The sequence below is a fragment of the Leopardus geoffroyi genome, chromosome C3 (genome assembly GCF_018350155.1).
Source record: "Leopardus geoffroyi isolate Oge1 chromosome C3, O.geoffroyi_Oge1_pat1.0, whole genome shotgun sequence".
NCBI classification, from domain to species: Eukaryota; Metazoa; Chordata; class Mammalia; order Carnivora; family Felidae; genus Leopardus; species Leopardus geoffroyi.
Genome location: NC_059338.1, coordinates 113269888 through 113558245, shown reverse-complemented (window position 1 = coordinate 113558245; position 288358 = coordinate 113269888). Strand labels below are relative to the sequence as shown.

General features: G+C 38.9%; 3 protein-coding genes across 20 annotated transcripts; 2 read left to right on the top strand and 1 right to left on the bottom strand.

The window, feature by feature from the left end:
* The first annotated feature begins 141901 nt into the window (after positions 1-141901).
* Positions 141902-169671, top strand: CIBAR1 (CBY1 interacting BAR domain containing 1). Of its 2 annotated transcripts, XM_045454238.1 has the most exons (10): positions 141902-142176; positions 142727-142961; positions 144083-144106; positions 146066-146134; positions 147088-147189; positions 150492-150497; positions 151704-151808; positions 160933-161046; positions 166606-166725; positions 168583-169671. In XM_045454238.1, exons 1-10 carry the CDS (start codon positions 142151-142153, stop codon positions 168667-168669), a joined length of 888 nt encoding a protein of 295 aa, XP_045310194.1. In that variant the 5' UTR covers positions 141902-142150; the 3' UTR covers positions 168670-169671. The 2 variants fall into 2 exon arrangements, with proteins under 2 accessions (XP_045310194.1, XP_045310195.1); XM_045454239.1 differs by lacking the exon at positions 144083-144106.
* RBM12B (RNA binding motif protein 12B) lies at positions 151507-180810 on the bottom strand. Of its 14 annotated transcripts, XR_006706414.1 has the most exons (6): positions 180223-180441; positions 177285-177405; positions 177149-177196; positions 164136-164244; positions 155611-161764; positions 154778-154888 (listed from the first exon to the last, which is right to left on the bottom strand). XR_006706414.1 is itself a non-coding variant. In XM_045454235.1 (4 exons), exon 4 carries the CDS (start codon positions 176533-176535, stop codon positions 173554-173556), a length of 2982 nt encoding a protein of 993 aa, XP_045310191.1. In that variant the 5' UTR covers positions 176536-176563; positions 177149-177196; positions 180223-180290; positions 180467-180676; the 3' UTR covers positions 172949-173553. The 14 variants fall into 14 exon arrangements, 7 of the variants coding, with proteins under 7 accessions (XP_045310191.1, XP_045310188.1, XP_045310190.1 ...); XR_006706412.1 differs by lacking the exons at positions 177285-177405; positions 180223-180441 and adding an exon at positions 180467-180773; XR_006706410.1 differs by lacking the exon at positions 177285-177405 and having other exon boundaries at positions 179401-180441.
* TMEM67 (transmembrane protein 67) lies at positions 180792-250872 on the top strand. 4 transcript variants are annotated; one of them, XM_045454229.1, is made up of 29 exons: positions 180792-180882; positions 194099-194186; positions 195556-195644; positions 198015-198108; positions 204852-204951; positions 206644-206713; positions 206810-206884; positions 212260-212322; positions 213732-213883; positions 214004-214112; positions 214849-214935; positions 215196-215261; positions 217395-217551; positions 218130-218253; positions 219775-219880; positions 222765-222821; positions 224378-224476; positions 226247-226345; positions 226599-226685; positions 228641-228740; positions 228831-228970; positions 231497-231637; positions 234886-234966; positions 235460-235576; positions 239066-239182; positions 239287-239391; positions 239935-240037; positions 245493-245635; positions 246890-248143. In XM_045454229.1, exons 3-29 carry the CDS (start codon positions 195588-195590, stop codon positions 246968-246970), a joined length of 2730 nt encoding a protein of 909 aa, XP_045310185.1. In that variant the 5' UTR covers positions 180792-180882; positions 194099-194186; positions 195556-195587; the 3' UTR covers positions 246971-248143. The 4 variants fall into 4 exon arrangements, 3 of the variants coding, with proteins under 3 accessions (XP_045310185.1, XP_045310183.1, XP_045310184.1); XR_006706408.1 differs by lacking the exon at positions 180792-180882 and adding an exon at positions 250540-250872 and having other exon boundaries at positions 193905-194186; positions 246890-247027; XM_045454227.1 differs by lacking the exon at positions 180792-180882 and having other exon boundaries at positions 193902-194186.
* The last annotated feature ends 37486 nt before the right edge of the window (positions 250873-288358 follow it).

Below are 288358 nucleotides of genomic sequence, written 5' to 3'. Positions count from 1 at the left end.
TTGCTTTGAAAGCTGCCACTGCCTGAAGGGAGTTAGCAATTAGGAAACGAGAAAATATTAGAACTTCTTTAGAAAACATTAGAACATCTTTTTCTATTCAGTTCCGATCAAAAAATAAGAAATTATTATGCCAATATTTAGCATACAGGTTGAGCCTGGTGCATAAATCAGTCTGTTTGCCTGCGCTCACATACAGCCTGTGAGCATCCGGGGGGTGGGGGGGTGGGGTGGGGAAGAGGCTCTCACACTTCAGCACTTCACGTGGAACCTTGCCTTGTTCTTTTACTTCGGTGTATCGCAGCACGTTGCGGTTTACCTGGTAGGCAGTTTACCTAGGTAGATACAGGTGCTGTTTCAACAAAAATTAAAAGTAAGTGCTTTAGGAAAAAAAAAAAAAAAAAGAATGCTTAAGGGAGCATTTCGAAACTGGTTATTTGAAAATGTTTGCATAGTTATATGGTTTCTATTGCCAAAGACATAATTTAAGTGTATCCACAAATCACCTTTCTGGTGCCCCTTCACCTCGCCCTGCCTGGCCTCTCTCCTGTCCAGCCCCTCTTGGAGCACGGGCTCTGACCTCCTTCAAGCAGACACAAGCTGACAGTGCCCAGCCTCATATCTGCTTGGGATGCTGCTTTCTTGCCTCCCGCCCCAGGTTTTCCTGTTGACTTGGAAGAGTAGAAAGGCTACAGGACCCTGCTGAGTACCCAACACAAGTGCAATCCCAGAGTGAACTTCTGAACTCTGGACGATAGGAACTACAGAATACATTTTCTTATTCCTTTCCCCAGAGGGACTGTCCTGGGAAGCAGTCATTTGCACAGCTTTTAGGAAGACCATATCTTAGTATTGAGCATCAGTCATGCTCCATACAAGACAGTGGCCAACTCAATAATAAATCCTTGACAGGATTTCCCTCCCCTTGTCCCTCCTTCTTGCTCTCTGGGATTGTACACTTCTAAATAAAGCCCAGGTTCTGCTTTCTAGGAAAACCAGACGACGGCAGGATGGGCCCTCTAAAATCTCCCTTATCTATATCAAGATAAAAAAGTAGAAACAATATTTTAACCAGTTTCAACATCCTCAAAATAATATAGTAGTTTGTCTTTATCTCATTTGTCAAAATGTAAAAAGGCACCCTCTTCCAAGGAATTTGCAAGAGCAGCTAATCAAATCAGAAATGATAAGAGTTTTTCTGTACAATCTAAACAATCACAATTTTAAAAGCCTTTGTATAAAGGATGGATGATTGACAAACATATCATAATTAAGGGCAGCTAATGATGTACACCTTCCGTAAGGACCCAAGAATTATCTGTGAGGCATCTTTTTCAGCTAAAAATTCGGAAACAAATCTTTGAATAGTATTATCATGAAGTGTAGTCCATAATTTGAAACAAAAAATAACAAAGCGTAGTGAATCACATTTATGAAAGCAAAAAAGTTTTGAACTGTTAATAAAACCTTAAAAAGGCATATTTAAATACTTCATCTTTAGCTTTTCACTTTTACTTTCTATTTTATGGATGTTTTATAATTTATATACCCTATTATTATATTAATTTGTACATATAATTTTATTTTTTTTATTTTTTTTTCAACGTTTATTTATTTTTGGGACAGAGAGAGACAGAGCATGAACGGGGGAGGGGCAGAGAGAGAGAGGGAGACACAGAATCGGAAACAGGCTCCAGGCTCTGAGCCATCAGCCCAGAGCCTGACGCGGGGCTCGAACTCACGGACGGCGAGATCGTGACCTGGCTGAAGTCGGACGCTTAACCGACTGCGCCACCCAGGCGCCCCAGTAAGTATAATTTTAAATCAATAAACATACATACCTTGAGATTAATGCTCCAAATTATTTTATTAATGGGATGTGTGTTCAAAAAATGTTTGGCAACCACGGCATAGTCTGCCTGTTCTTGATTCCTAATTCTGCTATGTACTACATGTGTGACCTTGGGCAAGTTCATCTTTCTGAATTTGCCATTTGCAAAATGGGAATGACAATAATATTCACCTTGTAAAACTGCCAAGAGGACTATAGGTAAGAGGTTGAGAAATGCACCTGGCACCTAGCTAGTAACACACAAATGTTTGTTATTATTACCAAAACGATGCCAATGCAAGTATAACATGTTCTTTACCTGCCTGACAGAAAGACCATTCACCAACACAGGCAAAGTATCGCATACAAGGTGCTTTCGAAAGCTCAGACAAATGTCCCAAGAGATAAAACTCCCCTTAGGAAAGGTAAAGAGCCTTCTAGAGAAGAAAGTCTTCAGGTTTAAGAGTTTTAGGGATCTGGTCCAAGCCATTAATTTTACAAATAAGAAAAGCGAAGATTGAGGAGTGGATTAATTTTTCAGGATCATGTGGCATATGGGCAGCAGAGCCGTATCCACCATGGTTCTGCAGACACACAGAGGCAGAACTGATAGATGAGGCTCTCACTTCGCTGCAGTCAAGGTTTCTCCACCAGCACCTTTCCCAATTGCAAAGTCGTGAGGAAAATGACATTAGTGCCCCCTCACAACAGTTTAGGGACAACAGCTCTGAAGAATTCCAGTGAATATTCAAATATGGTACCAACTCCAGCCAACTGCAACCCTAGTAGCCCATCTGTGAGTAGAATCAGAACAGATTTTCTTCCAAAAGCATTATGGAAAGTAGGCTATGGTAAATTTGCAACCTCAACACTCCCTAACCCCCTTTCTGCCTTATTTTTCTTCCATAGCCATTATCAATAACTAATATGTTCTGTAAGTACTCATTTATCTTTACTGACTGTCTAGTCTATTATAGCGCAAGCTCCGTGAGGGCAGGGATTTTTGTCTGTTTTGTTCACTGCTATATCCCCAGCACGAATACTTTTTGAGTGAATGGATATGATCTTTTGAGTCACTAATGACACTTTGTTAACCTCTGACTTCTATGAATATACAGAGATATTGATTTTCTAAATTAAATTTTATGTAAGCCCACTAGACACCCAATCACACTGAATCAGTTCTTCTACAAATAAATATCTGATTTCAATGACTCAATTAAAATGTACTTTCACAGAACAACATGTGAGCGAACACCTACTAATCCCACCAACGCCAGCTAATACATCATTTCCTAAAGAAAACCATCTCTAACCACCAAGATGAGGCACTTTCCATATTAATGACTTCCACTGCACACTGTAATTTTTCTCTTGTTCCACTTATCACAACTGTAATTAAATCACTATCCATGTCATTTATTTGTTCAATGACTGTCTTCCTTACTAAACTGTAAGTTGCTTGAGGATAGGGACCATATTGTTCATCCTTGTATTTCCAGAACCTAGCAGTACCTGACTAAAGTAGGTGCTCAAGAAGCACATGACAAATGAATAAATAAGCAGAAACCTAATAAGTATTCTGGCTTGCACAGACTCTGCAAAAAAGGATTTAACAGCACATGATATAAGCTGTAAAGCTGGTCCTTGAAGTCATTTAAGCAAACTCTAGAGAGCTGAGTAATTATTCCTTCAAATGAAGCCAGTTCCCAGCTTTTTCATCTAAAGCTGATGATATACAGTTACTTCTAGGAAGATATTTTAAGTTATTTCTTTTATATTCCTCAAATCTTAACATTGCAGCCTTAAAAAAAAAAAAAAAAAAAAAAAAAAAAGATCTCCCAGTAATTGTGCCTTTGACCCCAAGTGAATTGTACTGTCCAGGCTCCTGGTTTCCTTCCAAAATCTATATCTGGTTTTAAGATAAATTTTCCCAAATAAGCTATAAACATGATTTTGATGGCTGGAGAATATTTTCATTTTAGATGAATAAACCAGAGGTAATTCAGACATTTAAAATTCATGACTTATGTACCTATGCATACTTGCTTTCATTTCCAAGTTTCCATCACTGTTAGCTCTCAGAGTGAAAATAATACCCTTTTTCCTCTTGAGTATTTTTCCTGGATCCTGGGAGAATAAAATAGGAGCAAACTAAACCTAGCTTCTTTTATGTTAAGGAGATATATAGGAGCAACTATCACCCCCTACCCACATCCATACACACGATTCTCTGCCAAGATAATATTGTGTTCATCTTGCAAATATCCTTAGAGTTTAAGAATTCACAGAAGATTTAACATCATGGCAGTGAGTACCTGCAGCTAGACAGTCTGGAAAGAAAGAATGATCTGTTTAGTCCAGGCAATTCACAAACTTACCTGAGAGTTTCAGACATATAGAGACACTGTAGAATAATGTACTTGCTATGAGTGAATTTAAAAAATTCATGTTTCAATTCAATTTAACAACTATGTATTTACCTCATACCATATGCTAGGTTCGAAAGACCTAAGAATTTCATGCCAGACCAGAAAGGACTTTCCGCTGGGGTAGCAGTGGTTTGAACATGAGCCACATACTTTACATTTTAAGCGCAACTACTTTATTTTTTGACTGACAGCCATGTTGGGGGAGAAATGAGAAACGGAAAAAGTAGAAAAGAAAAAGAAGATCTGGAGAGGACAGTCTTCTTATTGGCACTATGTGTCTAATCTAGTCCTTTCAATCTCAAAATCAGAGAGGCATGAAAGCTCAGTACTTCCCAACTTTCTGAAAGTAGAGAGCTTGGAAGGTGACTTAAGAAATTGACTAGAGCGATGGCTTTCCACTTTGCTACACAATGAAACTAGTCCAAAAGTGCAGATGCTTGAGACCCATCCCCAGAGATTCTGATGTCATTAATCTGGGTGCAGCCCCAGGGCATCTGGGTTTTTCAGAGCTCCTGAAGTACAACTAAGATCAAAAACCTCTGTGCTAGGGGAGCCTGAATGACTCAGTTAAGCATCCTACTTCAGCTCAGGTCATGATCTCACAGTTCGTGAATTCGAACCCCGCGACGGGCTCTGTGCTGACAGCTGGGAACCTGGAGCCTGCTTCGGATTCTGTACCTCCCTCTCTCCCTGTTCCTCCCCCGCTCGCAATCTGCCTCTCTCTCTTTCAAAAATTAACAAAGATTAAAAAAAATTAAAAAAAAAAACCTCTGTGCTAAAGGATGATGGGGATACAAGAATTCAGAAAGTCCAAAGGACTCATTAACACCCAAGTCAGAGAAAACAAGGAAGATACGAAAGATCAAAGTAAGTCTGTTTCCGTCATTGGAACCTGACTGGTAAAGAGAGCTATGCTTGGTGCACCTGAAAGATGGAATGACCAGGAATTTCTGTTAAGGTGCTAGGACCCCTCCCTCTAAGAAGCCTGACCTCTTCGTGGGTCCCTGGCTAACCTACAAAAGACAAGGCTCAAGCTTATTGGTAGGAAGTAAAGTAACTATGTCAAGCCTTCTATGTCAAGGCAATGAGGCCTCTCCAGCTTGTTTTAATGGAGTATCCCCTGGCCCAGACTTAGAGATCTCTCTGATATCAGAGGGAGAAGTAGAAGTTACTGGTTTTTTAATAACCACCTTTTTGGCAGTTATGCTTTCTCAGTGATATAATCCAGATCTTTCCACCTATTTCAGATTTTCCAGAGCAGTGAGTAATATCTTTCTTTTGAAGATCCCAAGTTGTCTAACTCCTACACAGAAGGAACACCTTTTTGGGGAGAAGGGTACCTATCTGGGGAGTAAGAAAATGCTAAAGGAAATAAGACAAGGGCAATTAGCAGAGAAGTCCTAAAACAAAAAGCTGGAAACCTAGAAAGAACAGGAAGAAAGGGTAGACTGACATGCTTTAAAATAACTTTCAGATTCCTAACAGTGGGATGCTAAAGTATTTCTGTGCACCTATATAGTGTAGTGCATTCCAGTGTAACATCATACCTTTATCGTCTTCTTAAATGTTAACAATTTCAATGGTCCTACATCCGAATGTCAAAATGTGGTCTCTGAGAGGTTGAGAACCTCCTGAGGAAATCAGACGTACTGAGGACTATCCCTATGCTCAGGTGATCAAAGAGATAGTAGTAAATTTTCAGGGTGCCCCCAAATTTGTCCAACACCAAGAAACCAAGCCCAGCACAGGTCAACAAAGTTTGACAAGAAAAGACAAAAATGAAAAACAGAGATAACAACAGCAATGGTAGAATGTTTTACACATTAGAAATTGAATTTTGTTTAAAACAAAAACAAAAACAGAAGAGTCTTAAGTAACTTTGTAACCAACACAGTTCTAAGGACCTGACAACCACTCAAAGATATCCTGGCAGCCACAAGGGGCAGCACCTTTGGAGAGACAATACCCCAAAAAAATAGTACCAGAACTGAGGCTTAACTTTTAGTTTCCTGATGTGCAAAGACTAAACAGTTAAGCAAGGAAGATGTGGGTTATATACGTTGTCATTTGTTGTATATAGGATAACTATACTTAAATAAATTGCATGAGCAAACCATTGGATTTTACCCAGTAGTCTTTAGCAATTAATCCCCTTGTTTCCAAATTCAAAAAAAAATAGATTCACCAAGTCAGCAGTTTTCAGACTTTAGCAAGCATTAGGTTCTAATTCAGCAGATCAGCTGATCTGATGGACACTAACATTTGGGAACAGTTGGAGGTTTTTTTTCTTCAACTGGAAATACCTGTAACTAGGTGACCCCAATCAACAAGCTGGATAAATTTTGACACGTCAGTGGAAGTGAGGCAGAATGGTGAAGTTTTTGATTCTGCTAGGCTTCAAGTTACATAGATATACTTCACGTTATTCAAACACGAACAGTACAGGATTGGGCAGGTGCAGCCAGGTGCATATTATCTATCACCACAGTAATAATGTGTAACAAACCAAAAAACCTCAGTGGCATTTAACAATAAATGTTTATTGCTCACATGTCTGGAGTGGTTGGCTAGATGGCTAGATGCCTCTGCTTATCTTGGCTGGGCTCACTCATGTGTCAGTGTTGGCTGGCTGTGAGCTGATCTAGGATTGCCTCAGCTGGTACACCCGGAGCAATTCAGCTGTGATCATATTCTGATCCCATCCCTGTGTCTCAAGCAGCTGGTCGAGCATGTTCTCATAACCAAGACATGGGGGCAAGAGCAAACAAACCCAACCACGATAAAATGCACTTTTCAAGCTTTTGATCGTGCCATGTTTACTAACTTCCCCATTGCCCAAAACAAATCACATAGCCCAGGCCAGCATCAAAATAGGCATACACTCTAAAGTTACATGGCAAAAAAATGTAGACATGGAAAGGAGGGTGAAGATTTGGAGCAAATTGGTAATCTAACACACCAGATTACCTGTTATATTTTAGCACCGTGCTAGGCACTGTAGGAGGTTCAAATTTCATTTAGTGCCCTGTGTTTGAAATGTCTTAAAAAGAAATCTTTTTTTTCAAAATGTGGACCATGACCCATTAGTGGGCTATTAAATCAGTTTAGTGGTCTGTGATTAGGATTTTTTTTAATGGGATGGAATGGAATGGAATAGCAGAAAAGCATGGCGGAGAATGGAATAGAATGGAATGGAATCTAATTAAATGGAATCGAATAGAAAGTATCAGAGTCTATCGTCCATAAGGTAAGTATTGTTTCATAAAACCTTTGGCTGGAGTGTGTGCATCTATACACAAAAGCTAGGTCTGATGAAAAATATATCTCTCGCTGGAGATTTCAGACAAACATCTGAAGCCACTGTTTTAAAGCATACTGATACAAAATAAAATTCTGATCTTGCATGTCATTCATTCTTTTTTTAAACTTTTTTAAATGGTTTTATTTATTTTTGAGAGTGAGAGAGACAGAGCATGAGCAGGGGAGGGGCAGAGAGAGAGGGAGACCCAGAATCTGAAGCAGGCTCCAGGCTCTGAGCTGTCAGCACAGAGCCCGACGTGGGGCTCAAACTCACGGACCACAAGATCATGACCAGAGCCGAAGTCAGACGCTTAACCGACTGAGCCACCCAGGCACCCCTCGTTCATTCTTTACCCTTACAGTGATCAGGAGGAACCAACGAATGATGAACACTTCAGCAAAAGAGTGAAACCTTGATCTTCACTAAGCAGTGTCCAAAGAGCAAGGGGGCAACATGGGGTGTGGTGAAAGTGTGACTTGCCCGTATAACACACAGTCTCAGAAGCTCACAGATTGCCATAATAGCATAAACTAATACATAAGAAAGAATTCTAGAACATTACTAAGTTGAACATGTTATAATTAGGTGATAATTGAATGATAGAGTTTGCAAACAGCTTTAAGATAAAATAACTCCCAAATACATACTTATAATCTGCCCCAGAACTAACTTTTTTTGAGCTTGTACTTCACACCAAGGACCTAGCCACAATTCTGCAAAGGGGATATTATGGTTATCACTTGCTAGCTTTGTGATTTGCAGCATATTATTTAATCTCCAAATCCCCACTTTCCTGTATGTAAAAATAGTAACCATAACACCCATTTCACAGAAGTCCTGTCAAGTGTTTGGCAAAAGTAGGAGCTCTAAGATAAAGCCAGTTTCCTCCTTATTTATCTTTGTAACCCCCACAACACTGGGAAGGGTACCTAGCACATGGTAGGTATTCAGCTAGTCAGCTTATAAAAAATGGATTGTACTCTCCAGATCCAGGCATACTTCCTTTGGTCTACCTGGCCCTCTCTGTCAAGAAATTCTCCTGTAAAGGCAGCAATTCTCAAGGAGAGTTTATCTCCCCAACTTAAGATAGAGAGCAGTTGACTATTCAGTCATCTTGGAACATTTTGTGTCTCCTTTACCACCAATATTACCTGAGATGATCTCCTTCATTCTTCCTGCCTCCTCAAAAAACGATGCTTTATGACTTTTCTTAAGCTAGGGCTCTGTGGTTCTATGTTAGCATCAGACACTAAATCTTAATCATTTTCTATATTCCGTAGGTGATTCTGAAGCAGTACTTAATGAATAAAAGTCTCACACCATGAACCCAATACTGTGTTCCCCAAGACAAATTCTGACTCTTCTTGTACATGTTTTCTGTCTTTGTGTGGAAATATGTTTATAGTTATTTGGTTCACTGACTTCTTTTGCAAAATAATAGCATAATTTGGAAATGTTATGTTTCTTTACAAACTCACATGAAAATACTTAACACTGAAAAATAAAATACACCATAGTTGTTCAATAGAATCTACAGAGAAATAAACATATTTTTAACTATCCTTATTTATTTATTTTGACAGAGAGAGAGGGAGAGAGAATCCCAAGGAGGGATCAGCACAGAGCCTCGACGTGGGGCTCAAACTCGCCAACTGTGATATCATGACCTGAGCTGAAATCAAGAGTCAGACTCTTAACCAACTGAGCCACCCAGGTGCCCCAAACATATTTTGTTTAAGGTAAGAGGTAAAGTAGGCCTCTTTGCCTTTTTTAAGTACTAATTTAACCAGTTAATATATCATTTTCCTTATATAGTTTTTATATCTCTTTGTAGTATCACAGTCTTCCAGCTTCCTTTAAGAATATAGCCATTCTCTTTAAAAACTGATACTGATTCTATCTATTTCAAATAAATAACCACATGCATAGAGAGAAGTGTTTGGAGGGGAGCGGTGTGATTAATAATAACTCACATGCAGCTGGGTTCAAAATAAGGCAATCATTTTGCAAGTAAGAATGTATTTCTAAGATTTTTAGAATCTAAACAAATACTGGAAATGGGACTTTTTATCACACAATGGTTCTGCTCCCTAATAAGACAGACCACGCATGCCTTAGATACATATATTACACCACCAAATTACATTTATATGTATGAAATCTACCTTGTCCCTCTTCCTATTATTTGCATTGCACATATTTGTTTTACCCTTTAAAGGAAATAATATTCAAGAGACCTGAATACTAGAATTGAAATGATTCTTCCAAATGGAATTCATGGAAGACCTGAACTAAAAGATCACTATAACTGTAGGGAAAGCTGTGCACTTGAAAAGGCCAGCATTTAGTCAAATTAATTTGCAATCACACTCATTTCAGTAGAGCCTTAATTGTGGCAAACAAAACATTTATGGTTTTGAGCACTTCTGAGTGGCCCTAAAATTTCAAAATATGTCATCATTTGTAACGTTGTGCATATGTTAATTTGAACTGCATGTACTGTAACACGGTCTTACCTAGAGCAATAACAACAGAGAAGGATGAGCAAGCAGGTGGAACGAGAAGAGCTCTGATAGGGCATGAGGGCCCTGAGCTTGGCTTTGCTGCTCTCTTATCATTGAATGTGAACAGATCATTTCATTTCGAGTTATACAGTATTACATTTTATAAGAGAAATCATATTCCATAGGAGTAGTAATAAGGTTATATCTTTGAGAATGTCAATAATCTAGTCTACTGTTAAATGGCAACCTGAGAATCCTCCTTATATTTCTAATTAAGAGGCCCTATACTTGCAGAGTATTGCCCCCAACATGGCACTTTAGCTTCACCTTCAACAGGCCAGTCCAATAGTCCATTAGATTGACAGATTCTGGATGGTACAGCATGTGACCCTGCCAGTGAATTTTATAATAATGAGCCCATTCCAGCGTTTCCTTCACTCTATGAATGCTATGGATCGGGTAAGACTCCAGACAGCAGTGCTGGCTGAACTTTTGTGACCAACAAAGGCAAACTCATTTGGAACAGATATTTGTTCTTATTAGAGCAAATCACCAGCACTTCCAGAATGACAAGGGTCCAAAGTAGTCAACTTGTCACCAACTAGCTACTTGTGAGGAATAGTCCCATGTTAGGAGCTCAGCCTTGAGATCTGTGGCGGCCAGGTTGAACACTCAGAGCTGGCTTAGCAATATTTGCCTTCATATGTGGGAATCCATGTTGTTAGGTCCATGTGTGGCTTTCACCTCTGCCTCTGTGGCCTCTTCATTCATGTGCCCAGAGTGCAGTCCTGAAGTAACTGATGACCAATCCCAGCTAATGTTACCCATCTGAGTTGTATTGTCTACTTGATTGTTTTAGTGCTACTTCAATGATATGTGCTTTCCGGTAAGCATTAATTAATACATGATACAAAAATCTCACTTCATGCCAACCTCCATATGTTCATTCACATTACCTCTATCCCAGACTTATTCTCTGATCTTCTAGTTTTGTTTTTTGTTTTTGTTTTCCGTCCAGGTCATTAACCAAACTGGCCAGGCTATGCATCAAGGGCCAGATGAATGGACCATTTCTTCATGCTCATAAAGAGGATGACCAGATATACTGTTCAGAGCTCTACTATGGAAAGATTTTTCTCAACATTATCTTTCAAAGCTGCCCTACTTATGGTTGCATTGCTTCTGCCTGGACCCACATACCAAGCCAAGCCATCCATAAACCAACCTTAGGTTTATCCTCCTCCTTCAACTGATTGTGTGCACCTCCTTCCCATCTCAACCTCGTGCTAGCTTTGGGCTGAAAGATAGGTGCTGGTGCAGACATTGTGGGTGATACGGGGGTCTAGGCTACTCATGCCCTCTGCTCTTCAGTCTTAAACATACCATTTCCACCTTATGATGAACTGCTGCTGGGTCCACTCAGCTTTGTAACTTAATGCTTCCAACAGAACCCCGCTCATAAGTTCTTGATGAATAGCCACTTAGGTTTGTGGAATTTTATAGCCTACATGACAGAGCTGCTTATATCACAACTTGAACCTCTTCAGAGCCCTTTCCTATTCCAGGCCCTTCTCAAAACTGACAGCCTTTGGGTCACATGATATATGGCTGGAATAGTATTCTTGGATGTAGAATGTGTTCCTCCAGTACCTGAACAGGTCTAGCAGGCATTGTGCTGCCTTCTTGGTGATAGTGGATGAAGGTTGAAGCATGTTCTCCTATATCCTGGAGAGATGTCCCAGTATGCCTCTGGAACCACTGGACCCCTGAAAACATTACCAAAGTGGCAGGTCCTAAAGCCTTTGGAGAATTTATCTCCCACCCTTTGGCCCAAGCACCAATGTCTCCAGCATGCTAATTTCTTTTGCACATCCTGCCTGATCAGCATGATGCCAACAATGTAATCAATCAATTGATATTCTACAGAGTACACACCAACAGTCTAGATATGTTCAGACCATATTATGGCAGAGGGCAGGAGACTTAACACAGTCCTGGGCAAAACCGCAAATATATATGGTTTTCCCTCCTTGTGAAGGCAAGCTGTTTCCAACTTCTTACCTACAGAGAAAGAAAAGAACTCCATTATCAAATTAATGGCTGCATATTGTGTAACAAAGGTATTTTAACCTGTGCTAGCAAACTAGATCCACTCTGCCAGTCTCCTGTTGATCAAGGCTACTATTTGAGCTTCTTTCTGATAGCCTACAGTCATTCTCCAGGATCTATCCAGTTTCTGCCGGGGCCAGATTGGTAAATGAAATAGAGATATATTGGGGGCCACCCCTTCCTCCCCCACATCCTTGAGATCCTTAGAAGTGGTACTAATCATCACCATCTCTCCCACAATGTCACATTGTTTTTTGTTTACTATATTGGTTAGGGATGTGGGTAGGCAGTTTCAAAGACTTCTTTTTTTAAAACTCTTACATTCACCTCACAGTTTAAGAACCGTAAAACTTTCTCTAGCTCAAATCCAGTCTCCCTAACTCATTAAACTTCACTCAAAATTCGTCACCAGCTAGACCCCAAGACCTGACCTTTATTGCCCACCTGATTATACTCACCAACCCTTGATCCCCACATTTTTCAGTAAGTTCTTCTTTCCAGTTTAGCTCTCAATTCAGGTAAATGGAAATTGAAACCACCCCTCAAGCAATAGCGACTGCCCTGACAAGACCTCCCACCAGCCCAGACCACCCAGACCAGTTTGAGTGTAAACCCTGAATTGCACCTGGGCAGAAGGACCTTGGAGTGACCTCTAGAATGACTGAAAACTACCTTTAGCCCATTTTAATACTAAAATCTGCCCGCAAACAAAAGCACAAGCTTCATTTACATAACATACAATGTCTGTACCAGAGTGTTTCCTGAAGGCAGCTTGAGCGATTCACGCCTCCCTCTACATACAATGACAAGGCTTCCCTATCTAAATATCCATTCTAACCCTAAATAAAAGGAACCCACTCACCCTAGTTCAGAGAGTCACAGCTTTGGAAGTTATTTCCTGGGATATCCTTATTTGCTGCAGATAAGGTTTCCTTTGTACAACAACTCCACCTGGTGTATCTGTGATTCACCAAGGAGCAAGCTCACATTGGTTGGACGGTGAAAGGACTGTTTTGAACTGTGTAGCAGGGACAGTTCTGCCACCCCAAATCCTATTCTACATTGCAGGTGTTAATCCATGCAACGTTATTGACATAATCACCAACAGTATAATTCTATAAAATAGACCAAGAGAATAATCTGCTATTAGTAAAATAAATGTGTGCGGGGGGCGGGGGGGGGGGGGTGAAGTAGTCTTCTTCTGTCATTGCTTACCACCCAGCAATCTTCAGAATATCCTTTTAAAAAATCTTTGCTCTCCCACACTGCCTATCTGGGTGTCTCAATATAATATCCTACAGGAAGAGCACAAATGCTTTAGAAATAGTTTTTCTATTATGGACTATTCCTACTATACTCTATTTCTTCTATTAAGGAAAATGGTTAAAAACGATTTGAGGCTTGTGGTGTTTATTACTCTATTGTCAGCCTTTGATTTTATAGACAGAAACAATTTAGGGGCCAAGTTGCATAATCTCGAGATCGATCCCTGGCTTTTAATAGTCCTTCAGAGCCTTAACTGTAATATCAAAAAGGGATCAAAATGGACAGGAAATGGGCTCTTCACAGAGCAGACTACAGCCTCAAATGGTACAAATGTCCTAGCCCACCTACTCTTTAATTTTCACCCAAACCATTTGATACATCTTTTGATAACCTGGATACATGACCTCCTGTCACAGCATCCTCCTTTATGCTGATGACATAGTCCTATTATCATTCTCAGAGTGGCCTCAAGGAGCCACTAAGCTTAGTGGGCAATTACAACTATGAGGAATAGCTCAATATCAATTAGACCAATACTAGGCTTGCTGCTTTTGGCAAACACTTTTTGCATTTTGATAGCAAATATAGAGGAACTCCATAAAAAGATTAACTCATTTCATTATTTAATGGAGCATTTTGCAACTAACTCATCCAAACAGGCTCATTGGAATGCGGTCCAACACAAAATTAGATATTCTGTAAGTTCTACTAGGCTAGAGACAGACTATTTATAAGGCCAAGTTTCAAAATTCTCCTGTCAGGACCCACTATCAAAATTAGAGCCTGGCACCAAAGCCAGACTGATGAGGATGCTGGTGATAGAACCATGCAACAGATGATGTTGTTGTTCCACCAAGATCCCCTCTGTCCCTTCTGGGTGCCCCTTCATTAGCTTCTGTGTGCTTTGGCTCCCAATATCCAGCACTCATATGTGACCTTGAGGGACCCTCATGGTACAGGAGTGGCTTTGCTCTGCATGGGCAGAGCCAGAAGTGCCTGGGAGTTTTCATCCCATCTCCTGGCCCCACCACAGGGAGTCACTGTCAATCAATCTGAATATTGGGTGCAAGAGTATAAAAACCCCACTCTTCTGCCTCAGGAAGAAAAACTTCTGAGGTATAAATTACATCCCAGAGTTCTTCTGAGGATCAAACAACATGATCTATATTAATCAGGGTTCTCCAAAGAATCAGAGTCAATAGGATGGATGGAGAGATAGATGGGTGGATGGATGGATGGATGGATGGATAGATGTAGATAGATAGATAGATTGATAGATAGATAGATAGATAGATAGATAGATAGACAGTCAGGAATTTATTTTGAGGAATTGGGTCACAGAATTATTGAAGCTGAGAAGTCCCACAGTCTGCTGTCTGCAAGCTGAAGACCCAGGAACTGGAGGAGCTGGTGGTATAAATCCCAGTCTCAGGGCAGAGAGAATGAGATGTGTTCAAGCTCAGCAGTGAGACAGGAAAAGAAAGACAAGTTCCTCTCCTCCCGCACTTTGTTTCATTCAGGCTCCTAGTGGAATCAGTATGCCCAAGTTCCATGACCTTGGGGAAGGCAACCTACTTTACCAAGTCCACTGATTCAGATGCTAGTCTCATCTGGAAATACCCTTCCAGACACACCCAGAAATAATATTTACACTGCACATGCCCCATCCCGCCCTGCGGCTAGTCACATTGCCATACAAAATTAACCATCACATTATCGCCAAAGAACTCTCCCTGAGATCTTAGCCTAGCTTGGCTTCCTCTCCCTTTCTTCCAGGGATACCTCCTTAATAAAGTACTTACACACAAACCTTTATCTTAAGATCTACTTGAGGAAAGACTGACTTAAGACAAACTGCTAAGATTTTTCCACACAGGGTTAGTTTAGCCCTAAGAAGTGGGAGGCTGAGCTCACAAGTAAGGGTCACATAGTACCAGCTGTGGGGAGAAGGAGGGAAGGAGAAGCTGGGAACCGAACTGAGCCTGATGTCTCTATCCAAAACCAAAAGGAGTGAGTTGGTATTGGAGAGGGAAATTAATATCACCTTCCAGATAGAAAGAATTCACACACTTCAATCTTATTTTAAAAGGCCCTGATCTCAAAATAAGTCCTGTAAAAAGCATGTAAAAAGCATTCCAAATGGCTGAGTGGACAGATGTATTCACAGCTCTTCTGTCACATCTCTTCTCTCTAGGAAGCAGACTCTGAGACGGAGATTAGCATGAATAACGTTTATTAGAGGGTATTCTTGGGGTCAACTCAGATGGAAAGGAAGGGAAGAAAATAGAAATAGAGAAGCTGGGATGGACGGATTCTTAATAAAAGCTTCTGCCAACTTCAGGAAGTTCTGAACCTGGGTGGTCCTTCAGAGTTCTACCAAGTTGAGTGAGAAGGTTGAGCCTTGAGTAGATGAGTCACTGAATGAAGGCTCCCCTAGAAAGGAGACCAATCTTGGGCAGCTGGACAAATAAGCTCTTCAGTCCTAATTGTGATCTCAATAGCACACAGAGCATCTTCTATGTCCCCTCTCACAAAATCTTATTGCAACCATGAGCAAAATATAAAAACAAAAATGAATTTGTAATGAATTCAGAAGATCAGGAGAGGGATCTCTAGCAAAGGTGAATAAGGAAGACCTTCTAGAATAAATTGATGGGAAAAGATTGACAAAATTGCCCTTAGAGCTAAGGAACCTGAAGTGATATTGAGGTGTCAGAAAAAATATCTCAAAAAAGTCCCAAAATATCCCAGGCAGAACCCAGAATAATCCCAACATCAGAAGTAGCAGAGGCTGATTCAGGATGCATATCCCAGGCATTGAGCTGGATAATTAATTGCAGACTGAAACAATTAAACCAGTCCCCACACTGTCAGAGAACCCAATGCCAGCTTTTGTTGTAAGAAAAGAAAATCAGGAGGGTTCAGTATCTGAGAAATCAAATCAAGAAAGTATCTCAGAAAGTGAGTGGGGGCCAGCAGCAGGGGAGCAGTGAATGATAACCTGAGCCAAATGCTGCCAGAGATGAAATAAGAACCAAAAATTCACCACCCATTGTGAAGATAAGGACAGTGAAACAAAAAGGGATTCAAGAACTTGGCCAAGGTCACCCAGCTTCTTTTATTTTTTTTAACAACTTCATTGAAGTATATTTTACATATCATAAAATGCAACCATTTCATGAATTAAATGATTTTTACTAACTTTACCAAACGGTTGCAATCATTACCATAATTAGTTTAAGAACATTTTTATACCGATAAAATTCCTCATACATACAATGGAATCCATCTCACCTCCAGACTCAAGCAACCACTAATCTACTTTCTTTCTCTAGAAACTGACCTTTTCTGGACATTTCATGTAAATGGAATCACAGAATATGTAGTCTTCTGTGCTTGGCTTCTTTCCCATAGCATAAAGTTTTTGAGGCTCGTCCATACTAAGGTTGCATAAATAAGGTTTCTTTTTATTGCTGAATAGTATTCAGTGGAATTTCTATCAGTTTTGTCTGTCCATTCACCAGTGGATGGAGAGTTAGGTTGTTTCCAGTTTCATCTATTATGAATAATGCTGCTATGAACACCCCCAAGTCATACAGCTTCTAACTGGCATTACCAGAATACAAACTTGGTCTGAAGAAAGTACACATTCCATCTTCATACAACTTGTAGTGAAACAGCTTTCTCTGATTTATTTCCACAAAGCTGTCCTCCTGGGTCTCAGTCACCAGCAATGGGGATCATGCCATGCTCAAACTCACCCATGACAGAGCCATACCATTAGGCTTCCAACCATGACAGGATATGAATGAACTTCAGCGGGGTACAACTTGGATTTTCTGGCTAGAATCACTGAAGGCAAGATGAATAGAATTGATGTAGCTAAAGCCCATAGAATGATACCTGGACATGTGTCATGCTCAGTAAGTGGTTGTTGTTATGGTTAGTATCCATTTAACAATGGCTGACCTAATTCTGTTTTATTTTTTGAGATTGTAACAAACGTATTTAATTTCCCCCAGGCAAGAAAAATAGTTCTTATTTATGAAATTATAAAACTGAATAATTAACTATAAATTATAGTAAGTTTGAAATCTATGTATTACCATTTTAACCTAATATAGAAAAACTTAATGTGTTGGAACTAGAGACTGGTAAGAAATAAAGCGGCTCAGTGCCCTTCTTCAGAACCTTTTCCTCCTCCTGGGTCCTCTGGAGTTTCCATCCATCCAACCACCAACCCAGTCTGAGAGGCATCCTACCCTCCTGCATCTCTCATTCCCTCTGTCCACCCAGCAGGCCATCAAGTCTTCCCTACCTTCTCTCCTTCCATCATGCCATGGCCCCTGCCATGACCAGCCCCCATCACATTTCTCCCAGACCACTGCACAGGTTCCAAGCTCATTTGACATCAGCTACACTGTAGATTCTAAATAATCCACCATGAGCTGACCCCACCCACCTCTCCAGGCTCATATCCCACAAGTCCTTGCCCTACACTTGATCTTTCAGAAACACCAAAGCACTTGCAATTCCTCACACAGTCCTTTTCACAAGTGATTCTTCTGTCTAGAATCACTAATATACCTCAATCTGCCTTCAGGTCCATAGTTTAACATTACATTCAAGAACAACCATCTCCAACCCTACGACCCAGCAATTGCACTTCTAGGCATTTATCCAAGGGATACAGGTGTGCTGTTTCAAAGGGACACATGCACCCCCATGTTTATAGCAGCACTATCAACAATAGCCAAAGTATGGAAAGAGCCCAAATGTCCACCGATGGATGAATGGACAAAGAAGATGTGGTACATACATGCAATGGAGTATTATTTGGCAATCAAAAAGAATGAAATCTTGCCATTTGCAACTACGCGGATGGAACTGGAGGGTATTATGCTAAGCGAAATTAGTCAGAGAAAGACAAATATCGTATGACTTTACTCATATGAGGACTTTAAGACACAGAACAGATGAACATAAGGGAAGGGAAACAAAAATAATATAAAAACAGGGAGGGGGACAAAACATAAGAGACTCTTAAATATGGAGAACAAACAGAGGGTTACTGGAGGGGTTGTGAGAGGAGGGATGACCTAAATGGGCAGGGAGCAATAGGGAATCTACTCTTGAAATCATTGTTGTACTATATGCTAACTAATTTAGATGTAAATTAAAAAAATAAAATTTAAAAAAAGGAAAAACTATCTCCAAAGTGCTTTAACTGAACCCACAAAGGTGGATTGAATTCCTCTGTCCTGTTTCCTCATCCCCAGGCATGCCTCCCTTATTGCATTTATCACTTTCTAGTGCAATGACCTCTTCGTGGGAAGTTTCCAAGTAAAACAGTCCGAACTTCAAACCTGGCTCTGTCACTTACTAGCTATGTGGTCTTGAACAAGCCACTTAGAGTCTCAGAGTCTCAGTTTCTAGTCTGAAAATTGGGGTCATACATAAGAAGATTAGATGAACTGATGCATATAAAGTACTTAACACAATGCCTGACACATTGTAAACCTCAAAATCAAAGTTCATATTATTTTAAATGTCTTCCCTTGGTAGACTTACTCCAGTTTACACACAGGCATCTGCGTCTGACACAAAGAAGTTCCCCAAGTGCTTATTGACTCAATGGATCCATGAAGAGATGGATGAGGAGACAGATAAATGAGAGCACCAGCCACCCATTCCTGATTACAATGGAGATCCTGGGTGGTGCCCACAGGGTTTCAGGATTATTTGTTTCTTGGGTACATCACACTCATCTTTCTGTATCTACCTGAGCCATCTTCCTACCTCCCCAGTGGCCAGGTGGCAGGCACCCTCAGCAGCCTTTCTAGATGCTGGGCAGGACTGGGGTAGACTGAACTGCTTCACACAGCAGTCAGCTACATCTGTGCAGTCTTCTGAATGTAAGAAACTTCTTGGGGCAATAAACTTAGAGTTTTGTTTTTCTTTTCTTTTTGGAACAGAATAAGAGATATAGATACCAAGGTGAGAGGGAGAAACTATTCTAAGAGTTGAAAGGGACAGGTGCCTATAAATGAGAACACTGGACCCCCAGCTGAGAAATAAAAATAGAGAGCCATAGGCCCAAAGTTGTCACTTGTGTCCCTCTCCTCTCTACCTCTGCAAGGGAGGGAGCTCAGAGGGAGCTGAATGGCTCTCCTGTCTTCGAGGAAGGGCCCTTCTGCTGCCATCCTGGCCCATTTGTCCTTAGTTACCATCGTCTTCTCCTGACACGGCTCTGCAATGGTGCCCAAGCTGCATTAACTTCACATATTTATTCACTCTTTCCAATTGTAAAACAAAGAGTACAATTCCAAGATTTTTCCTTCCGATCTACTTTCTTAGCAAACATGTTCTTATGAGATAAAGGAAATGCTGCTAGGTAACGAACTTGTGTTTTCCTTTACCAGTCAGCCACCTGGCCCATTTCACACAAGCCATCAGACTTCCTCTCCTCACGGCTCCTCGGCTTTCATGGTGAGGCTTAAGTGTAATATAAAAAATTGTCACTAAAAATTATATATATACCGTACTACACAAATGGACAGATGTTTCTTAAGTGAGTAAGAAGTTCTATTTTTCCCCAGTTTTCCTACATCTGCACATATACTAGACCCTTTTCAATAAAAGAATGTAACTGGCAGTCAAAAAGTTTTAGAAGTCAAAAAACAGACTTTTTCCCTCTTTTCATTGTCTATTTACACAACATCAAAATTTTGCCTCCAAGTCACTTAATACCAAAGTAAAATTTCAAACTACTGTAGAATACATATCTACACATGTATATACATATACATCTGTGTATATATATATACGTATATGTGTATGCATGCATAGACACACACGTAATTTTCCAGCAAAAATCAGTTCAGTTCAGTTCATCTTTGTACAAGAGAGGTAAATTGAAGGAAAAGGGGAAAGCTGGGGCATTTTGATCCTGTTTACATTCTTACTCCATGCTTGAAATGGGGCTTCAGAGAACCATAGAATATTGGAGCCAGAGGTACCTTCAGAATCAAAGGGCAAACCCCTTTCACCACTGGGGAAACCAGGGCCTAGAAAGCTAAAGTGACTTCCAAAAACCACATAGCCAGATGGCAGAAGAGCTGTCAAATACATTCACAACTCCAGGGAGCTAAGGGCTTATGAACTATCAGGTAATAGTTAGGAGAGATACCAGTTAAACTCTCACCTGGAGGAAATTTCCTTAAAACCATCAAGACAGAAAGTTCCAAACTCAATAATCTTTGGACCTGACCATGACATTGTAAATAATACCAGCTGGCAGTGGACAATAAGCAGGGAAGGTGGGGGGGAGACCGCTGTGCAAATGTAGGAATGGATATTCTGCCTCGTGAATGTGGTCATGAAGGGCACGCATTGCCACAGCTTTCTCCTATTCTCTTCTAACACTCTTCCTCTTGCTTCCATTTTTCTTCTTTCTTTTCCTATTATCCCACCATGTACCCATACCACTTCTCTACATTGCCTGTCTGCACATGGTCAGTCACAGTCTAGTGACTTCTGTGACTCCAACCCCTAAGTCATATCAACGGTTCAGGGATATAATTCATGACACAGTGCCCTAATGTTTAAAGACAGCCTCTCCAGTCTCAAAAGAGGTGGGGAGGGCAGAATAATTACATCATACAATATGATATCGTTCAGTTGGTCAGCAATAATTTTTGAGAATCCACTGTAATTGGGCATCCTCATCGATTGTAGGAAACGGCAAGTGGCAAGAGGCCACAGCAGACACTTGGCTCACGTTTGCTCCTAGGGCCTCACTCTGGAGCTCACTGAGAGCTCTGATGGGAGTAAAGAGGAAGAAGAGAGGGAGAAGAGAGGGGAAGAGAGTATTCACTGCAGAGCTACCTCACACAGGTGACAGAATGGGTGCTTTATATGTGCAATCCCAATGTCAATCTAAAGAAAGACCAGGAGTAAAACAGCACAAGAAACCCCCTCCATCTTATAAAAGCATTGCTTATTATACACATGCAATTAACAAAATCATTTAAATGTATTTAATGTTTGAAGAATTCCAGGCACCTCTGGGTGGCTCGGTCGGTTGAGCATCAGAATTCAGTTCAGGCCATGATCTCGTGGCTCGTGAGTTCTAGCCCCACGTCGGGCTCTGTGCTGATAGCTTGGAGCCTGGAGCCTGCTTCAGATTCTCTGTCTCCCTCTCTCTCTCTCTCTCTCTCTCTCTGCCCCTCCCCTGCTCACTCTCTCAAAAATAAATAAACATTAAAAAAATTTTGTTAAAGAATTCCAGTGGCAAAATTTCAATTCTTTCTATTCTATCACAGGAACTCTAAAAGTGGATTAAGCAGGTTGCAATTAAAAGAAAGGCTGGATTCTATTGCTAGCCTACAAAAGTTTTCAGATGCCTCTCAAAGATGCCTCTCAAAGCCAATCACATCCATGAGTATGTATTTGTCAAATCTGTACGTTGTGAATTAGACTCCTACATCAACATTCTGCATGGAATACGTGTTTCATTTTGGTCCAGAAATTGTCATGAGATCATTAAATCTTACTCATGTCTTCTAAAACTGATAGATGATAGATAGATGGACAGACAGACAGATACAGATCAATTGATCTTTGGTGTGAAGGGGAAGGAAAAGAGCAGATTTTTATTAAAAGAAAAGTGAACTAAATTTTTTATTTGAAAAAAAAAATAGATGTTAGCCATAAAGTAAAACCCTTACACTCCTGATCTAAATTACACTTAAATTCAGTATCTTTGTTATAGGAATTTGATAAGCAAAGATACTGAAGTCATCGCTCTCTTAAAGTTCTATAATCCTAAGAAATAATTCCAAACAACTAGACTTTAAATCATGAGTATTTCATTTTTCTACTTTAGAATGTTAATGTGGAATGGAAAGAAGGCTAACATTCTTGAAAGCTACCTGGTACCTGCGGATAGAGGTTTTACAACCATTACTTATTTTCTTTTAAAGACATTCCTATTGGAACCAAAATCATGATCATTTTGCAACATCTGCAAATCACTGTTCCAATTCTTGCAAATATTGTAATTAGAAACCAATTTTAGTGACAGTAAAGATTTTGAAAAACAAAAGTATATTTTGTTCACCAGTCTAGTACCCCTGATGTTGTTTTTATCTCTGGAAAACACTGGAATGTTTGAAGCATTGGATCCTCATTATATCAAATTACAGGCAATACACTGCAAAATTAATTAACTACACTAAAAACAAGGACTGAATTCTCTTGCTGGTGAGGAGGAAGAAACTGACTTCTTTTTTTTTCTCTTTTCATTAAATAAAAAAAAGTAATAAAAGCCTATTAATATAAAGTGACACATTTCAATGCAAAAAAAAATGCAGGCTGTGCAAAGCTTGAGGTTCTCACTGTACTAACAACAGACCCACATTTCACAGATGGAGTTCTCTTCCTTATTCGCCTCATAAATGTTAAGAGTAGCACACACAGCTTTTTCACTGTAGATGAACACTTGGTAAACACTATAATTGAGACCTTTAACTTGTGTGTTTCCCTAGGCTTGGTGTGACTGTTTGTAGCCTCGATGTGACAAGAGTAAAGCTTCTTCATTGAATACATATATCCCCATAATTGTGGCACATTCTCAGTGGTTGTTCTCAGCACATGGTTAGTTGTTAGTTTTTGTTTCTTCTTTTTTTTTTTCTTTTTTGTTTTAATTTCAAGAAAAACTAATGAGTTTCCAGAAGCAGTGTGAGTGCTTTGGGGCTGAATGTGATTTAAAACCAGCAGTAAAAGAAAAAGAAGACAGGGAAGGTAGCTGGTTAATTGACCTTTATTGTGCCTTCTGGTTCATTTAGAAATGGAAATTAAATTAACATGATAATTCAGTCCTACTGTGTTAAGGCTGCTATAAACCCATTAAATTTTATGGCCATTGATTTAGCATTTTTTTCTATTAACTGGGTTTAATTTTCAAAATTGTCATGCAGGTTCTGAAAAGTGGTTCATCCACTCTGATTCTTCTAAGTTACTAATGTGTAGCCTTTTCTTTAATAGTATGCACTTAATTATTCAAGCGCGGAGGGCACAACTGCCCTCCAATGCCGGGATTCATTTTGAAACTAACCCTACTGAAAGTCTTTATAAGAAGCAAGGAGAGTTCAGGGATGGGGAAAGTCAGCGAAACTGCCCGGTGCCTATATCAAATTTCCTAAAGATTGCACCCTAAAAGTAAACCTGACAAAAGGAAATATTTGGGGTTTCTTTTTGTGAGATCAAGGGAGCTATAAAAAGGTTTCGTGCACTTGTTTCTCTTCTGACAGCTTCTCGGTAAGGTGAAACCTTCGAAAATGCAACCGTTACTTGCATGTCAGATTCCCAAACACCTCTTCAGCTGCTGATTTGGAATCATGACCACTCAAAATTTCTATTTTTGAACTTTGAAAAGGTATCAATTGTTATTTGAAGCGAAACTATTTTCTTGACTCTGGCTTTAGCAGATGTAGGTCTAAGTGTAAAGTTTTCAGGGTACTGTGAGCACAGTTTTAGTTACTAACTCAAATATTAAAGTTTTATTTCGTAGCTTATTGACATTTGCGGTCTCCGAGTTTCAAAAAGATTCTCTAACTTAACCTCATAATATTCCTAAACAGGAGAAACGTGATGATTTTACCTTTTTGATTGTTTACTACTAAAGAAATATTAGGTAATTGATGGGCTCACAAACCCAGACCCAGAATTACTAGGCTTGTCAACAGTCCTGGACTTTCAACTCCAGTTTATAAATTCAAAGAAGTGATGAGTGACCACTCTTTTCTGACTAAATTGCCAACATTTTTTCATTATTTTTTAATGGTATGTTCGATTAAAGTAGCTCAATTTTTTTTTAATGTTACATCATGGCTGCTCTGTTCATATTAGAGTCTAAATAGCTGTTTTTATGTATGCTATATGCTTTCAATAGTTTTAGCAATTGGCAATCATAATTAAAGACCCTCAGAGAGGGGTGCCCGGGTAGGTCACTCAGTTAAGCAGCCGACTTTGGCTCAGGTCATGATCTCCCACTTGGTGGGTTCCAGCCCTGTGTCAGGCTCTGTGCTGACAGCTGCTTTGGGATTCTGTGTTTCCCTCTCCCTCCACTCCTCTGCTCTCTCTCTCTCTCTCTCTCTCTCTCTCAAAAAATAAACACTTAAAAAAAATAATAATAATAAAACACAGAGCATCTAAAGATATTGCTGTTGGAAAATCGCATAGAAATAATTCACTCCCTTCTCAGCAAAGTAAACCAAGTTCTTCATTATCCAGACACTGTTGCCTTAGATGATGTTTCCACTCCAAGCGGAATAGAAAATGCTAATAGAATATGCTGGTCTACTTATGAGGAGGTAAATGGAAAAAGGATGGATTATTTCCTTAAAGATATAGTACAAAATGGAATTACAAAAAAAAATATTCAGTTGAAGAGGAGTTAGAAGTACTTGCTGATAAAGATTGTGGAAGGGACCCTACCTGGAAGATCTTTTATACTTCCTAGTATTTAGCACAGAATCTTGCACATACAAGATGTTCAGTATATAAATCTGACAATTGCCAACACTTAACTATATAGCACTGATAGTGTGCCCAGCACTGTTCTAAAGATCTTATACGTATTAACTCATATAATCCTCATATAACGTGAGTACAACAATCACCCTCCCCACCTTCAGGTAAGGAAATGGAAGTATGAAGGGAAGTTAAGTAAGTCATGCAGGATTTGAACCCACACCATCGGCTATTGACACCCGTGTTGAATGACTGCTATACTCTTGTGTCTGTCGATTTCATGAATTCCCACGCACCAGGCCTGGAAATAGGGTCCATTTTGCACTTATCTGTCATCAATGCGGTCTGTCTTGCACACATCCTCCCTACCTCATCCCTCAATCCCCCGACCATCTTAAATCCAAGAATCTTGATCACTTTTCCTTCTCTGATCATGGAATCTAAAGACACTTCCTTGAGAGGAGATCCCATTAGAAGGATTTCTAAATTGCTTAATTGTGTTAGTACTTCAAAACTTGAAGTCCCTGATCTCTCCTGTAAGAGACAGAATGAGAGGGGAAGAGAGAGAAGGCAAGAACAGGCAGGAAGGGGAGAGAGCACTTCAGCATCACTTCCTCATGTTTGTACGGGTTTGGGTTTATAGGATCTTTTAGAGTAGCATTTGGTTTCCTTCTCAAGCACTGTGCCTGCAAGGTGGGGAGCCGCCAAGATAGAACAGATTCATCTTTCCCCTTTTCTTCTACTGTACCCCCCCCCCCAGTCACCTCTAACATGATACCTAAACACTGTATTCTTCACACAATGGTCTTTTTTAGATTCCCAAACTCTGGAGTCGAAGGGTGGTGATAAAGACTGTAACTGACTCAAAACTCTATCCTCAAAGCCTCCAATAATGTCTGATTCATTAGTGTTCAATAAATGATTGATGACTGAGTGAGTTAATGAATGCCTGAAATAAACCAGTCTTCCCCCCAGAAGCATAAATGAGAATAGAGATTATGTACTAGTTGTATTTTTCTCTGGAAAAAAATGTTTGAGGTAAATGTAACATCAATTTAAAAATATTGTTTACTCATTTTGCACTTGTTTTAAGACATAATACAAGGTAAATATGTAATAAAATTTAAGAGAATAATTTGCTTGCTAAAATTCACATTATTCAGAAATGACTAGATGATCTAATTTGGTTTTATCTTCCAGACCTATGTAGCAAATATAACCTGACTTTTTTCTTCAAGCCAGAGTCCTATTGTGACAGGTGTTCTGCTGATGTCTATCCCTGGGGACCTAAGGCTGTATCCAGTCTTAAGATATCTGCTTGCATTTTGTAAGAGTGGCATTCATTTCTCTCCTTCATTCTTCAGGGGCTCACCTTCTATGCAGTTTCTCTGGGAACGAACCTCACTTTCTTCCTCACACATTGTTTGCCATGGTTTGGTGCTTTAAATTCCCCTGAAGACTTTCATAAGTCCTTTTCCTTACTCATAACAGAAGAAGAAGAAAAAGAAGAAGAAGAAGAAGAAGAAGAAGAAGAAGAAGAAGAAGAAGAAGAAAGAACGAACAAAAGAAAGAAAGAGGAAGAAAAGACAAAGATATGTCTTAAATTTACACAATGTTATATGTCAAATATATTCAATTTTTAAAAGGAAATAAAAAGTACTATCAGAAATTTTCTTTTAGCTACTTCTAACTCTGAGGTGGTTTTCTTCATATGTCTCTTCGAATAACTCATCTTTTTTTCCCAATAACACCATAATTTCCAAATAATGTTCTATCTTTGCAGAAGCAAAATTGTAGAAATTTTTACAGCCTGACCCAGATTTCTGGAACAAAATATTTACTTGGAAATATCACTTGCTGCATATTGAAAATGGATATTGAGGCAGAATATATATATTTTTCAAACTGAGTGATATAATCCTATTATGAGCATCTCAAACCAGAGGCCAAAAATAAAAGCTCATTTATATGTCTTACAGCATCTGGGTGTCACCAATAAGTCCTGGACAGAACATGTGGCCTGCAAGGACACAGCAGAGAAGCTGCTATTTCAAGTGCTGGATCAAGCTGAACACATTACTTCCTACATCATGATCACTGAATCAAGGAGAAAATGCAATAAAAGCATAGCCAAGAAATAGAGCAAAATTTGGAAGCCAGGAGAAAATTATACATCAAACTGAAAGGCAAGGTGAAGACATGCATAGATTGGGGGCGGAGGGCGGGGGGTGGGGGGGAGGGGGAAGGTCAGTAACAAAGAAAACTAAAAGCAAGTGTGAAATAAGTTAGTATAGATACATATATTGATTAGCTCTGTCCACCCAGAGGATTGAGGAGTAATGAAACTCGAGAATCCACCAGCACCAGCTCCCAGACCTTGGTTTCTAACACCATTCTCCAATAAAAGGAACCAGGGCCCCTCGGAGACATGGCTGATTCTAGGACTGGAACAGAATATACAAAATGAGAATGAGGTATCTTGTAAAGCCAGAGCATAAAGAAGTGCTCAAAAGACAAAAGGATAGGAGTATGGCAAAGGGACAGAGGAGCCAACTGAAAGAACTCTCAATTGCTAAAGCTGGAACAGTTTGAGGAACAAAAGAAATAACGTAGTGCTCGCTTATAACCCAAAGTAAAAAATGAATATTCATGGGTCCACAATGACGTTAAAAAATAACTGAGTAGGGGCTCCTGGGGGGCTCAGTAGGTTAAGCATCCGACTTCAGCTCAGGTCGTGATCTCATGGCTCAGGAGTCTGAGCTCCGCCTCCGCTGTCTGCTATCAGCACAGACCCCACTTTGGATCCTCTGTCCCATCTCTTTCTGCCCTTCCCCCACTCATTCTGTCTCTCTCTCTCTCTCTCTCTCTCTCTCTCCTCTCTCTCTCTCTCAAAATAAATAAGTAAACTTTAAAAAATAAAATAATTGGGTAAATAAATAGAGAAGAAGAGACAAAACTCCCACACAGGAGAATTCCAAATAATTCATTTAGGTACTCCTCCCCTCAAGGAGGTGAAGCTCAACCCCCACCTCTTGTGTAAGTGGTGCTTAGTGACCTGCTTCAAAAGAGTAGAGTATGAGAAGAGGGAGGAAAAAATAACTGTACGGTGGAGAAACCCGGCAAACACTACTTCAGGCTGGTGATCAAAGTTAATGTCAACAGTGGTAAGTCATGTGGATAGTATGCCCCCTTGACATTATGTGATGAGAATGACACTCTACCTCTGAGGTCTTCCTCCCCAAATCCCATCACTCCAGTCTAACCAGGAGAAAATATCAGACAAACCCAAGTTGAGGGAGAGTTTACAAAATACCCTACCAGCACTCCTCAAAACTGTCAAGGTCATCAGAAACAAGGAAAAGCCCAAGAAACTATCAAACAGGAGGAGGCCAAGAAGGCGGTGACTAAATATAATGGGGTACCTTGAATGGGATCCTAGCAAGAAAAAGTAAAAAAGTTTTTCAGGAAAAAACTCATGAAATCCAAATACACTGTGGTGATCAGTTAATGGTAATGCACAGATGTTGTTTCCTTAGTTGTGACAAATGTACCATAGTAATGTAAGATGTTAACAACAGGGAAAACTGGGTGATGGGGTATATGAGAACCCTCTATACTGTGTGCCTTGTCTATAAAAAATATTCTAAAATTTTCAAAAGTTTATTTATTTGTTAAGTTTATTTATTTTTTTTGACAGAGACAGAGGATGTGCAAGTGGGAGAGGGGCAGAGAAACGGGAGAATCTCAAGCAGGCTCTGTGCTCTCAGCTCTGAGCCTGACTCAGGGTTCAAACCCACAAAATTCTGAGATCATGACCTGAGCCAAAATCAAGAACCAGGCGTTCAACTGACTGAGCCACACAGATGCCCCTTAAAAAAAGGGTTTTTTTTTTTTTAGCCAATAAACAAAAATCTCCTTAATGAAAGGAGCAAGATACAGGCATAGAATTACACACCTAGGCTCAGCGTCTAGGTACCTGAAAATTGAGTATCCTCCAGAGATTTCTTTTACACCAGTCTTGGTGCATCTCAGTGGACGCAGAAAAGATGTATAGAGTTAAATTGCCTGGACGCCTGGTAGACTTTTTAAAATGCATATGTGTTAATCATATTGCAAAATCAATGACAGCATATAGATATATATACCTATTTTAATTATCACTTCCTGTTGCAAACTGCCCCCAGAAACCACTTCCCAAGAAGTATTCAATTAAGGAAACCTGCCATCCACAGGTGCTTGCATGTGATCTAAAGTGAAAAATCAGAATGCTTAACTGCCCTGGGCACAGTGATTGGTCCAAGGGTGAATGTGGAACCCAACCAGAGCCAAGCATAGGCATCTTGGGTGTATTGATGGAGACATTCAGTATCATTCTGAAATTGTGATCTATATTGGATCATGTAAGCCTAGAGCTACAAGGACCATCTTTTCCAATCACATGGAGAGAACCTAATGAGAAAACACCCCAGAGGAGAAAAGAGACATGGAGAGAAAGAGATTTCTAATGGCATCATCAGAGACCTGGATCCAATAAGCCCATAGTTAATGCCACTCTTTAGACTCACAGTTATTTGAACTGGTAAATTCCTGTTTTTCTTTAAGTTGTGTTTCTTCTACAACAAAAATTCCTGCTGGGGACACCTGGGTGGCTCGGTGGGTTAAGTGTCCCACTTTGTCTCAGGTCACGATCTCATGGTTCATGGGTTTGAGCCCCACGTCTGGCACTGTGCTACAGCTCAGAGCCTGGAGCCTGTTTTGGATTCTGTGTCTCCCTCTCTCTATGCGCGCTCTCTCTCTCTCTCTCTCTCTCTCTCTTTCTCTCTCTCTTAAAAATAAATAATAAAAACATTTTTAAAAAAGGAAAAATCTTGATGAATAAAGGCAATTCAAGATTGAATAGATGAATACTCAACTGGTAAATCACATATTTATTCATTTTAGCTATTTATATATTGAAATACTCAACATTTATGGAATACCTACTATTTGCCAAATGCTGTGCTGGGTCCTGGGAATACAAAGAGATAGTAATCAATCTCTTTCTCAAGACCATACAGTCTGCAGGGGAACCTGCAGACCAACAACTACAATACAATGTGATAGACAATAAATGTATTAGTACACGCAATGGGCCTCCCAAGATAGGCACTCAGTGCAGACGAGGGTGACATTCTAAGAGACATCTGAACTGGGTCGAGAAGAATGATTTAGAGGAGTAAACCAAGCTGAATAAGGGGTGGGAGGAGTGTCAGATGGGAAGAAGCATGTAGCAAGCAGGAAGAGCAGTCCTGTGGCACAGGGGTATCAGGAATCCTAACTGCTTGGGGGGCTGCTAACAGCTCAACATGACTAATCTGTGGGTACAAGGAAGGAAGTGGCAAGAGGTGAGGCCAGAGAGATCCACAAGGGCAGCTCATGACTTAGAACTGTAGCCTAAAGACAATCAAGGACTACAGATAATGGCTATGTTCTGACTATTATCTCTATCAGTATGGATGAATGATACACACTTTGCAATGTTCACACACACACACACACACACACACACACACACACACCACATCTACCTGCAGCTTGCTCAGTATCTACCTGCATATTCTTCCAAGTCCTGTCCCACCTGGCTCTCAGCTCAAAATTCAAGCTCATTGCCCAGGGTGCAGCGAATTATCAAGGCAAACACGATTCCAGTTTTAGCAGATAAACTATTAGTGGATAACTTAGAACTCAAGTAGTAGCTCCTTCTTACACATTTGATCAGCACAGATCAATTCTTGGATCTGCACACAACTTCAAATTCTCAGTGACTATTTTTATAAAAGTTTTCCTTGGATTGAATAAGATAGGTATTCATCATTGTCTTTCCTCCCTTAAAAAATGTTCACTAGCCTGGCAAGGCTCACTTACTACTTGAGGGTACAGAGGACGTGTTACCACTGGCTCATGAAACTCAGTGGTATTTTCTAACAAGAATTGTGGTGTCTGAGGACCAATTTTTTTTAATGTAGATCTGGTTCAATCCAACAAATACCCATTAAGTTCCTACCCTGCAAAAGCCACTATTCTGGAGGCTCTGGGGTACATGCTGAATTCCCCATACAAAAACAAAATTTTCTCCATCATGCAATGAAGGGTTCTTTATATATCAAAGTTGGCAAGAGACAGAGGACTAAAATTGTTTCAAACTGTTGTTGGCAGTAAGCTTCTGTCTGTGTTAATTACACTCTATGTTTGATGCTCATCATTCAGTCAACAGTCAACGCATTGTAGCCTTTCTGCGATTGACTAAATACCAAATTACTATGTGCAGCTCTCTGGATTTCTGAGTATATCAAATTTATATCAGTCTCTGACTTGATTCTAATAGTTTGGGGATTTTTCCAGCGCTAACTCTTTGATAAACAACTAATCAATGAAAATCTTGGGTACAAACACAGACACACTCATGAGGAAAGGCTTAGAGGTTTAGAACCCTTGAGGCACCTGGGAAGCTCAGTGGGTTAAGTGTCCAACTTCAGCTCAGGTCACGATCTCATGGTTCCTGAGTTTGAGCCCCCCACCCCCTACTGGGCTCTGTGCCGACAGCGCAGAGCCTGGAACCTGCTTCTGATTCTGTGTCTCCCTCTTCTCTCTCTCTCTCTCTCTCTCTCTCAAAAATAAATAAACATTTTTTAAAAAGGTTTAGAACTCTTTAGAAATACAGATTTTTAAGGAAGCTCTCCTAACTTCAAATTTGAAAGGATAGACGATTTGTGAAGAAGAAAATTGGCATAGTATTTTAATATTGTCTACTTACACACAATTACATAAGGCATAGACATCATCAACAAAATTCAACCAAATTGAGGTGTGTGCATATACGTGCTTGTGTATGCATGCATTTGGTATGAGGGTGACAGAGGGCTATTAAAAAGAATTCCAAGATCCTAATGAACAGAAATTAACTAGAAAACACAAGCTTTGTATTCCCTACTTTTAGGTTCAGTATTCAGTTCCCAAAATATATGTTAAAATAGGTATTTTAGCATGAAAGAGAGCAGTTTGTGCCCCACAAGCTGCTTACACTCGAAGGTATGCGGGAACTAGCTTGTATCGCTTGCAAGGGCCAATTTTGTGCATCTTTTCTCAGCTCTACATTCGGCAATTTACCATGGGTAGCTTGAAATTGCCATGGTGGGAGCTGTTAGACCACAGAAACTGGCAAATGCTATAAATCAAAATGTTTCTTTTTATTCCAAGAGAATTGATTGGTAAACAATTACCAAAAGACAACTGTGTAGAGACATAGCTACATTAATATTAATATATGTATATAAATATATAATGTTTACACCTATGTGTGTTAATGCATATATATACGTGCACACGCACACACACATATACGTAAAACATGTGTTAGGGAATAGAAGGCTAGACAGAGGTACATAATGTAGGGATTGTTTTATTTTTGTACCTACACATTGGACACTGGGCAGATTTTCTCCTTAGTAGTTATAGATACATAGCCAGATGGTAAGCAAATGATAGATAATCAGAGAGAGGGAGAGAGAGGATGACTAACTAAATAATAAAATTATTGCTATAAAGGAAAATAGGAATAAAATTGGAATTAAAGGCATAGTGGCTGATACATGTAGAAAAATTGCATCGGTTTCACTAAAAAGAAAGAAAAACTCATAAGGGTTTCATACGCTTTCAGAGCGAGGAAGACAGTTTAGGCCACGTCTAATCTCACTGCCCACTGCACCTATAAGAAGACTGAGGCGCACACATTCAGGTGGCTCAGCTGTAATGATAAAACGAGGCGAGTATCAAAGCTGGTAGGAGACCCAAGTTTTCTCACTCAGGCTCCTGAGAGGTCTGCTAGACCTATTGTGTTCCCTTTCATGTCATCGTAACAGAATGACATTGCCAAAACAAGATCGATTTTTCCAGCAAATGTTTTTCATTATTAAAACAAAACACTAAGCCCTTTCAAGAGAGCGGAAATACATGACAGATGTTTCTCCAAAGCAGACTTCCCACAGATCCCTCCAGGTCTGGACTAGGATCACTAGTACATTCTAGATGAAAAGACTGGAGCACAAAATCTGAGATGTGAGGATGATCCAAGTACTTTCTCTTATGAAATTTCTCTTGAATTGATCACGCTTGCAGTTTCTGCCATCATTTAATGCAACTATACAGGCATGGTTTTCCTCATCTTGGAGTATTAGGCTAATGTTAAACCCTAAAGAGATTAGAAGCTGCCCGGTACTATTGTAAGATATGAATTTGTTAAGCTACTAATAAAAATACCTGCCAGATTTATGACTAATCTATGATTTCCTGATGTTACTTAAAACACCCTGTTCAATGGAAATGCTTATACATTACCAGTCTACATTTCATAAGCTACTAGATTGCTAGAAAGTTCACTCCTAGGAACAGAAGGAAGCCAATTGCCATCTTCCTTCCACCCGGAGATCCCTCTCATCAGGCATCTCTGATGGCACTCAGTCTATCTTCTCTGTTAGCTAAAACTTCCATTCATGTACTAAAAATGAATTGAGACAACGGAGCAAAAAGAATATTTTAGAGCCAGACACTCAGGTTCAAATCCTAACTCAGCTACTTCTTAACTGTAACCATGGAAAAGTTATTTAACACTCTGAGCCTCAGTTTCCTTATCTGTCAATGCCTATAATGCTAGTGCCTAGACTTGATTTGATTTGTTAAAATTAAAGACAGAACAGTTCTGACGTATCTGACAATATGTGGTGCATAGTAGATACTGGATAAGAATTAGATCCTTCTTTCCCATCTCACCCCTCCACTGACTAGATGTTGGAGATACAAAAATTAATAAATCATAATCCCTGCACTCTAAGTATTTGTAATATAGCAGGAGAAAAGCTTTTTAAATGACCAATTTCTACCTAATATTACTTGGTGAATTAATTAGGATCTCATCAGGAAACAGATGGCACCTCAAATTGTATAATCTGAGGAGAGGCTAATAGAAGGACTATTTTCAAAGTTATGGGTATTGTGAAGAAAGCCACAGAAGATAGCGCAGTTTCCCAGGACTAAAAACTATGGCACAGCCCTCCTCACAGACCCAAAGGGCTAAAGGAAGAACAGATACAATTATTTACAAGGGAAAATGGAACCATGAGGGGCTAGAGCTGACTTGTGCCACTTTGAGAAAACAGAGAGTGTACATCCCTTCCCAACTCCACATTTAGTGACATCACATTGGTTTCTCGAAACTGGTCATGGTAGGAGGATTTACACTACAGAAATGGACAAAAACTACACATCAGGGATTCTCCAACCCTCAAGCTGCTTGTTAACCATTTACCAGCACATCACTAGGTAGAATCTTTGTTGTGGGAGGCAACTAGCTCAGAGTAGTCACACAGAAAGGATGCCAGGGGAATAAATAAGCCAAATTTATTCTCCTTATTCCCTCTCTTCTCCTGAAAATAGCCAACCCGGGGCGCCTGGGTGGCGCAGTTGGTTAAGCGTCCGACTTCAGCCAGGTCACCGTCTCGCGGTCCGTGGGTTCGAGCCCCGCGTCGGGCTCTGGGCTGATGGCTCAGAGCCTGGAGCCTGTTTCAGATTCTGTGTCTCCCTCTCTCTCTGCCCCTCCCCCGTTCATGCTCTGTCTCTCTCTGTCCCAAAAATAAATAAACGTTGAAAAAAAAAAAAAAAGAAAATAGCCAACCCAATGCCAAGCCAATGGATGGAGACTGACCCATCCATTCAGTCTCAGAGAAGAGAGTCCATTGGTATCCATTCAGACTGACTTTCCAGGCAACCAGCAGTGTGGACAGGATGAAAGAAAGAGTAGATCTGAAGGGGAAAACAGGAGCGTACAATACATATAACAGAAGAGAGGAAAGCAACCTATTGAAGCATCAAGGAGAAAATAATGGTATTTCCCGAGCAAGTCAGGGAAAATAGGGAGGAGATGGGTCTGAAGGATGAGTAACAGTTTGCCAAATGTGAAAGACAAGGGACATTACAGACTGGAAAAACTGTGGAAGGGGGATTTAAAAAGACTTTGATGCCTGACACGGCTGAAGAGTTGATATATTTAAAGACTAGCAGGATGGAACATAGTGTTTGGAGGTGGGGAACTGGGAATTAAGGAGGATGAGGGTAAAAAAATACTCTGAGGTCACATCGAAAAGCATCTTAAAACATGTCCACTTTTTCCCAATTCGAGGCCACCAGCATCTCACTTAGATGACCACCATGGCCCCTTCCAATGCTTTACACTACAGACAAAGCCATATTCCCAAAAGGCAAATCTCATCTTGTACCTCTCCTGCCTAAGAACAATGAGCAGCTCCTTACTGCCCTCAAAATAGAGTCCAACTCCCCTGCATGATTTGATTGTACCCTCCACCTTCTCCTCCCTCATTCTGATGCTCCCCTCCCCACTTTTCCATCTCCCCAGTCTCCCAAAGCAGAGTGGTGTTCCAATCCCTGAAACGGGGCAGGCTTTCTCTCTCCTTTCCTTCCCTTCCCTTGGCCACCTCTATCTTTTTGTTTTTTTTTTTTTATTCTTTTTGAGAGAGAGAGAGCATGAGCAGGTGACGGGTAAAAGGAAAGAGAGAATCTCAAGCAGGCCCCATGCCCAGCACAGAGCCCGACATGGGGCTGGATCTCATGACCATGAGATCATGACCTGAGCCAAAATAAGAGTTGGATGCCCAACTGACTGAGCCACACAAGCGCCCCTGGCCAACTCCATCTTAATCTTCAGATCTCAGTCCTCACATTACTGCTTCCTCAGACATCCCTGACTTCCCCTGCCTCCCCTGAGATCTATTTCCTCCCAAGACGCCCTCGGCATAGTCTTCCTGCGGCGCTGCTCATCCTGAGTTGCAGTTGCCAGCTCCTTTGTCTGCCTCCCCCTTTAAACTCTGGAATCCTTGAAAACATCGTCTTTCTTGATTACATAAGTCTCTAACGGTAAAATATCAGGCACAGAGAGAGGCATCCTGATATTTGGTGAGATATTTTTGCTGAAGCATTCTCACCACTAACTATGCAGGGGATGCCCCCCATTCTGTCACTATTAATCCAACTTGGACTGACTAAATCCATAGACTGTGTTGGCCACTGACCCTACTTCTTATTGTAAGGAGCACAAAGAGTGTAAGACACCACACGCGACACAGTGTAAGTCTAAAGTGGGATTTATTGAAGAAGTAGAGTGGCAAAGGAGTGCCCATAATTCCTCGAGCTCATGCAGAGAACGTGGCTGGCCAGCGTAAGGAAGGCACCATGGAAAGTGCTCCAGAAGAGGTATCTGCTCCTCAATGCTGCTGGAAATTTTTATCAAGAAGTTGGGAGGGGAGCAGAGAGCACCCATGAGCTACTTGACAGGGAGCTTTTAGGATGAGGGTCAGGGTGAGGGCATCCTTCTGTTGAGCTAGCTCCCTGCCAAGCCACCTAACGAAGGCATGCCTCAATGATGATGCATGATGGACCTCGGTGATGGATGATGATGATGATGGATAAGGAACCCGGAGGGAGACAGCTCTCCTAGCCTCAGATGCAAGGCTAAACATTCCCCATGGCTTGCTTTCAAAACTTTCTCCTTGGCTGTTAAAGCTCTGAGAAGCTGACAAATGTCTCAACTGCTCTAAGCTTTATTTCTTCATCTGTGAGGAGGAGATAACAATAAAGTATAAATGTGCACTTAATTAATGTGAATTTAACTCTATGATCTCAGCAAAGGAGGGAGAATAAGAGTAAGTATGACCATGGAAAAAAAGATGATGTACATTATGCAACCATAATTTAAACTATTCCACTCAATGAGCATAGCTCTGAAATGAATTTGATAAGGATGAGAAGAATCTGCTATTGCCTCAGTTGACTGTGTTCCCACACTTCTACATTAAGTTTGACTATAAAGGTTAAATAAACATCATGTTTCAGATGATATGGCCCTAAATGAAATCCAGTACAACTTAGTTAGTTGATCAAAACATCATTAAAGCAAGTAATTATAAAAATATATATGTATATATACTTAAATCATTTGTTTTACCTTAAAGTACACAATTACAAATTTAATAATCATATATTTTGCTATAGACCCAAGATTTCAAACACTTTTTTAAATTAAATTGTTTTTTCTTAATATGGGTCCACTGATTGGAGTTCCACATTACATTCCCAGAGTAAAATTTAGTACTTTCCAGTTTCGGGCTGCTTGGGTGGTTCAGTGAGTTACACGTCCAACTCTCGGTTTCAGCTCAGGTCATGAGCTCGTGCTTTGTGAGTTCAAGCCTCATGTCAGGCTCTGCGCTGACAGCACAGAGCCTGCTTGGGATTCTCTCTCCCTCTCTGTCCTTGCCCTCCCCTCTCCCCGACCCCATCAAAAATAAATAAACATTAAAAAAAACTATTCTTAAACAAAATACCTTCCAGTTTCCAGTAACAGTACAACTTTGAGAGTCAACACTATCAAGGTTGTGAGCAAAGAAAGGAATAAGGTGGCATCATAGCTCAGATCTGTGTGAGTTTAAAGCCATTGCCTTTATTCAGTTACAGCCTATGACCCGTGTCTTTGGGATGATATCGCGCACTTCTGACAGTGTGTCTTGTGCCTGTACACCCTTCACGTGAGTCCCAGTCCTGGCTGGCAGATCCTTGCCCTCAGTTCAAACACCCTAGATGACATGAGCTGCTGGATAGATAACATGTTACCATATATCCCTCCCTCTACTCTATCCCTCTTGGATTTTAATAACTTGACATCCAAGTGGGCAGGTAAACCTCCTCACGTGCCTCCCAAAGAAAGTACAAGATTAACATGACCTCGTTTCAAATTATCAAACTAAACAAATACTACATGGTTAAGCCATGTACAATAAAGATGAAATCTTCCTTGCTCATCACCTGGTCCTGCCCACCAGACCTCCACCCCAGCATCCCCACACATGCTCATCCCAGCTCCAGCACCATTCAGCCCAGTACGAGAAAAAGATTGCTGTCTTGCTTCCAGATTCCCGAAAACAGCAAAATATAATAAAATATTTATATACAATTAATCATTATATTTCTGCTTTGATAGAACCATGCATATTTTCTCCTAGGAACAAAAATGCTATGTTGATCCTTCCTGACACGTGATTCTTGAGATGACATCACAGTTATTATTCCTAAATAGTCATCTGTATGGCATCATTAATATTACAGAAAATTTTTTTTTTACTTAAGAAATTTGTTCTTTATGGGACTACTTTGGTTATGATAGTTACCAAAGTACACACACAAGCATACACACACACACACACATTCACACACATCTATAGGAGGAAAAAATATAAAGTATTCATGTCACACCAAAAATGTGAGACACCAAGCAGCAGGTGGTATTCATAACCCCTGCCATCTCTGCATCCGGACCTGGAGACACTGACTTGCCATTTGCCATGGGGAAGTAGTTGCTCCCATCATCAGCTCAACATCAACCCAAGGGAGGAAATGAAAAGTTGCTTTTTTATTCTAAATCTTAAAGATAAACATAGAGGACATATTACACATGTAGGAAGCAGTGAAACGATATGCCCAAGCCTTGACTTTGAGATAAATGACCTCAGGGGCAAGGAAGAAGATGCCGATACGTATATCCAAAGCCAGGGAGCTACCCCTCACCCTATCTCCCCAGGGCCAACACCACTATGAGAAGAGGAGAGATGAAAAAGTCTAACAAAGATTAAAAGATGGAAAAAATGAACAGTGGGAAATTTTTTTAATCTTTTCCACCTCTGGCCAAACTAGAGGCTTGAAGGGTACCAGGGCATTCTCCTGTGATGTTTAGAATATCTGGGGGTGGGGGGAAGCCTGCTAATACATTTGCCAGGTACAGTTGGAGAGTGGCAGTCTTTGCAAGTCTATCCAGCCCCGTGAAACTTGCAGGAAACAAGAGTGTGGTGGCACCTAGACTTGAGTGGTGGTCAAATGCCATCATCAACCACAAACCAAACCTGAGGAACGACAAGGATCTCATGGTCCTGGAGTGAAGATCGGCCAATGAGTGGCTCTAAGAGCCTGTCTGGGAAGGGACCCCCAATGGGAGGAGGAAGGGGAGGAGAATGCAGCCACCAGCAGGGTGAAAAGAGGGACAGTTGCTCCTCTGTGTGATTTCTCCAGGTGTTAGCCACAGCAAGATAACAGACTCCAGGAACTTCAGCAGAACAGAAAATGGATGTGACTTCTCTCAGCCTTCAACATCATGAGAGCAACCTCTGCTCCCCTCAGTGTAACTTAGAAGTTGGATCAGGAGAAAAAGAGAGGCAGAAACTTTGGATGGGGGGGAAACAGTCTTGATACAATGGGACGTTGAACTAGACAATGTCCATTTTACAGATCCTGACCAATCACTGAGTGCACCAGACAGCTTTACTTTGAAAAAAGTCTGAAGACTCAGAGGCAGAAATTAAAGATGTTAACTTTGAGTTCCCAGAGTTTCAGTTGTAAACAAAAATGATTAAGACATTTGCAGTATAAATAAATAAATAAATAAATAAATAAATAAATAAATATTTAAAAATAAAGAGGGTCAAGAAATAAAGCTACTCTTTGGAAGAAAAATGTGGATTGAGCATCCGACGCTGGCTCAAGTCCTGATCTCATGGTTGGTGAGGTTGAGCCCCGCATCAGGCAGGCTTCCTGCTGTCAGCACAGAGCTCGCTTCAGATCCTCTGCACCCCTCTCTCTCTCTGCCCTTCCCTGCTTACTCTCTCTCTCAAAAATAAATAAACATTTTTTAAAAATAAAATTAAATAAATAAATGAATAAAATGTATGACATTATAGTTAGTATCAATTACACATATCACACGCTACAGGATAACAGTAATTGCCTAGACAAAGAAGTTTTGACCTCACTATTTTGGAGGTGAATGAATGAGACGTTAGCATGATAAAAGGAATGTTCAAAAGGCCCATTTGATAGAGAATATAAACCCTATCTAATGATGAAGTTTGGTTCGCCAAGAAGAGCCCGGAGGCATGAGACAGAGCCAGGTAATTCAAGATTTGAAGTCGGCCACCCAAAAGTGGAGGGGACTAAAAGTTTATTTTTTTTATTCTCAATCTGAGAACAAATGGTTGATTCGCTGCTGTAAGACATCTTCCTCTCAACTGAATCCTGGTCCCTCCAAAGATCCATTTTAATTGTTAGCAAAAGTGCCACTTGAGAGAATTACAGTAATCTAATCTGGCTGCAGCCAAAGCAGGCAACTTTGCTTCCAAATCCATTGGAGCCAACCAGGATTTCTTTCGTTCTATATTTTGAAAATGATAATAGGTACATTAACTGTATTTAAACTATTCTCATCAAAGCAAACAAAAGAAAGCTGTAATCCTCCCCCACCCCACCCCACCCCCCAGCCCCCAGCCATTCGAGCTCTTCACGAGAAAGAGAGGGAAAGAAATGAAAAGCAAAAGACTATTTTGCTAAAATCTGTGAAACCCAGGCTTCGGCTAGTTGTTTTTACTGCCAGAAATCAAATAACTGTCCCCTCCCACCTCTTTACCTCCTCCTGCTCTGGCTCCTGTCCACTGGAAACCATCCGGGATTCACACTTCAGCACTAACAGGGTGGGGAGGGCAAGGGGGAAGAATGCTGCCTGGTTGGCGTCAGAACCAGAACATTCATAAAGGCGCGCATCATCTGCAAGCCAAAGTGCTACTTCTCAGGAATGGCTCCTAAGGGCAGTGCAGAAACAGCAAACAATAAAGAAGCAGCTACCAGCCAGGCAGCAGGTGGAACAGGTGCAGAGAGATGGGCACCCAATGTCAAGGTAAAATCGGTCACTCGGATATTCTTTAAAGAAAGCTAACACACTGTCTGAAAAGGCCCGTGCAGCTCTCCAAGTGAGAAATAGTCCGGGATTGTTATTATTTATCTGGAGCCCCAGGTGCACACTGAGCTCTGTAATAGGTAGCATGTGCCAAAACAAAGAGCAGAGCCCTTGCCCTGAAGAGTTTGCCGTCTAAAGGCACATTTGGGTACAGTTATCCTCCACGAATCGGCAAGGCAGAAAATAAACATAGCACAGACAGACACCGAGGAATAGATCTCTGCTGAATGTGTCAAAGCTTTCCGAAACAGGAGGGCTTTTAAGAGAGTTGTGGTTTTCATTTCATGTTGTATTGGACTTTAAAAAAGAAGGAACAAAAAAGAAGAATCTGCTGTTAGTAAGGATTTAAAAAGATCTTGACAGGCTGGAGCAATCGGCTAAACATAAAAAGATGACTTTAAATAAGATCTACAATGTAATGATCTACATCGGGGCACAAAATAAAAGGACCTTTAAGGAGCGGACTGCTAGTTCATACCACGCACACCGTGTTTGCTGAACTCCCCAAACAGTAAGTTGATCTCAGGGTGAATCGATAAAAAGACTCTCTCGCTCTAGAATGAGAAAGGTGATGCTTTGGCTCAGGGCAGCCTCTGAGCGGGACTGACTCAGACTTCACATCCCAGAGCAGACGCCTGAGAGCTGTGTGGCAGGGTGCATGAGAGACCAGGCTCTGGACTCACGTTAATAGATTAGAGATCAGCTCTCTACCTGCCTCGAACTTGAGCGAGTTAATTTGCTTCTCCCTGTTACAGTTTCCTCATTTGTTAAGAAAAGGGAAGGGGTGCGGGGCGCCTGGGTGGCTCAGTCTGACCTTGGCTTAGGTCATGATCTCATGGTTCGTGGGTTCCGGCCCTGAGCCCTGAGCCCCGCATCAGGCTCTGTGCTGAGAGCTCAGAGCCTGGCGCATGCTTCGGATTCTGCGTCTCCCTCTCTCTCTCTCTCTGCCCCTCTCCTGCTCGTGCTCTAAAAATTGTTTGAAAAAAAGAAAAGGGAGGGGAGAGAGGGAGGGAAAAGCCAACAGAAAAGAAAAAATGCTAAGAACACTTCATTTTATGGGAAAATCATCAGAGTCTCAGCACAGTGTCTGGCAGAGTGAGCTTACTTCAGCGGACCCTCCAACACCCTCCCAGCCTCTCCTTTCCCTCCACAGAAAGCCTGCATGTTTAACTCAGTCTCCCAGCCCTGTCCCTGAGCTGTGGTTCTAACCCATCTCCCTGCTTCAGAGTGGGAAGCAAGCCTGATGGAGGAGAGGCGTGACACTCCATGAAATGCCCCTGCCCAAGTCTTCCTGGTTCTTACATTCTAGCTTGGTAAAAATTCTCCCGTATTTACATTTCTGCAGGAAAAAAAAAAAAAAAAAAACAGAAGCAGGACTTAGTGTTTCGCAATTTACATCACTGATTTTCCACGTGCTATTGTGGTTCATGGTTAATTAGTTTCCAACAGTTTCAACATTTCTTTCTCTGTGACTTTGAGACACTAGGGGTGGGAAGTTTATGATGTGGAAGCCTCGTGGCCCACCATTCTGGCCTTTGCCTGGGATGGGTGTCCTGCCTTATTCTCACCAGAGCCTCTTCTCTTCCTTCTGGGACCCGAGCCACTGCCATTGATTGGCAGGATCTCCTTGAAAGTTGCCCTCTTCCTCTGCCCCATCCACCTAGTGACACATTTTCCTCCTTTGTTAGGATCCCTCTTGCCCTACCCCCTGCCGGGTCAGGGGTCTGAGATCTCTCCTCTCCCTCAGGCATCGTGCTTCCCAGCAAACAATCTCCAGGCGGGCCAATCCTGCCAAGACTCCAGGCCAGCCCTGATCTGCCATTAGTAGTCTGCTCCACCAAATCCCAAACTGCCCAACCTCAGCCAGTCAGTGTCCCAAAGCCCCTGCCTCCCACAGTTGACACTTGTCTGATTGAAGGAGGGTCTTGCTCCAGCAAGACATCCCACTGTCCTCTCAGATCTTCAGTCCTGCCACTACCTCCAACATTCTATTGGCTACCACAGCGAGGGGAACACTGGATCAACAGAAAGGTCTCAACCCCAGGTGCTCGTGGGGCCACACGTGGATTCCAATGTTATGAGAGGTCACTCGTGTTGGCTGAGGACCGCTTGTAATAACATTTTCTGATTGGTATTTGTTATTCTGCCCGATGACTGTGCCATTCCAGCCCGCTCAGAGTCCTAGCATCACTGCCTAGTCATGCATTTCGCACACCATCTTCCTCCTATCTCATTATTGGGTGACTTTTCACTTGGCCTTTCCTACAGATCAGCCCCTCGGAATATGCCATCTGGAAAAATGAAGAGTGAAAACACTGCTTTAAATTAAAAAGAAAAAAAAAAGTAAAGGGAGAGAAAGAGACTCCTCATCACCCTGAATTAGACCCAAGTTTCCCACTCCATCAGCACCCTCACAGGAGTCGGCAGTCTTCGGAAGCTGTCCCCATTTCTTCTCACTATGGGGGGGGGGGGCAGAGAATGAGAGAGAGAGAGACATCCAATGCATTAGATAGATTTGGCTAGATTGATGTCATTGCTCATTAAGAAAACAGGCAATCTGCTTCTCGTTCTCATTGGAGAAAATAAATCTGCACAGAGCCCAGCCAAATAATGTGTAGCAAATGATCAATGTTATCTGAGGGAGAAGATGATTGATCCTTTATTTCTTACACCCTCTCATGCATAATGCATAAAATCCAGGATGTCCTCAGCTTGCCTCAGGACCTAGCAGTGATGTGCCGCATTACCATGCAGAACACTCATTCTGAATTTCTAGTGACAGTCTCCGTATCCCTGAGCAAGTGGGAGCCAGGAATGCTTCAGAATTCAAGAGTCCCTGATAGTGTCATGATGGATTTTTGAATCCCTTCCAGGCCTTTTCACAAACACATGCATGACTCAGGGAAAGGCTCAAAGAATCTCAGGACTCAATACCCCCTAAGGCAAAACAGAACTGGTAATATTGGGTTCTTTCAGAATAATCGGATCAAAGATTAGAAAAATAGAAATTTTTTGAAGAACCAAAAATGAGGTACGTGGCTAACAAGGAAAACAAACTGTGTTTCATTTTCATTAGAATGATTAGGTTTCAGAGATAAAGGGAATCACTGGTGATTTTGGAGAAAGATGGCTTCTCAGACGTTGTATCTCAAGTTGAGGCTATTTTGTTGCTTTCTCCACACACATTAAATACTGATAGTGGCGACGATGAGCATAACAATAATGGCAGCTAACATGTTTAAACACTTATTTTCCAGGCTTTGAATCAAGCACTGTCCATGTGTTATTTCATGTAATGTAAATTTAGGCTTGGAGAACTTCATTAACTTGTCCAAAGTTTGCAACTAATAACAAATGAATTCCAGAGGCAACACTACTAATCCACACACAAAATACTACTATGGTGGTTTGGGATCAAAATAGAGGAATCGGGGGTGCCCGAGTGGCTCATTTGGTTAAGCGTCCGACCCTTGCTTTCGGCTCAGGTCACAAACTCATGCTTCATGAGATCGTGCCCCACGGGCTCTGTGCTGAAAACACAAAGCCTGCTTGGGATTCTCTCTCACTCCCTCTCTCTCTCTCAAAATAAATAAATAAACTTTAAAAAAATAGAGGAATCAGAGTGCCAACGTGTCACTGGCCATCTTTAAGAACTAAGCTGAAAGAAGACTTTGTAAACCCGTAAAAAATTGAAAAGAACTGATGAGTTTTAGCCCTTACTATGAGCCAGCCATTGCACTAGATTCTTTACATAGATTTCAGTGATAATAATAATGATTAAAATGATAACCAACTGGGGTAGGCAACATCATCCCCGCGCTGGTTATTAAAGGATTGTTTCTCAGTTTCAAATCGGCCTTCCCTGCTCTGCGGCAATGGGGCTGGTGCTCTGCAGCCCACGGTCAGAGCCTGCTGTTCCCCCGCTAGGCTCTGTCACCAGGGGTCATCCGAGACAGACCACAAGACTGGAGGAGGAAGAAGGATTTGTTCCTTCCCGGCTTATTCCCTGTTGTCTGCATGGCTCAGCAACACTTCTCAGCTCTGGAGGCCACAGCTCACTCCAGCTCACAGAAGTTCTTTCCAAGCCAGCAGCAAGGGTGAGTCAGCATGCAGCTTTTCTTACGCTCCTACAACCAGCCTCGTGGATGCTGCCCTCGGGTGACACCAGCCCCGCCAGTGCACCCTCCTCGGAGATCTGCATCCAAGCCCTGCAAGGCCCCTCCTCCAATCTTCTAAGTATTAATATTCCATCTTCTTCCTCCTGTTTCGCAGCTGAGGGTGGTAGCTTCTTCCCTCATCATCACCTCCATGGCACCTAGGCGTTCGTTTTTAACCTTTTCATTTCTCCAACACCCAGTTAGTAATTCTTAATATTAAAAGCTCTCTGTTAATATAACTCATATGGTTGCAGCCTCTTGACTGGAATCCAAGTGATAAATCCCTAAACCAGAGATGAGAGTAAGTTGCTTGCATTCACTACTGACTGATTAGAGTATTTGGGGTGGAATCCAATCTCAGGTCTGTCTGTTTCTCCAATACTCCATGATGACTTCCCACAAGGCAATGGTATCTACTTTGCCTACATCAAATAGAAGGACACACATAGTAGGGCACCTAGGTGGCTCAGTCAGTTAAGAGTCCGACTTTGGCTCAGGTCATGATCTTGTGGTTCATGAGTTCAAACCCCACATCGGGCTCTGTGCTGACAGCTCAGAGCCTAGAGCCTGCTTTGGATTCTGTGTCTCCCTCTCTCTCTGCCCCTCCTCTCCTCACACTCTGTATTTCTTTCTCTTTCTCTCTCTCTCTCAAAACTAAATTAACATTAAAAAAATTTTTCTAAAGGGGGTGCCTGGACAGCTCAGTCAGTTAAGCTTCCAACTTTGGCTCAGGTCATGATCTCATGGTTCATGAGTTAGAACCCGGCATCGGGCTCTGTGCTTACGGCTCAGAGCCTGGAGCCTGCTTCGGATTCTGTGTCTCCCTCTCTCTCCACCCCTCCCTCATTCGCACTCTGTCTCTCTCTCAAAATTAAGTAAACATTTAAAAAAATCTCTTTAATAAAAAAATGTTAAAAGGACACACGTGGAAACCATATATCATGCAAATTAAAGTCTAATAAATATCTGGATATGGTGTAAAGTGATGAGATTGCATGCATTAAAATTATCATCAATATTTTTATTGCTAATAATGACTATCATGTATACAAAGTGAGTTCTATTGCACTGAAATGCCTTATTTAATGAGTTAGCCTGCTTCTGTGTTCAAAACAATATGAATCCCTCTTGGTGTCCAAAAAAATGTCATGCAACCCTCTACCTGGTATGACCAGGGATCACACCAGAATTGATTCTAGCTCTGCTAAGAAACTTTGGGCAGAGAACAAGAAATGAGTTATAACTCAATCCATCATCATTCTCATAATAAAAGAAGCACCAAAAACTTCAAAAGATCATGGTAGATTTACACTTGTCAGTATCTAGCAGGACTCTATGATGTAATGGCAGATACCCAGAGACCAAGAGACAGAAGGTTCAAAGGGCATACTGTGTGTGCCAAAATGAACAGATATACCTCAGACCCACTAGACTAACAGGGTAATTATTATAACAATATCTACACTGTGAGACTTAAGAAGGTTGATGAATCCAAAGACTAAGAAAATTGGAAGCTCAGACTCTATCTTGATCAGATGCCAAGAAGTCAGAAACCACTCTCGGAAGGGTACATTAAGTCCTCACCTGAAATTCCAGGACATGATGTGTCATAAGGTAAATTAAGTTTATTTGGGTAAATGGGTCTAGAAATATTTACAAGTCTTAAATTAACCCAGCTCCACAGCATGCATACTGAAATGAAAGTAGAAGTCCTTATGCCACTTGAGTTACAAATACACACACACACACACACACACACACACACACACACACACACAATTTCTTTCTCTTTTCTCAGAAAACCTTGCTTTCTTGTTTGCTCTTTTCTCAGAAAAGACTGTCTTTTCTTACTATATTTGCAAATTCACCCAAAGGCCATGTTGCAACGAGCCCATCTAAAACACATGACAAACACTGTCACCTTTCTAGGGAATCCTAACGGAGTCCAAGGGACCAAATGGGTCATTTGACCAACCTGGTGACCAACATTATGGTGTAAGGTGGTGTGGTGCGCCATAAAGAAAAACTGTCGTCCTCCTCTCTTGTAATGCTTCATTCTACACAAGTGCCCTTGGCAGCACATACCACAATGTCACACAGCCAGTGGATGCCTAATAAATACTGGTTGCTTCTGATAACGCTGACAGAACACAAAGGCATTATAATGAATAGTGGGTGATAAAAAAATATATAGGTAATGGCTCAGTAGTGGTTGTGTCTTTCAACAGCATTTTGGAACAATGAAGCCTGCTATTATAGTATAGATAGATAACACTAGATGTGAAAACTATAACTCCTTCGTCTGGTGTCACCCAAGGAAAATGGAACTGGATGAGAGCACAAGCTTCCTGTTAGTAGCGTGAAAGAAGGCACTGCTCATTTGGGGGCGGTAATCAAGAACTCGCACTCTGAATTTGGAGACAAGGTCAGGAAACAACCGCCCATTGAAACAGAAGGTGGTAAAGGTCAGCATACAAGGGATTAGCATATTTAGCGGTCCTGAGAGTTGGTGTGTAAACGTGTTGCTGCATGGACTTAGTAGAGATCTACCAAGCCCAACAGCTAAAGGCTAGCATGTAGGGAACGAAGGTTATAACCTAATCAACTGTACATGATAACAAGTATAAAGAGATGTATCAACAGAAGAGAGGTATGTGTGTAAGCAAGGAAAAGAAGGCCAAAGAATGTGAATTTGTCAGGGTTTATCTAACGGTGAATAGGAGACAGACGTTGTACTGAGAAATAACCATTCCTGTTATTTGAAGACGTACTCAGTTTGGGGGCGCAAGAATAATTTATCCAGTGTTGAGAGGCTGGCATAAGCAACAGCTACTGGGTTAAGGAATAGAAAAGGAGTAGAAGAAGTTAACATAAGTCACATTAAGTCATTTTAGTGTCATACAGGGTATTAAAGGCAGGCCTTGTAATCAATGGGAAATTCACCTTCGTAAACAATTTATGTGACTCAGACTCCATGAGGGAGAAGGCACCAGGTAAGTTGCAACTGCACCTGGGCATTTTCAGTGGCACCACCCATCTGATTTAGGAACCCTTGGACATCACAAGGATCAGTAGACAAAATATGAGAAGAGGGATGTGCCATGTTTATAAAAACGGTCGGAAGCATGCAGATCTCCGTGCTTTCTGGACAGGGCACATGATCTGAATCAGCCCTGTTTCATCAGACTTGTGCAGCTTCTCAGATCAGATAACCTGAGACCATATATTTCCTGCTTGTGACTCCAGATCTGAACTGACTCTAGATCAACTGGACCACCAAGCTGAGAACCAATCCCTTGACACTGATGACCAAATCAAGCCATTGCCCCCGCCCCGCGAAATATGTCTTAAGCAGTCAGCTGCCCTACTCACACCTCTGTACCTGCCATAGCAGCCCTGGGTCTGCCTCCTAACAGACGGGAGGGTTGGAATGTGCCTGTTCACCTTATGGCGTGTCATCAAATCATCTGCCTTTTCATGTTTATCCTTAATCTCTGCAATCAAGGCATGCGCAAAACCATGAGAAGGACCGCATCCTAAATGTCTTTCTATTATGAACAAAGAGTTATTGTTTATATTCCAAACTGCACAAAGAGCTTTACACAGATTATTTCACTTGTCACAACAACTCTGTGAGGTATTATTTTCTTCATTTTACACAGGAAGAAATCAAAATCTGAGAGAGGTGGCTAATTTACCTGTGATTATGTATGTAGTAAGCGACAGGGTTGGACTCAAGTCCAGGCATGCATTCACAAATGCTATGGAAAGATGGTGATGTGCAGTGTCTAAGTAGACAAAAGGATATGCCCTTCGGTTGCTCACTATATTATGTGAAAGTTTTTGGAAAGGTATGGTGCTAGTATAAGGGTAGATGGATTAATAGAAGAGTGAATTCAGAAATAGACCCAGTATGTATCAGAATTATAATCTCATAAAGAAAGCTACTCAAAACAATAATGAAATTATGGAAAATTCAATACGTGATGATGGAGAAGGTGGTTAACCATTTAAGGAGAAAAGGTTAAGTTCCTAACCAGCGCTGTATACTGGAATGTATGCAGCATTTCATATAGATTAAAGATTCAAATAAGAACAAATAAATCATAAAAGCACTAGAAGAAAATATCAATGAGATTGATATAATCTTGGGCTGGAAGTTATACCAAAGATAGAGATCATAATGGGAAGAGATGAATAGATTTTATTACATATAGTTTTTTAAGCTTATTTATTTATTTATTTTGAGAGAGAGAGAGAGAGAGAGAGAGGGAGAACACAAGTGGGGAAGGGGCAGAGAGAGAGAGACAGAGAGAGAGAGAGAATCTCAAGCAAGCTCTGCACTGTAAGCATGGAACCGGATGTGGGGCTTGAACCCATGAACTGTGAGATCATGACCTGAGCTGAAACCAAGAGATGGACACTTAACCGACTGAGCCACCCAGGTGCTTCTATTACATATCGATTTTAAAGTTTCTATTTGACCCAAAACGACATTAACAAGGTTTTTAAAAAGTTGACACTTGGGGGCCTATGGCAAAGAATTCATAACAAGATAATTAATGTGCTTAATATATAATGAACTCAGGGGGGACTGGGTGGCTCAGTAGGTTAAGCACCCAACTTTCGCTCAGGTCATGATCTCACGGTTTGTGAGTTCGAGCCTTGCATTGGGCTCTGTGCTCACAGCTCAGAGCCTGGAACCTGTTTCAGATTCTGTATCTCCCTCTCTCTCTCTCTCTCTCTCTCTGCCCCTCCCTGGCTCGCACTGTCTCTCTCTCAAAAAAAGATAAGTAAACATTAAAAAAATACATAGTGAACTTAAAAATCAATAAGGAAAATATAAACAGCCTAAAAGGGAAAAAAATGAGCAAAAGTCATGAAAAGGCAAATGGTAAAAGAATTTAAATGTTTACCAGCATATAAAAAATGCTCTATCTTATTAGTAATAAAATAAATGCCAATCAGGACAACAAACTGATAACATTTTTAATTTAGCAGATTAATATAGATTTAAAAAAACACACAAAACCTAATGTTGGCAAGTGTTTGAGAAAACACAGGGATTCTCATATGCTACTGGCAGGAACATAAATTATTTTAACATCTTTAGGTGACAGTTTGGCTGTAGCTATCATTTTTTTCCCAGAAATTCCATTTTCTAACATAATTTGTTAAATGTGTACCAAAAAAAAAGATTGTAAAGGTATTCATCATAGTTTGTTATAATCGCAGAATAGTGGAAACAAACTAAATGTCTATCTATAAGGAATCAGCTTAATAACTAATGATAAATCCATACAATTGATTACTATGCTTAAGCTTAATGTGTTGACATGAAACAAGACTGTGATATTATCAGGTGAAAGCAGCAGATTATTAACAACATGAATGTGGTGATGCATATGGTTATTAATTTAAAAAGTTACAGTGTATGTGGAGGGGTAGTTTACACACGCATACGAAACAGTACGGAAAAACATACAACTAAGATGTTAACAATCATTACTATTGGATCATGGGATTACAACTCAAAGATATTTTATTTCTCTTTTATTTTTTTCAATTTTTTTTTGGTAAAAATATTTTATTTTATTTTTTTCAATTTTTTTGGTAAAAATATTTTATATTATTTTTAAAAGACAAAAAGTGACAGTACTTGAAAAAAATGAAACTTAACTTCTACAATTCTTTTTGTTAGAGCTCTTCTTATGCTAATACGTGATTTGCTTGCCCACCAAAGTGCAACAAGTGTCTAATCATTGGAAAGGATCAAGCCCTGCACTTGGACAACTGGGGAACCTATGTCACCTGCTAGACCAAGAGTAGAATCAGGCTTCTGTGGATCAGTTTATTGTTAGCAGGAGTTTTGAGATGCTGTCCTGAGAGATCAAGTGAACTCCCTCTTGTTCTCTGCTCATGAAAACTCTATAATGGGCAAAGTATTTGATTTATCTTCTCACATTTTCCATTTGTTTCCAAATTGCTGATTGGCAGGTGGATTAGCACTGAGTATTGAATTGCTCAAGAAAAGTCAAAGACTGAACTCTTAGGACGATTCTTATGCCATAAGTGTCTTAAATTTGGAAGACAAAGGAAAAATTAAAACATTTTGTGACCCTCTAATCTGACACCTTCCACCCTCCCTGTTTATCCTTACACATATCAATATATATCCACAGATATATATCATTCTCACCTCTCAGAGGGCTCAGCCAGAAAAGCTGGAGCTGTCAAAGAGAATCCTCTTTGGGGTGTACCACGTGTCCCCACTTGAGCAATTACAGCCTTGTGTTCATCCAGGCTGGACAGGCTGACCTGTCTCTTTAGTTCTTTATTAAACAACATCTGTACTTCACCTCCTATTGTGGCGAGGTAAGAGATAGATTCTCATGCAGCCTGATAACATCTGTTTTATCATTCCTTGTACAATCTACAAGAACACCAAGGAAAAACTCCCAACTGTGAAGTAAGGATGATTGCAAACACCCTGAACACCAGATTGAAAGCAAGAAAATTGCACCAGACCTCAGAGAGATTTTTTTTTCTATGCTTCACACAGAGGCCCCCCACCATCACTGACTTCTGGATTAAATTGTTAAAGTTTAATGAATTATTACCATGTTTCTGTGGAAAACTATAACCTAGGACTTTTTTTTTAACTAAAACCTCCATGCACTGGCTGGCAATTTCCCACCAATGCTGAGTTTTAAAAAAGAGTACATCTTTCACATAGAAACACACCCCCCAACCCTAATCATTACATTCCTCAGGCATATTTCACTCAGATTCCAGACAAGTAACATTACAATTCATCCTCATATCAGCAATTGTTACATCAGAAAGAAAAGACAGAGATATAGCTAAATGAATTGCACGGAGAAAGCCAGATAGTAATAAGAGACAGCTTTCATTTGCACATTTATATTGCTCAGGAATCTACTACAGGGTAAAGAAATAAAATCTGAAAAATTATTTACCCATATTTTTTCATTTGTTAGAAAACTTCCGTTTTAAAACAGGTAAGGCATAAATAGGGTGACTGGAGAAGACTAGATGGTGAATTATTCATTCTAGTGGGGCATTCCAGGTCACAAGACAGGAGACTTCTTATAATCTTAGACGTAATAGAGATCGAGGATGACAGAGCTCTGTTAAATCAACTCATACTGCATTCAATTCTTCAGAACGCAGCACTGATAAGACACTGGTAGACCCAGGAGAGAAACATCTGAGATGAATTGTCAGGTATCAGAGAAAAGCAGGTCAGAATGCAAGCCTGTTTTTTAAAGCGATTTGTCCAGAAGACCAGACAAAGGGAAAATATTGTGGAATAGTCCTTCACTTCCCCTGATTCCATGCCACCATTATTAAAATGACTGTAATAATAGACCAATCAGCATATTTTTAAGGTGGGGGGAGAATGAAAAAAAATCAAGCCTGTGACCAGTTTTTTTTTTTAACATTTTAAATGATCATAAAAATATTATGTATTCCCAGAGGCAATTTTTTAAAATATGGAAAAACAAAATAAAGAAATGATCTCTTCTCTTACTACTCAGAAATAGAAAAAATCATTAAGACTTCGTAAAAATATCTTTGGTCTATTTCATGTGAAGATGTGTGTATTTGATAGTAATGATAATCTAAAGCATATATATTTTCCCCAAAACTGGATCTGTATCTATGTCTATCTATCTCTATCTATCTATATATAGAGATAGATAGACATAGATATATAGATATATAGATATATAGATATTTCTCCTCAAAACTGGATCTATATTATAAACAGGCTTTATAACCTGCACTTTTTTTCACTGAACATTCTTAAGTATTTTAATTACAATGTCATAATGTGCTAATTTATCATCACTATTAAAAATGACGTAAGGCACTGATGTGCATATTACATAAAGGCTTAAAAAAAACCTTGATATAGGATCAAGCAATTTCCCAACATATGAACATGTATACCAAATCCTAGTTTTGCAATATCCACTGCGGTATCATTAATTATCTAGAAAAAGAAGACAAGTTACATAATCTCCATAAATTTCAGTTTCCTTACCTATAAAATGCCATCATATAGTTGCAGATTCCTATTCTTCATAACTCAGTCCTGGAATTAGTTATATAAGCAAAAATATCAGTTTAAAGGGGGAGTCCTAAAATGATACAAACAAACCTTAAACATTTTACGGTAACTTAACATATATAAATGAACACTCATCAAGCCTATGAAATAGTGTAAAAGCCTTTTATTTCCTTTCTTGCACAAACCACACCCATAATGTATCTATAATTTCCAGTTTTACTTTCTTTAACAAGAAACAGAACATGCAGACACTTGTAAAGTAGTCTAAGTGCAAAATCTTTCCAGATTTTCTCCTCATACTAAATTAAACAGTAATTTGTTTACTGAATTCCTTTATTAAGACTTTTTTTATATGAAATTTATTGTCAGATTGGTTTCCATACAACATCCAGTGCTCATCCCAACAGGTGCACTCCTCAATGACCATCACCCATTTTCCCCTCCCTCCTACCCCCCATCAACCTTCAGTTTATTCTCAGTTTTTAAAAGCCTCTTATAGTTTGGCTCCCTCCCTCTCTAACTTTTTTTTCCTTCCCTTCCCCTCCCCCATGGTCTTCTGTTAAGTTTCTCAGGATCCACATAAGAGTGAAAACATATGGTATCTGTCTTTCTCTGTATGGCTTATTTCACTTAGCATCACACTCTCCAGCTCCATCCACGTTGCTACAAAAGGCCATATTTCATTCTTTCTCATTGCCACGTAGTATTCCATTGTGTATATAAACCACAATTTCTTTATCCATTCATCAGTTGATGGACATTTAGGCTCTTTCCATAATTTGGCTATTGTTGAAATAAACAATAGGGATACAATAAATAAAACTTGGGGTACAAATGCCCCTACGCATCAGCACTCCTGTATCCCTTGGGGAAATTCCGAGCACTTTCTAAACATTCAAGTTCGTTTTCTTAAAAACAGTATCTTTCTTTCCCACCTATATATTATCACTTTACATGACATTTAATCAATTTATATTAATTTCAACCACAAAAGGTTTGAGAACAAAGCTCAAGTGGTCCTTCTGAGTACATTCCTCCACCAAAAGTGCACTATAGTGTTCAGCGCACTAAAGAATAACCTACTGGCCTTGAGCAGCCACTATGTCAGGAAGACCAGTCAACACGTGGTAGAGGGAGGGAAAGCCTCCAATAAGACAGACATGGAGAAAGTGCATAGGGGTTGCTATAAACATCAAAAGAGGCAATGTACACAAAATATTTAGCAGGGTGTGTGGCACTTAATTAGCTTTTGATATGCATTTGCTTAAAAGAAAAGAAAGAGAGGGAATAAGAAAATAACAGCATCCCCTTCTGCCCTTCACTCGTCATCACTGAAATGTAGTCAACGCTCAACTAAGAGCAAGCAAAGAGAACCTCAGTGTTAAGGATTTGTCAGGCTAGTCCTAACAGGACTCGAAGATGAGGATCTGGCATACATCAGATGCAGCAAACCAAAAGTACTTTCCAGAACACAAGTTGTCTGCCTCCGATGGTAAGTTATCATTGGATACGCTAGATCCCAGAGTCACATGAAGCCATATGAACTCCCAGAACAGAAATATGTTAGATCAAACAAGCTGATTATCAGGAAACAAAGACACTGACTGGGAGCATTAACTATTAGACTACCCTTTTCAGCCCAAACTATCTACTTCATCATCTCTGGGATTTTTCATGTTTACATCTGTAAATGGCTGCTTAGTGTCTTTATTTCTCATGTCAGCCACTACCAGGAAAAGAAGCACCTGTGAAAATTTAACTTAAAAGAAATTAAAAAACTGCATTATCCTGATTTTAATCAATTTTTATCATCATCCTTCTCTATCTCAAGAAATTCCTTTCTTGCCACCAGCCTAAGCAGAGCTGTTTTCTATTCAGTTTTCCCTAAAGCAAAGAGGAGGATAGCTAACAAAGGGTTTCAACGAGCTGCATTTTGAGAACATAGGAAAACACAGTGCAAGAGTAAGTGAAAACTTAATTGTCTGTAAGACATAGGATTAACAGAGCTGACACTAACAATCAGTAGATGAAGTGTCAACAATGTAAATAAATAAGAACAGAATGATAAATGCAGTCAAAATCTTTGAGAGCTAGAGAGGTTGTGAATTTCTCCTGTGGACAATGGATGTTGAATAGACTGCAAATGAATAGAAGTTAGAGGAGTCCTAGGACCAGAGTTGTAGATGATAAGTAAGGAATGTCCTCAAAGAACTGTTGCTGAAGTTTTCATGTGAAATGCCTATGAGGCAGCAGAAAAAAGAATGAGAAAAGAGAAGTTTCCTTACATGACAATTTGGAGCAAAAACTGGGTTCCAGGCCATATTTGGGTCATGTCAAGTTAGTTCAGCCTTCTTATGATCACAGTTCCCTTTAATAATCTGTGACAAAGCTACAGACCTCAAAATAGTTTTGCAATGTCTAATACAACTATATGTGCTTACCATGTGACCCAGCAATTGCACTGTTGGGCACTTATCCCAAAGACATGAAGACCTGTTCACGCAAAAACCTGTACACTAATGTTCATAGCAGTTTCACTCACAATAGCCAAGCACTGTGAACAACTAAAATGTTTTCAGTGGGCACATGTATAAACAAGCTGTGGTACAATCCTACTGTACCACATATTGCTTAACAATAAAAAGAAGTGAATTGCAGATACACTCAACAACTTGGATAAATCTCCAGGGACTTAGGCTGAGTGGAAAAAAAAATAATAAAGCAAACCTCAAAAGACTACAAATTTGATGGCTCCCTTTATGTAACATTCTTGAAATAACAAAATGGTAGAGCCAAGGAACAGGTAAGTGGTTGACAGGGATTAGGGATAGTAGGGACAGAGGTGGATGTGGTTATAAAGGGAATAGTAGGAGGGACATGATTATGGACAGTTCTGTACCTTCATTGTGGCAGTGGTTACATGAGTAGTACATAACACAACTGCATAGAACCCCACCACACACACACACACACACACACACACACACACACAGGTATATGTAAAACTGGAGAAATGTCAATAAGCCCTGTAGACCTCAGGTCCTGGTTTTGATACTGTGATATAATCAGGCATTATATTACCATTGGTCCCAAAACACAGGACCTCTCTATACATGTTCTGCACCCTCCTGTGAATCTATAATTATATCAAAATGAAGGTTTTTCAAAAAAGGTTGGTCTATATGTACTGATATGGAAATATAACTTTGTATTATTAGAATCAGCTGTCAAATAGAATTGTGGTGTGATCCTCTTATCAGGAAAGAGACTGAAGATATAAAGAGTGAAAAGTGGAAAAAAACAAATTCTAGGTTTTTGCTTGATCTGCTTCTGTGCTGGTTGAATTTTTTTACTTGATATTTTGTACAGTTTGAATTTTCTCACAGTGTGAACATATTACTTTTATTATTTAAAAGGAAAATAAGAATAATATAAATTATTTTTTTAATCTATGGACCTTCTCCCCCCCAAAATTCATGTACAATTATGTACACAATTTTAGCAATCCCAAAGACCCTGAAGCCCATCCATGGATCTTCTAAAGGGTATGTGTGCCCCTGACTAGGCACCCCCACTTTAAAAAAATTGATGCCTGCAGACTTGGAGAGAAGTAGGATCAGGGGACCTATTAAATATATTCTGTAATCACCCTGGGCTCCATTTGCTATGATGCCCAGCCACCCTCAAGTGGGAAATAAAGATTCATTTCTTTGTTTCTTTGGAAGTGACTACATGTGGAACTCTGAATTGCAACTTCAGGAACCACACCAAGGGTGATCATAACAAACATGAAGGAATAAATTAACATATAAATAACTTATTACTAAGAGTACTTAGAACAACATGAGGAAATAGAATGGTTCTTTGAGCATTTGTTTACTAGCCATATTCCAGGCAATATGCTAGGCACTGGAAATAAGGCAGTGAGAAAAACAGGCTTGTTTTCCACCTAGAAACTACTGGGTGCCTAGAGGCATGGGAATGTTCTTGGCCTGCTTAATGCAAGACATCCCATCTTGTTGAAAATCTTTGGTATATAAAAGGCAGAGGGGAGAATAGGTGAATTAGAAGATAAAATTATGGAAAAAGAGGAAGCTGAAAAAGAGATAAAAAATCCAGGAGTTACGAGGGGAGAATTAGAGAACTAAGTGATGCAGTCAAACGGAACAATATCCATATCATAGGAATGTCAGAAGAAGAGAGAGAGAAAGGGGCTGAAGGTGTACTTGAACAAACCATAGCTGAGAACTTACGCGATCTGGGCAAGGAAACAGGCACTGTAATCGAAGAGGCACAGAGAACTCCCTTCAGACATAACTTGAATCAATCTTCTGCATGACATATCATAGTGAAACTGGAAAAATACAAGGATAGAGAATTCTGAAAGCAGCTAGGGATAAACGGGCCTTAACATACAAACGTAGACACATAAGGGTAGTAGCAGACCTATCTACTGAAACTCGGCAGGCCAGAATGGAATGGCAGGAAATCTTCAATGTGGCGAACAGAAAAAATATGCAGCCGAGAATCCTTTATCCAGCAAGTCTGTCATTCAGAATAGAAGGAGAGATAAAGCTTTTCCCAAACAAACAAAAACTGAAGGAATTCATCTCCACTAAACCAGCCCTACAAGAGATTCTAAGGGGAACTCTGAGTGAAATGTTGCAAGGACCACAAAGCACCAGAGACACCACTATAAGCATTAAACCTACAGATAACATAATGACTCTAAATCCATATCTTTCAATAATAGCACTGAATGTAAGTGGACTAAATGCTCCAACCAAAAGACATAGGGTATCAGAATAGATAAAAAACAAAACAAAACAAGACCCATCTATTTGCTGTCTACAAGAGACTCATTTTAGACCTGAGGACACCTTCAGATTGAAAGTGAGGGGATGGAGAACTATCTATCATGCTACTGGAAGTCAAAAGAAAGCTGGAGTAGCCATACTGATATCAGACAAACTAGACTTTAAATTAAAGGCTGTAACATGAGATGAAGAAGGGCATTATATAATAATTACAGGGTCTATCCATCAGGAAGAGCTAACAATTATAAATGTCTATGCACCGAATTCGAAAGCACGCAAATATGTAAAACAATTAATCACAAACATAAGCAACCTTATTGATAAGAATGTGGTAATTGCAGGGAAAATCTTCAGTATATAAACAATGTGTATAATTGATATATAAGGATTATGGAACCAGAGTGGAAATGTTTTATAACCATCCTAAAAGAAATATAATACATAAATATATAAAGAAACATCAGATAGATAGAAATAGAGATATAGAGAGATAATGATAGATAGATAGATAGATAGATAGATAGATAATCAAATACCTATGTTCATCCAGAACCCTTTCAGACAACCACTAGTTTCAATCTTTCACTCAAACATGGTAAAAAAAAAAAAAAAAAGCTAAATGATTCCATAATCCAAACAAATAATCTTATGTTTAAAAAAAATTAAAAAGAAAGCTCAGTGGAGAATTGTAATAGTACCTTAACAAGAATAGGACTGATAGAAAGACACATGATATATTAAAAAATTTGAAGTTGAAAAGTAGTATAGAATACATGTGGCTAATAACCTAATAACACATTCTGTAGCCAGACCACCTGGGTTGGAATCCCAAATCTGCCACCTAACAGCTCTGTGTCCAAGGGAATTACACACTCTCTGTGCCTCAGCTTCTTCATCTATAGAATGGACACATGACATAGTTGAATGAATTAGAGTTCTATAAATGCATTTGTCAAATAAACTTTATAGCAAACATTTATTGGAGTGAAACCAAATGTTATAGGTATTCACAGAAAAATATTCATAGGAAAAGAGTTATTCAATGAGTAGGAGTTCACCAGGTGGTATTAGGGAGACATGCTCCTCCAGACAGAATCCAGGCAAGGCCAAGGCAGGAAAGTGAGAGAAGGTTTGGAAAAAGCAGCCCTGTAGAAGTGTGACAAGAATACAGAGGTTGAGGGCTGGGGGTGCCTGGCTGACTCAGTCGGCGTAGCATGCGACTCTTGATCTCGGGGTTATGAGTTCAAGCCACATTGATCTCTACACCACATTGGGTGTAGAGATTACTTAAAAATAAAATCCTAAAAAAAAGAAGAAGAAGACAGAGACTGGCCTGAAGGGGCAGATTAGAAGCTCAGCAAAAAGAGACCTGGCCTGCCAACTAAGGATTTGGGTTTTCCTTGATAAGTAATGCTAAACCCTTGAAGGATTTTGAAAAAAAAAAAGAAACCTGATGGGTACTATGCTTTAGGAAAATCAACTTGTCCCATGGTTTAGATGAGTAGATGGGAAAACCAGTTACAAAACCATTATACAATAAATGGTTATACACCAGGAGAAGTATAAGCAAGGCCAAAGCAGAACGATGACAGTGAAGAGGAATAAGAAACAGAATGAAAAATAACTAAGCAGAGAGACAGAGAGATTGGAAAAATGGCTAGGCTAGCAAAAGAAATAGAAAACTATGAAAATAGCCCTGAGAAATTACTATGTGCCAGACATGCTAGGCAATTTCCCATAAGTTTTCACAAGTAATATGCCAAACAATCAAATGAAAATAACCAAGGAAACTGGTAAAACTATCCCTTTGTTTACCCATAAGAAACTGATGCTCGGAAACGTTCGACTTTTTTTGCCTAGGTCATGAGGCCCATGAGTAGCAGAATCAAGATTTGAATCCAAAGCTTCCTGACCCCAGGTCAGATTTCATGCTGTCTCCATTAATCCATGATAGTGCTGGGGGGAAGTGGGGGGAGGGACTTCAACTCCATTTTGGCTACATTGCTGAGCCTCTGGATGAATTTTTTCAGCAAGCAACTAAAAAGACATGGGCAAGTCTCGAGGTGGGAGGGGGCGGACATCAGGGTTGGAGAATGGAATTCAGAAGCCTCACAGAGGTTTTGTAAGGATTAGTGAAGTCACTGAAGTGAATAATCAATAACAGATCATTTATAATTATTAGCTTGCATGTTCATGTGCTGGGATGTAATCATGTTTGTCTGAAGAGCCAACACAGCAGTTTTAAAGGGATTCACAAACAGAAGAAAGCTGCTGTTCTCTCCAGTAAGCAATATTTTAGTGGCAAAACACCCTGTGAATGGTTTGTGAGTACAAAGCAGCAAGCATGTGAATAGCTTTTTACAATGTCACGTTCTCTCCTTCCACTTGGGAAGGAAGCACAATGCTACCATAAGCAGATACTAACAGCACAGATGCTGGCGCTGATGTGAGCATAAATGCTGTCCCGCACCAAAAAAAAAAAAAAAAGAAAGAAAAAAATTCCCCAAGTACCATCCCTGCATAAATCTTATATTTTTATGAATCACTGCCATTACGGCAAACGCACACTGCAAATTTGTGTCTTAGGATGTGAATGGATCTTTCTTGATACTTTAGCTTATCTCAGACTCCTCATAATTTATACTTGTCCGTGTATCATATCCAAACAGGGCTTTGCTTCCTAGGTTGCTTGAGTCGCAGCCTGTACCCTGTACGACTGAAGTGCAAAAATAGAGTTTAATTGTAATCCAGAGGAGCGAAATCTTTCTGATGCCTCTGTTGCCATGTTGTAAACATCCGACTACGGATTCAACGTTAATTTTTCCATTTCTTATCAACAGCAGTTTTCCAGAGCCAACAAATATATTCTACCATTCAATTTTATGCTTTGTAAAAGGTGACCTATACTTTCTTTTCAAATGCAGTTCCTTTAATGAAAATATTGTAATGTCAGTCCATGCAAAGCAAATGCATATTAATATGCGTTTACATCTGTCTCATATTAATATTCATGCCTGAATCCACATCCCTACACAAAGCCAATTTTCTGACCATCTGTGTGATGGCTGGTGGATGCAATGAATAAATTTTATTTGTGAGGGGAGTGATAAATCATGTATCTTCAGTTTTTCACCCACAATCTTTCCTCTTAGGTGCAAAAATGTTTTCATCGTGGTTTGGAATATTTAAGTAAACGAAACAGATTAACCCTTTAATATTCCTACAGTTACTGACAATTTTATAAAGGCCATGAAAATGCAATCTCAACACCTCCCACCAAAAATCAGGAGAAGGGACTATGGATTTACGTGGTTGGATTTGACATCTCTGGCTCTGATGTGAGTTCAGGATCTTATAATAATTTTCTGTGGTGTTTAAAATGCACTGTAGCTGTTTTTGAAAAGCTTCACAGATGAAGATAAGGCCTTTGCAAAAGGGTATATTCCTGAAGAAAGTCCTTACAACCATCATGTATCTTAAAAGTCATATGAAGTGTAACCATACACAATGGACAGGTTTCGAACAAGGCAAGTTTATCAGTATTTAGATAATGATCTCAGTACTTTACATTTTACCCAAGTGAAATATCAAGATTTCAGCAGTAACAACTTGTTTGTAAATTCAGTGATCTTTGGGGGAAATACTGCATCCAGATCTTAGAAACAATCAGGATCTGAGACAAATGCAGTTAATTAACCTGGCAAACAGAGCCCAAAAGGAAGGATTCAATTGAAAAACAATCATATCATGGTAGAGAGAGCCTGAAAAATATTGCACACGGAAAAAAGAAGTATGATCTGGTGGCCTGGATAATGAAAACTGTGTCGAGTGGTCTAAGATGGTTTCCTTGCCTCTTCCTGGAACGCTTTCTATGAATTCTAGATGATTGGGCTACTAGATTGAATCCAAACCCAAAGTTTCCATCCAATTTAGTTTACCTCCTCTGAGTTAGAGAGGGCTTTCCTAAGGTCCCTGAGAATGTCACAAACGGCACAAACCATAACTTCCAGGTCAAAGCAGAAATAAATTGGAACTCAGTGTTCTCACTTACAAGCTGCCAAAAGTTTCTACATCAGCTGTAGCAATGCTGAACAGAGTGACAAGGTCAAACAAGAACCCTCAAAGCTATCAGTCTACTGTACATACAGCTCCCGTTAGCACATAGATATTCAAACCACAAATGGAGCCAGTTCAGAGAAATTTTGTCCCAAAGAAGCATCAGTTACTGATCTAGCACCTGTGCCCTGCAAGGCACCATTCTAAGAAGGAGCCTAAGATGCTATGCTGCCTCTGAAAGCTGACCACCTCGCTGGTATGAAGACAGATGCTCTCACAAGAAGATTCTCAGCCACTAAGTGGGTGTGTGATAAACATGAACTGAGCATGACAAAAGAAATTTTTAGAACAGTGAGATTTCCACAAGCCCAGGAAATCAAGGAAGCTCACCAAAAAGAATTTGAAATCAGTCTTGAAGGCTGAAAAGATTCAGATGGTCACAGAAAAGGAGAAGTCATAGCAGATGGGAGAAGCTTTACAGAGCCCAGAGCAGGAAGTATTTCATTGGGAGGAAGCAGGAGTAACGGGTGAAATTGTGGGGAGCCCGCTCTGGTTACATCTTGAGAATTAATGTCCAGCCCTGTAGACGAGAAGAGAAATGATTTTGAGTAGTACACATGTAGGCATTAAATAACATTGAATTATAAAGTCAGAAAAATAATCTCCTACTAACTCTGTTAATTCTCCTAATTGCCTTAAGAAGACAGTCTCAGTTTGGTGCCAACATATCTTCCACACCACTCGAGTACTTGCTAAATCTCTCTTTTTTCACAAAGAGAGCCAGCCTCGGGCCCAAAGTCTACAGGCTTTGGAATTTGATAATATCGTTTGCTTTCATAATGTTGGTTATCAATGTTACTTTATTCTATACCAAGAAGCACTTACTGGTTTTCCATTTGTGGTGGTAATATAACATTTCCTTTTAAGGAAAATTTATTTAATATTTTTTAAATTTATTGTTTTTTATTTTTTTATGCTTATTTTTATTTTAGGGAGAGAGAGAGCATGCACGAGCTGGGGAGAGGGGCTGAGGGAGAGAGAGAATCTTAAGCAGGCTCCACTCTCGGTGTGGAGCCCAACACAGGGATCAATCCCACAATCCTGGGATCTTGACCTGGGCTGAAATCAAGAGGCAGATGCTCAGCCAACTAAGCCACCCAAGCACCCAAAATTAGTTGTTTTTTAAAGATAAATAGTAGAATCAGTGAGGGTGACCAAGAAATGATGAAGGTGTGGAGAGGACCAATGTGGCATAGTAACTGGCAAGACGGAAAGATGGCTTGGACTCAGGCTGGAAATGCCTCAATGCAGAAGCTGACTGGATTAAATTACAGTCTTTGATTTCAATTCCATTGGTAATTCTAAGTATCTCTGTTTCCCTCTTACAGGGGCATTACTGAGGTCATGTTTGTAAAATCCCTCTCAGGCCTGGAATTTTTCAAAAATATATCTAAACGTTTTCATATAAATGTGAAAGGAACATTATCTAAATGAGTGATGGAGGAAAACATAATAGGTCACCAAGCCCTATCCCTCACTGATGTACCCCAAGAGATAAAAACATAAAATACTTCACCAGCAGCAAAAGGATATTGCTTTCATTATATCGCCCAGGATTTCACACCATATACTTAAGTATGATTTAGCATAATATTGATACTTGTTTATATTTGCCACCTACCTATTTCACAGTGATGTTGTAAGGATTAGTGATATAATATTTCTTAAGCCTTTTCAGCTCTTAAAAGAAAATATGCACTATAAAATCAAGGTAATAGTAATAATAGTCATCATCATAATAGCAATAACTGCTCATGCATTTTCAAACATGGGCTCTGTGTTGATGGAAAGGGAAATTAGGCTGTAAGCTAAAAATGCGTGCCTATCAGCTGGTTAGAACGCAAAGACTTTGGATGGGATAATAGTGATACTATCTACAGTTACCAAGGTCTAGAGTGAGGTCTGAGATTCTGCATTTTAGCTACTTCTGGGTTGCTGATGCTGCTAGTCTGAGGCCACACTGTGAGTGGTAAGGCCTTAAATGACACCACTCTCCCAGCGTCAGATCTAAAATATATGCCATTGACCATCAGCAGATTTAAGGAAGCATGTGTAAACTCATCTTGGCAAATGTGTCACCGCTGCTGAGGCCGCCCCCATTTTTGCCCCTTTTGTGACTGGTAGTCTATCTCTATTGTCCAATTCACCACCTCCATGAAAACTCTCTCTCTCTCATTGTCTTCCTCTCACTCCCAGGCCAGTGAACTCTTTAAGAGCAGACACTCCATCATTTATCCTAAAAACTGATCACAAAGTTTCAACAAAGATCTATGTTCAAAAATGTTGACTTCAGGGATGCCTGGGTGGCTCAGTCAGTTAGGCATCCGACTTTGGCTCAGGTCATGATTTCAGGTTTGTGAGTTCAAGCCCCGAATCGGGCTCGGTGCTATCAGTGCAGAGCCCGCTTCTAATCCTCTGTCTCCCTCTCTCTCTGCCCCTCCCCACTTGTGTGCACTCACTCTCTCTCTCTCCCTCCCTCCTCTCTCTCAAAAATAAATAAACATTAAAAAATAAATAAAAAGTAAAAGTAAAAAAAAGACTGGGATTGGAGGAGTCAAACCCTGGGCTTCTGCTCCCTGGCTCTCTTCGGTGTGCCCCACAGGGGGAAATGGCTCTTGGATATCTGGGGTCTGAACAGTCCCTTGTGAGCCCTGACATCAGGGAGCCTCCACCACTGAATGGTCTATGAGGGCTGGGACACAAGGGGCAGAAGACCAGAAGCCCTACCAATTTTTCCAGACTGCACAAGCCCTCGGGGTCTTTTACAAACTCAACAGAGTCATTGACCGACCCAAGACCAGGGGCTAAGTCTTTTTTAAGGGGATGAGGAAAAAGTTTTTTAATATGATTTTTTCTTACATTAAAATATTATAGGAAAGTACATATACATGTACAAATGTATATGTCTATAAGTGAAACTCTGGAAGAAAATACTCCAAAATATTAATGGTAATTAACATTTGGAAGATTTTTTTTTCTTCTTTACACATTTCCATATTTTTCAAAAATTCTGAAAAACACCTAAGTTGCTTTTAGAATTAGGAAAAGAAAGTACCAAAAAAAAAATGTCATTTTTTAAAATCGAAGCACATACTTTATTCACCTTTTTTATATGCAGCACCTAGCACAGTTCTGGTTCACACAGCAGGCACTCAAATAAATGATAACGAAATTAAATACAATAAACTATTAGAAGGCCATGCCATAATGGTAAGTTAATACAATCACCCTGCTATACAAGAAATGGTCCGTGTACATATGAAAGACAGCAAGTTATTCTGAGAGAGCTATTCTGAGAATATCATTTTATATAATACTATTAAAAATTATCATGAGAGAAGTATCAAGTAAGCATTAAACAAAGGCAATCTGGGCTCAGGGACAGTGTCCTTGATCTAGAGACAGGTTTTGCTTAGGTCCCCATGTTAACCACTAAGTACATCCCTTTGGTAAGTCACTGCCCTTTGCAAACGTCCAACACCTCATCTGTAAATATAACTTCCATCAACTTAAACATGGTATTGTTAAAATCAAACGAAGGGTAGAATGTGAGAGCAATTTTGAAACTATGATGTACTACCCCAGACTATTTTTATCACTAGAACATGTTTTGGCAGTATGAGAAAGGACTAAGAATATAGCTAATTCTTTTCAATCATTTATCAAGTAAAAAAAGAAAAAAAAATCAAACTAGACATCTGTATCATGCTCCTGCCTCTTTGTCCAGCCAGTGATCTAAGTCATTCTTAACACGATCACAAACTAATATGAGAAACACAAATGTAGACAGAGGAAATGAAGGTTAGTTAGTGACCTTCTACACGTTACCATGTGGTTCATTCACATATTCATTCTTTCAACAATATTTATCGCATCATTATTCATTATTCATTATCCATTCAAATAATATTCATTATTTCAACAATATTTATACACTCTTCCAGGAGCTGGAAAGTCAGAAGCGAGCCAGGTAAGTGTTTCTGCTTTAGTACAACTTTCATTCTAGTGGGGAAAAGATCACCAATTAACAAGTAAACAAATAAGAGAATCCAAGATTGGGATAAGTGCTATGAAGAAAGTAAGCAGGAGTGTGGTCACCAGCTTCTAAGATCGCCCCCAGTGATTCCTCCTCTTGACATCCACACCTTTGTGTAGTCCTTTCTCACATTTTACAGAGTTGGTCTGACTGACCAATAGAATACAAAAGAAGTAGTGAATGGCATGTCACTTTCAAAATTGGGTTATAAAAGACAGGGTGGCTTGTTTGGTCACCTTCTCATTATCTCACTCTGGCAGAAAAACCAATTGCCATATGTTGGGGACCCTCAGAAAGCCTATGGCAAGTCCCATGTGGCAAACAGCCAGCAAGGAACTGAGGCCTGCCAACAACAGTGTGAATAGTCTTAGAGGTGGGTCCTCCAGCCCTTCAGATGACTGCAGCCCCAGTCCATGCCTTGACTGAACTTCATGAAAGTTCCTGAGCCAGACCACTAGCTCCCAGATTCTTGACACACACAAAGCATTAGACAGTAAGTCTTATTGTTTTAAGCTGTTGAATTGTGGGAGAATTTGTTACACAGCAATAGGTAACGATACAAGGATGTGAAATAAACTGGCAGTGGTTTGAAAAGACCTACGTGATGAGATTATATTTGCTCTGAGACCTAAAGAACAAGAATGAGCTCTGCAAACAAACAAACAAACAAACAAACAAAACCCAGCTAAATTAAAGGACCAGCCAGCAGAAATGGAAAAGGACTTGGAACATTTGGGAAGCAAACAAACTTTTCTCCCCAGTCTGTTCATTGATTAGACAAGTCTCCATTCAGCCCATGTCCCCTACTGCTGGCAATTCTTATTTCCCATTGCCTTATCTACTGCATTTATGCTTTTTCCTTCTAGTGTTTCTTCATAGAATTATCATCATTTGGGGTAATTCTCCATAGCATAGGATTACCCACATATCACAGAATATCTTGCAACACAGGCCTTTCCACTAAATTCTCAATCTCCAGTGACATCTCCAGTGACAATCTCACGTAAGTACCCAAACCTCCCTCCTCCCTCACTTTTCAAAATAGCCTCCAATAAGGCAGTATTGTCCCCACTTTGAAACGACACAGTTTAACCTACAGAAACACAGAGTAGTAGTGACTAAAAATATTCTTGGGCACCAAAGTTTCTTAAATATGAAACTTAGCTCCATCACTTATCAGAAAACAAACTTCATCTTTCTCAACCTCATTTGTTCATCTGTTAAATAAGCCTTCCAAAGATTAAATGAAGTATCATATGTACAAAAGCACAGGCCTGGCACATGGGAGCTTGTATTAAATTATTTCTCTTGGCCAAGCCAAATCCCTCTCATTCTTTAAAATCAAACTGAAGTCAGATCTCTTCCCAAAAGCTCTGGTGGCTCTACTTACCCTCTTCTTTGAGTTTATAATGGATGTGCCTGCCACCAATGGACACCTTCCTTGTGGGTAGATGGCACACGATGGCTATTGTTCTCATGGAAACTACAAGGGTATCCGGGACAGTTTTTAAGTTATATGGCAGTCTTCCTTTTCTTCTCCACTGCAGACCACAGTGATGGAAGGTGTGCTTACCTTTCTGCTCTTCTGTACCATCCTTTTGAGGTTTTTCCCCATCGATGTTGGTTGTAGAGGTGTAGTCTCTACAGTACGCACCCCTTCCTTGTTGCCACAAAATAAAACACAGGGGCCTTATAACCCACATGTCAGCTGCCTAGATGTACCCCTACAACCTTCTGGCACTGAGGAGGCAAAGGTGGTGGAATAGTCTTAGCATCAATTTTCAAAATGTTCAAGCATTAATTAACATCATCCCAGGATCTCAGGACTCTCAAAAGAACTCTATTTCCCCAGTCTCCCTTCGCTTGGATTGCCTGCTTTCAGTAACCTCTCTTGACCCCTGTCGTGTCTTGCCTCTTTCAGTCACTCTCTCTTCTCCAGCCCATATCCATACTAATGTGAAATGTGGCTCCCTTGTCCTTTTCCCTCTCCTACAAATGAGGTAGAAGGCAGAGCTTCGGGAGTGACAGGGGAACGTCTGCACAACCAGCACAGCAAACAGCTGAATGCTTACTATTTCGATTCCTGTTACTAACAGTCCACCAGCTCCAATCTCCTGAAATTTGTTTTCCTCACTTGAACACAGTGACAGCCACCATGGAGGGGGAAGAAGAAGCTTAAAAAAAACCCAGAAAGTTTATGGGGTAAGAGATGTCCTAAATTTCTTAGTATGGATCCTAGACCTATCATTCAGACTCTCTTTCTCAAAGAGCATCAAAGCTGTGAATCAGACTTGCCTCCTTTTTCTTGTTGCTGCTGCTGTTTCTCTAAAGGATTGCCTTTTTCCATGGCCATCTATCCTACACTGGGTTGAACCTTAATTTTTTTTAAAGAACCCTGCCCACTGTAACATGAAGATGTAAATCAGAGATGTGAACTATCGCCTTTGTGTGAGACTACCTTCCTCCAGTGTGTGGTTGATACGCAGCACCTCCACACTGGAAAGTCCCCCCTCCAAGGGTTTCCAGGTTCTCACCCACCCTGACTGACCCCTACAGCATAGCCTTACTTCCCTGGCTAGATTAGCAATCTCTTACCAATCCCCTGCTAGATTACCAACCCTTTGGGCCATGTGCTCAGAGTTGTTACATTTTTGTCCCTGTGCCCCCAGATACCTAGTCCCAGTCATAAAAGAAGGCCTAATGTCTTTATTGACTGATTGATTCTTGAAACCACACCCACTTATCAATCAGTTTTTGCTTTCTTTATAATTGACCTCATCCACATGTACTCATGGCAGAGGCACCATATGTTAGTGCTTATGTTGGACTAAATAAAGGAAAGAAATTTGGAAAGAACTTCACACATCATCTGGGTAATTATCCTGTATTTATAATAGAGCAGCTTAATGTCCCTGCATTAATAAATGACTCAAATGCTGCTACAAGGGCTAAGCATGATTATCAGAGCTTATTACTTAACCCACACAATATAAAAAAAAAAAAAAAAAGCCTGTGATCTGATATGGCAGAATAGAACTTAAATGTTCTTTAGCTTCCACAAGGAACAAAGCTATTTATTTACTGATATGGGGGTGAGGAGTGGTCAGCTGGTGGATTCTAGACCTGGCAGTCACAAGAGCCCTACAGAGAGGGTGGTTTTGGGGTCTGCTTGGTTCCCTGCCTGGCTTCCTTCCTAACAGTCAAACCTAAATCCATTTAAGCCTTTACTTTAAAACCTGGCCCTGCTCCAGTCTTAGGCACCAAACTTGTGCACTTGCCCTAAATTGAGGAAGGACAAGGAGCCTTACGCTACTAGCTTGGTCAATTGATAGGACTTTATTCTGGTTTCCAGGTTCACTCTGGCATTGGCACCCCAGTTCCCAGATAAATAGGTTTCTAAGTGGCAGTATCTCGCACTACCAATAAGTCCCAGCCCCCAAACCCACTGGCAGACGTAGAATTTCCACCTCCAAAGTCCAGGATTCTTGGGACCTGACAGCTGAATCATCCTATAGGATCTCCTGCATTGCACAACTCTGCGTTGGCAACTCCCCATGTCAACTCCATGGCAAATAATTTGCCTTCCTGGAATCTGAGAATTTACTTATACTGTCCCTGCTTGGGTTTGAAAAATCTTGAATTCAGTTTGAGCTTTTTAAGGATACTTTCCTCCTCACTCCCTAGTTCCGCAATCCTCCCCGGTGTGGACCTGAAGCTCTCAATCCTTAAATCAGTGCTTCCCAAACTTTTACACATCATGGCACACATAGAACATAAAATGTGTTCCTTTTTTTGAGATATAATTGACATATAACATTAAATTAGTTTCAGGTGTACAACATAATGATTCAATATTTATATATATTGTGAAATGATCACCACAATAAGTCTCATTACCATCCATTGCTACACATAGTTACAATTTTTTTCTTGTGAGAAATCTTAAGATCTACTCTTTTAGCAACATTCAAATATACAATACAGTATTATTTTTTTAAATGTTTATTTATTTTTGAGACAGAGAGAGACAGAGCATGAGTGGGGGAGGGTCAGAGAGAGAGGGAGACACAGAATCTGAAGCAGGCTCCAGGCTCTGAGCTGTCGGCACAGAGCCCGATGCGGGGCTCGAACTCACAGACCATGAGATCATGACCTGAGCCGAAGTAGGAAGCTCAACCGACTTAGCCACCCAGGCACCCCCAATACAGTATTATTAACTATAGTCGCTATGCTGTACATACAATATTTGTTCTTATATTGTACAGATGTTCTCAGCCAAAGGCTACTGGACCAGGGAGGGGCCTCCAACCACCTCAGACCTTTTTTAGCTACATTCCAGCTGAGGGTACCACTATCGAGGCATGCTGGTGACCCATTCATGACCTGCTTGCCTGCCATTTCTATGGACAGTGTGGCCTTAAGGGGCTAGCTGGCCTCTAGCCTGGGTCTACCCTTTTAATAGTTTATTTTTGGGTCAGCCTGGATTTTTCAGGCTTTCCTATCTTTAAGCCCTGATTTTCTCTGCAAAGCAATAATATTTCCACGTTTTATACCAACTCAAACAAAGATGTGAGGGATGCACATAGAGAAAACTTGAGACTTCTTCAAAACCAAGTTGCCCAGTCAAAAAGCCTTCCAATTCAAAAGAATGAGAACCTCAGGGCCTAGACAGAAGACTGGAAAAACACACCTTCTCTCTTTTCCTACCTTTGATCACCCCATTTGCCACCTACATTTAGTGCTATACATATGTGCCTTTACATAATAGCTCCCAAATATTTGGCATTTGCTTTATGCCAGGCAATGTGCTAAGCTCTTTCCAGGCATCATCTCACTGATTCTTCACATCATCTTCAAGGCAGTAATAAGTTAGACAGTGCGATTTGCTCTCAGACCTTTCATAGTTCTTGACATCCTCCCCTCTCTAGAATCTCACAGAAACCTGAGAGGCTCCCACAAACCCAGAACAAAGTCACATCTCCAATCTCCCATTCATAGGGTCACAGCTGTTGCTTTATGGCCCAGGCTCACTTTGTCCAGATAGGAACATCGACCCCAAGGGTCCTGGGTGGAAACAGACATGGAATCTTCGACTTAACTAGCAAACCCTGTGCCTAGGGTCCAGCCTTCCGTAGTGCTATTCCCTCCAAGGTCCACCGTGAGAGGACAGAATACAAGTATCCACTACACCAAGATCCTGCCAGTTACAAAGCGTCTCTTCTCTCTCCTGTTCTTCCTTCTCTTACCTCTCTAACTCTACTGATTCCCAGGGCATTTTAGTATAATCAGCTTAACAAGTTTAGGCTTTCACCAAAGACAGGAAGTGAAATTCCCTTCTGACCCAAACTCACCCTAAGGTAAGTGAACCCAAGGAATGGCCAGCTCCTTTTCATGCACAGGAAAGACAAAACACAGGTCATATCTCAGTGAATGATCTTGCCACAACAGCAACCACCCAATATGGGTAAATTTGGCTCTATTATCTTTTTCTACCAGTGGCACCTCTTTACCCCTTTTTTGTATCTTTGACTTTAGGCTTAGGTAGGAAATATTTCTCTTGGTAGCAATGACATCAAACTAGTACAAAAATGAAACTATCTTAGTTTTCTTTCTTCTGGTCCATCAAATTAAGAACATTATCTGACGTACCACCACAAAAACAAACAAAATAATAGCAATGATGACAAAATAATAGCTTCTTTCCATCCTATGTATATTTCTTCTTCCTGCTTGGCTCGTCCCAACAAAGAGGTCTGGGAAAATGAGCTAAAACAAAGTGCAACCCATTCTGCTTTAAAAGGATTCTTGGCAATCTCTGGGTTTTACTTTATTTGCAACCAATTAGGTCAACGTTGATATCCTTTTAACCACTGATTTTTCTGAAATATTTACGACATTAACCTAACTGCACTGGCAAGATTTCCTACAGGTGCCAACTCTTCTGTTCTTCCAATTTTAAATAAATCCTCAATTCTCTTAGTCCCCGAACAGCCCCGGATATGTGGTAGCAATTGGCTTTAATGACACAGTCTATATCTACCTCTCTAGCAAGGCACGGACAGTGCATACACCCTTGGGGTTATAAGCTTGTCTAGTTATGAAGAAATGTGGCCCTAGTTATATTTTCAGAGATCCCACATAAATAATTCGTGGCTGCAAAAAAGCAATTGAATCCTCCCTCTCATGTTCTATCCCCCCTTGCAATTTTAGGGTTATAAACTCCCTCTTGCATGAGGACAGGGTTTTTGCTTGTCATGTTCATGCTGTATCTCCTAAGCCTAGAAGAGTGATTTGCCTCTAAAAAGTGTTTAATAAATATCTGTTGACTAAATGAATGTTCATGTGAGCAAATGAATAGACTTTATTAAAAGCTAGAAGATTAAAATATCCTTTGATTCATATCCAAAAATAAAAATGTTGCTGTTTTTAGGTTTCTATGAAATCAGCTCTTAAATAAAATTGTTCCCTGTAAGTTTGACACTTCAAGAGGGTCAAGAGAAAATATTTCTTCTCTTTCCCAATAAATAAAATTATTCACCACCTGACACCTGTAATACGGGGTTGGGGGGTAGGTTTCTTTCAAGCTTTTAGTGAGTGTTATTATGCACTGTTTCCTAACTGGGCTGTTACTGGCATTCTGTATAGGATTGTTCCACGTGCTGTAGGAAACTTAGCATCATTTCTGTCTCCCACTAAGCATCAAGGGAAAGGATAGTGCAGGATGAGTAGGTACTAGCAGGGCAAGGAAAGATGAGAAGAGTGCCCCCAGGTAAAGGCAGTATGTGGAGGGGTCAAGAGTGATAGACTCTATTCATTCTCTAGGACAGCTTTCTTAATGCATTCAGAGTCATGTTCAAAGTCCAACTGCCTAGGTCGGAATGCAGGGGCCACCACTTACAATCTACACAACTTTGGGCAAGGATCCTATTCTGTGATAGATTTGTTATGAGGACGAAATAGGGTAATCTATTCAAGGTGTCTCGCACAAAGTCTGGCCCCATAAACATTATCTCTTATCATTTTTTATTATCATTATTATTATTATTCCACAACCATCTGTAGGTCTGCCCACCATGTGCTAGGCGGGCCCCACACCAATCACAGGATACAAAGAGGAGCAAGATGCAGTGCAGGTGCCAGGAAGGCAGGAGACAGATGTGAGCAAATGAGAGCAACACACACAAAGGAAACACTCAGTAAAAGATGGTTCGGGTTGCTGCCGGTGTTAGAAGTAATGACAGTAATAAACAAGTGCAATAGAGTATTCCCAGTACTATGATGGAATCTGAAAACTCTTTCGCTGTTGGCCTCCCCTCCTGCTTCCATCCTCCATGCGTGACACCTTCCTTCTCCTCTAAGCCGCTTCCAGTGCCGTCAGCATCAAAGGCCTCATTGCAGCCTCACTTCCTCCCTAAACTCCCTCCTATGCCAACCCTCATCGTCCTCTCTCTCGCTGCTCTGATTTAGTGCCTAATGAGAGTGTCTTGTCTCATTGGCTGCTTTTTCACAATTGGGACTGGCATAATAGATAGGCATATAAGTGGTGTGTTTTACAACCTTAAAATAAGGAAAATAATGGGCCCGTGAGCCCATTCCAAGTAATCAAAGAAATATGTTTGTCATGAAAAATTCATATATCAAAACTGACCAACAAATCATGCGGTATCTTGGAGTCATTTTATCGTCGTTAACTTTCCGTGCTACTTGTTAAAAACCGATTTCTCCAGCCCTACTCCCAGCCAATCCTGTTAAGTCAGAATGCCCAGGAGTGAAACATGGGAATCTTTAACTTGCTCCCCAAGTGGCCATTGTGGAAGGTAAGTTCGGGAAATACTGGCTTGCCCCAGTTAACTGCTGCTGTGAACTACACATCCCCAAACTAAGTAGTGTACGATAACTTTATCATTCCCATGGATTCCCTGTGTCAGAGACTGGGAGAAGGAAAAGGAAGCATGGTTTGTCTCTGCTCCTCAGCGCTTTCAAAAGTCTCAAGGGGCAGCCAGCTGTTGCCCTGGGGACCTATAAGTGGCCTCTCCAGTACGGAAGACTCAGGGTGGTGGGATTTCTTTACGGCGCGTGGCTGGCTTCTCCCAGAGTGAGCATCCCCGGAGAACTGGGTGGACACTGCATGGCCTCTCCTGACCAAGCTTCAGAATCACGTGGCAACGCCTTTTGCCGCATTCTGGGGGTCAAAGCAGTCACAGACCTACCTAAATTCAAAGGAAACAGACAAGACCCTGCCTCTCAATGGGAGGACAGCAAAGAATTCAGGGCCATATTTTTAAACTGCCACATGTCTTGTTTCAGTCCTTAATGTGCACCCACAAACTTTCTTTTTCTGTAGACATTCTTCACATTTGTAAGGTCTTGACAAATACCAGAGCAAGGCTATGGGTTACTGGTTCCTTGGAACTCATCAATAGTCCCAGATGATGCCTAAATCTCCTTATGAGAATATTCTGCTTTGTAAAGTTGGTTCTTAATACCTTCAATTCGGAAGCAACCCTTGTTAATCCTGTCTTTAAATTCATTGCCACTAATCCATACTCTCTTTGGACCTCTTCAGAGAGGTTTAGAAACATTAACAATGTTTTACACATCTTTTTGGTTCATATAAAACTAAGGATTAAAATCCTTATAGGACACAGGTTATAAATTATGCCCTCCCCCCTCCCAGATATTTCCTATAAAGTATTCAGTCTTACATAAAATATTGTGATCCAAAGTCTAGAGAGATTAAAGGATGAATTTTCATCCTGATTCATCATGCACACATACAATTCTTTTGGCTGGTGTCTGTTTTGTTTATACATTTGACCATGTTTTATTCATGTTCCTGTACATAATTGTCCACGCTTATGTCACACAATCCATTCAAATGCCTAAACATTATAAATACACATATAATTTTATACTACTTGGGATTACATAGAAATTAGATGTGTCAGGTTTTTGTGTATTTTAATATGACACTAAAATAGTTGAGTCCATAAGTTCAAAATTTAAAGCATATTAATCACTTTGTTACAGGAAAATGCACAGATGCAATAGAATAATAGCAGTCTGTGTGATTGCTCTAGCAAGTTCTATTAGAAATGTGTGTATTTTTCCCCCAAAGCCATCTTCATTTTTTTCCTTCCATGTAAAATTGGTTTTGGGGGGAAAAAACATACTGAAATCCACATTGGCATTTTTTAAGGAATCGCGCTATCTAATGTGAGATATTTTATCACGTAAGTAATCATATTCCAAGACAAAGATTTTTTTGGACATGTGAGATTTTCAACTCATCTCAATGGCTGTAGAACTAAATCAGTTCACTGTTGCTAATATAACCACATAGGCCCAATCACACAGTAATAAGCCTTTCATACAACTCCTGTAATTTGATATTGCTGCCTGTTCTAAATGCCATGGAGTTTTAAAGAATACTATTTGTTTTTGAATACGCAGTGTATTTTCTTCTAATTACATTCTGATCACATTTCACAGAGAAAAATACATCTGGCCTATCCATGGCATAAAATGGGTATTTCCTCAGGGGTGTGTAAAGTGTATATAAATCTCAGCTCCTGCCTGAGATTTGCAGAGATGCTAATACACAGGTCACTTGTGTGCTGATTTTTCTTTGTGATTGGGGAGCAATGCTTGCAAGCTCTCTGCGGTGTAATGAGATCATGGGCAGTTTGGCTTACATGCATAAAGATTTAACTCTTTTGCAAGTAGTCCCTCCGTCCCAGTACATTAGGTTCCTACATTGCCTTAATGTACCAGCCTCCCATCTACATTTATTTGGGGGAAAAATGAAAGCAGCATTTCCTTTAGTTTACTCAAACTAAAAAGAAAAAAAAAATCATATAGATGTATACATCGTCTATGTGGTACCTAGACGGTATTAAATAAATACAGTATAGTGGCTTTCATTTTTAATGGCTCGGGTTTTTTTTTTCCTTTGATTGCCTTCGCCAATAAAAGTGTAGTCTGTAGAAAAGCACCCTTCTGGATAATCCATTGTCTCATTTTAACTCATTTTTATCAAGGAATTCCCCCTGCAGCAATCTCCACTGCCAGCCATTAGCTGTGCACATCTGCCCACAGTAATGACCGCTCCTGTGTACATACATACCTGACTGCCATCTAATTTAGACCTCACCCATAGGACACTAATGCAATGTCTCCAGGGCCAGCTAAAGTCTAGACTGTTGATGCGTTACAGTTATCACTTCATTTGGTCTTTGGTAGTGAATTAAGAGTGCCTGGAGTTGAAAATAGGGCAAGTGTTTATGCTAGGGGCCCTCATCTTACCTGTATCCAGTCTCATGTATGCCCTGACAGAATGTGTGTCACATCACAACCCTTGGGACTTTATTGGACTTGCGGCCAAAATAAAAGATGTTTCAATCCAGTCCCTTCCTCTGTACAAGTACAAAATATGGGTATGTTTGTGTGATCACAAAGAAACATATATTTTATAGCAATAAGTAGACCATATATTAACATTTGTTCTACCTGAATTTTATTTCTCTTTGATCCGTTTTCTTCTGTGAACATGTCCCAGTTTAAAGGGATCATTTAATTAAAGCAACAGAAATTAAAGAAATAATTTTTAAGGTTCTTATAAAATGTATCCACATCCGTGTCCCCAAACCCTGAATGTTTGATCTTTTGTACCGCATTGTAAGGGACCAGAAGGCAGTGGATGTAGGAGGACACTGTATTCTATACTAAGGTGGTTGGGCCATTAGAAGACGTTAGTAAGGACAGTCCTAAGATGAGACTTCATCTTAGGACAATTTATGCATTACTGGTGATAAGGAGAATGGTCAGGTGACTGCTGCAATGATCCAGACAAGAAATCATGATGCCCTGACTGAAGCTGGGAATGTTTCAAAAGATACTTTGGAAATAGAAGTAATAGGACTTGGATAGAAACAATGAAGGACTAGGAGTGAGGCAGACTTTGATCTCAGCTCTGACATGTAAAGATCTTGGAAATCATCGTCCCCTTTCTTATAAGGAGAAAAAAATGGACAAACTGAAAATCAATTAATTTGCTTGGACCTATCATAAAATTGAAGTAGCAGGGCAAATTACCTCCCTGAAATCTGGAGAGGTAGGTACATCTCAAGAAAGAAATACAGTGACTGAGATCTGTTTACCTCAGGCAGAAGTTACAGGAGCCATAAACTGGTAGAAACACTTTCCTGGTAATTTTGACAAATTGCTGGAGGTTCAGTGTAGACTGGGGTAAGAGTGAGAAATTCCTGGGGTCCATAGTCTTGAGGCAAGGAAGCTTTCCTGATCTTTCCCTCCGGGAACACCACCAGATTCACAGCGAGAATCTGAGAAAGATCCCCTCCCAGCTGAACGATCCTTGTGACACCCATCCAGAGCCATCACCATTAAAAAAGGCCTGTTCTCCAGAGAAAATGACTTCACCTGTGCACAATTTTGAACCCTTATCTTGCCTGGGGGGAAGGGAATTCCTCCCCACTGCAGTACCCTACAGTCTTCCTATAGAGAAGTAGGGGCAGAAGGGGGAAGGAGAATCCCATAGTCACCAAGGAGCTGGGCTTCAAGGAAATAAATTGAGGAAACTGTAGCCCTGGTATGGAGTAAAGGGCAAAGGAGAAAGGGGCTATACCCCTGGAAGAGAGGTAGAAACTCTTGTGAAGACTACAGTCCAAAACACAGTCTCCCTATGAGCCTAGGACTGAGACTTCATCAGAAGATCATGGATCACTTACACACACACACACACCCTACAACTTCACCAACAGACTCCAGTGTCATAACAGTGAATTACAGGTAAAGGAAGTGTACAATGCAGACTCTCTCCAAGAAGTAGGACACAGGGAAGCTTCAAAGCCAAGAGAGAGAACAAAAATAAAGATGAGAAAAAAACTGAAGCCTCTGGAACCTACGGCTAAAATAAACATTAAATATAGTCCAGCTCCTAGCCAGATTAACATAAATCCTCCCACTAAAGACCTATTTCCCTCAGTTCTTATTATGCAATACAACATGCCCAGCTGTCAACAAAAAATTACAAGGTATGACAAAAGGCAAGAAGAAACACTGTATGAAGAGAAAAAAAATATCATCAGAATTAGACTCAGATATGACACAGAAATTAGAATTAGCATACAGGGAGTTGAAAATAACTATCATTAATATATAAAGGACTCTAATGGGAAAAGTAGGCAGACAGGCAAGGTAAGGTCAACACAAGGACAATGAGTAATATAAGAAGGGAGATGGAAACTTTAAGAAATAATCAGAAAGAAATGCTAGAAATCATAAATGCAATAATAAAAATGAAGAGTGCCTTTGACTGGCTCATCATTAGAGGGAGCTGAGGCTAATGCAAATGATAGAGCAGATGGTGCTGACATTCATCAAGATAGGGAAATACAGGTGGAGGAACTAGTTTAATTTTTTTTTTCAACGTTTATTTATTTTTGGGACAGAGAGAGACAGAGCACGAACGGGGGAGGGGCAGAGAGAGAGGGAGACACAGAACCGGAAACAGGCTCCAGGCTCTGAGCCATCAGCCCAGAGCCTGACGCGGGGCTCGAACTCACGGACCGCGAGATCGTGACCTGGCTGAAGTCGGACGCTTAACCGACTGCGCCACCCAGGCGCCCCTGGAGGAACTAGTTTAAAGCAAAGATGATGACCTGAGAGAAGTGATTTCTAAGGTGGGTGTTCTTAGGCATTAACAAATAGAGGTGGACAGAAAGAAGACATTCAAAACAGAAGAAATGGTTAAAATGCCAAAGAAAGGTGAACTAAAGTGAGCAGTAATAGTGCTCATTGGATGTGGCATTAGGTGATTACAGGTGCTCAGGGCCAGAGCATGAAAGCCAAGGCAGCTCCCATGGAATGCTGAGGCAGAACCCAGACTGCAGAAGGAGAAAAGTCAAAGGGACATACAGAGAGCATAGACAAAAACTTGGCAGGAATGAGGTGTGGTGGGGAGAAAGGACAACTGATTTGGGATGGAAAGTTGCAGGGTTTTTATTCAGATGAAAGGGCTGTAAAACTATTCACAAGTTGGGCAGAAAAAAAGTTACATGTGTGAGTAAGGGAGTGAACAGATTTATTGAGTAAAGAGTCAAACTTAACCGATTGGACTGAGACTCTGAATGCAGGAGGAGAAACCACACAGGTGAAAAGAAGAAAAGCCCATCTTTTCCACTGAAAGATATCTTTTCCATGGCAAAAGGAGTAAACAGGGGGAAACAAGGCTATGGATACAGATAAGTGTGCAGATAAATTAGGGGCAGGAAATCAAAAGAATTCATACAGACTGTTTGATCGAGCTATATTATTCTATAGACTGGTCATTTCCAAACACTGTTTATGTTGTACTTGATTTGAGCACACTCCCAAATTTATACATATAATATATACAAGTATATATTATATGTCTTTTGATGATACATATATACAGCACAAATGCTAATGTCAATCTTTACCTAAAAATTGATTTCTGTCTTTTGATAAGAAAGCATAATATGCTTTGCATATCACATACCCTGAGATCATCATGCCTCCTTCCTAGAGTGTACATTCTCCATTCTGAAGGTACCAGTCTATGGCATAATTTTCATGTAGCGATATAAAAGTAACTTAGCCATCACAAACTTAAATCTTCTCATTTAGTTTCAGAATCAACCTAACCACCCACGTGGACCTCAGTGCACTTCCATTTGTTAACACTCTTGCCGACCTACCTTGGAAACCATCTCTTGGTCTTTCAGCATCTGGCTTGAGCCACACATCCTTTGCCCAGTTTCCTATCCCAGCTTCCTCGCCAAGCAAAGCTCTTTGACTTGGCAAACTCATGAACAACTTTGAGAGATTCACATCCTCCTGGTTGGATCATTTCCATCCACTGACTCCTTCCTGTGTGTCATGCCTGAAGGCAATCCCCACTGTGTCTATCTTGGACTTACAGACAAAACCAACAATTCTGAGCTAGTCTACAGCAGTCCTGCATTGCTGGTTAAGTTTTGCCGTCACCTCCCTTTGCTGTCAGGTGTCATTGCTCTCTCCCATTAGTATGACTTTGACTTGAAACCTCCTCTGCCCTCGTCCAGTTTACTGCTTCTTCACTGCTCTGGGGTGGGGAGAAAGACAACTGAAAATGTTAGATGAGAATGCTAAATAGATATCAAGAATAGGAAGCACTCAGGGGCCTGGCTCTCATGCCGGGACATGAGTCTCCTGCTTCATATCTTCATAGTCCTTTTCCACTTACTTTTTTCAGATCAAAGCTGTATTTCAGACTGACCTCTATATACAGGTGATACGCCACCATATATATCTTTAGTTTTCTCGAAGCAAAATAAATACCAGCCTTCCTTAAGGTACTAACATCACAATCAATCTACAGAAAACTAAAGATTCCATTGTCCCCCGAGAAGAGCATACAGGGAAATTGATCAAATGTAATGTATTTTTCATCCTGTTTAAACAACATGTATTCCTAAAATTAGTATAAGTTGTCACAATTTATATACTTATGTCCTCCTTTAAGCTTTTATGTTGGGAGCTGGTCCTAATTCTTTCATGTTTTCACATTGTACAATATGAACCATCTACAGAATTGATGACCACCTTCCAGGCAACCCTGACTTGGTGAAACCCAGAGAAGAGTTAAGAAAGCAAATGCCCATTCAGCTACTCCCCAGGAGTGTCCCAGCTACAAGACAGAGAGAAGCATCTAGTAACTGCTCCACCCATACCAGCTATCCTCATTTCCATTATAAGCTGCAAATGACAAAATCAATGTGTAGAGACGAAACTGGAATATAAAGAGGCCTAATACCGCTACAGATCACGTCTCTACCTGGGAGGCCCGTGCAGAAACTCCTCAGAGAGTTTCCCTGAGAAAGGCTCTGCTGTGTTCAGCCAAAGTACTGAACTTCTCCTTAAGGACCATTACTCCCAAGTGGACATTAGGCTCTTGGTACCTCCCAAACCATCCGGGGAGGGAATAGTGTTCTCCAAGCTTCTGTAGGCCTGTTCCCAGAGAGATCCCAAGCACAGAAGACAAGAGAAAAGCACAGCTGCTCTGCTGGGTAATGGCAAATTAGGTGCTCTTCCCTAAGCCTCCAAACAGCAGGATGGAGGGCAGGGGGGGCAGGAGGGGGGGCCCACAGGCAGGCAACAGGTGTATAAAACAGAGTGGTGGGGAGGACTACCTCAACTCAGGCTCACTTTATTCCCTAAGTAGGTAAATTCTCTTTTGCTGTCAAGGGGAAGGAATCACCCCTAGATAGATTGCCTTCTACCTCCCTTGCTGCTCTCAGAAGAAATACTTTTTTGAAATATCCAACTTCTTCCACTATATTCCTTTTAAATTCTTCAATAATTCACTCATCCATTTATTCCAAATATTTTTAAACTCATAATATGTGCCAATTATTTTTCCAGGTGTTGAATCCCCGTACATCCTAGACAGAGAACAGAAAAGCAAATAATATGGAGTTTGTTTTTTTTTAAGTCAGATGTTATGAAGGAAGATAAACAGGGTTAGGGTCTGAGAAAGCGCGATGAACACCGAAAGGGCCTCTCTGAGGACATCAAGTTTGAGCAGAGCCATGAAGAATAAGAAGAAACAGCCAAGGGCAGTTCTGGGGAAAGAGTGTTCCGGAAGAGAGGAGCAAGTGAACATGGAGTGTCCAAAGTGGGAGGCCACTTGGAGTGCTCCTAGAGCAAAAAGGAGGCAAGCAGACTGAGAGCAGCAAGCAGGGGAAAGAGATGGAAACGAAGATGCACAGACAGTTATGGGTAGGGTCTTAAGGAACATCACAGGCCATGGTGAGACACTGGATTGTGTTCTGAATGTGACATGTCATTGGGGGTGGACACAGAGGAGTGACACGATCACTCTGGCTGCCTATGGAGAGTAAACTAGAAGGGCAAGAGAGGAAGCAAGACCAAAGGAGGTCCTTACAGTCATCCAGGCAAGAGGTGATCATGGCTAGGATTAACCTGGTAGTGGTAGAAGAGAAGAGAATTGGTTCGATTCAGAACAGGTTATTAAGGGAGAACTGACAGGATCCACTGAGGGATGGGATGTGAGGTATGGAAAGAAGGGAGAAGTCAAGGAAAATCCCAGGTGGCAAGCCTGAACACATGGATATATAGAGGTCCTCCCACCAGAAATGGGGGAGACAGGATGCATGGATCAACAGTGAACCTCCCAAAATAAGTGAGGAAAAGAGAATGCAAAGATGAACAGTGATCCTCCTAACAGAGATGGGGAAGGCTCAGGGAAGCACGGTTGTGATGGAAGTGAATAAAAATCATGTAGGACTTTTGATGAAGCTTTGTCAATCTCCAAGAGAATTGTGGCTATTAGAAATCTACATTCAAGTACATTCATAATATAATGTGTTTGTAATAAAATATTACTACCACAGGGAACTGAGAGAAGAACAGAGAAGCGTGTACTCCAGCCTCAATATACCTGTGCAAAGACACAAAGATGACCACAGAGATGCTATGTAGGCAAAGCTGTGTTGCAGATCCTCTCTCCTGTGTGTTAACATCTACTGGGTTCCAAAGCCACCCAGTACCCAGGGCATGGGTGCAGTACAGTTCAACAAAGAGTTATTAAGTACCTGCTATATTCTATGCCTGAAACAATATGCTCTATACCCATTATTTCACTTAACCCTCATAATAGCCCTATCTAGTAGGTACTGTCAGCTCCATATTGATAATACGAGAAAACTCTGGCTCAGAAAGTTCCATTTTTCCAAGGCCAGAAAGCTCTTTGTGCCAAGATCTACCCTCTACTCCTCTTCATGACGATACCGAATACCCTACTGTGGGCTTTCCTATTCTGGTCCCATACCTGAGTCCATGGGGAACAAAGGTGGTCCTGATTATTCCTGGTAAGTTAGAAATTAAAGAAATACTTATGCTCAGAGGACTCAGGAAAAGAGTCCTCCAGAGCCTGCCTAGCCACCTCTTATCACGGACAAGCAACAGAGCACACAAGTGAGGGGCAAAGACTCTGAAGCCAGCCCGTTGGGTTTGGATCCCTGCCCCACCAATTATTAACTATGTGACCTGGAGCAGGTTATTTAAGTTCTCTGTGCTTTGCATTACCTACTTTTAATAAGGGGAGTCATACCAGTTCCAAACCAATATGGTTATTGTGAGCATTAAGTAAGTTAATATACAAAAAAACCCCAGAATGACATCTGAAGCAGAATAGGTACCATTTACAAGTAGCTAGATTGTTCTAACGGTTCTGTTGAATACCCCTAGAAACAATCAATTGTACTGCCAGTCCCCTTGAGGTCCTGTGGTCTAATGAAAGCAGTCACTTATCTGGAAGTGTTATTTATCTCTTAATAAATAACAGATTGATCACTGTAATTTATGTTGGAATGCTTCTTTAACCTTAACACTTCTTTTTAACCTTGATACTTTTATTTTACCATTTTAAGTCTACCCACTCATTCCGCAAGATCTTATTATGAATCTGGTGCAAAGTACCAGAATAGAGGTTTGGAAAACTTTAGCAAATGAATCAGAAAAATACCTGCCCAGGAGTAGCTCACTACATGAAGTCGATTCAGTCAAACATAATGATCAGTTAATCCAAACAACCAGCCAACTCTGCGAAACATGTTTTGTTGTTTGTGTTGACATTGTTGTTGTTGTTTGTCTAAGTTTTTCTCTTGTCTCAGTCAGAACAAAGACGTGTTTCAGAGATGATAGTTGCTGATTTATGTGTCAATGCGTCATCTCCATATTCTCAAAGAAAGCTCAGGGAGCATCCAGGATGCCGAACTCCCATTCCATGAGGAAATGTAAGCCAGAGTTAAGTGGCTTAGCCAAAGTCACTGGACTAATTACCATCATAGGTGAAAATAAAATTGATGGCTCCAACTCCAAATACTTTCCACTAGAGCATGCAGACTCTGTGTCCTGCTGTCCACTAACTAGGTCAGTGTTCAACATGACAGTCAATTTATTATGCAATCTTTATGATCATGCAACCCTGTCAGTAAAAAACAATTGAGGAGACAACATACCATACATGAATTATAACCATTCTGTTATGCTAATACATTAATTATAGTGCAAAACCTAGGCAAAACTATACATTGAAAAGTTGAGTTTTCTTTCTTTACTTAAAAGGATCCTTCTGTGCACACCTGGGGCTGATGGACCTCTCACCCTTAGAGACCACAGTGCTGGGTGCTGTCCTGGGCAACCAGTGGAAACAGTATGGAACTGGGAATCACCTGAATCACCACCAAACAACTTTTGCAACTGTATGTGTATTCTATTGCCACTGTCACAGATTACCCCAAATTTAGCAGCTTAAAATAACAAATTTATTCTCTCATGATTTCCATGAGCCAGGGATCCAGGCATAGCATGGCTCAGCAGGTGCTTTGCTAAGTGTTGCACGTGGCAGGATGAAGGTGTTGGCGGGGTTGCGTTCTTTTCTGGGGGTGCTAGGGGAGAACACACACCTCCAGGCTCATTCAGCTTGTTGGCAGAATTCAGATCCGTGAGGTTGTAAGACTAAGGACCCCACTTCCTTGCCAGCTGTTTGCCAGAGTTGTTCTCAGCTTCTTGAGGCTGCCCATATTCCCTGGCTGTGGCCTCCTTCATCTTCAAAGCCAACAAAGGTGGGTTGAGTCTTTCCCACGCTTCGAATCTCTCTGACTTCCCTTCTGCCTCATCTCTCCAGTCAAATCACTTCTCTCAGGCTCAACTTCTTCAACAGCAAAATGGGAATAACAACATCTACCTCACATGACTGGTTTGAAGATTAAATGGAATAATAGATACAAAATTATTTGGAATATTGTAAAGCAATAGATGTGAGGAGTGGTGGGAGATGGGGGAAATTAAAAAGAAAAGGAAGTACAGGGAAGCTTTTCTTCACATTTAAAATGATCAGCATGACTTTGATACTAGGAAAATAGGGTGAGTGCCCACAGAACATTAAAATTAAAGGAGAGATTATTTGTAAAAAGCATTTTATAAATGCTACAGTGGTGTATACGTGTTGGGAATTTTCATAAAATACCATATACCAAATGAAACACAAATTAACCTTAAAGCTTATTGAGATATAGTGTAAACTCCCCAAATGATCATAATTTAAAATCTATATAAGGAAAAACTGAACATAAGCTAGCACAATACCACAGAGCCTCTAGATACACAAATACCTTTGGGATAACAGGTGTGTCCCTAGCTCTACAGATATTGTCATGGGGCCAGCTACTTAACTTCATTCCTCATCTGTAAAATGGGAGTAATAATAATAGCAGCTACCTCAGCATTGCTGGAAGAATTAAAGAACTCGTGTAGAATATTCAACACAACGCCAGACTATAAATATTGTCTACCATTTCATCATTGAACTCAAAAGAATGAGACTATAATCAATGGGTCATAAAACCAAAAATATGACAACCAATAATCTATTGCTTGTTCACAGCTCTTATTGAGACAATAAAAAGACTCACATATCCCACCAAAAAATATGCAAAAAAAATTAAAATATCTTTCAGGTTCCAGTATTTAATAGATATTTTACCCGTTATATACACTAACCTGATTTTTTTCTTTTTTCTTTTTTCTTTTTTTTTTTTTTTTTTGCATCTGGTAGGACTTGGAGCAGTAATTTAGGTAAAAGCAAAGGGTTATGTGAATTTGCAGTTTCAGCAACTAGCAGTTCTAGAAGATGCTTCCAGCAGATGCACCCTCATCCTGAGCAGATTTAGTCAAGGCATGGTTGCCTACATTGCTGACACCTGTTGGTTTTTATAGCACATAGTCAACTAAGAGTAATGGCAAAAGAAAGGACCGAGCATAGTTAGGCAAATGCATTCTACTCTGGGCATGGGTAAACTGTACATAACCCAGCTGCACTTCACACGTTCGAGAATTATACACACTGAGGCAACTGTGCCACATTGCTGGCAGAATTTCAAGACGCTCTGAACTTGTATGCCCCCCGAGAGACCTGTTGAGGAACCAAAGAAAGTAAGAAGAGAGATTGAAAATACCAAATGCCTTACTACCTGATGTGTTACTATTTAACAGATGTAATTTAAAATGAAAATCAAAGGACTTCTCCCTTCAATGTGACAGGCTCTAGGGAAACTCTTAAAATAGAAAACATAAAGCAAATCCAAACGGAGATTCTGTAAGGAAAAAGAAAGAAAACACTGAGGGAAAGTCAATGAAAGAAGAAAAACTATAAAAGAACAAGATTTTACAATGGCTGTAAGTTAGGAGAAAACCATTTGAAAAAACTTTACATAGTCACATAACATTAACAAAGCACAATAAAGTACCTATTGTGTGTGAAACACTATGCTAGGAGCCCCCGAAGAGCCAAGTGGAGACGGAGACAGTAAGCAGGCAATTACAAAACAGAGAGGAAAATCTCATCATGGGGTAGGTAAAAGCAGGATACATCAGAAATAGTAAAGGAACACCCAGCTCTACAGAGAAGTACAAAGAAGATTAACCCAACAAGATAAAAGATGGAGAATAGAAAAGAGAGAGGGGCTCGTGGGTGGCTCAGTTGGCTGAGCATCCAACTTCAGCTCAGGTCATAATCTCACCAGTCATGAGTTCAAGCCCTACATCGAGCTCACTGCTGTCAGGGCAGAGCCTGCTTAGGATCCTCTGTTCCCTTCTCTCTCTCTCTCTCTCTCTCTCTCTCTCTCTCTTTCTCAAAAAAAATAACCATTTAAAAGAGAGAGAGAGATAGAGCTGTGCCCCTCCAGATGGAGAGCAACCACTTGCTTGCTGCTGGGGCCTGGACAAGCCATTCCTCTCTGTACCTCAGTTCTCCCACCTGTGAAAGAAAGTTCTTGAGCTGTATGATAAGGCCAGGAATCCTATGAATACTGTAAGTACAGGGTCATCCTTACCTCTTCTCATTCTTCATATGCCACTTTCAGTATATTGCAATGTCTATTGATGCTACCTTCAAAATATGTATTCAGGATCTGACCTCCTCTCACTTCCTCAGTCTGTCACTATTATTGTGGCCTGAGTCAACGTCACCGCTCATCTGGATCAACACAATGGCCTCTGTTTCTGTCTCCCGTTCTCAAGGGCAGGTAAGAGTGAGTCTATTCTTTAGGAGCAATGCATGACTCTGCTCAGAATACTACAATGGCTCCCCATTGTGTACTACACAAGTACCCCCAACCACCCCCACCTTGTCTTCTATCACACACCCACCATACACTTCTCTCCAGCCACAGTGGCCTACTTGCCATTCTTCCAACACTCTTGACATGCTCCAGCAGAGCTCTCTGCCAGAAGGGCTTTTGCTCTGGTTTTACTCTGCTGATGTTCTTGTCTCCTTTAAGTCTTTGCTCAAATTTCCTCTTTGCGGTGAAGCCTGCTCTGACCACCCTAGAGAACCCCACAAACTACTCGTATGCCCTCGATCTTCCTGATCATCTGATAATTTATTTCGTCTATTGTTTGCTATCTCTCCCCGCCCCTCTAAAATGTAAGTTCCAAGAGGGCAGGGACCTTTGTCTGCTTTGTTAACCAGTAGCCACTTGGTCTCAGAACAGTGCCTAGTACATGGTAGGCACCTGATAAATATCTGTTGAATGAGCAAATATGCCATTCTAAAGACAGATACAAAAGCAAGCAAATCACAGGATCTTCTGGTGAGACTCTTAATCATCCCACTTTTACCCAACTCGTTGTGCAGCTTGATAAAAAACAGGAAGGGCACTCCAAAGTCAATGTGCCAGGGAGAACAGTAAAAAGGAAAAAGTATTGCATGGTAGGATGTCTGAAACAATATTCTGGTTTTGATTTTGCCGCTATTATGTGACCTGGGCCTCATTTGTCTAGTTTATAAAAGGAGAGGTTAAGTTTGAACAGGAAAAAAGCAAACCTCTGCCCTCGGGCCAAATTCAGCCCACTTCTTGCTTCTGTAAATAAAGTTTTATTAGAACACAACCATGCCCATTCATTTACATATTATCTATAACTGCTTCAGTGCTATAATGGCAGGGGTAAGCAATGGTGACAGAGACAGTATGGGCTGCAGAGCCTAAAACATTTACCGTCTGGCCCTTTACAGAAAAAGTTAGCCAACCCCTGGGCTAGGCCTGTTGAATATAAGAGACAGAAAAGTTGACTTTGTTTTGTTCGCCACCATCTCCCCAGCCCTTAGACCTTCCTGGCACAGAGTAGGTACACGATAAATATTTGAACAACTCAGAGGTTTTCAAGCTGCATCACCGACCTGTTGGGTAGATTAAATAATACTAGCAGCAGCTGATAGGCAGTATCGCATGCAAGTACTGATCTTAGCGCTTAACTCATAATCAACTCCTGTCTTTAATCCTTACAAAAACCCCATGAGACTGCTTTTATTCTTATCATCCCCATTTTATAGTTGGAGAAACTGAGGTACCAGGAGGGTAAGTAACTTGCCCATCTAAGTAAGTAGGAAAACTTGAGACCTGAGCCCAAGCAGTCTACCACTCTAGGTCATACTTGAACCACTGTACCACACTGTCTCTCAACTAACCAGAGGGACTGGGGACACCCCTGTACCTGTTTTATCTGTGAGCTCCTTTAAAAAAGAGAACTATGAGTTTTTAAGTTTGAAAACCACTGATCTCAACTAATTAAGTTGCTTTAACACTCTAAAATCTGGTTTAGCAAGAGCTACTCTAAAGAAAAAAGTTAATAAAATTGAAACCTACATTCTTGACTTTCTCCCTGCTCTTCACATGTGGAACCCTAAAAGACATCCCTGCCTGGGTCCCTCCCAACTCCAGGAAATGGAGAAGACTCACTGCTTCTCAAAGGAAGAATAACCCCCCAAAATCAATTGTAACTTTCATGTCCATTGCATTCTCAAAAAAAAAATATAGGAAGGGAATTGATTCAGAGGGACTCAGAATCTAATTTAACTTTTAATTGCTTCACTTACTGCAAAAGCTTAGAAGATGAGCTGGAAAGGTGCACAATACATGCAGAATTCCGAAGACTGAATCTGCAAGTAGCATGAAATTTCACTCCAAACTCCAAGGCTACCGCTCTTGGCCCCGAACCACTCTTATTTTTCAGCATGGAAGCACATGTTTTCCAACACACAGACATCAATAAGTCAGGCCAAGGATAATCTCTAGGTCATTAATTAAACCCTGTGTACAGGCATGCACACGATATCATCATACATAGCATACGGAGCCATAAACACTACGTGGAACCAGCAACTATAAATTACGAGCATATAATTCCCTTGAGCTTCATAAACCATAAAAATGAAGCTCAAGTGGTTTGTGTAGTCATTTGAATCCCAGAAGGAAATACAGCATCGCGATTCAAAAGTTGCTTATTGTTTATTTTTATATAATGGATGGATCCTACTTCTCAATTCACGCGTGCCCTCCTCCCACTGGGGCCATCCATCCTCACACTGACTCTCCCTGTCAGCCATCCCCTCCCAGTCTGACTCCCCCCAAGCTCTCCTCTCTTCACAGAAAAGGCCCCTCCATGGCAGGAGCAGAAAGAGCAGCCTGATGGGAGTTTGGGCCTGCTTCTCATCTCATTAGCAAATTTTAATAATTCACGAGAGTAGTGTAACTCTTGTGAATAATCAATGGGGTTTTTTCCCATGGGGTGCAGCATATGTAACACTGCGTTCCATGTATTATGACATACTTATAGATTGCAGAAACACAAAAGAAAAACAATGGTTATTGAACACTAATTTCTTGGTGAAAGTAGTGTTTTAAATGATTCCTTCCCATTCCCTTGTCCTCAAATTGCTGAAGCCTCAATTCAAAACTATTGTGTCCTTTCCTTGAATCCTTTAGTCCTTCCTATATTCATCTGCTTATTGACCTAACAATGAGAAATCAGATATGTAGTGATCACTGACTATGTACTTGGAAAAGAATCAGAAAGATGTTTTTGTCTCCCAAGAATGTGCAATCTGGTTAAAAATAAAGCAAAATGATTAGAATAGAATAGAATAGAATAGAATAGAATAGAATAGAATAGAAAAATACACTGCAGTGGAAAGAGCATGGGAATCGGAGTCAAGTAAACAAGGTACTTGAACTCTGCTTCTGCGTAACTGTATGCTATTAGGAATGCCACTTAATTGCTCAGAACAATAATCTTCTCATCTGAATTAATGAAGACGATAAAATCTGTTCTGAGTTGCTGTGAGAGTTAATAATATTACCTCTTATTTGTTATATGCCCTTATATACACATAACGGCTCAGTGCCTCCATTTCCTCATCTGCAAAATAGGGATAGTAAGTGTTCTTCTCATGAGGTTATTCTGAGGATTAAATGTGTTACTGCATGTAAAGCATGCAGAGGACTGCTTAATACAAAGTAGGCCCTCAATAAATGTTAGTGGCTATGGTTGTGGGTTTAAACGAAGCACCTATTTCATACCATTTAGTAGGTATTCAAAGTTTTATAAAATAATATCGCCGATAAAGGAGACATTAAATGATTTCATTCTAAATCGTGTAACATAGACTTACATAACCTTTTAAAAGTAGAGGAACACCCCCAAAGAAGTGAACACCAAGACTCAAACTGATGTTTGGGTTTCTATTGTTCGATTGTTTGTTTGTTTGTTTGTTTGTTTTGAGAGACTGTGACAGAGAGCAAGCGCACACACACACACACACACACACACACACACACACACACACACACGCACAAGTGGGGGAGGGGCAGAGAGAGAGGAAGAGAAAGAATCCCAAGCAGGCTCTTGTGCTGTCAGTGCAGAGTCCGTGTGGGGCTTGAACTTGCTAACTGTGAGATCGTGACCTGAGCCAAAATCAAGAGTCAGACGCTTAACCCACTGAGCCAGCCAAACTGATAATAAAACAGCAGTATTATTCACAATAGCCAAAAGGTGGAAACAACCCAAGTACCCCTTGGCGGATGAATGGATAAATGAAAGGTGGTATATATATACAGTGGGATGTTATTCAACTTTAAGAAGGAAGGAAATTCTTAAAAAAAAAAATAAAAAATAAAAAAATAATAAAAAAATAAAAATAAAAAATAAATAAAAATAAAAATAAAAAGGAAGGAAATTCTAACACACACTACATCATGAATGAAACTTGAAGGTATTATGCTAAGTGAAAGAAGCATATCCTGTAAGGGCAAATACTGTAAGATTTCAGTACTTAGAGTAGTCAAAGTCATGAACGGAAAGTAGAATGGTGGTTTCCATGGCTGGGAGAAATGGGAAGTAGAGAGCTGGTATTTGAGGGGTACAGAGTTTCAGTTGGGGGAGATGAAAAAGTTCCAGAGATGGATGGTAGTGATGGTGTACAATAATGTGGAGGGTATTTAATGCCACAGATCTAACTGTACACCTGGAAATGGTTAAAATGGTAAATTTTATATTACGTAAGTTCTACCGCAAAAAAAAGAAGTTTAGAAACAGAGGGCATTGTACAGAAGGCCTAAGAAGTCTAGGAAGTCTCTTCAGAGCAAGTGGCATGAGAATTGTGCCTTAAAAGATGGGAAGATCTGGGGAAAGGGCACATTCCGAGTGAGGGGAACATGTGAGTGAGGGCCCAGCTGGGACAAGGAACAAGATGGCACAAGGCAGGTGCGGTCAGTGCTGAGGCTCTCTGCTGGAGAGAGTGGGAACCATAGCAAGGGAGCCTGGCTCCAGCTACTGCCTCTTCCTTCCCTGTCAAGCCTCACTGCACCACTCTTACCAACACCCACCCTCAAGTCACCCTGAGTTAACCCCTAAATTGACACCACCTCACCAGTCAGTGCCCTTCCATCCCTCTTCACACAGTTCCTTCTCTTTGGAAATCCTTTTTGGGGTTCACCCCCTTTGCAAAGCCTTCCTGGATTCCAGAACGTCCTCCTACACTATCCATCTCTCTCCTGCACAAGAATCAATGCTCCTTGAAGGTGGGGCTTATATCTTTTTCTTATATCCAGGCCATATGGCCATGCCTGGCACATTGTTGGTGCTCAATAAATGCATGTGAAGCCAAGGAATCGTAGAGAAGCTCAAATAGGGTTGAGACTTGCACCGATACTGGTTAAGACAGGGAATATGAGAGTATGAATGGGGTTGAGGAAAGATAAGTCCAAAAACAAGAACACAGAATGGAGAAGAGGGCTAAGAGACTGGGTTCAGGAAATAAGCTAGGAGAACCATGCCAGAGTCTAGGCAGGAAGATCTGGGGGCTGGATTAAGTAATTATGATAAAAATGGAGAGAACTATTCGGGGGGAAAAACCTCCTTCACTTAGTACAACTGATTGAATGTGAAAAGTCAAGAGTACAGATAAATATTTTTAATAGGTTAAAATTTTCACTGTGGATAGTTGAATTACATGGTTTTCATTAACTGAGACCTAGAAAACGGCACAATAAAGATGTTTAGTGAGCAGAAGTCTGGTTTCAAGCAAAACCAAGCCTCTGTGTTTGTAGAAAGGAGGAAGTATGACAAGAGAGTGGAGGCCGGAGTCCTGCCTGAGCAAACTCACTCATACGTCATTTTCTAGGCTGCTACATTTTTAGTGTATTACAGGCCTTTTTCCTTTGTTTTCCCATCTTTAAAGAGACCTGTCCTCACCAAAAACAAACCAAACAAAACCAAACAAAACAACAAAAACCAGTAAATTCAATTACATACAACATTCAGTTGGAAATGAGTATAACAAAATCTCCACTTAATGAACTTAACATTAACATCCTTCTTAGAGGGAAAGAGTAACCTGCTATAAACATCAGAGGGATGCCTTTTAAGGTCCTTGTGTGACTTTAAACAAGGGGAGATGTGTCTCTGCCTCACCCTCTTCCCACTGTGGTGTGCCTTTGGGCCAAGACTAACTTCCTCTTGCCTGCCAAATGAACTGAGCAGAAAAAGGCCAACGCTTAGAAGACACACATGTGCTAACAGAAATAATCCAAGGTGCTTTCTGGTTTCCCCTTAAGGGATATTGATTATTATGACATTATACGTACTGCAACTTTGCACCAAGAAATCATGGCTCCTGGTAGCGGGAAGTTGACATTCTAGATAGACATTGGTCGTGAGCCCACTTACAGTAGAGAATCATGATAGCGCAGAAGGATGCTCTTATCTCTGCCTCCAGGAGATGACTGTCTGGTTGTTATCACCCCCACCCCAAACACAAAGAGGAGACTCAGTCCCCTGAAAGCAGGCTTTCCCACTCAAGTGTAGACTGATTCACACAGACAGTACTACTATTAATGCTAGGGATTTCCCTCAGAACGGCTTCATGTGGCCAAAGGCCTATGGAAAAATCAGCAGAATTGTTTAACAATTAAACCAGTGCTCTGTCAATGCTGGACTTCCTTGGGGAAAAATTATTTCTCAGACAATCAACAAATAATTTTAGATGGGTGGGCTACCCGCCGACTGATAATGGAGATTTTCACAAAACTCAAGTCATAAAACTCCAGGAAATAAAATAAAAAAGCAAGGTAAATCACCATCCGTTTATTTATGTTATTCATACCCTTCTAATTGTAAAACTGGATCTAAAGATGATAGTCCCAGCAGGGTTGCAAAGGTTCCATCTCAGCGCTCCCCGCTGTTTCCAAAGGCACAGGCGCTCAGGCACGCATTCCCTCCACACACACAGAGCAGCTCGGCTGGTGTCCCGAGAAGGCAACAAGCAAGGAGCTATTCTTCCCCTCCAGTCCCTGCATTACTAGCACCACTAAACATTAGACTCTCAGGATTTTAAAATAAGCCTAGGAGATCACTCGTGTGATAGTTCTCTCTCAGAAAATACAAAGCATCAGAGGATGAATTCTGAAAAGGACTCACTGGTTTCTAAATGCCAGCCTTGGGACTTGGGACCATGCAAGATACCTTCTTTACCAATCCAGGAAAAAATTAGAAAAATAAGGACAAGGAGATGAGTTTCCCAAAAGATCCATTTGATGAATTTAAAGATTTTTTTTTTCCTTTGGTAATATATGCTCCCTGTATTTTCTATATTTGAAGGTCAGTTTGTTTATGAAAAGAAGGTAATACATCACCCTAGATTTTTAACACCCATACTATATATGACTTATCAATTCCCAAACATTGTTTTTTACATATTGCTAGCTGATGAGATTACACAGATTGGGCACTGCTCACATGATCCAAGTCTTTCTTTTTTGCTTTAATTTTTTGGGCCATGGGTGCAGAGAGCTGTGTTAATAACACTCCTTAGCTCATGCTATACTACTCTCTCAGTCCACACAATGCTCCTTCTCCTGTATTATCTGTCCCCTCACCCGTGCTCCACGGTCCTCTCCTACTCCTCCATGTAAGTATCCCCCTCACAGTGATGACTGGAAAAGATAAGCAACAGTCTAGGCACATTACAAGCACATTTTCACAAGCGCCTGGGTGGCTTGGTCGGTTAAATGTCTGACTGGCTCAGGTCATGATCTCATGGTTCGTGGGTTCGAGCCCCACATTGGGCTCTGTGCTGACAGCTCAGAGCCTGGAGCCTGCTTCAGATTCTGTGTCTCCCTCTCTCTCTGCCCCTCCCCCACCTGTTCTCTCTCTCTCTCTCTCTCTCTCTCTCTCTCTCAAAAATAAATAAATAAACATTTTTTTAAAAAGCATATTTACACACAAGCAGCATCATTTATTTTATAAATATCCATACAAACCCAAGGACCTGTATCAGTCCTCTCATTTTATGATGGAAGTCACTGAGGACCAGCGAAGTGAAGTGACTTTCACATGGTCACAAGAAGATCTGAGTCACAGCTGAGCTAAAACCCAAGCCACCCTGTACTATCTCTGTTTTTTCATAAGGTCTTTGGCCATTTCAATAAATGAAAACACACACATACACACTGTAAAAAAAAATCTGTTGAGGAAATGAAATTAATCATATACATTCATAAAAATGTTCATTAAATCTCAAAACAAAAACTCTATGAATCTGGCCATTTCTATAAGGTTATACTGATCACATAAAAGGTTTTGCGGACTTGATCCATCTATGATATTATGAACTGGAAGATAATTTATTAGGCATGTTTTTGAGATGTGATTGACACATAACACTCTCTTAATTTTAGGTGTACAACATAATGATTTGGTATATGTATATACCGCACAGCATCATTACCGCAATAAATTTAGTTAACCGTCACTACACAGAGTTATGTTTTTTTTCTTATGAGAATTTTTAAGATCTACTTTTTAGCAACTTTCAAATATTCAATACGACAGTGTTAACTAGAGTCACCGTGCTGTATATTGGGCATATTTTTTGTAAAGCCCATGTGATCTACATAAATTCCCTCAGGGATATTCAGGAGTGTTTTGGTAAAACAGTGGGAATGATATTAATCACAACAATCTAGACACTTGTCTAGGATGTCTCTGAGCTCACCCCATCCCTTCCAAACCTCAGGTCCTATCCTTCCTGGTGTCTCCTTTCCAGATTCCACAGAGAAAGCAAATTCCTCAAGTCCTGCCACTACCTGCAGCCTATTTTTGCCTTCAAGGTTGGCGTTAGAAAACATCTCCTTCAGATGCAGCAGTGTCTTTGCCCACAGACATGTCCTGGAAGCCACAGTCTGGGGCATGACACTAATCTTTTTTTTTTCCCCATACTCTTATTAGAATTCATGACTCCCTCTCTTTCTGCCCCTCCCCTGCTCATGGTTTGTCTCTCTCCGTCTCTCAATAATAAGTAAATATTAAAAAAAAAAATTTTTAATGGGGTGCGTGGGTGGCTCAGTCGGTTAAGCGTCCAACATTGGCTCAGGTCATGATCTCGTAGTTCGTGAGTTCGAGCCCCACATCGGGCTCTGTGCTGACAGCTCAGAGCCTGGAGCCTGCTTTGGATTCTGTGTCTCCCTCTCTCTCTGACCCTCCCCTGCTCACGGTCTGTCTCTCTCTGTCTCTCAATAATAAATAACTGTTAAAAAAAATTTTTTTAAGAATTCATGAAGTGACTAACTCTAGTATGTGCCTGAAAATATTTCAGGTGCTATTTTCAAGTATAAACCATAGGGTAATCTCATCTAACTGTTTAAAAAATACTGTAAAGTAGCATCCTATGGTCACACGCCCTTCATCCATGAGAAACAGTGCCTTTGATCATGGGCTCCCTGCCCCATAGGTTCTGACTAAGAGACAGCTTCACTGAAGACCTGTTTATTTATAATGAACAGCCAAAAAAAAAAAAAAGGTCCCACTCCTGGCTTGGAGATTCCAAATTTAAACTGAAATCCCTCTGAAAGTCAACTAAATCTATTACCTAACAGAGCCTAGCAATATATCACTGTAAGTCTATAAAGCCAAGGGCAACCTTGACGTTCACACTCTCTCAAGAGCTTTAGTACCCCTTGGTTGAGAAGTGTCCCAAGAATTAGGTTCTCTGATCACCAACCTGAGACTGACACTGTACAGTTTATTTCAGCAGAAGTGATGATATTTACACAGCAAGAATGGCTTTCACTGCTCTATGAAATAAGACCTCCTTGCTTTAACCATTTGCATCCAACACTAATTACAGCCATCCTACTTCTTTCTACTAACCACTCTGTGATCTCAGTGGAACTATCCGTCTATTAAAATGCTTACTCATTAGGATTCCTTCTTTGGTTTTTCTTAGACCCCACTCTAATGAAGTATGCTTTAGTCCTTACACAATGCTTCCACTGTATTTGCATAAAATAAACCTTCAAATACACTACTCCGTTTTAAAAGACAAAACAATGTTAAAGCGGACATTTTTCCACAAATTTATCATAGAATTTGATTAGTTTACTGGAGTCACGTAATCACTAATCTGGTCTTTAGGCCAGTTTGAAAAGACTGTCTTTGTATCTGCCTACTATGACTATTTATTGGGAGGGAGGAAGGAAGGAAGGAAAGAGAAAAGGGGGAAGGGGGGAAGAAAAGAAGAAAGGAAGGAAGGGAGGAAGGGAGGGAAGAAGGAAGGAAGAAAGGGAGGGATGAAGGGAAGAAGAAAGGAAGGAAGGAAGGAAGGAAGGAAGGAAGGAAGGAAGGGGGGAGAAAAGGAAGGAAGGGAGGAATGGAGAAAGGAGGAGAGGGAGGAAAGAAGGATGGGGGGAGGGAGGGAAAAACTTGCTTGAATAAAGCTATTTCTCAAGATGAAAATTCATCACAAAAGAGAGAAATTATACTTAAGTAACGGGAAAAAATTAACTCTTTTCCTGGATAGAACCAAGATAAACTTTAAAGGAGGCAGGAAAGGGTGCTGCAGGAGCTTCCCAATCATTATCTCATTTACCCCTCACAGCAACACTGAGAGGCTGATATGATTATCCACATTTTACACACAAAGAAACTGAGGAGCAGTGATGTAAAGGAACCCACTTACAGAAACACTGGAGTTGTGATTCAGGATGAGGGATTTTACCCCAGCCTCCACCTAGGTAGTCAACACCTCGGGTAAATTCCACTAGCCCCTAATATATGAAAATTATAGTTGCCACACGAGCTTTATTTCCTTCCCAAAATTTGTTCTTGTCTTTTGAAAAGTTAAATGAGCACCAGCCATAGTGACTAAACGAATCAAAAGAATAAATGGAGTAAATGTTACAAAAGACCATAGAGAAAGATTGATTCCCTTACCCAGAAGACACTGGACAACTTGGAAATGGTTAGTTATGATTGATGCCCCTTGAGATACTCCCTAGAGTCAGCCTGCCTCTACCTGTGGGGGCACCTAAAGTGCCTGCCACCCTTTCCAATCTTTTCATCCTCCCCACACTCAATTTAACATCAGTAAACTTGCCAGTGAAGGAAACCAGAGGCCCAGTGACCATCTGGCCTTGAAGGCAGGATGGCACCCTACCTGTGTGCCTTGTCTTACTTTCTCCTCTGGGTAATTGTGCATACAAATTGCTGATCTTTCTTCCAATCCAATTTCCCACCATTCGGAACAACCTTAAACTAGGATGCTCATGGAACAAGGAACAGAGGCAACTGGCAGTCCAGAGAAGTCCACAGTGTCATGACTCCTGACTTGCCCTCTCCATCCACAGCTTTTCCAACGTTCACTAACCATGTGGGTCAAAAGCTATATTACCAGCCACAGGCAAAGCTGCGGTATCACAGCAGCTGTCTCTCTCTTCCAGGCTGTTGGCAAACTTAAGAATCCCTGAGTGGAAGGAAGAAATGGCATGAAATGGAATGGAATGGAATGGAATGGAATGGAATGGAATGGAATGGAATGGAATGGAATGGAATGGAATGGAAACTCTTCATCCTCTTTCACCAAGCAGGAATAAAATCTATTAAAACAGTGCCTCATAATCTTACCACATAGTCTCATTTTCCCCCCATCATCCACGTAACAAACAGCATGGATACACCTTTAACCTAAAATGACAGGTGACTTGAGAGTAGGTAAAATGCCTCACAATTCTAAGAAAAGATAAATGCTTGTGAAAAATAGATAGGCTTGGATACAGAGGAAATATAATTTTCATCCTTTTTAAAAAGAGAGAGAAGGAGAGACAGAGAGAAACAAAGAAACATCGCCAGAGTCCTCAGTGACCCACACATATCAAATTATACAGGATGGGGTAATATGATTGCCCATTCTCAAGTCAGCCAACAGATGTGCCGCTGCATTCTGCATGAGCAGCAAGTGACAGAAAAGCCCTGCTGGAAGTCCTACTAAAAGAGAATTACAATAATCAAGCCCGTGCTCCATCAGGACATGTGTTACTGCAGCAAAATTAAATACAGAAGCACAACCTGCCTAGAGCCTGAAAAGCACAACATCATTGTCTTAATCTCCCAAACATTGTTCATTGAAAGAAAGGGGTAGCATTTAAAAATTGAGATCAAGCCCAGCAACGTGATTCAGTTTGATTTTGCGGTGTGTGCGCCAGTAAATCATTGATTGGGTTCATCTTTGCTCTTTCTTACCCTCGTTTATGTTGTCCCCTTGATCTTGACCTCCAATAATGAGATTTCAGTGTAAGACTGAAAGCCAAGGATTTGGAAGTTATTTCCTCCAAAGAATACTTTAAATAGAACACGTGTGGTCAACAGTTTTTATATACCTCAGTAAACATAACATACTTCCATCATCTAAAATTATCTTGTAACCTTCCAATACAACAAACCAGGATCTTAGCTTCAGAAGAACTACACACCCCACCCCTAGCTAATCTGGTCAGTTCAGTCAAGTAGTGGTTACGTGTCTGAAAATGTCAGTCAAACTCATTTTTACACATACATGGGTTCGTGATTTTCAAACTGTGTTCCCAGAGCCCCAGGGCTCCACAGAGGTGGGCCTTAGCATGAGCAGAGAACAACTCCCACATTCAGCCCTGCACGGGCTACCTGCAGCCTCCCCACTGGATACCAGGCATGGCCTCTTTGCCCAGACCACTCAGGAACCTCTGTATGACTCTCCTTCCTCTCCTGCCCACTCCATCCGTTCTTCACACAGCAGGCCTGGCATTCTTCTCAAAACATGAACTAGTTCATATTTCACCCCTGACTAGGTCCTTTCAATGAATTCACATCTCATTTCAAAGAAAACCCAAGCGGGGCGCCTGGGTGGCGCAGTCGGTTAAGCGTCCGACTTCAGCCAGGTCACGATCTCGCGGTCCGTGAGTTCGAGCCCCGCGTCAGGCTCTGGGCTGATGGCTTCGAGCCCCGCGTCAGGCTCTGGGCTGATGGCTCAGAGCCTGGAGCCTGTTTCCGATTCTGTGTCTCCCTGTCTCTCTGCCCCTCCCCCGTTCATGCTCTGTCTCTCTCTGTCCCAAAAATAAATAAACGTTTGAAAAAAAAAAAATCAAAGAAAACCCAAGCTCCTTGCCCAGCCTTAAAAGACCCTGCATAAGCTGGCATTCACCCCTCCTCTCCCCATCCTCCTGGTTTGTGCTAATCTCTTCCTTACAGCTCCAGCTGTGGAAGAAAATGGTCGTTGTATGTCTATGCCTTAAAAATAGCAAGCTCTTTCACACCTCAAGGAGGGCAAACCTCAAGGCCTTTGCATATGCTATTCCCTCTGCTTGGAATGTTCTCCCCCCTTCTTTGCAGGGCTGGCTCTCCTCTTTACTTTCAGTGAGAGCCTCCAGGTCCCTTCCTCAAAAAGGCTGTCAAGCATTGCTTTCTAACATTATATCTTGTTCATTTCTTTCACAGCAGCCAGCACTATGTGCAATAATCAAGTTATTTGTTCAGTGTATAAATTTACTGACTATATCCCCAACTAGACTAAGTCCAAGAGCAGTGGATTTTAACATCCATATAGAGGTTCCTTGCAGGCTGTGTCCCTGCGTTATCTCGATATCAGCTCCTAGCAAAATGATAATGCAACTAATTCTTAATAATGGAAGGAAGGAAGGAAGGAAGGAAGGAAGGAAGGAAGGAAGGAAGGGAAGAAGAGAGGAAGGGAGGAAGGAAGGAAGAAATGAAGAAATAAATGAACAAATTGGCTTACATATAAAAGGGGAATATACGTACTTGGCAAGCCTAACCATTGTAGTCATATTATTGTGGCCTGAAATTTAAACTGAAGTGAATTCTGCATAATCTGAACTACCTCTTTACATGCCCTTTCGTCCTACATCCTAGGGGGAAGCAGGTAACGAAAGAGATTATATTTGGGATCTGATTCTCCCCACTTCATCCAGCCTTGCCTCCTGTTTGATGGAGGTAAACTGAGGCAACCCCTGGACACTCGTGAGCCTCCTCTTACAGCACCTTGATTTCTGTAGCCAGCTTTTCTTATCGGTCCACAGTCCTCCTCATGTGTGGCTCAGGCAGCATAGTCCACACTTTCTACCCAATTCTGTGAGGTCTCCTGGAGCACATATAACATCTGGCAGCATCCTGAAATCACACGTCTGGATGCTGCAAAGGTATCTCCATATATTACGTTCCTGCTCTGCAGGGAGAAATGTTATTTTTGGTTGAAGTCACTTTTTCATTTATCCCAGGTCAAGGGAAGTTCATTCTCCCTATTGTTCAATTTTCCTCTGAGTCAAATTTTTAAATTTTGTCTCATTTTAAAATAAACGACTTTCAAATGTACTATTTTACATAGATATGTAGCTAAAAGCAAATGCATGTGATTGAGTCTAACTTACAAGAATGAATACATATATATATATATATGAAAATTAAGCCTTATTTAAATTGTAATTCACCATGCAATGTCTGTCAATGGTTTCTATGCAACCACTTATCACACAATTTATCAATATACTTACCTTTTTTTTTAATTTCAAAAAGATTATTAATTTAAATCTGCCTTCATACTGGAAAGAAGCTCACATGCAAGAAAGTTTTAATTCAGCACCAGGAAGACAGAAGAATTTATTGTAAAAATTCTAGAAGCAAGTAGTGTAACAGCATTAACAAATGATGTTCATTTTAAAACTGAACATCCACACCCAGAGTTTACAAACAAAATGAAATAACATTCTACCCACCCACCCCCCAACATGCTAACAAAATTATAAAGCAATGCTCACACACCATCTGGAAGAAAGCCATGTTTTTCCATTCCCGTTTTAAATAATTTGGTCAAATCTTGAGAAAATAGAACTTCAAAAAATCATAAAGTGTAAAAAAGAATGATGATTAGAGGTCTTTTAAATACTAAGGTTAAATCAAGCCAAATAGATTCTCTTGCAAAATAATTTATGGCAAATATAATTTCTGCTTCCAAAATATTTTGGAAAGAAATAATTTCTCCAAAGATCTGAGGTTTGCATATGAAAACTGCTTGGTGACCCATTCTGACTCTGTTATAATTCTTTCTTTATTTTTTTAAGTTTATTTATTTTTGAGAAAGAGAGATCAGCAGAGAGAAGGGTGGGACAGAGAATCTGAAGCAGGCTCTGCACTGACAGCAGAAAGCCTGACACAGGGCTCGAACTCACGAACGGTGACATCATGACCTGAGACGCAGTTGGGTGCTTAACCGACTGAGCCAGGCACCCTCTATCATAATTATTTCAAAACCTTTTTCTCTTTATTTTCTTTACCAATCTATACATACTTATTTTCCCCTTTAATTTCTCTCTTTTTCTCTTTTTCATTGCTTTCTAAGAAAAAAAATTGGGGGCAGAGGAAGGTTTTTTTCTTAGTTTTTCCTAGTTCATGTGATGAGAGTGGCAAGCACCAAAATATTTCTCATCAGAGCCAGTTACTTGCAAAATTGGGTTTTGGGCACACTGTGTCTTTGGCACACCCTCATCCCCTTCCAGTAACTTTTTTATAGCTGTGAGAGGCCTGCCTTTCTCCCACCAGGGACACCCACTCTGCCATCCTATCCTTGATCATGACCTATTACTTCAATGCTTACCCTTCCAAGTAGTATCTGATTGTTGCCTGCTCTCTACCTCATTATCACAGTTTACCTACTTTGTGGCTCATTCTTACAGAAATACCCTTTTGTGGAGGCATCAAAACTAAGCAGAAAGAACATGGGCTTTGGAGCTCAAGACCTCAGAGTTTGAATCCTAGCGATGCAGTCCATAGCTGTATGACTTTTAGCAAGTTACTTAGCCAGTCTCCCTGAATGTAAATGGGAATAATAATTTCTTCTGCATTTGTTGATAGGAGGTTTAAATATAATAAACATGGGGCACCTAGATGGCTCAGTTGGTCAAAGTCCAACTCTTGACTTTGGCTCAAGTCGTGATTACATGGTTCATGGGTTCAAGCCCCTCACTGGTCTCTGTGATGACAGCATGTAGCCTGTTTGGGATTCTCTCACTCTGCCCCTCCCCCACTCATGCTCATACATGTTTGTACACACTCTATTCTCTCTTAAAATAAATAAATAAGCTTATATATATATATATATATATATATATATATATATATATTTAACATGAAGGAGTTTTAACAGGGGCTGGTATATAGTAAGTACTCAATAAATAAGGAAATGGTAGCTACAATAAGAATTTTGAATCTAACTTTCAGTTTGGAAAATGATCAACAGATAAATGTAAACACATAAAGAGTTAATATCAACTTGACACTAGAGCATCTCTGGCCTAGGGTTACTTACAGTTCAAGAAATACCACACAGACCTTTATCTTTCATTTTTCATCCTAAATCAGTCTTGATCCACTCCCCTAGATATCATGAAAAAAGTGTTTTTGTACCCATAAAGTTTTAAAGTTTATTTAATTATTTTGAGAGCGAGTGAGCCCATGACTGGGGGAGAGGGGCAAAGGGAGAGAGGGAATCCTAAGCAGGCTCTGTGCTGAGCTCAATCTCATGACCCTGGGATCATGACCTGAGCCGAAATCCAGAGTCAGATGCCCAACCAACTGAGCCACCTGGGTGCCCCTATACCCCATAAAGTTCTGAAAACACACACACACACGCACTCACACTGGTTATAAATCACAATGAGATGAACAAACATTCAGAAAGAAGGCATAGCAAAGGCAGAAGTGATCCATGAACTAAGAAATTTAGTTACTTATTCAACAAAATTGACTTCAAGTCAGCAAACCTTTACAAGGTGCCTCCTGCCAGACACTGAGAAAACAGAGATGATTAAAACATCCTCCCTTATATCAAGGTGCTGGCACACCAGTGAAGGACCCTTCCCCTAAGCTGCTGTCAAGGAAAGGTTTTCCCATAAAGATGACACCTGAACTGCCTTATAAATGAATCCAGGAGGAGGTGCCAGGGTGGCTCAATCAGTTGAGCATCCGACTCTTGATTTCAGCTCAGGTCATGATCCCAGGGTCATGGGCTCGAGCCCTGTGGTGGGCTCCTCACTGACCATGGAGCCTGCTTGGGATTCTTTCTCCTTCTGCCCCTCCCCCACCTGCACGCACGCTCACACTCTCTCTCTCTCAAATTAAAAAAAAAAAAATGAATCCAAATTATCTATGTGAAGAAAGATGTATGGGCAACCACTGCAGGCAGAAGGAACTGCTTGAAGAGAAGTGTGAAACATTCAGGTGGGTACAGTGAAGCGTCCAGCAGTAAAGTGTTATTAGAACACTAAGTGTGCAGGGGAATGGCGGCAAAGGAGGTCCGAGCAGAGCGTGGGACACAGAAGCCTTATCGTCTGTGCCAAGGGGCCTGCCCTTCATTCTCCCCGTGGTGGAAGCACAGGGAAGGGAACCACCCCAAATGGATTTGGTCTTGAGCCGTCACTCTGGCTGGTGTGTGGAAGGCAGCCTGGGGACAGGGTTTGAGGCAAGGCGCATGAGAGTGGAGGCAGCAATACAAGTCAGGCTTGAGCTGCGCAAGCCCAAGAGTGAGCAGGAGGGCCTGAGCTGGGAGATGCTGTAAGAGGACAGATTCAAGAAACACATAGAGGGTAAAATCAACAGGTTACACATAAAACCATGAAGAAGTACATGAATATCAAAATGTTAGCCTTGGACTAATGGTTCCTAAATATTGGAAGTAGTCACAAGTACATGAGTGCCTACATTCACTGCAGCTCCCGATTTGCCATCTACAAACCTGTTTTTACTCACTAAACCAGGACCATTTGTTTAATGAAATGTTTTAAATCACTACTGTCGATTTTCAAGAAGTACATGGAGCTTTGGAGCTACACACAGAGCTAGATTCCCAAGAGATATTTCCTGGAATTCTTTTTGTATCAGGTCCCATTTCTTTGCTCCAAGTTTTGAATTAATTAATGCAGATAGAAGGCTATGTCCACACACTCAAATTATTTGACAATCTTGAATAAAATGGCAAATGTTCTTGATCAAATAATCATTTTTAACAGAGCTGTAAACACTAAATTGACTCATCAATTCAATCAACATGGCTGAATTAGTTGTCCTGTTGACACAGTTTCTTGTTAGAAAACAAAAATGATCTGCCATTGAGCAAGAGCCAAATGTTCTTAGGCATTGGGGTTTGATGCACCAAAAAACAAACAAAATTTTAAAACTAGAATGCCTGATCAGGTACTTTAAGCATTACTGATTGATGGGAAAATTTATAATAGATTTAAAAATCCATTAACATTTGGTTAATAGCTTTCCCTCAAAAATAGCCATGCTATTGAATGGAGACGCTCTAACGCATTCACTGTTTTTTTGTTGTTGTTGTTGTTTTTTTTTTTTGCATTCAGTATTTTAAAATATTGGTGTGTTAAATGCCAACCAATGGAGGGATGACTGAAAATGGGTTCAAGGTTTCTTTTGGAGGCAATGAAAATATACTAAAATTAGATTGTAGGGAGGTTACACAACTCTGTGGATATACTAAAATTCATTGATTTGTACACTTAAAATGGGTGCTCTTTATAGTATGTAAATTATATCTCAATAAAGCTGTTTTAAAAAACCAAAAGAAGAAGCATTTGAAATCACACACCGATCCTCTCTCTCTGAAGAAGACAAGTATTTCCAAATGAACATGGTCGCCTATGTAAAGATCACTGGGAGAAGTAGTCAGCAAGATCCTGAAGGAGACAACAAATGTCATCACCACCAGCACCAACAAAACAGGGTGGATAATTTGAAAAGATCATCAACATTCTCAGCCCTAAGAGTCTGAAATATTCTTGGAGACATAGCCATGGTCACATGAGGCCACAGAAAGAACACAAGGACAGTCACAGAATATACATTAGAGGTGCCAGCAAAGAACTTTCAGTTGGGACAGGGCTGTGTACATGCTCTTTGGGGAAACAATGCAGCATCTGGGACCTGCTCTGTGACCTCAATGAAGAATATGATGAATTTGAGTAGGCAAAACGAAGCTGGGGCAGAGACAGCATGAACAAAGGCCAAGAAGTAGAATGATCATGAGAAGGGGTGGAGAGTGGGTGAGGAGGGGTCTGAGAAAAGGTCCTGTCAAATTTGTGGAAGGTAGTAAGGATCACCCGAGTTAGGTAAGGTTTTTGAAAAATCTACCAGCAAAGCCTCTGTTTGCTCTTACCAGCAGTAGAGTCTAAACTGTAAGTTCTGGGGAAGATGAAGAAAACAGCATAGAAAACAAGGTTGTACATAAAACTAATTTGAATTTTAACCTGTCAAACCAGATGTGAAAGACAGCAAAGATACTTGTTTTCATGCTCAAAAAGAGGAAGCATTTCAGAGGAGGAACTCGGCGACCACAAGGGTTTAGAGGAGCAACAAAAGAGAAAAGATTCCAAGTGGCCACAGGCTTTTAAACCTGAAGGAAGAGCTAAAAGGATTAAAAAATACTAAAGTTTAGGGGCACCTGGGTGGCTCAGTCAGTCAAGCGTCAGATTTCAGCTCAGGTCATGATCTCATGGTTCATGAGTTCGAGCCCCTAGTTGGGCTCTGTGCTGACAACGTAGAGTCTGGAGCCTGCTTCAGATTCTGTGTGTCCCTCTCTCTCTGCCCCTCCTATGCTTGTGCACTCTCTCTCTCTCTCAAAAATAGATAAACATTAAAAAAAATTTTTTTTAAATACTATAGTTTGGAAGAGAGAAAGGTTGGCTTATGTCTAAGATACTTAACTTGAAGACAGAACACCTAAGTGAAATAGTCCCATCATATCATGACTGATTATGAGAAACACGAAGGAGAGAGAGAAAGATCAAAACAGTGCCTGCATCCTTACTTCTCCCGTCTAATTCTTAGGTATGAAAAACTGGGCTATGTCCCAGAAAACATTCTAAGTACTCAGAACTTCAGCTTTTAGAGATATTTATTTGGTTTCCTCCAGTACATTTAGTTATGAAAAAAAATACGAATTAACAAGAATTCCAATGTCTTGAACACAGAACTCAACAATTATACATTATTGCTAGTTAAAGCCATTTCCAAGGCATATATGTATTAGTTCCTCAAGAACATTTGCTTTGTGTGTTTTTCTTCTAGAAAATTAATAATTTTGGCAACGTGTTTGCGATGTTCTTTCTAACGTGTTGTAGAAGGATATTGTTGCAACTGCTGCTTTGTGTATTCTGGCTCTTATAGATGATTTCTCACTTACTAAGTTTGAAATTTAAATCGTAGGTTTGGCTATAGCTGTTGCCAGACAGCAATATCACAGAGTTAGGATGAAGTTAAGAAATTTGTGTTGTCATTTTGAATTTCTAACTTTATTCAGGGAAAAAAAAAAAACTACATAATCTCAGGACTACAAGCATATGAGGTGTAGGCTAATATTTTGCTTCTGATGAGAGTTTTTGCTAGTTCTGAGAGATCTGCAGGACATGTGCTATTGAAACAGCTCATTCCCAAACTAAGCAATAAATCTAGAATTGACAGCTACACAAATCCATCACCAAGTCAGGGAGGCACCATGCTCAGTGTGTAGACATCTGGGTAATTGGAGAACAGGAGGGCAACAGTGAAATGATAGGACCTCACTGCTGGGTGAGATCTGGGAGATCATTTTTAGATTACATTCTGTTTAAAATCACCAGATTTGACAGTGTATGGGAGATCTTTAAGTGTTTCAAATTCTAATCACAGAGCCCATCAAAAGTGTAACTTATCTCATAAAATATATTTAGATTACTGTCTTAAATAGCAGCACCAAGAAGTGATTAATTTCTTAAAATCAAATAGACATTTTCCAAAAAAAAGCGGTATGATTCAGGGTTTTGTGGAAAATTATGAATGTTAAAGATCTTTTTAATGAAAGTTAAAACCTTCCTTAATTTATGCATTTAGGTTTTTGGTTTGAAGTCATATTTTGTTGCATGACAAGGGGGAAAATAGGAAGAAAGAAATTCTATTTTAAAATGTACATTCAGTGAACTAAACGAAATCACATACTGGGAAAATCAGTCACTAGAGTTACAAAAATTATAATTTTATTAATGATAAGATATTTTCTTCAGATTCTCCCTAATTTTGTCTTCCATGAAAATTCTTAAGACACCTCCCATGAAGGCATCTTTGAGATATTTACAACAGTAGGCTGGTCTTTCTGGTGGCAGTATATTTTGTTTTTCTATCGTGGAGATGTATACGTCTGCTCTATAATGCTCCCTTTGGCTTATTAGCACAGCATTAGGGAGAAAATGGCAAACTGTTTCCAGAAAACTGATTCTCAATTTCATCCTTTAAGACTAAAGGATGTCTTGCGGCTTAAAGAGAAAGGGAAATATACAAAGGAATAAAAATCAAATGGGTTACACCATTTGAAAAGTTTCTTTAAGATATTAGAACTAGAACTTCAAAGGTTTAGCTGGAAGATATTGTCAATTATACAAGTTTTTTGAAATCCCTTTTCCAAAAGGCAGCATCTCAATACCTCATGGAAGATGGCATGATTTAATGAAGATCTCTAAGGCAGGGAGCTAGTTTCTCCCCCCCAACACACACACACACTGGCATCGCAATCAGAAAATAACTCTTCTACAGAAATATCTAAAACGGGGAAGCACTGTTTGAGTAGTTTACATACATTTGTGAAACTACTGCCTAGAAGATATGATTATAAACAAGCAAAAATCAAACATTTCTGACTCTAAGGTGGTTCAACACAGAACTTGATATACGAGGCCTGGGAACCAGGATGACAACCAGGAAGCCCTTTTTAATGGTAAACCAGGGACATCTACTGTCTGAAAATGGAAATAGCAAACGAAAGCCATTTCCTACCCAGCATGTGGAGGGCTCTGGGAGAAAGCGGTGAGGCTGTCACAGGTGTAGCGAATTCTGGAAACCAGGATGGGCCTTGGCTGGTGAGAGCTATTGAGGGTTGAGTATTCAAAGGAGACCGAGGTGCGGGAGAGAAGAAAAACAGAAAGAGGGGAGCTGCTTTGGCTTAAGTGGTGACCAGGTAAAGATACCCAGCCAGGATGAGCCTCTGTGAGAGGTAAGGAAGAATGCAGGATCCTGGGGAGTGTTACCAGCAGGAATCACATTTACCCTGAGCACTTAGCTGTCTTCAGAGAAAATCTCTCTCCTGTGTTGTTGACTTTATATATCCTTTTTTCCCCATTCCCCCATCTTAACTACACCGTCTGTAAATCATTTAGAGCTGGAAATCTGTTGATGATCCAAGGTTTTCAAATTGCTTCATAAATTAAGGAATTACTGGCTTTAAGACAATACGTAAACTTCTAAAACTAGGCTGATCCCTTATAGACCATCTTAGTCTGCATTTAACAGTAGAGGAAACCGAAGCTAGAAAAATGTAGGTGACCCTGGGGTCACCCAGCTGGTGAGCGACAGACCACAGATTGGGCCCTGGAAGAATAAATTTTTCCGCAAGTAGGCCACACATACAAAATGTTCCTCAAAAGTTTCCCCACCTCCAGTCTGTTTTTATTTGTTTTGCATATGTTTGGAATTTCAGAGGCTTAATAAAATTCTATACTTTCCTCATACGTACTTTCCTCACTTTCTCTGAGCTGTTTTGAGGAAAATCAGAATTTAATATAAGTACATAGCTACATGAGAAAGTAAAATGGGCAGTTATCTCTAAGTTGATGTATCCAATACATATGTTTCTGAAAAGAATAAACTGATTTAAATCTAAATTTTGTGGTTTTATGGTCCTTTTAAACACAACACAACAAAATAAAACACGGAGCTTTTTATCTTTAATTCACTCTATGGAACTTTCTGCCATTACAAAGTCATTCACTGTAGAATGAAACTTCCTAGGGGGTCAGGAAATAGTCTTTAATTTTTTCATAAAGCAAGTACTTTAGAATAAACCTGGGTGTTTACCTTTTTGGTAAAGTTCTAAATACTGACTTTCATTAATCCATGTTTTAAAGATTTATTTTCTCCTACAATTCTCATTTACAACCATTAAATATGGAATGCCTCTGCAAGTCAGCTACTATATAAACCAGAAAATCACATCCTTTAAGATGTACTTTATTTGCAAGAATAAAGCTCCAAAGATATTTTATATATTCACCTTTTCTTTTTCTGGGAGGAAAAATTTCAAATTTCAAATATTAGCAACCATCAGATTGTTTTCACTGTAATCCTTTTATAAAGCAGACAGAATAAGGTCAGAGTATTTTTCCAAATTCATTCTAGGTAGAGAAACTGACAGTGTTGAATTTTACCTGAGTCCTGTGCTCCTGGAAAACAACAAAAATTAAAGGAATTCTCCCTCTGCTTTTGTGTTCTGGAAAATGGCTTACTGCAAAGAACCACCCTTCCCATACTACTTAGATAAAATTCACAGGTTCCCCACTTGTTCACCCTATGACAAGACCAGCCTTTGCCTTACAAATGATTAGCTGAACCTCCTGGTCCCCACTGATTGACTAAAACAAAGCACTTGTTCACCAAACTTTGGTTAGGCTTCTCTTTTTGCTTTGGGTCCCTGAACTTGATTGAGCCCACTTGCAGCCTGAGACAGCATACAATACCTATTTATGGGTCCCACCTGGAAAGCAGGGTGGGGTCTGAGTAAGGCATTCTCTGACCTGCTGTCCTATATGCTGTGCTCTCATCCCACTTCTCCAGCCCAGTTCTTGCTAGCCTTGTTCACTCCTCCTGTAAAAGCCCTTTTTGCCTAACTCTTCAGACACTTGCCGATCACATGGTTACAGTGTTCTCCCTATGGAAAGAGCCCCCTCATGACATTGTAATGGTCTCTGCCCACCTCTTGCAATAATCCTTTCAAATAACGTCTCTCCTTACTAAGTCCAGATTTGCTTTTTATTTGACAAAACCGAGAACTCTAAGGCTGAGGGAAGTTGACTAAAACAGATCAGGATTATAAAGTCTTCCTGCTCTAGAAGCAAAATCATATGAGGTTCATAAGGATATTCATATTTCTCATATTTTTTTCTTTAATCCCAAGATAAAATTTCAAAACTTTCCAGGGGCAATGTTTTCTGGAAAATATTTGCATTCAAATGAATAGTGAAATTAGCTTTGTTTTTGTTTTGTGGGGGGGTGGGGGTTGTTTGTTTGTTTGTTTGTTTTAACAAATCCTAGTAAAAGTCCCAGTATTTCCTAAGTTTAATCCTGGCACACCAAGTTCCTCAAACTTGCCCAGATCCAAGCTTACCTTTCAAGGAGAAAAAGAACGATTTATTTAGTATTAGCTCACTAAATCTTGCAACTCACCATTTTGCAGTGAGGTGAGAAATCTAAATATGTTTATTCAAGATTCTTGTTAATATGATCAGTACTCAATTGTCTACCAAAATGGAAATCTAATTTTTCCATGACAAAACCACACATTGTAAGGCCTAGTGCTACCACAAATCTTCAGGACATTTCTATGGTCAGAACTGACCGATACCATATGCCATATTATATAAACAAATATGTACCAATGGGCTCAACTGTATAAACCACAGGAGGAAATGAAAATGATGAGCTGAACAGATGTCTTAGAAGCATAATCATTTCTCTGACAATCCAGGAAACAAAGACCTATGTTTCCCTTTGATCTATGAAAACAGGTTGGAAATATTTATATGCTCACTCTTTATTTTAAAAATATGTATTTTGAAACATTAATGAAACAATTAGTTGGTTTCTCATAAACTTAACAGACCCAGGTAAATGTGAATTAATTTAGCTAGTGCCCTTCTACACATGTTGGAAAGAAGCATTCATTTCCCTTGACATCAGTTCTAGGCTCAGATCCAATGCCTATATACTCTGATTCATTTCTACTGTATTTATTTAATGCTTCTATTTATTCCTTTATTTGTTAATATTTACTGGACACCTACTGTGTGATAAACACTAGGGATACAGTTCTTTTTTTTCTAACGTTTATTTATTTTTGAGAGACAGAGCATGAATGGGGGAGGATCAGAGAGGGAGATACAGAATCCAAAGCAGGCTCCAGTTCTGAGCTGTCAGCACAGAGCCTGATGCAGGGCTCGAACCCACCAACGGTGAGATATGACCTGAGCTGAAGTCAGATGCTCAACCGACTGAACCACCCAGGTACCCCTAGGGATACAGTTCTGAACAAAATAGACAAAACTCTCTGTCCTCATGGAACTTGTAATTTAGATAGAAAATGAACCAGATAAATGAGTAAGATACATAAAATGCTAAATGTATTATGTACTAGGGAGAAAAAATAAAGCAAGAAAGGGAACTACAAAATGCTGAGGGGCAGGAGGATTTTAGGCAGTGACAACGTGATTTTTGAGTCAAGACCTCAAGGAAATGAAAGAGCTAGCCATGCAGCTGTCTGGGGGAAGAACCCTCCTGAAAGAGAAGAGCAAGTCCGAGGCCTAGAGGTAGGAACACTGCTGCGTACAGTGCTGAGCACTGCAGAGGATACGAAGACGAATACGCTCAAAGAGCTCAAAATCTAATAAAGAAGCTTGGAATACAAATGTACTAAAACTAATATCAAGTAGACTGCTTTAAGAGTTGTTAGTGAGCTACAAACGCGATTCCATAGCACTTAGGGTTTCACGGCAATAATGATATAGTTGGGAAGGTTCGGCGTGCAGGGCGAGGTGTGGTTCCGCCGGGGTCCACAAAGGAGTTCAAATCTGAGAGGAGTTTATGCAAAGCATGTAGAGCAATGAAGCAGCACCCCTGGGGTTAACTAGACTTAGGACCAAAACAGGGAGGAAATAGAAACACTAAATACCACGCAGACACATAAATATATGTGTGTCTGTTAAGTCAGCAGTATATTACATATAAAATATGTTTGGACTTATAGTAAATATATCATATTTCCCTATTCACAGAACTTTCCTGGGTCCCTCATATGTGTATTTGAAATGGGTGTCTTCTTACATTCATTTGAGAAAAAGAAGTAAATTCTTTGTCAAATATAAAGCCTTACAAACGGAGGTGGCGGGAGGGATAGGAAATGGCATCCAGCTGTTGATTTAGAACCTAGGAGAGTCCCGGTAATTGTTTTCTCTCGCCTTGGCAAAAGACACCCAGTTAGCAATATCCTGAAGCTTGCTTTTCTTCCCGGCCCCCCATGCCCCAACTGTAGGCCTCTGCCTTGACCACAGTCGCCCTTCTCACGTCCCCAGTCTCAGCAGGGCCCTTGCCCCCAGCCTGTCTGTCCTCTGCACCACCGCATCTCCACCCACCCCCCCCCTCCCCGGGCTCCCGTTCCTTCCGTTACCGGGACCGACCGGGCTGTGAAGTCCCCAGGAACCTAAACACCCACACGACGCGGTGGGGGAGACCAGCCAACAGCGGTTAGGAAAGGACCTGACAAGAGCAACAGTGGCGACACCCGGCGGGCTGTGGCAGGGGCCGACGACCAAGAGGAGGCAGGGGACCCCCACACACACCCCTTCTCGAGGAGGCGCAAGAGGAGGCAGGGGACCCCCACACACACCCCTTTTCGAGGAGGCGGGGACAACCAGGACCCCGGGAGGCTGAGCAAGGGCAGTGAGTTAAACTCCCTCCCCTACTCTGCAGAAAATCGGCCAAGGACATCAGTTGCCCCAAAGTGTTAACAATGACACGTCCTTCGAGCGCAAGGGCTGTTTTTAAAGAGCTTGTTCTAAGTGTGAGAAACCGACCTTGGGTGGTGGCCCGTGGGGAGGCGCTTCGGAGCGCAGTCCCTGCAGCCCGGCGGCAGCCAGAGGCGGACTAGCTGAGGCCGCTGGCAGAGGGAGGAGGAGCTCGCGCGGCTGGGACGCCGGGTCCCCTTCCTGCTCCCCCTCCTTCCTGCTGCCCCTCCTTCCTGCCCCAGCCGCACTGCTTGGGGTGGAAAGTTCACCTGGCCCTGGAGCGGGGCTGCCCCGTGACCTTTCACCCGGCAGACGGCCCTGCCCTTTTCCTAGGGCAATGCTTGGGTTCCTCACTTGGGATTGGTGTCAGCCTCATGTTGAATGAAGAATTATGAATTCCCTCTGCTTCAAAACTCGTGTCCGTCAGAATGTTAGGGATCCTGTGTCCCACGCCAAAGCTTCCATTCGAATATGGGAAAATAAGCTCTGAGTCTCAGTGAGATCACCCCTGAGATCATCTAAGATCTTTATTGAGTTGCTCTTTATTAAACATTCCCTAACGACCAAATCCCCTTTTCTGCTCTTCTACGAGTTAGCCCTTTAAAAAGCTCTGAGAGGGGAGCCTGGGTGGCTCAGTCGGTTGGGCGACCGACTTCGGCTCAGGTCATGATCTCGTGGTCCATGAATTCGAGCCCCGCGTTGGGCTCTGTGCTGACAGCTCAGAGCCTGGAGCCTGTTTCAGATTCTGTGTCTCCCTCTCTCTGACCCTTCCCCGTTCATGCTCTGTCTCAAAAAAATAAATAAACGTTAAAAAAAATTTTTTTTTTAAATAAAAAGCTCTGAAAGTACCCCCAAATCTTCGTCTACAGTTTGTGCAACTACATTTGATCCTTGAACAGCATGGGTTTGAACTGTGGTGATCCACTTACACATGATGGATTTGTTTTTATAAATACAGTACATACTGTAAATATATTTTCTCTTCCTTATGATTTTAATATTTTCTTTTCTCTGGCCTCGTATATTATAAGAATACAGTATATGATACACAAAATACCTGTTAATTGACTGCTGCTATTATTAGCCAGTCAACAGTGGACTGTTAGTAGTTCAGAGAAATTCAAAAGTTATAGGTAGATTTTTTTTATTGCACAGGGTTGGTGCCTAACCCCTGTGCTGTTCAAAGGTCAACAGTATACCCTGTACAACTCAGAAAACCTAATTATTTAAGTTGGTAGACATTTTTCCACAACACTTCTTCCTTTGTGAAGCTTTAAAAAAGATTTTATATGCATGAATTTCAAATTCAATTTCCAATGAAGAAAAAAAGAAAAAAGAAATTCAATTTCTAATGAAGAATAACTAAGCATAAATACCCATTTACTCCATTCTTTAGTTGTGAAAATAGCAATTAAGTTATTTGTAAAGAATACACATATTCAGGCATCTAAAAATATTATAAAGCCAAACTGGAAATATATTAGGGATACTGATACTTAGATCAAGATTCAGATCAAGGTGATAGCCTTTCTGTAAATTTATTATTTTAAAGAAATACTTGTAAATATTACTTTTAACATGAAAGTAATTTTATTCTAAAAGATTAAAGAAAAGCACAGGGAAGACTTCCATTTTCTCATCTTGAGGCTTATTAACTACATTTAAACAGTTCAAAAAGCTATCTGCATTTGTCATCTGCTTTGTACATAGTTTAAGAGCAATCATTTGCTGCCCCCTGGCTGTAAAAAAAATCTTTATCTTTCAATAAAACTACTGTCTTAAAAAAAATTACTATAAAGTGAAAAAGCGTAGTGGAGAATTTAGGAAATGTATCACTTCCCACAGATATCAGGGTACTAATTAATAGTGATTAATAACCTGAACTTTTAGATCAGACTGATTAGATTCGAATCCCAGTCTGCCATGTACTAGCGGTGTGAACTTAGTCTCAAGTTACTGAACCTCTCTCATTTCCTCATCAGTATTAATGAAGATAATAAGAAAAATAATACCTACCACATTTAGCTAGTATGAGAATTCAGTGAGCTCATATAGTGCTTCAACTGTCTGGCTCAACTGTTAGGTATTAGCAGATGCCATGCTTTAAAAAAAAACGAGGAACTGAAACCATCCACTGTGACAGCAACACTGCTAATCGCTCGGACCCTGCTCTGTTTTCCTTTTGTTATACCACTTACCACATTCTAACATACTATCAAATTGGATGATGCCTGCACCTCACCATGAAGTAAACTCCAAGGGCATCTTTGCTTTGTTCTCTGACTCGTGCCAAGCACCATATCATAGTCCGGCACATAGTAGTAGGTACTTCATAAATATCTGCTGTTGAATAAATTTTCTGCCATACTTTTGTCAATATTCAGAGAACCTTAGACTCTTGAGGTCGCAAGGAGTTTTCAAGAACAGTACCTTCATTCATCAGCCTTTTGTGACAGACTTCCTCTGTGGCTGATGTTGTGAAAGGGGCGTGGCATCCAAGAGGACTGCACAATGTGCGATGAAGGAGCAAACACAAGCACAAAAACGAGTAATTTCAATACAATCTCAACACTGTAATAAAGAATAAAATGTTGAAAATTGAAAACAAGAGAATATAAATCTCTCCACGGGAGTCAGAAACAACTGAGCTCGGATGAGAGGTGCTATCCAGGCAGAGAGCACAGGCTATGTTCCAGCACGGGAGTAGCTTGGAACAGAACCATGGAAGGGCACTGTGTATCTGGGGGCAGAGAGGAGCAAACATAGCTTGGGATGGGGTGAGATTTATTACTGTAATTATTGGCTGACATGCTCTGAGGTGCACAAGGGCCGTGTTGTGATTATGGGTGTTAACAGAGTTTTGGGTTTGGTTTGCTACAAACTGAGAGGGAGGGTACCAATGCAGGGTGGAGACCAGGCTAGCTGAGGCCAGGTTGTTATAGGCAGATAATCCAGGTTGTTAGAGGTAGACAGTCCAAGATCAGAGCAAGCAAGGAACCATGAAAAACAAAGAAATGAGAGTCGGAGGAAGCCATGGAAAGATGTCAAGGAGACAACCATGGCTCTATTCTGTGTATGCATCGGGGGGTCCAAACAACCAACACCAGCTCTGGAGGGTGGCTGGCCAGAACTGGGATGGCAAAAGAATTCATCCGTGGGCCACAGAACCTTTGATGTCAGTTACACAGCTAGCTGATAACTCTGCCAACTTGCCTCCAGGTGAGTTGTTACAGTGAGTTCAGGGGAAAAAAACAAAAACAAAAAACCTTCAAACCACTTACTCTGTACACAAAATGATGAACTGATTGATTGGATTTTTCCACCTTTTAATTGCTCTTCTTGGCACAGTATAGATCCCATCATAAAGAAATGGAATTTCTTTCTATGGATTGATCATATCAGAAATCACTTAAAAACGTATTCTTGATTTTTTTTATGCAACCTCCTTAAACGCAGGGAATTCGACAAACATGACATTGACGATATTTTCAGGTTTACAATTGTGAAATGTTGGAGGTAAGAATATTTCCAATTATTTTATAGGGGAGTATGCCCTTATTTGCAGGGGATATGTTCCAAGACACCCAGTCATAATACCAAACCCTATATATACCATGTTTTTTCTGATGTAAATATATATGTATATGTGTTCACATATATGTGTGTGTGTGTGTGTGTGTGTGTGATAAAGCTTAATCTGAAAATTAGGCACAGTAAGAGAGTAAGAACAATAACTAATAATAAAATAGAACAATTATAACAATATACTGTAATAAAAGTTATGTGAACATCGTCTCTCTCGAAATATCTTATTGTACTGTATTCACCCTTCTTCTCGTGATGATGTGAGATGATAAAATGTCTACATGATGACATGAAGTGAGGTGAAGGATGTAAATATTATGATGTAGCATTAGCCAACCATTGGCCTTCATTGATTGATCAGGAAAAGGATCATCTGCTTCCAAACTGGTGCTGAGCACAGTTGACCGCTGGTAACTGAAATCGTGAAAAATGAAGCCACAAATAGGGAGATTTCTGTATTCTTTTTTAATTAGTAAAAGTTATATAACATAGATAGGAGTACACAGGGCTCAGCAAGATTTTTTTTTAAGGGTGGATAATAAATATTTTCTGCTTTTCAGCCCATATGGTGTCTGTAGCAATTACTCAACTCTGCCATTGAGCACAAAAGCAGCCAGAGACAATATGTAAACAGACGGGAGAGGCTGCATTCCAGTAAAACTTTATTTACCAAAACAGGCAGCAAATTGGATTGTTTGCTGACCCCTGATCTGTATACAGTTCTGTATCTTGTTTTTCTCTCTTTATAATATATCTTAGAGTGAATTCTGTACCAGGACATTAAAGAGATCTCATTTTTAAAAGAATATATAATAAGCTACTCTATGGATGTATCATAATGTATTTAGCCAATCCTACATTAATAGATTTTTGGTTGTTTTTTTGCTATTATAAATAACTGCTAGAGTGAATTACATATTACATACTTCTTTGTACGCATGTGAATATATTATATGTTAGATAAATTCCTAGAGGTGGAAACATATAATTCGAGATTGCCAAATTGGCCTCCAACTCTGCACTCCACCAACAACATATGAGACAGAATATCCTAATGTCACGTGGCATTATCCTCATATAGAAGTTGGGATCAAACTTTATTATATTATAACGCTACAGATGTGTGCCCAGTTGTCCCAAGATGATTTATGAACTACATTATCTTTACCCACTAATTTGAAATATTATCTTATTAAAGGTTTCTGCCACTAATAGCAGCCAAGAAAAACGTTTCCTATCAACATATGAAATAAAAATTTTTAAGTATGAATGTCATTTTCATCAAAGCTGCCTTCTCTTTCTCCCCATAAATCTAAAAGTAAAGAATTTTATCTTGATGCTGTGATGTATCGATCTATAAAAGGAACATGGAGATCAATTTAGATAATCACATTATCCATGATCTAATTCTAAAAGCATCACAACTAGTTGTTAATACCATAAGCATGAGAAATAAGTGGTTGTGTGTATGTTTTTATTGAAGTACTACCATATTGTCTTATCCCTCTCCAAAATTCTGCAATTCTTTGAAAGATTTATATAAGGATCTGCACTCACAACCCTGAGATTATATCAAAATCCAGTCTGGTGGGAGAAGAAACCCTTCTTTGGGACATTGTCCTTTGGCAGCTAGTATTAAGTAATGCAAACATAAAGATAGATTACCAAGGGTCATTCTAGATCTGTACTGTCCAACACACACACACTATATTGTGAGTATTGAACCATATAGTAACCACTAACCACATGTGACTATTGAGAACTTGAAATGTAGATAGTGCAAAATGGGATAGGCTGCAAAATATACACTGGATTTCTAAGAAATTATCAAAAAAGGAATTGAAATATTTCAATAATTTTACATTATTTACATATTGAAATGTTTATTGAAATCACATTTACATATGAAACACACAAAATGGAATACTACTCAGCCATTAAAAAGAAAATCTTGCCATTTGTAACAGTATAAACACACCTAGAAGGTATTATGCTAAGTGAAATAAGAGGAAGGAAGACAAATATTATTTCACTTTTATGTGGAATCTTAAAAACAAAACAAACAAAATAAACATACTTTTAAATACAGAGAACAAGGGGCGCCTGGGTGGCTCAGTCGGTTAAGCATCTGACTTTGGCTCAGGTCATGATCTCCCAGTTCACAAGTTCGAGCTCCACATCAAGCTCTGTGCTGACAGCTCAGAGCCTGGAGCCTGTTTTGGATTCTCTGTCTCCCTCTCTCTGCCCCTTCCCCACTCACTCTCTGTCTCTGTCTCTCGCTCTCTCAAAAATAAATAAACATTAAATAAATACACACATACAGAGAACAAACTGGTGGTTCCCAAAGGGGAGGGGATTGGGGGAATGGATGAAATAGATGAAGGAGATTAAGAGATAATTCCCAAAATGCTAAAACTTTAGATATATTCATTGAATAAAATATATTATGAAAATTGACTTCACTCTTCCTCTGTACTTTTTTAATGTACCGATTACAAGTTACAAACCAGTTAAAAAAAATGAGTCATGTTGTATTTCTATTAAATAGTGGTATTAGTTCATGCCAAGAGAACTTATAACTTTAGGATATAACATAGGTTAGCTATGACTCTTGGAGACCACAAATAGAACTTGTGATCATAGGGATTCCTAAGAGTTCAGTATGAATACTGGAAAGCACAATGCACTAGGAAAAAAGAACATCATTCATTCTGCAAATATGGATTAAACACCAGTTTTTACTAGGAACATGACTGGAATTAGTTCAAGGCTACAGACTTCTTAATAACCATATAACTTTCACCTTGTCAAGTCATTAAACTACTCTGAGCCCCATGTCTTCATCTGTAAAACTGGCCTCACCTGAAGAGAAGACACTGGAATGGATGAACTCTTGAAATCCTTTCCTGCATCAAGATCTATGATTCTGTACATATTTCAATTTTTTAATCAAGGTCTCTAACTGGGTGTAATAAAAGCTTATCTCATAAATTTATAAACCACATTTTTACACATAATTTACTATGAGCATTTTCTCTCAGCAAGTAAATATATTTCCTTAGTGTCTAAAACAGTCAATTATATAATCAATGGTGAACTAAAAAGAGATAAAACCAATATTTTGTATTATATTTTGACAGTTTTATTTTGAAGTACATAGATTTTTTTAATTCATTTATTTCTTATTAATGAGTATAAGGCAAGATCCTATAAGGGTAACAAACATCCATAAGCATAGTCCCTGTTCTTGAATAACTTATCTCTGTCAAGCTTTCCCAACTTCCCTGGCCAGAAGGTAAGGTATGCTTGAAGGTAGATTTAATTACTCCACTGTTCATGCCCCTATTACAGCACACAACTCATGTTACTGTCCTTTTTCTGTTTACATTTCCATTTCCTTCCTAGACTGTAATCTCCTTGGCAGAGGAATTATCTTATTCATCTTTGAACCCAGTACTTAACTTATAAGAGATGCACATTGAAGACTTGGCAGATGACCATTACTATAACCAATAAGGAAGAGATGAACATGTGCCCCAGATGTGATACTCTGAGAAGAACACACCATCTACAACGCAGTATTTTTGCCAAGAATGCATAACCTCAGTCTTTTATGAGGAAACATCAGACAAGCACAAAACAATGAACTTTTACTAAGAACGTGGGACATGGGGGCATTACATTCTCACAAAATGTCAATGTCATAAAAGACAAAGAGAGGCTATGGAAATGTTCCATATTAAAGAAGGCTGAAGAGACATGGCAATTAAATGCAATACCTTATCCTAGACTGGATCTTTTATTGGACTGGAAAAAATGCTATCAAGGAAAATATTAGATCAATGAACAAAACTGGAATATGAATGATAAAGTATTACATCAATATTAAGTTTTTTATTTTGGGGAGAGTCCAAGTGGTGGGGGGGGGGGGGGGCAAAGAGAAAGGGACAGAGGATCCGAAGTGGGCTTTGCACTGACAGGCTGACAGCAGGAAGCCCAATGTGGGGCTCAAACTCATGAACTGCAAGATCATGACCTGAGCCAAAGTCAGAGGCTTAACCAACTGAGCCACCCACATGCCCTTCAATATTAATTTATGAATTTGATAAATTCATGTGGTTCTGTGGAAAAGTGTCCCTATTCTTAGGAAATATATGTGGAAATATTTAAGAGTAAAGGACTCCATATATGTAACTTCAAATACTTCAGTAAAAAATTATGCACAGACACACACACACACATACATGCGAACATACACAAAGAGAGAAAATGACAAAGCAAATGGAGTTAAATGTTAGCAATAGATGAACCTGAGCTGAGTAAAGAGTATATATATGTTCCTTGTACGGATTTTGTATTTCCAGCTTTGAAATTATTTCCAAATGAAACATTTTTAAAAAGACAAACAAGAACACATATATTTAAAAAGATGCTCAACTTAACTACAAGTCAAAGGAATGCAAATTAAAACAATGAGAAAGCGTTATTCACTATTGGCAAAAATTTTAAGGAATCATTAAAAGTCAAGGTGTAAAAAAAAAAACAATACTGTCTCACACACTTTAAATAATAAACGTGTCATTGTATGTTTTTATACTACTAGAAAATCTATATGTATTTCTTTTCCGTTGGCTAGAGTTTTAGATGGGACAATTACCACAGCTGCAAATAGATACATACATACATATTTCTATAGAGAGATAGAGATAGAGACAGAGACAGAGACAGAGATAGACAGATAGATAGATACTTGGGACTTTTAAAAATCTCCTTAAAAGGGGAACAAACTTTTAGGGAAAGGCTTTTTTGCCCTTCAGCCTTCCCAAAAGTTGTCTGAAGCCAAAAATCTGTATATAATGACTGTGCTGCTGTCTTGTTGCAAAGAAAGAAGTCTGCATTCCAGATAACTTTATTTATCCTCCAGACAAGCTATTGACTGCCTACCATGGCACTTCTTTTATGTGAAAGAAAAATTAATTTCTATCTTGTGTAAGCCTCCCTGACTCCTGGTGTCTTCTGCTTAATGCAATTCCCAAAGCAAATTGCCAATTTTTTTTTCTTAATTAAAACTGTTTTCTTAGGGCAGACTTGGCAACACAGAGCCACCTGGAAGTTCACATATGGCCAAAAGCACAATGACTTTTCCCACCATTCTGGGAAAATTCAACATTTCTGGAGCAAAATGTGCAAAAGTGAAAGGCAGGGATAGGGTCAAGAGCACTTCTGTGATTTTGAATTATGGTTCCATTCCTAGACACATACTTTAAAGAAGCTTCTTGGAGACCAATAAGAGGAAAAGAAATATACAGAGCTTCAAATTATCAGAGAAGGTATTTATATTATTAAATCAATGGCACTGGGGAAAATAGCTAATTAGACATATTGGTCATACTGGCCATTTAACACTGTTTCCTCACAACTTAGAATGAAATAAATTTTTAAAGGATTAAAATGTTAATTACATAAAATGAAACCTTATAAAAGCTTGGGGGGGGGGGGGGAAGGTGAATATTTAATTGATCTCAAATTGGGAAAGGGCTTTCAAAATATAAAAGCAAATTACAATGACAAAGACTGCTAAAATGGATTTTATCTGTTCGTTTTAAAGCATAAGCTTAAGAAGCAAGTTACAAATTTGGGAACTAAAATATTAAAGTAAAATATTTACTATTTTTAGATATAGTTTGTTCAACAAAAATATATTGACTGTTACACTTAAGACAGTATTCTAGCTTCTAGGGGTGCGGTAATGAATGATGTAGCATGCTGTCTATATGAGGTCAGACATATGAGTAATGCGGTCTATATGAGGACAGACAGACACAAATAGTACTCATTACCCAATCAGATATTTACTTATAATTGTGATCGGTGCTACAGAGTAGTATGAGATATCACATAGAGAAGTATGAGATATCAATAGCACCCAGGGGTTCCTGGGTGGCTCGGTCGGTTGAGCATCTGACTCTTGATTTCAGCTCAGGTCATGATCTCAGAGTCATGAGATCGAGCCCCATGTCAAGCTCAGCACGTCAAGCTCAGCATGGAGGCTGCTTAGGATTCTCTCTCTCTCCATCTCTCTCTCTGCCCCTCCCCTGCTCGTGTTCTCTCTCTCTCTCTCTCAAAATAAATAAATAAACTTAAAAAAAAGAAAAGTGATTAACACTGTTCTGCATCTTGCAAGCTATCTAAAAAAAAGTATTATAACTTTTATAATAATAACAAAGCAATAAATATGTGAGAATTTTTAAAGAAAATAAAAGTTTTAGGTACACTCTTTTAATAAAATACCCATTTTTCTATAACACAATATTATCTAGATAAAAAGGAAATGTTTCTGAAAATTATTCCAATGCTTCAGTTAATCCCAAATAAAGATCTGGACATACTCTAATAAATGACTGAACTTTGCACTCCATGGTGTTTGTCATAGAAACCCCACATTTACTAGATTCTGCTATCAAAATGAGAAGTATTTCCAAAAACTGGTGATCTGAAGAAACATTACTCTTTCTTTCCAGTAGGCTAAGCCTATGAGTATGTTAAACTGCATAAAACTGTCTCTAATACAAGTACAATCTCAAACACACTATTTTAAATTTTTGTTTATTTAGGTTGAAAGAATAGGAGCACAACAAGCTATGATTTAACGCAGATTTTGACTGTGATAGTCTTTTTTAAAAAGATAAACATATTGTTTTCAGTGACCATTACAGCTAACAGTCAAAATAGATGCTTTCAACTCTTTACTCAGCAGGCTTGCTATTCCCAAAACTCTCTCAAGAAAATGCTTTAATAAGGAATTCAGAGTTTTCAGTCTAAAGTGACATCTAGCTGTTCCTTGCAGAATTGGCTGATTCCAAGTCTTGAGAAGAATAGACACAAGGTGAGTCTGGGACGTCTTGGGCCAGAACCCAGAACACATTTATGAAAAACAGGAACTTGTCAAACACAGCACCAGCTGGAATGGATCCCACTGGCCAGCTCCTGAGTAATTGGAACATCAGAAAGAATAATGGCTGCAATCACCTGTAATACACTGACTAAGTAAAATCTAACTGCTCACTAAAAATAACTGTGAAGACTCAGAAAAACTGATATCAACACTGAAAAACAATAAACAAAAAAATTCATATGGACAGAACATGAAGCTAATATGTGAAATACAAATGGTTGCTAACACAGGCTTTTCTTTTTAAAAAAAAATTTTTAACATTTATTTATTATTGAGAGACAGAGAGAGACAGAACATGAGCAGGGGAGGGGCAGAGAGAGGGGGAGACACAGAATTCGAAGCAGGCTCCAGGCTCTGAGCACAGAGACTGATGCGGGGCTCAAATTTACATAGAGATCATGACTTGAGCTGAAGTCAGATGTCAACCAACTGAGCCACCCAGGTGCCCCTAACAGGCTTTTCTGGTTGAGAAAGATAACCTTCCAATCTAAAGGACAAAAAAAAAGTTACAACATATGCTCACAATATAGTAGCTTAAAAATTTTTACATTTCTGTCAGGAAAAAAAATGTTAATTCATATCTAATTTTATCCTTTTAAAAAGTTAATAGAATTATTGTCTAAGCATCTGTAAAAACAAGGAAATCTACAACTACAGTAGTAATAGTAGTAGCTTCACAAGATCATTGTGAAGATTAAAGAAAATAGTATAATATAGCAAAAAATACAAGGACTTCCAGGTAAAGATGATAGAATAAAGTTGGATCACAGAATCCTTTCCCTCCATATCTGACAAAATAAACATAAATAAAGGTTGCAAAAACTAGCCAAAAAATTACAAGCAAAAGTAAAACACAGTAAAGTATACTAAATCATGTCATAAATTTTGAAAAGTTTCAGCCATGACTAGATCATAATCCCATATCTTCTTCCAAGGAATAAGGATAAGGGAAAATATTGAGTTCAACTAAATCCTGGGAATTCTCCATTTTATCCCCAAATTTTTAAAGAAGTGAAAAAAGAGTAGGTAGGGAGCTCAGAGAAGCATTAAGGAAAATCAATGAAAGTAGAATTTTCTATTTTCATTCAAGATCTTCCCAGGGTCTGCAACCTAATTCACATTAGAATCACCTGGGAAGCCTAATTTAAGATTATCAATTGCCAGGCTGCATTCCAGATAAATCAAATTATAATTTTTATTGGTAGGACACAGGCATTGGTATTTTTTAAAGCTTCTTAGGTATTTCTAATGTGCATCCAGCATTAAGCTCCACTACACTGGAGGAATCTCTTGAAATAACTGCATCCCATGGCCACATGCTGAATTGGAGTCAGCAGATATCCCCCACCATAGGCGCAGGATATACTGCAATTACATGGAGTTAGCCCTGACACAGGATATTAACAAAGACATCAAAAAATAATAGGACCCAGGTCTTCCAACAAAGGAAATACGGAATATATTTAAAAAGCTACCAAATGGTAGATTTTAATATTACTATATCAATTATTACATTAAATATAAATGGCCTAAACAAATTAATTAAAGTCAGAGACTATCAGGTGGATAAATCAAAACCTAACTATATAAGAAACCCGTTTTAAACATAAAGATACAGATAAGTTAAAAGCAAAAGGAAGGGAAAGATTATACCATCCTAACACTAATAAAAAGTACATTAGTATCAGGAAAAATAGTCTTCAGATTAAGGAATAGTACCAGGAATAAAGAGCAGTATTTTTTTAAATTTAAATCCAAGTTAGTTAACATATAGTGTAACAATGATTTCAGGAATCAGTAGTCAGTAGCTTCTCATAGATTAAAATAAAAAGCCCGTAACAGCCAAGCCTAGTTTTCATTTCACTAGGTAATTTATAACTTTCCTCTGGCAGTGCTGCCAATCCGTAGGTGAGAGTCTGTCTCTGCCAGGTCCTACTTATTTGTTCCCTTCTATTTCTTTTTTTTTTTTTTAAAGATTTTATTTTTAAGTAATCTCTACATCCCATATGAGGCTCAAACTCACAACCCCAAGAACAAAAGTTGCATGCTGTACCGACTGAGCTAGCCAGCCAGGCACCCCTGTTCCCTTCCATTTCTTTTCAATGATGAACCTCTGATGTATATCAAACCTAGGGATGTTTGTGTTTCTATTGTCCCTAATATACCATCTAACGTGCTGCGAAAGGAAATGACTAGTTGTCCATTAGACAGGAGGAACAATTCCTCAGCTCCCAAAAGGTTGCAATGTTTAGCACCAAATGCCAACTGTTTTAAAGCAAAAATCCTAAATGCTTTGAATAATTTTTAACAGTTTTGCTGAGATATAATTCACATATGATACAATTCACCCATCTAAAGTATGTAATTCCAATGGTTTTTGGTATATTACCTTTTTAATATTTTCAAATTGTGGTAAAATATATATATATATATATAATAAACCTTGGCATTATTTTCTATTTTTATTAAAATTCCAGTTAGTTAACATACAGTGTAATATTAGTTTCAGGTGTAAAATTTAGTGGTTCATCACTTTCATATAATACCCAGTGTTAATCCCAAGTGCCCTCCTTAATGCCCGACACCCATTTAGCCCATCCCCCCACCCAACACCATACCAGCAAACCTCAGTTTGTTTTCTGTATTTAAGAGTTTCTTATGGTTTGTCTCCTTCTCTGTTTTTATCTTATTTTTGCTTCCGTTCCCCTATGTTCATCTGTTTTCTTTCTTAAATTCCACATGTGAGTAAAATCATATGATAATTGTCTTTCTCTGAGTGACTTATTTTGCTTAGCATAATACACTCTAGTTCTATCCATGTTGTTGCAAATGGCAAGATTTCATTCTTTTTGATCACCAAGTAATATTCCATTGTATGTAGTGTGTGTGTGTGTGTGTGTGTGTGTGTGTGTGTGTATACACACACATGTACCACACTTCTTAGGGATAAAAAGCAGTATTATATGATCATTAAAGGGTCATTAAGAAGATATATCAATATGGTACATAATCTAAACATATATGAACCTAACAACACATATTCAAAATGGACAAAAGCTGATGGAACTGAAAGGAGAAACAGGCAAATCTATAATTACAGTTGGAGACTTCAATATTCTTATTTCAGAGCAAATAGAAAGAAATTCAGTAAGGTTATAGAAAACCTATAATAAAATGCTATCAACACTTGACCTAATTAACATTGGTAGAATTTTCTACCCAACAGTAGGATACAAATTCTTTTCAAAAGCATATGAAACAAGGCATCATATGTAAGTGATGAATCACTAAATTATACTCCTGAAAACAATATTACACTATAGGTTAACAAAGTAGAATTTAAATAAAAACTTGAAAAATGAAGTATAATAAAAATGAAGCATATGAAACATTCACCAAAATAGACAATATTCTGAGCCATTAAAAAATCCTCCAGGGGGTGCTTGGTTGGCTCAGTGGGTAGACATTGTGACTCTTAATCTTGGAGTCATGAGTTTGAGCCCCATGTTGGGCATAGAGATTACTTAAAAAAAATCCTTCAACCAATTTGAAAGAACCAAAATTGTAAGATATATATTCTCTGATCATAACAGAATTAAACTAAAAATCAGTAACAGAAATAGATCTGTAAAATTTGAAAATTTGAAAGTTAAGCAACACACCTCCAAATGACCCATGAGTCAAAGAGGGATCTATAAGGGAAATTAGAAAGTATTTTTAGTTGAATGAAAAGAAAAACACAACATACTAAAATTTACGGATGCGGCAAAAGCAGTGCTTAGAGAAAAGTGCATAGTATTTACATAGCATTAAATTCATATATCAGAAAAGAAGAAAGGTGTAAATACCATGATCTAAGCTTCTATCTTAAGAAACTAGGGGGGAAACGGGGTGCCTGGCTGGCTCAGTTGGTAGAGCATGTGACTCCTGATATCGGGATTGTGAGTTTAAGCCCCATGTTGGATGTAGAGATTACTTAAAAATAAAATCTTGAAAAAAAAAAAAAGAAAGAAAGAAAGAAAAGAAGAGGAAGGACGCCCGGGTGGCTGAGTCAGCTAAGCATCTGACTCTTGATTTCAGCTCAGTTCATGATCTCACGTTCATCTCTCATGAGATGGAGCCCCGTGTCAGGCTCTGCACTGACAGCATGGAAGCTACTAGGAATTCTCTCTCCCTCTCTCTCTGCCCCTCCCTGCTCATGCACACACACTCTCTCCATCAAAATAAATAAATAAACATTTTTTTAAAAAAAGAATAGCAAATTAACCCTATAACAAGTAGGAGGCAGAAAAAAAAAAAAAAAAAAGAAGAAGGAAAAGGAGAGGGAAGGAAAAAAAATGGGACCAAAAGCTAGTTCTTTGAAAAGATCATTAAAATTGATAAGTCTCTAGCCAGACTAATCAAGAAAAAAAAAAAAGACAGAGAGAGAGAGAAGGCACAAATTATAAATCACATAAATGAAAGAAATGAAAGAAGGAACATCATTACTCGTCCCACAGACATTAAAATACTGATAACAGAATATGACATATAACTCTGAGTTTATAAAGTCACCAACTTAGATCAAGTGGACTGATAGGGAGCAATGAGTCAATGAGTCAATGTAAACGTACAACCAAGACTAAACCACTATATGGGTTATAGTTTCAAACACATTGTTAGGGACATTGATAATATAAAATAATAGTATTATTAATAAAAACAAAATGTGAGGAAAAGAGAAGTGATGGAAGGTATAAAGATGGTAATTACTTTATTTTTCATAGCAGAGAGTTTACCATAAAATTTGAAATTGAACTACATGTTTACAAAATATAAAATCTTCAATTCTTAGGCAGCCTGGGTGGCTCAGTTGGTTGAACATCTGACTTCTGTTCAAGTCATGATCTCACTGATGGGTTCCACCCCCATGTCAGGCTCTGTGCTGAGAGCATGGAGCCTGCTTTGGATTCTCTCTCTCCCTCTCTCTCTGCCCCTCACCACTAATGGTCTCTCTGTCTCTCTCAAAAATAAATAGAGGCTCCGGGATGGCTCAGTTGGTTAAGCATCTGACTCTTGGTTTTGGCTCAGGTCATGATCTTGCAGTTTTGTGGGTTCAATCCCTGCATCAGGCTCTGCGCTGAAGGTACGGAACATGCTTGGTGTTCTCTCTCCTTCTCTCTGCCCTCCTTTACTCATGCTGTCTGTGTATCTCTCAAAAGAAATAAATAAACTTTAAAAATAAATAATTAAATAAATAAAGATTTTTTCAAAATTAATTCAAAATTGACCATACACATAAATTTAAGTGCCAAAACTATAAAACTCTTAGAAGAAAATATAGGCGTGATTCTTTATGACCTTAGGTTAACCAAGCCCTCTTTGTTTAAAAAGCACAGACAACAAAGGAAAACTTACATAAATTGGGCTTCATCAATTTATGTAATTAAATTAAACCTTTTGTACTTCAAAAGATACCATCAAGAAAGTGAAAAGACAATCCATATAATGGGAGAAAAATATTTGCAAATCATATATCTGATAAGGGACTTGTATCTAGAATACATAAAGAACTTTCATAACCCAATAATATAAGAACAAATTACCAATTTAAAAAATAGGCAAAGGATCTACATAGATATTTCTCCAAAGAAGATATACAAATGGCCAATAAGATACCCAATAAGGGGTTAATATCCAAAATATATAAAGAATTTATACAACTCAATGCCAAGAAAACAAAACAAAACAACAACAACAAAACAAATAACCCAATTAAAAATGGGCAGGGGGGTTTGCCTGAGTGGTTCAGTCAGTTAGTTGACTCTTGGTTTCAGCTCAGGACATGATCCCAGGGTCATGGGATCAAGCCTCACATCAGGCTCTGTGCTGAGCATAGAGGCTCTCTCTCTCTCTCTCTCTCTCTCTCTCTCTCTGTGTGTGTCTCTCCCCCACCCCTCCTTCACTCTGCCCCACTTATAAGCTCTCTCTCTCTTTAAAAAATTTTTTTTAAAAATGGGCAGAGGACCTGAGTAGACATTGTTCCAAAGAAGACATACAAATGGCCAACAGACACATGAAAAATGTTCAACATCACTAATCATCAGAGAAATGCAAATCAAAACCACAATGAGATATCACCTTACACCTGCCAGAATGGTTAGTATCAAAAATACAAGAAATAACAAGTGTTGGTGAGGATGTGAAGAAAAAGGCACCCTCGTGCACTATTAGTGGAAATGCAAAGTGCAGCCACACTGTGGAAAACAGTATGGACATTCCCCCCAAAATTAAAAATGTAATTGCCATATGATCCAGTAATTCCACTGCTGCGTATCTATCCCCCTAAATGAAATCATTAATTCAAAAAGATATACACACCTCTATGTTTAATTGAAGCATATTTACAACAGTCAATATATGGAAGCAATCCAAGTGTCCATCCATAAATAAATGGATAAAGATGTGATATACATATATATGGATACATATATATACATATAATGGAATATATGTGAGATTTATATATATACCAATTTAAAAATATATATATATACATATATATGTATATATATACACATATGTATATGTGTATATATATGTATACATATGTATATACATACATATGTGTGTGTATATATATATATATATATATATATATATATATATAATGGAATATTACTCAGCCATAAAAAAAGAATTGGGATCTTGCCGTTTCTAACAACATGGATGGACCTAAAGGGTATAATGCTAAGTGAAATAAATCAGACAGACAAAGACAAATACCATATGATTTCACTTATACATGGAATTTAGGAAACAAAAAAAAAAATGAAGAAAGGGACAAAGAAAGAAACGACTCAAATACAGAGAACAAACTGGTGGTTGCCAGGAGGAGGTGGGTGGGCAGATGGGTGAGGTAGATAAAGGAAATTTGTAGCAGACTACGAGTCTGGAGTTCTCTCTTGTCCAGCAAGAGAACAGATGCAGAATTGAGTGCAAGAGAGGCTAATGCCTGGGAGGAGACAAGAGCCCCAAACAGGGATTTTGTCTCCCTATTTATTGAGTTCACAAGATACTACCCACGTGGTGAACATGAGGAAAAAAAAATCTTACACACGTTAACATGGAGAAAGCAATCAGACAGTAATCATTAACTTGTATGTGTAAGAAGCAAAGGATCTGGGGGGCAAGCGGAGTTTGTGATAAAGGTACATTGGCGCCAGATGGAAAGTAATTTCCTGCAGGTGATATAACTCGTGATTCCATTACAGTATCTCTCTAGCTAACCTTGGGTGTTTTCACCCCGTGGTGGCAGTTTTCCAACCTAAGTTTTTTTTTTAACCCATTTATGTAAGTAGAACCTATTTCCCCACAGAAATTAAGAGTACATTTCTTGTGAAGAGCACTGAGTAATGTATAGATTTGTTGAATCATTATACTGTACATTGGAAATGAATAACACTTTACGTTAATTATACTTCAATTTAAAAATATAAAAAAAAAGATAAATGGCCAATAAGATCACGAAAAAATGTTTATTATTAGCCATCAGGCAAATGGAAATCAAAACCACTATGTCATATCATTTTTTTCTCACTAGTATGGCTAAAATGAATAAAGTCAGAAAATAACAAATGTTGCAAAGGATGTGGAGTAATTAGAGCCATCATACACTGTTAGTGGGAATCTGGTGCAGCCACTTTGCAAAACAGTCTGGAAATTCATCAAAAAGTTAAACATACTGTTACCTTATGATCCAGCAATTCAACTCCTAAGTATATACACTCAAGGGAAATGCAAACGCATGCCTACACAAGAGCTTGCACAGAAATGTTTACAGCAGCATTATTCATAATAAGCAAAAAGTGGAACTAACTCAAACATCTATCAATTGATGAATGGGTAAATCAAATTGGTATATCCATACAAAGGACTATTACTCAGCAATAAAAAGAATAAAATACTACTACAGTTTATAACATGAATGAACCTTGAAAACATTATGCTAAGTGAAAGTTCAATCACAAAAGACTACATATTCTATGATTCCATTTATTTGACACACCGGGAACATGGAAGTCCATAGAGACAGAAAACAGATTACTGATTGCCTAGGGCTGGCGGGTTTGAGAAGCAATGGCTAAACAAATAGGCCAATGAACAGAATGCCTATAAAAGGTCAAACTATGTATGGGAACTTGGCATGTGACAGAAGTAGTAATAACAATTAGTTGGGATGGGGGAGGATAATTCAATAAATTAATTTGGTACAAGTGGTTATCTGTATGGAAAAAAATAAAATTAGATCCTTACTTCCTAGTATATACAAAAATAGATACCAACTAGATTAAAGGCCTAATATTAAAAACTTTTGTAGGGGCGCCTGGGTGGCTCAGTCGGTTGAGCGTCTGACTTCAGCTCAGGTCACGATCTCACGGTTCGTGAGTTCGAGCCCCGCGTCAGGCTCTGGGCTGATGGCTCAGAGCCTGGAGCCTGCTTCCGATTCTGCGTCTCCCTCTCTCTCTGCCCCTCCCCCATTCATGCTCTGTCTCTCTCTGTCTCAAAAATAAATAAACATTAAAAAAAAAAAACTTTTGTAATGTAAAAGTTATTACAAACAACACAAAAAGACAAGCCATCTCTATATAGATACTCTAGAGAAAATAAAGTACATATACACTGCAGCAAATTTTGTAAGACAAAAAATTGGAAACAACCAATATTCACCAGAAGAATACAAACACTGTAGTTTAACTACACAGCACCCAATGTAACAATATGGATAAACTTCTAAAACATAATAATGTTGTGTTAAAAAGCAAATTTCAAAAAGGTACGTAAATATTATACCAATCACATAATGTTTAAAACACAAAAAATGCTACATCATTAATGAATACATACATATAAAGTAGAAGTATATAAACAGGCATGGAAAGAATATGCTTGAAGACAGTGATTATCACAACAAAAAAGGGAGCGCGGGAACAAGATGAAAACGTAGGATTTTAACTTATCTGGAATTTTTGCTTATTAAAAAAAAAACTGAAGCAAATATGGTAAAATCTGTCCAACGAATACACAGAGGCCAGTTTATTACTTTCTGTATGTTTGCTATATTTCATAATGTAAAAAAAAATTAAATAATGCCTAAAATAAAAATTTAAAACACACACGAAAATCATATTTTTGTAAGATTATTTGTCTTCAGGCCTACTATATATTTGTATATTTACATATGCATATATATGCTCTACCTCTACCTATCAGATAGATAGATCAATCTAGAAAAACAGATCTACAAAAATGTTTACCTAATATTAACATAACATTTTACCTATAGTATTGGCATTCTTTTCTTTATTATACTTTTCAACTTTTCTCTTTTTTTTAATTTTTTTTAATGTTTATTTATTTTTGAGAGACAGAGACAGAGAGAGAGCAGAGGAGGGGCAGACAGAGAGGGAGACTCAGAATCCAAAGCAGGCTCCAGGCTCCTAGCTATTAGCACAGAGCCTGATGCAGGGCTCGAACTCATGAACCACGAGATTATGACCTGAGCTGAAGTCGGATACTTAACCAACTGAGCCACCCAGGCGCCCCTCAACTTTTCTTTATTATACTTCTCAACTTTTCTCATTCTAATAATGAATATGTATTCATATTTTTCTAACAGTCAAATAACTTTGCTTTATTTTTTTCTGTATTTTATTCAGATTTCCTTAGTTCTTACTGTTTACCTAATGTCCACGTCCTGTTCCAGGACCCCATCCAGGATACGACATTACATTTAGTTGTCATGCCACCTTAAGCTCCTCCTGTCTGTGACAGTTTTTCAGACTTCCTAATTTTTTTAAATTTATTTTATTATTTTTTTAATGTTTATTTATTTCTGAGACACAGAGACAGAGCATGAGTGGGGGAAGGGCAGAGAGAGAGGGAGACACAGAATCAGAAGCAGGCTCCAGGCTCTGAGCTGTCAGCACAGAGCCCAACGCGGGACTCGAACTCACGAACCGTGAGATCATGACCTGAGTCAAAATCGGTAGCTCAACCAGCTGAGCCACCCAGGTGCCCCATTTTTAAATTTATTTTTGAGAGAAAGAGCAAGAACGCAAGTGGGAGAGGGGCAGAGAGATTGGGGGACAGAGGATCTGAAGCGGGCTCCATGCTGACAGCAGAGAGCCTGATGCAGGGTTTGAACTCATGAGATCATGACCTGAGCCAAAGTCCAATGGATGCTTAACCAACTGAGCCACCCAGGCACCCCCAGACTCTCTTATTTTTGATGACCTTGACAGTTTTGAGGCATCCTGGTAAGATATTTTATAAAATGCCACTATACTTGGATTTATCTGATGTGTTTCTCATGATTACTCGGGGGTTATGGGTTTTGAGGAGAAAGACCACAAATATAAGATACCATTTCCATGACATCACATAAAAGGTACATACTTGTAACATAACTTACCACTGTTGACATTGACCTTAATCACCTGGCTGAGCTGATGTTTGTCATGTTTCTCCACTTTAAAGTTACTTTTTTCCCCCTTCTTTAGAAAGAAGTTACTATGTAAATAAAAACAAAAGAAAGAAAGAAAGAAAGAAAGAAAGAAAGAAAGAAAGAAAGAAAGAAAGAAAGAAAAGGAAAGGAGAAAAGAAAAGAGAAAGAGAAAGAAAGAAAAGGAAGAAAGAAAAGGAAGGAAGGAAGAAGTCACTATGTGTTGTCCACACTTAAGGACTGAGTTAGGCTTCCGCTTTGAGGGCAGAGAATCTACATAAATTATTTCGTACTCTTCTGCATGGAAGATTTGTCTCTTCTCCATTTACTTATTTATTCATTCTTTCATTCATTTAATCATTGATCTCAGCATGGACTCAGGGATATCTGTTTTTCACCTTGGGTTATAATCCATTACTACTATATTTTATTGCTCAAATTTTTCCAGCTTTGGCCATTGGGAGCTGTTTCAATTAGCCCCTGTGTTTATTTGACACACTCCCCTTCAGTGTGTAGTTTCTGTTTTGTTTTGTTATCAGTTTTTCAAAGCAATGAGAAAGATTAATATATTAATAATGAGGGAGATTCTATAGATTTGTTAATAATGCTTAGTACAGTGTCAAGCACAAAGACCTCAACCATAAGTAAAATTACTGATATAACTTAGCTGACTATTTTAGCTCAACAATATTATTAAACAGTTTTACTTTATTTTTTGAATTTTCCAAATTAGAAAACACTGCATATCTGTGATATTAACACAAGCTAACCTTTATGGAGCATTCACTATGTCAGGAATCATGCTAAGCACTTAATTAACATCAACTACTCCATTTAATTCTCACAACAACCCTGCAGCTCAACCCTGAGGAACAGAAGGCTTACTTAGTGACATCACTCTAGGAGTCAAGGATCCTATTTCTCAAAGTGTGGTTTTGAAAGAGAACTTTACCTCCATTTTTACCTTAGTCTGTACTTTCTAACTGATGAAGTTCTTTCCAACTTAACTGTTAACTCCAGCAAAAGAGCTGGCAGCTAAAGCATCCCATGATGGGAACCGAAACTACCCCCTCAAGTAATAATAATTGCCCTGATGCCAGCAAGACCCCCCACGACTGACCCCAGGACAAGGCTTGACCTGACCTGTATTGCCCACCTACATGTACCCACCAACCTTTGTCCCACATTTTCCTTATATAAACCTAGCACTATCTTCAGCACTTTGGAGTCAGTCTTTGGGATATTAGTCCGCTGTCTTCCCAGTGTTCTCACTGAAATAAATTCCTTTCTTGCCTCACTACCTCTTGTCTCTCTGCCTCTGGATGATGTCAGCAATAAGTGGCTGAACCTGGTCTGTTTGGGACCCCTGGGGCCAGGTGCTCTTGTACCCTTGGGCCCCGGCTACAGTCCCTGGATCAGCAGCATCAATGTCATCTGAGAATTTGTTATAAATGTATATTCTTGGAGCTCACTCCAGATCCCTGAGTCAGAAACTTGGGCTGGGGTCTAGAAAGCTGTGTCTTAACGTGCCCTCCAGGTCACTCTGATGCACACCAACCCTCAAGAGAGTGATAAAGCCAGGCTTTAAATCTGGGTGTGAGACCTCAGAGCCCTCCAAAGCCCACGTGCTTCATCACTTTTTGACACTCACTCCTTAATACACTAAGAAAGCCAGTGATAGGTAAGTTCTACTTGAAAACTGATCATAAAAGAGATGGCAGTCTGGGGCAATTTCATCCTAATCCCTGGGTTCTAGTTCTTGACCAAGTCATTTTAAGTACTAAATTTACCACTAGAGGGAGTCTTTATATCCCCTCAAATATTGAATCTTCAAAGAGTGAAAAAACAAAATTAGGGGCGCCTGGGTGGCTCGGTCGGTTAAGCATCTGACTTCAGCTCAGGTCATGATCTCACGGTCCATGAGTTCGAGCCCCACATCAGGCTCTGTGCTGACAGCTCAGAGCCTGGAGCCTGCTTCCGATTCTGTGTCTCCCTCGCTCTCTGCCCCTCCCCTGTTCATGCTCTGTCTCTCTCTGTCTCAAAAATAAAAATAAACATTAAAAAAAAAATTTAAACAAATAATAAACAAAACTATTTGCTAGGGAGAGGTTTTGTATCTGTGTATCTACATTAAAACAATTTTCTTGGGGCGCCTGGGTGGCGCAGTCGGTTAAGCATCCGACTTCAGCCAGGTCACGATCTCGCAGTCCGTGAGTTCGAGCCCCGCGTCAGGCTCTGGGCTGATGGCTCAGAGCCTGGAGCCTGTTTCCGATTCTGTGTCTCCCTCTCTCTCTGCCCCTCCCCTGTTCATGCTCTGTCTCTCTCTGTCCCAAAAATAAATAAACGTTGAAAAAAAAAAAAAAAACACAATTTTCTTAAGCTATCTAACATGTAACAGCTACATCTGAAGTCATGTTGTATAGGCATAAACAACGGCAAAAAAATACAATATGTCATGGTTGCTCACTTAATATTTTCCTTTCTAAAATGGGACAAGGGGGAGGGGAGGAGAAAGCTAAGATTAAGAAAATAATAACATATGATTTAAATAAAATAATCTAATTTAAACTACATCATCACCTCTAAAGTTTCAAAGAAATACGACTGGAAAAAAGCTCAAAAACTGCTCCAGTTATATGTATAGGTACCTCCTTCCACCTCATGCAGGGCACTTGGTTTAAAAAATGGTAAATCCAGGGGCGCCTGGGTGGCTCAGTCGGTTAAGCATCTGACTTCAGCTCAGGTCATGATCTCACGGTCCATGAGTTCGAGCCCCACGTCAGGCTCTGTACTGACAGCTCAGAGTCTGAAGCCTGTTTCAGATTCTGTGTCTCCCCCTCTCTACCCCTCCCCCTGCTTGTGCTCTGTCTCTGTCTCTCAAAAATGAATAAACATAAAAACAAAAAAAAGAATGGTAAATCCAGCACCTGGTATATGACGAGTTCTCAGTAAATAATGCTGAATAAATGGTGAATGAAGTTAATGTAACTCTTTGCCTCCACCGGACCTTTCTTAAACCGACCTAAGTAAATTAGAATTCATTCAATGTTATGCAAAATAAAATTGTGCTGTTTTCACAATAAATAAATATCATGTAGTAACTTAAGAGAAGTCAGTGAAAAGTCAGTAGTAATTTAAGAAATCACTGAAAAAAGTCAAGTTACACAGCTGGTATCCTGGAAGAGTAATTCCCAGAGATTTTGGAATGCTACAACCATGATTGGCTGATCACTGACATACACTCTCCTTATTTCAAATATGAAATGGCATTCATTGACTACTTAAATTAATTTATTTAATGTTTACATTTGTTTAAGAACATTGCAAAAAAAATCGCAATGTACGTGGTGTGTGTGTGTGTGAGAGAGAGAGTCTACAACAGTGGCAAGCACACTGGAAAGAGAAGACAAGGGATTTAATTTCAATGTTCTGAAATGTCTGTTAACAAAAGAGTAAAACCAAAGAAGAGCCCAGAACTCAGGAGATGGGTTCCTAGAACATATTCATTCCATATGTTAGGTGGAGGCTGAAAGAGTACAATTCAGTATATTTTTGTTCAAAAATTGTACATGAGGCATTTGCTAAAAGATTTAAAAGTTACATGACGAATACGATAGTTGTCGCTGTAACATATAAATACTAAGATAAGGACTGTGATCCTTAATTTGTATCAACTTGACTGGGCCACAGGATGCCCAAACTTTTGACCAAACATTTCTCTGGGTGTGTTTGTGAGGATGTTTTGGAATGAGATTAACATTTGAATTGGTAGACTGAGTAAAGCAGATTGTCCTCCCTAATGTAGGTACGCCTCATCCAATCAATTTAAGACCTGACTAGAAAGAGGTGAGTCAGATGGGTGATGGGCATTGAGGACGACACTTGTGATAAGCACTGGGTGTTGTATGTAAGTGATGAATCACTGAATTCTACTCCTGAAACCAATATTGCACTATAATGTTAACTAACTAAAATTTAAATTAAAAAAAAACAAAACAAAACTACCTGACTAGGACAAAAAATCTGAGGGAGAAGGAAAGCTTCCTACCTGACTGCTTAAACTGGAATGTTGCTTTTTTTCCAACCTTCAGACTCAGCCAGAAATATCAGCTCTTCTTGAGTCTTGAGTCTGCCAGCTTTTGGACTAGAATTCATACCATCAGCTCTCCTGGGTCTCCAGCTTGCTGACGGCATGTCCTGGGACTCAGCTCCCATTTTCACATGAGCCAGTTCTTTAAAATAAACCATATGGTTGGATGGATGGATGGATGGATGGATGGATGGATGGATGGATAATAAAAACATATATATACACTATATTTAGTACATATACACATATACTATTGGTTCTGTTTCTCTGAAGAACTCCAATGTAAGGAACAAATTTTTTCACCATGACTGAACTGCCTATGTGACCAGACCCCATCCCTACCACTCCAACTACATCATCTATCATGATGCCCACCTCCTCTACTCCAGCCTCTTTGATTTTCTTCCATCTCCTCAAACACACCGTGCTCTTTCTGTCGTGGGGTTTTCACTCATTCATTTTTCATTGGTAAATTCCATTAATTACTAATTCCATTAGTTCCTACTATGAATCAAGGACTTTGGTGGTGCAGAGAATATAATGTGAACTGTGCCTACGTCCATGCAGATTATATTCTAATCATGGGAGACAGAAATAGCATATAAACAAATAGGTTAATTTCAGAGAGTGTCATGTGCTTCAAAGGAAACAAAACAGAGTGATATGGTAATGATTAGGTGTTCAGAGAAAACCTCATTCTGTAGGCACCTTTAAAGCAGAATTCTATGTGATAAGAAGGGGCCAGCCACGCGAAGACCTGAGGGAAGAGTGTTCCAGGAGGAAAAAAACCACAAACACAAAACTGATTCTAAAACGAGCTTGATACATGCTGGGAACAGAAAGAAAGATACTGTAGCTAGAGCAGAGTGGGGGCAGTGGAAGTAGATGGGAAGGCAAGAATGAGATACAGCCTTCATAGCCAGAGTAAGGATTTAAATCTTGATTTTAAGCGTACTGAGTCTGTCTTAGTCCATTTAAGCTGCTATAGCAGAAACAAAAACATAAACTGTGTAGCTTATAAAAAAACAGAAATTTACTTCTCACAGTTCTCTCCCTCATTGATGGCCATCTTCTCAGTGTAACAAGGCAGAAGGAGCTACGGAGCTCTCTGAAATCTCTTTTATTAAGAGCACCAACAGGGTTGGGACATCTGGGTGGCTCAATGGGTTAAGTGCCACACTCTTGATTTTGGCTCAGCATGACCTCATGATTCATGAGTTCGAGCCCCACATTGGGCTCTGTGCTGACAGTGCAGAGCCTGCTTGGGATCCTCTCTCTCTCTCTCTCTCTCCAAGAAATAAATAAACTTAAAAAAAAAAAAAAGAGCACTAATAAAGCCTTCCCCTAAGGCCCCATCTCCTAAAACCATCACCCCAGGAATTAGGATTTCAACATATGAATTTGGGGGAGACATAAGCACTCAGATGATTCAGCAGAGGCTTTGAAAGGTTGGCATGATCTGATCTACATTTTTCTTATTTTGCATTGCAATGTGTAACTGTGGACATGCAGAGACCAACAAGGAGGGTCTGCAGTAAAGGTGAATGATGATAGTAGCTTGGATTATGGTGATGCAGAAATGAAAAAGGAGTGATTCAGGATATGTTTTGGCAGTGGAACAGATGGAAATTGTCAGTGTGCCTGGGGAAAAGAAAGGATGGCTCCAAAGTTTTGACTTGAATAATCAACTGGAGGGCAGTTAGGATAGATGGGAATGGGATTGGGGTTTGGGTTGGGAGGGAGGGAATCTGCCTATCCTGTCCTTCTCTTTGGACTACTTTTCCCTCCTTCTTCACCTAGTTAACCCCTTCTCAATCTCTGAATCTCAGTTCAAATGTCACTTTCTCAATGAACTACTTTCCCCATCCAGCTCAAACCAAACTTCTGTATTAAGTATATGTCATCGTGCACCATGTACTTTTCCTTAGTACCTGTGTTATAATGCAAAAGGGGTCACTAACATGTTGCCTCTGTTGCCCCTGCTGATAGCCTTCCCAACCCCAGACTTGTGAGCGAGGTCACCCTGGCTCCTCCAGTCACCAGCAAACCCAGAGCTGGCCAGAAAGATATAAAAGAGCCCATTTGAGTAGACTAAAGTAAAAGAACCACCCAGCCCATTCATAGAATCCTGAGTTAGCTAAAGGACTATCATAAGCCACAAGGTTCTGCCATGATTTGTTATACAGCAAAAAAATAGATACAGTAGCACATACCTCAACTGCAATTTTACAAGTATTTGATTAGTGTCTATCACTCTGAGGAGACTGTGCACTCTACAAGAGCAAAGACTATTCTGATTTTAGTTTACTACTCCACGCTCAGAGTCCAGCACACTATCTGGAATACAACAGGTCCTGGATAGATAACTTGCCGAATGAATACAAGGGGGAGAAGAGAGGAATACAGGTAACAGACGAGAAGAAGGGGAGTTCCATAAGAGAGGTAACAAAGGACTGGGGATATCCATCTGTCCAAAACAAACTTTCATCAGCCTAAGGCACTGACAATACAAGACCAAAATTGCATTTCCTCTACCTCCAAGAGCTCAGTCTAGACTGGGGGAGACAGCACAAAATCCAGAAAATACACTACCAAGGAAGAGGACCCTAACGCGCTGTTTGGAAGACAGAAGTGTGAGGCGCGCGCGTGCGTGCGTGCGTGCGTGTGTGTGTGTGTGTGTATGTGTGTGTGTGTGTGTGTGTGTGTGAGAGAGAGAGAGAGAGAGAGAGAGAGAGAGAGAGAGAGCTTGAATTTCGTCCTAACAGTGTTTACTTGGAAGAGCAGCACAAGGTAAGGTCAGAAGACCCAAAGAACATGGGTTGTTCAAAGGCAAAAGAAAAGCCTCCCGTTTGTTATTTATCTCAGAGTATATTGTTCAACAGTTTAAGTGGCTGTCACCTCATTGAACGCTAAGGTCCGTCAGGATGGGGGTCCTTTCTTCTTACCTTTGTTTGTATTAGTTCCAGTGTCTAACCCAATCTTTTCCAGAAAATAGGAACTCAACAAATATTTGCTGAATAAGTGAAAAGTTAGGGATGAGACGGTAAGCAGCGCTCCTACCAAAGGAAGCTTCCAAGAGCCCACGTTTTCAGATTCAACACAGGGACGCGGACACGCTGAGCATATGCTCTGAAGCTAAATGGCGCGTCAGCAGAAACTGGACCCCATTGGCCTTTCCTTTTACGTTTCCCTGCCAGTTACTGGCTGATTGGCTTTTCGCTCCTTTGCCCACAGTCCCGGCTGGAGGGACCGGAGGCGGTGTTTGGCGAGCGCGGCTCTCGACGAAGATGAAAGGCCCAGCAGCGGGCACCGGCCTAGGCGCTGTGCCAACCGCACGCGGCGGGAGGAAACGCGCGGGCCGAGGGCGCGGGCGGGTCTCGGGGCGGGCGCCGGGGCCCCCGGGCTTTCCCTGGCCGCGCTCCCGCCGACTCAGGCCCCGAGCGCGGGGACGCGCCGCGTTGCCGTAGAAACGCCGGGGCCGGCGCGGCGGCGCGCGGGGCGGGTTCTCAGGCTCCGGGAGGCGGCGGCTCGCGCCCCGGCGCACGCTCGGGCGCCTCCGAGCCCAGGTCGTTGGGCCCAGCCCGGGGTCCCCGGCCGTGCGCAAGGCAAGATGTTGAGGCGCAGCTTGGAAAACCGGTAACAGCCCCGGGGCCTCGGCTGGCCAGGGCCCCTCCACACACGAGGGCTCGGGTGGGGGAAGCGGAGCCTCTCTCTCCGGGGCCTCCGTGCCGAATCTCGACCCTGGGCCGGGGTCTGGCCCGTCCCCGCTGCGATCTGGGGCCTACTTCCCAGGGCTGCGGCGAGCCCCGGAGGCCCGGGGTGGATCTTGGGACCACGCTCCCCGGGCCCGGTACTGCCCGGGCGGTGCAGACGCCTGGGAGGCAGCCGGGCGCCCAGGCCGCACCGCGCCGAGCTGCAGCCCTAGCAGCCGCCACCCCGCGGCGGCGCGGCCAGGCCACAGCCTGGGCTCTCCGTGCTCCCGCACTGTCTGGGTGTTGAGGCCAGGCCCCGACATGGGGACCTAGAGGAGGGGAACCCGCCTCGGGAGGTGGTGGGATCGTTGATGGTTTGCTCCTTCGAAGCCGCAAAACGCCCCGGGAATGTTTGCATATCAAATTAACGCGGAGATGAAGCCTTTTCATCTCTGATGAGAATGATTTGCGTTTTGTGTCATCTTTTTCTCTAGGGACGCTCAAACCAGACAACTGCAGGATGCTGTCACGAACGTGGAGAAGCATTTCGGAGAGCTGTGCCAAATCTTTGCTGCTTATGTGCGGAAAACTGCCAGACTGCGAGACAAAGCAGACCTACTGGTGAATGAAATCAACGTGTATGCCTCCACAGAGACCCCAAATTTAAAGCAGGGCCTGAAAAACTTTGCCGAGGAGTTTGCCAAACTTCAGGATTATCGACAAGCAGAGGTATGGAGTGAGGTCACAGCGTCATTGTTATGAATGAGCCCCGAAGTAGTGGATGAAGGAACCGTGAAGACTTCCACTTGTAATCCACCTAACTGCAGTGGCGACCACACACTTGATGATAAACGTACATTTCATGTAACATTGTGTGAGTCTGTTAAAGGGAAGCTTCCTGTGATTTGTGATTTTACCGTTTTCAAACTAAACTTTAGGGTGTTCTGAAGTCCTGAATTTCCCTTCATTTGGCCAAGGGGTGGCTCTTTACAGGGGGTAGTAAACATAGTACCCATGGGAAAGAAAAGGAGCATGACTTGTGTCTTGTGTGCACGTAAGTATATTTTGAAGTATGTACGGAGATGGAAGATGTTGAGAGTGGTAATACGAGTGAATAAGTAATAATTGGACAAGAGATCTTTGCTGCTTCAGTGCTCTGCAAAGTGGACCGGTATTTCATTGATTAAAAAAAAAAAAAGCAGCAGTGATTTGCTGATTTATATCATAGATATAAACTAGTAGTGAGACTTTGTGGAGTGGCTTTGGTTTTTTTGCTTTTGCTTTGGAAAGGAGGGAAGAAGATGGTGTTGTAATTGTTTTCTTCATGAAAGTCCATTTTTACCTTTAAAACCTCTTAAGCGCTTTCACTTATATTTATCTTAGGTTTCAAGATGCAGGTTTACTGTCAGAAAATTGCCAAGTTAGGAGCCACATTGCTTCTCTTGGACTCTTCTCATCAGTGCTTTTGGTAGTTTTTAAAAGCCTAATCCAGTAATTTCAATTATCAAAAAAACTCACAAAAACAAAGATAACGATCTTTGAACCTACATTTGCGATCCAAATGGAAATTTGAGTAGTAATTAGATTTGGGGGTACTTTTTGGGAAAAGTTGAGTTCTTGTCATAGGATAGTCTTCTATAATAAACACCCAACTCTCAGTTAAACATAACTGGGGACTTAGTGTTCAAAAATTATTTATTTACACTCACTGATAACCCTGAATTCCCATGTTAAGACAGTAATTTCAGTGCCCCTTTCTAGAAAACCTCTATGCTATTTATCAAATAGCAAAGTGAATTGATTTACATTTGTTCTCCTTTTTTATTTCCCCTGCTTCCCAAATGGTGGAGGTGCTAATGAACCATGAACAAAAGGTAGGCAACACAAAGGAGAACAGAAAAAAGACTTAAGATAATCCTTGCACTGCATAATCAGTGTATGGATTATTCAAAATGGTATAGACTAAACTATTCAGAGTATTCATGGTTTTGATTTTAGGATTCCTAATATTTAAATACTCAATGAGAACTTGGTTTGTTTCATTTTCCTAAAATCTTTTAAAGTGAAGCATTCATATACATTTTGTTTATAGAAAAACCAATATGAAATGTAAAGTGCTGACTATATAAACATACAACATCAAAAAAAAGCCTTCTTCCTGGGGCGCCTGGGTGGCTCAGTCAGTTTCAAGAGTTCTGACTCTTGATTTCTGCTCAGGTCATGATTTCACAGTTTGTGAGATCGAGCCCTGCATTGGACTCTGCGCTGACAGCACAGAGCATGCTTGGGATTGATTCTGTCTCCCTCTTTCTCTGTCCCTCCCCTCCTTATGTGCTCGCGCTCTCTCTCTCTCTCTCTCTCTCTCTCTCTCAAAGTAAATAAACATTTTTAAAAAAGGCTTCTTCCTCCTCCAAAAATAATGTTCATTTTGAACAATAATGTCATCTTGTATTACTTGTCCTGATAAAGAAAATGTTATTGTCCAAGAGTTATTTTTCTTACACTATACATATATATTTGCCTTTAAAGTTTTGGATTTTTTTAAATTTTATTTTGAGAGAGAGAGAAAGTGTGTGTGCATGTACAAGCACCTGGGGGCGGGGGGGGTGGCAGAGAGAGAGAGGGAAAGATAGAATCCCAAGCAGGCTCCTCCCTGTCAGCACAGAGCCTGACTTGGGGCTCAGTCTCATGAACCATCTCATGAACCATGAGATCATGACCTGAGCAGGGTTCAAGAGTTGGATGTTTAACCAACTAAGCCACCCAGGCACCCCTATATATGTCTTTATAAAACCTTTTTCAGTGCCTTCCACTAGCACTATTAATTAAAGAAAGTAATTACTCAAAATGAGATAAAAACTGTAATGTTTAAGAAAAACAGTTCAATTTTTTTTTTTAATTTTAGGGAGATTGCAAGCACGGGAGGCAGCAGAGGGGGAGAGAGAGAGAGAGAGAGAGAGAGCGAATCCTAAGTAGGCTTCAGATGCTCAGCAATGAGCCTAACATGAGGCTAGATCCCACGATCCTGGGATCATGACCTGAGATGAAATCAAGAGTCAGCCACTCCAAAAAAAAAAGTCAGCTGCTCAACTGACTGAGCTACCCAGGCGCCCCAAGAAAAAGTTTAATTCTAAATAAAAAATCAACCATGCAGTTTGACAGTTCAGCAACACTGAGACCATTTATCTTGTTCTTCAAGCTTTAGTAATTTACAAAAGGCTTCCCAGAAAAGAATTGCAGCTAATGCAGTGGTCTGTAAGCTTTTTCTGCTTTTGAGGATTTGTGTCATTTAAAATTTTTCCAATATGCTGTAGCTTTCAGCTTCAATTTTCTTATCTGGAAAGTTGGACTATTACTTTGGAGATAATATATTTTCTTATCTGGAAAGTTGGACTATTACTTTTGGAGATAATATATGTAGAATATCCAACACTGTGCTAAACACACTGATAATGGTAGCAGTACTAAAATTTGAGAGGTCTTGAGACTTACCCAAAAGCAACTGTGAGGTAGAAAAGTAATAGAGAGATGATTGTGTGGCGGAGATAAGCTTCTTAGAAACCTGAGACACCTTCTTGCCATATTGTATACGAGGTACTTTTCTGCTTTTATTGTTCCTCTGCAACTTAATAGTTTTTATTGTATTTGAGTTTCGATTCTGAGTTTTATCAATTTCTGGTGATGCTTTTTTATAAAGATAAACTGTGACATCTTAAAACATTACTCTGTGTAGTAATTATGTTTAGGTTAAATAGCACAGGTTTTATTTCCGAATTTAAATTTTGATATGTCTGTGTTTCTTTTCAGTTATATTTTATAATAATTTTCAATAGGTTGAAAGACTTGAAGCCAAAGTAGTTGAACCTTTGAAAGCTTATGGAACCATTGTAAAAATGAAACGAGTAAGTAAATTCATTTTTTCCTACTATTTATTAGGTATTGTGGCAATGAGGATGAGATTTCCAATAATTGTCCTCTTAATAAAAAGTATAACATAATAGTTACACAGTTCTTTTCACACATTTTATGAAGCATCATTTCTTAGAACTTTGAGAATAGTGAGATATTTTTAGTGAGTTTACTAAGTAAACTATAGCAACATAAAACATTATTATAGAAAGTTTAAAATATTTAATATTTATAGTCATGAAGAATATATGGACAGAACTTATTTTACTAAATGAATATAAGTTTATATTAAGTTTATATTTTTTTATTTTAAAGTAGGCAATAACAGGTAGACTAAAAGTGACTAAGACAAAGCTCTATTTTTTTATTGAGACATATTAGTTTCAGTGATTTAGTATCTGTGTACATTGTGAAATGATCACAAAAGTCTAGTTAACATCCATCATCATACATAGTTAGAAATCTTTTTTTCTTGCGATGAGGCTTTTTAAGATGTACTCTTAAGCAACTTTAAAATACGCAATGCAGGGTTAATAACTATAGTCTCCATACCGCATGTTACATCCCAAGTTCTGTTTTTTAAATCAACTTTGAGGTATAATTTACAGGCAGTAAAATTCTGTTTTAAGTGTTCATTGAGTTTTGACAAATGTGTATACACATGTAACTACTACCACAGTCAAAATTCTCTCTATATATAACATTATATATAATGGTTATAGGTTCGTATTAAAATTATCTTGCCTGTATCATTATTTTTAGAGGATATTAAAGAAATGCACACATACACAGGCACACTCACACACACTGATTCTGCAGTAGTAATAATTCCTGTGGTAATGATACCTGGACCAAACAAGGAGTGTTTTTCCATTCTTAAAACAGAGTGTGTATATATTACTTCTTAAATCAGAGATTTGTATTAATCATAAATGCCTCTTTTCAGGATGACCTCAAAGCAACATTAACAGCAAGGAATCGAGAAGCTAAACAGTTAACTCAGTTAGAAAGAACACGACAGCGAAACCCATCTGATCGACACGTTATTGTATCCTTTGACTTTTGATCTTTAAAAAAATGTTTTGTAAGGTATGCCGTACAAAAGTAAATATATATGGAAATTATGCATTTCTACTCTTAAATGTGCAGAAAATTTGAATATGAAGGTTGAAAAGAAACCTATGCATTTACAAGTTCTCATTATAGAAATCAACTGCCCTGCTTTTGAAAAGGAAGGAAAAGTCATTTTTTTCCCAGTATAATCCCCTTCACCTTTAAAAACAACAACAGTGTGAAACCACAATTATGACTACCAGCCAAAGACCCTCAGGAGGTTCTAGAATACAGTTGAGGTCCTTAGCTGGACACAAAAGGATCTAGATAGGACTATCAACTGTGACAAGGATCTTCTGTTAAGAATGACTGTTACTTAAGGTAGAATGTACCTTGTTCATGACTAAATAAAAGGATAGAAAATAGTGCCTGGCTAATTGCCAACCATTGGAATAGGTGCAATTGTATAGAAAGTACTAATTTATCCCCCTGCCTCTTTTTCCCATTCCTTGTGTCTCCTTCCTGCTTCCTGAAGGTTTTTACTGCCCTAGCTCAGCCAATTAGGAGTGCCCCTATTGGGGGCATTTGAGGTTCCATAACACCTCCATCCCTGAGGGGAACCCCTGGAGCAATAATTTGGGGCTACACCAGTTGCGCGGTCCTCCTTCCTCTGGACCAAAGGTGCATAAGCCCAACCTTGTAATAAACAAAAATGGGCAGCCATAGGGCTGGGACAGAAACATCTAGTTGAGGATTAAGATTTACCAACTAGATTATAGAGTCTGGATTTTAAGCAAGTCAGAAAAACCAGAGAATGGTGGATAATTTATGACTGCCAACTAGGGACTAAGGCAGAGAGACCAGGTTATCCAGATTTTAAGAAGCGAGAGATCAAAATTTTGTTGTTTTGTTTTGTTTTTGTTTGGAGAATACATAAAGGCAGAAAAATGTCACATCTGGAATCCCAAGTGGTTGGTAGGATTGAATCATGGGTATTAGTATGGAGATTCAACACAGAAATGAACATTTCTAAGACAAAGATGTTTCTGACTTAGATGGTCTGTCATAAACACTGCTGTGGAGGAGGCAGTCTTATACTGTAGATGAAACTGGTCGCTAGGTTCACATTGGGGGAAATAAATGCAACAATGGAATAGATTACTGCTATAGGTGAATTGATATGCTCACTGGAAAAGTGAGTGGATTTTGACAACCTAAGACTAGAAAATAAAGGACAATCTATATACAAATGTATTCAATATAAATATAAAAATATTCAATCATAGCATAATAGAATAGTTACTAGGATGGACCCTTAAAATTCATCTGATAATTCAAAAGCAGCAAGCATGTTAAAGTTCAATATGTAAAAAACATGGAGTGGCTCTGATAGAAGAGGATGGGATAAAGAAGAATCTCAGGGCTCTGTCTGCTTGCTCATCCTGCAAGGCCCTGGGTGGCTTTGGGAAAAGTTTCCTATGACACAGTTTGAAAAACACCAGTCTGGCTCACCGTTTTATAAGCCATTTTGCACTAATGGCTAGTTTCATTAAATATACGGATAACTCTAACTCACAGAGTTGTGTCATAGTATTTTATTTTTTTATTTTATTTTTGCAATGTTTATCTTTGAGAGAGCATGAGCAGGGGGAGGAACAGAGAGAAAGGGGACAGAAGACCTGAAGCCTGCTCTGTGCTGACAGCAGTGAGGCCGACGGGGGGCTTGAACTCACAGGCTGTGAAATCATGACCTGAACTGAAGTCGGATGCTCAACTGACTGAGACACCCAGGCGCCCTCATAGTGTTTTAATAAAAAGCATTTCCTACTCAAATTGATACATTATAGGATTTTGAAGAATTTCCCGAAAAAACAAAACAAAAACAAGAAATAGAAACCTATGTCTTTTTTGTTAAAAATAGCTGTGTTAACTTTGTGTGAGTTGCTGTGCCTGAGTGAAAAGATCTGAGACTTTCAGAAATGAATATTAGTTGGTGGAGGGTGGGGGAAGATTAAAACACAGGTGTCCCAGCTGTAGCCTCTGCTTCCCCACTCTTTTCCTGGTTTAGCCAATTCCACCTACCTGTCCAAATCAAAAAAAAAATTTTTAATTTGAAACTATCAGTAACTGGAGAGGGCAAAGACATAATCAGAAGGAAGTAGTCACAAGAATTGCGTGAGTCGCATGTAATACTATTAAGAAATTAGTTTTCTTGAATATTCTCATTAGAAGGTTAACATGCATCAAATAACTGTTAGAAAATTTTTCATACTAATCTACAAAGGAACTCTATTTTACTTTTGAATTTCCTGTGATACAGTTATATTTTTAAAAATTGTGGGGCGCCTGGGTGGCGCAGTCGGTTAAGCGTCCGACTTCAGCCAGGTCACGATCTCGCGGTCCGTGAGTTCGAGCCCCGCGTCGGGCTCTGGGCTGATGGCTCGGAGCCTGGAGCCTGTTTCCGATTCTGTGTCTCCCTCTCTCTCTGCCCCTCCCCCGTTCATGCTCTGTCTCTCTCTGTCCCAAAAATAAATAAACGTTGAAAAAAAAAAAAAAAGTTTTAAAAAAAAAAAAATTGCAAGCCCAGGGCATCTGGGTGGCTCGGTTGGTTAAGCCTCGGGCTCTTGATTTCAGCTGAGGGTCATGATCTTGCAGTTTGTGAGATTGAGCCCTGCATTGGGCTCACTGCTGTGAGCACAGAGCCTGCTTGGGATTCTCTCTCTGCCTCTCCTGCACATGTGTCTGCACTCTCTTTCAAAATAAATAAGTAAACTTAAAAAAAAAAGGTAGAAGTTTGTATGCTTTTAAAAAACTTTACTCCCTTATGGCAAATGTACACATACGTATAATGACTATATTTTTAAATTCTTAGCATCTTAAAATCATGTACTTGAATTATTCTAAATTCTTCTTTTTTTAAGTTTATTTACTTATTTTTGAGAGAGAGAGAGAGAGAGAGAGAGACACTGCAAGTGGGGGAGGGGCAGAGAGAGAGGAGAGAGAGAGAGAATCCCAAGCAGACTCTGCACTGTCAACGCAGAGCCTGGTGCAGGGCTCGAAGCCACAAACCTGTGAGGCCATGACCTGAGCTGAAATCAAGAGTCAGACACTTAACCGACTGAGCCACCCAGGTGCCCCATGAGTTATTCTAAATGTAAGAGTACATAATCAATATAAAATTATAATTAGTGTATAATCTGATTGCAAGTTTATATAACTCAATGAGCATATGATTCTAATTTACTAAAAAAAATTGTTCTCTTTGAAATGTATTTTTTCCTTTATGAAAAATTTCAGTCACAGGTGGGTAATAAAGTGGTGTGTCCAGATGGATCCCTATAGTAAACTCTTTTACTTACTTCAATTTATACATTTTCTTGAAAAAGCAAGGGCTAAATGTCAAAATAGTACGTGTCACTAAACTTTGATGACAAATGCACATTTTTCCATGGATTATTAAATGATGATATTTGATACTTTTGAGTAAATATACTACTAGTACAGGAAACAAAACTGTATTAGAATTTAATAAAAAATTAAGCTATGTTTTTTAAAACCTCTACTGCTTAGTAATAAAATCTTTTAAATATTTTTGGGCAACTACAGTTCTAAAGTAAGAAATGCTTTTTTAAGTGAAATACATGAGTAGATTAGAAATGTTCTGCACTTTACAGTACTGTAGCCACTAGCAATATATGGCTGTTGAGCTCTTGAAATGCAGTTAAACCAAATGAGGAAGTAGTTTTTTAATCATTAAATCTTACAGTAGCCACATGTGGCTACTGGCCACCATATTGATTATACACTACAGATCTAGATTGTATGAGTACTTGTCATTACAGTATATGAAGTAAAGCATTAAAGTTGCCATCTAATTTATTACTTACTGGTATATATTTTTTGTAATAAGCATTAACTAAATGGTAACAGTGTAATATGATTAGCTTATAAGAAGAATGTATAAATACACCCCATGCTGAAATAAAGATCTGTAGTGTACATTCTTCTATATCTGATTAGGATATTACAGGATTAGAAACATTTAATGCATTTGGAGAATTAGAAAATTTAAAATACTTAAGTCACAAGTCCATCCTTTTTTGGAAAATAAAGGGTTAAAGGGGAAAGAATGAGAAAAGAACAGAATGATAAATGGCACAGATGGTAAAACAGATGAAAGGAGTAGAAAATATAGAAAATTGTTTTACAGTAAACAGCCCAAGGGTGATCTAGGGAAAAAAATGATTTTGTAGGAAGAAAGGGGAAGGAGTTACGTTTTCTTTTGTTTGAGGTCAGGAATCATGTCATTTAATAGATTTAAAGTTCTTTATTCTGCACATGCTTATTATATAGATCATTTTATTTTATGTGGTAAAATATATTCTTGAACAGTTTATAGTATTACGCCAAAAAGCCAATAGGGCAATTGTAACATTTAGAAATAGACTCAGTTGAATGGATATTAATTTGAACTGTTTTATATCTTTGGTTGGGGAATACTTTTTGTAGGCAGAAACTGAATTGCAGAGAGCTACAATGGATGCTACCCGAACAACTCGTCATCTGGAGGAAACCATTGACAATTTCGAAAAGCAGAAAATAAAGGATATAAAGGTAATAAAGTAACTGTTAAAGTCTGCAACATGTTTTCTAATGTTATTTTTTGTTTATTTAAATGTATGAAAAATTTTAATGCTGATTTTTTTAGCCCATAGTCTATATGGAAAAGGTACTATAAATAAAAATATATCAGATGATATTTTCCTATTTCCTCAGATATTCAACTTATTCCATTTCTATTTAATCAAAGGAAACTAACATTTCTTACGTTTTTGTGCATCCAGTGCTGTTACAGGCACTTTATATGAATTCTCTTTATAGCAACTTCATAAGAATGAGGTGGTGTTATCCATACGTTATATAAAATTTAAGCAAAGATAGAAAGTAATTTACCCAAAGTATCATAGCCAAAAATCTGAAACTATAAACCAATTATGTATTTTAAAAATCTGTGCTTTCCATTATAATACACTCATTAAATGCTCTCTAGTAACTAGATATTATCACATAAAAAAATAACAAGAGTAGCCAACCACATAAATTTGCATCCACCATGATACAGTGTCATAAGAATTGCCTTATCTTATTGCAACATACCAGTAGATATGACATCTTTCAGATCATAGACTTCAGAAGTCTTCAGTGACTTTTTCATATGCATTTGGAAAGATTTGGAGGATTGCTTATGACCATATTATGTCCTTTAAAACAAGTAATCTAGGATGTGTTTTGGCTTGCTGCAAATTTTCTGAGAAAAAGGCTTTAAAGAAAAATACTTTTGTCATTTTACAACTACTAACAAAGAAAACATCTTGCTTTCAAAAGTTATGTTCTTATCAGTAAAATTATCTGCCATTTAATTATATCATTCCTCTTTACAGTCCACAAAACAACATTCATTTGTACCTTTTTCTCCCCGTTACAGTTTTAAAGGATATCAGAACTTTGATTTTTTCTGATAACCATGCTCAAAAGTCTCTGGTTTGGTCCTGAAGACCAAAACCCTTTTTTAAAGCCTCTCAATTCACTTTGCACTCTGCTTTGTAATGGTAGATTACTGCTCATGAAGACCATCTCATTTAATAGAGGAGACAAACTCCATTTACTGAGGTGGGAGAGTGTGGGCAGGATATAACATTTTACAGTCACTGACATCATCTCATAAATTGAGGGAGAAAGGAAAGAAGATTATTAAAATAAATAGCTTTAACCTGAACAATGAGAATGAAGACTGGTGAGGTATGCTTGATTCCATTGCCACTTAAGGGCTTCTTCAGTGATGGCAGTCTGATTCCTCTCTCCCGCTGATCCTCATGCCTGCAAAATTTCCTTGTACACATGGCAATCTGCGTCTCTGATCTTTGGGCTCACTTCAGGGGCAGACTACCTCTACATGTGTTTTTAATTCCCTGAGTGACCACCAGTTACAGAACAGGCAGAGACAGTGAATGCAGAATTCCCAACTGCAATTCCAAGTACCTGGGATTTTCTGAAGCATTATGACATAGAAAGAGACTGCACAGTGGAGGGTGCACAGAGAAGGGCTTCCAAGCTTTCTCTTTACCTACTGTATCATGCCCTTGGAAGGCTCTTGGTGGTCACAAAAGTGTTAGACAGGAAGAAACCTACTTTTTAGAAAATTGAGATATAATTCATACACCACACAATTTACCCACTTAAAATGTACAACTCAGTAGTTTTTAATGTGTTGTGATATATGTAATCATCACCAATTTTAGAACATTGTTATCACCTCAAAGTAAGACCTAGTACTTCACTGCTCCTCCCACCCCACCCCACCCCACCCCAGCCCTAAGCAACCATCACTTACTTATCTCACGTCTCTATGGATTTGGCTACTCTGGACAGTTCATGTGACTGGAATCATGACATGGTTTTTATAACTGGCTTCTTTCACTTAGCGTAATGTTTTCATTATTAACTATACTTATATACATATATGTATATTAGCTATATACATGCTCTCATGTCATAACATGTATCCTATGAGTATAATCCATTCCTTTTTATGGCCAAATATTCTATTATATGAGTATTGCCACATTTTGTTTATCGGTTCATCCATTAACGGACACTTGGGTGGTTTCTACCTTTTGGCTATTGTGATTAACGATACATTCATATCCAAGTTTTTGTATGGACATAAATTGTCATTTTTATTAGGTATACATCTAATTGAATTGCTGCATCATATGGTATAACCTTATCTGTAATCATCTGAGATACTTCCAGACTGTTTTCCAAAGGGGCTTCAAGATTAGGTTCAAATTTTTTTGCATCCTCACCAATACTTGCTGTTCATCAGACTTTTTCATCACAACCATCCAAGTGGGTGTGAAATGGTAGGTCATTGTGGTTTTGAGTTGCATTTCCCTGCTAATGCTTATTGGCCATTGGTATGTCTTCCTTGAAGAAATGTCTATTCAGACCCTTTGCCCATATTTTCATTGGGTTGTCTTTTTATTATTGAGTGGTAAAAGTTCTTTATGGTTTGCAATTATTTTCTTTCATCCTTAGGGTTCTTTTCACTATCTTCGTGGTGTTCCTTGAAGCAGAAAAGTTTTTATGCTTGAAGTCAATATATTTGTTTCTTTTGTTGCTTGTGTTTTTAGTGTCATATCTAACAATCCATTGCCAAATCTGAGATCATGAAGATTTATCCCTGTTTTCTTCTAACAGTTGTATAGTTTTCATAGTTCTTTTAAGTCTTTGATCCATTTGAATTAATTCTGATGTATGGTGTGAGCTGAAGATTAAACTTCCACCTTTTTGCATGTGACTGTCCAGTTGCCCAAGCACCATTTGTTGAAGAAGCTATTCTTTTCCATTGAATAGCCTTGGAACCCTTGGTAAAAATCAGTTGACATGGTTTTGTTTCTGAACTTTGCCTTTCATTGATCTATAGGTCTGTCCTATGCCAGTACCACACTACATTGATTAGCATTGCTTTATAATGAATTTTAAAATCAGGGTGTATAAGTTCTTCTACTTTCTTCTTTTCAAAGATTGTTTTGGCTATTCTAGATCTGTTGTAATTCTGTATGAATTTTAGAATCAGCTTCTCAGTTTCTATAAAGAAATCAGGTGGGATTCTGGTAGGAATTACATCAACTCTGTAAATCAGTTTGGGGAGTATTGCCATCTTACAATTAATTTTTTCAGGCCATAAACATAGGGATATTTTTCCATTCATTTAAGTATTCCTTAGTTTATTTTAACCATTTTATAGTGTTCAGAGGATACATTTTTGTTTCTTTTCTCAAACTTTTTCCTAAGTATTTTATAATCCTTCATGCTATTGTAAATGGAATTGTGTACTTAATTTCATTTTTGGATTATTCATTGCAAATGCACACAAATATAATCAGTTTTTGCAGACTGATCCTGTATTCTGCAACCTTACAGAATTCATTTATTAGTGCTGATAGTTTAGTAGATTCCGTAATATTTTCTACATACAAGATATATATCATCTGTGACAACCTACACTTTAAATACAGACCCTCCATGATCTACCAAACTTCCAGAAATGAGTTCCAGAGGTCAAAATTAAACTCTGTTAGGGTTCTGAATCTCCATTTTATACATCTTTCCTCATCACTATCAAATTGTTTCTTTTCCAAGTCAGGCCTCATTTGAGATCTTTTATGATAAAGAGGGATGCACAAATCCCAGAAGTTTCAAACACAAGTCAAAAAGTGACACTACTGCCACCCTATGTTGATTTTAGCATGTCTTACATTTCTGTTTATGATAGAAATTCTTGGAAAAGTAAAAATCGTTGCTGCCACTCATAATTTTGGGAGAAACAAACCTAGAACATTCTTATTCTTACCTTTTATCAGGCTACTGGTTCAGAAGGGGGCAGAACTTCTGGCTCCTCTAACCTCTCTGGGGGCAGAAATGAGTGAGCACTGCTGATTACTGTACAACTGTGTGGGAGGTAGGTTTAACTGACAAGTCCATCTGAATTTTGGTAGTAGCAAAAGTAGCACAATTAATTAATCAGCAAGGTAGCACAATTTTTAGATAAAGACTTCACAGGAACCTTGCAAAAAATTGGCTTGAGAAAAGTTGGTATGGAACTTAAGAGTACAGAATGTGGATGAAAAATCACAATCCCATTTGTTTCCCATATAATAGGAAAAATCATCAGTTACATGGTGAATGTCAAGGGAATTTCAGGCCTACAGAAAGGATCTTAAACAGGGGGTCACTCCTGGAACAGAGAGAAACAGGAATTCAGTATGTGGCAAAGTAGCTGACATGAACAAGAAACATCTTCTAAATTTAATTTTAATAGTTTTATTTTTCTTATAACTAAATATAAAATAACCATAAATTTTCTGCATGAAACTATTAAGAAAGTATAATAATCCTACTACTGAGAAATAATAAATTAGCATTTTGGTTTATGTCATTACAACTTTTTTCTATGTACATATACACAAGAGATAGGATAATAAATATTTCTTAGGCGTTGACTATGTCACATATTCTAGGCATTTTATGTGGATACACTCACTTACTCCTCACAACATCTTTATGAGGGAGGTAATATCATTACCCCTATACAGTTATATTTAAGTGGACCACACTATATGTAGCATCTCTTTTTAAAATTTAATATATCACAGACATTTGCTAAGAAACAGATGTGTATCATCCTTTTGGTATCCTCACAGCTTTTGCTATGGATATATATTACTTTATCTAACCAGTCCTTATTGGTGATATCAACATTATTTTTGCAGGTATAGATCTCATTGCATCATTAAACATTCGGCTTTTTGCTGATCCAGTTGTTCTTTTGGGATAAATTAACAGAGTGGTATTTCTGATTCAAAGAGCATAACACCCTTTAAATTTTGATACCTTCTGTCCACAAAGCTTTAAACTCCTGCCCACAAAGTTTTAACCGGTTTACATTTCTATAAAACCTGCATGAGCAACCCAGTATACCAATGATGAGTAGTAGTCTTTTTAATAATTAGTCTGATAGGTGAAAAAAATCGGTGTAATCTTAATTTGCACTTACTACTATTAAGACAATATTTTTTCATATATTTAATAATACATTTATTTCTTCTTTAGTAAATTACCCACACTTGTCCTTAGCCTGTATTTTTATTGAGTGTTGGCAGTTTGCTTATTAATTTGTAAAAAATCCTTATATTGAGAGAATTAACCTTTTATATTGAAGAGAAATGTCGCAAATGTATTTTCCCATTTTGTTGTTTATGGTGTGTTTGTGCCATAAAGTTTTACGTTTGTTGCCAGATCTGTTGGTCTCTTTTTTGGTTTCATACTTGGTGTCATGTTTGAAAGGTTGTTTTCATCCTCAAGATTGTAAATACTTGCTTATATTTTCTTGTAGTATTTGTAAGTTTTAAAAATATTTTAAATATTTAAACATTTTATCTGGCAGTTGTGTTTTGCATATGGTATGAGGTAGATATCTAGCTTTATTCTTTTCAAGTAGATAAAAGTTCTCCTGGCATCACTTATTGAATAGCCTCTACTCTGGAGTCATTATTTCCCCTTTATTTGCCAAAATGTTATTAGTCAGAACTTTCATGACTTTTTTGTTAAAAGTGTTGCTTGCTAATTAAACCAGGTAGGGGCTTTAATATTAACATAAGGAACATTTTCTAACTTAGCAAGTTTACTTCTTGAGTGATAAAAATAGCTAACTTGTGTTGAGCACTTACTCTAAGTCAGTCACCATACTATACCTTTTCTTGGATTCTCTCATTTAATCCTTCACCCCCAAACTTATGAGTTTGATACTGTTCTTATCCCCCATTGTACAGATGAGAAAGATTAAGGAAAAGTACAGATAAACTGCTTATATTATATAACTGTTATGTTCGGTCATGATTGGAACCCACATTTATCTTAATCCAGAGCCCATAATCTTAACTCCTATATACTATCCTGCTTTACAGAATACTTGTCAATAGAGAATTTCAGATTAGCTCCCCCATCTCCTACCAGTAAAAATTAAGTACATGCCCAAATTGCCCTCTAGTCATACAAAATAAAATTGAAAAGGGGAAAAAAAAAATAACTCATTAATGTGTCTGTCCCTGATGATACTCACCCACTGCAGATAAGATTACATGAGATCACTGAAAGTTAGGCTAAATTTATTTGGGGAAAATTATTTCTAAGTATGATTGGGTCCTAAAAAGTTCCACCACCCTTCTGGTGATTCACTGAAACTATTTAATTTCAAAAACATGCTTTTTATGTTCTTCTTATACTAGGTGTCACCTAACTTTTCTGTTCCTTGCTATTAGTCTCCTTCCTTCTGCCTATCTTCAGATGTTTTGTGAAATTCTAACTAGAAAAAGAAAGTATAATTAATTGGCAGTATTCCCTCCTCGCTATACTCAGGGATATAACTCTCTATGATAATCTTTAGGCTTCATAACTCTTAGGTCAAAAATTCCAAGTCTGGGATACTAGATTACCAGTACTTCTGATTTCCCATTATGGTTTTGACAGAAAAATAAACAGTATAAAAAATCAGTAGGGCCAGTCTCGTCTTATTTAGGTGTTACAATATAGGTTTTGTCAAGAAATAAAAGTTCAAACCATAAAGGATTAAACCAAAGTATCACAAAACCTGAGAGTGATTCCCTCCCCCCACCTTCCACATAGTAAATAATAGCCATTTATAGATTAAAGAGAATTTGTAAAGTACTTATATTAATTGAAACTAAATTGAGACTGGAAAGTGGTAACAGACTCAAAGTTGATCAGTGTTTTTTAAAATGAGAATGCAGTAGATTCTCTTATCAGAGGACATGAATAAACAAAAATAATGTAGCTTTCTTCAGTGACAGACGTATCTACATATTTTTCAGGGCTCACTTATGAGCTAAGGGTAATGTAAATCCTATAAAATGCTAGTATTAAAAAATTGTTAGTTCAGAGATGATACATTCAGAGATTCTGACCGTCAGAAATTTAATAACTATATTCAGATACTTGAAAAATGTTTTAAATTATTTTGAAATGTTTGCATATTCCACAAAGTTACCACAGTGGAATAGATTTGAATTAAGCCTAATCTACTGATTTAGGTGTAATAAGGTTGTAAGTATTTGGATTTCACTAGTTATTAAATAGTGTGACAGTCTATTATAAAGATTTAGAATGTCCACTTGTAGAAATATTTAAAAATAGGAGTAATACCTAACTCATTTGACTGATTAAGCTTAATTCCCTTATTTGAGGCTACTTTATTTCTCAAGTATTTTTATAGCATAAAGCAAATACCTTATCTTCTCTCTCCACATAATAGATCCACGTAAGTAAACAGATGATTTATAAATACCCAAAAAAGAAAAACTAAAAAAGAGAGTGCACTGTGTAACATTGTAAAATGTTAATTCTCTACTGTACTTAGCTGAAACATTAAACCTAAATAAATGAAAACAAATTTCTGTAACAGCCTTGAATAAAAAGAAAGTCAAGCTATGTCTATATTTTTTACATAGTTCTTTATTTAGTAAATGTAGAAAATCTCTAAATTTAAGATTCAGAAGGAAAGTTGTAAACCTCTGCTTGATTATTCCCATTGCCTAAAATGAGCTGCAGACCAAGAACCAAGTAGGAATCTTAAGTGTTTTGGCATATCATTGACTTCTTCTGCTGTTTTCCCTTTTGGAGTTTTCACACTCCTAAGGGCACTTGACTCCTTTCTAGCTAGACTGCTATCTTAGGAAGACGGACAACTAAGTGAGTAAGTGCCAGTCTTAATCAAAAGCGACTTCATTCTTGGGTATCTAGAGATTCTTGGTCATAATACTGCTTATTAGTCAGTTGCCATTCCAGTATACCAGAACCCTCTGTGACCTATATGAAGTGACAGTAAGTGACAAGTAGTCATACTTGTGTCTTGTCCCAGAGCCCAGTCTTTTTAGGCCAGAAGGGATACTTTCAACTACTGATCTGTTTCCATCGAGTAGTAATCAGAAGCCTATCAGTACTCCCTTAAATATTCTTAAGGAAGAAAGAATGGACATGAAGGAGAAAAAAAAAATCACAGGACACTAAGGGATACCTATAACACTGTCTTCCAAAGTGCAGGGCCACTCCTATTTGATGACTAACACAGGAGAGCAGCAACAAAGAGAAATGGGTATTTGACTCTTGTCTGTTGTAGCCCATCTCTTTTCTCTTGCCCCTTAAGGACAATGCTTTGGTACTTTCTAGCTTATTCTTATTCTGTCCACTCCTCTCTATATTAATGCTCTGATTTTTTTATTTTGATAAGAGACAAAATAATTAACAAGAGGATAAGATCCTATTTTATTGAAAACTGTTCTGGTTTGTATCCTTTCCTTACCTACCGATTATCTCACCCCTGCTTAAATCAACATGCACATCTCCATTCATTCTCTTAGCTCATTATCTTCCTTGTTGTAAGCTGTCATCATGCTCCATAGAGTTTACATGCATAGTTTATTTGTGAAGGAAATGATGGATTCCAGCAAGAAGAGCACAGTACAATAAGCAAGAGCTATTACCTTTGAAGAATCAGACCCAAGTCACAACATTCTAGCTATGAGCAACAGGAGGCAAGTCACGTATTCATAAACTGGAAAAGCTCTACACAAATGCATGGTGCTATTATCAGTAGTAGCAATATAATTACCAAGTAAGTCCTTTGTGGCTAGAGAATACAAGTAACACATAGAAATATGATGGGATAGAATTCCTGTCTAAAAAGACATACTATTGTTTCAACATCAGTTGGAGTTACTAAAATATCAGGTTTAGAACTGACCTGCTTTATCTAATATTTAGAGACATATGGTAACAGAGTACATATGGTATACATTTTAGTCAGATCTTTTTTTTTATCACAAATATCAATTACAAGGTATACAAAGAACTGACTTATTAAAAAATAGGAGGAAATTAAATGGTGGGATAAGAAACATTTTATATAATTTCAACGTTGTGCTAGTCTTTTCAACTATTTTTATTCCCATTATCTTTTATACTTGATGTGCCCTGTGGAAAAAGAGATACCTCTGTATTTCATAAAATGCAAAAACAATAATAAGGAATAAATTTACTAAATTCACAAATTCATATGATTGTTTAAATTCAAATCTTTGTGGTTTTTTTTTTTTTTTAGACTATATTTTCAGAATTTATCACTATTGAAATGTTATTTCATGGCAAAGCTTTAGAGGTCTATACTGCTGCCTACCAAAACATACAAAAGATTGATGAAGAAGAAGATTTGGAGGTAGGACTGTATCTATCTAAGTTAAGTTCTTCTCTTAAGATGGAAATATTTAAAAGAAAGCATTAATCTGTATGGGTAAAAATATCTTAAGTTTGAATACTACAATGGCTCGTGTTACTGTGTGCAGTCCCAAATAGCTCAACTTTTATGTTTTTCTCATTATGTATTTTTAACTTAACAAATTCACCATGGTAAAGTTCCAAGAATTAATTTATTAACAGCTAGTTAATAAGGCCATTACGTGAAATACTGTATCATTTTGACTGGTGATGTTAAGTGACTTAAGTGTGCTAACCATCACATTGATTAGTGCTAACATTTGATTGCTTATGCTGTGCAGAATACCCAAAGCTTCACATGCATTTTCTCATTCACTGCTCAGAATCCTATGAAGTAGGTGCTGTGGTTATTCGCATCTTATAACTACAGAAACAGGTTTAGAGGCTTTACGTAACTTAACTTGACCACAGCCACTTAGCTAGTAAAGAGCAAATCAGGATTCTCACCAGTTTTGTGTGATTTAATCCGTATGCTATGAAATAAGTGTAGGTTTATAATAAGGCTTGCTTTGTACTGATAGTTAGATGCAAACACAAGTAGCCAACTAATGTTAGAGCATCTAAATATCACAGCCTGGCTTCAACAAGCACATCTGAAGAGTAACTGTCCAACCCTCTTACCTTTTAAAGGGAGGAATAAAGGCACAAAAGTATTTTTGCTGAAATAGATAAAATATTACACACAGACTTTGTCCATATTATCTCTATAGTAGAAGTGAAAAAGACCAGATAATCTCAAGATATAACCAGAATTCTCTATTAATGAATGATAGAATTTGGGAGTATCTGCCAGTTGACAATTTTGAAGATTCCCCTAGTTGTTTATTTATTAACTAACTATCCATAAAGAGTTCACCTGGGCCTTCTTTTCCCACTACTCCACTGGTTCCAGGAAATCTAATTCATAAAATCAGATAACAGTTTGACTAAAATGAAGAAGGATACATGTTTTAATATGTGTACATATGTTTTCCAATGTCAAAATCTCATCTTAGTTTTATATCAGTTATGCACACATGATATTTCTATTTATTGCCTATCAATAGATGGCTTCCTAAGTTTCCCTTCCTTCCAAGTACTATAGCTAAGGTTTCTTAATTTTCACTCCTTTCATGTCCTATCTTTTAAAAAACAGATCAAGCTTTTATCTGTCATTTGTAAAATAATAAAATAGCAAATGTTTATATATAGCGATTACTTTGGACAGCTACTGATCTATGCATTTTAATTATATTTTAATCCTCCCATCAACTTTGACAAAAGTATTTATTGTCCTCCTTTCTATGGAAGAGGAAACTGAGGCAGAAGTAGATTAAGAAACTTCCCAAAGGGTCCCATAACTAATAATGCTGGAAGCCAAACCCAAAAGTCCTGACTACAGACACTGTTTTTATCCTCTCTATACTGTGATTAGTGTGGTTCTTGATGAGTGTGATAGGCACCCTTCCCTACAAGAAAAACACTGCACTGAGTGGTAGGTTCAAAACTGATCCCTTACTTGTCCTAGAAGACTGGAGTCCTGTTTAGAAGTATCTTCATTCTCCTTTTTCTAATGCCTCTGACATGCCATTTGTTAACTCTTACTAAAGTTCTTCAATCTCTTTGAACCCCAAGATTTTCTTTCTCATTCCAGAGGTCCTAGCTAGTTTATTCTGTCACACCACTTCCCTTACCAGTATTCTTAATCAGTTAGCTAAATAGCTCGTGGGAGGAGAGATTCATAAAACACCCAGGATCTCAGAGCTGTGTGGTAGATACGTTTTTGAGTATCAATGTTCCTACTTTCTAATGGGGGTAATATTGAGCAAGTTTTTCATTCTTCAGCTTCCTTATCTCTCAAATGGAGATCTAGTATTTACCTCATAAAATGTTCATTCAACAACTGTTTATTGAGCACCTGTTATATGCCAGGCATCACTCTGAAGACTTAGTATTATAAGTTAGAAAAGGTCTGAGTTGTCAAAGCAAAGATTTAAAAATCTACCATAGAGTTCAGACATTTAAAAAATATACAGGCATACCTCAGAGATATTATAGCATTCCAGACCTGTGCAACAAAAGGAACATCACAATAAAGCAAGTCAAATGAAGTTTTAGGTTTGTCAGTGCACATAAAAGTTATGTTTACGCTATACTGTAGTCTACTTTTTTAAGTCTTTTATTTTAATTCCAGCACAGTTAACATACAGTGTTATATACTATAGTCCATTAAGTGTGCAACAGCATTAGATCCAAAAAGCAAAAAGGTGTACATAAAGAAAATATATTATTGCTAAAAAAATGCTAACCATCACCCGAGCTTCCAGTGAGTCATAATCACTGATCACAGGTCACCTTAAGACAGGTAATAATAATGAAAAAGTTTAAAATATTGTTAATAATTACCAAAATGTGACACAGAGACACAAAGTGAGCAAATGCTGTTGGAAAAATGGCACTGACAGACTTGCTTGAAGCAGCATTGCCACAAAACCCTTAAGTTGTAAAAGAGTCTCTGTGAAGCACAATGAAGTGCAATAAAATGAAGTATGCCTGTACTGTGTAACTGTTTAAGTTTTATAATGTGACCAGTCCTGTAAAGAAAAAATATAGTGTGCTGTGAGGATTCTAAATAGTCTGGCGAATCAAAGAATGATATCTTAATTAGAAGTCTGAGGGATGCGTAGGATGCCTGGCAACACCTGTAGGGCGAAGGACACAGATACACAAAGGTCCTGAGGCGTAACGAACTATAGGCAGAAGCCGTTAGTGTTCTGCCACACAGCAATTGTGGAGAGAAGGAAGCAGACTAGGGAGAGTTGTGGGACCAGGGAAAGTAAAATTCTATGAAACTGGTACCAAGAAGAAAAAGAATCTTTTACATACAGGATTTCTTCGGAACAAGTAGAGAAAATATGTAGACAGGGACAGAGAAATAACTTGCTATTCTTCTTAAATACTTCATGCTTTACAAGGACTGCTGAGACTTATTCTGGCAACAGCAAATTTTTTTTGCGGTTAGGCATCTAGTTATATCACAAACCATCTTACCTTATTTGTTCTTCACATAAAAAAGCATTGTCAGGCTCATTTTCCCCTTCAAAAGATCACCTCTGTGCAATCACTTCAGAGCATCTTGAGACTCACTCCTAGAAGAGATCTTGGACCATATTGGGAAATGCATTATTGCCAATAAACATTCCTGTAAACCTGTTGTTTTGCATTATGAGATTAATTTTAACACGTAGCTGGTTTAGACTTTTATCCCATGGGTGTATACTGTCTTCCATTTCCCACTTTTAACTTCATCTTTTCTAGAACAGTTAAAAAAGGAATGTTGTTCTAACAAAAATACATCCCTTCCAAATACCATTTGATTAATGGTTCTTATACCAGGATACGTGTTCCTTATATCCGTTTCTTATATCAGGATATGTTTTCCTTAACTGGCATGAAAACATAATTGGATCCTCAGTAACATGTTAAATAACCTAATTAGCATGACTGAATTGTCCTAAAACATGTCTCACCTCTTGAGTTTAAGTTTCACCTCTTCGCTCCTTTTGTGCCTTGTACTTCTCTAAGGTTTAAAGAAATGCATAGAGAAATCCCTTAGTTTTGAGTTTCTTTTCCCCAAAACACGTCGTTAACATTCCTTTATGTTACAATCTTAAGCTGGGAGGAGTTGCAAAGATAAAACGGGGCTCCTTGCACTAGTGTTGGAGATAGATACATAATTATGGAACAATGAAATGATAGCTGTATTGAGGTATAAACAGTAAGCGCTACTGACTAGAGAATAGGAAAAAGCAGATGGCATTTGACTTGGCTCTTGATGAGTGTGCTGGAATTCTAGGCTGAGGAATCAGCATTGCAAAGGCAGAGTATAACATATTCTGCATATAGGTAAATAGGCTAGAGGTGAAGAGTGATGAGTAGGTTTGAGTAATGTTAAGCCTTGGGTGTCACTATTTGGACTCTAGGTAGGGAGGAGCCACAAAGTGTTTTAATAATCATACTTTGGTCTTCAGTAAGATAATTCTAAGTAAACTACAAAGAAAGATGTGCAGAGTCAATAAATTAAAATAGAAGTGCCTCAGATGAGAAATTTAGGGAGAATGCCTAGGATTATAGTTTGGTCTACTCAATGTATCATAACATCTATCATTGTAAAGGTGAATATAGAACTACACTGTCTAACACAGAGCCCCTAGGCATATGTGGCTAAAGTTAAAAATTCAGTTCCTCATTCACATGAACCACATTTCAAGGGGTAGTAGCCACATGTAGTCTGTTTAGACAGCAAGCATTTCAATCATCTCAGAGTTCTACTAGATGGTTGGTCTAGAACAGAAGTAGTTAGGCATGTTAAGTATGGCTATCAGAAGAGAGCCTATAGAAAATTGGTTGAAAGGTAGCCATTAAACACTATATAGATAAGATCTTCAGAGAAAAGGGTAAAAAAGAAAAGTGGCCTAAGGGAAATCCTTTAAAAATATTTAAGGTATAAGCAGTAAAAAAAGAGATGTGAATAGGGCAGCTAGCACATGAAAAGAGTTTAGAGATGGCATACCTGGAAAAGAAGTTTCATAACAAGGCCAAGGAGGATCAAAGATGACTTTGGTGGTTTGGGGCAAAAGCAATTTCAGTGGAAAGTGAAAGCCCACTTGTAGTTTTTTTGACAAATGGAGATGAAGGAGAATATTTGAGAAGTTAAAGAGTAAAGTTATATCTTGAATTAAAAAAAAAAAATTGATCTTGAGCTTATTTGCTGAGGGGAAGGAACCTGTGGAGAAAGAAGGCTTTTCTTTTTTGAAGTCTTAGATATAGGAAATAGGCACCTTGGAAAGACTCAGATGACATTAAATAAAAGGGGTGGGGTAAAGAGTTGAGGAAAAAGGGAGTGAAGTTGAAGAAATTCACATCTGACAACATTACCTACCAGTTTATATATTAGAGAAATGGGGGAAGACAAAAAATATAGATAGGCTTAAGAGAGTGGTATTTGGAACTGTTGCCTTAAGGATAAAAAAACTGACAAAAGGTGTTTCAGAGTCTAGTGAGATTATAATCCATAAATCACAGTGGCTCCAACTTACTCTGAAATGATGTACTGTCAGACTACTGTGATGAAGTTAAATTGGTAAGAGTTGAGACAGGGAGAAGACAAAGAATCAAAGGTATGACTTGCAGCCTCTCTACTTGGGAGCATCCACTTTGAGGGAAGGAACTCCTCAGCAAAAGCTCTCAAGTGATGGTTTCAGAACCCATCAGCATCTTAACCTGGTTCAAATAAACTTTATAGCTTTCATCTTTAAAACTTTATTTTTTGTAGTGGTTTTTTGTTTTTTGGTTTTTTTTAATTTACAATAATAGAAATTTGTTCCTGGGAGGTGGAGGTGAGCAGGTGGATGTGGTTGCTTTAAAAAAAAAAAATCTTAACTAAGAAGAACTTAACATGGCTTCCTAGATTCCCATCGTTTGGTATTTATTTTATAATGTTGCTTTATCATTGCAACAGGTTTTCCGAAATTCTCTGTATCCACCAGATTATTCATCCCGTTTAGATATCGTAAGAGCAAATTCAAAGTCCCCTCTTCAAAGATCACTGTCAGCTAAGTGTGTATCTGGAACAGGTCAGGTAAGCTAAAAACCGTAATTTAAAGGAATATGAGCAGCTGCCTTTGGTATTGTTCAATACATTTTTAGTTTCCCTTACGTCCTGACTTCATATAACTTACCCTCTTACAGAAGATGATTGGAAGATTGCATTAAGTGCAGCTCTGTTCTTATTTTGTATACTGTAGTACATAATACTCTCTACAGAACACTTGAGAGCAGAGGTGGAAAGGACAGGAGAATGCTAATCTAGATTTGTTTTCAGATGTAATATGAAGAGCATAGATTGTGAAGTCAAACTGCTTATGGTTTAAATACCACTATCATGACTCAGTGAAAATTATACCTAAAAAAAGTCTTTTTGCTGAACATGATCTTAGATCTGGAAGCACGTATCTTTAGGTAAAAAGTCCATTTTCTCATTTCTTCTATATCCAGAAAGCCTGAGTTACTAGATGTCTACAACTGGGAGAGGCGTACAGCCTTTTTCTTTTAAGAGGCCATACAGAAAATGGGCCCAAGGTGTATGTCCCAAATAAGGGCAGCCATAAACAATACATTAACAATTCTTTATGGCAGTGTTATAATAAAACTTTATTTACAAAAACAGGAGGCAAAATGGAGTATAGCTTGCCAACTTCTGATCCAGAGGTCAATACCTTTTTTCATATCTAGCCTTCAGAATTTAAAATTGAGCAAAATAGGGGCACTTGGGTGGCTCAGTCAGTTAAGCATCCAACTTCAGCTCAGGTCATGATCTCAGTTTGTGAGTTCAAGTCCCACATTGGGCTCGCTGCTGTCAGCACAGAGCCTACTTCAGACCCTCTGTCTCCCTCTCTGTCCTTCCCCACCCCCTTTGATCTCTCTCAAAAAAATTAATAAATAAGATTAAGCAACAGATTTTCAAAATACAACTTGTAGGTAAATGTGACCCAATGACTTCTATTTTCATTTGGTTCTCTTCTAAGCATTTTACTGCTTTATATGTATACGTCTCTCTCCCCCAAACAACTCACATTTTTATTATTTATCAGCATAAAGTGCCTTGCATGTAAATTCCATATTATCTAGTATTATAGTACAAAGTTTGTTTCTATTGAGAGCTAATAATGTTACCAAAATTGGCTAACATCTGTGTCATACTTTAGAATTACATTATCCTAGGGTTTCTTGACCTCCACACCATTGACTTTGAGTCAGATAATTTGGCAAGGGAACAGGGAGTACTGTCCTGTGCATTCTAAAGATGTTCAGCATCACTAGCCTCTACCCACAAGATGCCAGTAACACACACAAACACAAACCCCCAGATGTAACAACATTGTCTCCAGACATTGCCAAATGGGCCTCAGAAAGGTCTGAAGCAAGATGACTTCCCAAGTGGCAATGGTCAGGACTTAAAAGCAAGTAGTGAATTCAGACTCACTCCATTTAAATCACAGTATTAAATTTTAATATTTCAGCTGCCTAGTTGAAGTAGTCTTGGCATATTATTTGCTGTCCCTTTGATGATTCTCATATTCAAATGCCCATTTTTGTGACCTAAGAATTACTTAACTAAATATTTTCAATATCCATAGTATACGGAGTATGTACTTTTCTCTGAAGTATTTAGTTATTCAAATACTAGTACCGAACTGGAATTGGTTAATTTCATATTTTTGTTCAAAAACAATCTGATATATGAATGAAAAAGCTCTATAACTGTTTTCAACCTTAAAATATAAGAATTCATAGGGAATTTTCATTACTAAAAAATTATTATCTTCCTGAAACATATGTTCTATGTGACCTTCTCTATAAGGGCATATTAAAAAGATACCAAGTATGTAAAAATATTTTAAGTTAATATTTTTTAAAATGTGTTAACTTTTAACAGGTGTCTACCTGTCGACTAAGAAAGGATCAACAAGCAGATGATGATGAAGAGGATGAAGACTTAGATGTTACAGAAGAAGAAAATTAATTTTCTTAAGAAAACTTCATATTTCAGTTTTCATCTTGAATGACTTGGCGTCCAGAATTACTACACTGTAAAACTTTATACTGGCTTCATACTCGTTAAACCTCAAAATGAAATCCTCCTGAAAATGAAAATTAAAGGAAATTTATGCTGACCAAAAATGAAGGTTTTAAAAAATATTACACACCAGTCATTTCAACATCCTATCTAGCAGTATGTGATTTTTGTATAGGTTCCATTAAAAAAAAAAAATTATGTATTTCAAATGCATTCCATATTAATGCACTATACCTAGTTGAGGTTGCAATAGAAATAGATGACAAAACACAAGAGATCTAACAATTCCACTTGCTTTCTTTGCTTTCATTGCCAAAAAAAGGGTCTTTACTCATTCTGATTAAATACAAATTCTATTCCATAAAGCCTTAATCAAAAGGACAAAGGTTTTTTTCCTTTACTTTTTTTTCACTTTTACTACAACCTGAAGTTTCATTATTTGATACATAATTTACTTTTCAATAAGTGTCATTACTTTTTATTAAATGTAATGGGACACTAGGATATCAGTGTCTTAAAACTACATAAAGCAGAAATTTTAGATTCAAAAATAAAGCCACATTCAGCCTGATTCTGGTTTTAAAATGAAAATGCTGTCATACTGAAGCATTATACATGGTACTATAGCTTTTAGAAAGCTGTAATTTGGTGGAGTGTTGCCTAAGAAACATCATGGAAAACGATAATCATTTAAAAGTCTATAAAAATTTTACCAAACCACCATCTTATTAATGAAAGAGTATACAGTTACTTTTATTCCTGAAAATAATCAATTTAATCAGAGCCTTTCAGTATGTCCAATACTTTTGTTTCTTTGGATGGGGATTGTACTTTTGTTATTTCATGGATACCAGTCAGGCATATAAAAATTTTGAAATTTATAAAATCATTTGGGATAACCACAAAAGGCAACTATTCACAACAAAAATAAAGACTTTCTAGAAAGCTTTTTTGACTTTGTTATTCATGGTTCTGTTAACAAAACATTGCTTCCTGAGAATAGCCCTAAATGATAAAATTACTTCAGTACAAAATATTCAAAATGTTCTAAAACCCTAAATAAATTTAAGACACTACAGATATCATTACATTGCATTTTATTTTCTCAATATTTAGACGTGGTGTTATAGTTGGGAGGAAAAACCAGGGTTATAGTATTTCTCTTGTTTACTATAGCAGCTCACTTCTCTTAGCATTAGTTGCCTATCTATAAAATTAAAACAGTGCCTGATATACAAAGCAATCAGCAAATAGTTCTGATATAAAATGTATGCTCTGCCTACTTCAAAGAAATCTTCTAAAGACAAAAGGATTACTATACATAATACTTTCAGCAATGTAAAATTAAGTTTCTTTTAGACCAGACTTAGGTTGGCAAACTATTTCTTAAAGGGCTAGGCAGTAAATACTTTATAATCTGTGGGCTGAGAAACAAAATTAAGGCTATTACATAGATAGCTCTATAATCATTTAAACCACCTTTAAAAATGTAAAAACCTCTTTCAGCTTCCTAATTAAAAAAAAAAAAAATAGGTAACTGGACCAGTTACTTAGCCTATAAGCCTCCATATGTCTCCAAAACAGTTTAAGTTTTTTAGGGTTATGGAGAATAAATCACATAGTTAATTCATAATTATAAGCCAAATATATAGTACCTAGTACAACTCCTTAAGTAATAGCTAACACTTAATACAAAAAGATGGAGGTGATGGGGTCACTGCTTAATAGGTGATCTATGGACCAAAGCTACTGCTCTTGAGAATATTCTTAGTAACTGATAAAAAATAAACTCTTAATGATTCTTAACTATCTCCTGGTTTATGGGATCAAGTTTACTTTCTAGATGGTAACTATATTTTTCAGATACCTTCTGACAAAAAATGTTTGGTTTTAAGATAGTTAACATGTTGCTAGGTATTAAACTAGAGAACCAGTATGCTCCTAGTGTACCTGATATGTCTGGGAACAGGAGAAAGAAGTGGCTGAAACAGTTGACCCCCGAACTATACCAGGGTCAAGAGTGCTGATCCCTGCACAGTTTAAATCCATTAACTTTTGATTCCCTTAAAACCTAGCAGCCTCTTGCTTATCAGTAACCTCCTGTTGATCAGAAGCCTTACCAATAACAGTTGATCAACACATTTTGTATCTGTATTATACACTGTATTCTTACAATAAAGTCAGCTAGAGAAAAAGTACCAACAAAACCATAAAAATATTTAGTGTTATACTGTATCTATCAAAACAATCCTACCTATAAGTGCACACTTGCAGTTCAAACCCTGGTTGTTCAAAGTCAACCACATTGATGGGTCTATGAGAATTGAGTGCAGTATTCTCTTTTATGTTTTTGAAATTGGTGTGCTGTTTGACGGTCCATCATGGAAAATGCCCTGATTTGTTACATTTGCCAATTTCCATTGCAAAAATACTACCATGACCAATTTAACATAACCAACGACAGCAGAGCTGGGAAAATGTGCAAAAATGGTTCCCAACCAGTAGGAGCCAATTTTCTCTACTTTTTTATTTTTAAAAGTTAAAAAATTTATTAAACTAAATGGTTATGAGTAAATTATATCAATTCATTAATTCTACAATCATAATACAAAGCTTCTGTTTACTATTGTTGACCTCTTGTCTACTATCACCTCACACCCCAGCCCATTTGAGAAGCAGTTCCACATTACATGATATTTCACTTTTAGGCTTCATCTTGGCTCTTACTGATATGTATTTAGGAAGTGTTTTAAAGTCTTCTATACATTCCTCAAGAAGACTGATCAAATGAACCATCTATATAATCTCTGAGCATTTAAAAATAGTCATTTCTTATTTTGTTTTTTGTTCATTGTGTTTAGTTTGCACATTTATCATTCCCCTGGCTATTTGTAAGCTTACTAGTTTAAAGAGCCATATTGATGTGCTTTTTCAAACCAAATTTACCAGTTTATTCATTCTACTAGCAAGTAAGATATTCACAATAATTAAAAACACAGAAACTTCAGTTGGCCTCTCAAGTTTCTTAAATCACTGAAGATTAATCCAAAATAGTGGCAAATGGCTAAATACTGACAAAGTATTCTACTTCTGCAAAATCCTATTAAATTACTAAGCTACCATATATAAATTCAAATTATATTCTTATTTGCTCAATATGGGAAACCTGTGAATCACAGAATTGAGGAAAATTAACCTGGCTTTATGTAAACTATATAAAAGGCCAACCAAAATCAAATCATATTTGATAAAATGAACAATTTTAAATTAGAAGTCAATTTATGATATTATTACCCAAGAAAAGCCCTGGATAGATATATAAAAACTTTTTAAAGTTATTTTGTCTTTTATGAACAATGAGCATAGTAATTTTGGTTTTTTAATGCCACTTTAAAGCAACAATGGAGAGAGAGAAAATATCATTTACTCTAAAGTATTTTTAGCACAATCTTACCAAAATGAAAAGTACCTTTTAACAAAAGTTAGTAGGCAAAAGTGTTAAGAGCATGAACTGGAGTCCAAGGTCTGTCTGGGTTGAACCTGGCTCCATGATTTACTAGCTATGACTTTAGGCAAGTTACTTAACCTCTAAACTTCATTATCTCACTTGTGAAATAGACATAAGTAATACACCATACTTCTTAAGGTAATATTTAAATTGAGATTGAGATTATGCATGTAAAGCACTTTCACTGCCTAGCACACAGTAGGTGCCCAATAAATGTTAGCCACTATTATGGGTATAATAAAATCAAATGCAGTGTTTGTAAAATGTCTACACTAAATATCAAAGAAGTAAAAATGCAATCTCACAAAAATCTGATTATATTTAGTTATTGAGTCTTTGGATACAAAGTCTTATAATTTAAAAATGAGAGCCTAGTAAAAAAAAAAAAAAAAGAAAAAAAAAAGTTCAATGAATCATCACTAAATTCTTCCCAGAACAAACTACATCCATTTATCAGATTCTTCCCAGCATAAACCTAAATGTCCCCTTGTACCTATAATTACTTTTTTCTTTTAAGTATTTGGAGTTAATCTTACCAGTTTGGTTGATGAGATATGGAAAACACCATAAAGGTACACAGCACTCTATGCTATTATAGGCTATTTGGTCCATCCTATCAGAAATATGGTCTAAGATAGCTGTTGAAAACTTCACAGAAGAAGCTGTAATCCTTTTTTCTTTTTATACAAATACAAGTAAAGTTAATTAGCTGGTCTATTCAGTTGCAAATTTTTTTATTTTTATAAAACTTTGCAAAGTTATGAACATGGAAACTTCAAGAATCTCCTAAGCTTTTTACACAAGTAAACTTCAAGTTCACAGTCTGTCCATTTTGAACTATTTATAATGGGAGGCTTAACACAGTAATATCTCAGACAAAGAGGGCATTAATTCTGTAGGCAGTTAGCAATGCAAATGCTAAACCTGAACAATAGTCACTGACCATTTCCTTATACAGTGTAAAAGATGTAGACTACAGACCAGAAACAAAAGTGAATATAAAACTTATCTTCCCCAAATACAGGTCTACTTTATACAAATCTTGAGGTTTACCCATGACATCAACAAAAACTAATGCACTCAGGGAATTTTCTCCCCAACTGTCCAAAAAAGGGGGCATATATAATTTTAAATTAGAAAAAGTGAATGGTAATTTGCAAGCAAAAGAAAACCAGATTCACATTCTAATATTTACATTTGTTCTATTCACAAGTCAAAATGTTTCTTTTCATTAGATAATTAAAAATAAACACTTAAAAAAAACAAATGCATTTTACTGCATCAATACTGTGGGGAGGTAATTCTGAATTTAGGAATGCTCTCTAGAGCAACATTAATTTAACTTTGCGTGGGCCAACTGGCCTATCACTTAGATCTTTAATAGCAGCCATAGCTTCATTATAGTTTATCATAGCAACAATGGCTTCCCCTGTAGGTAACCCTTGCTCATTATACTGTATTGAAACTGAATCAGGTATGATTCTATAACCATGGAAAAAGTCTAGAATTTCGTTAACATTAGCTTTAAATGGAAGATTCATTATCTTAATAGGTGTTAGTCTACCTGAACTACAATTTAATTTTGGGTCAGGCATAAATCTCCCCTCAGGAAAACTTCCCATACTGCGCTTTCCAAAATCAAACTTGCCACCTTCTGGGCGACCAAAATTCACAAAAGGACGATGACTTCTAAAGTCATCGGGTGGACTCCTAAACTCCTCACCAGGAGGTCTAAAACTGTCAGGAAGTCTAGGGTCCTCCTCTGGAGGTTTCCTGAGGTCTTCCTCCGGGAGCCGCCTGAAGTCCTCATCAGAAGGGCATCTAAAATCTTCCTCCTGGGGGCTCCTGAAGTCCTCATCAGGAGGATGCCTCAAGTCTTCATCGGGAGGGCCTCTGAAATCTTCATCCGGTGGGTGCCTGAAATCCTCCTCTCGGGGGCGCCTTAAATGTTCCTGGGGTGGCCGCCGGAAATGCTCCTGAGGCGGCCGGCGGAAGTGCTCCTGGGGTGGCCGGCGGAAGTGCTCCTGAGGCGGTCGCCTGAAATGCTCTGGGGGCGGCCGCCTGAAGTGCTCCGGGGCCGGACGCCTGAGATGCTCCGGGGCCGGCCGCCTGAAGTGTTCCTGGGGGGGCCGCCTGAAATCTTCTTCGGGAGAACGCCTGAAATCCTCCTCGGGAGAACGCCTGAAATCCTCCTCCGGAGGTCGCCTGAAGTCCTCCTCGGGAAGTCGCCTGAAGTCCTCCTCAGGTGGTCGTCTCCACTCCCCTTGGGGAAGCCGTCTAAAGTCATCCTCAGGAGGCCGCCTCCAATCCTCTTCAAGAGGCCGCCTGAAGTCTCCCTCCGGGGGCCTCCTCCAATCCTCCTCCGGGAGCCGTCTCCAATCCTCCTCGAGGGGTCGCCTGAAATCCTCCTTGGAAGGCCGCCTGAAATCCTCCTCCGGTGCCCGCCTCCACTCCTCCTCTCTGGGGTACCTGAAGTCCTCCTCCCGAGGGTATCTGAAGTCCTCCTCCCAAGGACGCCTGAAATCCTCCTCAAGAGGCCGCCTGAAATCCTCAAGAGGCCGCCTGAAGTGTTCCTCCCGAGGGCGCCTGAAGTCTTCTGGGGAGCGCCTGAAGTCCTCTGGGGAGCGCCTAAAATCTTCTGGAAGGCTCCTATCAAGCTGTCGGAAATCCTCCTGGGTTTGCTTGAAATTGTCCAGTTGCCTCAAGTCCTCCTGCTGATGCCTGAAGTTTTCAGAAGGACCAACTGAGTATATTGGTGGATCGCTGGAGTCAAAAGAATGGGAATGGTCATCTCTATCACGTGAATGTGAATGGTCTTGCACTCTCTCACTGGACATCAAGGAAAAATTTACATCAAACTCCTGCATTTGTGCCTCAGATATAAGTCTTAACAATACCTCTGTCCCCAAGAATCTCCGTCGGTTTAAACGTTCGGCTTTCATGGCTTGTTCTTCTGATTTGAATTTCACCAATGCTTCTCCCAGACCAACTCCTTTGTCATCATAAAGTAAGTAAATGTCATCCTCTGCAAGAGAAAAGTCTGCAAAGAACTTCTGCACTTCAACTTTTGTAACATCAAAAGGAAAATTTCTTATATATATACACAGTTTCTGGCCAGGGTAGCCTTCTTGAGAGTATTTTTGTGAAATATGTCCAAGCCTCTCTTTTTCTATGGACACTGGTCTTTTCTTTTCATAACATTCAATGAACTTCAGCATTTGTTTTCTAGAAACAGGATCAATATGAACAGGACGATACTGTAAAACAGTCTTATGTAAACCCAGAGCAGTGTTATAGTCTTTCAGAGTTTTGAACATTACAAAGGCATATCTTGTTCTTCTTTCATCTTTATATAAAAACCTAATCTGTTCATTAGTCAGATCAGTATCTCTAAAGAAATTTCTTAAATCTCTTTTGTTAATACTTAGGGACAGATTTTTTAAGTGAACATAAAACCCGAGAGGAGAACGAGAACGTGTTCTTCTGGGAGATTTTGAATGAGATCGTTTTCGAAAATGTCTATCATTAATTCCTCTTGGTGGAGAATGTTCTTCAATTCTCATAGGAATGTCAACCTCCTTAATTGCATTACCACCAAACTCAATCCACTGTTGTTCTGAGCCTTGCATTACTTCTATAAATCTTGAACCCATAAAACTTCTATGACATTTAAGACCTCCTGAAGCATCAATACATGAAGCAAATTTTACTATGGCATCACCATTATTTCGGCCATCGTGATGTTTTAAGAAAATTACGCCATCCACACACAAACCAGAAAAAAAGACACGTACATCATCTTCATTCACTAAGTAAGGCAAACCTCGCAGAAACAAGTAAGGATTCTCTGCCTTCAATGGCCTTGTCTTTCTTGGCCTTAAATCACCATGTCCTGTACCATTAGTATGAAACCCAGCATCTTGATTAATTGGAGAGCCATATCCGGAATTACTTGCTTCTTCTTTAATAGCCTCAACAAAGTTAGATAAGCTGCCAGCCCCTGATGCCCCAGATCCCGGTCGCTCTCTTCCTATGCGATCAGTTCTTTTCATTTCTATAGTCTTCTGCATTTCTGCCTTACTACTAAGAAAGAGCTCTACAGATGAATCCTTGATAAACCCTCCTGAACGACTTATGGCACGTCTTGCATCTTCATCTGTTGCAAAAATAATAAAAGCCTCCCCAACTTCCCCTCCAATTATATGCACTCCTCCATCAGGAATAGTCAATCCCGTGAAGAAGTGACGAATATCCACAGGCCCCGCAATAAAAGGAAGCCCCAGTAAACGGATGACTACAGCCATGCTGAGCTCAAACCACAGCAATAATGACCTGCAGACAAAAAGGTACACATAATAGCAAGTCTTATTTGTGAAGTACCTTATCCCAAACTAAACTTAATAATTACTTAGTTCCTACCTTCTTCAGCATTTATAAATGAAAACAGGGTATGAGTTCACAAAAAATATTGACAGTATCTAATTTCTTAGAAAAAGAATAAACCTTCTCCCATCTAAACATACAAATAAACCAACTACTTCAGAGAAATATTTCATATCACCTATCCTATATAGTATGAACATCAAAAATATCAAATCTTCTTTGTAAATCTGCCAAGCACTGCTTCACAACAAGACCAAAAACTATTTTCAGACTCACTTAGAAACAGATCTTCTGCTGAAACATGTGAGAGAGCTTTGTGGATTAAAGAACGTTACCAACCATGATAAGTTTTACATATGAGAAAAGCCATCTATGGTCAGAATATAATTTCTGCTCATAATAATAAACTGTCTACCACTAGTGCATCACTGACCAAAGGTAAAGTACAGAAACCATGTGTGCCTACATGTACTATTCTACTTTACATTTTTTTGTCAAGCTTCTGTGAATAGCCTTAAGCTCTGGATATCTTACCTTTTTAAAATTTCTTGGAGACCTGTTAATTCTGTAAAAGCAACTTAACTGTGGAAAGAAAATGAAATATAATTAATCCTTGGACCCTGTAATTGATCTTAAACACGCCAGATTAGGATATTCCCTTCAGAATTACCTATTAAAAGTGAAGCAATATACGGAACTACAACTATGGACATTACAAAATGGTCTTCTTTGTTCCAAGGGGAAATTAATCATCCTTCAGCAAAAACGAAGTACAAATTCCAAGCAGACATCTGCAAATTATTTAAAAACAAAAATCTTCTGGAAATTAAATAGCTCCTTGATTGGAAGTGGCAAGAGCAAAGGGGTGATGAAAGTGTTACACATTTTGATTAGAGTGTTGGTTACATGGGAGTATAAACTTATCAAATGAATACTATCCTTAAAGTCTGTGCATTTCACTGTATATAAATTTTACATCCACTTAAAAAAAAAAAAAAAAAAGACACGTGTTCTACAAGTAAAAGGTCAATTTAAACACATCAAAAGTTCCCAAAAAAACTTCTGTCACTTCCACTCATGAGAAAACCAAACACCTAGCTCCTTATGTCCAACTCTCTTGCAGTTTTCCTCCCTTTTAAAATGTAAGACCAAATCAAACTAATAAGGCAACCATTCAAAATGATACAATAAATGAACAAAATACTAATGTTTTGAATTCAAAAACCAATTTTTAAAGTAATAAATTCAAACCAATGGCTACCCATTTGAATACAAATTTTAAGTTATACACATATAGCTCACACTTCCAAACATGGAATTAAATTTCCTGATTCTAATATAATTAAGGCAAACACTAAAATACCCATAAAATAAAAAATCTCTGCTACTAATCCTTATCTTAAACTCCTAAAACAATTACTACTAAATTTATCCTAGGCCAAACAGAAAATGTTCAAATAAGAATCTTATTATGCTAACAAGTTTATTCCATTTTAAGTGTCCTGCACTGAGAAAACCCAAATGACAATAAAGAAAATAAAAACACATTTATTTAGAATGTTTAGGGATTATCAGTATTAACTGCTGAGAAATCTTATTTCCTTAAGGCAATTTATATCTAATATTTTCAGAGATACTCAAAGTTACAACATTTAATGTAATTTATCAAATAAGAGTTGCTAAATTAATAATTATACATTTATGTTTTTAATGTGCAAAGAAATGTTGCTTTAATTCAGTACTTACACTTAAGTACCACTCTTCCACAAAGTGTGGTTGGAAGACATATTCTTTGAGGTCTGCAAGGCTTATTTTCCTTTGGAAAGGGTCCACTGATTACTTTTTAAACTACAAGCTCAACTAACAAGGTATCAAGAAATTACTGGCCATATTCTACATCTGAATTATCAATGCCAAATTGATACTTAAAATATTGACTATTAATACTATTAAAATATTTACAAAGTACATGGGCGCGGGCAGGGGGTATATAGGAAATCTCTGCATCTTCTGCTCAATATTGCTGTAAACCTAAAAAAACTGCCCTAAAAAAATCGTTTATGAAAAATCCACAGTACCAAAAATAAAAATGAGTACAAACCTGGTTCCTTCAACAAACCAATATCCACACCAACGTTTAAAAAACTATATAAATGGCTTCTGTACTAGTTGTCCACATTAAAGTTCCAAGATTCCTTCCTATACAAATTAACTTAGCTCCAAAGCAAGTAAGATACATGCCATTTTGTCTATCCTCAACTTTTTAAAAAACTTAAAAAGGGATATGCCCTGAGAACATAAATATATCTACAAGCTACGTAGGGACGTTTCAAGGAATAACATGTCAAATTCAAAAAATTTCTAGTTTATCCTCAGCTTAAAAACAATATTTGAACTAAATAGTTCCAGGAGTACAAATCTCATGAATTCCAATCCAAGCAGACAAGATAAAATATTTTGTCTAATTTGCCACATATAACTAACAATTAACTTTTTTCCCTTTTAGCTGGTAGAGTAACATACCATTTTATCCCTCAACAATGACACACCTAGGAGGCCATCTGTAAGAGACCAGTTCTCAAAATGAGCACTTTTCCTATGGTTCCCATAGGTCATTTCCTTAAGCAAATTCACCAGAAATTCTACTCTTAGAACATAACACAAAAATAGAAACACACAAAATACCCTAAAGTACACTGCACTTAGAATTGTTTCTACATATGAATGTAACAGAAGTATTTTTGCGACTGTGTTGATTTAAAGACAGTGATGTTAGAACTTCTAACCTATGAAAAGATGAAGTGAGTCCTGAAAAGCTTGAAATTAAGAAGTTCATTTTAAGTAATTTTGATTTTATCCAGGATTCATCACACTTGATCACCATTACTAAACAATACGAAATGTGCATCTTCTAATCAAGCCTGATAGGGAAACGAGACTAAATTTAAATAGGTATTATCTCAGATCCATCTGATTTTAACTAGAGAGTAACAAGTCATTCTCCAGATACGGTGGGGGGAAATGACTATTCCTTAAAACCCAAAGTTATGATGAAATTCTAAATGCATGAGTTTCCCTTGCAGAAAATAATCTAGCCCGGTCCACAATTATTCTTTATGAAGATCTGCCTTTTATCCTTTTATAATGTAGATGGTTAAAATAAAAACCAAAGGCATGACGACAGAGCCATAGTCGTTAATAGGAACTGTAAATGAAGACGAATCCACAGGGCACAGGATTTCCCATAACATCCATCATCCTCAAATGGGGATCATCCGAAGGAATCGCTTCTATAGCCCAAAGCCTTTGTCCAGACTCCCAAGGGTTAGAGCTTCCTTCTTTTGCGCCAGGCCAAAGTTGCTACGTGGGATCCGATGCTGTCGCCAGACCTTCAGCCAAAATCAGCCTTCAAATTAACCTGGACCGCCCAACCTCCGTGCCTTTCCGTTACGCCGTCCCAAGGGCAAACATTCCACCCTAACTCGCCACAGGGTGAACTGCCCCATACCTAACTCAAACACTTTGGCCACTCTCACGCCTAACGAGCCGGGCCTTCAGCGCTTTTCTGCCACCACTGACTACGATGACATAGCAAAGAAAAAAAATACCTATGAAATCCTTCGAGATCTTCACTCTCAGGAAAACTGGGAAGCGCACACACAACACCACATGGAGGCTGACGGGAGAGTCGGTGTTTAGCAAGGAAGGAGGGTGCCCTAACGGCAGAAGCTACGCTAGCTCCTGGCGCGGCCGCCGGCCCCGCCTTTCCCCGTTCTTCCGTCCCCGTCGCCAACCCCTCCCCACCCCGACGCCCCAAGGGTAACTGCTTCGCACTTGGCAGTAAACACACACCACTGCTGCCGAGTCGGACACACAAGACCGGGGACGGGGGGCACTCCTCGTCGCAGCAGCCTGCCCGGCACAGGTGAAGCCCTCAGTGAGCCTAGAAGAAGATGGCGCCCACTCTCCCCTCCGCTCCGGACAAACGGACGTACAGTTTGTCTGCCCATGCGCTCTCCAGGCGTAACCCACCACCCCGGCGCCCCGGCCACGTTTGCGCACGCGTCTTGTGCTCACCCGCTTCCCCTTGTCAGGGGAAGGGAGGCGGTGCCCGCGAGCATAACGGCCTGCCTAGGGTTTGCTGAGCTTCTGCGCATGTTCAGATTCCAGCCAATCCGGGCGCCTCCACCAGAGAAGGGAGAGATTCCTAGACAAAGTTCGAGGCCGAATCATTGCAGTAAGGAGAAGCTTCAATAATAACTGCTGAGGTACGTTGGGGAAACGTCTGTGGTTTACAGGAACTAAGGAGATGCAAAAGCAGAGACCAGTTGGCGATTTGTCTTTTCACCGCTGCAGTTATCGTGTGTTGTAAGCATCTTCTATAAGGCTCTTTCATAAGCTTTAAAAAGGCACAGAAATGTTAGTTTTACTGCCTTAGATGACCAACACCCAGTGGGTTTAATAAATGCATGCCTATTCAATTTTATAGACATTAATAACTTTTTGAAGTGCCTTTTTACGTTTGTTGTTCCTACTTCCTAGTTTTTTGAAACATGAGAACAGATAGACCAATCTTGAACAAATGGTAAGTGAAAAGCACAATTACAGGCATGTTCTGTGATGCCAGCTATGTAATATCTGGTGAACAGCCTTGTGTTTGATTTTATTTTATTATTTACAAATAACAAAGCAGCCCACCCGTTTTATAACTACATGATGCATTTATGGTTGGAGTCAAAGCTCACTAAGAAAGCAGATACTACATCTTTAAAATGGAGGTGAAAAAATGAGTTTTCAATCCTTCTGATATGATTATAAGAGGTAGTCTATCAAGTGAATAAAAGGTGGTTCCTGGAATGAGAGCCACCATTTACTCAGGCAGGTTATTTAGCCTCTCTATGTCTCAGTTTCCTCATCTGTAAAATGGGGATAAAATAATATCTACCCCATGGGGTTGCCATAAATACTAAATGAGTTAATATATATAAAACCTTAGACTAGGTAAGTATTAGTGACTTGTTTCAAATGTCAGTGTTACCCAGGCCATCCATGCCGAAAGAGGGCACTTTGGGAAGCTAGGCTTATTGAGTAGATAGCATTTACCTTGATTATTCCCTACAGTCCTGGGTTTGGTCCTAGGGGAACCTGGCCTCAAAAGCTAAAATATATTGAGGGCTTACTTACCACGTGACAAGCCCTGTGCATTATCTCATTATATTTTTACAACTATTTTTAGAAGTAGGTACTATTATGTTTCCTATATTACAGATAAGGGAAACTAATGCATAAAGGATTGCATAGCTTGCTCAAAACTACAGAGATAGTGAAGGAATTGAATCCAATCCAGGAATTGAACCCTGCTCATTTGCTCCCAGAGGCCACAGGAAGAGGATTCTGGCCTGTGAGGCAGGCTCCCTTTAAACAAACACAGAACCAACACTCCAGAATGTCAATATTGCCAATATTAAGTCACAAGAAGAAACACTAGTAGAGTGAACCTGAGATCACCTCTGGCTGACCAGCACTTTTTCTGGCCTGTATATGCTCTCTATATGAAGTCAAATACTCAAAGAGTTGTTCGCTACATGTGGAAATAGAACATGAGAAGGTACCTAATCTCAAAAAGTGGTTCTCAGTTAAAGGGTACCTAGGAAGCATTCTCATCTATATTAACAAAAATAATAGCTATCATTTAATGAGCATTTTCTATAAGGCTAATCTGAACAAGTATGCTTAGATCAAACTCCCTCTTTTGAACAGGCTTAAACAGGTATTGTCAGCCTCATTTACTGTTTGGGGATAGCCATCCCCTTCTACTTGCACAGATTTTCTCCACAAATAAGACACTATACCGTATGCCTGTCTTTTCTAGTCTGCCTCCTGCCTCACTCAGATAACAATACCAATTATAATCAAAACCAGAAAATGCCAGTTGAGGTAACTAGTTTTAATTACATGGTTTCCTGGTTATAGAATAGTTTCTTGAGCCTTTAGTATGTCAACATGGATGTCTAATCATTTCAGAGTACAGAAAGAAAAGTAAGTTTCTGGAACAAGACTATATCATAAAATATGGTAACCACACCAAGCCATGAGCATTCTGTGGCTCTGCCTGGGCAATTACTCAACCTCTCCCAGCTTTTTACTATATCTACATCACTCCCTACCCTCCAGAATGATTTTGGTATCAGACAGCTTTCAGCTGCCCTTCCTAGCTCTTCAACACCCACAAGAACAGTCTTTTCTCACTTGATCTCAAGAGTTCCTTGATCTTCTCAACTGCAAAGTCCTTTATCCATCTTGTACACCTTGACTTCCATTCAATTTAACTGGCATTTATTGAGCACAAACTGTGGGCCAAGAACCTTGCCAAGGCCCCTGAAAGACGAGGGTGAACAACTCAGCCCTCTTTCCTCAGGAAGCTTATACTGTAGCAGAATAGACACTGCACATGCCATTACACCAGAAGCACAGGTTGAACATGGGGATTAAGACTGTGGGCTTTTGAATCAGGCAGATCCAAGTTTAAATCCCAACTCTGCCACTTGATGACTGTGAACAAATTCCTTATCCTTAGGTTTTTCCATTTGTAGAGTGAAGATAACAGTATTCACCATTCAGGGCCATTTTTGAGGACTAAATGATATAGTGCTTGTAAAGCACTTACACAGTCCCTAACACACAACAAACTCCAATATGACTTGGAAATCAAGAAGGCTGGCTCAGAAATCAGAATACCATAGTTCCAAACCTAACTCTGCCACTTGCTAGCTGTATCACATTAGTCACTGAATCACTCTGCCTTAATTTCTTCACCTATCAAGTGAAGGTGACAGTAGGAGCGTTGTGTATGTAAAACACACATGCATTGTATATTATATATAATACATAGTAAAGCACCAAGAAAAGCATATAACATGAAATCTTACCTGTTGCTGTGGTGACCTGAATGCTCTTTTCCAATTTTCCCCTGAGGTGGTCCTCAGAGGCACACCTACAAAACCCCTAGGGATTATTGGAGCCCTGTTTGGACACTACTGATTAAATAAAGGAGCTTGCTCAACTGTGTGTGACGGAGTAAATGGGAGTCTTATCGCCATGGTAGAAAGATGGAGGAGACTGAGATCCTGAATGTTATTTATGTTATAGGTTAACAAAGGAGTCATGCAGGAAAGGTGGTGGACAAAATCTGTTTTACTGCTGAAGCTTTGGCCCCCAAATCTCAGTATAGAACCCCTTCTAGTGAACAGGTAGAACCACACATGAAACATGACCTCTCCTGCTTAGGCTTCATTTCTCTTGGTTCCATTTAGTACTGGGTACATGAAAGAAAGAAGCAAGAAGACCTAATAAACTAAAGAGAACTTCCAAACACAGAATATAGGGAGAAAGTGAAAGAAAGAAGAAAAGGGTGAACGGAGGAAGAAGGAAAGAGTCTATAAGACTTTGTGTTGGAAGAGGGAGTCTCCTTCATGCAGTCTTTCAGACCCCACTCAGCTGCATAAGAATGGGCCTTGAGTCTGCAACACCTCCTTGCCAAGAGTTAAAGAGCCCACACAGACTAAACCTGACCTATCACCTTATGTGGGATAGGCCTTGTTTTGGGCTAAGTACTCTTGCTCTGTTTAAAGTATGTACATTAAACATCACTTGGTCAACCCACTGTTGTCCTGTCCTAGAGAGAGGCCAGGTTGTTTCCACTGCATCATGAGAGGGGTGTGGCACAAAGACCAGCTGCCTTGTGTCAGTGGCCAAGAGAGACCCACTGGCCATGGGGGACTGACACCACTATTGAAGCTGATCCTGCTCTGTCTCTTCTCTATGTAAATAAACTACTGTCTGTCCAATGTTTGACTGCATTGTATTTCCCCTAATGACTCTAAAACGAAGATGCAATGGGCAGAAATTTTTGGAGTCCTCCCCTGAGACTGGTTATTGGTACATGGTACTTTGATTGATCAACATCAAGCAAAGTAGAAAGAAGATTTTGTGGACACTAAAAAATCTGTCTCTTAGACTATGGCTAGAGCCTACTCCAGGCTCAACCTATGTTGGTCCTCTGCCCCCTTCTCAGGGATGAAATGAGAGGACACAGCATTGAGATCCCCTTAGAGTTTGGAAGATGACAATAAACTAGAGAATGAGGGAGTGAAGCAAGTTTTAATCTTTTCCATTGCAACAAATGTGTATTAAATGACAATGTGTTATGCACAACTCCAGGTACTAAGGAGACAGGGTGAACAAAAATGGACATGGTCCTTGCTTTCATAATTCTTGTAGTCTAGGAGAGGGCAGGAAACCTAGTAGAAGAATTACTCAACTAAATGTAAATTTACAATAGGGACAAGAGCTATAAAAGGGAAATACATGATGCTGTGAGAATCACAGGCCTGGCCTGATCACAAAAGGCAGGAGGAGTTCCTTAAATGACAGATGAGAGATGCTTGGGTGGCTCAGTTGGCTAAGCATCTGACTCTTGATTTCAGCTCAGGTCTTGGTCTCACGAGTTCATAGGATTGAGCCCCACTTGGGGCTCTGCACTGACAGCATGGAGTCTGCTTGGGATTCTTCTCTGTTTTTCTCTCTGTCTGCCCTCCCCCACCCACTCAAAATAAATAAATAAACTTAAAAAAAAAAAAAAAAAGAAGTGACAGATGAGCTGGAAGGAAAGGTAGAGTTAACAAAGTAAATGGAAATTTCCAGGGAGGGCAAGGAAAGAGCAATAGTCCAGACAGAGAGGTGCACAGGCTTAGCATTCAGAGAATTGAAAGAAGACCAATGTGGGCAGAGTGCACAGGAGTGCACGGGACAATGAAAGGATGTGGGAACAAGTCAGACCCTGCTGGGAGTTGTGGTTCATGCTCAAGAGGTTGAGCTTCCCACTGGAAAAAAAAAATTATTTTAAGCAGAGAGGTGATAGACTTGCATTTCAAAGGTTACTCCAGCTGAGGTATGGAGAATGGATTAGGGGGCGGCAAGAGTATGTATATGAGGACAGGTTAACAGGGTTTTTGACTTCCAGTTTAAGGTGACAGTTTGAACACAGGTATTTACTTCCTCTCCTTTCAGAAATCCTAATAATGTAACAGAAAAGGAACTTTTGGAAGAAGCAAAAACTGACACGAATGAAGATAATAGAGTAGGAGGCAACGGCAATAAAATTTGTGAGCAGGAAAGAGATAGATAGGTGATAAATTCTTTTGTGAATCCAAGAGGGCCGAATCCTAAATTGACAGTGGGAAAAGCAAAAGGCAACCTGATATACACCAAATAAGTCCTCAAAGTCTTAGAAGTCCTCAGTGTCTTCTGTTGGGGAAGGAGATGAAAACATTTGGTTGAACATTAATTTATGAAGCACTAAAAACATGCACTTAAGACTCCTTTCTAGAGCCAAGAAACATAGATCTCCCCCCAGAAGATGGAAAGTTTATTCTCTTGAGAGAATATGACTATGGGACAATGGGTACAAATGAGATCAGGGGTTCTATTATATGAAAGAATGACAACGTGTAAATGATGAAACTGAATGATGAAACTCACACCCTCCTTCCCTGGCAGCCAGGTTTGAATTCTCCAGAGAGAAGTTTCTTCCTGGGGAACCTGATCAGCACAACAAGACAGAAGAAAGAAAAAACACTAACATGGGAGATGCCCTAAGAAACAGCCCAGGCATGGGGTGCCTGGGTGGCTCAGTCAGTTAAGCTTCCAACTTTGGCTCAGGTCATGATCTCACAGTTCGTGGATTCAAGCCCTGTGTCGGGCTCTATGCTGACAACTCAGAGCCTGTAGCCTGCTTCAGATTCTGTGTCTCTCTCTCTGCCCCTCCCCTGCTCACACTCAGTCTCTCCCTCTCTCTCTCTCAAAAATAAATAAAAACTTAAAAAATTTTTCTAAAAAAGAAAAACAGCCCAGGCAAATCACCCTACACATTTTAGACCAGTCAAGAAGCCCCACATGTCCTTTTAGAGCTTCCTATTAGCTTTTCAGTGTGCCCCACTCTAATATGCATACATTTAGTAGATAAATATACATAGATGTAAAACACATATACATAAATAGCAAAGGGTCACCAGATTTATAAGTAAATCCTCTCATACAAAACATAACTTTGAAAAAACAGAGATTGTGCAGGCAGAAGGAAACTTTAAACGTAAAAGGAGGGGCGCGTGGGTGGCTCAGTCCATTAAGTGTCTGACTTCCGCTCAGGTCATGATCTTACAGTTCGTAAATTCAAGCCCTCTGTGCTGACAGCTCAGAGCCTGGAACCTGCTTCGGATCCTGTGTCCCCCTCTCTCTCTGCCTCTCCCCTGCTTGTGTTCTGTCTCTGTCTCTGTCTCTCAAAAATGAATGAACATTTGGGGCGCCTGGGTGGCGCAGTCGGTTAAGCGTCCGACTTCAGCCAGGTCACAATCTCGCGGTCCGTGAGTTCGAGCCCGCGTCGGGCTCTGGGCTGATGGCTCAGAGCCTGGAGCCTGTTTCCGATTCTGTGTCTCCCTCTCTCTCTGCCCCTCCCCCGTTCATGCTCTGTCTCTCTCTGTCCCAAAAATAAATAAATGTTGAAAACAACAAAAATTAAAAAAAAAAAAGTGAATGAACATTAAAAAATAAATAAAATTTCTCAAAAAAAAAAAACCTTAAAAGGAAACTTAAAACACTATTAATAAGTAATATCTTCAAAGAGATAAAATATTACATCCATGAAAGAATACCATGATGTTACACATTAGATATAGTCAGAAAATTAAAAAGTGCTTTTAGAAGTTGAATTAATAATAGTGGAAATGAAAAACTCAAGGTAATGTTTGAAAGAGAATGCTTGGAAATTTTTCCGGAAAGTAGAACAAAACAAAATGAAATGGAAAAGATAACATAAGAAAATTAAAGAAACAGTCCATGGGGTCCAGTATCTGAAACAGGGCTTCCAAAAAGAGAGAAGAGAAATAAATGAGTGATCTTCATAGGAACAATTAAGATCCAACAAGTGCTCAACACAAAAGAAGACAATGAAATACTCCAAGACACATCACTATAAAATTTTAAAAAATGAGGACAGAGGGACATCCTCAAGACTTCCAGAAGGTAAAAAGCAAATTTAAACCCAAAAGATTAAGAATCAAAATGGCAGATTTTTCAAGAGCAATATGAGAAACCAAAAGAAAGAGAAGCAGTACCTTCAAAATTCTGAGGGGATTTTCCAAAGTAGAACTTCATACCCAAATAAACTGTTAAGTAACTGTGAGGGAAGAATAAAGATATTTTCAGATACACAAGGTCTCAAAAATTTACATCTTATGCATCTTTTCTCAGGAAACTCTACCCAAAGAAAGCAGTAAACCAAGAAAGGAGAGAACATGCAATACACTTAACCTGAGATCTCTCTTTAACATTACTCCACTTTACCCTTCCAGTTTGATAGATTGCATAGTCTCTTCATTCTGGGTTTCTGTCCTGGAGGAGAGACCTCATAACAGTGCTTAAGAACATAGATCCCTGAGGCAACTGAAGCAAAAATAAACAAGTGGGACTGCATCAAACTAAAAAGATTCTGCACAGCAAAGGAAACCACCAACAAAATGAAAAAGCAACCTACTGAATGGGAGAAAATAACATGCAAATCATGTATCTGATAAGGGATTAATACCCAAAATATATAAACAACTAATACAATTCAATCACAGAGAAAAAATGGGCAGAAGGTCTGGATAGATATTTTTCCAATGAATACATACAGATGGCCAACAGGTATATGAAATGGTACTCAACATCACTAATCATCAGGGAAATGCAAATCAAAAACAACTGTGAGATGTTATCTCACACTTGTTAGGATGGTTATTATCAAAACGAAAAGAACAAGTGTTGGTGAGGATGTGGAAAAAAGGGAAACCTTGTGCACTGTTAGTGAGAATTTAAATTGGTGCAACCATTATGGAGGTTCTTTTAAAAATTAAAAATAGAACTATCATATGATCTAGCAATTCTACTTCGGGTGTCTATCTGAAGAAAATGAAACCCTAACTCAAAAAGATATATGCACCCTCACACTCATTGTAACATTATTTACAATAACCAAGATATGGAAACAACAAATGAAAGAAAGAAGAAAGGAAGGAAGAAGGAAAGAAAGAGAAAGAAAAAGAAGGAAAGAAAAAGAAAGAAGGGAAAAAATGTGATTATACACATATATGTAGGAATGTTATTCAGTCATAAAAAAGAATGCGACCACGGGCACCTGAGTGGCTCAGTCGGTTAAGCGTCTGACTTCGGCTCAGGTAATGATCTTGCGGTTTGTGAGTTTGAGCCCCGTGTCGTGCTTTGGGCTGACAGCTCAGAGCCCGGAGCCTGTTTCGAATTCTGTGTCTCATTCTCTTTCTGCCCCTCCCCCACTTGTGTTCTGCCTCTCTCTGTCTCTCAAAAATAAATAAATGTTAAATAAAAATTAAAAAAAAGAATGCGACCTTGCCGTTTGCAACAACATGGGTGGACCTTGAGGCATTACACTAAGTGAAATAAGTCTGACAGAGAAAGACAAATACCTTATGATCTCATTTACATGAGGAATCTATTTAAAAAAATAACAAAAAAAATCCCCAAACTCATAGATACAAGAGAACAGACTGGTAGTTGTCAGAAGTGAGGGTAGAGAGTGGGTGAAATGGGTGAAGAGGGCCCAGAGGTATAAACTTCCAGCTGTAAAATAAATAAGTCATGGGGATGTAATATACAGCATAGCAACTATAGTTAATAATACTTCATTGCATATTTGAAAGTTGCTAAGAGTAGATCTTAAAAGTTCTCATTACAAGAAAAAATTTTGTAACTATATATGGTGAAAGATGTTAACTAGACTTACTGTGGTGATCATTTATCAATATATACAAATATTGAATCATGGTGTAAACCTGAAACCAATATAAAAATTATATGTCAATTATACCTCAATAAAAAAATAAAATAGAAAACTGATAATGCCTAAAACTGAAAATTAAGGTTTAAAATAGGTCATTGCAGTAATTCATATGAGAAAAGACATTTTAGGATGATAGAGGTTAAGAAAAGTAAAAGAATTCAAGGGATATTTGGGTGATTAATTCAAGATATATTTAGAAGGTAAAAAATCAAGAGGTCTAGGGTGCCTGGGTGGCTCAGTCAGTTAAGCATCTGACTCTTGATTTTGGCTCAGGTCATGATCTCGTGGTTTGTGGGATAGTGCCCCTCATTGAACTCTGCACTGGCAGCATGGAGCCTTCTCAGGATTCTCTCTCTCCCTCACTTTCTGCTCCTCACTCGCTCTCTCTCACTCCCTCCCTTGCTCTCTTTCACTCCCTTGCTCTCTCTCAAAATAAATAAAGTTAAAAAAATTAAGAAGTCTAGCTAGGCTGAAATGGGAGGATGAAAGAATGGAAAGCATCAAAAGTGACTCCTAGAGTTTTGGTCTGTATGACAGGTGGGATGATGTTACCATTAACTGAGATAGAAGACACTGGAAGAAGACAAGGTTGGGGGTGGAGGAAGGGATGGAGATCATGGGTTGTTTCGGGACACCTTGAATTAAAGATGCTTCATTCCACCCAAATGGAACTTCCAAGCAAGCAGTGGAAATACTGGTTCAGAGCTCAGAAAAAGAAATTTGGCCTGGATATATATAAATATGTGAGTCATCTGCAAAAAGTGGTCAGTGAAGTCAAGGACATGGTTGACATCCAGAGGGAAACTAAAGTATGAGAAGAGACAAAAGTCTAGGACTGAGCCCTCAGGGACTATCCATATTTAGTTAGATAAAGGAAGTTGAGTCAAGAAAGGGCAAAGAGCAGGAATAACCAGAAAGTTTATTCTAGGAATCACCTGGGGGAAACCTGGGAGAGTGTTCCATTATGGAAGCCCATCCAGTTTAGAACATATTGAATGTGATGCAGCAGTTCTAGTAGGAATTGGCACCAAGAGTCTGAAGATTAGGAAAGAGAGTAGGGCCTACCACACAAAGTGCCCTGACTGTAAGATCTTGACCTCACTAATTCCCCTTTCTGACCACAACTTCCACTTCTGCACTTTGCATTTGTTCATCACATTCTTTAATACTTTAAATTCTGTGATACTTTAATGCATTAACCCCCTCATGGGCTTACCTGCCTTTCCCTTTTCTTTATTCATGCCCAAGAAAGCACATCCAAGGGTTCAAGAGCACAAGTAAAGAATCAGGGTCAAGATGGTGGGCTCCAGGGGTGCCTGGGTAGCTCAGTCAGTTAAGCATCCAACTTTGGCTTAGGTCATGATCTTGTGGGTTCAAGCCCTGTGTCAGGCTCTGTGATGACAGTTGGGAGCCTGGAGCCTGCTTTGGACTCTGTGTCTCCCTCCCTCTCTGCCCATCCCCCTGCTCGCACTCTGTTTCTCTCTTAAACAGAAACATTGATTTTTTTTTTTTTTAAGAAAGAATGTGGGCTCTGGTATCAAATTACCAGAGTTAGAATCATGATCTGAGTATGACCTTAGGAAGTCATATATGCTTTCTAAGTCTTGGTTTTCTCATCTGTAAAGTAAAGTGATTATAATGGTCCCAATTTTGTCAAATGAGATATTGCAGTGACTGACACAGTGAAAACAAAAAATTAATATCAGTTATTTAAATTATCCATGGTCCCAACTCCCCATGAATGGGTAATTCTATAACTTTAATTTTTACCACTATTTTTTTTATTCAGAAAGAAGCTTTTATCTGTCCCCAGATATTTCCTGTTTTCCTATAATGTCACAATCCACCTAGCTACCCAAATCAGAAACCGGGAGTGATCCTTGTTTTTGTTTCTTTACTTCCACTGTCTAAGTCATAACATTCTCACGATTCTTCCTCCTAAACAGCTCTTTCATTCATCCTTCCCTGCCTCTCCCTTCTTCCATAGCCCTAATTTTGTTATTGTAGGTAAGGCATGGTACAGTACCCATCTCATTCTAGGTGTTCAATAAGCATTTGCTGTCCTCTTTGAAGCCATCCTCTCATGTTTTTTGGTAGACTTCTTCATAAGCTGACATTAAACCATGTTCTGCTAGTCTCGTCCACTTCTATGGATAATTCTTCCACATTTTAGCTGGGTGATACTGGGATGTCTTTAAGCTGATAAATGCACTGTCTATTTATAGGGCTGTTAAAAATATTGAAATGATGCAGGTAAGAAGTTTAGCATAAGACATGACATAGAGAAAGCATTTACTTTTTTTTTCTTTTAAGAGACAGTGGAAATATCTCTGGTTCAGCTTATTTTCTTCTTCCTGTCTTAAATCTGGTATAGGGCAAGCACCCTGCAACTAAGAGGGAAAAGCCAAGAAAACTGCAGAGGTGACTATCTGACATCATTGAATGAACACCAGTGACCACCTATGTCCAGACTTCTCCTGTTTGTTTTTGTTTAAGCCGTTGGGAACTGGCTTAAACTACTTGATCTATTATTTGCAGCAGAAATATCCCTAATGATACACTCCCAATTTATACTTAACAGTTTTAGCTAACATTTTTTCTGCTATCCTTGTAAGCAGTTTATACAGATGAACCCATAGTATCTATAGTTATGTCAAACCTGTTTCTATTTTGAATCATTTCACTACTTTATTTAGCTTTTTGGAGCAGTTTTGTCAGGTACAGTGCCCAAAAGTCTTAGGCAATCATCGTTCCCCTGTCTGTGGTGTACAATGGAGGTACCATCTTGTTAACTAAAGGCAATCGTTTCATCCTATATATAGAATATGCCAAATTTTTCCTCTATTCCACAAAGAAGCCACTTAGTAAACTGGAAAGGTAACAGGTTGTGGAGTTGGCCAGATGAAAATAAATTCTAGTTCCACCACTTTCTAAAATGTTACTTTCTTGATCCTCAGAAAGGGATACAGAAAGGGATAGTATTACCTCAGAGGGTTATTATAAAGAGTTCAGATTAATGCTGTTAAGAGCCTAGTATAGTGCACAGTGTGGAATACAAGAAAAACCAAGAATGGGAGCTCTTTTGTTGTCTTAATTACATAGAAGGCAATGAGTAAATGTTATTGCCCCAATCCCCTCCACAGAGCATATAACAGTATGCACTTCATCAAGGAAGATTAGAATTAAAATTCATCCATACGAAGCTTTTGCAGATTAATCTCAACTATTCTGACCATACCCTTTCTGAGTCATTGACATTTGTATAGTCACATGTCTTTTAAAAAAATCTTAATCAGATAAATGATTTCCACTACCAGTTAAACACCCCAGCAATGCATAATTACTCAAAAACATTTTTGAGATTCCTTTTTAAGAGAGAGCTTTCAGAACATATTACTGTGTCTTGTATCATAGATATTAGTGACTGAGTGAATGCTGGTCTTTTGGGGAAGGCCACATGAAAAATACTAGGACTGATGGTGGATACTGGTTAAAGTTATCTATCTTTTTTTTTGAGAGAGCCAAAAGTTGTTTCTAGCTACTACTGATTGATAAGGTGGCTGAAAATTATGCCAGGTGATTTTATTGGGGGAGTGGGGAGTGTGAGAACAAAATAAAATAAAATAAAATAAAATAAAATAAAATAAAATAAAATACAACAGAAACAGAAGTGAGATTTAAATACTGAGAAATAGAATTTTATTATCTGTAAAGTGGCTCTAAAGGTAATTCTAAAATGTTTTGGTGCTAATAGCCTTCAAGGATGCCTGCTTTGAAAGGCAGGATTCGTGTATGTTTAAATTTGGCTAAAAATTAGTTTCCTTCTTTATTCGCAAACGAGTAAAGATTATCTAATTTTATATACATGATTTCCTTTACCCGAAACAAAGAAAGTAGAAACACAAAGAAAAAGTCTGGCAGGAAAGATCATTTTTTAGTGCTTAAGCCAATCTTCCAGCATTGCATATTTCAAATCAGTGGATTTTTTCTACTTTTTTGACAAATGTATTTTGCAAATACTCTGTTGGAATGTCTCCTTTAACGCGAAAATGGCCTGATTTGGATAAATTCTGATGTAAACATCATTCAACAGCTTAATGAAACAATACTCATAATTCTGTCATACTATCGCATATAGTCTTTGCTGTGAAATTCTATTACCGACCTCCTAAACTGATAACAAGCCCGGTAACGGGTCGCGTCCCAGAGTTTGAAACACATTTTAAAGAGCGGGTCGGCCTGCCAGCCTCCAGGGTTACTGTACCTCTACCCCTTCCTATCCCAGACTAGCCAATTTCCCGAGGCTTTGCTCACCTATCAACCAGGCGGCGACGGCAGACACTTCCGGAACCCCAGGCGGAGTCGTCCAATCGGCTCTGCAGGTTCGCCGCAGCGGCTGATGGGGCGCGGGAGACTGCGCTGCCGCCGGCGTCTGCACCATGGTGACGAGCGGCGGTGGGGCCAGGGTAGCCATGGCGGCTTGGTCCACCTTCGCCGCGGCTGTGAACGTATTCCTCCTGTTGGCCCTCCCGCGAGTCTCACACGCCCAGACCTTCTCGTTTCCATTCCTGCAGCCGGAGTCGTGCGGCCACAACCAGTACTTCGATATCTCCGCGCTGTCCTGTGTGCCGTGTGGAGCCAACCAGAGGCAGGATGCCCGAGGTGAGACCGTTCAGGGTGGGCCCTAGCCAGAGTTTTAACACTCCAGGCTTCTTGTTGCCCGCTGCCCCCTCCCCCTGTCTCTGAAACACATTTTCGTCGGCGGGAAGAAATGTTTCAGGAAAGTTAACTGCCAACTCCTGAGGGGTGGGTTTCCTTGGAGGATTGCAGCTTGCACACAAATGAGGTTGGGGAACCCGAGTAAACTACCCCCTGAGCCATGGCCGATAATTAATTTCTCGGCGCCAGTCCCTCACTTCTCATCCGAGGGGTCTTTCGGGAGGCACCTGGAAAGTCGCCCACCGAAGATAGAAAAAAAATAGAGAAGGAACGAGGTGTAGAGCAGTAGGTCACAGGATGGGTTGCAGAGGGAATGCAAATTAGCGCTTATAAATTTTGTTAGCTCTTTATCTTGCTCTTCAAATCCCAGAAACCTAGAGCTAGAAGGGACCTTAATCATGATTAGGTCCAGTCTTCTCATTTTACAGATAAGGAAATTCAAGCCTCGATGATGTTGTTACATCTTCTTTGTTACCTAAATTGTGGATTGGAAGAACTGGTGTCTCTCTGCCCTCAGTCTCAACCCATGTATTTCCACTATACAGTGTGTTCTTAATATAGATTTCCTTAGGACTCATCCCTTTTATTATTGAATATTACTAATTGCCCTTAAAGTCTCTTTGTATTAAACTTAGTTGTTGTTGTTTTTTTTCCCTTCAAACGTAGGTCCCAGTTCCCCTCACTGAAACTGCTCAGAATAAGACTTTTTCCATATTCTAAGGTCCAAAATGTTTTCACTCTTGATTTGGTCACCCATGGTGTTAACTTTCTCCCATCTTCAAATTTGATATATCCTCATTAAAGTTGTCATTTAAGACTGGGCCGGCTCCTCAGGTGAGGATGTATGAATGAGGAAGCATTTCACCGGCTCTTAAACTGTAAGGTGTTGCTTCATAGTTAGGGACCCAGATATTGGATGCATCCTACTACATAGATTGCTATGGTACTAGTACTTTAATAGTTCAGTTATGCTTGCACTTAAGGTGGTAGCACATATGGTACCTACTGCGTGCCATACACATTCTAAGATCTTTGCGTATAATAACTAATTTAACACCCATATCAACCCTATGAGGTAAGTACTGTTATTGCCCCCATTTTGCCAAAGTGGAGACCAAGCCATAGAGTTTAGTAACTTGCTAAAGGTCACACAGCTGAATAGCAGAATTAAGATTAGAACCCATGCAGTGCTGATTGCAGAGTCTTGCTATTAACAGCTATACTTCTCAAGATTTTAAGAATATTAAAATTTTCCCTATCTTGGAGCTTTATTTTTATTTACCAAGGTCAAAATTGACTGTTTTTATTTTAGGAACTTCATGTGTGTGTTTACCAGGATTTCAGATGATCTCTAATAATGGAGGACCTGATATTATTTGTAAAAAGTGCCCGGAAAACATGGTATCAAGTATTTATTTTAAAATCATTTTACTGTAAAAAGTAGTAAATTAACATATCTTTATTTTTTTAAACTACATTTTAATGCTGTACTATAATATGGTCCCAAAACTCAAAATTATTAAATTAACTTTGTTTTTCTCGAGTAAATTTTGGGAAATGAGTGAAATTTTATGCAGACTTGGAAAAAAACAAATGTATTGCCTTAGTTTTTAAAGTCTGAGATTTAAAAAACCACAAAGCTGTGAATATTTGTGTCTTTATATTTTCTCATAGAGTAACTCAGTGACTTAAAAAAAAATAGATGAATGGTATATATAGAGAACAAGTTGGGATGTGTGAGTTTTTTGACTGGTACAGATTGAGTTCTGTGCCTTACACCTATTGTGTTAACAGTCTTATATAACAATTCATGTTTATAATGATAACTGAGGTGTGATAAGTTCATGAAATGCCAATTGCATCACTAAAGAGGTTAAATAATATCTATTGCTGTTTTGTTAGTCATATCATAATTTTAGGAAAATTAGTAAATTAATAGTTACTATATGTAATGATTCTTAATTAACAGAAATACATTTTCCAGTCATTTTGGATAATTGGAAGTCTTTGTGAGCCAGTTCTTTTATAGCGATGTTTCTTCTCATTATCTGAATAAAATAATTGAATCTGGGAATTTAATGGTCTAAAATACTATCAAGTTAATTATTATTAAGTTACTAGTTTAATTTACCAGTTTCCTAATTTATGGCTAACTTGATTTAACTTTTAAGTTTGATTTTCACCTTAATATGTATTTTATATTTTTGTAAATATTGACCATAGATGAATTATCAATGATGAAAAGCTAATATGAAATGGCTACAAAGCAAATTTATTTTTCAGTGAGATTACTAAACAAGCATAATTTTTATTTTTCCAATGTTTATTTATTTATATTGAGAGAGGGAGAGCATGTGCGCACACGTGTGCACACGAGTGAGGGAGGGGCAGAGAGCGAGAGCGAGAGCGAAAGAGAGAGAGAGAGAAGGAGAGAAAGAATCCCAAACAGACTGGTACTGTCAGGGCAGAGCACACTGCAGAATCGATCTAATGAACCCTGAGGTCATGACCTGGGCCAAAATCAAGAGTTGGACGCTTAACCGACTGAGCCACCCAGGCACCCCAACAATCATAATTGTTAAATAGTCCTATATAATGTACTGACAAATATAGGAGCATTTCATGATAAATCCAGTCTTTTCAACTAAAATTAAAAATAATTTGTGGCATTGTTTTGTTATTACCATTTGTTCTCTATTCATTTTGGTTACATTCATGTTTTTGATATTATATTTTTGCCCCAGGGCAAAAGGTTTAGGTTTAGGAAAAATCATATAATACGCCTAATTTTGAATGTCATATTTTATAAAAAACCTTCATTGAGGCACTTGGGTGGCTAAATCAGTTAAGCATCTGGCTCTTGATTTCAGCTCAGATTTCGTGATTTCATGGTTCATGGGTTCAGGCCCTGCATCAGCTCTGTGCTGACAGTGCGGAGCCTGCATGGAATTCTCTGTCTTCCTCTCTCACTGCCCCTCCACCACTCAAAATAAATAAATAAACTTAAAAAGAAAAACAAAACTTTCATTAATACAAACAATTCTGGATTGAAAGAAATATCCTTATAACTTTAACAACTTTATTTACATATTATTCATACACTATAAAATTCACCCATTTTAAATCATAACTTAATTTTTAAAAGCTAACATATTTGGATTATAAAAATTAGAGGGGCGCCTGGTTGGCTCCGTCAGTTGAGCATCTGACTTTGGCTCTGGTCATGATCTCATAGTTCATGAGTTTGAGCCCCACATCGGGCTCTGTGTGGATAGCTTAGAGCCTGGAACCTGCTTCAGATTCTATGTCTCCCTCTCTCTGCCTCTCCCCTGCTCATAATTTGTCTCTTTCTCTAAAAAATAATAAACATTAAATTTTTTTTTTAATAAGTAAAAATTAGAATATTTTAGAACAGGTAAAATCAAACTATTAATTGACTATCTGTTGATTAAATGCTGTTGAATTTTGTTTTTTCTTTGTAAATGGAAAAACTGAATGGCAATATTACTTTGAAAGAAATGACTCATTTGAACTGAAAATCATGAAGAAGAAACAACGGTTGCCCAGAGTTAACAGTAGTCTGTACATAGTAATAATGTATAGCTTAATTTCGGAAAGTGAGCACAGTTTGACTCTCCAAGAAATATTTATGTAGCTCATATATGCATGATTTATTTGAATCTTGACTACAAATTGTACACTACTGTGGCTTCTTGAATTCACAGCATCAATTAAGAAGGAGAATTTACTTATTGATTTATTTTAATTTAGAAAGGTGTTACTGAAGATGGCTGGAATTGCATTTCTTGCCCTGGTGGTTTAACTGCAGAAGGAAAATGCCACTGTCCTACTGGCCATATTTTAGGTAAGAAGTAGATTCTTTATGAAAAAGTAGTAGAATCTTCACTTACGCTACTTAACAAATATATATTTATTTATTTTGAGAGAGAGAATGCGAGCAGGGGTGGGGCAGAGAGAGAGAGGAAGAGAACCTCAAGGAGGCTCCACACTCGGTGCAAAGGCTGATGCAGGGCTTGATCTCACAAACTGCAAGATTGTGACCTGAGCCGAAATCAAGAATTGGACACTTTGACTAAGCCACCCAGGCACCCCAACTTATGTTATTTTTGATAAAGACATTAATGGAAATACCTTGGTGAACAGTATTTTTTATTGCCCAGAATTTAATGATGTTTAAGTCAACAGCAGGCATTGAGAAGAGAATAAAAAGTCCTACCTGATTAAAAAAAAAAAAAAGTCTTAACAATGTACAATTAGATGGATAAGATGGATACTTCCTTAATATGATAAAGTATATATATTTCAACTCAAAAGTCAACATGGTGCCTAATAGGGAGAAAGTATAAGCATTTCTATTGTCAGGAACCAGATAAAGATGCACTTAGGTAAGTGAAAGAAACAGGTGGTAGAGTAATTAAAAAGGAAGTAAAAATCATTAAAAACTAATTTTTAATGATTTAATTATATGTTTAGAAAACCCAAGAGAATTACTAAAAATTATCATAAACAATAAAGGTTTTGGGGTAAAAAATTAATATCCAAAAATTAGTAGACTTTGTCTATCTAAACAACAATCCTTTAGAATATATGAAGGAGAAAAGATCTTGTCTACAGTAGCAACAAAAAGAAAAAACACCTGTATAAACTTCAGAAGAAATATATAAGATAAATCAATTGAAGAACCTTAGAATGCTTCTGCAGAACACAAAAGTTGGCTTTAATAAATGGAATACATACCTTGTTCTTGGAGGGGAAGATTAAATATTATAAAGATATTAGAGGGCCCCTTGGTGGCTCGGTTGAGCATCCTGCTCTTGATTTCAGCTGAGGTTGTGATCTCACGGTTCATGGTTTTGAGCCCCACGTTGTGCTTTGCACTGACAATGCGGAGCCTGCTTTGGATTCTCTGTCTCCCTTTCTTTTTTTTTTTTTTTTTAATTTTTTTTTTTTTTCAACGTTTATTTATTTTTGGGACAGAGAGAGACAGAGCATGAACGGGGGAGGGGCAGAGAGAGAGGGAGACACAGAATCGGAAACAGGCTCCAGGCTCTGAGCCATCAGCCCAGAGCCCGACGCGGGGCTCGAACTCACGGACCGCGAGATCGTGACCTGGCTGAAGTCGGACGCTTAACCGACTGCGCCACCCAGGCGCCCCTATCCCTTTCTCTCTGCCTGTCCCCCACTCCTTCTCTTTCTCCTTCTCTCCCTCTCTCTCTCTCTCTCTGTCTCTCTCTCTCACAAAAATAAACAAAACATTAGGGGCGCCTGGGTGGCTCAGTTGGTTAAGCGTCCAATTTGGGCTCGGGTCATGATCTCACGGTTTGTGAGTTTGAGCCCCATGTTGGGCTCTGCTGAGAGCTCAGAGCCTGGAGACTGCTTCAGATTCTGCGTCTTCCTCTTTCTCTACCCCTCTCCTACTCACACTCTCTCCCTCTGTCTCTCAAAAATAAATATTTAAAACAATAAAAATAAATAAATAAATAAACAAACAAACAAACCATTAAAAAAAAAAAAGATGTTAGCTCTCACAATACCCGTCTATACATTTAACAGAACCTTAATAAATTCTACTAGAATATTGTTTGTTTTAGAGACTAATTCCAAAGTTTATCTGGAAAATGTGAAAAGCCAAGACAATTATGAAAAAGGAAAGAGAAAATAACCCCATCAGATACTATGTACATTTTAAAGCTACTGTAATAATATGAATGGCTGGTATATGGGTTACACATACTGATGGATGGGACTTAAAATAGAGAATCAAAATAGATCTAATCTGTATCAGAATGTGATATGGGATAAAAGTAGTATTTCATGTCAGTGGAGAAAAGACTGATTAGTAAATGGTGTTGGGGAAACTTGGAAAATACTAATTCGGGTTTCTAACTTATTGCTTAAGGAAAAATAAATTTCAGGTCAAATATCTAAATATTAAATATGAATCTGAAGAAAAACGAATTTCAGGGTGCCCAGGTGGCTCAGTTGGTTAAGTAAGGATACAGGGAAATAGTCATTCATATATTACTGGAGGATTATAAATTTGTGCAGCGTCTGTAGAAAGCAACCTGACAGTATTTATCAAATGCAGATCATTGCCCAGCTAGCCCTTATCTGGGAATTTCCTATTCTAGTGCAGGGAAATATATGTCTGAAGAAGTATATGCATGGCTTCTTATTGAAACATTAATCCTAAGACAAAATATTGTAAGCAGTGTAAAAGTTTGTTAAGAGGAGATTAGTCAAATAAACTCTGGTACATCCATACAATGGTATAGAATGCAGAAAAATATAGATTATTATATAGAAAAATAATGCAGTCCTTTATTGCTGTGGAAACAAATCCAAGATCCATTAAGTAAAAAAACAAGGTATATAAAGTTTATATTCATTCATCCACAAATATTTATTTGGTACCTGCTATTTATCAGTTCTGTTTTCTGTGTTTGGTGAACTACCATTTATGTTTTCTAAAAAAGATTATATATGCATATGTGTTTATGCACAGCCTATTTCTGGAAGAATTTACAAGGAACTGATAACAGTATTGCTTCCAGGGAGGAGAATTCAGTATCTGGGGGGAAAAGGATGGAAGAGACTTAATTTTCACTTAAAAATTTTTTGTGCCTTTTTTATTCTATTTATATATTATCTATTCAAAAATTAATTTTATAGGGGTACCTGGGTGGCTCAGTTAAGTGTCCAACTCTTGGTTTCTACTCAGGTCACGATCCCACAGTTCATGGGATCGAGCCCTGCATCAGGCTCCACAGTGAGCATGGAGCCTGCTTGAGATTCTCTCCCTCCCTCTGAGCCTCCCCTCCCCCAAATTATTTTTTTAAAGAAATACAAATCTCTGCCATCAATTTATTTAAAATCTAGCTAGAAGGCAGGATATGCCTATGGAAAAGTAATTTGCAGAGCAAAATAGCAACAAAATATTTTCACAGGGGCACATATATTAAATCATCAAATGAGCATTTATAAACAATAAATGCTCTGTAAAGAGGAAGTCACTTCAACCAGGGTTGTTTAGGAAGGTTGTCATGAGGAGGCAGTGTAATCGTGGGGCCATAAAGGATTAATGGGACTTCAAAAGGTAATAAGAAAGAGAACATCTAGGCAGAAGGAGCAGTGTGAGCAAGAGTATTATTATAAACATAAACATCTAGATTGAAAATAAAGGAATTGGGAGGATAACAGTTTGTTGAGTTTAAAGGTGCTTTGGTACAGATGGTGGAAGGCCTTGAATGGTAGGATGTTCTGTAGGCATAGGCATTTTGTTCAAAGCTTTGAACAGGAGAATGATGATTAATCTGGCAACAATCCGTTGCATTTGTTCATTCAACAAATATTTATTGAGCTCCTACTACGCGCTGGCCATTGTGCAAGGGCGCGAAGCATAAAGCAGTGAAGAGGATACAGTGAACAGGCATGAAGTCCCTGCTTTCATGAAGTTCACATTTAAGGAGTGGAAGAGCAGAAGTAGGGAGAGCTGTGAAGAGGCTGCTCTGGTGCTGTAGACATGTGACTACTGGACCTGAACCAGAGCTAGAGGGAATTATACCCAAAAGAGTAGATGCCAGAGACATTAAAAGGATGACAGTAGACCTAGATGAGTGAAGGAATATAGGGATGAGGAAAAAGGAAAAGTCAAAATATCTTTGGGATTTCTAAGTGGGGATGAAGGTGATGATGGTTCATAGATTCATGCTGTGAGGAAGTCATTATGGACTGAATTTCTGAAACAACTTTTGACAGAGATCACTGGTACAGAAGTGGCAGTTTTAGTAGGTTGCTGAGAATGGAGGCTAGATGCCCGGGGGGCCAGATGGTGGCTCTGACACCTAGAGACCCCTTAAGGTTGAGTGACAGCTGTGAAAACAGTATTTCACTATCTTAGATGCTACTGTTACGTACTTAAAATTCTCCATGGCATGAGCTCCTTAGAGCCACCTTGAACTTTTGCTGTTGATTTGTTCTGTGGATTTGCAAGAGGGGTTGGAGAGGAATGGAAGAGTACAGAAAGAGGGTACATCTTACTTATTGCACCGCTTCTCTCAACTCTTCCCATTTCTGACATAAAAAGAAAATGATCAGATAATCAGGTAAATAATTTTTTAAAAATAATTTTAAAATAATTATCATTAAAAATATCAAAATTCTTGAGGCTATAGAATGAGAAATAAAAGTCTACACTCCCCATCTATTTTATTTCCCAGAAATTAACCTAAAGTAATTATTTTTTCTCTATCTTTCCAAGTTTTTAATGTATTGCAAATATTTTGGAATGTCTATTTGCAGTGTATTTTGGAGAGAGTGCCATAAGAGCACATGTAGATTTACTACTTAAAAAGATATATCCATATTTTTCAACTTAAAAATTTTACTTTTTAAAATTAAAGTAATACATGTATATGGTTTGAAATGTAAATAGTATAGAAAAATATGAAAACCAAGGGTCCTTGCCCTTCCACCCTCACTCTTATTCTTAGTTCTTTAATGTAACCACTATTAAGTTTCTTTTGTGTTCTTCCAAGAATGCTTTATGTATTTATATGTTTCTGTACATCCTTGGAAATATTTATATGTTGTCATACTTATTTCATCATAAATACTTGTTCACAAAAATTAAAATTTAAAATAAAATTATAAAACTTGATTTAACAGAACGGCAGTGAAGCTAAAAAGCAGTACCTTTTACTGAGCAGTACCCTGTTCAGTACCAGAAAATGGTTATCATCATGTAGGAACATGGGTCCCATGAAATCAGATTTTCCTATTTTTAAAAAAATGCTAAAAATACACAATTTTTATGTGAAACCTTCCAAATTAAAATTTCCCAAATTCAAAAAAGAGTTTATTGAGCACTACCTGCCAGGTGCTAGCAGACAGTGGTGAATCCAACTTAGGTTCTAAGCAAATTAATAGTATATGCCAGGGCATGGTAAGTGCTGTGAAGACGAGGGAGGGGGAGAGAGAGAGAGAGAGAGAGCGCCAAGTGTTATTTTACGTGGATGATCATGGAAGATCTCTTTGGAAAAGTGACATCTGAGCAAAGATTTGAAGGAAGTGCGGGACAGAGCCATGTAGATCACTAGGGGACTCGTTCTAGACAGAGGGAATAGCAAGTACAAAGATCCTGAGATGGGAGAATATTTGGCATTTTCAAGGAGCAGCAAATATGCTAATGTGGGTAAAGTAAATGAGGAGGAAAGCAGAAGTAGATGGGTCTGGAAAGTTGGGGTGATTGTGTGCAGATCATATAAGGCCTTTTGGCTGTAATAGTGACCTTAGAAATTACCCCAAGTGAGATGGAAGGCCATTAGAAAGTTTTCAGGGGAGTGAAGTCATCACACTTAGTTTTGAAAAGTCTTGCTCTAGCTTCTGCCTAGAGAATAGAACCAGGACTCCAATTAGGAAGCTGTCATAAAAGTCCAGGTGATAGATTGATGTCCCTTGGCCTGGGGTAGAGTTGCGGAGGTAAAGAGAATAATTCAATTTCTGGATATATTTTAAAGGAGGAGCTAACAAGATTTGCAGATTTATTTTGTTAACTTTAATTTTATTGTTTTTAATACACAGTATGAAAATAAATGAGGAAACTCTAAGGACTAGGGCCTGAGTAAATGGTCCAGTGGCATTGCCATTTACTGAGACGGGGATAGGGATGACTGTAGGAGAAACAAGTCATTCACCTTTACTTTGGTTAAACTCATTTTTACTATCTTGCAAAAACTTAAAACATTATGGACAAAGCATTATTGATAACATTATGATTAGGAGTAATGCCCTTTGACCATTTTTCTCAGTCCTGGTTCTCTGTTAATTCCCTTAGCCCCAAAAGTAATTGTTAACATTTTGATGTGTGTGCACATACACGTTTGTGTGTGTGTTTCCTTCTAGAACCTTTTTTTTTCTGTTTTAAAATAAACATTACAGCCACATTATATAAATGTTTCATACCAAAAATATTGTTCTAGAGCAAACTTTTTTCAGTTACCAGTATGATCTGTTAGATTACGTAATTCTTTTTAGTCCACTCCATAGTATTTCGTAGGATGAATATACCATCATCTTGCTATTTTAAATATGTAGGTTGTTTTCTAACAAGTAACTGCCTCAGTAAATATCCTTATACACATGTACAAGTGTGTCTGTAGGTTAGGTATCTAAAAATGAAATTGTAGGGTTGTAGGATATGTGAATTTAACATTTTAATAGGTGCTACAAAAAAACCCTCTTAAGTTGTAGAAACATGTCAACTGTCTATGAAATTACTTGTTTCTGCATACCTGCTGTAGCAGGAACGTACAGGTAAGAAGTAACAAAAAAGAAAAATAAAGGAAAAAATAATAATTTATTATTATGATTTGGAAGGTTAATTTTTGTAATTTTTTTATGTGGGAATGAGGAAGGCTTCACTTTTCTACACTTTGTTATGGTGGTATTTGACATTCGTCTTATACAAATCAGGTATCTTAAATATACCTGATTATTTATAATAATTACAAGGGGACTGTACTAAGTTTATAGAAGGTTATATGTTGACTTTGAGTTACATCTTAATTTTGTTTCTAAATTGTTTAGTGGAAAGAGATGTTAACGGAACATTGTTGTCTCAAGCAACTTGTAAGCTCTGTGACGAAAATGAAAACTCTTTTACAGTAGCAAATGCTTTAGGAAACAGGTAAGTGGTGTGCTGGGTGCTGACTTTAAATATCATCGTACATTTATATGGAATCTATACCTTTTAAAAATACTTCCTATGATATCACTTGTTCCTCATAATAGCCCAAAGAAGATAAAAGTAGATATTAACATATAAAGAAGCTGAAGATCAGAGAATGAGACTGATTAGGGTTCAAAGCTTGGTTCAGTCTCTTATCAGTTGTTTGACCTTGGCTAGCTCAGTAAGTCAGTCTTTTTGTCCTTAGAATGGAAATATACCACCTACTTCCTAGGCTGTTATCACAGCTCAGAAATCAGTATGTGAATTCTTAGCATAGTGCTTCAGAGTAAGTGCTCAGTAAAAGGTGCTTTTTTTGTTTGTTATTATGAAATTTGTACATAATCTATAATATATATAGTATATAAATATTAACTTCTATTTGCAGCATCCTTACTGTGTGCCAGGAACTGTGCTTTAAAATAATGTTACATAAGGGCACCTGGGTGGCTCAGTCGGTTGAACATCCGACTTCAGCTCAGGTCATAATCTCACGGTTCGTGGGTTTGAGCCCTGCGTCAGGCTCTGTGCTGACAGCTCGGAGCCTGGAACCTGCTTTGGATTTTGTGTTTTCCTCTCTCTCTGCCCCTAACCAATTCACATTCTGTTTCTGTCTCTCTCAAAAATAAACAAACATTAAAAATAATTTTTAAATAATATTATATAAAAAAGCATGTTAATAGATAAGTGGTAATTATAGTGACCCAGAAACCCTGATTAATAGCCCTGTTCTTTATCACTTCCTGTTTCCCCTTTATGCGTGCATATGTGTGCACCACATAAACACACAGCCCTGTCTCTAACTCAAACACAGTATCCCTATTTCAAATTCTTCACATTTTTATAGAGAGCTACATGATGACTTTTCCCAAGTTTAAGAGAAAATACTTGAGTAGCTTCTCCTGGGGGTATTTAGTATTGGATCACCTCTTCCCTTATGCTGATATGGATTGTAGTATCCAAATATTGACTATTGGGCTGATCCCCAGGTCTTCCCCTCCAGTACCGCCTTAAGCCCACTTCTATGCCATGCCCCAGTGCCTCCTACCTGCTCTATCTTACGAGTAATGAATACTACAGACCCATCACTGTCCCCGCTAGTCCGGTGGATGCTCTCCCTCCCTGGATATCATACATTAATGAAAAATACAAAGTATTTTTCTAAAATAAATAAAGATAATAAATAGACTTTAAAAGTGTTTGTCACAGCTTTGATCAGGGGATAGACACACATTTTTTCAGTATATGTTTCCTTTTTGCTTTGTGAGAGGCAAAATAAGGAATGTAGATTTGATATAACTACCTATGAAAACAGATTGGGTTTTACTTAATGTGAGTTTGTTAGGCTCTTAATTGAGTGACTTAACCATCTTTTTTATTCAATATTGTTTATTCTTTACACGCCATGTAGTTTCAAAAGAATATTCTCCTATTATTGGCTAATATTATTTATTTATACCTTGCTTTGTAATACAAGGAGTGGTATAAAAATAATCAAATCAGTGTTAATTTTTTTAATTTGTTTAGTTTATTATAAGTAATTACTTAGTTGAATGAATCTATTCTAATCCAGCATTTAAGAAGACAGATTTTAATGAAATTAGATCTAGCATAATTCATTAACATTTTAAAATGTTTTTGTTATATTGACAGATGTGTTCGATGTGAGCCAACATTCGTCAATACCAACAGGTCCTGTGTGTGTTCGGAACCGAACATTTTAGTAAGGCTAAGCACATTAATGAAGTGTATATTTTAAAATTAAGTTATACCTTTCCATAAACTGTTTTTTTTTTTTTATTTTTATTTATTTATGAAGACAGGGGGATTATGTTTCAGCAGCACAGTGAATTTTCCTTCACGTGTAATTTCATCTGCCCGTTATGGAGAACTTGTGAGTATGTTTCAGTTTTTTTGTTCCATTCTTGTTGCATTACTTCCTTTGGTCATCAGTCTGGGGCTAAAATGAGAAATATTTCTGTGTAAGTCACTTCAAAACACAAATAATTTAAGAAACAGTTACTCTCTTCTCTACCTTAGCTCAAACTTTTTCAGTGAATCTCCGAATGTTTAAGCTGGAAAGGTCCTATATAGATCCTGTAAGGAATGAAGCATTATTTGTTAAGAGCACCAGAGACTCTAGACTTGAACCCTAGGTTGCCAGTCATTAGTTTTATATCCTTGGACTTACTTGATATTTCTAAACCTTAGTTTTACTGTCTGTACATTGGACATAATAATAATAATTACCTCACAGTGCCTATACATGCTAATCACTGGAGAAACAAGGGTTATTCATATCTGGCCAGGTTCCTTCTTCTGTGGATGAGAGCATGGATGCCTCAGGTTAGAGCCTTTGTAACAGATTCTGGTCTGACAAGGTCTGCTGTGTAAAATGGGAAGTAGATGAATTGGAAGTGAAGAGATCACGAATAGAGAATAGGAGTTCGTTGACTAACTAGGAGTTAGTTAATGAGCACTGAAAATAAAATACCCAGTATGGCAGCAGAGCTTGTGGCAGGCAGGCGAGGACCCGGTTGCTCAAATTATCCTTAGATGAATGAGAGTCATTAAGGGACAGGAGGACAGCCATGATGAAGGTGGAATCTGGGCTCTTAAGGAATAAAGCAAAAATCCCTGTTCTCCAGTATGGTCTTGTGGGAGTGATAGGCAAGTACCATGCATTTGCAAACCAACAAAATAAATGCTAATATTGGGGTACAAATACGGAGCTCTGAGATCACCCCAAATTGCCTCATTTGGAATAAGAGGTGTGTCTTCTGGAGTGTTCCCAGTCTCAGGTTATAGTGACCTTCTATATACCATTGTCAAACTTGCAGGCCTTTAATTTTCATTTTTCCATTTGTTTTCTTTTTGCCTTTTTAAAATAATTTTGCCAAAAGTACCAACAATGCCTCTTTTTTCTCTTTGGTGTCAGATCACCAGTCATTTAGAAGTCATGCCTCTTTTAGTCTCCTCTGATCTGAAATAGGTCCTTAGTCTTTCGCTGTCTTTCATGAACTCAACAGCTTTGAAGGTTACAGGCTTTACAGTCTATAGGATGACCCTCAACCTGGATCCATCCAGTTTTTCCTCATAATCAGGACATGCTTGGCAGGAAACCACAAAAAAGATGTCAATGTATTATAACAGAGGGCACACAGTGTCCATTTGTCCCACTACTGGTGATTTTAACTTTGATCACATGCCATAAAGTCACCATGTCTACTATAAGGGTACCATTTTTCCCTTTATAATAGTTAGTATTTTGTAAAGAGAATTTCCAAGATTGCACTTCGTCTTCACCAACCCTAACAGTAAGTGAAACAACAATAAGTTTTAGTGTTGGTTAGTGATGTTTGCCTTTATCAGCCACTACTAGTATGGTTGCTAAATATTTCCATCATTCCTTCTTCATTTATTAATTGACATTCTACTATAAGAAAGAATTTTTCCTTCTTCTCATTTATATATTTGTTTATTAACGTAGGTATAGATTAGTGGGTTCCTGTTTTATTCAGTTGGTTATAATCCAGTACATGCATTATTTGTTTTGATCCTCAAATTGTCCTAGATTTAGCTAGTAGAAGCTTCTTCAGTTTGTTTCCTGTGTCTTTTTGATATATCTCCATCATTCTTTGAGCATTTCCTTCCTTTCTGGAACAAAAGATTTCCAGGCTTATCTTGTACTTTTCCTACCTCAGCCCTGGGATCAGCCATTTCTTTAGAATTTCTGGAAGATAATAATTAGAAACCAAGATTACCACATGGAGCATGCCCTTTTAGGAGGCAGATACCTATATACATACACACATCTGTAACTATTTATTTTGTATGTGTATTGAAGTAAATGAGTTCCCACTGATACTTTCAATTCCAAAGCAGTACCTCAGCATTCCTTCTAACTCTCCTGTTTGACAGATTTTAAGTACCGTCTCCAGTAGTGAGAAATCTGGGTCTCATCTTCAGTTTACTCATTTGCTCAGTGTAATAGTCTTCCAACCATACTGCTCTCTTCCATACCATCTCCGCATCCTTCTTCACACCACTTTGCAATAGATCTGTTGCAGACTCTGTTAAGAAAAGATGGACAGGGAAAATCAATTCCATTCTTAAAGTTAATTTGATTCAGTTAATACATTTCATTTAAACATTATCAATCTTGAACACTGATGCTTTCCTAAGGACAAGTTTGGAAACCTTGATTTTTAAGTCATTTTATAGCTAATGTTGAGACAGGTTCTGTGTAGCTTAAGTTATGAGGCATGTAAACAAATATAGTTAAGATTATATGACTATTTTGGCCCAGTCCTCAGCCTGGCTGACATAAGAACTCAGTTTTAGCAGTGCACTTGTAGTCAGTCAGGACCTAGGGGACCAGTACAAAATAATTAAACCCACAAGAGACTAGATGGTGGATAAAGCAAAATGCATGTTTATTAGTTTATATATATTAATTGCCAGCTAGACTAAAATACTTACATTGACTTGATAATGTACACGCTTCCTATTTGGAAAATTGTGCTTAGAACATTACAAATCAGGTGTTCTCTTGGGTAATACAGAATTGGAACATAATTAATTTTGTATAATTTTATGAGAGCACTTAATCCTACTCTAGGAACGTACCTGCCAATCAGTAAAGAGTTTCCATATATACGGGTCAGTGTGTTCCCATTGTCTGTCCCCAAAGATAGTAATAGTGATCTAGCATCTTGGCTTTGTGTTTTTCTCAACTTTTTTTTTGAAAATTTCAAAATTACAGAAAAGTTAAAAATATAAGTCCAGGAATGTGCCTGGGTGGCTCAGTCAGTTTTGAGCATCCAACTCTTGATTTCAGCTCAGGTCATGTTCTCACAGTTCGTGGGTTCGAACCCCACACTGGGCTCTGTGCTGACAGCATGGAACCTGATTGGGATTCTCTGTCTTCCTCTCTCTGCCCTTCCCTGCTCACTTGTGCACTCTCTCTCAAGATAAATAAACTTAAAAAAAGTACAAGACCAGGACTATACATATATCTTTCACTTAGGTTAACCAATTATTAATGTTTTGCTGCATTTGCTTTATAATTCTGTATGTATGTAAAATGCATGCATACACACACACATTTTTTTTCAGAGTCACTTGAAAATAAGTTGTAGACTTGTGACACTTCACTCCTAAATATCATATTATATAGCCCCTAAGAACAAGGGGATTTTCCTGGCTTCACAGCAAAGAAACTAAGATAATAAAATTATCTGATATACTGTTCATATCTAAATTTACCCTGTGTTCCAATAATGTCCTTTATGCCTCCCTTTTTGTGGGTGCAGGGAGAGAGGAGGCAAGAATCCAAGGATTCATTTAAGGATCCCACAATGTAATTAGTCTTTTGGTTTTCTTTAATCTAGACCCTGCTGAATTTTGCTTTTGTGGGTTTGCGGTTTTTTTGCTTTTTTGACTTTTATAGAATTGAAATGCAGAATCCAGGCCAGGTCTCTTGTAGAGTGTCCCACAATCTGGATTTTTCTGATTGTTTTCTCATGATTAGATTCAGTGAAACATCTTTTCACAAGAATATGATGTAGGTATTGTGTATATCCATTGCATCATAACAAAGAGCACATGTTAGGTTGTCTAGTTCCTGGTGATGCTAAATTGGATTATCTGGTCATGGTGGGATCTGCCACTTCTCTTCATTGTAAAGGTACTGTGATTAATAAGTCAGTCTGAGATTTTACTTTGCGACTTTGTAAATATCCATTTTAGTAGCCACTGATGAACCAACCTTGCCTGAATCAAGTTTTAAATCGGTCATTTCAAGATAATTTCACAATTCTATTATTTCCTTTACATTTAGTAGCTAGCAGTCTTCTGTAAAGAGTGCTTTCCTTTCTCTCTATACTTTTTCTTTCACTTTGAACTCATGAAATCTTTATTCAATGTGCTATAATTTTTTACTGTTTTTTTTTTTTTTCCAAAGTTCAAATTGTCTTCGGGCTTCACTTTAAGAGTTCCTATGTTATTTTGACGTGTCTCCATCAGTCTTTTTGCACCTTCTTGGTTTCTCTATACCATGTTCCAGGCTCAACCAATATAATTTTTAATAGTTACCTAACACTCTCATTACCTAACACTCCCCTTTGAATATTTAGGTTTTCTGTTATTAATAATATTGCTATCAATCATTTTATGCACAGATATGTTTTTCCTTTTAGAGAGATTATTTCCTTGTGATAAATGTCCCAAGTGTTTCTAAATTCCTGGGTTAAAATGTGTGGATAGTATTTTATGAAAGGATCATGTAGCTTTAACATTGTCACTGGAATTGTCTGTGGGTTTATTTTACATGAATTTCCAAACACTGTTGTCTTTGCTTTCCATTTTTACTAGTTTTTTTTTTTTTAATGTGTTCTTCAATCCTGTATGCAGAGGTGATGTTTTTCTTTAAAAGGGAGAATTTTTAAAAGGGAGAATTGCTACTTGACGAGATGAAAATAGTGACTTAGAATTTTACTTCAGATTTTTTTTGATAGCTATGATGCCATGTTTCATATAATTTGGTTTTATCTCCTCTCTGTCCATGCCTCTGAATGGTGTTTCTTAGTGTGTCATTTTTTAGCAAGATGTGCAGATAAGGCTCTAAAGCAGTGGTTCTTAGCCAGAGATTTATATCTGCAGCTTTCAGAGCACATGCGTGCCTTGGTCTCCTGGAGATTGATTTGGAATGCAGTCAGGCATTTTCTGTTCTTTGGAAATTCCACAGGTGACTCTGATGCCCATCATTATTTGAGAATCGCCACTCTAGAGATTTTATATGTCAGTTACTCTGTATATCCCCAATTTCCTGTTGCTTAGAAATCATTCATAAATGTTTCTTTTTTATTACTTGCAAATTTAATACAGTGTAATAATCCTAAATCAGCATGTGTTGGCAGTGAAATGCTAAATCAATACCTAGTTTTTCTTTTATTTTTTGTGCCATCTTGTTCTTTGTTTCTTGTATTAGTAAAATGAGTGTAATAGTTTTTTTTTGGATTATAGACACACTGTTTCCTTTTATCTTTTGCCTAAGTGACATGATTTTGTAATGCAGTCCCTCTTTGTGATAACTGAGTTTGGTTATAATTAACTCTTATATCCTCATTAAAACTATTTTCTAATAACATTGAGAAAGTGCTAGTAGTCATTTCCCATTGGAAAATATGCATGTTAATATTTTCTTAGCAGTGTACATAAGGAATCTTCATTTGAACTTAAAACTAAAACTTATCTTTTTGTGAGCAGGGCATGTCTTTCACTTCAGAATGGTTTGCAAAGTATTTGCAGTCATCAGCAGCTGCTTGTTGGGTAAGTTTAAGTTGTTTTTGAATAATTTTATTTCATTTTACAGAATTGTCCCACCACCATTTTTTCCCCAGATAATAAAAATCTTCTAAGATATATCTTCTAGATATATCTCCTTGGTCATATTCTATAAGAAAAATAAGCCATTTCTAGTGGAAAGAAAATACACAAAGAAAATGTTTTTCATTTCACATTTCATTATACACAAATTGAATGTCTTCAAGCTTGTTCAGCTAGAATGGAGTGTTAGAGGAAAGTGATTCATACTGTCATTTCTTAAATATTAATTATTGACCTACTGTGTGCCAGGCCCTGTTCTCAAATCAGGTTATGTATTTCAGAAAAAGACAGGAAAAAAATCCCTCATGGAATTATATTCTAAGTAAATGCAGGTGGTGCTAAGTGCTACAAGACAAATAAACCAGGATAAAGAGCATAGAGAGTGGAAGGGGTACTATTTTATACAGGTGGTTGGGATACATATCTCTGTGAGTGATATTTGAACAAAGTCCTGAAGGAAGTGAGAGTGTAAATATCCAGGGAAAGAGTGTTCTAAGTAGAGACCACAGCAAGTACAGAGATTCCAAAGCAGTTCTCTGATGTGTTCATGTTTAAGAAACAGGAAGGAGGCTAGAGTGGCTAGAGCAGGGTAAGTAAGTAAGGGCAAGTGGAGAGGTGAATCTGGAGATGAAGGGAGTGGCTACAGTGAGGACCTAGAGTTTATTGCAAGGGGGATTAGAAGAATTTTGTGCAAAGGAAGATAGTGACTGAACTTCAGATTTTGAAAGGATCACCAGCATGGAGAATAGATTTTGCTGAAGCAAGACAGAAGCAGGGAGACCAGTCGGGAGAGTATTACAGTAACCCAAGTGGGAGATGGTGGACCCATGAACAAGAGTGGTAGCCTGGGTCTGAGAGAAGTTCAGCTTCTAGATACACTGTGAAGATTGAGGCAATAGGATTTACTGATGAGCTGGGTATGGGTATGGGAAGGAAGAGAAAGAAGATCAGTGAAATGTTTGACTTGAATCAACTGTAAAAAATAGAGCTGCCTCTTCCTGAAAGGGAAACTGAGAAGTTTGAGTGGCAAACTCAACAAATAGTATTCTTTCAAATATAATTATTTTACCTAATAATTTTTTAAATGTCCTGCTATGTTTTTAGTTAGTTCTTTTTTCAACTGCTCATCTTTATATGTTCACCTGTAATTTACAATTAAAATGTACACATTATTCAAGTGGAAAGTTCTTTTCTACTTAAAATAGAGGAAAGATATTAAAGAGCAAAAGAATACCGCCAAAAAGAATTTGTAGACTAGGTACAAACATAATTTTTATATCAGCTTTTGCTTAAAGTATTAAAGTCCATGTTACATTTCTTTGCCTGGTTACCTTTACATGGTTCTCTCGTAGGTGTATGCCAATCTAACATCTTGCCAAGCTCTCGGAAATATGTGTGTGATGAACATGAATTCTTATGACTCTGTCACTTTTGATGCATGCCGACTGTTTCAGTTTATCTTTGAAAATACTGGACTGCGCACTGTTCATTCTATTTCATTTTGGTAAAGATACCCTGATTGATGAACTGTCATTTTGACCAAATTCAATGCAGTTACTTTCACAAATATTAGTAATAAGATATATTGGTACTGTGTTACTAAAACAATTGTAATTATTTGTAGGAGACGGAATCTTCCATGGCTCTTTTATGGAGACCAGCTAGGATTAGCACCTCAAGTACTCAGTACCATACCTCTTCCTACAAATTTCAGTTTTAAAGGAGAAAACCAGGTATAAGTTATTAGATTATTAGAGAACAACTGTATTTTGATTTATAATTTAAAATTTATAATTAGTCGTTCTTGCTTCCTTAGGTTTTTTTCTAAAAATTTAATTACTAAACTAAACCAAAATATCAGCTGTTCATAGGAATTAAACAATATAGAGTTTAGCAGCCTTACTGAGTGTATGGATACCTCTGGATTATGTGGTTGTGGCAGTAAGTAGTACGTGTAGGACTGGGAAAGTAGTTTTCATCACCAAATGCCAAACAAACTCTGTCCTTCTCTGTCTCTACATTTTTAAGAACTGCTTCCAAAGACTGACTGGAACTCTATGCCATTTCCTTAGCATAAACTTTTGTGCTAAGGTCAAAATTTTTACCTTCAGCTTTTTAACCTTCTAGAATGATGGAATCGATTATTCTTGTCCCTGCTCACCCCCCCCCCCCACTCTTCTACACACACACACACACACATACTTAACAGTTTTGAAGGAAGTTACTTGTCACTGGCATTGCCTCTCAATTCTGGGATAATAGTTTTAATGCAAAAAAAAACAGTTCATTTATTTTAGGTGTGTTTAATTATAAAGATACTTAGATTAATTTTGCTTCAAAGTAAAGCAGTTGAATTTGATATTTGATCTCTAGAAAAAGAAAGGATCAGTCAATAATGAACATTTCTCAATAGAATACTGCATTGCTCCTAGAGTATGTAACATTTTATTCTTGTTTTTATTTAATCAGAATAGAAAACTGAAGTTTATTGCTGCTTCCTATGATGTAAGAGGAAATTTTCTCAAGTGGCAGACATTAGAAGGAGGTGTTTTACAGGTGAGCATACTTCTAGCTAAAGAATTCCTACCTAATGTGCCTTATTTTTGCCTCAGCAAAGATAAGGAAAAGACTAGATGTTTACTAGATTAACTTGCATGGCTACGTTGATTTTTTTATTGTGTTTTAAATGGGAATTTCTTAAAACTACTTTAAGTAGTGTTACATAAAACATGTTGTATAGGGGTTTAAGAATTCTTGACTATAAGCAAATAAAACATTATTCTGAGATATTTACCATTTGTATTGTTTTGCTCTAGCTTTGTCCAGACACAGAGACAAGACTGAATGCTGCTTATTCTTTTGGAACAACCTATCACCAAAACGTAAGTTTGGACTATACTAGTCTATATTTTAACTTCATTTCACATCAGCAATATTGGGATGATCTTTGAATTTTCAAAATGTTTTTAATAGTAGTGAATAATTTCACTGACTGATGTAGTTTTTTATTATTTGGGTGTAGAAAGTCTTACCTTGTCATCTATAGCGTTTAAAATCATATAATATTAGATTTTCATAATTATTATTTATTTACTTTTAGGTACATAAAATGATATTTTCTTCTGAGCATTTTCAAATAAAACGAAAATATTATTTTTAGTGACTAATAAAAATGTTACTCCCTCCTCTCTCTACCCCCCAGTTAATAAATAAAAATGCCTCTTTCTTTCCTTCCATACTTTTCTCCCTTCTACCCTCCCTGACAGTTCCTTCCTTTGGTAACCCATTTTGAAATTACAGTATTTACAGTATGGTATAAAGGAATGTTATGAGCCATTAAACTTCTGAAAGACAGACATTCACTTGTCTACAGAAATACTTCTTGATAAAATGCATATACATACACCATAGAACAAAACTGTGATTCCACTTTTGTTAAAACTACAATGAAAACTATCATGGAAAACAGATTGGAAGACAATAAACATTTTTAATAGTGGTTATCTCTGGATGGTGGCATTGCAGGTGATTTATTTATTTATTTATTTTATTATTTTCCAAACCTCAGGGGCACCTGGGTGGCTCAGTCGATTAAGCATCTGACTTTGACTCAGGCCATGATCTCACGGTTCGTGAGTCCAAGCCCCGCGTCAGGCTCTATGCTGACAGCTCGGAGCCTGGAGCCTGCTTTGGATTCTGTGTCTCCCTCTGTCTCTGTTCTTCCCCTGCTCATGCTCTGTCTGTCTGTCTGTCTGTCTCTCTCTCTCAAAAATAAACAAAATAGTAATAGTTTCCAAACCTCTATCATGAACGTGAATTTACTTTTATTGTAAATGACTTATGTTATCAAAAAAAAAAGGAATATTATTATGTGTCTACTATGAACCAGGAGAATCAACACTAGTTAAATGCCTGCTGCTGGATGCTCAGCATTTTGTCATTGTCATCTCATTTGATCCATGAAATAACTATGTGAGATACGTATCATTATTATACATATCATTCATAGATGAGGAAATGGTGCTCAGTGAGATTAAGTAATTGACTTAAGGTCTTGTAGCAGGTAAATTGTGGAACCGGTGTTCTGTTAAACTTAAAAACCATGTTTTTTCCATTGAACCGGGCTGCCTCTGAAGTAGCTCACAGCCTAATAGAGAAAATACTATATAGACAAAGAATCGCAAAGAATGTAGAATGCGGTGTGTACAAAGTACCATATTGACACAAAAGAGGAGTCATCAGCAGTTCCTGGGGAGGTACTGGAAGGCTTCTCAGAATGAGTGATATTTAGTCTTGTAGAATGAATATGAGTTTGCCAGGAAACACAGTGGGGAAGGGAATATCAGGCAGCAACATTTGTGATGTCAGAGAGACATAGACTAGCATAGCATATTTAGGAACTGCATTAGGTTTGTATGAATGGACCATAGACTGGTAGGGAGCAGTGGGAGATAAACCTGGTTCTGTTAAGGGAAGCCAAATCTTAGACTACACTGTATGTCAGGAGAAAGAATTAAGACCTCATTCCATAGGACAGTAGTTTTTAAACTTTTTCACTGATGTACACTTAATGTTGAGAACAAAGGCATACCTTCTCCAGCTGTGTTGTAGAATAAGAACCAAGCAGTTCTTTACTTTTAGTTCTTTTGATCCTTAAAAAGAATCATATTGAAGTATTCATGTTTTGGAAGGTTCATGGGAATGCATACTAAAAAGATAGTTTAAAGATATTTTAAAAGCTTAAAAAACACTTTTCTTTTACGTTTATTTTTATTTTTGAAAGAGTATGAGTAGTGAGGGGCAGAGAGAGGGAGACACAGAATACGAAGCAGCCTCCAGGCTCTGAGCTGTCAGCACGGAGCTTGACGCGGGACTCGAACCCATGAATCGCGAGACCATAACCTGAGCCGAAGTCAGATACTCAACCGACTGAGCCACCCAGGCGCCTCCAAAAAACACTTTGAAAGATTAAATATGCTTTCTAATTTTCATTGCTTTTATTTTTTATTTTCCAGTGTGAGATTCCTATTTCTAAGATCTTAACCGACTTTCCCTCTCCTATATTTTATGATGTGTACCTTGAATATACTGATGAAAATCAACACCAGTATGTTTGGGCTGTGCCAGTGTTAAACCTAAATCTTCAGCACAATAAAATATTTGTAAACCGAGGTAAGATATCCATATATACGATTCTCTCTCTGAGCTGAAAACCAATAAATAAGTCAACCTTCATGATAATTTAATAAACCATGGGTTATAAAAAAGGTCATGGGTTTTCTCTTATTATATGGTTTTAGATAGTCTGCCAAGAAGTAAAACAATAAGACTGCTGATATATTTAGAAATTTCTGCCAAACATATGAGGCTTACTGTTAAGAAATTAAATATTATTGCTAATGTGTAAATTGAGAAAAAGTAGTAGAACTGTAAATTGGGGCTTCTTCAAGCTGTTCTCAAGCTGCTTTTCAGACAAGTTCATTTATTTTGTCCTCATATTATAAAATCCTTATTCAGTTAATTTGCAGGGAAAATCCTTCCAAACTGATGAAAGTCCAAACAATCAGAAGACATTCAAGTGAGGTCAGGAAGGCTATTACCAAGAATTTCTTGCAGCAATAGCTGTTTGTGCAATCATTTTATCTAAAACACAATGTATAATTCTGTGTTTTAAATTTATTCTGTAACTTCTTCTTGAGAACCAAGGTATTTTTTAATGCCATCTTTTTCTTTTCTTTTTATGATAAAAGACAGTAGCCCCGGCAAGTGGCTTCTGACTCGGCGCATTTTCTTAGTGGATGCACTAAGTGGACGGGAAAATGACTTAGGAAGTCAGCCAAGATTAACTCGAATTGCTACCCAAATATCACTGAGGTAAGCAAACATCTGTTGTACTAAATTAAGGTTGGAGTGTATGGGAAAATGTGATAAAGTGTTTACTAGTAATCATCAGATGAAAACAATAAGGACAACTGAATTGCAGCAATACATAGAGATTTTTAGATATCTGTGTAGACTGGTATATACACCAGTAGAAGTGAGGAGCTCCAGGGGGAGAATTCTTTTGAAGAACCTGAGGAGTTTTATCAGAATGCACACCCTAGCCCTGCTGAATTCGAATGGGTTGAGAGGCGGAGGGGAACTGAATAGCAGTGGGCTGAAATGGGAATGTGAGAAGGAGCCTGCCCAGTGGTTTAATGGGTAGGCCCCTGGGTTTTCATTTCCTTTCATAGCTACTGCCTTGGCCCAGATTAACTATCAACACCTCCCTCTTCCTAGGAAATCTTAATGATGATCCTACCTTATAGCCCTTATTTCTCTGTTTTTAAGTGTGAGATTCCTACCTCTAGATCATAACTGACTTTCCCCACTCTGATATATGTATTTTTTAATGTTTATTTATTTTTGAGAGAGAGAGGGAGAGAGAGCACAGACCGGGCAGGGACAGAGAGAGAGGAAGACACAGAATTCGAAGCAGGCTCCAGGCTCTGCACAGTCAGCACAGAATCCAATGTGGGGCTTGAACTCATGAACTGCGCGATCATGACCTGAGCTGAAGTCGGACGGACACTTAACTGACTGAGCCACCCAGGCGCCTCACCCACTCTAATATTTTTCGATGTGTACATTGACTACACTGGCAAGAATCAACACTGTCATTTTACATGAGTCTGGCACTTTGAAGCACTTCAATATCCATATACATTTTTTCATTGTTATTTCATTCTGCTTTTCATAGCATCTTATGAGGTACAGGCAGTATAGAAGCTTTATCATGTATCTTGCTGAAGTCCAAATATACTGTGTTTTTTAGCATCCCCTCAATCTACTAATGTAGTATCACTGGTAAAAATGAAATTGGACCTAGTCAGGCCTAACCTGATTGTGGTAAAACCACGCTGGCCCCTAGCATTTGGCACTTTGAATTTACAAACTATATTCATGCATTGAATTCAGCAAAATATGTTCCACTATGTACTATAAACAGTACTAGGTATGACATGCATTATTTTGTTAAGAATTCATCTTTCTCCTTTGAAAATTATGGTGTTATTTGTCTTTTCCTAGGCTTCGTTTAACACTTCACTTTTGACTGTTCCTCAAAGATGGTTCATAGTACTTCAGTGATTTCACTTGTAAACTTCATAGGACCTAGATCGCGAACAGTTTCTAATTTGTCTCAGACGGTATATTTTAATATTAAAGTTTTGACTACTTAAGATAGCTTATGTTGTTACCATTAGTTTGTTTGACCCTAGTCCTTATTAACTGGTTGATTCTGAGATCACCAAGACTATCCATATTACATTAAAACAACAACAACAACAGTAAGTCAGCTGTATGTTTAAGGACTTAGATATATTTATAACTAAAAATGTATTTTATTATAAACAGCATCTACCTTGTGCCCAACACAAAAAATGGAAACATTTACCCTCCCTTAATTACCATTGCCTACAGCGACATTGATATCAAAGATCCCAACAGCCAGTCTGTGAAGGTGAGTGCCATGCTATTCAGTGGCTCTGTATGTGTTAATGTAATACTGATGCAGTTTACATTATGGTCAAAGGTTATTAGTTCTTTTTTAAGTTTTAAAAAAAATACTGCACTAAATATAGTCAAGTCTTAATTACTTTTTACTACTAACGGTAAAGGTGAGTTCTTTACAGATCGTTCAAGTAAAAAAGCAAGAATTAAGTTTTTATCTAGACACCATCACCAGGGATACAGTTGGGCATCCCTGTTCAGGATCCCGGGGGTATCCTGAAATATGCAGTGTCTGTCTCTGTCCTTTTTGCCAACTTGCTTGCACTAAGATTTTGTTTCCTTGGCTAAGAAAAGCAGAAACTCGAACTTTTCAGCAGGCATATGTGTTCCTCTTCTCATCAGGTTTGCTCACTTGATGAAAATGCACTTTGACAGGTAGAAAGATTCAAATCATCAGTAGTTTATAAGTAGTAGTGCTAAAGGGAAGTAGAGAATAGTTTGGACCTGCAGCCAGGTTGGCTTCCTACTATTTCCCCAACTCAAAGTTAACTGCAGAACTAAAGGCCTCCCTTGCCTGGAAGGGCCTGTGAATGGAGTAGAGACCTCGTACACTCTGAAGACAGGCTACGCCAGAGAATGAGCCTGGAGAAGGCTCAGTTCCTCCTCCCAGCCTCACGAGTAGTCAGATAAAGCATCTCTGCTTTGAGGAGTGGTACATGACAGACATATAGAGACCAAAACCAGAGGTAATCCTTCTATACTTTTTCCTCAGAGAGATTAAGTGGCCATTCCCTTCCCTGTCTGGAAACATGAGAGGTATTTAAGCATTCCCTACCTCCAAACCTCACTAGTAGCTTTTAATTTCTACTATTTTACTTTTCTGAATTTTGGCTACTTTTGGCTTCTGTATTGTATTTGTACTCAGCTGCTACTAGATTCAGGCTTCCATTAAAGAAAAAGTAAGCACATAACATAACTCTTCTCTGAAAGATTTTACCTCCTCGTTTGTATGACCAAATTGGACGTTAAAATTAGTTTCCATTGCCTGAGCTCATATGCACCATAACAAGAGGAGAGGAAAACCCAGAAACTCACTTAGTAACAACAAGGCTGCCTGGTTTAAAATTTCCTGGTTAGGAACACCACCTGGGTGGCTCAGTCGGGTAAGCTCTGTGTTGAGCCCCAAGTGGAGCCCTGCGTCAGGCTCTGTGCTGACAGCGTGGAGCCTGCTTGAGATTCTCTGTCTCTCTGTATCTGTCTCTCTCTTTCTCTCTCAAAATAAATAAATTTTAAAAATTAAAAAAAAAAAATTTCCTGGGTAACCAAGAGTATATTTATTTTAAGATAAAACACTTCTGGGTCTTTTCTTTAACAATCTTTTTATTTGCTTAAAATATTCCAAAGTAAGTCTTGATAAATTGGAAAATAATACATACAAAAAGAATTGCGAGAATCATGAAACTGTACTGATGAAGTCCACCTCAGATTCCTTCTAAGTATAGAATGTACAGTTCTTTCATCATTTCTTAATTTTTCATGAGAGGTGTTGCAAAAATTCTACATTCGTGAAGTATTCAGCTACGTCTTGGCTCTCTCACCAACAGCAAATAACTTTCCCTCACATTTTCTGAGCAGATCAAGAGCATCCCTCAGATTTGCCCTCAGGCGAATGCCCTCAGTTTTCCTCTGTAATACTTCAGAATCTCTGTTTCATTATCCTTCCTGTCTCTTGCTCTGATTTTTACGAACAGAGTGCCCTTCCTCCTTACTTAATTTTCTACCTGTGCTTGTGTGTAGTACTTTCTCCAGCATCCTGTTTCACCGCTCTTCCCTTATTCAGCCAGCTTCTCTGCTGGCCCCTTTCCTTTGCCTATAACAACTATCAAGTCCTCCCGTCTTAAATACAGTAAAACAACCAAACAATAAAATCTTTCCTCAGTTCTGCCAGCTTTTTAGCTTGCTATCATATATCTTTCCTTGATTTTCCAGGCATTTACTCTTTCATCATTTGCAGTCTAGCTCTTGCCATTTTGTGTCTTTGAAAACCTCTTTCTTAAAGGTCAGCAATGAATTCCACATACACTGGCTTTATTTCTTTAACCTGACATACAATATTTGACATTGTATTTCCAGACATATTCTTTTTTTTTTTTTTTTTTTTTTTTCAACGTTTATTTATTTTTGGGACAGAGAGAGACAGAGCATGAACGGGGGAGGGGCAGAGAGAGAGGGAGACACAGAATCGGAAACAGGCTCCAGGCTCCGAGCCATCAGCCCAGAGCCCGACGCGGGGCTCGAACTCCCGGACCGCGAGATCGTGACCTGGCTGAAGTCGGACGCTCAACCGACTGCGCCACCCAGGCGCCCCTCCAGACATATTCTTGAACCTCTATTCTGTTATCTTGGTAAGACTTCGGTATCTCGCCTCTTCTGCCTCTCACAGTCCTGTTTCTCTACCCTTTACTGGTTTCTCTTTCTCTTCTTGTCTCTTAATAGAGTGGTATCCCTAAGATTCTTATTCAGCCCTTTGATTAATGCCTTCTCAGGTGTGATTGTTTAGCTAGTTGCTAAATTCTTGCTACACAAGATTTGTCACATTTCTCAGTTACAGACACCTATCAGAAAATGAAATATCATTAGTTTGGTTTGACTGCTGTTAATGAACCTAAATGAGCTCCTAATGAACCCCTCTTTCTTCAATGTGTGTTCAAAAGGTATATTTAAAGCAGCATGAACAATTCCTCAGAGTATTTCCACTTATATATAAATAAAGGTCAACTCTAAAAATACTGATAGATTAAAAATAGGCATTTCTACAACAAATATATCTTTATAAAAGTAGGTTTGTGTTACATAATTTCAGTATGGCTAATTTACTTTGTTTTAAATTTCAGGTTTCTTTCTCAGTCAAATATGAAATGAATCAAGGAGAAGCACAAGTCCAGACAGATGTGAGTTTGTTTTAACTTGTTAAAATATTTACAGTATATTTCTTAATTAAAAAATGTTTAAGTACACAAGGGAGTTGTCAAAATAGTTCTGCGATAGATCCTTCAACCAGCCTAATGTTCACCTGTTACATAACCATAGTACAGTTCACCTGTTACATAACCATAGTACAGTGATCATAATAAGGGCATTAATATTGATGTAATCCTATTAACTGATCTGCATATCCTTTGAATTTCATAAGTTTTTTCACTATCCTTTTTTTTATTTTTTTTTTAATGTTTATTTATTTTGAGAGAGAGAGAGAGACAGAGTGTGAACGAGGGAGGGGCAGAGAGAGGGAGACAGAGAATCTGAATCAGGTTCCAGTCTCTGAGCTGTCAGCACAGAGTCTTACACGGGGCTCGAACTCGCGAACCGTGAGATCATGACCTGAGCTGAAGTCGGACACTTAACCAATGGAGGCACTCAGGCGCCTGCCTCTCACTATCCTTTTTTTGGTTTAGGACCCAAATTGCTTTTGCTTTTGGTGATCATGTCTGCTTAGTCTCCTTTAATCTGTGACAGTTCCTCAATCTTTCTTTGTCTTTCATGACCCCATCCCAACACTTTTGAAGAGTATTGGTTATTTATTTTGACCTTCAGTTGGGGTTGTCTGATATTTTCTCATAATTAAATCAAGTTTTGATACAGATACTACAGATACGATGTTGTGCCCTTCTCAGTGCATCATATCAGAAGGTACATGATGTCAGGATGTCTTATTACTAATGATGTTAACTTGGATCATATGTCTAAGGTGCTATATGCAGAGTTCTCCAAATAGTATTTTTTTGTTTGTAATTAATAAGTATCTTGTGGAGAGAGAGTTTGAGAGGATGCAAATATCCTGCTTCTCATTATCCTTTTGGTCTCTGATTTTAGTATCTAGTGATGATTCTTATCTATAAAAAGTATTACCGTGACATCTGCCTGATGGTGATTTTTCTCTTTTTTTTATTTTTTTTTTTCTATTTTTCATTTCTTCTATGTTTGTTAAATGGAATTCTAGAAGAAGTTGCCCCTTTGCCCACATGGATTTATTTATTCAATGATTTCTTAAAAAAAAATTTTTTTTTAATGTTTTATTTATTTTGGAGACAGAGATAGAGCATGAACAGGGGAGGGGCAGAGAGAGAGAGAGAGGGAGACACAGAATCTGAAGCTGGCTCCAGGCTCTGAGCTGTCAGCGCAGAGCCTGACGCGGGACTCAAACTCACAAACCATGAGATCATGACCTGAGCTGAAGTTGGACGCTTAACTCACTGAGCCACCCAGGTGCCCCTATTCAGTGATTTCTTTAAATCAGTATAGATTCCTGGATATTTATTTTATTCTAATGATTATAATTCATTACTATCTATCTTCTTGGTCAAATTGTCCTAGATTTGGCCATTAAGAGTTCCTTCAACTTGGCCTCTATCCACCATTTTTTTTTTTAGCATTTCTTTACTCTATTTGCATATTTGAACATTGATGAGGGAAATTACATATATTCCAAAATGTTGTGTTTTTTTAGATTGCTTTAGGCGTTTTGGGTGGGCTGGCCGTTTTATCATCTCTTTTGAAGACAGCAGGGTGGAAGAGGCGCATTGGGAGTCCCATGATTGATTTACAGGTATGATCTCAGGAGTTTTTAAAGTATATTTTCATCTTTTGACTATTTTGTGTCTTTCTTTTAAGATACAGCTGGAGAATGAGTAAAACACTGCCTTCTTTCCCTGGGGTATATAACCAGAAGAGGTGTGTGCACACCGCATTTTCCTCCCACATTGCTGTGTGCCGGTCCACACTCCCACCCGCAGTGCTGTTCTTATTTCCACACATCCTCACCAACGCTTGGTATTTTCCAGCGTTTCCATTTATTGCCAATCTGGCAGTGCAAGTAGTACGTCATTGTTGATTTCATTTTCATTTCTCTGCTTTTCATAGACTTTATTAATCATTTTGGTTTCCCTTTTTGTAAACTGCCTGTTTATATCCCTTGCCAATTTTTCTGTTTGGTTTCCAGTTTTTCTCGTTGATTTAAAGTAGTTTTTTATATTTTCTAAATATGAATCCCCTTTTGGTTTTTGATGTTGAAATATGTCCTCCAAATATGACCCATCTGTTATCTTTATCTGTGTGTTACTTTGTTTAACAGAGACTCTTGATTTTGATATTGTCACATTGATTAGTTTTTCATGTGCCTCTGGAATATTTTTCAGGAAAACCTTCCCAGTCTCAAGATCACAAAGATATCCTCCCAGGTTTTATTCTATTAACTTTATAATTTTACCTCTCATATAGTCGTTTTTAATTTACCTTTGTTTTTATTTTTATCTAACATTTATTGAATGTATGCTAGGTACTTTTTTAAAGCTTTATTTATATAATTTATTTAATCCTCACAGTAGCTCTATGAGGTTAGATACTATTATTATCATTCCCATTTTACACAGAATGAAATTGTGGCAGAAGTGAAATAAACTTTCTACTCATTTAATTTTTTACAACTCAGTAATAGGTGGTATTTATTTCCATTTTGCTGATGAGTTACCTGAGAAAGGCAACATAGTAACTTGTTTGTACTGATACATCTTCCCGACAACAAAGCCAGTGTGCCAAGGAATCAGAGGAGAGGCGCTTGGTTTACTGTTTGGAATAGTTACGAAAGGCTTTCCAGAGAAGTGAACTTTAGGGTGGGTTGGGTTATCTGAGCATTCCACAGATAGTCACTGAGGACCTGCTTTCTGATTGCCAAGAACACTACCAGGTGCTGGGATGTGATAGTGAGCAAAGACAGATTGGGTCTCTACTTTCAGAGCTCATGAGAGTTTGCCACAGAGAAGAAAGAATATTTGATGGAACAATAAGCAATGCCCATTTCATTCCACAAAATAATTCAAATGCAAGTTAATCATGGAGTGGTTGGAACTGGCATATGAAGTTTAAAAAGTCCATTTTGGTCTAGGTTGTGAAGGACCTTATGGGTCTGGAATTTATACTCTAGTGAAGAATCATTGTACATTTTTAGGAAAAGGAGTGACACAATGCAATTTACATTTAATTTTTCCAATTTAGATTTTAGAAAGCTAACTCTGGTGGTAGTATGAAGGACAGATTGGGCTAAAGGGCTCCAAACTAGGAGAGAATTAGGAAGCAATGTAACTTTCTTAGATAGTGAAAAGATAAGCCGGGTTGAGTAAGACAATGTTGGTAATGGACTGAAAGGTACAGATTCAAAGGAACCCAGGAGGTGTCCACAGTTGGGCTTTATAACTGAATAATCTATAGATACATGACACAGGCTTTAAACTTGAGAAACTGGGTAGAAAATAGGTTACTAAAAGTGATAGTATAAATAAATTGAGTCTATAACCGTTATAATTCTCTTTTTAAATTGCAGACAGTTATGAAATTCTTGGTGTACTATGCTGGTGATCTGGCCAATGTTTTCTTCATCATCACTGTGGGAACAGGTCTATATTGGCTTATTTTCTTCAAAGTACGTGAGTTTCTCAATTTAACCTAAATGTTCATACCTGAATAAGTGAGGCTGTCTTTATAGAGGAACTATCTTTATTTGGGGATATTTCTGATCAAGAGAATTGAGTGAGGCAAGTGATGAACTCCCGATTCCTTGAATATGGTATTTACTGAGTCTCACCACCTACCTCTTTTATGCTTTCTTTGGTTTATAAATTGTGCTTCTTAAAAACCCTGTATGGTCATATTTAACAGTGTAATTTATATCGTAGGCACAGAAATCTATCTCTGTTTTGCTACCAGTGCCAGCTCAGGAAGAACGTCTTGTTACTTATGTGGGATGTGCTTTTGCTCTGAAGGTAAGTTTTAAAGGACAGGTTCCTGAATTTAAAAAACCTGATAATAAACTCATAAGTCTTGAAAATGCTTTCAAAATCTTTGGTGTAAAATTTAGTGTGATTTTACTTTTTTTGTTTATTTTTATTTTTTAAAGTTTTATTTATTTAAGTAATCTCTACACCCAACATGGAGCTCGACCTCACAACCCTGAGATCAAGAGTTGCCTGCTCTTCCCACTGAGCCAGCCAGGTGCCCCAAATTTAGTTTGATTTTATTTTTAATTTATTATTTATTTATTCTTTTTTTTTTTTTTTTTTTTTTTTAATTTGAGAGAAAGAGTCAGGGAGTGGCAAAGAGAGAGAGGGAGAGAGAGAATCCCAAGCATGCTTCTTTCCATCAGCGCTTGGAGCCTGATGCAGGGCTTGATCCCATGAACTGTGAGATCATGACCTGAGGCGAAACCAAGAGTCAGACATTTAACCAACTAAGCCACCCAGCTGCCCCTCTAATCAGTCTTATTTAAAATACTTAAGGAGCTCCTGGGTGGTTCAGTTGCTTAAACGTTCAACTCTTAGCTTCAGTTCAGCTCTCGTGGTTTGTGGGATCAAGCCCTGTGTCAGGCTCCAAGCTGGCAGTGTGGAGTCTGCTTGGGATTCTCTCTCTCCTCTCCCTCTATCTCTCCCTCGTGTATTGTGTGCTCTCTCTTTCTGTCTCTTAAAGATAAATAAACATTAAAAGAAAAAAAAAAGCACGAATTATTTTATTTTACCAAGAAAGTCTACTTTTATTTATAATAGGTAGTTCATTCTGAAAAACTGACTTAAATAATTTTCATAAGAAGCCATACATATTTTTGAATTAATACAAGTTATATTAATTTGATAAAGTGATATTTAATTATATGACTTTTCTTTTTGAAGTCTGATGGTGCATTCACAATACCTTTAGGCATGAATTTTATCTCTTTAGTGGACAATAAAAGGTACCACTTTGGATAAAGTGCTGAAATCTAGAATTTCTTTTCTCTGTCTCCATATTACTTTCCTCCTCTTCTCATGGCGTCTCCTCTCCCTATTTCATTGTTCTATCAATGTACGGGAAGCTGTCTAACATGGTTCTGGTAGATCTCATCCCATTGTACTATGATTATTAGTGTCTGCTTTTCCCACTGATCTGTGAGCTTCTTGAAGGAAGGAATCATGTCATACTTAACACTTGTATTCTTTGATAAATAATGCTTCTACTAGGAAGAACCCCCCAGATTAAACATATTACTTATGTTAAAATGAAAAAGATGTGTTTCAACAACACATTTTTAAAAATTAGCAATCTCAATACCAGAAATAGACAGTAAAGGCATCTTAAAACTTTAATTAAGACAGCAAATTACAGTTGAAAAATACCTTTACTCATAAATCAGATGATCTAGAAAATAAAGTGTGCTTTTGGAAACCTAGGGAAAGAGAGTCAATTATGCATGGCTTCTGTATGAGGAGAAGGTAGTATGTCTACTTTTTTCATATCCCTATTTTAAAGAAAGAAGAAAGGAGGGCAAATTAATGTGTATAAAAATTTTGTGAATTTGTTGATTCCATGTTACTTGATGAGCTTCTAGTGATCCCATAATGATATTATAACTTTGTCATTGTGTATTGTATATTCTTGTGATTAAGTATATTTGTTTCTTAAAAAAATCATCATTATTTTCATAGGTTTTTTTAAATGTTGCATATTATTTTTGAGAGAGAGAAAGAGAGACAGTGGGGGGGGGGGCAGGGAACAAAGAGAAAGGGAGACACAGAATCTGAAGCCGACTCCAGGCTCTGAGCTGTTACCATAGATTGCAACATGGGGCTCGAACTCACAAACCATGAGATTGTGATCTGAGCTGAAGTCAGCCGCTTAACCAACTGAGCCACCAGGTGCCCCTCCATAAGCACGGATACATTTCAAATGTTTTGTTTGTCATTTTCAGGCTCTGCAATTTTTGCATAAGCTTATGTCCCAGATTACCATAGATATATTCTTTATTGACTGGGAGCGACCTAAAGGAAAGGTTCTGAAAGCTGTTGAAGGTAACTGAAATAACCATTGTACCAAAATGCTTTTGCTGCTTTTTCAGAACAAAGATGAAACCCTCTTACTTATTTTCTCTCTCTGACCAGGTGAGGGCGGTGTTCGCAGTGCCATGGTTCCTGTGAGCATATGGAGAACATATTTTGTAGCAAATGAATGGAATGAAATTCAAACTGTGAGAAAAATTAATCCACTCTTCCAAATACTTACTGTCCTCTTTTTTTTGGAGGTATGAACTTTTGTAATTGTGTGTGACTTCTGTGTGCCTCATATATATTAATTTCATGTAATTCCAGCTACATTTTTTTTCCAGCTACATTTTCACATCAGTGGAAGTCTTCTAAAGTTTTATAAAGTTATCAAGCCATTACAAAGAGTGGCTTTTAAAAACTTTGTTAAAATACACATAACATGTAAAACAAAACAAAAAATCGCCTGGGTGGCTCAGTCTGTTGAGTGTCTGACTCTTGATTTTAGCTCAGGTCATGATCCCAGGGTTGTGGGATTGAGCCCTGCTTCGGGTTCTGTGCGGCGCATGGAGCCTGCTTAAGATTCCTTCTCCCTCTGCCCCTCTCCTCTGCTCACTATCTCTCTGTCTCTCTAAAATAAAAATTTAAAAAAAAATACACATAACATGAAATTTACCATCTTAACCATTTTTCAGTGTGCAGTTCAGTCTTATTAGGTACATTCATCTTGTTGTGCCACCAGCCCCTAAGACTCTTTTCATCTTGCACAACTGAAATTCTGTACTCATTAAACAACAACTTCCCATACCCCTTCCCCAGCCCCTGATAATTGCCATTCTACTCTGTCTCTTTCAGTTTGATTACTCTAGGTAAGGAGCAGTTTGTTTTGTTTTGTTTATTTTTGAGAGAGAAAGAGCATGAGCAGGGGAGGGGCAGAGAGAGAGGAAGAGGGACACAGAATTCGAAGCAAGCTCTGGAGTCTGAGCTGTCAGCACAGAGCCTGACATGGGGCTCAAACTCACGGACTGTGAGATCATGACCTGAGCCGAAGTCAGACGCTTAACTGACTGAGCCACCCAGGTGCCCCAGGAGCCGTTTTTAAACTACTGGTTTGTATCAAAATCACCTGGGAAGCTTTTGCAAAATATCTGTTCCTGGCCTCACCCCTAGAGATTATGTTTGAGTCAGTAGCTCTGAGGTCTAGTTATCTGTGTTTTGAAAACAAAACAAAACAAAACAAAAAACTTTTCTCAGTCACATTCTTACTAGAATTAGAACTCTGCATCAGAACCACTATCATAGGTGAAGTTTTTCAACCAATTATCATTGAATGCTTGCTGTGGGCTACGTTCAGTGCTAAGAGCTGCACTATGCACAGAGAATGGGTGATGCTTATGATGCCTTTGCAGCTATTTCATGGATCTGGTTGGAATTATTAAAGGAAGTATTCAGTACTGAATAGGAGACTGAACTATGAAAACCATTTATGTGGGTAATAGATTTTCTCAGGAATTAGCTGCTTAAATAAAGTTAGATATGAATTACTAACTCATGTCTGTCTGCCTTCCTTTTTCCTTCTTTTCTTCCTTTCCCTTTCTTTCCTTTTTTAAGCTGGGAAAATATATGTATTTCTAAGGCATATGAATGACTTTTCAAAAATTCATGTATAGTTTTGTTTGTTAAGAGTGTTCTATAGGGGCGCCTGGGTGGCTCAGTCGGTTAAGCGGCCGACTTCGGCTCAGGTCATGATCTCGCGGTCCGTGAGTTTGAGCCCCGCGTTGGGCTCTGTGCTGACAGCTCAGAGCCCGGAGCCTGTTTCGGATTCTGTGTCTCCCTCTCTCTGCCCCTCCCCCATTCATACTCTGTCTCTCTCTGTCTCAAAAATAAATAAACATTAAAAAAAAAAAAAAGTGTTCTATAGAGCTTTAAAAGGTGTTATATGAAAAAGAATTTTTTTAGATGAGCACATTTGGAAAGCATTGGATTCAATAAAGTCATGTAGATTTCTTTACTGTAAAACTTACCAGAACTGGGGCACCTGGGTGGCTCAGTTGGTTGGGCGACTGACTTCAGCTCAGGTCATGATCTCACAGTTTGTGAGTTCGAACCCCACGTCGGGCTCTGTGCTGACAACTTGGAGCCTGGAGCCTGCTTCGGATTCTGTGTCTCCCCCTCTCTCTACCCCTCCTCTGCTCACACTCTGTGTCTCTCTGTCTCGATAATAAATAAACGTTTAAAAAAAATTAAAAAAAAAAAAAAAACTTACCAGAACCTTTATTCAATGAGAGTGGAAGGCATGGACAGGAGTATAATGTACAGACTATACTTACTCAGCTATGGCTTCCTTTTATCACAGAAGGTACCTCCTTCAAAAGACATTTTGCAAAAAACATTTGCAAAAGCCACTGTTGAAAAGTATAAGATGTATTTTGCATAGTGCCTGGCATATGTTAAAAATGTGTGAAATGCTAGTTGTTCATTGCTGTTTACTGAGTAAAGTTTCATTCTTCTTGACAGAAATTTTTTAATTTTGTCAGTGTGTGATAATAAGGTTATATCTGGCCCTTAGTCATATTGAAGAGATTTCCAAATGAACTAACTAAATATTTTGTTTTGTAATGAAAACTCCTGGATAATTATTTTTAATCTAGATTTTCTAATGTTTGTACAAACTTTTATAAATATTTTAGTTTTTTAAAGTAAGGGTAGGGAAGAGTGTCTCATTTTCATAGTAGAGCCGTTTTCTTTATCCATGTCTATTTAAATTTTTCTTTTTTTTACTTCAGGTTGTAGGATTCAAGAACTTAGCATTAATGGACTCATCCTCTAGTCTTTCCAGAAGCCCAACTAGCTATATAGCTCCCTATAGCCGCATTTTAAGATACGCAGTGTCTACTGCTCTTTGGCTAGTCATTGGAAGTTTACAGGTAACAACAGATCATACTTTTTAGCAACATTGCCTTTCCATATTTATAACTCTGTTTACATACTAATTATCTTCAAATATTGACCACAATCTTGGTTTCTACAGCAGAAATAAGGTAACAGTGGAAACAACAATAGCAAATAGCTCACATTGTGTTATGATCCAGGCCCTGTGGTAATTAATTGCATTGTAAATATTAACTTAATCTTTATAGTAGCCCTCAGAGATAGTTTCTATTAGTATCCTCATTTTATAGATGAGGACACTGGGGCGCAGAAAGGCTAAATAGTTTGCTAAAGTCATGCAGTTAGAGATCGACAGAACTGGAATTTGAACCTCTGATGTCAGAGCCAACCCAGTGGGCTCCAAAGGGTCTTTCAGACCTGCAGCTTTCTAGTCAGAGGACGGACTTTGTGTTTAGTTTATATAAACTATAGGGATAGCTAAGCTACTTTTATTTATTTATTTTTTTAAGGTTCACTTATTTTTGACAGAGAAAGAGAGAGCATGAGTGGGGGAGGGGCAGAGAGAGGGAGACACAGAATCCGAAGCAGGCTCCAGGCTCTGAGCTGTCAGCACAGAGCCCGACACAGGGCTCAGACTCACAGACCACAAGATCGTGACCTGAGCCGAAGTCAGGCGCTCAACCAACTGAGCCACCCAGGGGCCCTGCTAAGCTGCTTTTAATATTTCCTTTTTTTTTTTTTTAAATACAACTGAGTGTTTACATTTATTTATATATCATTAAATCTCATTCAGATTGCCAGTACCCCTTGTGAAATTTTTGTTGAAATATTTATTGAGAAAACTGAAACTAAAAATAAATCTTCTTGGCCTCAGGTCCTGTGGCTCTAGCAGAGGATCTTTTCTATGCTCACTTCCCTTATCTTCTTAGACCTTAAAAAAAAAAAAAAAAAAAGATGAAAGGAAGAAGAGAAAGCAGCATGAACTAAAGCACCTGACTCCAATATCTGCACTGCTTTCTCTTGCTTCTAGACACTCCCATGAATGGAAAGAACCTTTCTGTTTGATTAAAAGTTTCTTTAAGTCAGCAAATGAACATGGGACCTTTAGACACACTGTGTTAAACTTTCTCCAGCCTGGCAAAACAGGCTATTTTTAAATCATGGTTTGGGGTTAAAATCCAAAAGTTCCTATAGAATTGGATCCAGGTGGCATTCTGTAACCTGAGAATAGACTCTGAAAATTTACATTTATTTTAAATTGGTGAGACTTGTTTAAACTAGAAGCTACAGGGATAGATCCAGTGAGAGATGGCTTAATAATCAGAAAAGAAAGTCAGGGGCGCCTGGGTGGCTCAGTCAGTTGGACATCCAATTTTGGCTCAGGTCCTGACCTCATAGTTTGTGGGTTCGAGCCCCACATCAGGCTCTGTGCTCACAGCTCAGAGCCTGGAGCCTGCTTCCAATTCTGTTTCCCTCTCTCTCTGCCCCTCCCCAACTTATGCTCTGTTCCCTCTCTCTCAAAATATAAATAAACACTAAAAACAATTAAGAAAAGAAAGCCAAACACATTAGAATTTGAAATGAGGTAGGATCAAAAGACAATGGGGTTTGATATTTATCATCGATATAATAGGGAGAAAATAAGTCATTTTAAAGATATATAAGTATACATTTTTCTGAGTAGATTGGATTCATCTGGATGTAGAGAATTTAAAGGAATACCATCTGAACCTTTTCATATTTGGTTAAGTACAACAACAACAAAAAAACAAAAAAAAGCAATGGCTGAAGTAAAAGTGACCTGTATCATGAGAAAGAAGAATGGAGATGTGCAATGCAGGGCGGCTCCATGCTGCCGCCAGGACCCAGAAGCTCTGCCACTCAGAACTTCCCTCTCTAAGGTCACCTTGTGGAAGGAGTCAGGGGGAACAGCTCACCCTCTCTTCTCTAAGAGCCTTTCCAGAAGTGCTGTTCACCATTTCCTTGGCCAGAACTTAGGCAGATGGCCGCACCTTCCTTCACTGGTGTCTTTCAGCTGGGCAGCAGTGTGCCCACTCCAAAGAGGGTTCTGTCACTAAGGAGAAAGCAGGAAGGATTGGTGGGGCAGAAACTAGTCATCTCAGGCACCACCATCTCACCTCATTCTTTGTTTCTCACTCTGCTTTCATTCTGGTAGGAGTATTTCTCTCCGTGGGTTATCAGTGTTTATTCCTCAAGTATTGTTAAGAGTCCCTTTAAAAACCTGTTACCGTTCCACAAATTTGTTCATAAAAAGTGTTTTTGATTCTTTGATTCTCATAACGTTAAGCTTATTATTTACTCCTTTTATTTCCCTAAACCCAGCTTCTTCAACTTTTAAGTGGTATCCTTTAGTTTTTAAACTTTGAAAGTTGCTGTTTTTCAAGTCCTTTAAAGGGATTTAAAACAAGACGTATATAGAATGTTAGGGAAGTGTGTTCAGTAATCAGCTGCTGTAGATTCATTTATTTATTCATTCACATATCTGAGTACATTTCTGTACTAGGCTCTGTGCTGGGCTCAAGGATATGCTTAACAAGAACAAGCTACAGATTGTGGCAAATGCTGTGAAGGGCATCGGGAGATGAGATAGGGAGTAAGTGGAGGAGAGGTGGGTGGAAGTTAGGAACGGGGGCAGCTTTCAACTGGGTGGTTAGGAAATGTTCTCTTTCTCTGACATATATCTAAGTAGGTCTATGACATAAACTTTTCTCTTTTGATTTATAAAATAATTTCCTTTTCCAGTATTGTTATTAAAGCTAAGAAAACAGTTGAAACCATTCCATTTGAATATTTAATGCAGTATCTGCAGTTGAAATAGAATACTTGATATATGTTTTTTATGTGCTACTCTGTCAGGGAAGATTAATTTGAAAAGCAGCATGTTTTCTAATGGCTTTGGAACTTAGGAGATGAGCAGGATTGCAGAACCAAACATAAATCTGGCCACTAATACATTGGTTTATGCTAAATTTTTTAAAGCCCTTCTTTTTCTTCCCATGTTTGTCCTGTCTTGTTTTAATGATACAGAAAAGTTTTTAAAATGCAAAATAGGCTCCCTCAATGAATCTTAATACAATTCCAAAACCTACTTTCTTTGACAGAAGAATCAGAAATGATAAGTAGGATTGTATCCCACAGGAACCATTCAGAGGCCACTGTGTTCTTGGGTGGACCTTCTTTTTTCTTAAGATACTATACTGTGGCTATAAAAGAAAATTAAATTTTAAAACCTAATAAGTATGAACTTGGCTTAATGTTTCAGATCATGTTCTTTGCTGTCTTTTATGAGAGATTTATAGAAGATAAAATTCGACAGTTTGTGGATTTATGCTGTATGAGCAATGTAAGTACTTTCTAACTTTATCTTGCAACTGTTATTTTTCCCTTTTTAAAGGTCATGAGTACATTAAGAGAGGCTTTAAAAGTGATTTGGTATGATTGGATTTTTTAGTCCAATTTCCCACTGATTGTTAATTCCGGAGATAGTTATAATGAGCTACAAGCTAATGTTTACTGCCTTAGTTTCTTCTTCTTCATGTGCAGTTTCTTAATTATGAATTCCTTATGCTACCAAATAATTCACTCAGCAGAGTCCCTGAAAAGTTTTCATATATCAATCCTATTTCTTCCTTTCTTGGAAAATATCTTCAATCTCATTTCTGTGTACTTTAAAAAAAATTACTTAATTATCCTTTATTACTTTATTGTCCTGTTTATATATTTTCCAAGAATTCAACCCTCTTTATTTTGAGAGAAAGAAAGCAATTTTAAGAAAAACTTACTTTTCATTGTTTTTTCGATGAGCTGCTAATAGTTCCTCTCTTCTCTTTTTATAGATATCAGTGTTTCTGTTATCCCACAAATGTTTTGGATATTACATTCATGGTAGATCAGTACATGGCCATGCAGATACTAATATGGAAGAAATGAATATGAATCTTAAAAGAGAAGCGGTATGAAAGTATTTAACATCTTTTTAATTTGAGACATGGGTTCTCTTTTCTTAATCTAGGATTTGTAATAATATTTTTAAAAATTCCTCATTGATTACTTTTGAAAGTTGCTGGGGCACTGATTCATTACCCTGAACATTAATAAAGGGAAAGAATCAAATTTCATCTTACAGTTCTTTATATGAACTGTATTTCAGAGTAACCGAAGAATTCATGAGGGAAAGTTCTTCCTTATAAAAAGAAACTAAAAGAAATTCTACCTTAGAAAATCACCATTTTGTAATGACTGATGGATTAATGCACATAGGTTACAATCATCAGTGGATGCTAAAACAGTTAAGGGTAAGTTGACAGGGAGCTTTGTAACAAGGAATCAGGTCGACACAATCTGAGCACACTGGCTCAATCTTACTACAAGTAAAAATTAGGAAAACGAACATTATGCACTTCCTGTTATGATGCAGTAGGAAGTACATAGTATCACTCATAAAATATCCTTGCTTAGGAAAATCAAGTCTAAATACAATCAAGCCTCTAGATCTAACCGCCAGTTTACAGGAATTAGAGGAGCTAGAGGGATAAATTAAATAATACCATAGGAAGGAATTAGCCATATGTAGAATGCAGGATGGCTCACAAGGTAGATGACCCAGTGTCTCCAGCAAATCAAGAGCATGTAAAGAAGTGGGGTGGGCGGTGTGAGAACTGTTACATAGGAAGAGATTTAGAAACAAAATAATCAAGTACAATGTATAGACTTTGGATCCTGATCCAAACAAACCAACTATAAAAAAAAAGTCCTTGGGAAAAATTAGGAGATTTAAGGACTAAATATTAAATTATATTAAGGAATGATTCATTTTATTACATGTGCAAATGGCATGGTGGTTTGTTTTTTTAAGACCTTATTAGTTATAGATACATACAGAAGTATTTACAGATTTGGGGTTGGGTGATGGATGGTTTACTGTTTGTTCTCTGTACTGTGTACATTAGACCACTTCCTTAATAAAATTAAAAAGAAAAATAAATACTTAAGAAGAAAAATTAAAAGGATTTTTTGACTAAAGGACCTGTGACTTGTACGAATCTAGTACATGATTATAGCACGTCTCAGAGAACAATTTATTTAGTACATGAACTGGTTGGTTAACTATTAGAAATTAACACCTGATTGAAAAGTTAAATGTAAAAAAAAAGAACATCTGAGATTGGGAGATGACATTCTAAGCAAAAAGAATAGAAAACATCAGGGGCACCTGGGTGGCTTAGTCCGTTGAGCGTCAGACTTCAGCTCAGGTCATCATCTCACAGCCCCTGGTCTCCAGCCCCACGTCAGGCTCTCTGCTGTCAGCGCAGAGCCTTCTTGAGATCCTCTGTGCCCTCTCTCTCTCTGCCCCTCCCCTGTTTACACTAGAAAGTAAACATTAAAAAAAAAAAAATTAGAAAGCATCATAAACGGAATATTCATTGATTTTACTTTATTAATTAATGGAGAATATTTACCTAGCCAACAATCATATAAATAAAAGACATAGCAAATAAGGATAAAATTCTCATAGCAAATATTACAAAGATATTGATAGCAATATTGAAAGTCATAAAGATCAATAGGCGAACAGTTAAAACCTCAATGGAAAAATGACAATTTTTAAATACATAAATGAACAGGAGACTAAAAAACCTCTTAAAAATGTATAGCTCATAAATAAATGTAAAAAACTAATATTTTTGCCCTCTTCAAATTAGCAAACTTTTTTTAAAAAACTAATACTTAATAGTACCAAGGACATGATGAAATGGGCACCCGTAAAACTCCTGGTCTAAGAATAAATTTTTACAAATCTTCTGGAAAGCATTTGGAAATAAATATACCAAGAGTTTTTTTAAGAGTTGATTATCTTTTACTCACTGATTCTGTAAATCTAATTCAAGGAAATAATTAGCAATGTGAATAGCTAATTAGGTTGAGGGTCTTTATCACAGGGACTATTTATAAGGCCAAAAGCATACATAAAAATAAGAATATATTAAATCAATTGGTCTTCCTACACAGTGAAATCTTAGGTAGACATTAAAAATCTTGTTTTATAGAATATTTAATGACATAGAGAAAAAGAAATCGGTGTGATCCCAATTTTATGCCATCTATATGTATATCCCTGGACAAAGGACTGGAAATGAAATACCTTCAAAACTTCTATCTCTGAATGTTGAGATCATAGGTGATTTTTTTTCTTTTCTTTCTTTTTTATACTACTCCATATTTTATAAATTCTCTGCAATAGCATGTGCTTTTTTAATCAGGAAAAAAGAAATGTTTTTTAATAGAGAAATTCACTACATGTAGACTTCCTTTCAGTCTGTGAAAAACAAGTGTTATGTTTGAAGATTAAATTTAGACAAGAAGATTATTAAACTCTGGAATAGGCAAATAAAGCAAGAGAAGGGAAGCCGAAGGACTTGAGGTGACCTTGAAGCATCGATGGGAAGTAGCTAGGGGTGGGGTAGGGCAAAATTTCACATGTTTATGGTTGTCAGGATTCAGACTGTGTCAAGGAGACCTGAAATGGATATCTGGTCCATGGCATTAACCATTCAATCATGTATCACTACCTTTTTATTGCATTTAATTAAGGAAGTGTTTTAAAAGTTTTTAGGAAACAAAAAAGATTATAATTATGAAAGTAGTTAATCTAAGACTAGACATTTTGGCATGCATTAAAGAGCAATAAAATTAATCATAAAGCAAATATCAATATATAATGAATTTAGTATGGATTTTTTTTTTAATTTTTTTTTTTTCAACGTTTATTTATTTTTGGGACAGAGAGAGACAGAGCATGAACGGGGCAGGGGCAGAGAGAGAGGGAGACACAGAATCGGAAACAGGCTCCAGGCTCTGAGCCATCAGCCCAGAGCCTGACGCGGGGCTCGAACTCACGGACCGCGAGATCGTGACCTGGCTGAAGTCGGACGCTTAACCGACTGCGCCACCCAGGCGCCCCTAGTATGGATTTTTTTTTTAAGTAGTGTAAAGGAGATGATACAGAGAACTGAAAGGTATGACAACAAAGAAATTAGTAAAACCCGGAGGGGAGTGGGAACCTCGGATAATGTCAGAATCCCTTTTGTCTCAAATATAGTTTCAGTAAAATTTCAGTTGGCTTCCAAATCTTGTAATGTGTGATACCAACAAAAAGAAAAATTTTAGGGGTGCCTCAGTCAGTTAAATGTCCAACTTTGGCTCAGGTCATGATCTTGCGGTTCGTGAGTTTGAGCTCTGTGTCAGGCTCTGTGCTGGCAGCTCGGAGCCTAAAGCCTGGAGCCTGCTTCAGATTCTGTCTCCCTCTCTCTCTGGTCCTCCCCCCGCTCACACTCTGTCTCTCAAAAATAAATAAACTTTTTTTAAAAAAAAAAATTGTATATTTTCTTTTTGAGATAAGGCAAAATTTTTATGATCTTTATTTAAATCATTTAACTTTTCAGGAAAACTTGTGTAGCCAGAGAGGTTTGGTACCAAACACAGACGGTCAGACTTTTCAGATTGCAATTTCCAGCCAGATGAGACAACACTATGACAGAATTCATGAGACACTAACAAGGGTTTGTATAAATTACAATTCAGGTATATTTTGTCAATATTTCATGTTACTTAAAAACCAAGAACGTAAGACGTGTTGCATTTATTTTTGTCTCTTTCACATTAGAAAAATGGCCCTGCCAGACTATTGAGTTCATCGGCAAGTACATTTGAGCAGAGTATAAAAGCATATCATACTATGAATAAATTTCTTGGCTCTTTCATCGATCATGTATGTATGTCAGCATTTATATTTAAACTAGAAGCAAAATATAATTCTTAAGAAGTTAACCAGGAATGTCAGTGATTTCTTTAGTTAACTAAGTCAGTGGACTTAGAACCCTTTTTTTGCCTGTCAAAATTAATACTGTGGCTTAAAGACAGAGTTACGTTATATAAAAATAAAATGACATTTTATATCTCTACTAGCATAATGATAATTCCCTTGAAGTATGTCTACACTGCAATTGTGTCAGCTAGTTACTGAAGTATTACTATATTATTTATTACAGAGATATGCTGTGGTTGTATTCCTGAAAAGCTTGTTATAAGTTGATTTTAAGTGTATCTAGCCCTAAATACTACTAAAGACATTTAAAATTTTTTAAAATTTCTAAAGAAAAACTTTGTTACAAAGCCCAGTGTAGTAAAATCCATCTTTTTAAAGAACATATTTTCCTTACTATTCATTTTTCATTTTCTCTCTTCCTGATTTTACATTAATTTGGAAACATTTCACTGCTGTTTTTGAAATAACTTTGTCTTTTTATATTAGGTTCATAAGGAAATGGACTACTTTATAAAAGATAAATTGCTTCTTGAAAGAATTCTTGGAATGGAATTCATGGAACCAATGGAAAAAAGCATCTTTTACAATGGTATCCTTCAAATGCCTTTGCTAAACTTGATTACTATTTTCAAAGTTTGAAAAAAAAGTACTTGTAGTTATATGTTTTGCTTTTATAATTTTATATAAAAACAAAGGAAACGTAATGAACTTAATTAACTTCACAGTATTATAGTAGTTTGCTAGGTTCCATTTTATTATGTCATATAGCAGGAAACAAAAGTATAAAAGGGGCGCCTGGGTGGCTCAGTCAGTTAGGTGTCCAACTCTTCATCTCAGCTCAGGTCTTGATCTCAGGGTCGTGAGTTCAAGCCCTGCACTGGGCTCTGTGCTGGATGTGAAGCCTACTTAAATACACACACACACACACACACGTGTGTGTGTGTGTGTGTGTGTGTGTGTGTGTGATACAAAAAAAGATCATTATTCTGTAAGAAAGTAAAAAAACTGAATTTCAAAATCAGTGGTAGACATGAAAGAGATAGTAAAACACATAAAATTCAGGTTTTTTAAATTTGAGTATAACTGACATGATGTTACATTAGTTTCAGGTATACAACATAGTGATGCAACAAATCTGTATGTTGTGTTATGCTCACAAGTGTAGCTACCATCTGTCACTATGCAATGCTGTTATAATACCATTGACTATATTCCTTATGCTGTATCTTTTATTCCTGTGACTTATTCATTCTATAACTAGAAGCCTGTGTCTCCCACCTCCTCCACCCATATGTCCTCCCCTCCACCTTACCCCTGCCGACCATCAGATTCTGCTTTTTGTTCATTTGTTTTGTTTTTTAGATTACACATATAAATGAAATCATGTGGTATTTATCTTTTTCTGTCTGGCTTACTTCACTTAGCATAACTCTCTCTACATCCATCCATGTTGCAAATGGCAAGATCTCATTCCATTTTTTATGGCTAATATTCCACTGTGTGTGTGAATATATATATTTATTTATGTATTCTTTATCCATTCATCTGTGAATGGATGCTTGGGCTGCTTTGATATCTTGGTCATCGTAAATAAATGCTGCAATAAACATAGGGGTACATCTATATTTCCAAATTAGTGTTTCTGTTTTCTTTGGGTAAATGACCAGTAGTGGAATTATTGCATCATATGACATTTCTATTTTTAATATTTTGAGGAACCTCCATGCTGTTTTCCACAGTAGCTGTACCAATTTACATTCCCACCAACAATGCGCAAGAGTTCCCTTTTCTCCACATCCTCATCAACACTTCTTATTTCTTGTCTTTTTAATTTTAGCCATTCAGACAGGTGTAAGGTTTTCATTGTGGTTTTGATTTGCATTTTCCTGATGATTAGTGACGTTGGGCTTTGTTTCATGTGTCTGTTGGCCATCTGTATGTCTTTTTTGGGAAAATGTCTTTCAGGTCCTCTTCCCATTTTTAAATGGGATTTTTTTTTTTAAGTATTGAGTTAAGTTTTTGTGTATTTTGGGTATTAACCTCTTTTCAGGTATGTCATTTGCAAATATCTTCTCCCATTCAGTAGGTTGTTTTTTTATGTTGTTGATTGTTTCCTTCACTGTGTAAAGCTTTTTTATTTTGATGTAGTCCCAATAGTTTATGTTTGCCTTTATTTCTCTTACCTGAGGAGACATATATATGTCTCCTTAAAAATTTTGCCATGGTCAGGGGTGCCTGGGTGGCTCAGTTGGTTAAGCATCCAACTTTGGCTCAGGTCATGGTCTCATGGTTTGTGAGTTCGAGCCCCGCGTCGGGCTCTGTGCTGACAGCTCAGAGCCTGGAGCCTGCTTCAGATTCTGTCTCCCTCTCTCTCTGCCCCTCCCTTGCTCATGCTCTGTTTCTCTCTGTCTCAAAAATAAATAAAACATTTAAAAAATTTTTTTAATTTGCCATGGTCAATGTCAAAGAAATTACTGTCTATGTCTAGGAGTTCTGTGGTTTCATGTCTCACATTTAGGTCTTTGATACGTTTGAATTTTTATTTTTGTGTATGGTGTAAGAAAGTGGTCCAGTTCTATTCTTTCTTTGCATGTAGCTGTCCAGTTTTCCCAGCACCATTTATTGGAGAGATTGTCTTTTCCTCATTGTATATTCTTGCCTTCTCTGTCATAGAACAATTGACCATATAGGCATGGGTTTATTTCTGGGCTCTCTATTCTGTTATGTTGATCTATGTGTCTTGTTTTTGTACCAGTACCATACTGTTTTGGTTACAACAGCTTTGTAGTATATCTTGAAATCTGGAACTGTGCTACCTCCAGCTTTGTTTTTTTCTTTCTCAGGATTGCTTTGGCTATTTGTGTTTCCATATAAATTTTAGTATTATTTGTTCCAGATCTGTGAAAATGCTGTTAGTAATTTGTTAGGAATTGCATTGAACCTTTAGGTTGCTTTGGGTAGTGTGAACATTTTAACCATATTAATTCTTCCAACCCATGAACATGAAATATCTTTCCATTTGTGTGTGGTGTCTTTAATTTCTTTCATCAGTGTTTTATAGTTTTCAGAGTACAGATAACCTCCTTGGTTATTTATTCCTAGGTATTTTATTATTTTGGGTGCAATTGTAAATGGGATTGTTTTCTTAATTTCTCTTTCTGCTACTTCATTATTAGTGTATAGAGGATTTCTAGGTATTAATTTTGTATCCTACAACTTTACTGAATCCATTTATTACTTATGAGAGTTTTTGATTGGAGGCTTTAGGGTGTTGTATCATGTCATCTGCAAATAGTGACCATTTAATTTCTTCCTTACCCAGTTTAGATGCCCTTTATTTCTTTTTCTTGCCTGATTACTCTAGCACTTCCAGTGCTATGTTGAATAAAAGTGGCAAGAGTGAACATAAAATTCAGATTTTATGAGAATCTGCAGTTAGTGGAAAACTAATGAAACACTTAAAGAATAACATTCGTGATTAGTTTTAACATTTAATTTTTTATTTTATCCAAATTCTTAAAAATCACAGCTATCTGTGACAGGAATGGTGCCTAAACCTGGTTTCTTATCTTAAAAATGTGGTATATATGTCACTTTTAATGTGGCTGATAACCTCTTATATGGGTTCATTAGAATGGAAATGATGTAACCTGTGTCCTGGCCTAGATGTCACTTATTCAGGCAGTATTGGGCATTATGTGTTGTGCCAGTCCCAGGATACACAGATACACAGACTAGTGGGCATCTCAAATGTATGAGTGGGGCGATGCTGGGATGGAAGGCTCTGCAGGCACAGGATATACCAAGTACAGAAAGGATAGTGGAATATCTAACCAGACATGGAGTTGAGCCAGAAGAAGCAACATGGAAAAGTTTGAATTGCATCTTAAACAAAAAAAGTTACTATCGTCAAACAGGAATGTCAGGGGAAGAGAGGCAAAGACATTTGTACAGAAGGGGGAAAGGGCATTCAGTACTTAGGAATTTTATTGGTGAAGCCTGGTATGAAGTGGGACATCGTAGGAGTACATGAAAGATAAAGAGGGTGATGATCAAATCCCAAAATCCTTGTCTGACATCCTGAGGAGTTTTACTTTATCCTATAGAGCAGTTGTTTCCAAAATATATATATATACATCTTTTCAATGTTTGTCTCACAAGAGATGTGGTTGATTCGTGAAGGTATGAGAAAAAACATTAAAATGTCTATTTGTATATTTGAGATTCAGTCATTTTTAATTTGTATTTTAAAGAATTTATAATATATAGTAGTATTTAATAAAATATACCTATTGTGGAATGCATACTTAACACTTTGTTCTGATAGGAATCCATGATTAAAACAATTTGGAAACCACTGCTAAGGAACATGGGCGCCATCAAAAAGTGTTAAGCAAATCTGATGGTAGATTTCTACTACTCTGGCAATAGTAAAGTGTGTTAAGGTTGTATTTATACCTGTGTTATCATGTGTGAAAAGCCTGGTAGGCATCAGTGCCTGGTATGGGATGGCTCCCAGTGTATTCATGTTACTATTTGTAATAACAATACAGTCATCTTCATCTTCATCTTCACTGGGAGATGATGAGAATATGAGCTACAGCAGTAATGATGGGGATAAAGAAGAAGAAAGGATTGTCAGAGATATTAAGAGGAAAAAAACAGGTAGAGGAGAGAGAGTAGTAAAAAATTATCCAGATTTCCAGCTTGTATGACTAAGTGGTTGGTGGTGATGCTTTTCACTAAAAGAATGCAGATGGAGGGAAAGAAGATGAATTTAGGTTTTCTTTTAAATTTTTTTTAATGTTTATTTTTGAGAAGGAGAGTGCAAGTGGGGGAGGGCAGAGAGAGAGGGAGACATGGAATCCGAAGCAGGCTCCAGGCTCCAAGCTGTCAGCACAGAGCCCGACGCAGGGCTTGAACTCACGAACTGTGAGATCATGAAGTCAGACGCTTAGTTGACTGAGCCACCCAGGTGCCCCTAAATTTAGTTTTGAATATGTTGTATCTTGAGGTACTTTCTGGACAACTAAGAGGAAATGTCCAGTGAGGTATTAAATGTAATGAACTGGATCTCAGGAGAAAGGAAAGGCACACAATAGCCGGGAGTCTCATCAAAGGAGGGCATTGCTGGAGCGATGTCAGTGAAAGAACACCCGGGAAGAGCATACAGAGCAGGCTTGTTTATTTGTTTAAATATATATGCAAGTATAATATGTATACAGAAGTCCATATTTTGTAAGGATATAGAATAAAGGGGAGTGAATTTTCACAAACTGAATATATCCCTGTAACTAGCACCCTGATCAAAAAAGAACATTACCAGCAAGCCAGGCATCCCCTTGTATCAAACAGAGTTCCTAACTGGATATCCATGAACAGCTTTGCTGGTTCCCCGGACCTCCCTGAAATTATGTGCCAGATTTGTATATATGTACTTTCTTCCCACTCTGGTGAAAGGGTCTGTAGCTTTCATCAGAATCTTAAAAGGGTGTTTACATCCCAAAAAGAACAAACCCCTCCTTGTGGAGTGAGGGGAAGAAAAAAAAAAGAGAGGTCTTAGAGCAGAACCTTAGAGTTCTGCTCTATTTAAGACGCAACCTATTTAAGACGCAAATTATAGCTCACTATGCACTATTCAGTCCTTGCTGGTTTGGTTTGGTTTGGTTTTTTTTTTTAACTTCCTCTATCTTGAAGAATCTAAGATTCTTTGGGCTTTAGTTATATAAACAAATAAGGGATATTAATTACCTGGTCTTTGAGAGGTATTGACGATACACTTATATTACAAGCAATGACCAACCCTTGGTACAAATGTTAAAATTGTTTTTTATGAGCAGAATTCCTTGATTAATCTTTGAGATTAGCAATTTTTTATTTTAATACCGTTTGTTTATTTTTTTTAAAGCAATGAAGTATTACAAGTAGCAGCTAGTTTCTATTGTGCTGTTTTTAAATATCCAAACTTTATCACCAGAAATTTATTTCATTTTGCAGTTTCTGATTTATATCTTATAAATTGCTTTTTTTTTTTTTTTAAATAGATGAAGGATATTCTTTCAGCAGTGTCCTGTATTATGGAAATGAAGCCACTCTTCTTATTTTTGATGTGCTGTTCTTCTGTGTTGTGGATTTGGCTTGCCAAAATTTTGTTCTAGCAGCCTTCCTTACATACCTACAACAAGAGGTAACTGTAAAATTTTTTTACTGGATTTCTTTTAAAAGAACTATATTGGATGGGGCCCCTGGTGGCTCAGTCCATTAAGCGTCTGACTCTTGATCTCGGCTCAGGTCGTGATCTCACAGCTTGTGAGTTCAAGCCCTACATCGGGCTCTGTACCACCACTCCCCCCGCCCCCCCCCCCCCACGCCAAATAAATAAATAAACTTTAAAACAAATATTTTTTTTAAATAATTTTTTAAAAAATACATTGGAAGTAGATATTTTATAGCAGAGACTAACAGTATCTACTTTCACAAGGAATTTATAAAGGTTTAGAATATGATTATTCCTACCAAAAAGAAAAAAAAAGAAGAAACATTTCAGCCCTCTCCTTCAGGATCAATGAAATACTGGGGTCTTGTGGAGGGCATAAGTTGTTTGAGCAAATGTAAAAGGAATCCAGTAGGAAGATATTCAAATTGCTGATCATCTAGATGCCAGAAGCGGCAGTAATTAGAATCTGAAACCAATTTTACCATATATGTTAACTAACTGGAATTTAAATAAAAACTTGAAATTAAAAAAAAAAAAAAAGTAGAGGTAATTAGAGTTCCATTCATCCTCAGCACCAGATGTTAACATAACAAAAAGGCAAGCTAGGGTGATCTAGCTCAGGACTCAGCCCCAGAACAACCCCCTTATGGTAACTCTCATGCATTTTCCACCTGTGTGAATAAAAAAACAACTGCTAGATGGCTTTGGAGCCTGAAATGGAGATTTTAAGAAATGACAGATTTGTTCTGGAAATGTTATTAATGTCACTCAAATATTCCCCCATTATATCCAAGGAAGTATATGAGTTAGTAATACATAATTTATTAGTCTTTGACAGAGATCTAAAATTACAAATTCTATCACTAACAGTTCTGTTGATGTTTCCGTAGCTTTTAGAGCTAGAGGTAAGATGCCTTGCAACATATTTGACAGTGAATTTCTATGAACATGAGAAAATTTGTATTATTAATTCATTAAAACATAGTCTAAATAGGAATATACACTTCTTTGATATTATGAAAGATAATAAAGAGTCTTGAAATAATTTTGTATATCACCATGTCTCAGATGCCCGATACATGAAAATAAATAGTTGAGAGAATTAGCTAGTTTAATTTAGATATTTTAATTGGTTATACATATTTCATTTTCTTTCTGTATATAGTTTTCATTCTTTCTGTATATAAAATTTCATTAATAAAAATTGTTTTAATTTTTTTCCAGATTTTTAGATTTATACGTAATACAGTAGGACAGAAGAATTTGGCATCCAAAACATTGGTGGATCAAAGATTTCTGATTTAATTTTGTGAATAACTTCAAAGACAACATAGCTGTGGCAAAAACAGTCATGATCATCAGGTTAGTTTGCCAAAGTTTTTAAAACATTTAATGCAAATTATTCTATTTTTATTTGTTTTCTAATCTAAAGAAAGATTTATTTTTATAATTTGTGGATACATAACTTCTTTGTGAATATGTAGTGTGATATAATGAACAATGTTGTTTTCCCATTTGTGGTGGTATTTAATTCACCAGTTCATAAAGTAGATAAACTGACAGCAGGGCAAAGGAAATCTACATGTTGCTGTCAGCATAGCAGTCCCCATCATTTGTCTCTGTAGATAATTTTGTAAACTGGGATTTGCCTACATTTTCTCACATTGACAAAATTACTTAGTTCCAAGTTCAAGGCTAGTTTTCAGTTTAAGAGTTTCTGGTTTTTACTTAACGTTATGGTAAATAAATGTTGAAAACTATTTTCAAGTACTTAGAAATTTGAAATTGTATATTGCTGACTCAATTTGCCTCATTTTAATTTCTCACCCTGTTTGGCAATGGACTAATTCACTCTTGGATTAATAGGCATCTCATGAGATGGTATATATTCATTCCTTTGTATACCTGTATTGTTAGGTCAGGAAATCTTTCCCGTAAAGCGTGTATATATCTTAACTATCACTTACATTTAAAACAAAGCTATAATGTGTGACATTTTCCCCAATATAGTTTTTCATACATTTTAAAAATTACATTTTAAGAGCATTCCCAAGTTTTGCTCTTCCATTATATTTAAAGATTATAAATAATGAACTGTAAATTTATCATGCTATATTGACAAGATGATTTATTGAAAGCAAACTTAGGCTTCATAAATCAGTACACTTGTATTTTTTTTAAATAAGGAAAAAAAATTAGGATCCAAAATATACTTAATGTAAATTCTGAACCATGTAGTAATAATTTCCCATGACATAATTTTTTTTCTTTAAAATACTCTTCAATAATCCTTTTCATTGTATACTGTATACTTGAAAGTCATCTTATGTTTCAGGTATAATGATCATTAACCCACAAACCATCATTTCTTACTGCCTTCTATGTTGATGCTGTGTAAATACGTAAATATAATGTTATGTAAATATTGTTTCTATTTTTTAATTGAACATATGGAATAAAACATTTGGTGTCTCTGTTTCCTGTTTGATTAATGTGTATTTCATGAAATAAATATATTTAGGAATATACAATACTATTGCGACAGGGGTCCCCAGCCTTTGCCAAAGTTGAATCTTTTACATTTCTTTGAGTTTTAAGAATGACTGAGGAGAAAGAAGTAGGGCTAAGAAGTATTTGAAGTATTTCAAGTATTTGAAACTAGTTTTTGAAGGGTCAAAGTACAGGAATGCCTTTATAAAACCTGTAAAGAGAAACAAATGTAATAGCCTGGATTTTTAAAACCACTTGCTCAGAAGCATATGAAAGAAATTTAACTCTCATTGCACACATGAGAAGTTAATATTTATGTGAATGTTTGAAAATGGGAATTTCAGACAATAGGTGAGTCGGCTCACCTAATAAAGTAAAACAGAAAAAACATTTTAAAACATTTTTCTATACTAGTTTTATACAGTGTTGCTTTTTACTTCAGTTAGATACATAAAAATGTGTTCAGATTTTCATATGCTGTTGATTCCTTTCTCTACATTGCCACAATTTAAATTTTATGATCAGGTGCCTAATTTTCCATTAGCTCTATAACCTTATGTCAGTTTCTGTGGCACCAATTTACGGTACTTGTCATGTTACATCCCCAGTTTTACTGATTACCTAGAAACATTTGATAAGTCTCCTCATCATTTCATACTGAAGCAAACTCTAGGTTCACCTGGAGGTTCTTTACAAGCTGCTGTGTGCTTAGTATCCTACTTAGAAAATGCATGGGTCCCTGACAGTTCTGCAGACCAGTCTCTGTTATGAGATGTTTATATTTGCTCATTTCTCTGGCACTGCTGTCCTAACAAACCCTTTTGAGAAGGCTCTACTGGTTACTAGATTGAGAGGCATTCAAAATGACCACTAACTCAGTGCTTGCAGGTACGAAATATGTATCCTTTTTTGTTGCCTATAAATATTGACAAATAAAAGCTGAGGGGAAATAAATATAAGTCAAGGAACAGTATGACTTAATGGAGAATGCTCCAGATTTAGTAACAGAAGCCCCGGATTCAAATGAGAATTTGAGTGCCTCTGTCACTTACTGGCTTTGGGACTTTAAACCAGATCATTTGACATCATTGAGCTTTAGTCTGCCTCTCTACAATGGAAATAATACCCTTTGTTTTCCGCTTGTTGTGAGGATTAATTCCTTATCTTAATGATAAACATAACAGGAAGCTATGTACACTAGAATTTTTATAATTTTTAGTTTAAAACACCTGCCTCCAAATATATTTTCTATCTTGCTAATAAATTATTTCCATAATATTAAAACCCAGATTACTGATCTCAGTAACTAACCAGGAACTGACCCCAGCCTCACCAGGAAGAGGCCCTCCCTGGTAGAGCCATCAGTGAAAGGCAAGAAGGAAGTGTCATCACACCATGTTTAGATACGGTTCATGGTACAGATTAGAAAAGAGGGAAGAGGGGCACCTGGATGGCCCAGTCAGGTGAGCATCCAACTCTTGGTTTCGGCTCAGGTCATGATCTCACGGTCATGGGATCGAGCCTTGCATCAAGCTCTGCACTGAGCATGGAGCCTGCATGGGATTCTCTCTGCCTCTTCCCTGCACATTCTCTCTTTCTCTTTTCTCTCTCTCTCTCTCAAAATAAATAAATAAGCATAGAAAGAAAGAAAGAAAGAAAGAAAGAAAGAAAGAAAGAAAGAAAGAAAGAAAGAAAGAAAAGAAAGAAAGGAAAAAGGGAAGAGAGTGGCATATTTGGAAGCAGGAATTTAATTTATTCATTTATTCATTCAAATAGTATTTCTACTCTTCCCACTCCACAACCTCTCAGGAGGGTCTTAGAACTGGTAGAGGAAATAGGTGTGTTAACCAATAATTGCAGGGAACTGAAAAGTGCTATAGCCACCAGGGTGTGATGGGAAAGCTCTTAACTGTGCATCTGCTGTCATTAGAACTTTTACCTGAGAAAAGTGGTATTTAATCTAAAATTTAAAGATTAACAAGACAAGGGCAATCAAAGCAAGAAACAGTGTATACTCTGAGATGAAGAAACATAGCATTTGGGCACTACAGGTAGTTGGAATACAGATTATGTGTATTCTTTATATTTTTAAATTTTTCTGTATGTTATGATGTTTTGACATCTTAAATTTTTTTTCTGGCTATTTTTTCTGGGATTTGAATTTCAGCAAAGGGCATAGCAAGTTGCCTGCTTTGACATATAGACTAACCAATCCAGATCCATACCCCTGTCTGACTCATACATGCCCAGGAAGCAATATCCTGCCTTAATCATCTCAGGACCAAGTACCAGGCAACTAAAGAGCACCCCACAGCTTAGAGCCCACAGTAATTATTTCAGCTAGCCAATCCTGTTTACCCTGGCCTGCCTTGCCTTTCCTGCAGAAATACAGAGACGGATAAAGGCTGGGGCCTAGGCTCTCCCCTTGCTCTAGTTCTGCCTCCTGACCAGCACTGGTGCTTCCCCATGTGGCTCCGTGTGACGTGGGTGCCTGCACAGTATGGCACGCTCTTGTTTGTAAGACCGTGAGTATTAGAACTCCTGTTTTCCTAAGCCTCTCCTGTGTCTCTTCTTGTGGCCCCATCTGACCATCACGTAAAAGAACACGGAACAGTACATTTGGGGGTTTTAGAAGGAGATGAGGTTGGAAAGGAAAATAGGAGCTGTATCATGAAAGATTTTTACATCACGCCACAGTATATAAAAAGTTCAACCAAGCTAAGCTTACTGGCTGAATACTTTACCCCAAAGAGTGAGTGAATGGACAGAGGCTGCATGAAAGGATCCTCTTCCACAGTCAAATTGCCGTGGAGTACTTGGTGGTCCATAGGCTAGGAGACTGGTGCTTCTGCTGTCTGTTGCCTGGCATATCATGTTTCATTAAAAAAAAAAAAAAAAAAAAAAGCATTGCCTGTAAGACCAGCAGCAAAGGGTAGTGGTTGACAATAGAATCTGGAGCCAAACTCACTGTACTCAACTTCTGGCTCTTACTAGCTGAATGATTCGGAGCAAGTTACTTACCTCCCTATGACTAAATTTCCTGCTCCTTAAGAGGGAATAATAGTACCTACCTCTAGAGTTTCGGGGAAGATTGAATGAGTTACTGAGTATACAGTGCTTAGGAGACTGCCTGGCACATAGCTAATACTATGCCAGTGTTACCATGTAGTAGTAGAAGTAGCAGTAGTAAGTCCTATTCATATTTAATTCTGAAAGAAAGACCCGGGTTAGTCTCTCTGGGGCCGGCCTTAGGACACTGTGACATTGTGGACAAACTGCCCAACACAGAGCAGTCTGTGGGCTTTAAAAATAACTTCGCATTTATTATCATTATTGTTACCAAAAAAAAAAAAAAAAAAAAAAAGACATGGCTGTGGATCTTCCCAGGATAAACAAATGACCACTGGAATGAAATATAGAAACAGATCCACAGACCCACAGTCACTTGATCTATGGCATGCAGTGCAGTGAGGACAGGGTGTTTTTTCAATGGTCTATTGAATATCACAACAGAAAAAAAAAACCTAGAATCCTTACCCCTATGTCACACCTACACAAAAATCAATTTCAGGTAGATCGTGGATCTAAATGTGAAAGGTTAAATGCTAAAGCCTCTAGATGGTAACACAGGACAATATATTCATAACTTTGCTGTAGGCCAAGATTTCTTTAGACCCAAAAAAGATTAACCTTAAAGGAAAACATTGGTAAGTTGGACCTTACAACTTACATTAAATTTGCACTTACATATATTTCCATTAAATGTAAATGTAAATTTGCAATTTACATTGAAATTAGGAACTCTGTTCATCAAAAGGTACAATTGTAAGAACGAAAAGGCAAGCCTCCATATGAAAAAAATTTCGAAACATATTATCTGACAAGGCACTTCCATCCAGAATAAAGAACTCATCAACTCAATAAGGAAAAGACTAACAAACCCAAAAGGAAAATGGGCAAAAGACTGCAGTATGCATCTCTCAAAAGAGGATTTCTGAAGGATCATAAGCACAGATGAAAAATGTTCAGTTAGGTGGATGGTTATCTCAGTTGGGTAGAGTGTGGCACTAACAGCATGACGTTGCGGCTTTGATCCCCGAACAGGCTAAGAGGGGCATTAGTTCTTGTATTTAGTAAAAATTAATATTTTTTAAAAGGGCTCAACCTTAGTCATCCTGAGAATGCAAAATGAAATCAGTGAGATATCATGGCAGAATCACAAAAATGTCTAAAATTACAAAAATTAAAACACCAAGTGTTCCTAACGATATGGAGCAAATGAACTTTCATGCTATGTGTCTGATAGAAAGTAGAGGGGATCAGTCTTTATCTGTAACTTTCCACTGGATTTCTTTGTATTTTAAACCATGAGTCTTTACTCAGTGTTTGAAGCCACGGCTGGCAGCAGATGGCAGTAGAGCGCACACTAAACCCTTCCCCGGTTTTCAGTGAGCGTGCAGGCTGGGGGCTGCCGAGCCCAGAGAATGTCGTGCTTCTCCCCTCTCTTCACTACCTCTGCACCCCTCCTCGTTTCCACTGTCCCAGCCAGGGACTGCGCATGCTCAGATGATAACGTGTACTACTCTATATGTAGTGCTGAGGTTTTCAGCTCAGGTTTGGGAACTGAATGCTAAAAATAGAAATACACTTTCATTGATCTCCTAGATAGAGGGTCATAAAACAGGTCATGCCTAAGGGGGAAACAAAAAACGAATTACCTAATTATTATGGAATCTCTCTCCCTTCATTTTAATGAAATACACATTTTCATTTAAATCCGTTAAAAAAATCAAACCATTATCCAGAGTATGTAATGCCTCCTTTACAAATCTCCCCAAATGGAGACTCGTTGGGACATTTTCCTGCCTTTCTCTTATTTATAAGAGGCGCCTGGCTCCTGTGAGGGGTCACTGGCTGGCTCAGTTGGTGAAGCACAAGAACTCTTGATGTGGAGCATGTGACTCTTGATCCTGGGGTTGTGAGTTCAAGCCCCATGTTGGGTGTGGAAACTACTTATTTTATATATATATAGAGAGAGAGAGAGAGAGAGACAATATTTATATTTAAATATATATTTACATATACAGCCATATATACTTTACATATATTTAAATACATGTATTTGCATATATTTAAATATTTATATTTAAATATATAGAGACTCCTGTGATTACACTGGGCCCACCCAATAATGCCCAACTCAAAATCCTTAATCATATCTGCAAAGTCCCTCTTAGCATGTAAGGTAATATATTTACGAGTTCTGGGAATGAGGATGTAGACATCTTTGGGGGGCCATTATTCTGCCTGTCACAAGCACTAAAAAGAAAATCTACAAGGTACAGGAACACAAAACGTGGAAAGGACATTTCAGCCAAGACATGAAAGATTAGCGTAAGTCAGCCAGGATGATGAGGTAGGAATGATGGTGAAGATGTCCAGATAGAAGGAAAGATATGTGCAAAGGCACTGTGGCAGGAGCAACCTCATTTACAGAGGTCCTGGATCAGCCATTTGACAGAACTGACCAACAGTAAAGAAAGGATTGTTTAGAGTAAAAAATACAAAGCAAGAAAAAAGCTTGCTTCCATCTAATTCCTGGCTTTGGCCTTCCTCATTTCAGCAACCAGAATAAGATTTCATTTTGTTTTAGTTTTAGCTAGCTAAATGTGGTTCCATGCAATGAACATTTCTCATTTTCTGGAGTCTCTCTCAGAACCATCGTGTCATACTGTTTCAAAGGACTGTTTACATAGTAGGGGGAGGAGACACCAAGCTCAGAACCCAAAGCCAAAGCCAAAGCCCTCATCCTATTTGGGAAAGGTCTGTTCCTTGCTGGGGGTTGGCCATTATTCTGATCATGCTTTTACATTGGCCATTTTCTTTTGCAGCCACTCTTGCTGTGAGTTGCTGAGGGACAGAACTGATGCAGCAGGAAAAAAAAAAAAAAAAAAACACAGCTGTTTAGTCTACCAGAGCATTAAAAAAGTAGTTTAAAAACAAATCATAGAGCTCTTTTCCCCCTTATGTCATTTTTGAACTTTCTTCTCAAGTCTGCTCTGACAGAAATAATTGTAGCCTAGTGTTTGCATGGCACTTTGATTCCCAATGTTTTAATAAATGTATCCTCTTCAGCTGCCTCTGTCGTAGGAGCCCAGCTGCCAGGGAGACTCATGAAATGGACATTTTCAATGTTACTTTGTACATTACTAGGTCATTTTCCCTCTGACCCTCAGGAGGTAAAGGGTTATGAGATTTTATGCTGCAGAGTATCTATCTTAGACCCTAACCCAAACAGAATCCCAAACCAATTTCTCCAATTCTGTCTTCTCTCCTTAAGTACTATACATCTGTGGGAAGAGCCCTCATTTAGCCACCTTTTTGGGTTTTTTTGTATGCTGAGATAAAGAGGCAGAGCAGAATTGTAGCTCTGAGCAAAAGCTTTGAATTCTGAGGGATCCAAATCCGAATTCTCCATTTTCTTTGTGTGTGACTGTAAGCCCAAGCTTCAACCTCTATGAGCCTCTTCTTCATCTGTAAAACTGGGTAATACCTCTCTCAAGAGAGCCATTGTAAGGATTGAAGGAGATAATCCTGGTTTGTTACCTGGGAGAGGTTAAGTGCACAATGAGTGTAGCACAACATTGTGATTGAATTATTATTGTGACAACCACAAAACGAATTAATGTGGCATGTTTTGCTTATTTGAATGCTTCTGTAGTACACCCAAGGCAAGTGTAGATATGCAAATCCAGAGGAAGAGAACTGACCCGACCACAGTGTTCCAGAAAAAAAGAGTAATGGTTTCAACAGGCCAACAAGCGCAATACGGAACAACATTGGGATGAGGTTGTTAATACAATTTATGGCCACATTAGTTGAGTACCCACAATCCCAAAATAAAGGAAGAAACGGTTGTCTTATGTACTGCCCACATCTAACCCATGGTATTGTGTCTAGTTCTCAATGTACCTGGTTCTCAGGGGCCCGATGAATTGGGCTGTTTGGAGGGTGATGATGCTGAAGGATCTAGAGCTGTCCCAGGGAAGAAAAATAGAAGGAAGTGGGGAGAAGTTTAACCAGGACCACGATACCTCTCTTCAAATATTTGTCTCATGGAAGATGGAGTTAACATCCATATGACTCCTAAGTACAAATTAGGATCAATAAATGGAAGCTAAAAAACAATAGATTTCAGCTTAAGAGAGGGAAGAACTTTATGATAATTTAGAGCTGCCTAAATAATAGTGGCTACTTGTCATTCAGATCTTTCTATAGATGACTTATGGCAATAAGTCTGGGGTATGGAGAGGAGTCACCTGCCTTGGGGGAAGGGATAGACCACACGGACTCCATGGTCCTTTCCCAGTCTGCCACTTGGGCATGCATATAAAACCTTCCCAGGCAAAAATCACAACACCAAAGAAGGGTGTCTGTTTGCCTCCAGATGGTAAGCCTCAAGAACTGAAATACTGAAAACACCTAAAGCAAATTGCCTTGCACACAGCACAAACTCAAGTATTCCAGACTAACTGGACCATACCAGGCTTTTAGTTATATAGTTCTACCATTTGGGCAAATATCATTTATTCCATGACGTACGTGTTTATGTCCATAAAGTGACAAACCTTGTTATTAGGTTTGTCCTGAGGGGTCCTGTAAATAAGAAGTGGTTTAGGAAAGAATCTGAAGCGGATGGAGAACAAGTGAAATCTTTGTGACTTGTTTCTTCTTCCTCATGAAAGAAATGAGTTCAAAGTTGAGATACATATTTAATAGGCATATGTTTACTAGAAATAGGCAGAAAGTACACTAGACAGGAATACCTTTTGCCTTCCAGTCTAGCATACTTTAGTCCTATCTCTGTCAGTACGGAGACTTTGACTAAACCAGTTATGCCTTCTGGACTTCGTCCCATCATGTGCAGTCCCAAAGATCTCTAAGCCATCTTCTCTCTCTAATTCCAGGATCCACAGTTGATAACTCTCTACATGGGAAATGCTAGATGAAGACAATGTTCATATTGAGTCCACTTGTCCTCAGACAAGTCATTTCACCTAAAATATGGTTTTTCATATTTTTAAATGATAGATAATAATCTTGAAAGGGCAGGTGGGCAAGATTTATAAGAAGTACAGCAGTTTGGGGTACCTGAGTAGCTCAGTCAGTTAAGTGTCCGACTTCTGCTCAGATCACGATCTCATGGCTCGTGAGTTTGAGCCCTGCATCAGGTTCTGTGCTGACAGCTCAGAGCCTGAAGCCTGCTTCAGGTTCTGTGTGTGTCTCTCTCTCTGCTCCCCCTCACACTCTCTCTCTCTTTCAAAAATAAACACTTTTTAAAAATTTTAAAAGTACAGCAGTTTAAACTAAGTCTATGTGAGAAAAATGTTACTGACCTTGACATTTGAACACGACCTGTGATAGAGAGTATGCCATCATAAGACTATGAATTGCTATCCTAAAATAAATCAGCTTGCAGAAGAATATCACTAGCTGCCTATAGAATATCCATTCTCCACCTCTTTTCTTCAGAACGCTGGCTTCATTTGGAATGGAATGTGTTCAACTTCCACTGTGTAGGTGGCCATGTTTCATGGTAGTCAGCAAGAGACAAGCAGAAGTGCACTAGATGGGGCTTCTGAAAAGACTGCTGAGTTCCTCATAAAAACTTAGCTGGCACGTACTTTTTGTCCTTCCCCTCCTCCTGCTGGAAATGTGGTCATGACACCTGGAGGTACAAAAGTCATCTTGAACTCAGGCCTGAGGATGCAGAGCGGGAAACTATGGAAGACTGGGTCCTTGATGACTATCGTGAGCAGGTGTATCAGCCCAGGGCTGCTTCTACTTCTTGCTACTGGGAACGAGAAACCCCTATTTGTAGACAGGTATCTATTACATGCAGCCTAATGCAATCCTGACTAATAAAATACTCCTAAACAACTACTTCCCAGTCAGCCCAAATTAATTACACCAAAGGGTGAATTCCATTTGGTACCCTCCAGAATGTCCTAAGAGGTATACGTAACCATCTACAATTCAATATCCAATGACACAGTAGAGACACCTACTCTTGTATCTTTCTTATAAATATGCTATTTAGTGCCAGAATTATCATCAATACCCTCAACAGTAGCAACAATAATAGGTGGGGAGCATCAGCCATGTTCCTTAAGGAACTTTTGATTAATTGACTGACTTCCAGCAGCATTGCTTAATTCAGACACATTTTGCAAGAGAAAAGAAAGCATTAACTCGAACTTTCTTGGATAACCCCATTAAACATTATACTTATGCCATAAAACTTCATTTAAGTACTAAGAAGACAAAGAAAATCTTAAGTGTTTAATTAATTGTTACAACTAACATATTCCATGTTAAATTTATTATACTAGTTTTTACAACTATTCGCTTTATAGCATATTGGAGTCTTTTATGAAACTGAGTATATTACATTTATGCTTGTTTTGTAGAACTCAAGAATAATTTTACAGTTTTAAGTGGTTATATGAATGTATACCTATCTTTGCTTTTATGACATGTGGTTGGTTGTATTTATGGTTTCTGCAATTCTGAGTTCTTGGTCAGGATGCTATTCTGTTATAATCCTTTTCCTAGGGTGACAATAGGTTCTATTCTGTAGCAGTCCACTTAATGATGTGGTTTCCAGGAATGCCTGCACTCCACTGAAGAATAGACAATAGACATGTTTTTTTCTTTTTCCTACCAGGATTTGTCTCTTATGTCCCTGCTGGAGAAAACAAGCTCTCTTCTTGGAACTCTGTCACTCAAGTCTGCCGTCAAAACCGCTAAGATCCCATTTATCTGTTCGCTCTCCATCTGTATCGTTCACTGACTGTCTCAGTTCACTTCTAAGTACTCAGGCTTGCACTAACACCACAGCCTCTGCTCACTAGGCTATTCCTCAGTCTCCCTTTGAGCAGGCCGGTCACGTCCCTCCAGTGCAGCCCGGGCCACCCTCTCCCTATGACTATACAGAAGCTAGCTGGTCGGCTCCTCTGAACTTCTTCAAGTTTCCATAAGAAATGCAGTCACCCCAAACATTCTCTGATTCTTTTTAACTTTCTGAAGACACAGCCCCCAACATCTCCTCTCTCATTTTATCTGTTTCCTTCTCTCTTTCTTCTCTGCCCCTTCTTCCCAGATTCACCCAGGAACTCCTTGTGGTGTGAGAACCCAAACTCCAGCCTCTGTAGACGCACCTTTTATCTCAGGCAGGAACGGCGTTTCTTAATGAAGCAAGCTCTCCCGGGGTGGGGGGGGGGGATTCTTGTACCAGTTGCTAACAGAATATTCCTCCCCCATCTTGTTAACACACTTATAATCATCACACCCAAAAAGCATTTGCTTGCATATCTTCATGAATAACCAGAGACAGTGCTGGCCCAAAGAATCATTTCATGACCTTGTACTTTAAACTTTGTTTTTACATGTGATAGTGTAGTAAGAGCACAAAGGTTTGGACCTTTCTTCAACTTGTGGTGGTCATGGAAGCTAACAGTAAATCAGGATAAAAACAGATCCTTGAAACCCAAGCTACATCTGGTATATTTGCTTCTGTCAGTCACATGTTAAGTGTTCCTAGTTTTACACACCCCAAATGGGGGAGCATCCACACCATCTGATACTGAAATTCAATCATTTAAATGAAAAAAACCCAATGACAAGAGGAGATGGCCCATACGGGTGGATCAGGCATTTGTTTGGGCCCCCTTCAAGTGAAAGGATGTTGAGAAGGACCCAGGAGAGACAAAGGTCCTTGGGGCTGAAGGAATGGCCAGATTAAGGAATCTCTGTGAGTTCAAGATGTGAATGAGCTCAGCTGACTAAGCAAGGGGTTAAAATAGAAATCAAACTTTGAAAATTTTGCCAACAATTGGAGTGATTTCTACTACAATGAAGGTTGCTACTCTATTTATTTATTTATTTTTAATGTTTTATTTATTTTTGAGAGAGAGAGTACGAGCAGGGTAGGGGCAAAGAGGGGGGGACAGAGGATCCGAAGCAAGCTCTGTACTGATGTGGGGCTCAAGCTCACAAACCTCAAGATCATGACCTGAGCCAAGGTTGGTCGCTCAACCAACTGAGCCACCCAGGTGCCCCACTACTCTCTTTTAAAGAAAAAAATTGGGTGCTGGGGTGTTTCAGTTGACTGACTGACTGTCCGACTTTTGATTTCGTCTCAGGTCATGATCCCAGGGTCATGGGATTAAGCCCTGTGTTTGGGCTCTGTGCTGAGCATGGAGCCTGCTTAAGATTCTCTCTCCCTCTGCCCCTCTCCTCTGCTCATGCGCACTCTCTCTCTCTCTCTCTCTCAGATAAAAATAACAAGAAGAAAGAAAGAAAAAAATTGAGCCAACTGAGGCTAAATTTTACTAATGTAACAAGAATGTGTTCTCTGTCAAGAATTACACATTCAAATGAAAGCCATTCACCAGTGTTCCAACCTTCTCAGAATACCCTGTCCTATAATAATACACAGATGGAATGATTAGCTTCCAGCCCAACCCATATATTATGATAAGTCCTGCCTCTTTCCAGTATTTTTTAAGCTTCCCAGTAGGGGGTGCACAAGTGTGTGCATGTGCTTGTGTATGTTTGCACACGAGCATGTATGTGCATGTGCTCACGTGCATGTGTTATGTGTCACAGCTGAGGACCAGAGTGTGTGGGAGGTAGGGTGGCTTATGATCTTCAAGTCGCCTCTCACTCAGAATGCTTCTGCCAAATTCCTGTTTCTCCTCTTCCCTCCTGCAGCCATAGTTCTTGCTCCTACCAGTTTGCCCCTATAAGGACCCCTTAATTCCCCCCACAGAACTATTAACACTGGACAAGTATATGTTGTAAGCTTTTGCTGAAGGTCTGGAATAACAGGGGATAGGCTACAGCATCACACAGATAGAAAACAACTCCAAGTGGAATACCAGCCCTTGCTATTCTCGGAGCCCTTCAGCCAAGTCTTTCCTGCTCTCCTCTCTGCTCGGACCCTTCTCTCCTTTACCCTCTTCGTCAAGTCCTCAGTATTTCCAAACGGTCTCCTTCTGCCAGGAGTGGCTCTCAAACTTGTTATACAGACAAAGGGGTTTGGGGAGAACAATCTGATTGGAAGTTAGGGTTAAAGGTATTATTTCATTATTTTGTTTAGAAGCACGCTGCTTCTACTTAGATTGTGTGTTACTTGAAGTGGGTTGGGGGTCTAATGGAGGGTAGAAGGAAGGAAAAGACACTTCCACTGATATAATCACCCCTTCCTTTTACCACGGCAAACCCACAGTCTCTCTACCTACAGAACAATTCAGTTCTCTGTCAAAATACATATTGCTGAAAAATGCCTTGCAGAAATCACCTTTTATAACCAAAAGCCCCCTCCAGGTATTTTGCAAACAAAAGATCAGCCTAGTCTCTTCCGTCTTCCAGAATGCATAAGCAGCTTCAGACATTTCTTTTTAAAATAGCAATCGTTCCTTTTCGCTGGAACATATGGAATAAAAATGATTAGTATTCAAAGAGTGTTGAGTCTTCATTATGTTTTTTGATGTTGTCAAGTCTTACCATGGGGAAAAAGAAATCCCCAAATCATAGACTTCACTGGTCCTTAGAAATAGTAGCTTACCACCCTCATTCGTGGATCACAAAACTGAGGCCCTAAGCAGTTCTGTGGTAGGCCCAAGGTTACTGGTAAATCCTCAATGGTCAGCTGGGATTACGACCTCCTCAGGACAGCCACTGCTGCTCTGATAATAGTTTAATAGAGACAGGATTTAATTTGTTCACTTAGCTTGCTGAGTGGGAAGTGTATGGCTCAGAATTCTTATAAACATCACTTATGGGTTTAAATTACATGCAAATGACATGGTTAGACATGCAAAAATATGTGCATATATATTAGCTATACAGGAGAAACTGATCTGCCAATAGGGAAATTCATGTTGTATTATCAAAAGATAAACAGAGCTGCCTTTACTGCTATGCAGATTACAGTTTAAATTGCTATAGAAAAATAACAGTAAAATCTCATGGACCCTTGAGTCTCATCCAGGCCTCAGTGCTGAATCTGGGTTTTTGCCCACCAAATAGCTGCTCATACCTCTTTCACATCCCTGGAATTCACGGTGACCTCTGACCCTTAGGACACTGTTCTCTGTCTCTAACGCACACTTCTTAAGTATTTAAACCTTTTTTATGATCATAAAAATCATATATATTCCTTGTAGAAATTTTGGACAGTACAGAATAGCATGAAGAAAAGAAAGTAAATGCTGCTTGTGATCCTAACACTAGTGATAACCACAGATTAGTTCAGCCTTCACTTATTCCCCCAGACATTTTTCTTCGCATCCTAGATGATATATATCATACTTGCACTTTTTCTCCATATTGGGAGGTGCATTGCATTGTTTTGTAGCCTGCTTTTAAAAAAAAAAAAAAGCTACACAGAATAAACATATTCCTATGTGATTAAATGTTCTTCAAAAATTGATTTTTAAGCCTGAATCCTAAGCCACCTTTGGGAGTTATTTATTTTTTTTCCTGGGTATTTACCATGTATACATGAGGTATACATGTTAATCAAATTCTGTTTTTCTCTTGTTGATCTGTCTTTTATCTCAGGTGTATTAGCTAAGAACTCAGAAGGGAGAGGGAAAATTATTTTTTCTCCCCTACAATAATCTTTTGTAAACATTTTTTCAACCCATCTTCTATTGTTAGACCTTTTGGTTATTATCTATTGTAAACCCTTTAGAAGAGCAACAAGCAGGGTTTATGAGCAGGTCTATCTGGTCCACATACACCTGGATGCCAGAAGGTGACGCAAGAGAGCACTTTCCTCATTCATCCTTCGTGGTCACCTTGTGTTCCAGACCCCACTCTGCTCTCACTGCAGAGGTCTGTCCGGCCTCCTCTCATCTCCTCCATTCTTGATTTTGACTTACCTCTTGTTTGCTCTTTTGCCCCATCCAGCTTTCTTCCTCACACCTCAGGTTCAGATTTTGAGATGCTCAATTCCCCCTGCTTTGTCCTGTAATGAAGCCAGAGAGAGAATAAAAGAAGGTATCCCTGCCTGGCCTAATCCCCGAATGATATAGCCACAGGACTTGATCCCCAGAAAGAAGTGATTAGACGTTTCTTCCCTATTGTGTGCCCAGTCCCCAATTTTTACAGAGTAGTAGCCTTAAGGCACTGTGCAACTTGTTTACCAACTGACACTTCCTTCCGTCCACAAGCATTTAATGAGTTTCTTGTCTTTTCCAATCTAAATGATGAGAACCATCATTTAGCTAAAGCTTTGCATCTATCCTTGATTATTTCTTTAGGAGAACCTTCTAGAAGAATAATTTCTGGTCCAAATGGTTTTAAGCATGCATATTTATGGTGAAACATATTGTCTAATTGCCCTTTTGGTATAAAGGTTATACCAAGTGTATGTTTCTACCAGTGGTGTCCAATTATGCGCCCAGCATTAGGATAATCAATTTGTGGTATCTCATTGTTGCATTAATTTGCATTTCCCTAAAGTATGTGTTTGAAAATTTTGATAATTTCAAAGGGTATTTTTCATTTTAGTAAATCAATAGATTTTTAGGATTTTTTCTATTAATTCAAGGATCATTTGAGACAAGGAGACACCGGGGTTTTTAAATTGTACTTCAGAACTATACATATGGTTGGAGATGAAAAGAAACAGTGATCATCTGGGCGATCTTGTTGTTTTACAGATAAAAACAAAATTAAATTTCTGTGGTTAAAGAAAAATGTGTCCAATGAAAGCCATATAGTTGAGTTAACACAAAATGAGATTATTTTTCAGCAGCAAAACTTAGGAGACTGCAATATATTTCAATGTAAGCAATATTTTGTAGTATGCACTTCACATAAGGCTGTTCAATAAAGTACCATCAAAAAATACATAAAGATTTCTTTCAAGAAATTTATGTACAATAAAAAAAAAGAAATTTACATACAATCGTAAGGGATTAACATCAACAAAGTGCAGGGTAAAAGCAGTTAACCTTGAAAATGCATAGAATGAAGCTAAATAGGTTGTTGATGACATAGTCAAACTTACAGAATTCTGTCAGCATGTAATGGAAGAAAATAAAAAATACTTTATAGGTGAAATGGTTTTATATTTTTATGGGAAAAAATACTACATATGATCGTAGTTATGTGTACTTTTCATTTATTGGAAGCTGATTATATGAGTGGAGTTTTAGAAGATTGAGTGCACTCAGATGCCTCTGTGTGATCTGCAAACTTATACAGCAGGAGACCCCAAGACTCACAGCCACTTGTTTGGGGGAACAATAGTCTATTCAATCAACAAGCAATTATTAAGGGTTTATTCTAAACCAGATGCTACAGAAGATCTACTGAGATCAAAGACAAGTTGTCTCTGTCTTAAAAGAGTTCAGCTTGATGGATAAGAAAGACAACAAAAAATAGGGTGGTAAGATCTGTGATCATCCTATCGAACCCATTGTTGGTCAGTCCCTGGGACTTGTCAGCTTCAGAAAAGCTAGAAACAGGAAACAGACTGAGGTCAGATGCCAGAGAGAGAACAGACAAGTTGCCAAAGCTTCACACATAAGTGGAACACAGCACTGTCATGGAGCTGAGGTCAGATGCCATCAGCAAGGCTGGGCAAGTTAGAGCAAGGGCAAGCCTGGAGGACAAATGTGACATCAGAAATGGCAGGAGTTGAGGAAGAGGCAGGGCAAAGGAACAAGAGATCTAAGGTAATAGACCTAGGAGAGATTGGGGAAGAGCATTCTGTAGTGGGGACTTTCTCCAAGACCTACTGACCACTCCCAGGGAACATTCCACTGCTGGTCTTAAGGGTGGTACCACCCAACCAAGTATCTAATTATAGAGGTGTGTACAAAGTGGTGGGGAAATCGCCAGCTGGGATCTTTAAGATTTCACAGACAAGGTCACAGAAGTGTGAGCTGCTCAAAGGGTGGAAGATGGAAAACCAATGCCGTAGGATGAGGCTGGTAAATCAGTACTCATAGCTGACATTCACTTAACACGTCATATGCGCCATCTTATTTAAGCCCCACAACAACCTTGTGGGGTAAACTCTATTATTAGCCTTAGAGTGCCCATTAGGAAACTGAAGTTCATAGGGGTTATGTAACTTAAGCAAGGGTTTAACTAGAATGTGGGTCTTAATTCCAGAGCTGGACTGTTTAACTGTTACCAATAACTACTAAAGCTCCCTGGGGCACAATTACAGTGAGCCTTTTAGATGTGCTAAAAGGTCTGGACTTTCTTGTAGACAGTGGTGAGGAACTGAAGGTGTTAGAACCAAGGACTGACATGTGTTTGGTAGTATGGTTTAACATCATCAGCATAAACTTCACAGTCCTCAGGTTTGAACAACAGCTCTTTGGCTTTTTGAGGATCCTTGATTAAGATACTTTCTCAGGCCTCCAATTCCTATTCTAAATGAAGAATAACAGTGTCTTCTTGCGGGAATGCTATGATACTTAAATATGAAAATGTACATGAAAGCAATTTGTTAACTGACAAGGTAAAAATAAACATTAACCTTTAGTATTTCTACCGTATTTCAGCAAAAGCAAGGCAGCCAGGGATAGAGTGGTAGGAGAACCACTGGGGACTATTGTAATGGTCCGGGTGAAGGAGGGTGACAAGGGCGTAGGCTAAAGCAGTGGCAATGAGGATGGAGAGGAAGGGCATATTTAATGGGTAATTAGGACAGTGTACAAACTAGACTGAATGACTGATTGGATGTGGGGATGGAAGAGAAAGGGGGTCAGGATGATTCAGAGTTTTCTCTGAATCATCAGGTGGATGGTGATGTCATCCACGAAGGAAGAAGGGTAGGCAGAATAATGCATTCTATTTCAGAAATATTGTGAAGAGGTGGCTATGAGACATCCAGCAAGTGGAGGTGGTGAAGTATGAGTGGGACCATGAGTGTGGGGGGGATGCCCAGAAAAGAGATGTGCTATAGATTCAGATTTAGACCTCACTGGGTATTTGTGTTCCTAAAACTATGAGAGTAGGTGTGATGTCCAGGCAGAACATTATAAAGCTATGGCTTGTAACCCCATAAAGCAAGGGAAACTTCTCAAAAAAAAAAAAAAAAAAAAAAAAAAGTGCTGATGCAGAAGCCCAAATGGCAAAATGTATCAAAATAAAGCTTTTTCTTGACAAGTCTGGGGTGAGTTGCCTGGAGCCCACTTCCTAAGATGGCCTCTGAATGGGCTTTACTGAGCCCAGCTTGAGAACCACCAACTTGGAGCAAGAAGGAAGAGGGTTAATTGCCATATTGAGTTTGAACGAAAGCAGCTTACAAAAATCAGATTTTCGTTTTGTGTTTCTAAAAAAGCCGCTTTGAAACTCTTAACTCTTTTGGAAGCTTCACCCAGTCGTATACCCAGTACTCATATTTTTTCTGGCCTGCTCTTATTGTGCAATGAACATGGTTGCATACTGGAGGCCACAGTCCCATTTGAGTAGATAGTTGTCTGGGAGCTTAGGCTAGTAGCTGTTTTCAGGCCCACGCACATTGGTTTTCCTCATCAGAGGATGGTTGTGGTGTACATCCGCGGGGTCTCTAGCACTGAGATAATCACATTTGTCACAGTTATCATGAGACTCTTATGTGATCTCTAAACTAGATAAGTGTGATCCTTTCTTCAAATAGTTGTTTAATAAAAATTATCCTAGCTTTTTAAAAAGTTGAATTGATTGAACTTTTCCTCCTAATTAAATTAATTGGGCCTGCTTACTATTTCAACACTTTTAAGGCCTTAGTCCCATATCCAATAAAAGCAGTTTGTTTCGGTGATTAAATCAGGAAGACCTAATCACATGGTAAACAAAGACAGTAAAAGGAAGGAAATGAGGAGAGCAGGAGACAGAAAGAGAGAAGAAAGGACAGCGGGTGATGTATTATTTAGTGGTTACTGTTAAAAACAGCAACAACAAGAAATGAAAGCATTCTAAAATCTCAGTGATTTAATGCGATGAGAATTTATTTCTCACTTATTCAAAAGTCAGTGTGGTGGGTGTTTATGAGCGGCGAGTGGCCGTTCATCTTGTGACTTGGCCTCAACATCCTCACCTGGATCCCTTGCCATTCAGTGATAGGAGCAGGGACCTGAGACTTTCTCTGGGCCAGGCCCTTCTAGACGCATTTCATTGGCCAGCACTAGTGTCTACGTGACCTGTTGTCTAGCTGTGCTCTGGGGGAGGCGGAAGCAGCGAGCCAGTCTCTGCTAGCGATGAAATAGGAATGGGGCTCTTGGGTGGCTCAGTCGGTTAAGCGTCATGAGTTCTGAGTTCATTCTGAGTTCTGAGTTCGAGCCCCGCATCGGGCCCTGTGCTAGGAGCCTACTTCAGATTCTGTGTCTCCCTCTCTCTGCCCCTCTCCCGCTCACACCCTGTCTCTCAAAAATAAATAAACATTAAAAAAAAAAAAAAAATAGAAAGTGCCAATGCTCAGGTTTTGTGAAAATTAGGAAAAATTAATCCTTTGCATTAAAAAGTTCAGTCTGTTTCTTCTTCTGTTATGGAAGTCTTAATCCAAAAGACTGACAGGGCTGCATATTGAATAGCCTCAACCCTGCCAGAAATATCAATTAATTCCTAAGCAGAAGTTAATTGCCACATCTTCAAAGGCACCAAAGAAAGTATGTATCGCTTTTACAGGTAAGGCTTGATTCTGAAAACATTATTTTCAAAACACAGTTTATCAAATAATGAAATAAAATGTATTTGTATTTGATGCAGTTCAGCATAATTACATAAACCTTTCCTTCACAAACTTCTCACAAAAACTTCTTCACATTCTTACCCGAAAAAAGAATTTTGAAAAAGCTAGACATATACCACTGAGTCATAGAATAATTGGAATTCTGACAGGAATATAACTGTAAAGCAGTTCTTTAAAAAGGAACACCATCCTGCTTTATTTAAACTCCAAAGTAGGTAAGCATTTTATGGGTCGAGATTTTCTAATACAGGGTGTTATGCAATACACAGCTCAGCTTTGAATACTTTTCTTGCTCACCACGCACATGCCCATTTGGTGACATCCTGAGGTCTGGGAGGCTCTTGGATTAGACTTTCTGAAAAGAAAAGGTTATTCTACATCATGTATAGAAAGAAGCTTTGATGATTCATAAAATTAAAGCCTTTTAGTTCCTGGCAGGGGAGATTTCCTAGTCAATGTGATGAAAGGAAAGTGGCTGTATTATAACTTGCCCCCTGACAGAACCAAAGACCCCAGCTGGCTTTTCTGCAGGAAGGACACGAGCATTAGGCCAACATTGATGAGACAACTTTGAAAAAGCACAGAGTAGACAAAGACGTTGTCAGCCTCCAAAAAAGACAATGAGTGCGTGCCAATGAGTCTGCATGTTATGGAAAGTATAAGGATTGTTCCGGCAAATGTTTTCTCGTTCTGGAGCAGTGCTGGAACAGGCTTGTGTCCCTCCTCATTTGTCCTATACCATTAGTCCAGGCCACTGAGGTATGACTGACAACTTTTGCCTCACAAAATAAAAATTTGTACCATGAAAGGTGGTCTGATCAAATTTGACTTAGCCGAAAGTTCCAGCAGGGACTTCCATCCCCTCCTTATCTTCTATTTTCATCCCACCCAGTGTTTGAGCTTTTTTCTGCCTGGAGAGAGCACTTGGTAAAAGTGCATCGGGTTATCGTCAGCATCAGAACTTTGTAACTCAATAGTTTGTAAAGAGCTTTAAACTCCATAAAGGAAGTTCTTGGTTTTTCCTTTATGTATATCAACAGAAAGTTCTGTGTTTTTCTTCTCTTTCCCATTATATACAGTTCTTTTTATGCCAGAATTCTACCCTTAATGTATTTTGATCTTTAACCGTTCTGATTAGATGCCATTGCAAAGAAAGCAGTGAATCTAATTATGCATGGAGCACGGCACCTTAGAATATGTGGTGTGGACCACTCTGGCACTCAAGGCAATTAGAGGTGCTATGTGAACAGAGAATTTATGAATTAATAAAAAAATTATTAATTTCTCCAGAATGAATTACTTCACTCAGAAGTGAAACAGTCTCTCCATTTCAATTATTTTTCAATCCTCTTAAGGAGAAAGTCTCAACTTAATGATAATTACATGTTCATTCCTCTTTATCACTTTCTGTTCTTGTTAAGGAGAAAAAAAATTAAGGCTGAGAATCTTCAGCAGGCAATTTTATCTAGCTAAAACTTAGTAATATTTTTTTCTCAGTATTTTTAGTCTTAGTTTTCATTTATGGATATCAAGTGAAACATTTTCCAGTTATCAACTAATAGAAAATTTTCTTTCAAAATAAATAAGGGTGCCTGGGTGGCTCAGTCAGTTAAGCATCTGATTCTCGATTTTGGCTCAGGTCATGATCTCCCCCATTGGTGAGTTTGAGCCCTCCCATTGGGCTCTGCGCTGACAGCACAGAGCCTGCTTGGGATTCTCTCTTTCCCTATCTCTTTGTGCCCCTTCCTCTGCTCATGTGCTCTCTCTCTCTCTCAAAATAAAAGTAAGTTAAGTAAGTAAATAAATAAATAAATAAATAAATAAATAAATAAATATTATTTAAATGCTAAAAAGGGAGTCACCTTAACGGAAAATATTGGATGACAGAGTCAGTGGTATGTGAATGAATCAAGAATGAAAAACACAGAGAAGAACACTGGTCTGAGATCCAGAACACCTGAGTTTCTATCCTTTGCCACTAACTAGCTATGACTTATGGCAAGTCAGTTAACTTCTATGGGCCTCAATTTTCTTATCTGTAAAAGACTGCAATATATCAGTGCTTCTCAATTTTGTCTGCACAATAGAATCACTTGAGGAGATTTTAAGACTCCCAGTGCTTGGGTCACAACCCCAGACCAATTATGTCAGACTCTATGGAGTGGGATCTAAGCCTGAGTATTTTGCAAAGCTCCCAAATGATTCTCCTGTGCATTTAAGTTGAAAACTCCCTCACTAAATGACTTATAAGGTCTTTGTAACACTAAGTTTCTGATTCTAAGATACAACGATAGGCCATGTGAAACACTGTATTAAGATAATCTAGAAAGATATCAGCATTTCATATAAATAGCTGAATGAACCAGGTTATCACCGTCATCCGTGGATTTAGATATTCAAATATGCCCTGCATGCATATTACAATTTGAGACAGGAACTATACTGGGGATATGATGACGAATGAGGCAGATGTGGTCTCTTCCTCATGGAACTGACAATTTAATGGAAGAGGAGCTTAATGAACATACCACAGTGTTTCTATGTTAGAGGATGCTGGAGAAAACTGGGAGCACATTAAGAAGGGCATCGTCAGTAAATCTTAAATTTTATTATTTAAATTCTACAAGTAAAAATTAAAACATTCCTCTGTATGGCTGGTGTTCTGTTTTACCTGGGCTACTGGCTCATGCTGAGGCAACGTGTGCCAAACAGAAAAGCTAGTGGTGGGAAAATTTCAGGTTTGGCATTTGCTGTCTGTTTCGCACATGGAAACTCTCAGGTTGGCATTGCACATCTGAATTGCCCAGCAACAAAAGCAAGAAAAAAAATCTCCTTCTACTCTCCTTCCCACCCAGAAGGCGCTTTGGATTGCTTGTGTAAGATTTAAAGATTTTCTTTTGTAATCTGCTTGAACTCAGAGTAGCAATAAGGTGGAACTCATATCAAGGATTCAAATAATGATACACACCATTTCATTCAAATAATAAATGTGCCTACATTCTGACACTCTTGTTCCTTGGAGACATGATCAACATTGATTTACACAGAAAAAATCAGACGTAATTTGAAATAAAAAGACACCCTTCACTCTAAGAATAACTCTTATTTTAGGTAATCTTTGCCAAAATAAGATTAAAAAAAAAAAAAAAGCTAAGAAGAATAAAACCTTGTAACCATTGCTAAATCACATTAATTCCATTTTAGTTCCTAAAAATAATGGGCCACAGTTAAAGTATTGGGGGACCCCGTTAACACCTTTAAGAAATATATAGTAGAGATGCCTGGTGGCTCAGTCAGTTAAGCATCTGACTCTTGGTTTCTGCTCAGGTCGTGATCTCACGGTTTCCTGAGTTTGAGCCCTGCATTGGGCTCTGCTGACAGCATGGAACCTGCCTGGGATTCTCTCTCTCCCTCTCTCTGCCTCTCCCCTGCTCACACTGCCTCTGTCTCTCTCAAAAATAAGTAAATAAACTTTAAAAAAAGAGAAAGAGAGAAAGAAATATATCCTAGAGGGATTCTAAATCATAACCTAGCAACCCAGAAGCGTAAAGGGAATTTCCAATAGACTGTATGTCGAACGTCACCATGCCAGCATCAGGATCAGTGCTGTTACATTACATTTATGTTGCATTAGCTGACACATGAGGTGCATGTGGACCGTGGATCAGCGTTCTGCCACGGTGGCCGTGTGCCACTTTCCATGACACCGTCTTCCCTCCTCCCACCATAAACGCCAACCACTTGGCACTTGCCCAGCACCGTGGTAGCCATAAGCTGGGAAAGCAAAGAACTGCCACATGGGGTCTTGTGGTTCCTAGGTTTTTGCAGCGGCCTCCATAGTAAAACAAGAACACTGTTTTCTGTTACTGACTCCAGGCAACGAGACTTTTTTGTATGACGCGTACTGTTGCCAGTTCATTCAACCCAAATCTATCTTGCTTCGCTCTCTCTCTCAGGCACTCTGGGTTTTTCCCACTTTCTCTGGTATCGGTTCCCACTCAGTCCATGTATGGAAACCTAATAGTTTATTCTTACTTTAGTGTCTAACATCACCTCAAACTCCACATACCACCATTGACGTAAGCAGCTTCCCTATGGCATTTCCATTCCCCATCAGCTCCCCTTTCTTATTTTTGGTCCACAGCACCAGTGTTCCCATCCTCCTCCTCCTTGCTTCCTAGGCAGCTCAGTGCTGCTGCTTCACTCCTAAGCGTCTGCAAGCTCTGCCATCTCTTCCGTCGAAGGGCCTCGTGGTTTCTCTTCCCTCTCTGTTCCAGTCCCTCGCACCCTGCTCTACCTCCTGGTTTCACATGCCAGGAACCAGAGGGAGCTCTTAGAGTCCCTTGGCCTCCAGCGTTGTTACCCTCAGCCATCCAGACTGCATGCTGTTGCTGGACAGGTCTTCCTAAATTAGCGTCTAAAATAGCACCATGGCCACTCCTGTGTTTAGGAATTCCCAGTACCTGTCCACCGTCCAATGCACTGCTGAGGGTAACCGTGGTGATGGTAGCAGCCATGACCTCTACACGTACTGAGCACTTATTCTGTTTTGGGCCTGGGGCAAACCCTGTGCGTACAGTATCACTAATTCTTACAAGAGCTGAACCGAGTACATGTTATCAGTTCCATCGTACAAGTATGAAGAGTGAGGATCCATGGGTTTTAATGAGTTACAAAATGGCCCAAGATTTTATACATTAGGACAAAGCAGAGATTCAAGTCCAAGTTTAACTCCATGCTCTGTGTGTTATTCCATGTCGCTTTTAAAAAACTCATGTGGATTTCCAGTTCTGTTCTAATGTGCACAGACCCTTCAGATCTAACTTTATCTCCTACTGCTCTGTGACAGTCCCCCCTCTACTCAATTAGGAAGGTCTCATCTCTGTCCTTTACATATTCCATACTGATGTCCCCTTCCCACCTTTGCCTAATATAGTCCTCACCCCAGGAATGCCCTCCCTCCTAACTTCTGTTTGTCTACATGTTAATCATTCTTCAAGGTCCTGGTCGTGTTCAATCTTCAACATGGACTACTCTGAAATCAAGATAGCCCAAACTGTTATTTCCCTTTCCTGAGTTTTAACATAGGATCTGTGCTCTATAATTTACTCATTCACAGTTTTGTGTCTCCATTAAGTGTGAAAGCAGAGAATACAAAGGTTATGGAAGTGCCTAGCAGACCAACAGATCTGTGTTTGGATTCTGTTTTTTGGCTGTGGGACACGGGCATGCTAACCGTCTTCCCTGAAGCTGAGCTTCCTCATGTGAAAAGAAGATAAGAACCGTCATTCGGCAGGGTTGTTACACAAATTAAACAACACCAAAAAAATGTCAAGCCCTATCTGAGACTCACCAATCTGTGGTCTCTAAACACTTGTGAGTTTTCTCTTCTCTTTGGGAGGTGGGCTATGACTCATATTTAAAGAACTTTGCAAGTGATCAGCAACAACCCATGTGTCTTCAGCTATTATGTAATGAAAGGTTGAGTTGTACATTTTATTTTATTTTATTTTTTTTTTAATTTTTTTTTCAACGTTTATTTATTTTTGGGACAGAGAGAGACAGAGCATGAACGGGGGAGGGGCAGAGAGAGAGGGAGACACAGAATCGGAAACAGGTCCAGACTCTGAGCCATCAGTCCAGAGCCTGACGCGGGGCTCGAACTCACGGACCGCGAGATCGTGACCTGGCTGAAGTCGGACGCTTAACCGACTGCGCCACCCAGGCGCCCCTAGTTGTACATTTTAACTGAGACTTTGAGATACAAGATCCAACTATCTGAAACCAATTTCAGGACACTAAAACCCCCTCATTCCAAAGGGAGAGAGTAGAGAGTAAGAGAGGATGTGTGAGGTGGATTTGTGATACAAATTTCTCTAAAGGGAAAGCAGAGACCCCGACAGACATTTGTACCCCTGTGTTCTTAGTGGCATTATTCACAACAGTCAAAAGGTGGAAGGAACCCAAGAGTCTGCTGACTGAAGAACCTCCAAACAAAATGTGTTCTATACATACAACGGAATATCATTCAACCTTCTAAAGGAAGTTAAAATTCTAACACATACTACAACATGGGTGAAACTTTAAGACGTTATGCTAAGGGAAATAAGCCGATCATAAGAGAGCAAATGTTGTATGTTTCCATTTACATGAGGTTCTGAGAGTGGTCAAATTCAGAGACAGAAGTAAAATGGTGGTTGCCAGGGGTGGAGGGTAGGAAGAATGGGCAGTTGGTGTTTAAGGAGTATGTGGTTTCAATATGGGAATATTTTAAGGTTCTCAAGATACATGGTGGTGATGGTTGCATAACCATGTGAATGTACTTAATGCCCCAGAGCTGTACACACAAAAGTTGTTAAAATGTTGGGGCACCTGGGTGGCTCAGTCAGTTAAGCGTTTGATTTTGGCTCAGACCATGATCTCATGGTTCGTGAGTTTGAACCCCACATTGGGCTCTCTGCTGTCAGCACAGAACCTGCTTCAGATCCCGTCTCCCTCTCTCTCTGCTCTTTCCCTGCTCACTCACTCTTTCTTTCTTTCTCTCTCTCTCTCTCTCTCAAAAATAAACATTAAAAATTTTTTAAATCATTGAAATGGCACACTTTAGGTTATGCCTATTTTACCACAATACACAAAATATAGGGGGAAAAAGGGATGGAAAAGTTATGGGACCTGTTCAAATGTGGGCAGTGAGTAGACTGCCCACACCTGAGCAGGTGTCCAAGGCAGTGAAGGCCATAAATGAAGTCCATTTGTCTTTACACCATCAGAGTCCTACTGGTTCGAAGTGCAGGTGACACAAGTAACAGCAAATCCAACTTGAACTGACTTAAAGTAGGAAGCGGATTTACTGCTCAGGTAACTGCTCTAGGTCATTGTTTCTCAAACTTTAATAAGCATCAGAATCACTTGCAGGGCTTGTTAAAACACAGACTGCTGGACCCCACCTCGTAGTGTCTGATTCAGCAGGTCCAGGGTGATAACTGAGAAATTGCACTTCTAACCCATTAGCAGGTAATGCTTCAAGAATGTAGGCGAGACCACTTCAGAGTGGATACGGGCTCATATGTCATCTCTGTCATCAGGGCTGTGGCTCTGGATTTCTGCCAGTCTCATTCCTCTAACCTCGGCCATCATCCAGTTTCTCTTAGGACTGATTTTCCCCACGAGAGCTAAAACGTCTTACCTCACTTCCAGCTCTCGCATCCGTATGCCACGTGGTCCCGAGCAGGAAAAATGCCTCATGTCCCAGCATTCCAGATAAAAAGCCAATTCAGATCAGTTAGTACTTGTTAAATGAAAGGTCAAAAACCAAACCGAAATGTCTCTGATAGGTGGTTTCCTACATAGAGATCCTCATCCCTGATAACGATAAAAAGCACAGTGACACTCGCCTGACTTCTACTTGTCCTATGTCTCTTGTGCTCACGGTCATCTGCTCCCTTGACCATTAATGACAATGCTTCGCTCCAGAAACTGTCATCTGAGAGTCTGCCAGAAGAGCCTAGCTCTGGTGCTTAGCAGCTGAGATGGATTCGACTGAAATAGGAAACCACATCGGTTCTCTTTGTGACCACAGCGCTATAGCTGCTGAGGAGCCTGGTGACAACCAGGCTCAACATTAACAAGGACAAACTGCTAAGCAGCTCTGGCAGGGCCACCCATGCTGGACACACCCACGGTGCCACCAGGGCTGCAGGGCCTTTCAGGTTCCTGGCATTCAGACAGTGGCGGTTCAGATGGTGAGGGTAGAGCTTCAGTCTTCCCTCCGCTTCGTTCTCATCTACAGGCTTTGTCTCTTTCTTCAGGCTCTACTTAGATAGACCATCTGGAAAGGCCAAGTTCCCTGGATCTGTTTTCTTTCAGGAAATGACCTTTTCTCATAAAATTACAGATTTTTTTTTAATAACTGGAAGAATTTTTTGACATCAGGTTAACCACATTTCACCTCATTTATAGGTAAAAACAGCAACTTGGGGGCTTTCTCATGGCAGCAGACAAAGGGTATTGTTATTGATTCTGATGACAAAGAAGTTCTCTGATTTGTGGTCCCAGTCTTATCCAGAATCCTAGCAGCAAAGGTCGGATGGATCACAAAGAGAGGGCTGATCCCTGACGTAGGACACCTTTATCAGGTACAAAGCAGCTGATGCCTTGAACTCAAAGCAGCTCAAGCCAGGCTCCTCCAAGAAGCCTTGGCCGGTCACTGCAGCCTATGGGGACCTTCTGGTCCCTGGAGCCCCAGAGCCTTCAGTTGGGACCAGTTGATAATGTTGTAATATGTGCTATTTCAACATTGTCTGCTTACTGAGTGTGCCTTCTCCTTTGTCTCCTGAATTGAATTCTGGGCTCTTTGACCACAGAAGCCGTATTAGTATTTATTCATAATCTTCATATTGTACAACACAGTTCCTGACTCAATAAATACAGATTGGTAATCGCTGTGACAGAAAAGCCCCAGGCCATTCCACGTCCTGTTTGTGATGAGGCAGTTCTATCCTCGTTACACAAGGACATCCTTTTAAGAAGAGGCAGTGCGTTCAATCCTGAAAATCATCTCATTCAAAATCAAAAAAGATCTGAGGCCTCTGAATAACTTCCACTGCTTTCTTTGGTATTTGATTTATTTTATTCCCCAGTCAGACAATACTTTTTACTTCATTAACATAATAACATCTTACCATTTAAACTAACAAGCATTTCTTGAATGCCTCCAATGTACAAAAACATGGATCAAAGAGGAACACAAAGTAACCTCTGCCCTCAGAGAATTTAATCTTCTAGAAGAGATAAAATGTACATAAATCAACATAAGAAAAGTCAGAATCAGATGAAATCTGTGGGAAAAGTTGAACAAAAATACATTGGAAACAGAAGAATGACGGGAATATAGAATTCAGGGTTGAAAGGTCTTTAAAACCATGTGGTCTATTTCTGCAAAGGCTGCTAGAATCCCCTTTACAATATAGTCAAATACCCAGCCATCTAACCTATGTTTGAAGAGTTCCAGGGATGGGAACTTATTATCTCCCAGACTCCCAGTTTTAAACCTAGTTAACTGGTTTGTTTGGTTGGTTTTTTGCCCTCCTGTCAATGCATACGTGTGAGATCCCATGTCTGATCCCTGGGGTGATTCCTGGGGTGCAATCCACTGTCCTCTCCTGCATAGCATTGGGCACACCTGTCTGTAATGTCATATGTTTCCACTCAGGTATAATTCCATATGTGTGTACACAGCTATCCGTGTACTATTAACACAGGTAAAACAGGTACAAAGCAGAAATAAAAATGATGAGATAAAGAGGAAATATAGAATACTTCTGAAGTGATCTCGCATATTATCTCATTAATTTTATCTACCCCCTTTACTCTCGTTTTAACCATACTAGTATTAATAATATTCTGAATGCTTAGTTTTTAAATGGTTATATCCTGATCACCATGATGGCTCCCTACAATCACGGGCTAATGTCACAAGGCATACTATTCCCTACTGCTTGATTTATTAGGTATAATAATGGTTGTAAACTCATACTTCAGATAGTTTTTTGATGATTTCAGCTGTGTCTGACCGACTTCTAGCCAGATTTGATTATGCTTTTACTTCTTAATGTGGCTGACAAAAGTCCTGCTCTCAGTGTTGGAGAAATGCCAGCTGTGCCATTTCTTCGATGTCCTCTTGTTTGCAGGAATCATGTTAAGCCACTTATCTATTTTGCTGGGATTACTTTAGTTACATCGAGATAATATTCTCACTGGGTACGTCTAACATGCTACACATCACGATAACCGAAAGCTGGCCAAGGAGTGAGGCCTGCCTTGGTCAACCACCCATTTTATGTAACCCCTGCATTTTCCTCGGGATACTTCAAGCGTGGCAGGCACACAAGATCTATTTGCATTCTGTTCTCCGACAGGTCATCATGTGCCTCTCACTCCATTTGGACATGTTTACAGGGATCCCTATTTGGTTTTTGGCAAGCTCTGAAGGTGACCAAGTTCTTCCCTCCATTGAGTTAGAACCAAATTGTATGCTACAGAGCCAGTCTGCTTGCTCTCCCACATGAAGTCCAGGGTCATGGATTCTTGCTGCCTTAACCTACTTCCCCAAACAGCTCCTCGTGGGCCCAGCCCTGGGTGTCAGCCTAATGCTTGCGGCCCTCTCTGTCTTTCGGCATCTCTTTCTGCTAAATATGTATTGTGCCTCAGGATCCCTAGCCCTACCTCCTACCAATAATTCCTGATTCCACCTGTATTCCAGCCTGTCAGGGGGAAAAATCTATATAGATAGAAAAACAGGGAGACATTTGATAGTAAACATAAATCCTTTTACCTTGTAAAAAAAATCTGAAACATGGAGAATAACAAAAATTAAATACTGAAATCACCCATCATTTCACATCTCAGTGATAAACACTGAAACGTTTTAATGTTTGCCCTTCCAGATTTTTCTATGTGTATACACTCACATACATGCACATTTCATTCCATTCTTTTTGTTTTCTTTTTTAGGCATTAAGCTCTTCAGGTGCATCGAAAACACATCTATCTGACTGAATAAAATTAGAAATTAGAAGTGGCCGGGTCAACACCAATAAGCTGACGTGACAAGATGATACGGAGTTTTTCTAACCTAGACTGTCCTCTCTTCTGCAGAACAGTTTTGCAGCTTGGAGTCTGTGGGTGCATGTATAAGGCCTACGAGAAACAGTATCTTGGTTTTGAAAAGAATATTGCAGGTCATATAATCCAAACCCCACTCATGATGAGGATTCCTGCCCCACTCTTTTCCAAGAGGCATTCAGCTTCTCTGGAATATTTTCCACCTGGGAAGCTCAAAACTTCCCAAGGCAAACCATTCCATCCTTTCCTTACCCTCCACAGTCTAATTGTTAGGAAGTTTGGACGGAGAATAAAAGATGCTGACATCCTGGAAGCCCAGCAAAGACAGTGCAGATCAGGAAAAGCTAAAAAGAAACCATAGAATTAGAAATGGACTCAAAAGGGGAATAAAGGATGATTTTTAAAAAAAAATTTTTTTTTTCAACGTTTATTTATTTTGGGGACAGAGAGAGACAGAGCATGAACGGGGGAGGGTCAGAGAGAGAGGGAGACACAGAATCGGAAACAGGCTCCAGGCTCTGAGCCATCAGCCCAGAGCCCGACGCGGGGCTCGAACTCACGGACCGCGAGATCGTGACCTGGCTGAAGTCGGACGCTTAACCGACTGCGCCACCCAGGCGCCCCAAGGATGATTTTTTTCAACAAAGTTGAAAAGCCTTGAGGATCTAGCTGTTGTGGGAAGCAGAGGGATGAAGTACCAGGAAGGCCTTATCCTTCGGGATTTCAAGTAAGTTGTAAGACAATCAATCGCACATGAATGGATGACACATGGGTCCATGTAGTCATCTTGGAGAGTGTGACGTTTGAGCCAAGTCCCATGAACAAAATCAAGTTTGGGCTTGGTTTTGGATTTGTTATGTGAAAAAAACAAATTTCTAGAATGTCTAACAACCACTGGAGTCGGAGAGTGATTGGATGGACGGTCATCTAGGAAAGCCAACTGGCCTCTCAGACAGGCTCTCACAGATAAATCATTACCCTTCAGTGTCTTCCCCTCAGGTTTTTATGTCCAGAGGCTCAGTTTGTCCTGTGCTGTCATGGTGGCTTAGGCTTGGGTATTCTGACCGGCGTTAACAAAACTAAAACAGGATTAGTATATAAATCTGAGTGCCAAGTATAAAGGGTAAATACAAAATTTTAAAAGCCATTTCCCTGATACAAAAAGGGAGACTCACACCCCCTCCCCCTTTCCTTCCAGCATTTACTTTAGAAAACCTGTCACTGTAAATTCCTTCTCTGTCCCTCTAGATGTATGTGAACCATTTTCAAAGCTAAACCAGCCTCTTGCCAGCTTTAAGACCCAAGAATACTTTTCTCAAGGATGTGGGAATCATCTCTGAAATGTAATCCTCAAGGAGGAGAAAGCGGCCCCGGGCTCCCGGTTTCTGTGGGAGGGTAGGAGCCTAACTTCAGTGAGCCAGCTGGCTCCAGCTTGCAAACCTCCCTCTTGTCATAAGGAAATTCTATTTTTCCTTTGGATACAACCAATTAGGTAACACAGATGACCACCTCAATTCCCAGGTGCATTTAGGAGGAACTACATGTGTGACTAACGGTGCTGCTTGGTTTTCCTACTTGAGGACTATTGTCTACCTTGAGAACATGTATGTAATGAGCTGTATCTGCTCGACCACATGAAAGGGCAAGATTCCTTTCCATCTTTGCCATCTCTTAGCAGATTGCCTGGGATGTGGGTCACATTCGGGTCTAATGCCTATCCAATAATAAAAATGTCCCCTTACTCCTCTACTTTTTGGGGAGAGGTTTTATGGGCTGGGGAAGGTTTTGATTTATGTCCCCAACACAAGTCATTCCCTGACAATGAGAAGTGCTCCAGCCACCCACTCCCCATATTCTCTCAATATATGAGAATCTGCAGGGACCAACTGATCTCTAGAAAACTCTTTGGTGAGTATTATGGTTTGAATTGCGTTCACCCAAGAAGACATGTTAGAGGTTAGCCCCCACTACCTCAGAATGTGAACTTACTTGAAGATAGGATCTTCCCAGAGGTGATCAAGCTAAGATGAAGACGTTAGCATGGGCCCTAATCCAATGTGACTGGCATCCTTAAAAAGGGGGACATTTGTTACAATTTAAATTTATTACAATTCCAGGCAGTGATATCACTGTCAATATGACACCTTGACAAGGAATTCAGATATGTGCAAGAAACTATATTCTAAAATTTTTGTCCCCAAACAAGATAACCTGGTTCAATAGTCTTTAAATAAATAAAAACCCCATGAAAATAATATATAACACTCTTGAGTGCATTTGGGGAATGTACTTTTTAATTTAATTTCTATGTTTTAAAAAAAAAATTGTATGTTTTGTTGTATATTAGAGAGAGAGAAACAGAGCACAAGCAGGGAGGGGCAGAGAGAGAGAGACAGAATCCGAAGCAGGCTCCAGGCTCCAAGCTGTCAGCACAGAGCCCGAGGCGGGTCTCCAACCCGCGAACCGTGAGATCATGACCTGGGCCGAAGTCAGACACTTAACCAACTGAGCCACCCAGGCTCCCCTTAATGTTTTTTTTTTTAAGTTTATTTATTTATTTTGTGAGAGAGATCACATGAGTCAGAGCGAGGAAGAGGCAGAGAGAAAGGGAGAGAGAAAACCCCAAGCAGGCTCCGTGCTATCAGCACAGAGCTCATCGTCGGGCTCGAACCCATGAAATGTGAGGTCATGACCTGAGCCTAAATCAAGAGTTGAACGCTTAACCAACTGAGCTACCCAGGCACCCCCAATTCCAATGTTTTATAAATGAAACTGAATCATCATTTTTCGGAACCTGCAGCCTCCAAAGGCAGGGTGAGGACTGCCACCGTGGCATAATGTGGCTCTGTGATGGAAGAATCCCCGCAGGAGCCTGTCACAGTTGACTCACCTGCCATAACAAGGTACCACAGCCTGGGGGGCCTAAGCAGAAATTGATTTCTCACCATTCCAGAGGCCGGAAGTCTGAGATCAGGATGACATGGGGGCCTGTGCCTGGTGAGAGTGGCTTCCTTGCATCCCTGCCTTCTTGTGCCTTCACATGACTTTTCCCAGGACTGTTCGGGTAGACACAGGGGTGAGGGAAGCAAGTTCTGTGGTGTCTCTTCTCATCAGGGCACCAACCCCCCCATGAGGGCCCACCTTCACGTCCTCATCTAAACCTAATTACCTCCCAAATACCCCATCACCATATACCATCACAGTGGGGGGTTGGGGCTTCGACATATGAATTTGTGGGGGTGGGGAAGGGGGTACACAATTCAGCCCATAGAATTGCCTTTGAGCAGAGAATGGGCCTTTTCTTTCCTCAGGGCAGATGGGCATGGCCTGGTGAGCCAGGCGTGGCTGGAGTTCAGCTCCCCCTTCCACCTCCGGGATGCATTTGTGCAGTACGTGAACCATACAAACTGCATCTAGGCACACAGACTAGAATCTAGAAAAAAGAGGTTGCTTCACATAACAGCAAGTCCTGTTTCAGTAATAGAATTATGGGAAAGGGAGGGCTGCCAGGGTAGGTCAGCTTGTATTCTGAGGTTTTCTTGCATTGGCCAGATGGGTTTTAAGCCACGTTATTCCTCTGTGGGCCCTCTGGCTGTTCCAGGAGGTTCCTCAGAACTAGCCTCCTCCAAGTATCTTCCTGGGTTATTATTCTCCATGTCCTTTTGCTTTCATTTTGTTCCTCTTCAATTCCCAGCTGTAGGTGGGTAACCCCTTCAGTTGTCCCCACTGTCGGCCCCTCTAAGCTTGGCATAGGTCCTGATTTGGGGCCTGAGGCTTTCTCCAGGATTCTGTGGCAGGACCTATTAGCCAGGGGCAGGAACTTTCCAGTCCCAGTCTCAGCTTCCACAGTCCAAACCCAGCTCCAGGCCACTCAGCGAGAGGCTGGCCAGCCTACCCCCTACTGGCTCTCCTTTCTCTTCTCTTCCCTCCAGGGTGGGAGGCGCACACAGATAATCTCTCAGGGGAGCTGGAGTGGCGTAGAACTCCTAGAAACCCTGCCTTGTGGCCTGGCATATAGGAAACATGTCTGCTCTGTGAAGGTTGTCCAACCCTGAGATTCAAGCAATATGTGAGAGGCCTTTCTATTTATTTTTTTGGAAAGTTTTGCTTTTTTTAAGTTTATTTACTTATTTTGAGACACAGAGAGAGAGAGAGCAGGGGAGGGGCAGAGAAAGGGAGAGGCAGAATCCCAAGCAGGCCCCACACTGTCAGCACACAGTCCAACTCAGGGCTGGAACTCACGAACGGTGAGATCATGACCTGAGCCAAGATCAAGAGTTGGACACTTAACTGACTGAGCCACCCAGGTGCCCTATGGCTCTTGTATTTTTAAGGCTCCCTTTCTGTTAGCTCTAACACAACTGCTACTGTGTTTAATTTTATCTTTGACATCAAATGGTTTGATATCTGCTCACTGCCTAAAAGTCTTATAACAGTGATGTTCGTCAAAAATTGAAAGCCCTTTCACATTTTTTTCCACATTTAATGCTCATAAAATCTTTGGAAGAAAGGTATTATTCTTCCCATTTATAGGAGAAAAACAGATGTTGGGGAGGGGATTTATAACTCCCACCCAAACTGAGGTCACTGGCTTTTGAGTCAATTCTGTGCTGTCCCCCTGTTTTAACCTGAAATGCTGGGCAAACGCCAGCTGGTCTAACAACAACAAGAAAATTGCTGGTAATATAACTCCAATTACTTTCATTTTAGTGGAAGATATGTTTCACGTTTTACCTCCTGAATAACAAAGTTCCTTTACAAAGGACATATTCCAGCTTAGAAAGATGCAGTGTCCAGAGCAATTTCAGGTGTTTCTTCTTCTCTTTTTTTTTTTTTAATTCTTTTATTTTTGAGGTATAACTGGCATCACATTACACCTATTATTTTCAGGTATAGAATGTAATGATTCACTATTTGTATAAATAGCAAAATGATCCCTGTTGCAAATCCGGTTAACACCCCTCGCCATACAATTACAAAAAATTTTGCTTCTGATTAGACTTTCAAGATCCACTCTCCTAACTGCTTTAGAGCACCTGCAGACGTGTTTGAAATGGGCTAATTAGATTAACTACTTAATTAAATACCAACTATATTAGCTAAGATGATTGTATTTCATTCATTTATGTGATCACACAAATACTTTTAAAACATTTTCTAAATAGAGAAATATTATAAGAGAAAAATTGGAATTGAGAATGTGTGTGAATGAATGACTCCCAGGAGCTGACTCACATTACCCAAGCTCTTGCTTGATTTCATCTCCTCGTGTGAGCTCGGGAACATGCTTTACCACCAGATCGCTTTCTCTTCTGTGTCTTCAGTCTTTCCATTTTCACTGGCACCTTTTCTTCAGCCTAGAAGTCATCAAGTCCCTTCATCTACACACACACACACACACACACACACACACACATTTCCCTTATTTCATGTGTCCTTGTAACTATCACTATCACTCTACTGGGTCTTTTTCTCTCTTGTTCCTACTTAACCATAATTCACGAAGGAATACTCTGCAGTCACGCTGCCGAATTTCTCACCTCCTTTCTCCTTGTCTCCACCATTCATTCATTCATTTGCATTCATTCAACAAACTTTTCTTTTTCTTATATGCCAGGCATTGTTCTAGATGCTATGGATACAAAGATAAGGAATGTTTCTATCCTTTTTTTTTCTTTTAGTTTTTAAATTTACATCCAAATTAGTTAGCCTATAGTGCAACAATGATTTCGGAAGTAGATTCCTCAATGCCCCATCCCCATTTAGCCCATCCCCCTCCCACAACCCCTCCAGCAACCCTCTGTTTGTTCTCCATATTTAAGAGTCTCTTCTGTTTTGTCCTCCTCCCTGTTTTTGTATTATTTTTGCTTCCCTTCCCTTATGGAATGTTTCTGGCCTTAAATGCGCATGGGTTAGGGCAAAGAAACTCAAGTGGTAAAGCATAGTGATTAAGAGCACGGGTTTAGGAGTTCAACTGCCTGGTTTGGAATTGTGTCTCCTACTTACTAGCTGCGGCCTTGGGCAAGTTACTCTACCTCTTTGAGCTTTAGTTCTCTTAACATAATGGGGATCGTCATAGCACCTGCTGTCAAAGGTTGGTGTAAGGATTATACAAGGTCAACATATACAGCATTTAGTCCAGAACCTTGCAGGTTGTGGCTCTTCATTACTAGTGAGCAGTTTCTGTTGCTATCACATTATGATGGGACAAGACTCAAATAGGGTCATGTAAAAGGATGTTTTAGGTACAGGGCACTGCCAGTGAAAACCAGGAGAGGGGACACGGCCCTTCTGGAGAAATCTAGGTAGTGTGGCTGGGATGTAAGGTGAGGGATTTAAAGAGGAGAATGAGCTTGGGGTGCCTGAGTGGCTCAGTTGGTTTAGTGCCTGACTTGGGCCCAGGTCATGATCTTACACTTCATGGGTTTGAGCCCTGTGTCAGGCTCTGTGCTGACAGCTCAGAGCCTGGATCCTGCTTCAGATTCTGTGTCTCCCTCCCTCTCTGCCCTTCCCCTGCTTGTCCTCTGTCTCTCAAAAATAAATAAACATTAAACATTTTTAAAAAGAGAATGAGCTTGATAAGTGGGCTCTATCACCCTTACCTTTCTTTTTTGTCTCTTTCATTGACATTTATGCATGCATTCATAAATCTGTCCATGCCCAGCATTTCTCCTCTTTAAACAACGTATTAAATGAACATCACAATCCTCTTTCCCATCAACGTTACACACCACATTCCATTGCCAGCCAATAATCAAATACTGGATTGTTTTCATAAGATTTTTTTCCTTTTATTCTTGTCAAGTTTCATCCTGTTTCTACTTGGGCTGAAAGAGCCTGGGCTGATTTCAGAGACTGCTGTTCTCTCTTACTATGCTTTTGTTTTATAATGGAGAAATTTCAGGAACTAATTTTGGTGCTTTTAGGACATTTGTTCATGGCATTGTTTAACGGAAAGTTAACTTTTTAGGGAAGACAGGATTTCTTAAAAAATGCTTTTTGATTTTCGAGTTATAATTAAATACATGTTCAGAGTTTTAAAGGTCAAGCTACGTAAATTGTGCCAGAGCATGGAAAGACTTCATAGAGGATTTATGCTTTTTAACAACCGTTGGAAGCAGATGATGCCGAGATTAAGCGGCAGGCAAACGTATTGTGGCAAGTGACGATGGTCAGCCTGCAGAGTTTCTCATAACTCCCACAAAGCAAGAGGAGAAAAAGCCAGAGTGTCAGATCCAGTGTAGAATGGAACTACAGCAGGGGCAAAGACAGGTTGGTTCAATTATTGTAAAAGCAGCTCTAAGACTAAAAGCTGTTTTTAACATTCCTAGCACATAAAAATCGTTGGCCTCAATGTTTTGATGTGCTGAGCAATTGGGGAAATGAGTATTTCCACTGTGGCCAAAAGCCTGCACATTTTTCTTATGACTCATCTTGTGTCTGAGTTCTAAAAGCTTGGTTTGCGGAAGAAGCGGGGGCTCCACACTCTCATTTCCAGTTAATCCCTGTCTATATAAAGTCAGGCTGTGCTTTAGGATGAGTTGTGTGTGACAGTTCCCCTCAGGGTGTATTTTCTAGGGTCCTTGATATTTGGGGTAAGAAGTGATTTTTCATCTCTAAAAATTTTTTTTATTGTTTTTAATGCTTATTTAGTTTTGAGAGACAGAGCGTCAGCAGGGGAGGAGCAGAAAGGGAGGGAGACACAGAATCCAAAGCAGGTTCCAGCCTCCGAGCTGTCAGCACAGAGCCCGACATGGGGCTCGAACTCACAAACCACAAGATCACAACCTGAGCTGAAGTCCAACGCTTAACCGACTGAGCCACCCAGGTGCCCCTCCTCTTTAATTTTTTTAAGAATGTAGTCACAATATTGTATGTAAACAACAACAACAACCAAAACACTATGCTCCTTCTTGCTCTCTATACTGTGAATTGGTATAAATATCAACACCCTGATCTTGGGAAATAATATTTCTGAGCTTCATTTTCTTCATTTGTAAATTGGGAAAAATATTGCCTTCCTGGTTTGTTGCAGGAGTTAAATGAGTGAATATATGTAAATAGCTTATCACAACGTCTAACACATACTCATTGTTCAATAAACAGTAGCTGCTATTATGACTGTTGATTCTGTCCATATTATTAGTGATTTAATAGAAAGAACATTGGCCTGGAATCAGAAAAACTAAGTATTGGGGCACCTGGGTGGTTCAGTCAGTTAGGTGTTGGACTTTGGCTCAGGTCATGATCTCACGGTTCATGAGTTCAAGCCCCACATCAGGCTTTGCATGGAGCCTGCTTTGGATTCTCTGTCTCCCTCTCTCTCTGCCCTTCCCCCATTCCCCGCCCCCCCCCTCAAAAATAAACAAACATTAAAGAAATTTTTAAAGAAAAACTAAGTTTGCAAAAAATAGCTATTTAATGTATTACTAAGTTTATTTTGCTTTCTTAACCAATTTTGAGCCATAATCTTCTCGTCTTAAACACTTTGGCCCAGGTAACTTACCCACATTAGTACTTAGGACTCTACGAATGCATTGGTCAGTATTCTGAAGTTCTTCATCTCCATCACCTGGTGTCCCTGCGTGTTACCTGACATAGTCTTCAACCACAAGCAAGACTCATGTCCAGCGTTCCATGGAGCTCTTATGTCTGACTCCACACTGACCGGTTCTGTGTGCAGGTGCTGGCTGGCTCTGAAGAATTTCAGAGGAAAAGACCCTCTAGGGTAACAATTTTTAAAGACAAGGACATAATGTCTAGAAACATGTCTTAATACGAGTGGGTACACAAATCACATTCAGACCTGTTTCCAAGAGATACTGTTCCATCATCCAGCAAGAGCAGAAGACTGATGACTTTGTCCCATAGTCCTTGGTGGAATTTAACCATTTTAACTCAGAAACAAAGAAGGTATCACCTGAGGAAATAAAATTTTTCTCCAGGCTGACTCCAGTGAAGGGCAGGCAGCCATAACAGTACAACAATTTCCCCTGTTGCCGCTACAAAGCCTTTTGTCATATAGCATGTCATGACAACCCACACAACCATACAGGGCAGGTAGGGGCAGCAGTGTGTATTCCCATTGCGGAAAGGAAGCTGGCCCGCCTGCAATTACAGTTTATAAGGCATGTGTTATGCCAGAGAGAGCCATGGCTTGCTGGCTACGTGAGGCATCTAGACACTTTCTTATACCACGTCCATGTAGCAGCTACTCTGTCTTCCCCACTGGTTTCCTTGGAAACTGACAAAAAATCCAGCATCTCTGTCAGATACAGCTAAGCAAAGAAAAGTTTTCAAAGAAGGATCTACCAGGTCAGCTTCCCAAGCAGGCCTGCTGGATACATGCATGGAGTAATGTAAGGGGAGGCGCTGTCCTCATTCTCCATTGAGAGATACCCTTATAATCCTTATTAATAAACATTTTTTTAAAAGCTGTCAAACTAGGGGCGCCTGGGTGGCTAAGTCGGTTAGGCGTCCAACTTCGGCTCAGGTCATGATCTCACAGTTTGTGGCTTCGAGTCCCACGTCGGGCTCCGTGCTGACAGCTCAGAGCCTGGAGCCTGTTTCAGATTCTGTGTCTCCCTCTCTCTCTGCCCCTCCCCTGTTCACGCTCTGTCTCTGTCTCAAGAATAAGTAAACATTAAAAAAAATAAATTAAAAAAAAAATTTTTTTAAAGCTGTCAAACTTGGGGCGCCTGGGTGGCGCAGTCGGTTAAGCGTCCGACTTCAGCCAGGTCACGATCTCGCGGTCCGTGAGTTTGAGCCCCGCGTCAGGCTCTGGGCTGATGGCTCAGAGCCTGGAGCCTGTTTCCGATTCTGTGTCTCCCTCTCTCTCTGCCCCTCCCCCATTCATGCTCTGTCTCTCTCTGTCCCAAAAGTAAATAAACGTTGAAAAAAAAATTTTTTTAAAAGCTGTCAAACTATTCATATTCCAAGATGCACAAAAATCACCCACAGAGGGTCGTACTCAGTTCAAAAGCATAGTCATTTGGGACATTTTATGGAGAAATTTTGCTGCTTACAATTGAGGAAAAGCAGAGCATGTAAGCACTTTATTAACTGAATCAATCAAATACAAAAACAACTTCAGGCTCATGAATCAGGAGATAGAACAGTCTTGGCCTGTTCATAATTTTGCTTAGTCAGTTCTGCAGATGGAAGGCAATGACAGACGACTTGCCTCTCTCTGAGTTTCCTTGCTTGGTTTGAAAGAGAAAGAATCCTCTTATGGCTTCTCCCTGGACACACCCTGTTTACCTAGGACTTTGTATGGGAGTAGCCCTCGCTGAGAGGTCCTCAGGGTGTCGGGTGGGTTTGCTTATCACCGACTCTGACAGGGGATTACAGACAAGCATTGTTGGCTCTCGAGCCTTTGAGAGGCTCCACCAAATAAACCCCAGAGGGCTCTTCCAGCTGGAAGGCCAGAGATGTCCCTTTCCCCTTCCTGGGAATCAGCCAGCTGAGAGTGCCCAGAAATGACAGGCACTGAAAAAGTCCCCCAAATAAAGGAGGAGGAAAATGAAACTCTCAGAGGGCCTCCCTCTGTCTCGTCCTCACCTTGTGATGGGCAGGTCCACAGCCCCGACATGTAGGCCACGTTGGGTTGGAATTGTGCTCTCAAGCCTTAGAAGGCATGGCCAGTAGTGAGGTTTGGGAATGACAGAATCACTACAGAGCTTCGTCTCCCAAGGTCCCCAGGTGTGAGCACCCTCCTGATGGTGCCAGGCCAAGACGGGTCCCAGAGGTACACACAAATATGGCTCTAAAGCCTAGTATATCCCTGAGCCCATTTAGCCAACTTTCCAAAGATA

Excerpts from the sequence above, each read along its gene's own strand:
- CIBAR1 (XM_045454238.1), top strand. The coding sequence starts at position 142,151 with ATGTTGAGGCGCAGCTTGGAAAACCG. Across the intron at positions 142,177-142,726 it reads AGGCGCAGCTTGGAAAACCG|GGACGCTCAAACCAGACAAC; the intron begins GTAACAGCCCCG and ends CTTTTTCTCTAG. Across the intron at positions 144,107-146,065 it reads TAATGAACCATGAACAAAAG|GTTGAAAGACTTGAAGCCAA; the intron begins GTAGGCAACACA and ends AATTTTCAATAG.
- RBM12B (XM_045454231.1), bottom strand. The coding sequence starts at position 176,535 with ATGGCTGTAGTCATCCGTTTACTGGGGCTTCCTTTTATTGCGGGGCCT.
- TMEM67 (XM_045454227.1), top strand. The coding sequence starts at position 193,964 with ATGGTGACGAGCGGCGGTGGGGCCAGGGTAGCCATGGCGGCTTGGTCC. Across the intron at positions 204,952-206,643 it reads GCAAATGCTTTAGGAAACAG|ATGTGTTCGATGTGAGCCAA; the intron begins GTAAGTGGTGTG and ends TTATATTGACAG. Across the intron at positions 228,971-231,496 it reads CTGTCCTCTTTTTTTTGGAG|GTTGTAGGATTCAAGAACTT; the intron begins GTATGAACTTTT and ends TTTTTACTTCAG.